A 279,474-nucleotide genomic window follows, 5' to 3' on the forward strand; every position below is an offset into this window, starting at 1 on the left:
TTGCCATCTGTGAATCTGTCTTGCGAAGTGGTGCCACCCCTGTCCTGGACCCATGAAAGTAGGCCTAAGGTGTTTGTTGCAGCTGAAACTGCACATTCATAACAGTTTATTCTTTAAAAATTCATAACTCAAGCTCTACTATCCAAAACTGTAGGCTTAGAATGGACATGTAGAAATTTAATGTTAACATGTCTTTACAATGACTAGCACCCAAAAGCTATTTTCACTGTGGCAGGCCTCTGTGTCACATGTATAAAACTAGAGTACAGGTTAAAACGTGAATGCTGTATCTAATGAAAGGGACCAACTAAAAAAAGTAATTGAACCACTATTTGAATAGGTCTTAACATCCAATTCAATTGTGAAATTGGTTTTTAATAAAACTTATGCTAATTAACAAACTCCTATGGCATCTCACAGCCAGTACTGGTCCTTCAACAGGCATGAATATGTGTGAACTGCATCCAAGAAGCAAACAATAGGCTGTCTGAAAGGGCAGAGAGGAATCCTCTGAATCCACATAGTATGCAGGGTAGTGACTATGGTCATCCTTTTTGACACTACAGTGTCAAACCCTGCTTGAGTACCAAATGCTGCTTGGCATGTCTCCTAAGTTTACATATAATCCTTGCAGCACACTTTAAAGGGAGGGGGGGCAGGATGCCAAGAAAATTCCTATGGATCTACTTGTGGACACTGCTTAAGTCCTACCAGACTTCTGACTCTGAGTTTGTTGTTATACAGTGCCTGCCTCAAACTGGATTTTAGTGATAGATATGGGAGGACTGAAGACTTTTACCATCTTGAAAATGCCCAAGTGGGGAGAGTTGGCTCTATGAATGCCTACCCCATATGTTAGAATGTGCCCAAGTCATTCCCATTCAATAGCTAGTGCCAGGCAAAATGTGGACCTCCAGGCACACACTTCAGAACAGTTCCTGGAGGTGTGGGGGATCAAAAGAGGACTGAACCTGCTGTCTGTGACCTAAGAGGAGCCCTGAAGTACTTGACCTGCTCTCTCATGTCCATCACAAAGAAGTGGACACCAAAGCTCAGTTGGGGGAGTTGTAAGCTAGATGGCCATATAACAAGCTGTAGGAGGCCATTTAACAAGCTGTAGGAGGATTTTCCTGGATTTACCTAGCTGACTGCAACTGGACCTGGAATTGGTCCATCATGTTGGCCAATGCCTGACACCCTGTGAGTATTTACGTGCATCGTTTGAGGTCCTGGGGGACTTTAGAAGTGTACTTATGTAGTGGGATAGGATTTAAGGGACTAAATCAGAAGGTAAAATGTTAATGAGGATGAACTTAGCGTAGCCCAGCAGTTCCCAACCTGTGGTCTGCAGACCCCCAGGGGTCCATGATACATTCCCAGGGGGTCCACAGGGCTGGGCCGGCAGAAGGCACTTCTCCAGCTGGGGCCTCTTGACAGAAACACATACGTGTTTTTATATTTATTACTTCATTTACACAGCAGTTTTAAAAGCACTGCAAAGTTCATTGTATATCCAGCAGCTTTCGGGCAAAAATAAAAAATAACTCTGGTGATTAATGCACCTGCCGGAGAGAGATGAGAGCTTTGTCTAGTGGTAGTGTTGACTCAACTAAGGTATCACAGATGGTTAATATGCCTGCTGTTAACCAATATGCCTGCTGTAAAGAACATATATCATGCAAAAAAACGTGTGCATTGAACAGTGGGTTACTGCTTTTGTCACAGAGATTATTTTGTTACTGTGTAGTTTATAAGTTACAATTAAAATCTAGCACTGCCATCAAAGAGTTGCATGCAACGTGCATGGCACAAATTAAAAAGTTATGTTTTTCCACAGTCATTCATTATCCTTATGCTGCTGAAAAAAGGTTTGCTTGCGTAGAAATCTATTCTTATTATTAAACTCAACATTAACCATGGTGTTATGTTCTGAATCCTCAGTTTGTGCTTCTCCAGACCAAGCACTCTTAGAAATTGCCTAGCAGTGTGGATGACGTGAATCCTACACCTACACCTGTAAAGTGCTCTGACACCCGACACTGGTATGAGATGTGCTATAAAACAAATACGTGACAGCGGGGCTATGGAGAGATGTGGCCTTCATGGTTTTACTTCCTTTCCTCACCACATATTTATGTGAAAAAGCTTTCTCAGATCTTATGTACCTAAAAATAAAAACAGAAATATCTTGAGAAATGTAGAATATGACCCGAGAGTTCAGCTTTCCTAAATAATACCAAACACTTAAAAGTTAGTCGCCGAAATGCAGCGCCAACCTTCCCATTAATTTATTTTTCGATTTTTGCATATATTTTCAATATAAAATAATATCTTTAGTAATTAGAATATTTGTTTGGTGTGTACTTGTTTGTATATTGTTTGCAAATTACTGTTTAAATGTTTGAAATTTAAATTGTACAAATTGCTAGGGGGGTCCCTTGCTTCCAGTAATGGTTCATTGGGGGGGCCTCAGGAGTCAAAAGGTTGGTAACCGGCGCTCCATCGGGTTCAGCCTCAAATGTCCCTAAGTCTTGGTAAACCACAACCATTGAGTACTATTGGCGTGTTGAGCTTTTTGTCTCTACTTCTGCTTAATACTTTAAAAACGCATATCTCTGGTTTTCATTGTTGGATTTGTGTCATTTTGTTGGCTACAATTTACTCTATTTTTCTAATTTGATTCAGGATTTTTATTGTTTTGTATTTTGATTTTATCACTCTTTTACATATTGCCCTAATTTAAACCGGTCTGCTCTGTGCCACAGCAACCCGGAGGTTGAGTTCAGGCTAATGCATTCATTTTGAGAGCTCAGACTGACAGGGGTTGTGATTATTTCTTGAAGCAGTCAGTCACCCATTCCAAATAATAATCCAAGTTCTTACACTACTTTTGCGTTGTATGATTGAAGAGAAGAAAGTGTGTGTGCTTTTTCCAAACTCCTGTCCTGCCTGGTGACGATTGCAACAACGCTGGAGACAGGGCAGGCACTGCCAACCATAGGCACCAAGAGGAACGGCCTTAGCAGAAATAAGCACATCACAGCAGGGACTGCTGGAGTGTGGAAAGCAACCTGCAGGCGAATTGCCATGGCAGGGGGTAGCTGGCAGACACAGGCTTCCGAATCCAACCATTGACTGCTGGTGCCAATCCTTCAGCAGGCAAAGGGCAGTGAGTGGCAAGCTGGTTGATGGGCTTTCCTGGATTGACATGGGCACTAGCTGCCCTTTGGAGCACAGAGAAGCCACTGCGGTTCAGGAGGGTCATACAGTCACTCTGAGCAGCTGCCCCGGCTGCGCTCCAGCGGGTCAGGAGTGGGCCCGGGTGAGCCCATACAAACTTGCAATGGTGGCGTGGCCACTGGGAGATCCTCATAAGGGGGGGGGGGGGGGGGGGGGAAGAGTTACGTTGGGTCTCTCCAGCAGATGGTCAGGGGTAGAAGGGAGTGCCAACTGAACTGCTCCTCAGCACCAGCTCCCAGAGGCCCCGCTGTTAGGGAGAGAGGCCTAGGCAGGAAGAAGAGCAGGACATGCCCCCCTGCCCAGGCTCAACATCATTATTCTGAACATGACAATGAACATCTTGACATTAATGGAGAAACAAGCACAATATACCGTTTTCCTTTGTGTGCTCCCATCTCAATGGGCAGGATCTGCCATGGGGTGCTGGCACAGGCAAATGGGACCACGTGACCCTGCGCTCTTTGTTCCAGTTGCACACAACCCCACAGGATTTGCCTACAGGCTGTGCCAGGTATGCGGACCCCATTCATGTCCTCAGCTTAAGTTCCCACTTACATGGAGTGGCTCTTAGGTAACTCAATGCAGAATACGATCTCCTTGTCACTTCTCAGAGCTTGGGAGCTGATATGCCTCTTCAGCGAGCAACCTGTAATCTGACGCACTAGATGTCCATGCCTATAGCTGAGAATGCAGAACTTTCTAATAATTTATTCTCAAAGGGTACTTCAATCTGGTGTGGGATGGGGGTGGGGCATGTAAGGAATTGCTCTGCGTGAGGTGGGTCTGAGAGATGTAAGGAGAGAGTTTCAGAGGCACAGCTTGGAGTTTACATATTTGCACATGTCAAGGATCACAATCATATACTGACTCAATATTGGTGAAAAATGCATTGTTTGTTTCAGTACACACTACAAACTTTTGAGCAATAGCAGACTCTGATGATGTCTCCATGATACTGAGCTCAACACAGAGGTGAGCCGATGCAGATCGTCATGGCGATCACTGCATCGAATATCGAAGGATCCAATGTTCTGAGAAGAATTGGGGAAACAGATAGATGAGTACATTGCACTGACTGAGGTCATTGTGGCTTCTCCGGAAAATATTTGGGATGCCATGAATGCAGTTGTCAGGGGGAAATGTATCGTCCTTATGTCACATCTCCGCAGAACATGATGGTTTGAGTGTCAAAACATGGAAACAGAATTGGAGAGTTTGGAGGTCGGATATGGGAAACACCCTCCCGTAGTCCGGCTTCACAAAATAAGAGCGGTTAGAAGTCAGTTTAACAGCACATACGTGTACAAAGCTAAATGGGTGATACTTTATCTAAAATGGTACCGCTATGCACACGGTAACAAAGTAGGCACGAAAGCTATGGGGTAAAAGTTAAAGAGAATATATAAAGGAGAGTAGGCAACCCGGCGGTGGGAGACTACTGAAAACTGAGTGCCAACTCGATACTATGCATCACTATGTGGAGCAGACATATACCCCAGTGAGACAAGCACAATATATAACTGTCAAAGCTTCCCAATCTCACTGAGGGAAGAGGAAATCATCGAAAAAAAACTATTGGAGGAAATCAGACAAGCGATCAAATCTATGAAAAATTATGAAGCCCATTGGCAGATGACTTTATGGGTAATTTGTTCACTTATTGGGTGGCCCCTTAACTTTTAAGACCTCTCTATTCACTTTGCTGAAATCGCTGTGATTACCTCATTCACTAGGGAGGCTATGGTTTCAGTGATCCCTAAAAGCAGCCAGGATGTGCCCCTATGTGCCTCAAATAGAGCAATTGTTGTACTTTAAGTAGATGCTGAATTGTTCACTAAACTGGAGGGAATACCGTGATAATATCTGGTGTACAATCCACCTGGTGGAAGAAAACAAATTAAAGCAAGCTTTGGTGAAGCCAGTACGTCTCGCCTAGGCAAGAGCTACTGGCTTTGGCAATGTTTTTCAGCTATGTTGTACACCAGTGTGGCTGCTGTTCAGCATGGCAAAAATTAGTGGAGTGGGGGGAGGTGGATTAGAGTGGGGTCAAATGGAATGTGGTAGATTGATGTAAAGGGGAGAAGGGTAGACTGGCAGAGTGGAGTGGAGTAGAATGGAGTGGGGGATTGAAGTGGGATATATTTAAGTAGGGTAGAATGGAGTAGGGGAGATTAGAGAGGGGTAGATTGGAGTGGGGAGGTGGGTAGATTAGCGTGGTAGATTGGAGTGGGGTAAATTTAATGGGAGTAGATTGGGGTGGAGTGAGGTGAAGTGGAGTAGATTGGAGTGGGGTAGATGGTAGCAGGGTAGGTCGGGGTAGATTGTGATAGAGAGGAGTGGGATATCTTGGGGTAGTTTGAAGTGGAGTGTGGTAGATTGGTGAAGAGTGGAGTGGGCTGGATTCGGGTAGACTGGAGTGAAGTAGGGTAGACTGGAGTGGAGTCGGACAGAGTAGGGTGGGGTAGATTGGAGTGTGGTAGATTGGGCGTATTGTAGTAGGGTAGAATGGAAGGAAGTGGCAGTAAATTGAGGTAGTTTGGAATGAGGTGGAGTGGGGTAGATTGGGGAAGTGGGGTAAAATGGAGTGGTATGAGGTAGATTGAGATAGGGTGGCATAGATTGGGGTGGAGTGGATTAGGTTGGGGATGGAGTGGGGTTGATTGAAGTGCAGTAGATTGGGGAAGGGTAGATTGGAGTGGGGTAGAATATTGTGGAGTAGAGTAGACTGGGATAGAGTGGGGAAGATGGGTGGAGTGGGTAAGATAGGCAGAGTGGGGTAGACTGGGATGGAATGGGGCAGACTGGAGTGGGGTAGAGTGGATTGGGATATATTGGGGTAGACTAGAATGGAGTGGGGTAGACTGGGGAAGAGTGAGTGTAGTGGATTGGGGTAGACAGGAGTGGAGTGGGGTAGATTGGAGTGGAATAGGGTAGACTGGAGTTGAGTAGATTGAAGTGGGTAGGTTAGGGTGGAGTTGGATAGAGTGGAGTGAGATAGATTGGAGTGGGGTAGATTGGGTGGATTCTGGTAAGGTAGAGTGGAGAGGGGTAGACTGGAGCTAGATAGATAGGAGTGGGGTAGTTTGGAGTGGGGTGTATTGGGTTAAATTGGAGTAGAGTGGGGTAGATTGGGGTGGAGTTGTATAGTGTGGTGTGGGGTAGATTGGGATGATGTGTGGTAGAGTAGACTGGAGTGGAGTAGATTGGGTTAGATTGGACTGGGGTAGATTGAAGTGGGGTGGATAGGTTGGGGTAGTCTGGAGTGGGGTAGGATAGAGTAGGGTGGAGTGGGTTAGATTGGACTGGGGTAGATTAGAGTGGCATGTGGTAGATTGGAGTGAAGTGGAGTGGGGTAGATTGGGAAGAGTGTAATGGAGTGCCGTAGCTTTTGGTATGGTGGAGCGGGGTGGATTGGACGGATTGGAGTGAGTAGAGTGGAGAGGGGTAGACTGGAGCTAGATAGATAGGAGTGGGGTAGTTTGGAGTGGGGTGTATTGGGTTAAATTGGAGTAGAATGGGGTAGATTGGGGTGGAGTTGTATAGTGTGGTGTGGGGTAGATTGGGATGATGTGGGGTAGAGTAGACTGGAGTGGAGTAGATTGGGTTAGATTGGACTGGGGTAGATTGAAGTGGGGTGGATAGGATGGGGTAGTTTGGAGTGGGGTAGGATAGAGTAGGGTGTAGTGGGTTAGATTGGACTGGGGTAGATTAGAGTGGCATGTGGTAGATTGGGTGAAGTGGAGTGGGGTAGATTGGGAAGAGTGTAATGGAGTGTCATAGCTTGTGGTATGGTGGAGTGGGGTGGATTGGACGGATTGGAGTAAGTAGATTAGAGTGGGGTAGACTGGGGTGGGGTGGAGTAGGATTGAGTGGAGTTAGAAAGATTGGAGTGGAGTCGAGATTGGAGTGTAGTGAAATAGACTGAGGAAGAGTGCAGTGGACTGGGATAGATTGGAGTGTAGTGGGGTAAATTAGGGTGGAGTTGAGTGGGAAAGACTGGGTGGATTGGCGAAGGAAGATTGAAATACATTGTGGTGGATTGGAGTGGGGTAGACTGAAGGGGTGATTGGAGTAGGGTAGTGTGCAGTAGGGCAGTTTGGAGTGGGGTAGTTTGGAGTGGAGCGGGGTAGACTGGAGAGGAGTGATGTAGACTGGAGTGGGGTAGACTCTAGTGGGGTTGGGAAGAGTGGGGTATATTTGGGTAGCACGGGGTTAATGTGGGGTGGAGTAAATTGGAGTGAAGTCAATAGTAGAGTGGAGTGGGGTAGAGTAGGGTGGGGAAATTGGTGAGGAGTATATTGGATTAGGGTAGATTGGAGTGGAGTGGGCTGTGGTAGATTGGAGTAGGGTGGTCTGGGGCGGAGTGAGTTAGATTGGAGTGGAGTGGGATAGAGTTAAGTGGAGTGTTGTGGACTGGAGTGGGATAGAATGGAATGAAGTAAAGTGATGTAAATTTGGGTAGAGTGGAGTGTGGTAGATTGGATGGATTGAAGTGTGTTAGATTGGAGTGGGGTAGGTTGTGGCAGATCGGAGGGGGTAGATTGTGGTAGAGTGGGCTATATTGAAGTAGGGTAGATTGGGGGAGGAAACATGGATAGATTTCAGTTGAGTTTGGAGTGGAAAGGTGTCAAATGGAATGGAGTAGGGTAAATTGAACTGGGGTGGAGTGGGGTAGATTGGAGTGGAGTCCGGTAGATTGGAATGGGCTGGATTGGGGTACATTGTAGTGAGGTGGATTGGGGTAGATCTAAGTGGGTTAGATTGGAATGGGGTAAATTGGAGGTAGAGAGGGGTACATTTTAGTGGAGTGCAGTAGATTGGAGTGGAGGAGGTAGATTGGAGTGCAGCAGAGTAGACTAGAATGGGGTGGGCTAGATTGGAGTGGAGTGTGCTAGAATGGAGTGGAGTGGGGGAGATTAAAGTGGGGTTGAGTGAGGTGGATTGGAGTAGATTGGCGTGGGATAGACTGGAGTGGAATGGGGTAGGGTAGACTGTGTGGGGTGGGGTAGATTGGAGTGGAGTAGATTGTAGCAAAGTGGGGTGGGGTAGATTGGGGTACACTGTAGTGGAGCAGAGTGGTATAGACTGGAGTGGAGTAGAGTAGAGATGGGTAAGTGGTGTGGATTGGAGGGGTATTCTTATACCTGGCGAAAGCCTTCAATCAAAAAGAGTGGAATCTTCTATCATCAGTCCATCAGCAGTTTGTTTGTGGCCCTAAATCTATGGCTATAGTTATGAAGAACTATTATCTACCTACCGAACAGATAACACTCAATGCACACCAATCTCCTTTGTTTAATCTATAGAGGGGCGCCCATCAAGGATGCTCACTGTCACCACTACTATATTTCAACTGATCATAGAATTTTTGCCATTTCACATACACCACTTTGAGGGGAAAATAAAAAATTCTTATGCACTGACATCCTTCTGACCTTGGAGGATTCTGCCTCCCCCTTGCTGACTGCCATTAAACTTTCACAAAACTTTGATGAAGTTTCGGGGTATATTATCAACGTAGACAAAGAAGTGCTCAAACACAGAGGAAGGTCAATGCATACCTTAGCACCGCAGTGTCTACAACACTTCAGGTATGTGGGTCGCTAACAGGGCACTTAAGCTTATGACTTTATGCCACCATACACCTACACACATTTCAATAGGGACATTTCCCTGGCAATGTAGTTTGTCCCTTTTGATAAAGAGAGGGACGGTAACTATAAGATGGTTGCACACCTGTTTTAGGGAGGCTATATTAACTGCTTTTTGTAATGTCAAAAAATAAAGTAGCAGAGAGAGTCTGAAACATTGTGCTACACCTTGCTTAGACATTTGGCTCCGTAGACTCAAGTTATAGATATGGCTTCTATGAAGAAGATTCCATTTTGAAACCTTGAAGGAAGCTGGTGGATTCTACAGGCTTCATCTCTGAGATATGTGCACTGCAGCTGAATCTACACCGGCCCCACAATGGACACATATAAACACATGGGTATGGATATTTCACAGAGATATTGAGGCCAGAGTCTGGAAGCTCCTAAGATGACACATACACCAGAGCTCGTTTTTGTATAAGAAGTTGTGACTAACACTACATGGATTTATATACAAGGCACTAGACCCCCACAGTGATTACTTTGAACATATCCTTCTACTAGCCCTGAATGCTGGCTGAATTTGGAGTGTGAGGGGATGTCCCGCATATTTGGGGGAAATATCCACAAATCTCAAAGCTCTGGGCTCAAAAGGCAAAAGCGCTTAAAGATATGTTAGACTACCCAGTTTCTATAGACCCAGGGAGCCATGTTGTAAGATTTGATACAGAAGGATTATAAATATATACTCACATTTCACTGACATCTAGTGGAGCAATGTCAGGAGGCTGCAAATCATGGGACATCATTAGTCTGGAAACAACCAGAACCGCCCTTGCTGGCAGAGTGGCACCAGCGATTATGGCAAATGTCGGCAATGGAACACTTATCAAGCAATGTGGAGAAGTGACACTTACAATTTGAAGAAATGTGGATGCCAGCACTAGAGTACCCATCCAGGGGGGGCACCCTAATACATTAAGCCCTCCCAGATGGACAGCGATCGTGCTATTGCACTGATAAGCTGAAGTAAACCAGGGCGAGGTTCTGTTAGGCAACAAACTTGCATTAAATGCTGGGCATCCCCGTGCTGGATCTGGTGCTGTTCCTGCACTGAGAGGGAGGGAGGTTAGGAAGGTAAAGTGTTACACTTAGAGAGATCCTGATCTGTCAAATAGCTCTATACTGATTCCAGAGAGTGTACCGTCGACTGAGAGGGTTTTTTCTCTAAAAATCCCAATAAAAATACTATGGAAAAAAGAAAAAACAAATGAAGAAAGAAAATTCCAAAAATGTCTCTGGAAAGTGTCGATTCTCTTATTGCATTTGCAAGCTCCTTTAAACAAGTGGGATTTTTTTTAAACTAAAGCCAATGTCCAGACCCACAAATGGTTGTTCGGGTCCTGGAAGAAGCATGTTCTTGTTGAGTGGTACTTAACCTGTGGTCCGTGACGCCTACTCAAGGGTTCTCTGACTGCATAGAAAATGTAATAATATTTTAAGATTAATAGGGTGTATATACAAAAAAAAGAAAAATCTTAAATTTTCAAAAGTTATGCAAATAAGAAGAAATTTGAAAACAGGGTCAAAAACGTAAGTTGCTATCCTTAGCTTGCTCTGTGGGAGAGGACAAGTACAGGAATCAGAATCTAGGATGAACGATCGGTAGCTCCAGCTGAAGCATTGTATGCATGAACGGAAATAGAGCATGCAGTAGGAGAAAAATGTCAACGTGATATGCTAGCATATTGGTTTATGTTTTAGACATAAAACCACATTTCGAAACACTCACACCTTCCCTTTAAAATGTAAAATGTGTTTTTTTTTCTTCTGTATTTTTTTGTATTAAATACCATATTTCATAAGTCCATGTCCATTTGTTTGATGTCCATTTACTTATGCATTTGTGTGTATTGTTTTGAGGTTATAATCATATAAAGTAATTAGGTCAGGGCTCCTGGTTTCCAGCAGTGATTCAGTGGGGATCAACTGAAGTAAAAAGCTTAAAACACGACCATTGTATTGCCCCGATCTTAACATTTTAGGTCTGACATTGGTCAAGTACTTTTGATTATACTAAGTTTAATATACTTAACTATCGGGACTTTCAGCCAGTCCTTTTCATCCATTGGTAAGTTGTTATGTCACTCACATAGCACGGGGAGTATGACAGCCCACTTCAGCCACTGGATAACTTTACTGTGAGTATTACCATTTTACTCTTACACAGGAGCATATCTCTAAATATAAAAGTTCCCTTCAGTGCCAGAGACTACTTTGGCAATGGGAGGTTTTTGAGACCAAAAAATGTTGCTTTTAGCAATGTTTTTTTCCCCGATAGCTGAGGGCTCAGCAGCTCCCCCGACAATAACATTTTACACAAATCATGTCCGAACAAAACACGCATTGACAGATTCAACGTGCTAACAACCAATGCCAGACTGGCTTTGCAAATATTTGTTTTAATCTGCAGTGACATGATTTCCCTTTCTGCCACTAGGTGGTAGAACAATTCCACAGTTGGGAGAACAGACCAAGCCGGAGCAGTAACTTCGAGTCAACTCGGGCCAATTCCCTTGTTCATTTCATTTTTAGGCCCCACAGGTGCCGGCGTATTAAGAATACACTCGAGCAAGGGTCTATGTAAAACGGATTCAAAATTAAAATTCCGGGGGTAATTTACCCATTACAGTATTGGACTCTGTCAATGTTTCGCATTTTTGCCACGCTATGTTTTATACATACAAATTAATGACGCGCAAAAGGTTGTAATTCGGATTCTTAAATGATACGAATAAAGTTAGCTGGGGGGGGGGGGAACTTTCTGAACTCATTCACAAGAATAAGACAAAGCCCCCTTTCAAGTTTAAATGTTATGTTTTGTTGACGTGGATGTTTTAACAAGAAACATTAATGCAAAAGTTAACATATTGCGTGTCGAAATTGCATAGAAAACTGTTTAACGTAGAGGAAAAAAATTAATACACGCATCTGAAATGTGCCCACGGGGAGTGGTCACCATGTATATGAAGATTAATGAAAATGCTTATTAATGTTGAAATGTTATGCAATATAGGTTAATTTTGTAGTAAAATGTCATAATTAAGGTTAGATGTTAAGAGTTTTGCTTCATATTAATGTAGGCCTAATTTTGCAGGGCTTTGGCCTAGCTGCCTAGCCTCATGTTCGAATTGCAGTTTTAACTGGCACAGCTGTATTTTTCCAGAAGCTATGTGTGTGTAACCGTAGTAGAATTCTTTCTCATGAGAATCGATGTTCTTGCTAACTGCAACAGTGTAATTCGCAACAGGTACAAGGAGAAGACAATGGAGACACTGACAGAGACTCGAAATGTAGCAACTGCTACCTGACATTCCTACCATCGAAAGCGTAAATAAACTGGACCAATCCGTGACATGGGAACTGTAAATTGTCGAAGATTCTAGTGAACTCTAAGTGAAATAATTGGATGAAGATAACGCTGCACCAAATATTGTCCAATGAGGAGTTAGGGGATAGTTGGGTAGTTTCAATTTAATGACCGGACTCAAGAAGTCAGCCATTCTTTGCTCATTACAGAGAGACTTTTCTGAGCCATTTTCATTAGCCACTTTTCCGGACACTTCTGTCCATTTTCTAGAGTTTGTTCTGAGTACTTTAAAACTATCCTCTATCCCATTCCTGCCTGATGCTAACTTCTACTCTATCTAAGGGAAGTGGTTGTCCCTTAGCTGTGCTATCTTATGCGTTTTGAAAAGACTCTTACTTACCCTAATGCTAAAGACTTTGCCCCATGCAAACTCTGCGGATGGTGAATCGACTGACGTCCTGAGGACGAAGACTGACTCTGCTTGCTGATCTGTGGGATTGGTAACTATCCAATGCAATTTGTAATTGTCTGTTTGCTTTTTCTTTCTAGGTACCAACTGCTATTTTGATAGAGACCTTAGTTCAGTTGTTTTCAAAATGTGTTTTGCTAAATTGTTTTGCATGAAGCCCAACATGCTGATGCTAATTCGTGGTTAGTTGAGGTGTTCACTAAATCCGATGCAAATAGACAATTGACTGAGTTCTTGCTTTGTTGATTCATGTACTAATGAGACTTTGCTAAGTTGATTCATGTTATTGTTGCGCATTATAATTTGGCCGTATATAATCTATGCTTTGTTTTTTATGTGTTTACTACTAATGAGTTTAATTCACTTGAGATTAGATTGTTAACAATAGGGAAATAAATGTTCTAACTCAACTTAAACTGGTGTGGTTATTCACGACTGTAAGGTCATGGTGTGTCCAATTTCAAATTCTTATTGATTGTTTATTGATTAGTTATTGTAAATGTTAATTGATCTGTTGATTGATGGTGTTAAGAGGGTATTTAGTTCTGGGAAGTCTCCAAACGTGGTCCAAAGGTTCATTGACCTGTGTGCGTCTCCTTGTAAGTATACTTATTAAGGTTCTGACGTGCCATCGGTTTTGGTAGCAGAGGATGGTTTGGCCCTTTGGGGCCCCAGTACGAAAGGTCACGTTTGGTAGAGTTGAGGGGCTTGGTAGTAAGCAAGGTGTACCAAATAAATTGGGTTTTGTAGAATTTTAAATGATGCAAAGTCGAAAGAGGATGTCTCCCTAAATCCCAAATGACTTTCCCGGAATCTTGGAGCTTGCTGAAGGAAGTTTGAGTATGTTCTCTGCATTCTAGTGATAGTGTAGATGAAGTAGATTTTGCCCTTGCACAGCTTATGCAAATCGCAGGTGAATTGTGAAGTTTGTCAGGATTTAGGCCAGATGATGATGTTTTATTAGGAGTGTGCGTACTCCGCAGTATGAGAGTAGAGAAGTCGTCGAACTTCATGTGAGTGTGGCTCTTTGTGCTCAAAATTTTTCCACATGGTTGTTCATGATGTACGGACCCTGCGTGGTCTAAGACTCCGGAGTATATTGATAAGTGTATGAGATACTTGGTTCATGTTGTAATTTGTGCAGTTTAATAGGTCGATAGTGAAGTCGACGAGTCGAGTTTGAGTCAAAGTGAGTAAATGAAAACTTCAATGGAGATTTGGTGAGTTCTAAAGTGCACTAGGACAAACCATTGACAAGTCGAGAGTAGAATTTGCAGGTCAAATTTTGCTTGCGAGTGCGGGATCTGAGAAGGAGAGAGTAGCGGCAGAGGCTAAGCGAAATCTCTGTAAAGTTCTGAAGCAATTGTGTTACCTTTCCTGTAGTAAACCGGCAAATTTGAGTTTTGATATTGGTTGGTGCCTACAATATATATCGCATTAGTTTGTGTGAATTGAGAAGTGGAGGACAAGCCGCAAGAATTTGTCAGCCGCAGTACATGTGAGTGTGACGTCATTGGAGCCGCGCTGGGATAGGTCGGTTAGTGAGAAGGGTGGCGCGCGGATTGCCAGCCGTCTGTGAGAGGCAATGGTTGAGAAGGTAGGTGAAGAGAACGCTGGGAAAAGTCACTTCCTGATTCGATTGAGAGAAAAAATGAATACGAGAAGATGACATTTTTCAAGGCGTTTAAGACTGCTCTGAGGGGAGATACATATATTACCTCAAGTGTAGGAGAGGTCACACCGACTTATGCTGTAATGGAGGAGAAGGGTGTCGCACCATGTCTTTGGCTAAAGCGATGGTGCAAAGCAACAGAGAAAGATGGGTGTTTAGCATTCCCTGAGATCGGGACATTTAATACGAGAATCTTAGAAAATTTGCAGATGGCGCTAAATGATCTGAAGCCACCTCCGAGACCAGCTAAATTCGAGGCATTAGCAATTTGGGAGCTAATGGCAATACAGCAGCAGCAACAGAAATTTGAGGAGAATGCGAAAAGACACTAGCGGAGGCTAGCTGGGATAGTGCACAGAGAGTTTGGAGAAGAGAGACGATAGACTGAGTTAGGTTGTTTCCAGTGATAACCCCAGAGGCTGGGGATAAAGGGAAGAAAGCCACCCATAAGACGAACAAAAGTCATTCTAAAGACAAAGAGGCTAGAAAGCCCTTGACAGAGGTAGATGACTCAGACGATGATGAGTTCCTTACCTGGTTATTGAATGAACGTCCACCGCCATATGTGGCAGACGGAAATGGCCCGAGTACCAGTACAGGTCCAATAGGCGGGACGCAAGACAAAGCGACAGTGAGCCAGATGCAGGTTAATCCTGTCTCAACACAAGTTCCGATGCAGAGTAGTTTTGGTGCGCCTACCACACAGATGATGCAACCTCAGTTGCAACCACCATGGATTCAGAGAATGTACCCTGATGTACCCATTCTAGAAACAACCACCAATCTGATGGTGCTGACAGAGCAGAGATGTCAGAGACCGAATTTGGCGCAGACAGAAACAACTCCACCTTTACTGCCCCAGGTGCAGCCATAAATGATGCAGAGATATACTTTGGTTACAGGAGCGCAGTCAGATGTGATGCCAGTGAGGAATCAGAATAGGGGAGGAAATATTCCACAGACTTTGGGAAATAGACAGACACCGGATGCCATATCTTTGCCTATTACGGTTGGTCCACCTGTACCATTGTATGCACAGGCGAAGCCAAGGGGTAATGGCACAAAATATGACAAGAGGAGGGTTTGTAGACAACACACAAGGGATGACTCCTACAGCTCTGACATTTGATGGGTCAAGGTCCCTATTAGATTTTAGTCCGATTGGGGTTCCTCCAGATGCTATGAGACAATCAGGTTCGAGACTGCTGACACCGCAGACCTCGAATGTAAATGTACAGCAGACGCCTTTAGTACAGGCTGGAAATATTTCACTGCAAGGTTTAACTGCACAACAGCTGACTGACTGGTTAGACAAACTCAATACTCCACAGACTACTCCTGCGGTAGCAGGGAAAGCGGAAGGAGAACAATACCTGAACTATACGAGATTGGGCATGGAAGCAGGTGAACTTGTTGAGGGGAGCATGGGTGTGCACAGGTTAGAGTCATACACAGAAGAAGAATTGAGGTTCTTGTGCCCTAAGATAACTAGGGAAGTGAGCAAGGTGCATCAGAGGTTGGCAAACCTAGCTGATAAGCATGGCATAGACCTAGAGAATACCAAACACTTGAAGAGGACTTACAGATTAGACTTTGAGCCGAAGAATTTTGAACACATGAGGTCTGCTGGAATGAAAGCACATCTCAAAGAAATACTGCAAAGTGCACAAGTTTGGGGAGCATTGGATAAGTGGGAAGGCAGATGGGTGAAGAATAGAGACAAGAGAAAAAGCGACTGCATAGAGCAGAGTGCCCGAGTACAACAGGACTCGAACACTATAAAGATGTTACCAATGAGAGAAACTGTGGGAGGGATTATTGTCCATGTACCCTGGACCAGAGGTGACATTTTGTCTTTTACAAATGATTACCCCAGATTAAGAGAGAAACCAGTAGAGTGGTATCAGCAGACAGGTTCGTGAAGCTTGCGAAGTGTCTTTGGGAAAACCTGAACACTCTCTTTGAGATAATAGTACCAGCTGATTTGTGGGTTGAGTGCAAAAGGAGTGCAGATTGGCCGACTGATGAACCGGCACGGGACAGACAAACAAGTGCGCCTTCTCCTGAGGTGATGAAATATTATTACAAGGTGACTGAGTTTCTGAAAATGAGAGTTTTGCTGCAAAATATTGATTGGCAGAGGATTAACAGGACTGCTCAGGAGGCCAAAGAATCAATACATGCGTATTATGAGAGGTTGTTGAAGGCGTTCAAACATTACAGTGGCACAGAGACTATTGAGTCGAAAGACATGATTCACTTTGTGTTCAGATTCGTAGAAGGATTGAGACCTGAAATTGGCCAGATGATTAAGAGCCATTTGATTTGCTGGCAAGCAAAACCGGTTGATGAGGTGTTGCAGTATGCAAAGTACTGTAGTGATGACATATAGAGTTGAAGCAAAGAAGGTTGAAGGAGAAAGCGATGGTGATGCAAATCAAGGCAGCGCAGACAGGAATGCAGGGAAGTTTTCCACAGCAGGTGGTACAGCAGCTGCAGGGAACTGGGATGTTTCAGCCGCAGATGAGAGGTAGAGGACGAGGAGGCATGGTGAACTGTGGTCCTGATTTGAACACTGTGGTAGTTCAAAGTGATGTGCAAGGGATGAAGAAGGCGTTACCTTGTCATGCTTGCGTGGTCGTTGGACACTGGAAGAGGGAGTGCCCAATGATGGTGTAGGAAGGTGTCATTCAACAAAACAATGATGTCAGTTCATTTCAAAATGTGAGAGGACCAAGATTGAGAGGTCCCAATCCAAATTGTCAGAACAATGTGATCCAGATGCAAGGTTTTCAACCCATGCAGCAGGTGTAAATGCAAGGTGCACAACCAATACAGGTTTGACAAATGTAACAGCAGGTCCCCATGGTACCTAGACAGCAAATGCAATTACCGTTAGCCCCAATGGAACAGCAGCAGGTGATGCTTCCTTAACAGGTCACAGGTCAAAGAGTGAGTCAAAATAACACATTGCAGTAATTCCCATTGCGTGGTGAGGATGGAATAAACGATGATTGGTCGTATGAGACTTCAGATGGAGAGGAGTGCAGGCTTGCAGCATCCTTAGAGGTAGATCAGAGAGGGCCCTTTGTGGAAGGAAAGGTTATGGGTAAAAAGGTTTTATTTTTGGTTGAGATGGGAGCTATACGCTCTACAGTCAGAAGTGCAGAGGTTCCAAATTTGCCCCTTTCTGGGCAAACAGTTAAGGTAGTGGGAGTAGCAAACCAACTACGGACTAATCCGATCACAGATCCAGTTCAAGTTGAGCTTGGCACTTTCCAGGGATTGCATAGATTTGTGGTTTGTGATTCAAGTCCCGTAACCCTATTGGGAAGAGGCTTATTGTGCAAAACGAGGTGTTCAATCACCTGTTCTAATGATGGGATTGAAGTCCAGACAAACAGTGATGATGAAGGGGAATAGCAGGTTTCAGAACATGAAAATTTGACAACAGATGAGGAATACCCTCTGATTAATTTCTTTCCGATGTTCACAATAGCTGAACTACCCTCAGACTTGCAGGGACAGTTAAGGGAAAGGTGTGGGATTTGACTGAGAAGGAAGTAGGACTGGTCAAAGGAGTTGAGCCAGTTAAAGTCAGTGTGAAGCCTAACTCAATATTCCCCCAGGTACCGCAGTACCATATGGCGCAAGATGTCCTTATGAAGGTTGCGCAAATTATTGCTGATTTTGTGAAACTTGGGGTCTTAAAAGAGATATTGAGCAGTCCATATAATTCACCAAGAATGGGACTGAGAAAGCCCTGTGGGAAAGTTCGAATTGTACAAGATTTGAGAAAGATCAATGACATAGTGGTGAAATGTTCCCCGTGGTACCAAATCCAGCTGTGATTATGTTTCAGATACCATGCGATGCAGAATGGTTCACAGTAATTGACCTGTCACAAGCGTTCTTTTCTGTGCCTCTTCATGAGGACTGCCAATTTCTTTTCAGTTTCAAATTCCTGGACAGGGTCTACAGTTGGTGTCAGATTCCTCAAGGGTTTTCGGAATCACCTTCCATATTCAACCAGACACTGAAGAAGAATTTGGAGCTGTTGGAACTGCCTTTCCAATCGACTCTAGTGCAGTACATTGATGATTTGTTAATTGCATCCAAAACAAGGGACGAGTGCAAGTATGACTCGATTGCCCTATTGAACTATTTGGGAAAGGATGGACACAAGGTGTCTCCAACTAAATTGCAGTACTGTAAGACAGAGGTAAAATATTTGGGTCACATAATTGAGAAGGGATCGAGAAGAATATCCAGAGAGAGAGTAACAGCAGTGCTACAGATGAATCCCCCGGCAACAAAAAGAGATGTTAGGCTGTTCCTAGGGATGGTGGAGTATTGTCGCCAAAGGATCCCAAATTTTTCAGTCATCTCCAAGCCATTGCTGAGGCTGACATGCAAAGAGGATCAGGATACCATAGGGTGGGGAGAGAAAGAAATGAAAGCGTTTACTGAGCTAAGAGGGAGCATGTGCAGGGCTCCAGCTGTAGGTATGCCTGATTACACGAAGAGTTTCATTCTGTTTTGTCATGAACGTGATGCATGTTCTTAGTCTGTCTTGACACAGGTCCATGGAGGTGTGAACCGAACAGTAGCGTATTTTTCAGCTACATTGGACCCAGTTGCAGCAGCTTTACCAGGTTGTTTGCGTGCAGTAGCAGCAGTTGGTCAAAGCCTTACACAGTGTGAAGGCATACTGATGGGACATCCTATAACAGTCATGGTCCCTCACTCAGTTGAGATACTGTTGACCCGAACGAAGACACAGCATATGACCAATGCAAGGTTGACCAAGTATGAGACAATTATATTGGGGTCACCAAATGTAACGTTAAAAAGATGTGCAGTGGTGAATCCGGCAACTTTGCTTCCAAATGAAAGCTCAGATATTGAAAGTTTGGAAGATGTGGAACATGATTGTCTTGAGGTGACAGAATTGTGCACAAAAACGAGAGCTGATATTAGAGACACACAATTGGAAGAAAATGACCAAATTATCTTTGTTGATGGCTCATATTTGAGAGACTCAGTAGGAGTGCTGAGAGCCGGATACGCAGTATGCACAATTTCTGGTATCCTGGCTTCAAGGAGTGTACTCCGCTCAAGTAGCTGAACTGGTAGCTCTTACCAGGGCTTGCCATGTTTCTGCTCAGATGAGAGTCACTATCTATACCGATAGTCAATACGGATTTGGAATTGTTCATGATTTTGGACAACTGTGGTCACAGAGGGGTTTCCTGACCTCTTCTAGTTCGAAAGTGAAAAATAGTGAGAGAATTAAAGAATTGTTACATGCGATTCAGTTACCTCATGAAATTGCTTTGGTGAAATGCAGTGCACATTTGAAATCACAAGACTTTGTTTCCATGGGAAATGGATATGCGGATCAAGTCGCAAGGTTTTGCGCATTGAACTGTATATCGTTTAAGGATCAGTGGGAACTGTTACCTGAAACGGAAAATGAGACATGCACAGGTTACGCATTGAAGGTGATTGACACGTTAGAAGAGTTCAAAATGTTGCAGGATCGTGTCAGTAAAGATGAGAAGCGTTCTTGGGTTAGGATGCAATGCATTCAAAGAGCAGATGATTTGTGGGTTTCAGAAGAGGGAAAAATGGTCTTGCCAAACAGTCTTTTGTCACAATTTGCAAGGTTTTATCATGGTCAAGCACACATTGGGAGGGATGCCATGATCAGGTTGTTCAAAATTGACTGGTTCAATCCGAAGTTTAGGCAAGCAGCTGAAGTGCTTTGCCACCGTTGTGTCATCTGTCAACAGATGAACGCGGGGAAAGGGACAGTGGACCTCCAGCTCTTCCAATGTGACTCAAATTCACCATTCAGCAGAATGCAATTGGATTTCATTGAGATGCCTGTGTGTGGAGGTTTGAGGTATGTGTTGGTCGTTGTCTGTGTGTTTAGCCACTGGGTTGAAGCTTACCCTACACGTAGAAATGACAGCCTCACAGTAGCAAAACTATTGCTTAGAGAACTGATACCACGTTTCTGTTTTCCGGTCTCTTTAGAATCAGACAGGGGAAGTCACTTCAACAATGAGCTGATTAAATTACTGTGTGTAGCATTGAACATTGAGCAGAAGTTGCTTTGTAGCTACCGCCCTGAAGCATCAGGACTAGTGGAACGAATGAATGGTACCCTGAAATCGAGAGTTGCAAAAATGTGTGCATCTACAAATCTGAAATGGCGTGACGCATTACCTTTAGTGTTAATGTCCATGAGAAAAACGCTCCCAACAAGAAAACTGGACTGTCGCCACACGAGAAACTCATGGGTCGAGCTATGAGACTGTCCGCAGAGCCTGCGAATGCTCTTGCGAATCTCTCAGATGATATGGTTTTGGACTACTGCAAGGGTCTGGCTGATATGGTCCACTCTATCAAGTGATACTAATGACTACTACAGCTGTAAAGTGTGTGGGAGTCCCGAACTGGATTCACGCCAGTCACACGAAAAAGGTGACGTGTCCAACTGATGAGGAAGTTGAGTTGTTGAAAGTACCGACAACTGACAAAGAAATCTCAGGGCCGGAGAAAGACCGAAGGGGAACTGAGACTGAAGGAGAGCCCCTTGAGGACGGCTTAGTCACTCCTGTAAGAGGTGAAGGAGAAGATATCAAAGGAGGTGTCGGTGAGCCTATCTCAATTGAGGCAGCAGGGGAGTCTAGTCAGAAGGAGGCTCTCCCAGAAGCAGATGGTATTGAGAATAACATAGAGAAAGTGACAGACCCAGAAAACAGAGAAGTTGAGCCCGAGGAGAGTCAAGGTGTCCTGACTCTTCCTGATCAGGTTGCAGGTTCATCAAGAGAGAACACCATAGAGCAAGGGGAAGGTGCAGGACTGCAACAAGAAGGATCTAAGGCCAGAGAAACACTGAAAGGATACAAGTGGCCAGAGTCACAAAGAAAGAAGAGAGAAGTGGTTGTCGAAGACACCATAGAGGAAGAAGTAGACACCACAAGGAGAGAAGATTTGAGTGAAGGAGAAGTACAAGGTGATAGAAAGCTGAAGAGAAAGAGAGAGTAGCAAATAGAAGGTACGTAGGTCCTGAATGGGCGTATGCAACAACAGTTAAATGGCAACAAGAGTTTTTGTCTCTCTGTTTTGATTGAGAAGTTCCAGGTCAATATTTTGGCACCTGAATCTTGCTGAAGGGACTGGGGTGATAAAATAAACTGAGCTAAAAATTTAGATTGAAAAGGAGATTGGGAATTTACCGGATGAGACATTGATAACCTGAATTAACTTTTGAAAACCGATTTTGACAAGCTGCTAACCGAATTTGACAAAGAGATCCTGGAAGTGAGATTGAAAGCTGTAAAATATCTGCTCAGAGAAGATTTGCTTGTTTGTCTTTGCTGCATTCTTAGTAACTTGATTGAGGACCGAATTTTGTGGTCATTATATTAACTATCTATCCACTTACTGATTCTTTACAGATAATGACTAACACTAGCCAAGAGAATAGAGGGAGTAGGCGCTGTAAATGCTTAGGTATTGGTTTGGTATTGCGTGTGTTATAATGATTGTGGTTGTGATTGTGGGTATGACACTGCCAGATAACAGTGAGACTAACAATGCTTCAGTTCTTGAAACTACTACCACACTAACAGCTTGGGAGAGGTTTGAGTTGGATGAGAGATACTTACATGAGGGTACTAATATAAAACGGGAACTATCCTCTAACGTTTTCTATCGCTTATTGAGTGAGTATGTTGAGACGATGGATGCTAAGAATTGTTATGTGTGTACACAGATTCCTACTTCTGTACAGGAGGGAGTCACCTACCATAGTATGCCTTTAACACATGGAATAAGTTGTAGTTTGTTACAAACAAGATCTTATAACTAGGAGGAGATTCAATACTTCTATTCTAATCAGGATTTAGTGTTTTCTTATGTGCCTATAATAGAGGATTTGAGCGCTGTGGCTAGATATGACAGTATAAAGTTAGTTAAAGGATTCTTTGAGCCAACATTAGAAATTAGTACATCTTAAGCTCACCAAAATAATTTGACATGCTTGCTTAAACCTGTAGAAAATAGCTTTTTAGATCATACTGATGATAGGAGGGCTTTAAAGGGCAAATTAGAGAAAGGCTTACAGCAGCGAGCTTTTGTGAATAATGAGGCTTATAATGCAATGAGAGCACAAGGAATTAGCTTAAGATGCACTACACATAGGGAAGCTTTGTATATCTAGGCCGAAATCATATTATGACAATGTGTTTGTGGGAATGAGTGAATGTAAGCATGTGTTTTTGTTTCAGAGTAAATGGACGTTTATGTTGAATGGACAGGATCAAGTGATTCCAGGGATCTAATATATATGTGGTCTTAATGCTTATTACCGTCTTCCAAAGGGATGGTATGGGAGATGTTATTTGGGGATAGTTTTCTCAAAGATTTATCAACTTGAGGACTTGACAAAGTTTCAGAGATTGTCTGAATTACATCGTACTAGACAGAAAAGAGAGACAGCTGCTGCTGTAGAGGGAGATTTATTTGGGGCGATAATTCCTTCAGTGGGAGTTATTTTGAACTCAATAAAGATTCAAAAGTTGTCTACTATTGTGGATAACATGCTGACCAACTTTTCAGGAGCTATTCTCCTGATGGATATTGAACTTGCTGCGGAGAGGGCTATGACTTCAGAACAGGCTTGCTTTAGACATTCTTTTAGCGAAAAATTGAGGAGTTTGTAAGATGCTTAATGAGCGTCATTGTTGTGCCTTTATTACAGATAATAGTAATGCGATTAGAAGTATGCTTACTAACTTAACTAATACAAGTACAGACTTGAAGGAATTGAAAGGACCTGGTGTTTGGGAAAAGGTTGGAAAAGGTCTTGCTTAAGTGGGAAAATTGCTTGGCAGTATTTGGCATGGGCTACTAGCAAACATAATACAGGGGATACTAATTATTTGGGCATGTTTATTTGGTATATGGGTGACATGTAAAATCTGCAGAAGAATACAAATAAAAAGGGTGAAAAATGATCAGAGGAGGAAAGAAAAAGAATGGGAAAAATTCTTAAGGCAAAGTTTAGGGGGAGACCAAAACGTCAAGAAATTGAAATGACAGAATTTTAACTGATGTAAAATTTGTGGGGGAAGATTTTATGTGATGACAAGGGTCATCAGAGGAGGGATTGTTGACGTGGATGTTTTAACAAGAAATATTAATGCAAAAGTTAACACATTGTGTGTCGAAATTGCATAGAAAAGTGTTTAACGTAGAGAGAAAAAATTAATACACGCATCTGAATTGTGCCCAAGGGGAGGGGTCACCATGTATACGAAGATTAATGGAAATGCTTATTAGTGTTGAAATGTTATGCAATATGGGTTAATTTTGTAGTAAAATGTCATAATTAAGGTTAGATGTTAAGAGTTTTGCTTCATATTAATGTAGGCCTAATTTTGCAGGGCTTTGGCCTAGCTGCCTAGCCTCATGTTCGAATTGCAGTTTTAACTGGTTTAATGCTGTGTTTTTCATGAAGGACGCGGAGCTGTATTTTTCCAGAAGCTATGTGTGTGTAGCCGTAGTAGAATTCTATGGCAGGACCGGAGGCTCAGACTATGCTATCTCTTTCTTTACTGAGCCAAACACAGCAGCCAATTAAACATCAGTAAACAAAAAACGTCACATTCCAAGATGCTTTATACCCCAGTGCACCAATCACCTATCGTGACCTTAGTCCATATTAAACATGACCCCCAACGTCATATCCTCTTTCTTTGCTGCTTTGCAGCAGATAAGTGCCATTTACTTTTATTCTTCATACTTAGTGTACATTGTGTGTTATTTAACTCGTTTTTATTTTCAAAACTGTAGCGACGCGATTTCGCTCGCTTTGCTTTACTCGTACGAGTTATTCTGATAACGATCTGCCGGTATTTAAGGTCCGTTTTGAGCCTCTATTGTGGAGCAGGAGCACTGCACGTGCGTAGTCTTTTGTCCATTTCAAACCGCTTTGCCGAGCGCGCGCATGTTTTACAAGCCGATCTCTTTTCCTTTAGTTTTACCTAGAGATCGGCTCGTACCTATAATCGCGTCTTGACAGTCAAGTCGAAGCAACAAACAAAGACTCTCAAAGTGCCTCCCTGATGCCCAGATCTCTGAGTTCTGGGTTGTAAAATTTATATAAGGCATTACCTAGAGTAATAACAGGCAGCTCCCTACACCCATTATATTAAAGGCTCTACTGTCTTTTGGTGCCTGTAAGGGGTTATTTCACTCCCCCTTTACTTTTATTTCTCTTTGTATACACTGTTTGTTGTTATGGCTCAATGGAGGGACCAGGAAACAGGGTATTACCCTGAAGATACTGACAACCAACTTGAGGTTAATTTAGTGGAAGCACTTGACAATAGAGTGCAGCAGTCAGTAAATGATGCCTTGGTGAGAGCGTTAGGTCCCTTTTCTGGACAGCTAATAGAATACGCTCACTCTCAAGGTTGGATGCCTGATAAGGCACCTCCTATCCCTGAGGGGAACCCCCCCTAAAGGAGCCTCTAAATCCAAGGCTAAGACAAAGAACCTTGAAAATGATGATCCCTCCGACAACTTACATGCAGACGTGTTTGAGAGACTTCGCAATAAACGCATTTCGGAGCATAATTACAGCACTTTAGATAATTCCTCATCTTCAGGAGACTCTTCAGATCAGGATTCAGATGATCTAAATAGTTCTAAACCTAGTAAGAAGGCGAAGAAGCATTCCACTTTCCACTTGTTAGATTTTGATTCTTCTGAGATTGTGCACCCCAGGTCTTCTAATTGGCTTCCATCCTCGGAAGTCGCACAGTATGTGCACGCTAATCTAAGGAGAAGTTTTGATAAAGAGGTCCGTTCTCGTCTCAGAGCAGAATGCCCTAGACCAGATCTAGATAATAGCGTGGCTGACACTCCTGAGATTGACCCTACAATGGTCACCTTCCTGAAAAAAAAATCAAAGGATCCCAAAAAAGGATTAGATAGGTCATGGCATTTGTGTCAGAACAAACTGCTCGAATGTCAGGCCCCCGGACTAAGATTCTAGACTTGGCTGTCGTATCCAAGGAATCGGGCACCCCTGTGGATACAGATATCCTCTTAGGTTGGGCACAGAGAGCTGTCTGCCAGTTAGGTAACACCAACTGTGCTATTTCTGCTGAACGCAGAAAGTCCATTCTAATGCGTATGGATCCTGAACTAGTTGACTTAGCCTCTTCAGAAGCAGGGCCAGCCACTGAAGGTCTTCTGTTTGGATCATCCTTTATTAAAGAACTGGCGAAATTTTGCTCCACTTTTTCCACCCTCGACAAAGCGCAAATGTCCCTTAAAAAAGGTTTTAAGCAAGGCCTTTTTGTCAGGGCCGGGCATTATGGTGGAAGAATGCCTGGCCGGGGCTCTTTTGGAAGTCCCAAAAACTACTATCCCAGAGGTCGAGGTAATTGGTTTGGAGACCAATCAGACGCCACCTTCTACCCCACTTGTTCCAGAGGTGGTAGACCTAGATTCCGACGGGGGCATCGCAGAAGTCAGCAAGGAGCGATTCAGGACTCTTCCTACTCTGGTAAGTCTCATTCAACCTTCTCAAGTTATTCGTTGGGGAAGAGTGGGTTTGTGTTTGAAAAACTGGAGAAAGATTTCTGGAGACCCTTGGATTCTTCATATGGTGGCAGGTTTTCATCTGGAGTTTATCAACACTCCGTTTCAGTTAGCTCCCCCGGTACAAATGACTTTTTCTCAAGAAAGTCAGAGGTTTATAGATACAGAAGTGCAAGCGTTATTAGACAAAGGAGCGGTAGTTTTCTCAACCCCTCACCCCTCTGGAATTTGAAGACCCATTTTTGTGGTGAACAAGAAAGGAGGGGGTCATCGGTTAGTTCTGAATCTAAAAGACTTCAATTCTTGGATTGTGTACAGACACTTCCAAATGGAGGGGATTCACATGCTAAGAGATATCCTTCTGGAAAGCGACTGGATGGTGAGATTGGATCTGAAGGACGCATACCTTCCAATTCCAAGTTTTCCCCCTCACACGAGGTTTCTCCAGTTATGTGGAAAGATCATTGTTTGGAATTCACAGATCTCCCGTTTGGCCTGTCCTCAGCACCCTGGTGTTTCACAAAATTGTTGAGACCAGTGATGGAAAGGTTGAGATCGAAGGGAGTACGTCTAATCATTTATTTGGATGACATTTTCTTGACGGCGCAGGATCCACAGACATTGCAGATACATTTGAACTCGGCAATCAGTCTGTTGCAGGATTTGGGTTTCCTTATTAATGCGCAGAAATTGTTGAATCCGATCCAAGTGATAAGAGTTTTTGGGTTTCAAGATCGACTCTCTTCAAGCACAGTTGATTCTCCCCTCATCAAAGATCTGCAATATCAAGAGGGAATTACGTTCAGCGTTAGCCAGTGCGACCATTTCCCCAAAGAGCATTGCCTGGCTGGTGGGTCTTTTAGCGTCCTCCATTCAGGCAATTTTTCCTGCCCCTCTGCACTATCGAGCGCTACCGAGATTGAAGATCAGGTACGTAAGACAGGGTCTGAGTTACTCGGCTTTGATTCCATTATCCACAGAGGTCAAGGAGGAAATCCAGTGGTGGCTCCATCACATGGAGGCATGGAACAGCAGAGCCATATTCGGGTCCCATCCAGAGGTAGTGATAGAATCAGACACCAGTCAGTGGGGATGGGGAGCCCGCTGCGGGTCTGTAGTGACCGGGGGTCGATGGTCAATGACAGAACAAAATCTCCACATCAATTGCTTTGAACTCCTAGCGGGGTCTTTTGCGATAAAGAGCTTACCCCTCTCAAGACAGACTGCTGCATCCTTCTGAGAATGGACAACATCTCAGCAGTACGTTATGTCAACAAGTTGGGGGGAACGAAATCCAGGATTCTTGCAAAGATAGCCAAGGAGTTTTGGCATTATTGCCTAAGTCACAGGTTAGTAATTCTGGCCGAATATCTCCCGGGAGTTCAGAACACTATTGCAGACTGGAACTCCAGATATCTGATGGACACCAGCGATTGGAGGCTGGATCCAATTATCTTCCAACAGATAGTCCAGGAATGGGGCCCTTGAGAGATAGATCTTTTTGCATCTCGCCTCAATACTCAGATTCCGAAATTCTTCAGCTGGAGACCAGACCCTCTAGCCTTAGCGACAGATGCCTTTCTACAGAATTGGTCCCAGTTTCAGGGTTATGCGTTCCCTCCGTTTCTATTAATTCCCAGGGTCCTGTCTCAGGTCCAGAGACAGAAATCTGACCTAATCTTGGTTTTGGAGGTCTCAACCCTGGTTCCCTGTTGCACTGCAGTTAGCTTGTGCTCGTCCGTTGTTCATTCCTCCGCTGCAGAATCTATTATTGAGTCCGGAGGGCCTTCAACATCCACTGATTATATCAGGGACTCTTACGTTGATGGCATGGATGGTTTCAGGGCAAAATGGAAAACCCCAGGCCTTTCACAGCAAGCTGAGAACTTTATCAAGCAAGCCTGGGCCTCTAGCACTCACAAGAGATATGCATTGGCATGGCGTAGATGGGATAGTTGGTGTAATGGAAGGAGTATCAATCCCTTGGAGTCAAATATTGAACTGATTCTTAATTTTCTGGAAGAATTAGCTTCCTCAGGGCTGGCATATAGGACTATTAATTTTAGATCGGCTATTTCAGCTGGACATAAACATATTGATGGTAAACCAGTGGGTTAACATCCCCTTGTTTGTAAATTATTGAGAGGTATTCGATTTTCCAAGCCTCCTCAAGCCAAATATTCAGTGTTACGGGATGTGAACCTTGTGTTAAAATTTGTTGATTCATGCCCTAGTAACAGGTTTTCATCCCGTAAACAGATTTCAGCAAAATTTACTATGTTGCTATGCTTAATTTCCTATAAGCGAGTTTCAGATGTCAAGGCTTTGGATTTATCTGGTAGAGTTTACTCTCCTAATGGTGTTACTTTTAATATTACCAGAAGGACTAAAACCAATTGCAGGTCAGTAACTTACCCTTGGTACCCGGACAACTCAAAATTATGTGTGGTACAATGTTTGAAAGATTATGAACTGGTTACTGAGGAGTTTAGACAGACCAAGGATGGTCATATATTGATTTCTTTGTAGAAACCATTTAAGCCAGTTTCCTCAGCCACTCTTTCGAGGTGGATTAAATGGTTAATGAGTGAAGCCGGTATTGATACCAGTCAATTTGGAGCCCATTCTGTTAGGGGAGCTATGGCCTCTAAATCTTATACTCTAGGCTCAAGTTTGGAGGATATTATGAAGACAGCAGACTGGTCTTCTGAATGTACTTTTCGTAAGTTTTATTTTAAACCTGTTGTTGATGTTGCCTCTATTGTTATTGATCAGCTTTGAACTAGCATAATCTGAGCCTCCGGTCCTACCATAGAATAAAAGAATTTCTAGCTTTCGCGACAAGAATTTTCAATTCTATTAAGGACACGGAGGCGAGGATTATCCCACCCATATATTATTTATTGATGTTATACTTTGATATATTCAGTTTTCAAACATGATAACTTTTATGCCCTCCCTGTATTATCCTTAGAGAATTGTTTAAAGAACGTTATACTGAATAACCTGGCAGTATGAGGTATTATTTTCTATTATTGTTTTTCCTAGGATCCGATCAGAAGAATTCATGACTTGTTATCATAAGGATATTGATGGAGGACGACTTTTGGTTTCAGCTCACAAGATGTTGGATTCGACTTACTACTCCAGTTGAGTTGTCGACAGACGTTTGCGTTGGATGAGAAGATTTGGTGAAACAGCATCTACAGAGAAGTTTGGAAAGAAATGTTATGGTTATCTGTTTGGACAAAGAAAGAGGATATGATGTTGGGGGTCATGTTTAATATGGACTAAGGTCACAATAGGTGATTGGTGCACATGACTTTGGTAAAGAGCATCTTGGGATGTGAAGTTTTTTGTTTACTGATGTTTAATTGGCTGCTGTGTTTGGCTCAGTAAAGAAAGAGATAGCATAATCCTCACCTCCGTGTCCTTAATAGAACTGAAAATTCTTGACACGAAAGCTAGAATTTTTTTTATTCTTTCTCATGAGAATCGGCTTGCTAGAAAGCGATGTTCTTGCAAACTGCAACAGTGTAATTTGCAACAGGTACAAGGTTAACCGTACTAGAAGACAATGGAGACACTGACAGAGACTTGAAATGTAGCAACTGCTACCTGACATTCCTACCGTCGAAAGCGTAAATACACTGGACCAATCTGTGACATGGGAACTGTAAATTGTGGAAGATTCTATTGAACTCTAACTGAAGTAATTGGATGAAGATAACGTTGCACCAAATATTGTCCAATGGGGAATTAGAGGATAGTTGGGTAGTTTCAATTTAATGACCGGACTCAAGAAGAAGTCAGCCATTCTTTACTCATTCCAGAGAGACGTTTCTGAGCCATTTTAATTAGCCACTTTTCCAGAAACTTCTGTCCATTTCTAGAGTTTGTTCTGAGTACTTTAAAACTATCCTCTATCCCATTTCTGCCTGATGCTAACTTCTACTCTATCTGAGGGAAGTGGTTGTCCCTTAGCTGTGCTATCTTATGCGTTTTGAAAGAGACTCTTACTTACCCTAATGCTAAAGACTTAGCTCCATTCAAACTCTGCTGATGGTGAATCGACTGATGTTCTGAAGACGAAGACTGACTCTGCTTGCTGATCTGTGGGATTGGTAACTATCCAATGCAATTTTTAATTGTCGGTTTGCTTTTTCTTTCTAGGTACCAACTTCTATTTTAATAGAGACCTTAGTTCAGATGTTTTCTAAATTTGTGTTGCTATATTGTTTTGCATGAAGCCCAACATGCTGATGCTAATTCGTGGTTAGTTGAGGTGTTCACTAAATCCGATGCAAATAGACAAATGACTGAGTTCTTGCTTTGTTAATTCATGTACTAATGAGACTTTGCTAAGTTGATTCATGTTATTGTTGTGCATTATAATTTGGACGTATATAATCTATGCTTTGTTTTTGATGTGTTTACTACTAATGAGTTTAATTCACTTGAGATTAGATTGTTAACAATAGGGAAATAAATGTTCTAACTCAACAAACTGGTGTGGTTATTCATGACTGGAAGGTCATGGTGTGTCCAATTGCAAATTCTTATTGATTGTCTATTGATTAGTTATTGTAAATGTTTATTGATCTATTGATTGATGGTGTTAAGAGGGTATTTCGTACTGGGAAGTTTTCAAACGTGGTCCAAAGGTTCATTGACCTGTTCGCGTCTCCTTGTAAGTATACTTATTAAGGTTCTAACGCGCCATCAGTTTCCACACTGGTACATCTTTGACAGATAGTTCCAGAAAAATCTGTCATCAAGACATCCAGAATCAGTGGGGCCTACGATGGAAGAGATAAACTTGCTTAGTCTTGTGCTTGGTGAGCAGCCATCTCCTCTCTAGAGCAGTACAGCAGATATGCAAATGCTCCCCCGCCTCATTCCCGAGTCTCGATTTCTGCCCGGTCAAGAGGCTGGAGAAAGGAGAGGAAATGGGGGTTGCAACAGCAAAACAAGTCCCTGGTTTGAAGCAAAGAGGAGCAAATAAAATTAGCCCTTCTGAAGGGTTAGTGCTAATCCAGTTTAGGGAGAGGGCACACCCACAGGATGTCGGGGCCAGTCACAGTATGTGCCACCTCAACAATCATAATTCTTTCCAACTAAGAGCAGACCACATCTTCCTCACTAGAGGAGTAAGAGTCGCAGCAAATTAACACATGGGTGTAGATTAGACTTAGTGCAGCCCTCCAGATCAGGATTCATCCTTGCCCAGTAAGCATTCTCTTACTTGAAGCTCAAGGAGGAAAGCTTTGCATCCTTGGTGACATTTTAAATTGTTGAAATAAACAAACATAATTTTGCAAACCTATTGGGAGTCAATGCAGTTATCAATATATTTTGGTTTCCTATCAGTGGGCTTGGAGGCCATACACTGGTTAACACTGGTTGGCTTCAGTGTCACTCTCATTTTCTTGCTTCTTATTGGTCAACTGCTGTAGGCTTCCTTCCACTTCATTTTTGTTCCTTCCACCGCTTATCTTTTGGCAATACATTTGGTGTTTAAGCACAGTACCAGCTGGTTTCCTCATGTATTTTTTCCTGCTGTCAGTGTTGGCTTTCCTCCACCCTTGTCTTTGTTGGCTTGTCCCCACCCTCCGCCTATTGTTCTTGTCTTGCGGTCACCCTCTCTAACTGTAGTCCGTGTTGCCCCGCTCCCACCCGCCATACTAAAGAAAGTGCTATGATGCAGACATCGCTGGCTGCGTCGTAGTGCTTCCCATTCTTTCTTCTATCATTCATGTTGCTAGTCGGTCCTCCCTCCATTGTCCGTGGCGTCCCCCACCCTCCATAACAAAAACAAGCATTTTCAATGCAACGGGTCTCGCATTTGTTCGAGTTAGAGCTATTAGCGTTGTAAAGCAAAAAACAACAAAAAAAAAGCAGCACGATGGCAATAAAGTAGTCCAGACTCCAGGCTGAAAACATTGAGCCTTGTATGTTTTTGGTACTTTACCGGTGCTGTGCAGGTGGGCTAAACACCAGAAAAGGCATGACGTATGCATGCCTTTCACAAATGAAAGCAAGCGGAATTTAAAAGGCAAGCCCACAAACCAATGTAAGTGACGGACGTGGCATGGGCGTGGTTTCAAGCCCAAAGAGAGATTACAGAATGGACAGAGCACTTTGTGCTCGCCCATAAAAAGCGCTATGATGCAGCCACCACTTGCCATGTCATAGCATTCTACCTCCTCCTCCACCTGTTTTGCCTCATGCCAACACTATATCTTGCCAGCAATACAAAAAAAATAAGAATTATGACACAGCCAGTGCGGAGCAAATCATATCACTTTTTTTTTCTAATACAGACATGCTGTACAAAATGGCTAAAAAAGACTGATAAAGCTAATATCTCACATAGGGGACACCTATTCGCTCTGTCATTGCTTGGCTCAATTAAACTGCTGCTGCCTCAAGTATTTCACCAGGCGGTCCAAGCAGCTACTAATGTTTCAATAAGTTTCTTACATTCATTTTCAGCCTCTGCTTCCTATCAAACAATTACAACTGCTTCTCAACCTTAACTCCCCACCTCCAGCAGCAACAAGGGCAAGTAAGCTGACAAATATCCTCAATAAAATGTAAAGAAAATAATTCAGGGTCTGCAGCATGAGCCACAACATTTGTTCCAAATGGCTAATAAAACCACAGTGCTTGAGATCATGCATTACATACAGGTTTCAGTCCCTAATTTGCTTTTAGCAATGTTCTTGATGTTCCATAGCTTAGGTGAAGCAGCAGTGACAACCAGCATGCTGGGCTTTCTCTGAACTTCATTACGAGGAGGAGCAGGCTGTCCAACCAGAATAGTGGCATAGAGCCAGTGATGTTGGGCTTGGTCACCATGAAGTGCCGGCATAGAAATTGCTTAAGGTGAACAGCATCACACTAGCAGCCAAGACGCTGCCAGACTGGAAATAAAAAAAATACAAAAAACAGAAAAAGTTACACCTTGCCTTCTACATCTAAGTTCCCGGGTTCTGGAACAACTTCACCATTAACATTAGAACTGTAACAGATTTTAAATAAAGTAAAGACGAGCTTAAGACCCACTGTTTCAGAGAGCACAGTCACTCCTCGATAGGATTAACCACCAAGATACATCCTGCTTCACTGTGTACAATCCTGAATTTTAATTTTTCGTTCAGTGCTCTGTTTTCTGTTAGCTAGGTTGCGCTCTATAAATATCTATACATGCACATTCATACATACAATGAGTGTGGATTGTGAATAAAAGGCAACATTGTTGCCTCCTTCTGGAGTACCTTCAACAACTGTCTGAAGCCCAAGCGGACCATTAGCATTCCCTAGGCAGTCACTGTCACACATTATTAAAGTCTTTATTCAAGCATGGTTGAGGAAAGCATGGTTTGCCTTGGGATTCTCAGCCAGGTTTGCAAGTATGGTTGGGTGGTTTTAAGGATAGATGTGAACGCACAAAGTGGAAGATATGCCGGGTACGAATTGAACTGTCATGCGCACAATGGAGCTGACAAAAATGTTACTCAACACTTGAGACTTTTTTCTTTTCAAATGATGTTAAACATTGATGAAGGTCACTGTGGAGGAATTTGTAATGTTTGGCCCTACTCCTGAATTGCATTTCTAAGTATGTGAAGTAGTATTACACTATTAATGCTACTTATTCATTAAAAAAATGTAATTCACAAATCTATGAGTCTAAATCACCACCTCTTTGAGGAGACCCTAACACATGTAAGTTTCATATTTAGCAGTGAATGTGGGGAGAGTAGGGGTGGCTGGCAAATGGACATACCTACTAGTAAATATAAGAGATTTAGGAAGAAGTGAGGAGAGGTTAAGGGAGGGGGTTTAGTGAAAGGCAGCCACCCATAAAAAAGTAAGCCCACTTCTATACACAAACTGCCATTCTAAAGATGCTACAGACAGAAAGGACCCAAAACAGTAATACATTACAGGGCTTGAGTAATTCCACCACCACACATGCCCATCATTGGTACTGCAACAACCTCCCATAGACAATAATGGCAGTAGAGAAATCATTCTAAAGTTTAATTATTTAAAATAGTTACAAATATAATTTAATGCTTAAAAACAAAAACTAATACATATATTTACTATAGACCTTTAAAACATTTCAACAAACGTTTTCTGCATCATTTCCTTAGCATGCATCACCAGGTTGAGGGTCAGAGGGCTTGGGTTATTTGAGGAAGTTCTGACTCCAGGTAAAAGATGGCAGTGCTTTCTACGGTTCATTGATGGGTAGAGTAACCCAACTGGTGCATTAGCGGCTGATTGCTGATGTAAGGAAATTAGTTTTCTGCGATATGTGTCTGTGCGGAGAGATGGGTATTTTGTAAGTCATTCTCTGTATGTGGCACGTAAGGTGTGTGCATGTGTGGAATATGTGGATTGTTGTAGAGTGGCAGTTCTAAGTGGTTGCTAGCTTGGTATTTTAGCTGCTGATCCTGTTATCTCATCCACCCACACTTTCGAGGATGTCATGATGGGGTGATCCGAGAAGACAGAATACCTACCATGTTGGACTGAAATGCAGGAACTGCTTAGAAGGGTGCCCAACCTGTCACTATTTTAACTCCAAGTGGGGTCATGGGAGAGCAATGTCAATTATGATGGGAATGTCTTCGAGGAGCACATGATACTAGAAGTGACTGCGAGAACACTCTGCCAACGCAGGCTACTCTGGAATCAGGTGCACAATACCACTTCTCCCTAATAGTAAGACTGATGTACTGATGATGCCTGCAGGGCCACGTCTCTTCTAGGTCATCGATTACTAGAATGCTCAGGTATTTCAAAGAATATTTCAGAGGTCGAATACTGGAATATGTTAAAACATTTTCCCAGCTATTGGTAGGTCTTCTCCACTGGGAATCCACCCCACCCTGGCTTGCCACACTTTATACCACCTAACCCTTCACCTTTCTCCTTAAATTTCGCCCACCCTTGCTTTAGTGTGAAATATTTACCACAAGTCAAATCTTGATGCATGGCCTATACTGCTTATGTCTCCGCTCATCTTTATCCATACCGCCACCCGCCCTAGTGGATCCAAATAGCTATATATATATATATATACATACATACATATATATATATATACATATACTTATACCATTGGTTTAGTAAGTACACCATATCTTGCAGAAACACAATTACATCATATAAATACAGAATACATAAACACAAACCAACAGCTCGAGGTACATATATGTCGGCTACTCTTTTGGGGCACCCAACAGCGGGGCTGTACGCATGTGTTTGGATGATGGGAAAGACACATGTCGGGAGTTTCATTTGTGTTCTAACAGTGTGTTGTGAGACAAAGACCAGAAGATGCAGCAGTCCCACAACCTTGTACACTTTCTGGGCCGAACCCTTGTAGAAGCCATGGTCCCAACATCCTTTACAGTGCCATTTTATGTCAAAGTAAGATTAAGCTGTCAGCCAGTTAATGGGTGCTAAGATACTACCAAGCAACGTTTTAGGGAACGAGGAGATTCCACATAAAATTAAACATCACTTTAAGGCAACGGCTTCCAACTGTGGGGCGCGCCCACTCGGGGGTCCATGGCTTTATTTCAGGGGGATGCAAATGTCTCTGCAAGTACTTGTACCTATATGAATAATTAATAAAATAAATGAAGATAGCCTGGAAACACAACCTATTTATTAGTGACTGTTTCAGGCTGTCTTCATTTAGAGAGGTTGAAGTACATAGGAAAGCATGGCGACTGTGATCATGCCGGTCTTGAGGGTGGAAATCATTCAGTGCAGTGGCCGGGTCAAGGATGGGGATAAAAAGAACTAAATATTCTGTAACCATTTCTTTTTTCCTCTTTCAGGTTACTGCATATAAAATAACGCACACCCCATAAATGAAAAATAAATGCAAGTGACAATATTCAATGGGAAATCCACTCTTTTATATCATGAAACGTCAACTGTTTAATCCAATCACTGCAGTTGTCTGTGTGTGACTGAATCCTGGTTGATGCAGTGAGGAATAGTAACTTACATATTTATAGTTCTAGGAGGTTCCTGTCTGTAACAGAAAGAAAGCACTGTAGATGTGTTAATGAATATTTGAGAATTGTAATACACACAGTACAAGATAGGCTGTCGCAAACGGATTTCAAAATGAAGAAACTGTTTTCAAAGCATATAGTTTAGCAGTGTGTAATTGATCTGTGCCTAGTGAGTTCTTACTTTTCCATTAAAAAGATGTATTGCAGTACTCAGGTGAAAACCCTCCTGCATTACCTCTCAAAAAGAATACATCTTTGGCACCCTGAACCGTCAAGTGACTACATCAATATTGTTTTTGTAAATAAAAAAATAAAAAATAAAAAAACACTGGCATGTTGGTCCCCATAGATCCACCCAACCGCGACCTCGGTTTTCATGCAGTTGTCCTTTCAGGTGAATTGAGGGGGCGTCAGGGAGGAGCCCAGCACTGTAACATTCAGATGTAGATCCCTGGTAGTCCAGATCCCTAGCATATCAAAGTATTTACCCAGGAGAAAGAGGTATCTGTGGCAGACTGGCACAGGGGCACAGTGTGGAGTAGCCATCTAAATCCCAGTTATGGCTGCGCTACTGTCCTTTCTTGCTTGCACTAGGACTCGGTGCACCCTTGCTGTGCCAGTGTTTTTTGGGTCTCAGAGCAATGACCCAAGGAAAGGGGAAAGTAAAGCAGAGGAACGACCTTAGCTTTAACTCAGAGATGGTGCAGAGGAGGTGGGGCTAAATGGGGGTCCATGTTTTAACAAACGTCAGACCCAACTCACTTAACAAGGTAGTAGCTGTCATTATTGAAGCAGGTGCTGTGGCATTGGGGGATCAGCGGTGCCCACTACATCACAATTATGACTATCTTACTTTCCAAAAGGTGCATGGGGCTGATTTGCCTTTCTAGAATTAGGGCACCATTGTTGCACAGGGGGGACATGAGGGAGCTAATTTATTTCGGAAAGGTAACATGAGATTGTTTCAGGTTTGGAGTGATGTCCAGGCATGGAGGGAAAACAGTGAAGAAGGCACAGGAGACAGCCTACTACTATGAGCCGCTGATATCATTGCTGCACCAAGTGCAGTTGCTTTGGGACGCGGGAGTGCGAGGAGGAGTGCGAGGAGGTCACATCACCCCAATTATGGGAAGCAATGTTTTTCAGCCAGTTTCTGTTTGATGTATTTGGTCTCTTATAAGTCTAACATTTAATATGGATTCTGAGTTCTTGAAAATGTACCCCAATATGATTTCATTATCCTCACATCCTGCACTCAGTCTCCCCTCCTGCTCCCCAATCCTTGCCGTAAATTTTCGTAGGGAGGGCAGACTTGCTTAGGGACGACTCAGACCACAAAGGTCTGAAGGCCTCTGTTTTAAAGGATTTTATCACGTTTATGGATAAAGCGACATTTAGCGTGCCCCTACCAGGATGGGCTCTCTTCTGATGAGAGAGAAAACAAGCATTTACAATGCAACGGGTCTAGCGTTTGCTCATGTTAGAGCTGATTGCGTTGTAAACTCCTAACCCGACTTTTCACCTATCGGGCAAAAGTGCATTTATGTACATAACCCGAAAAAGTGAAACTAACTATGTAAAGTGCTCGACTTCTGCCAAGCGAGATCGCGCTCGCAAATTAGAGAAAAAGAAGTCCACGAGCCCGATGGAAAACAGCGAGCCTCGCATGTTTTCTGTACTTGGTCGCTGCGCTCGAGGAGGGCTAGCCACCGGAAAAGGCATGACGTATGCGTGCCTTGACTAATGAAAGCAAGCAGATTTTATTAGGCAAGCCGACGAACCAATAAACACTGACGTGAAGTTGACAGGGCTCCGAGCCCTTTTCTAAATACAAAAGCGTCTCGCTGCGATACGCATGCGCGAGCGCATGCAACGCAGGCTCGACACTAAAAAATTGGGAAAAACTAGCGCAGTAGATAACTCAAAATATGTTTAATGGCCCGAAAAGACAAATTTCAAGTACAAGAATGTGCTGGACACTTACCTAAGGAATAACACATGTGAGAAGCTTCTGCATGTTTGCATGTTGCCAACCCCAATTTACTGATCACACAGTGTGTCAAGAGGTTTGTTAGCAATTTAACAGAGACCTATTTGGGTTGCGAATGGAAAAAGGCCAAGACTGAAAGGTCGGTATATCTGAAAAAAGGTTTATTAGATACTGGATTAATTAAAACCAGTAAAAAAAACAGAAAGACAAAATACAGGTAGCATTCAATGTACAAAAGCTGTGGAATCCAAAAAAAAGAGGATGAACAGATTGCAGGTGAGGGCCCATAACAAAAAAAGGCCTAGCAATGTCTCAGGGTGGTCATACAATTTATATTGTACAGGGACTAGTCAGGAGTGGAACACCGTAGTCCATAATTCTATTATTACTTATATCAGAATGGTGGGAGTGGATCAGTGAAAAACCTGTAAATCACCCACAACACGACCCACATTCTCCTGCTTGTGCCCGTGGAAAAGAAATCCACTTATGTGACTGTGGTGTATTTGCACATACAACATAGGTGAAAAGATACACATTTCTAAGGAGCAATGTCTCTGTCTTAACCGTATTACTCAGAGTTCATATCAGCTTGTTTGTGCAACACATTCCGTGTGTTTTACTCATAGCCTGGGGGTACACACACATTCTTTATGCATCGTTATAGACGAACTTTGCTTACACACATTTCTTGAAATCAGTATGGCCTAGCAATTCGTTGGGTGACATGGTCCATTCATGGGACTAATTAATAACAGGAGAAAAGGGTGTAACCTCCCTTGCATGTACAACACCTTTAGAAGAGGAAAGAGTGGTTAAGTTGGCAGCACTAAGGAGCCACAGCAAAGCGTCTTTGTATTCCATGGAACTGCTGCTGCCCTGTCTACGGGCAAGCGAGGTGATCTGTGATGGACGGTGTTATGTGTGAAGAGATATGCAAAGCAGCGGCTTGCTTTTCCCAATTTACTGCGATTGTCCTTTGGGTATAATTGAGATAATAAAATTTTTTTTATAAAAATTAACAGAAACAGAAGTACTAAAATATACAGTCATAATACTGTGGGGCGAACTAACCACATGCAACAGGCGGCCTTCAAAACATTGCTTCCACGCATCAGTTCCAACTTGTGGAATATGTTAAAGGGGCACAGTTGGCTACGCCAGTCTAGAGGCTACAAGTGACCTTCAGCGGCCATGGTTTCAGAGTGACAGGATGCGACCTTTGTTGCTTGATAGGTCAAAAGTGGATCACCACATAGGGCTACTGACTACAGTATACATATAGGTGTTACTCACAGAGAAGTGAACATCCTTAGGAGAATTCCCAAAGATCAGTGGTTCCTCATTACATTTACACTTTGGGACATGGAGTGTCCGCAGACCATCTAAAACACAAGCATCCTTTTTGTCTGTGGTAATTTCACTGGTGTTTGTCACTCAATTGTTGGCCAAATGGTGACCAAAGCGAACATTAGCCCTCAGGATCCTACAGCGTCGAGTCTTTCATATTGTGTCCATTGCTGGAGAGCATCCGTCGTTCAATGTGGGTGGATTTCATGGAGGCGCCATAGCTAGGTCGTCGGCTACAGCAGTAACAGAGGATTTTCTTGAAGGTGATCCGCATTTCATTGTCGCGGTAGGAATATACTATGGGATTGATGACCGAGTTGAACTCTGCCAGCAGTAGGAAGTACTTCTCCACTGCCAAAACGTTGCACTTCTGACAATTCAAGCCATCTAGGAGGAGGACCACCTGCCCCGGCGTCCAACAGATCACAAAGGCACCTGGGGAAAAAGGAGAGAGAGTCATTAGCATGTACATGCGTTTGGAGGAACCAGAACTTTCACCAAACCTTCAAAGCAAGTAACATATCCATTCCCAGAAAAGAGGAAATGGCCAAGGGCTTAAGTGCTTGGCTCTTGAATTAACAGACATGGTTCTTCATTCAAGTGCTTTTACTTTTTAAATGTATCGACAAGGCAGTCATATCTAGGCAGAAAAAAAAAATTACAATAAGTATGCTTTCTCTACACAAGTGTTAGGAAAAAGTGCTGAGTGGGCAGTTTTCTCAGCCTTATGGACATTTCTGTCCGGCTGTCTACTAGAAAGCCAAAGCCAACTATGTCTGCTGGGCGGACTGGAGGCATATAATAGCTAACCCCTGGCATGGTCAGGATTTGTTAGAAACAGACCAGGCCCCTTGCATACACCACTCAGGATTGGCCTAGACAATTTCTGAATCAATTCTGAGTGGTGCACACCCGGTTAGTGCCAGCTAGATACTTGAGTCTGCAATCACAATCGGCAGTGGTGGGGTGAACCTCTTGCAAAGCTCCTACAAAGGCTACATCCCTGCTAGTGGATTCTGAGCATGTGTCCTGCAGCTTAGACGTACACAATACATCTCTACAGCACCACAATAATTCCACTAAGCGATTCTTGTAGCTCGTTCTGAGTAGGATTCTTAACAGTCGCACTCCAGTGCTCTGTTTTTCAGTTCAATTGCAAGGTAGGTAGCTTTGGTCTTTCTTCAGTTCATCTGCAATTCTTAGTTTCTCCATTACCTCTGTGGCAGGGTCAGAGGCAGCTGGGCCCACCATCTTCTCTACTGAAATGCGTGATTCATGCAGTATAAAATTCCTAACAGAACGGACCAGTACTATCATTTGTGTGGTCTCGTAGCACTAACACAGTATGGGTACCCTTGCACATGGTTTGGGGGTTTCTTTGACCATAGCCACGGTCTTTTGGAATCATCTATTTTCCTGTGGATAGGAGATTGGTAGTTAATGTCTTACTTAGTGATGGTGTCTTATGTGCAGATGGGTGAGCACTGCAGGCCTTTGACGTTGAATTTGTGCTTCGGGGTCTGATGGTGTCCATTTTCCAGCCTGACGTTTTACCATTGTTTAAAGGCTGTGTTTCAGGAGTGGGCGTGACACAGGCTGGCTAATAACTTCTTGTGACTTTGTGAAACGCGTTTGATAAGGTTTGCTGCTGGGGTGACAACACAGTGCATGTCACTTGGTGCTGGGTTGCGGGTATGTGGGTGTGAATTGTTCTAAGATTAGCTTTGCGAGGGAAGGTTGAGAAAGTAAAGGAGGTGCGCTTGAGGAAGTAGCGCTTCAGTATGTCTGTCACGCTCTGCGCATGATAGAGCAGGAAGGTCAATTTAATGAATCCTGATGTAGTTCATCAGCAGAGGAATGTATGTGGCCCGGCCTCACACAGAGATGTTCTAAAGATCAGTGGTAAGGAGCAAGGGCTGCTGGGAGCGGCAAGATAGCCGCATACATGGCACATGAGGTCTGTGTTGGGTTTTTATAATGGGTTCTGACGGGCTGACCTGCTGAAGCAAAGCAGGCGATAACAAATGGGTCGCGATTTATTACACATCTACCGCTGCAAAGTCCCAATACTCACCAGCCTTAATTGTGACGTACATCAGCCCGGGAAGAAAGTGCTCTTCAGCTAGCTTGCAGCGCGATATAGGTTTTAAAAAGAATGGCTCTCTCACCACTGTGCAACCAGGTCTCAAGCTTAGATCCCTTTGCCGCTGACCTAGAATTAAGGATGCAAGAGACCTGAGTCCTCAACCTTGTAGTCCTTCAACTATTGAGGCAATCTGGAGTGAGGTCTTGAGCGTCAAACGATTAGCCCAGACTGCATCAAGCCAGGCGACTGCCAGGGCTGTCCATGGCTCAAAGTACTGGCCTAGTACCATTTCCATTCAGGAGTGGGGCACGGAGTCCTAGAGTGCACACAGGGCCGAGTGCTAACTGGCCCCGGGACACAGGGTGCAGACTTGCCTCGCACAGAGTACAGGCAGGGCTAGTAGGCCTGGTGTTCAAGCAGGGCCAGGCCTTCAGTACATGCTTAGCGTCTGGGCACCAACTGGTATCTGCATGCTAGCAATCCAAATTCTAGGCATAGACTAAACAGAGATTTTAGCTGTCAGTTGTTGAGGATCAATTGTGGACAATACCCAGTGCTTAATTTGAGCTAGTAGTTGCAGGTGGGGCCCACCAGCACTCATCTTTGGGAACCGGCAGGTATTTTTGCTCATCAGACGATGACCAAGAGAAGGAAATCACAGAGAGAGACGAATAAAGATAAACAAAGAAACACTGTTACAAAAGGAGAAAGCAGGAACCTGAAACACTGAGATAAAGAGGCAGGATGTGTCTGGTTGTGGATAAAAGAGGCATGAATTGGATTCAAGGATTCGTAGCCTTGGAATCCAACCTCAACATTCACAAATGCCAGCTGCGGGCTTCTGAGCAAACCTGTGGGGCCCTACATTTATTCTTTCACAAATAAGGCACTGACAACACCAATACCTACAGTGGGCTTTAGGTTGTCCCATTGGTTGGCTTTCCTGTCAATATCATTTGTTTGATTCGAATTGAATTGCCTTTCTTCCTCATAAAGTGTTTGTACCTCGCTGGAGCATAACTTGTATCCTTCCCCAGCTCCAAATCAGGGGTCTATTTTTATTGTTGCTTTCTTGCAGCATTCCATGTAAGTGCATGTATTTTCTTGCTCTATCCCTTATGTACTGATTCTTGACTTAAAAGTCCTGCCCACTTCCACTCACTCCATCATTGCTACACCAATCTCATTCTTTTTTTCATTTTTATTTTCTTTTTTGATAGTTCAGCTGCTGCAAATTACTGCAAAACAATGTCCTTGGCGCACTTATGTTGCTTCCACTCCCCTGCTTTCAATAGAAAACACTTTTTTTCATATTTTATTTACTGATCAAATAGAGAAAGAAAACCCTGTATCATAATCTTTTTTTTCATTATTGTTTATCCATGCTGCCCAGCATTTGATATGCAGTAAGGCAGCACTAAAAACGTCTGGCAAAGTCAGTAGGTCCCAAAGACAAGACCTATTGGGCTTGCCAATCCATGATTTTTTTTGTGTTTTCTGATGCTGAGTCGCATCAGAAAAAAGGTAATGGCAAAGCCAGTAGGTATGCATTGGAAAATCCAAAAGGCGAGCACTTCTGGCTTTTCCAAAGCTGTTCAAAGGGAGAATACCAGCATTTGTCATGCAGGCGCCTAGGGGTTTCACAAGATCGTACAGGGCACTTCACAGGAAGAGCCTGGACTTGCAAGATCAGATACTTAGATTCTATTTCAAGCTCTACTTTATGAGAAGTTTTCCAAAAAATGAGCAAACTCACAGCAGTTATACCTGCAAGTTCAAATCTTGTAAAAAGAACACAAGCAACATACAGACTAGCGGTTGCAGACTCAAACACAGTCAGATGCAAAATAAGCTGCATTCGAATTTTAAAAAGGCAGTGCGTGCCTTAAAATGGCCGACTGCCAGACCCCTTTAAGTATGAAGGCACACTGACTCACAAACAAAATCCTTATGTTTCCATGAATCATAGCTGGGCAGTCACTTCAAAGCGGTCACAGATGTGTGAGCAGTTAACACTGGCTGATGAACATGCACTAAGTCATTGCTCTATGCAGGCTTGTAGCCTATTTGCTTTACAATAAGGTTACATTTGTAAAATGAACCAACCCAAATGTATTTCTTTTATTTATCACTGGACCACTAGAAAGTGAAATGAGCAGATCACCTGAATCTTTATCAGGCTAATTAGTGGAGCTTTAAGACTTCAAAAAAACTAAACCATGATCTGCAGACCTACTTAAATGTCACTGGAGACTTCCTCCAGTTTGCATTTTGGCACAGAGCAACACTGCACATGTCGCTTCTGCCAAGCGTTTGTGGTTGGGAGTTCATGAACAGTTCTTGGCATGCAGAGGTGGCTTTTCAGCCAAAATAGCCATGTCGAAGTGTTAAGCATGCATTTAATAAAGTAGCCCATTATTGGAGTTTGTGTTACGAAAGAGGCCAGCTTCCACAAAAGATAACCACCTGGGGTAAGAGGCAGTATTACAAGCTGGAAGTTTTTAACACATTGCAATTACTTGAACTACACTAGGCATAGATGTGTCAGGTTATTACCGATGTTATCGGCATTTGTGTAGTTCAAGTTTTCCAACTGTATGCTCTTGTAGTGTTTTCTGTATTCAAGAAAGTGCCATTCAACAAAGATTTTAGGTCTTGCCTCATTGAGACCTTTTATTTTCTAGGGTTTAGAGGTCCCCCCTTACTTACAATTGGTTGGCTTCCTTGTCACTGTCATTAGCTTGTTTCTTATTGGCCTCTTGGCATACAGTTCCATCCTCGTCATGTGTTTGTCCCTCCCCAGGGGCATGGTCTCATTACTTTTGGCCTTCCACTGCTCATTTTTTAGGTGCTACTTTTTTTCATTGTGTTTTTTCCTGCAGGCTCTCTCATATTGTTGCTAGCGCCCACCCACCCTTAAACCTTACATTGTAGTTGTTTGCTCCCACCCACCTACAGTCTTTCCATTTATTGTAGCTTGCCCCCACCCACCCACCCCCCTACCTTCTGTTGTTGCTTCCCTCATCCACCCTCCCTCCCTCCATGGTTGTTGCTTGCCCCTCTTCCATCCTCCATTGTCCGTATGCTTACACCCAGAACCGCCCTCATCCTACATTGTCCTCATTGCCCACAACTTGCCCCCATGTGGCCTTCCGCCTCCCTCTCTTTTTGTTGCCACCACCTTGCCTCTTACCCCACAATAGACTTTTTTTTTAAAAATAATGCCTTGCACTGGCTGCGTCCTGGCGCGTTATTGCCCCCACAACCTCCCCTCTGTGTTTCTTTCCCACATATCCTCCCTCCCGCTAGCTTGCCAGTCCCCTCTCCCGAGCACAAAAGGAACTAAGACATGCCAGCACTGGCAGCAACATACTTTTTTAGGTTGAGCGCAAGCGCTCTAATAAATTGTACTCTATCTGTGGGCTTTTAAGCACGCCCACCGCACACCCATCACTATCACTCGTTAAAGGATTTTTGAAAGGCAAGCCCTTGATCATCATTGGTAAATGCTTTACATGTGTCCTTCCTTGGGGCGGTTTGGTTACCACCTTGGCTATCAACACTGTTATAAGGGTAATTGCATGTTTGCCAATACGTTTGACTGCGAGCAAATTTATTTTTCCTTTTGTGTCTCTCCTTCGCGCTCATGGCGGCCGTGGCTCTTTGAACTGGCTTGCTTATAGCAAATGTTTTATTTTTCATTTTCAATTTATGTGGCAAGAAAAGTCCAGTTAGGAATTTACAGCGCTAATAACTCTAACTCGAGCAAATGTGAGACCCAATGCATTGCAAATGCTTGTTCTCCTTTTAGCCATGCTGCACAACAGTCACAGTGCTGTACAAAACTGGTAAAAGATAGAGTGAATAGCTCTCTTTGTAGGCAAGATCTAGTGGCTTTGCCAGTGCCTCATTTGTTGCTGAGAGAATGTCAGTGTGTCTGGCCCATGTAACAACGGGTTTGATTTGTGGGGTTTCTAGCAAGGTCTACCTCATATAAAAGTGAGGAATGATGGGGGCTGGCTTAATCCCCTTACGCAAAAAACTGTGGTGAAACAAAAAAAGATTGTGGATGGTTAGTGAGAAACTAAGGGCCAGATGTAGGAAGATAGCAATTTGCGACTTGCAAATTGCGAGTCCCTGCGACTCGCAATTTGCAAGTCGCAAATTGCTATGCAGTACGGTGTCTCAGACACCGACTGCGACTCGCAATGGGGTCGCAATGACCCACCTCATGAATATTCATGAGGTGGGTCGCAAATTGCGGCCCCATTGCGAGTATAGGCACTCGCTAACATGGAGGCCTGCTGTAGTCAGCAGGCCTCCATGTTAGCGACCTGCTTTTCAATAAAGCATTTTTTTTTTTTTTTTTTTTTTAATGTAGCCCGTTTTCCCTAAGGGAAAACGAGCTGCATTTAAAAAAAAAACGAAACCTTTTGTTTCTGTTTTTTCAGGGCAGGGAGTGGTCCCTTGGACCACTCCCTGCCCTGAAAAAATATTCTGGGGTCCAGTCTCAAACTGGAAGGGGTCCCATGGGGACCCCTTCCAATTTGCGAGTGGGTTACCATCCACTTGAAGTGGATGGTAACTGCGACTCCATTTGCGACCGCGTACGCGGTCGCAAATGGAGTTGCATACCACTGCGACTCGCAAATAGGAAGGGAACACCCCTTCCTATTTGCAATTCGGAAATGCATTTTGCGATTCGGTCCCGACTCGCAAAATGCATTTCTGCATAGGAAACACGCATTTGCGAGTCGCAAAGTGTTTCCTACATCTGGCCCTAAGTGATTTGCCTAGCTCAGACAGTTTAAACAAGTGGACAAGTCAGGATTGAAAGTCAGACCCCCAAGTTTCCACAGCCAACAACTTAAGCAGTAGAGCAGTGGACCACACAACTGCTTTGGTACAAAAGATACAAAAGCTAAATAGTCTCCCAAGAGCCAATGTTGCAGGCAAAGTTCAGAGACCACCGTAAATTTCATGATGTGACTACCTCACTGGTACTTTCCAGGATGTAGAAGTGCCAGCCTCTGATCATCGCACCCTCAAGTCAATGCCATCCCTCACAAAGACGGCACATCTACTGAACAATAGTCGAAGAATAGACAAATGGTGCATTTATAAAGAGCAACTCACTCAAACAGGCATTCTGAGCATAATCATAACGGATTTAAGGATCAACCAACCTCACTGCTATCCACTGCAGCTACAGCACAGTGCTTGCAAAAGCCCAACAGGAGATGGGAGGGAGACCGCCTCAACCTCCAACATCTGGTTGAGCTCAGCTAACTGCAATCGCTGAACAGAAACACTGTTTTGTCCATCTCCAACCGTAGAGGCAACCAAGCAAAATGAGTAGGAAAAAAATACAAAAGAGACGCCAGGACAAATTCACATAGGGTAAAGTACTTGCATCTTGTTTTCCAGTGATAAAAAAATAATAAGTCAAAGGCAGTGATTTTGGTTTGCTTTAGGTTGTTTTCATCTAAGAGAGAGAACGCTCTCCTGGTAAGGTCTGTGGCTGGCACACTGGCACTTGCAGTGCAATGCCTGACCTTCAATTGAGGCTTTCTTCCGGCCTCCATGCTGCGTGGAGGGCTTGCACTTGCAAAGGGGACTCGCTCCTGTAGAGAATACCCACGGCATTGGGTGAAACCAAGACAGACTTCAGAGAGTCAGAAGGGAGCGGCTCTGGGCAGAAGCTACTGAGCAAGAATCTTCTGCCTACGAAAGAACGTCAAAGTGGAGACTGTGAGTGCTGACTGGGCAGGACCTCACCGTGCATGCACTTATTATGTATGCATCATGGGACACACCCTGCCTCTTATATCACACGATGGAATCCGACTCCCGGGAGCTTGGCAACCGCCACCCTAACCGCGGAGCACTTTGGGAGTGGTTCACTTCGACCTAAGTCCTGGTGAAACTACTCCTCCCTGGTTCATACTGGAAGTAGATGTCAACAGCTGGACCAGGCTCCTAAGGTCATCAGATTCATTGCTGCCCTAACCTAGGCCAGTACGCGGTAGAGGTGGGAGTCCTCAAACTAGCCAAACTCAACTGACCTGAGTTAGAGAGAACCTGTTGAACAAGAATTCAGTCTTGTGTCCTCTGCAGAAACCACACACCATGATGGATCATGACCAAATAAATGGGTGTCCCCGTTAGCACTTCATGTCGAGTAAATGGAAACCGAGAACGCTGAGCATTAGAATAGGCAGATCCTCGCATCACTAGGTTAAAAGAAGGTGACATGCCGCAAGGGCGTGAGTGGAAACGCGAGAGGTAAGTGAGAACAAGCACCTTGAATATATACATTCAAAAATCCGTGTAGAAAAAAGTAAGGAGCATTATTTTCAAAATAACCAAAATCAATTATTGAAAACTAGTATGTAGTTTAAAATGAGTGAACTTTAATGTTTATGCACAAGAACTTTCGAAACTGAAATGTCTAACTGGTAACAACCGTTTGGGCTGGGAAGCCTAGTTCATTTTAAACAAACCCCTAAAGCGTCACACACTGGCACCCGATCTTAGATACAAAGGACATACAAAACAACTGTCTTTATTTGAAAAATGACCTGAATTTTGGCGGTTCAGATCCCCGACCTCGCTGCGCCCGCCAGCACTCCTCACGGTCCTAAAACAACTTTTCGTTTTTGTTTCAAGGAAACACTTGCTTACCCCTTAGGAAAGAGCTCTGGCTGCTTCCCATAAGCACCTCTCTTCTGCATGCTCTCAGAGATAATCACCAGCTGCCCCCAAACCTCCCGTGACTTCGTTCTCTGAAAGTGCATTATTTTCGAACATTGGGTGCCTCGGTTTACATGCATGGAATGGACCATGTATAACCCCATCTGTGAATGTCCCGGCAGACACCAGGCCTGAGGAAGGCTCTGAGGCCGCGAGCCCCTAGTGGCACGCCCTGTGCCTAACTTGGCAGACAGTGCCACTTCCTCGGACGCATTGGTACCATCCAGTTCCTAGACTCCCTAAATGCCCTTAGTGGAAACCGGCCTTCCAAGGGCACGACCTGTGTGGTGCTGGATTTTACCAGTATTGTGCTGGTATTGCCTAAAAGCGGTAAACTTCGAATGTTTGATGTGTTGGAGTCTACATGACTACATTTTCGGAAGGCCAGAGAGTGGGGTAGGGCAACAGTTGACGTGGAAGCCGGTAACACAGGCTGTGTTCTCCACAGGCCAGCCTGAGTTCATCGGTGTAAAAAACGAAACCAAGCCAAACATCAGCGACAGTTACTAAGAGGCAAGCTATGCAAAATCCCCTGCTAATGCGAAAGGATAATCTCAGTGGTATTTGCCCAGCGATGGGATTACCTCGTCTACAAGACGCGTGAACTGAATTTTGGCCAACAAGAGCTTTTGGAGGTACATTTCTTAAAAAGCACCAAGACCGCTAAAATAATGATAAACTATAATTCCAGATTTAACAGCACACAAGGACAATTTAGTTACGTTACGCAAACCCCAGTTTTCTAACTGCCCAATTCCTTCCTCTTTAATCTACTGGAGACGGGGAGTGTCGCAGACAGAGCCGTTTCTAGAAATCCCTTTTTATCACCTGGTACTGCAGTGCTGGGGACCTCGGGAGACGAGGAGGCCTCGCTTATTAGCCACCTCCCAAGGGGAGCAATAAGTCGCCATGTTTACCAACACTACGCCTCTCGCCATCATCCACTGACGTCATCGCAGCTGCACAGGCAGAAAACAAAGCCCGGGTTAAGGGACCAGCGCCTGCGTGCTGCTATCTGCGTTTACCTTGGAAGCAAAACCCCAGTGCACATACCACAAGCACTATTTGCTCGATCAGGGGTGGGAGAAGGGTGGCTTTACTGCCTTTCAAAAGACATCCTGCATATAAATGAGAAAGAGGAGCTTCTCGCATCAGGATTCCTTCTGTTGGAAGTGCATGACCGGATAAAGATAGCTGATATTTTACTTTCATACTTTAAAAATGCAAAGTCAAGGTTTCAGTATTATATGTGGGATGAAGCATTCCCTGCTGTATAGTATAAGGATAGCACAAGTCACTGAAGAGTTCATTCATAAGGTTATGTAACTCTGAGGTGACTTGCAATATCCTTGTAATGTACAGCAGAGGGTATTTTATTTCTTATAATGGAAGATCATACCAACACTCGTTTCACAAATTCCTTAAATATGTGGTCTTTTGCTCCTTTGTCTGATAGAGTTGGTATGGTTGCAGACAAGAAGAATAAAAGCAGAACCTGTAGTGCAAAATTAAACAAGCTAAAAAGACAGAAAATATTTGCTGCAAAAACAAGACACTTAGATTAATGCAAATCAGACTAAAAAGGGAAAGAGAGGGATTATTTCTGGACTGTAATGAACTATGTGCAAAAAATAAACATGCTGCCATACACTTATTTCTGTTGATCAATGTCCACTTAGGAAAAACAGACCATAAGAACAAAAAACGTGTTGCTTTAATTGCAACCTCAATGATGCCCCATAGCCTGCCTTTACCTGGTTGATGATTCTGGCTGCAGTCATTATGATGTCATAACTCGACTATAATTGAATTCATTTGAGCTGCTACTCCATTTTCTTATTACAGGTGTCTAGAGAAGTCACAACTCGACTGTAATAAGGGAATCAGAGACAAGTTTCTATACTAGGATTGTAGGGTCCCGTGTATTATATACATATTGTATTTTACTATCACATGACAAGAATGGGATCTTTGCGGTGCCTTTGAGCAGGCCGTCACAAGATGCTCCTTCTACTTAGCAACTGACGGAATTATCTACATTCCAAGCCTTGCAAAAGCTTCAGAGGGGGTGAAACACGAATTAGCTGAAGTAGAAAATAAATGGCAAAAAAGTCTGAGTAAATTACATGCAGAGGACTGATTTGCTAAATATGTTTGTCATTACATGAAAATAAAACAATATTCCTGTAATATTGAAACGTTTAATTGATTCTTTGAATTCTGCAGCTTGCTTGCAAGATATTATGGCTTCTAATTTAATGTGTTGATGCTCTCTTTAAATACTGGTTTACTTTGACCTCTGGGGGTAAAGACAAACCCGGAATAGAGTTGCAGGACACCACTGACAAACTACAAACAATTAGCGATTCAAACGGCCCCAATACCGCGCCACTTTCTCTGATCAATAGTGTTCAAACCCGTGTGGTAGCCCTGGAGATACAGTCTGGAGGCAATAATGAAAGAAAATTGCTCCAATGTTACCTGGCTCTGAAAATTGACAAATAATCTGGTTGTGATGGAGAGGGCAGCCTGATCTGCACCTCGGAGGGGCGACATGCCTGGTGTGATATTTGAAGAGTACCATTACATTGGGTAACTGCATGTCCATCAAAGCACCACTTAAAATAAAATGCTGCAGTATCAAGTCCAATATAAAAGCTAGCTTTAGCAAATTATTGTAGCTTTATAAGGTTAAAGGGATGATTAAATCAACAAGCTTTATTTATACACGCGACATAAGAGGCACACCTAGCGTGGGACCTTCCCTTACAAGATGACAGTGCCAGCGTGATTTGTCCTACCCAGGCAGCGCCTCAGCAGCCTCATGATTTCAACAACGTCAGGGATTCCTTGCGCCCCCAAGCAGGCAGCCCCACAAAACAAGGCAGGTAAGTAGGGCTTCTGGGTAATTTGGAAGTCTGGTGCTGCGTTTTGTTTGTTGGCACACTGCTTGCATAGTATTACTTTGCTCTTGTTAAACATGACTTACGGCTACGACTGAAATTTCAGTCCTTACACATACAGAAGGTTAACACAAAGGGCCTGACTGAGACCTTGGCGGAAGGGATACTCCATCACATGAGACGGATATCCCGCCCACTGTTTTACAAGTTCCATAGGATATAATATAACTTGGTATATGGCAGGCGGGATATCCGTCACGTTTGTGACAGAGTATCCCATCCGCCAAGGTCGTAATCAGGCCCAAAGTCGTTTGAGTAACCAGTTCATTGGCACTGCTCTGGGTTCACTAAGAGTGGTTTAGTCACTGTGGTAGGCAGGTAAGATAGAAAGACTGAGATGTGAATGTAAAATGTGCTCTGCATTAAATGTGCCGCCCACTGGAAGTCTCTGGAGAGCCTAAACCGAAGGGAATACATTACGTTATTTTCTGAGTCTTCACCTCTTAAGCTCTGCCACGGTTTGCATTTGCTGCAGGTAAATGTTTGTGGCAAGAGATAAAGATAAATGCTGTTACCAACTATTAATAATAATCTGATACAAATCTGTAGCATTATGATCTGAATATCATCACCATATGTAGACAGGATGACACCACGATGTTCATTACCTAAACTACAGGTTCAGAGGGTGAAGTAGTCCTCCGAGACTTACTGAGCAAAGTACAAAAAACATAAATGTCGGGAGAGTGCTCTTAATTGAACGAGCTTGACAAAGTTCATCTCTAGATAGTGAGCTGGGACCCATACTCTGGGATTAGGCCGAGGCTATTCAAAGAATATGAGAGGCGGAGGAGAATTTTGGTGTAGTTGGATTTAATATTGAAATATAATTGATGTCCACCAAAATGTCACCCCTAATTTTTGGAACATATCTTGCTTGCACCCTTTTTAAGACTCGAGAGGATGTGTGCATTATCTGAGTACATACAGGATCCTGCACCACAGCATCACACAGGAGCAATACATATAAAAGTTACCAATGGAAAAGCTGGGTTGAACAGCTGAACCCTGGGATTTTGGCCGAAGACTGAAAGGGATCAATGCCATCACTTGGTGACAGGTGGCTAGGGAGGAATACATGTGGGTCAGAGAAGTACTTCTGATACTAAACATCGCCAACCTTTGGAGGAACAAAGAGCAATTAAGTATGTGGACGGCACTTGAAAGATCTAACATCATGTCCTACTAAGATCATCGGTCACATAGACGACCCCAGCTGCCAATTTTTATTCCAGGATGGAAGTCCATCTGAAATGATTCCCCTTTAATTTTTAATTGCATTCTTCTAGCAGCCACCCATGAAGCAGACAAACAGAAATGGTTAAGACTGGAGGCTTGGAGAAGGCAGTGGGGGCTATTCCTCTACGTATTAAAGATTCCATCTATTGCAAACTGTGATGACCTGTTGTTGCATTCTAAGCAGTCCAGTAAAACACTACATTCTATTACATTCCATCCAATACAATGCCAGCCACGTGCCCCAAATTTCCGTCTCATTTAAATTTGTATCTGAGAATTCTTAAGAGATCTGACTTCCACACTCTCCCCTCTGAATTTATTCTGCCCTCCTCTTCCAGTTTCACCCCTAAAGGTTTTGGTCGATATGCATTCTCGCAGAGTGCCATTATTTTGAAGAACCAAATCGGCACAGTTTTCAAAGTGTTACAAACAAATCATACCCCGCTGCCCCATCATTGATGCAGGTTGGCTTTATGTACACAAATCACAGCTCTGGTTCCTGTAGTTGGTACTATTAGGAGGTAATATTTACAGTTAACACAAAATGGACATGAGTGAACTGTGGGCGGCCCAGAGATGCTAAGAGCCGAGAAGTGAACCAGAGTCTCAAAAGATGCTGGGAGCAAATTTGGGAAAACGTGAACACCACCCAACTCACAGAGGTGTGAAAGAAAGAACCCAGTAGGGGGAACCAAGAAACATCTTCACACAGGAGTGTCTTTTAGCCGAGTGTGTGGGAGAGGTTTCTCTGCATCAGCTGGTGAGGTTTCTCTGTTTCAGAAACATTCATATCCCTCAGGAGCGTCAAAGAAATTAAAGCATTCTGCAAGAGAACCAAAAATGAGGTAGTCATATCTAGAGTACATCATAATGTATGCCAAGTACCACGCATCTCAGGTTAATGTAACGCTGATCAGAGATACATCCGCATTTCCACAAGGATTGGACATTATCACCCAAATGCATGGCACTTGGCATGGCTAATCTGAGTGAATAATGCTCTCCCTGCAAAGTAGCGTCTTCCCCAGCTGCCAGGCTGAGGTTTTTTGTTTATTATACACAATGTAAATTAGTTTAGGTTCTCTGCTCCATTGGAGAGCACTGATGTCCTGGGAAGTGGGCTAGCGAACCCACCTTTCAGTACAGTGAAGTGATTTGTTAGTTACTGGCACGCACTGTGCTGCACAGACTTGTTACCTACCTCGTGGCGGCCTAGATTCTCCTGAAGCACAGACAACACTTGTCACCTGTAAAGTTTAAGTGAGGAATGCACATTTTAAAGAGTACAGGAGGTAAAGATTAAAAGGGAGGAGTGACTAGAATAACCCAGAAAATCTTGAGTTTGCAAGCACACACCATGTTGCAATGGCTTATTTTTCGATTTCCAACAAAATTATAAATATTTATTTTTGGGGGAAAAAATGTGGTCTCGTTGGTCTGTCCATCATTATTAAACGCAGGCCTGCCAAGTAGCACGCATCAGTAGTTCGACTAACGCATTTTAGAGCTGGTGTCCGCATCACCGCACTAAAATATATTAGTCACGCAATTATAGTGCCGCCGCCACCGAGGCGCGCTCTATGAGAGCTGCATACGAACAACGGCAATCGCAACGCTGGAGTGTGCTATGCAGAGAGCATAGTCTCTTCGAAGTGTCATATTGACTCTCCAATACAATAACAAGGAATGAACTGTGCATCACGGGCGAATGATAATCATATTCCACCAAGAACTCGATTCTGACTGCGCTTTCCGACTGATGATGATTCTGGGCCAGGTAGATTGCCCCGCGTGGATACGGGGAGTATGGGGGGGCAGCGCTTTGCTTGCGGAATTTTCCTTCAGGAACTGCCAGTCCCTGTACAGTCCACGCACACGTGACTTAAAGGCAGCATGAGCGAGGGGACGGGTCCAGTCACCGGCACTCACGCTCATAGCGTGACATGGTGTTTGCAGGCAGGGTGTTCTGAAATTCAGCAGCCCTGGCCCACCTCAGCAGCCCTCACGGCCACATGGAAAACATGTGTTCCTGGGTTGCATTTATGGGAGCCGTGGTGCACACTGTTTGACTGCTGGCACTGCCAGGAAGTGTTTTACGTCCTGCGGCCCCTGGCCTGAGGGAATTTTGGACGCTATTAATCACACAACTGCACTCCCGTTTCGAGAGATGAGGGACAAGCAAACTCTCAGAAAGCAGGTCTGGCAGGATGTTTATAACTCTTCCTCGGGGAAACCGCCTTATCTTAGACTCCTTGCGATGTATACGTCCCAAGGTCAAGGGCAGGGATGCTCCATGACTGACTCCAAGCACCACCACTCTCTCAGAGAGGGGCACTGTTACAGAAATAAATATAGGTTTGGGAGACGGGCAACAGCCCGAGAAACTGAATGAGCAAGAAGAACGGCGTGACCAACGGACTGCAGGTAAAGAGTCCCTAACAAATAAAGCGGAACTACACTGCTAAGGGGCTGCGTACCCCGTCGGAACAGGAGAGGCGCAGGCCCAGCACGAGCGGGCTGAAAGGGGAAGAAGCACGCCTGACGTTATTCCTATCTTCTCCTAACTAGCGCACAAGATAAAGCACTTGGCGGCAGTCGGTGCGCTCATTCAGTTTTTAATGCATGTCGTCCTACCGGACATGCTTCATTTTGGATTGCAGGTTTTCCAGAAATACGCTGCGTGCTTGTATACATTTGTAAAGTGAGGGGCAACGTTGGCACATGCTGTAAGGGTTGCACAAACTGCACTGCTGATTGATTATATGGGCAGGCGCGCACATTTTGTTATTGCGTTTAAGAATATTTATGTGGTGCACTAAAACAGCATCTTAGCTCTAGGCTCATGCTCTCTGACACTTCTGATGTTTGGGGGTTGGTAGAAATATATACTATATTCATCCAATTATTATTTTATTTAGTTTACTCTTGAACTTTTAAAAACGGAGACCATGATGATCAATTTGACATTGTAGTCTCCAAAGTGATCATACCAGTAGCTGTTTAAGTTTAAAGACACTTTTTTCTTCTTTGGGTTCAGGCTGCAAACATTTGCTTAAGAGTCATCGATGTTAAGATAATGATTCCCAGACAGGATCAAAACAAATAATACACACTTCAAACCACACATCCTGCACAGTATAGCATGCTACCCAAGTGGCAAGCACTTCAGTACTCCACTTACGGGTAGTAAGCGCTTTATAAAGGTCACAAAACAATACAGCCTTGGCGGCGCAGGTGAGCCATCATGAGAGCACTCCACTGTAGATGAGAGGAATAGGTGCAATGTCTGTCAGTGTGTGGGCCAGACGAAAAACATGGCTCCGCCTAAAGTCCAAAAATGTTTATACCCATTTTGTTGGTATTTAAATCTCAGGCAACTACATAGAAAATAACCTGGAGGATAAATCACGCATGTTAAAATCATATATAGGAAAATGCACTCTGCTTCGTTTTATGAAAACTCTGTTTGTTAATGCACTCACTTCTGATGTCTGCATGTGTAACCAGAGAAACAGAATTGAACCTTGGTTGGAGCAGCAGGGAATAGTGACTTCTGGACTCCTAGTGCTACAAGGTCCCAACCTGTGACTGAAGGCACTGAGAACATACAACAGTCATCTTAGAAAGGGCCTGCAGGGTAGTGACCTTCCATTTCAGAAATTTTGCAGCAGTTTTAAGAAATTTTTAGAGTTTGTCATTGCTCTAAAGAGTGTCATTTCAGATATGTACATATTTCCGTGCACTGCATTGCTTTGTTTTGCATGGGAGAAAGTGTTACTCTAAGTGCCACACATTTAACAGTTGAATGTCACTCATAAGTGCACTGAAACTATGGAAATGTCACACACAAGCAATATGAAACCTTGGCAGCTATTTAAGTGTGAGTAGCAGGGAGAGATGGGGAAGTCGCACGTCCAAGACTCCACTGTCAGTTGCTGCTAAACACTCATGGGGCATAGAAGACATTTTAAGACCATTACCATAGCAAAAACATGTGATTTCTGACATACCTACTTTGTTTTGCTGGTAAGAAAAGTGTTACTCAAAGTGTCACACATAACCGTCCTGAAAGCCTGGAAATGTCACTCAAAAACAAACTGAAAACGTGGCAGCTATGTTACATCCATCTCGGTATCTCAAACCATCTTCTTCTCCTAAAATCCTTCCTAACATGCAAACTTCAAGCTCGTTGGATAATCTATTTAAACTCAGACACTTCCGCGCCAATCACAGTCGACTTCCGAAAGCATATACAGCTCGAACGATTGGCTGTTTGAGGACAAAAATAATCCATCCACTCCGTTGAATTGGACCGCAAAGGTAGCGGTAGGAGAGTGAGTGCGAATAGCTGCTGCAGCGAATATTTAAGTGTGTGTGGTTTTATACTCCTATTGCTTTGTTTTCAGTCGAAAGGCTAGGTCTGACTCATGAGCCATGAATCACCTAGCTAGACACGTGCCGACACGAGTGCGGCGAGGGATCACCTATTCCCCACGGCGATGCAAGCGCTACCGGTAGCTGCCAGGCAGCGGCCTGCTCGTTGACCTCTAAAGTGGGTACCCTGGCGCCAGTGCCCTGACCAGGGATGTCGCGGGGATCTCTGTGTTACAAGGGTGTGCAGCACCATTTTTGAGGTAACACTGGCACGGCGAGTCCGAGCTTGCTGAAATGTAAATGTACTAAATATTTGTGCAAAAAAACAAATAAAAACTTCCTTGCAGTTGTTCTGGAATGCAGACGAAGCTCTTGTAAGTAATACCATCCGGAATTCCTCTCCAGACTGTCATGCAACGAGCACTTTACAAGAGACCCGTCTCTGCGTAAAACATGGACGAGCAGCTTCAGGGCATCACAGAGGGCATTCAGAACTGCAGTACCTCAAGAAGGAGGGCATACGACCCCAAGGCAGACAGTTAGGCATGTAACCTAAACAAACCCAATGCAGGCGGAAGGGCACGCAACCCCAATCAATGTAAGCCAGGAGGCCATGTAAACCTATGACACCCAGGGGGAGGGAACATCGTTTACAACGATGCATTTACTAGGGAAAGCATTTACAATGATGCCACTACCAAGAATATACCTTCACAACACATGCCATTACCACGAATATACCTTTACCACCCATGCCTTTACAACGAATTTCGTTCTAAAAGCATGAATGGTAAAGGTGTATGCGTGGTAAAGGTTTTATAGGTAACTACAGGTACGTATTAAGTGGTTTAAAAGTGTGTGTGTGTGTGTATACACAAACACATACATGGTTTTAGGGTGGGTATGGGTTTTGAGGTGGTAAGGGTATTTTTTGGTTTTAGGGTGGGTATGGGTTTTGGGCTGGTAAGGGCATTTTTAGGCTTTAGGGTGGGTATGGGCTTTAGGGTGGGTATGAGTTTTAGCATGTTAGGGGCATTTTTAGGTTTTAAGTGGGGTATAGGATTAAGGGTGGTAAGGGTGTTTTTAGGGTTAAGATTGGGTATATGTTTTGGGGTGGTAAAAGCATTTTTTGGTTTTAAGGCGAGTATGGGTTTTGAGGTGGTAAGGGCATTTTTAGGTTTTAGGGTGGGTATGGATTTTGGGGTGGTAAGGGCATTTTTTAGGTTTAGGGTGGGTATAGGTTTTAGGGTGGTAACAGAATTTTTGGGGTTTAGGGTGGATACAGCTTTTGGGGCGGTAAGGGCAATTTTAGGTTGGTATGCGATTATATAGGAGTCATACTTACCATTCTATTTTTACCAGGCATATGTCTTTACCAACCATACCTTTGCAGCAAAATTTTTGTGGTAAATGCATGAGTGGTAAAGGCATTTTCATGGTAAAAAAAAAGAACTTTCGGTGTAGGTGCATTTGTTGTAATGGCGGATGCGTTATAATTATCATATTGTAAAGGCAATTGTGGTAATTGCACTCAAGGCTCCAAAATGCAACCACATAGGGAATACAATCCTCGGGCTGCCAAATGGGCATGCAACCCTACAACCACATAAGCACACCTTGCTGTCCCTGGAGGGGGTGTCCAGCACTCCAAGCCACCTCTGGAGCATGGTCTCCAGTTCTTCAAGCCGCCTCTGGAGCATGGTCTCCAGTTCTTCAAGCCGCCTCTGGAGCATGGTCTCCAGTTCTTCAAGCCGCCTCTGGAGCATGGTCTCCAGTTCTTCAAGCCGCCTCTGGAGCATGGTCTCCAGTTCTTCAAGCCACCTCTGGAGCATGGTCTCCAGTTCTTCAAGCCACCTCTGGAGCATGGTCTCCAGTTCTTCAAGCCGCCTCTGGAGCATGGTCTCCAGTTCTTCAAGCTGCCCCTGGAGCATGGCGTCCAGCTCTCCAAGTTGCCCCTGGAGCATGGCGTCCAGCTCTCCAAGTTTAGTTCTCTAAGCCCCCTCTGGAGCATGGCATCCAGCTTTCCAAGCTGCCTCTGGAGCATGGCATCCAGCTCTCCAAGCCACTACTGGAGGATGGTGTCCAGCTCTCCAAGCCACTACTGGAGGATGGTGTCCAGCTCTCCAAGCCACTACTGGAGGATGGTGTCCAGCTCTCCAAGCCACTACTGGAGGATGGTGTCCAGCTCTCCAAGCCACTACTGGAGGATGGTGTCCAGCTCTCCAAGCCACTACTGGAGGATGGTGTCCAGCTCTCCAAGCCACTACTGGAGGATGGTGTCCAGCTCTCCAAGCCACTACTGGAGGATGGTGTCCAGCTCTCCAAGCTACTACTGGAGCATCGCGTCCAGACTGCCAAGCTGCCTCTGGAGGATGGTGTCCAGTTCTCCGAGACGGCACTGGAGCATGGCAACCCGCTCTCCAAGCCACCTCTGCAACATGGTGTCCAGCTCTCCAAGTCATCTCTGGAGCATGATGTCCAGCTCTCCAAACAGTCTCTGGAGCATGGCGTCCATGCCCCCTTTGGAGGATGGCATTAAGCTCTCTAATACACCTCTGGAGCATGGCGTCTAGCTCTCCAAGCCACCTCTGGAGCATGGAGTCCAGCTCTCCAAACAGTCTCTGGATCTTTCCGTCCAGGTTTCCAAGTCTCCTCTGGAACATGGAGTCTAGCTCTCCATGCCACCTCTGGTGCATGGCGTCCACCTCTCCAAGCTACCTCTGGAGCGTGGCGTCGATCTCTCCACGCCACCTCTGGTGCACGGTATCCAGCTCTCCAAGCCACCTCTAGGGAATGGCAAACAGCTCTCTAAACCACCTCTGGAGCATGGTGTCCAGCTCTCCAAGCCACCTCTGGAGAATGGGGTTCAGCTCTCTAAACCATCTCTGGAGCATGGTATCCATCTGTCCAAGCCACCTCTGGAGTGTGGCATCCAGTTATCCAAGCCACCTCTGGAGTATGGGATCAGGCTCTCCAAGCTGCCTCTGGAGTATGGCGTCTAACTGTCCAAACCACGTCTGGAGCATAACATCCAGCTTTCTAAGACACCTCTGGAGCATGGTGTTTAGTTCCCTAAGCCGCCTCTGGAGCATGGCATCGAGCTCTCCAGGCTCCCTCTAAAACATGGTGCCCAGCTCTTCAAGCCCTCTCTGGAGCACGACGTCCAGTTCTCCAAGCTGCCCCTGGAGCAGCTCTTCAAGTCACCTCTGGAGCACAGCATCCAGCACTCCAAGCTGCCTTTGGAGCATGGCGTCCAGCTCTCCAAGCCACCGCTGGAGCATGGCGTCCAGCTCTCCAAGCCACCGCTGGAGCATGGCGTCCAGCTCTCCAAGCCACCCATGGAGCACAGTGTCCAGTTCTCCAAACAGCTCCTGGAGCATGACCTCCATCTCCCCATGCCACCTCTGGGAGGATGGCGTTCAGCTCTCCAACCCACCTCTGGGAGGATGGCGTTCAGCTCTCCAAGCCACCTCTGGGAGGATGGCGTCCCGCTCTCCAAGCCACCTCTGGGAGGATGGCGTCCCGCTCTCCAAGCCACCTCTGGGAGGATGGCGTCCCGCTCTCCAAGCCACCTCTGGGAGGATGGCGTCCCGCTCTCCAAGCCACCTCTGGGAGGATGGCGTCCCGCTCTCCAAGCCACCTCTGGGAGGATGGCGTCCCGCTCTCCAAGCCACCTCTGGGAGGATGGCGTCCCGCTCTCCAAGCCACCCATGGAGCACAGTGTCCAGTTCTCCAAACAGCTCCTGGAGCATGGCCTCCATCTCCCCATGCCACCTCTTGAGGATGGCATTCAACTCTCCAACCCACCTCTGGAGCATGGGGTCCAGCTCTCTGAGCCACATCTGGAACATGGTGTCCAGCTCTCCAATCAGTCTCTGGATCTTTCTGTCCAGTTCTCCAAACCTCCTCTGGAACATGGCGTCTAGCTCTCCAAGCCCCCTCTGGAGCCTGGTGTCCAGCTCTCCAAGCCCCCTCTGGAGCCTGGCGTCCAGCTCTCCAAGCCAAATCTGGAGCCTGGCGTCCAGCTCTCCAAGCCAAATCTGGAGCCTGGCGTCCAGCTCTCCAAGCCAAATCTGGAGCCTGGCGTCCAGCTCTCCAAGCCAAATCTGGAGCCTGGCGTCCAGCTCTCCAAGCCAAATCTGGAGCATGCCTTCCAGCTCTCAAAGCAGCGTCTGGAGCATGCTGTCCATTTCTTTAAACAGTCTCTGAAGCACAGCATTCAGCTCTTCAGGTTGTAATCCAGCTTTATGCCGCCACTGAAGCACCTGTTCAGCTCTCCAAGCCACTTCTCCATAATGTCAATGAACAGGAGAGGGGTGAGCCCAGAGATCGGTGATCCAGATGGAACAATGGCTTCAGCACAGATACTCAGTGGAGAGACTCAATAATCTAAATATATGTAAAACATTCTATACAAAAGTCTCCCAAAAGGGGTGAGGGGATTGTTGTGTTTAGATGTGCAGAAGCATTTCAACCTGATGGAGCAGAATCATGTAACCCAAAAGCATTTTTTCCCACTCAAAGAACCAGGTTACAAAATAGCAACTGGGCCATGTCAAGAAGTCTCGCCTCATACCAGGAAGTCTCACCTCACATCAGGAAATCTCGCCTCACACGACATGTGTGATGCCAAAGTTCCACCTCATATTGGTTAATCCCATCTCCGCATACAGGCAGCTACACCTCACAACACAAGTCACACATTCGTCAAGATGGCAGTGTCCAGACACTGACAGAGAGAATTTAAACAAAGAGGTTTTATTTAATGGTCTCAAAAAATAAAAGAAAGAAGGTAACATGGGTGAGACAAGGAGGCAAAAAGAGGAAGCCATGAGAATCACAAGTTCTCAAATCAAAGCAATATCCCATACGCATCCCCAATGGCCAGGACCATGACAACAGATTGTTAGGATAACCACATGAGATAGACACAGGTAATATAAATGGGTACCATTCGGATGGTCGTTGGTTATCCATAAAACCTGGAGTAGATCCTGTCCTGGCGGACACTGCAATCTAAATGGTTGTAGTCATAGGGGTTCCATTGTGCATACCCAAGGGTCTGAGACAATATTCACAGTACACAAATATTTGTAGTCACTGACGTACTCCTGTAAACATGAAATTGTTTGTAAACACACTGTATAAGTAAGGCTGGGTCAGCTTAAACTGAAAGTGGTCTTTGGACCTGCAAGTGTTTTAATGGGCTTAGACAAGAGAATATGCTACGCAAACATAAGTTTACACAGACAGCAGGAGACCATGGCATCCCAAACTCTCCTAACAACATTCTCAGTGGCAGGACTATGAGTGACTAGATACAGGCTGGCGCCAAATCCACAGCATGGATAGTAAGTAAAGGAAAGGCTGCGATGCTTGAATAATGGTGGTTTCCGACCATCCGGAGAATGGTCTTATACACTTGTATGCTAGAACAGGGGTGTCCAAAGGTGGTCAGAGTGTGGTGCCATGACAGACTTTCAGGGTAATCGCATACAATACATTTTAAAACAATTAATATAAATGAAAATCAAATGCATATATCAAGGTCATCCTCAAAGACTGATGTAGATTCAGTCTTCCCGAATCTGTGTTGCACATCTATGCGCTAGTGGGAGATAAGGAACATAGTTGAGCACTTGTAACACTGATAATGGACTGTGTCCCATGACTTGATGGCAAACAATGCGCACCACCAAACACTGCAGCACATTTCAAACACATATCCCACTGGGGCTTACAGGTGCTGTGCAGTGGGTGAGGGCATCGCTGTGATAGGACTTCCACAGGGCGGATAGCAAAGATGGAGTGTTGAGGGTTCTTGCATCGCTCCTCCTGGCCACCAGCAGTCACTGTGATTACTTTTCTAAGGAGTGGTGGTAAAATGGAGTGGTCACAAGAGTGTAACTAGAGATGCAACCTATGCATTTAGTTATGCAGAGTGCAGAAAATGTAGAGGTTACTTGAAAGGGGTGCACCCAGCGAGGGTACGAGCTGTGAAGACAAGTCTAAATAACATGCAACAAAGAAATTACCAAAGATAAATCACTTACTTAAGATGATGACCACTGTCTTCATCAGGCTGATCATGTTCTCCTTGTACTTGGGGTGACAGGATGTGTGCTGTGACATGCGCAGTGCCTTGCGCTTCACATAGATAGAGATGTGGCTATAGGCCACCACCATGATCAGGAAGACCACCAGGTTGGAGATGGCCCAGAAGACTAGGTAGTCGCGGCTGTAGAGTGGGGCCATGCGTGAGCACTTTTTGATGTTGCATAGGCAGGACCACCCAAAAGACGGGATGAGGCCTAGCAGGATGGCTGCGATCCAGATGAAGACAATCAGGATGGTGACACGACGGTTGGACATCGTGCTGTGGAGCTGCATGGTGAACACGGTCTGGTGCCGCTCTACAGCAATGGCCAGCAGGTTGGCCACCGACGCGGTCAGGCTAGTGTCAATAAGAGTTTGGCGAAGAAACCAGGTTTTAATAGACAGCTGTGAGGTCCTCGGTCCAGTATGGAACATGAGAAATGTGTAACCAACTCCAGCAAACAGATCAGCTGCCGCTAAGTTGGCCAACAGGTAGTAGATAGGGTAATGGAAGCGACGGTTGATGACGATGGCCGTTATGACCAGGAAGTTGGTGAGAAGTGCAAAAAGGCATACTGTCAATCCCAGGCCAATGACCAGCCTGTCCTTATTAGTCCAGTTTGTGTTCAATATCTTTCCACTATTGTTGTAGAAGAACGGAATAGTCTCGTTGTAGTAACAGTGCGCCATCCTCGGTGCCGGGTGTAAGCTGAAACGAGAAGCACAGTCTTTTAGTTCTAAGCAAATCATGCGCCTGTGACAGCTACACTATTACCAGAGAATATTCATCTTGAGGGATATTCCAGTTATCTAACCTTAAACTAAATTTCAAAACCTCCTTCTGACCCACCAGGAATGCCCCGCCCCTTTATGAGTAAAAGTGGCCACATCCATAAAAGGGCCTGATTTAATATAGGTGTTAAGATGGTAGACAGATGCTCCGGGTACCACAATTACAAGGTCCTACCCTCAACAAAGTGATGAACCAAAGGCACACAGGAAATACGTGTGTATTTTGGCACCACTGGTTAATGCGTGAACTTACACACATTTTCTGCACATCACTTTGGTGACTCCTAGCAGTGCCTACGTTTTTGAAATACGACTGGTTGGGCTCATAAAACAGGCATATTAAACAAACCATGCAATAGAGGGATTCTTTGTGAGAATAAGACACGTTTCCTTCACTTTAAATTAGGTTGCAAATCTGGTTAGTTACAGTTTAAATCCTACCTTTTTCTGCCATCTTGCCTGGTGCACACAAACTGCCCCACCCCCTTCACATGCAGAGTAATAGGTGCTGTGGTTTTGTCATCCTAAAGTGAAACCTTTTTATCACCAAAACTGGGGTACACTCAAACTGTAACAAAACTCTTAATCGTGGCACTCCATGTACACCCCATAGTATCGATAAAATAACACGTCATAAATATACAACTGGATACCATGTATTTGAGGAAAAAACTTCACGATTCCATTGATTTGTGAAATTCCCAAAATTACACTTCTATAGCACTTCATGCAATTATGTGCCATTTGCGGTAAAAAATGATCCAGCTCTGATGGGAACAACAGAATTTGGGCAGCTGCTCTCTGTGCTTTTGTTTCTTCACTATATTTCGTTATAAAGAAATGTGCAGTTGCACCAAAAATTGACACAAGCATGCGCGCCCTAAAATACACCGCTAAATGATGGATTTGCATTTTGCTGCAATTTGGTGTAGTTACAAGAAAGCACATTACACAACCTTCACACATTGCTAATATTTTATGCAGCCAACACCCAGAGAATTGTCGACTGTATCAATAGACAAAAGACCAGAAGATGAATAATGGACACGAATCGACAGGCTCGACTCCCCTGTCAAAGAAAGCAGAGAACCTGCTTAAGGACCTCGTGGACACCTCACCGCGGCCGGGGATGTGGCCTAATTCACCAGAAATGAGTCCCGGAAGTGGGCAGCCTGGGGGCACTGTTTGACCTCAGTTTCATTCCCCAAGCCAACGCGAGCATCGTGGGTGCATTCTCGCAAGAGTAACAGTTGTGACAGGTCCTTTCTTTGCTGTACCTCCCTCAAGACACACAATCTTAGAAAAACAAAACTCCCTGGGGCCAAAAGCAACATTCCCGCATTGATGGTGAAACACAGAACACGCAAAGCTGGACAGAAATGCTTAAAAATGACTGTGTTTTACATCTTCAACAAGATCCTACCAGTTAAACGTTGGATAAAATCTACACAGGCCACCCGACCACAAAGCCCCAGCCCCCGCTCACTGCATACCCTGCACCACTTTCCACAGTCTCCTGACATCTTTACCACAACTCCTGACCGACATCTCTGAAGGGACTGACACTGCCAACGTGCCAGTAGACCCAAGTAGAAGTCCAACAAAATTAAAAATACAAATAATGGCTGCCCAAGCGAGAAAAGGGACAAGCCCAAGTGACAGGCCACTCTTGGGTACACATGAACCCTGAATGACAGACACAGAAAATCCGGTCATCCTTCCTCCACCGGTGCCTGAACATGAAAGCGACTGTGGTTAACAGTGCAACCTTTGATTAAAAAACACACAATGTTGTTTGCTGCTTTCGTGATGCTTTCCAGCATGCTTTCGAGCAGGTTTTGGCGCCTGTGCCTCCACGTGGTTGAGCTGCTATCCCACTGTCAGGTGAAGGGTCTAACCTCATGGGGTGAAACTTGCCGGCTTTCCAGAAAAATGTTTGTTGTGGAAGCGCAGGTCACGCAACACTCCCTCCTGGCATGCGATCTGCCCAAGAACAAACTCCTCCAGGCCAAAAGAGCACAACATGTTGAGAGGGGAGGAAGTTGGCACGTGCAGCGAAAACAAGCAAGTGGGAGCAATTGGGGTAACTATGCAAAATTAGACAATAATATGACGCCATATCTGCTGTGGTGACCTGTCAACATACTGCTCCTGGTTCGAAGCTGCACGAAGGCGGGAATGATGCCCAATGCTTGGTGGGAGGCACATCATTAAGACATGGTGTTCTGCAAAGCTGGCTATGGCGGTATGCAGGGACACACGCTCACACAAACACAATAGCCCTCCCCAAGTTCCCTCTACTGGCAGTCACCAGTAAGTGGTGATAGCTTTTGCAGTGGAACCTAGGTCCTAACTTTTTTTTTTGCCGATAGCTTTGCCACTGTTTGACAAATCTACCCGAGCCATTATTGACTCTTGAGATCCCATCCCCCTGGGCCGGCTCAGGCTATCTTCCAGGGGGGTGGGGTGGCAGGGAAACCTATGCTTGCTCTTGCTTGGGGGTGGGGGGAATTTAAATCTCCTGCCAAATTGGAGCAAACACGAAGTTTGCTCCCAGCAGGTGGGAGCATGAAAAATGCTCCAGCCCATTGCGAACAGATCTCAGATCTGTTCCCCTGCCTGCAGTGATGGAAGCACAGAAACAGATCTAAAGACTGTTCCTGTCCCTAGGAAACAACATGTTTGGTTGCTCCCTACGGGCTGGAGCAATGCGCTTCCTGCTGGATACGGGAATAGGCTGGGGCTGCAGGGGAATTCTCCCACGGTCCCCTATTTATAGTGGGGTGGGGGCCTTGGGAAGGCAGCAGGGCACACACCGTTTGTTGGCCAGCCCCGGGGATGGGGTCCCAGGGGCCTTCGCCATGCACTGCTAATTGCCCCACATATTACATCAGTTAAGACATCTTCTGTGACATCATTGATAATATCACTGTAACCTTTACAGTGAAATTATTGATGAGAGAACTGTGCACGGCGGAGGCAAGAGTTATTGTTTCCTTAGGGCCAGAGTTATAGTTACTTGAGATAACTATGACTAACTTTAACTGTGGAATTTCTATGGTTTTAGTGTGTTAAATCTGAACCTAACTATAATGTCCCTATAACCTTTGTTTTTTTAGTGAATTTCTATGGTTCTTTTAATTCTATTTGCCATCTAGAACATCCCTGTAACCTTTGTAGTTTTTCAGTGAAAATATATACATCACCTTAAAAGGTCTGAGGTGAATTTTCCAAAGAAATCTGGACTGTCCTAAATACTGGAATGTTGGAAGCTGCCCCCCACCCTTGAAAACTTGTCAAAGGTGCATGAAAGCATGTATGACTGTCTCATCATAGGCTGCCTACAACATGCACATAAACAATTGACTATTCCTGCCCTAACCATGGGCCCTTTAAAAAAACGTGTTATGACCTAATTGACTCTATCCCAGCTTTGCTGGGCTTCTGCACAGTACGGCCCAGGAAGGAAGGAGTGCATAGCCTTGGACAGGCGAGGCATCCCTGGAAGAGTCAGCATCACCACCAAGGACACTAGATCAGCCAGGGAGCATGCAAAAGCAGGACAGCTCAGCGACCAACACCCCTGTATGACTACACCACTACAATTCACATCCAAAACATCCCTAAAATGTCGGACAACGCACCACAGCCGAGACGGATTAGGCGGAGGGGCTAGCCCTCCACCTTCAATACACGCAGCAAAAACGCTTTGCCGGTCTCTGCCCCCAAGGTGTGCTGTTTGCAGGCTCTTGATTAGGAAACAGTCCCGAGGGCTATAGTGACACGGAGAAAAGAACATATGAAACCTCACGTCTAGAGCAATGTTTATCTGAGTGCGACCTGCCTGCCACCCTGTTGGGATGGGCTGCTGCAACTACTGGGGTAACACAAATAGTTTTCTTATAAAGATGAGGTTAGATAACACCTGTATGCCTCCATGGGGGTGCACTCGGTTTTATTAATCCCATGCTGTCTGGAGAAGAGTCTCGAGTATTTTTTAAATCTCTACCCGAGTTACCCTGTGGATTACATATTGGTCTTTTTGCGCCCGAGGAAGGTGTACGGCGTTTGCTAGATGACACCAAAATGCGCCTTGTCTCGAGGTGGAAATGGTTGAATAATTACCAGAGGATATCAGCTGAATTCACAACTGGTTTAAAAGGACATGTATAGATGACTAGGGAACTGCAAAACATAACAAGATGAGAGAACTAGTTTCTAGGGGAAAGAAGATACTGATGTCCACATTCAGATGAAATAATGAATAGATACGAACTTGATCAGAATGTGATTTTTTTGACAATTTGAAAAGAAGAATATAGTTTTTGTTGGACACTGTGGATGTACATATGCCTAAAAATGTTATGGTATGAATGAATATATGTGATGTAGGAGTTATTCTGTGTTTTTAAAATGGGGCATGGGTGAGTGCAATATGGGGAGACTGGTGAAATTGTATTTAGTATTCTGTGTTTTGTAATTTATTTTGAATAAAGAAGATGATTGTAACTAAAATAATTCAATCTAATGGAATTTTGATAATGAAACTGTCTAAATAAATAAAAAGTTGTTGAAATATATATTTAAAAAAATAATAATGATTGACGATATAGTGGTTCTTGGGGAGGCTTTTAGTTTTTCACATGTAACCCTTCACTTTCCATACACGCAGCAAAAACGACTTATTGATATTTTACGTAATTCTCGCTCTGGTTTAGCTGGCAGGCCTCAAGGGTAGCCCCCAGGGCCAGACTGGCCTATAGTACAATCAGGCAGTGCCCAATTGGCTGGTCGGATGGGTCAGTGTGTGGCCCATTTTTTTTCCTTTTTTTTTTGTTGCTATTCGTAGACTTGTTTTATGGTCTGCTGGGCCTGTTTTTACTGTTGATTTACCCGACGGTAAATACAAAACATTCATTGCCTGAAGCAAACTCTAATCCATGCAGTTTTCAAAACTTTGCAAAACACCGGCCCAGCATGCCATTACAAATTTAAAACTGCCCAAATTTGCAAACATGGGCCACTTTTTAAGCTTTCTTATTCACTAGAGGGGCCACTTTTTTTTTATGCCTCGGCTTATTTTCTGTCCTAGTCCGAATCTTGTCGCTCCCATCCCCACCAATAATTCAACGCAACTGGAGGGTCGTGGGAGGGATGCATACAAATGCATGAATGGCCTGGCGTGACCACTCAAAGAAACTCTACACTGTCTAACCACTGCAAATATTATTGTTAAAGCTGCTCCGACAGTCCAAATGTTGGCTCCAGATGGGACTGGCTCCTGATCAACTTATGAAATCTTGCGCCTGATCGGCTTATGCGAGCACGCCTACACCAATAAAGACGTGGCATGCATAAGTCATCCTTCCTAGGCAGGATTCATTAACCTGGCCCAGGATGTGGCACTAGTTGGCAGTTAGATCCCACCCAAAACGGCCTCACATCAAGGACATGCTTTCTTTCTCTAGCCCACAGCACTGACAACCCCACTACCTGGCTGTAGTGCCAAATGTATTATTATAGCACATGTATAGTATCGCTTACTACCCGTGTGTGTATGTGTGGGAGTAAATCCCTTACCGCACAGAGCTAGGGTATGTTGTTTTTGGTTTGAGCCTGTGGTAAGTGTTTTCATGTCGTGCGTGGTGCGGTTACGGTGTTATGGGTCGCGGCACCTGACCATTCTTAGTGTCACCTCCGAAAACACTGGGACCTTCTGTCCGTCCTCAGAGGCCTTGCACAGCCGTGCTTTAAGATCAAGGGCCGGGAGCCTTTACAAAAAAACTTCCTGCAAGCTGCGCTGCTAAGCCCTTTAGCAATTATTTTACCAAAGCGATGCTTTCACTGCCAGAGCTTGTTCAGCTGGTACTTCCTAAAGGATGTTAGAACAATTTCCCAATGTAGCAGTGTTAGCACCAGTCCAGGGTGCAGCACTTATGAATAAAAGCAGCCTAGTCGCGGCACTTTATGCTAGAACGGAGCAAGATGAAGCATTGAAGCCAGGAACCTACATGGGGTGCGGCAGTCATTGCCAGAATCTGTCCAGAATGCAGACACTGGCAAAACTGGCCCAAAAGTGGCAGTCTCCGCTATCCTATGCATCCAAGGCTGATGTACTAGCCACTAGAGCCAGCCCGGAATGTGGCAGTACCAGGATGAGACGTCCACTGGCAAACTGTCCCAGCAAGAGACGGGTGCTGCCAGATCAAACCCAGAAGGCAGGTGTCTCGCATAAAACTGGTCCAGGGCGGACAGCTGCTGTCAGCACTGGTGAGGATGGAGCGCTCAACGCTGTAATTGAGCCAGGACGCCCGGGTAGAACCGGCCTGTGGTACGGCACGGAAAGGTGTGTCCTAGGAGGCCCCCCCGTGGCCGGCCCAGGAGGCTCCACTCACTGCCAGAGCATGGCTAGAATGAGACACCCGCTGCCAGAAGTGACCGAGGATGCTGCGTTCAATGCTAGAACCGTTCTTGAATGCAGCACTCCCTGTAAGACGCGGTTCGGGACCTGGTACTCACTGCCAGGCCAGGCCCAGGATGCGACACCCCGAGATCCGGCGGAGGCTCCGGTACTCCCAGGTAGCGCCAGCCCAGGGTGGCCCCTGCTGCCTTACCTGTATAGGTGCACATGTGGCGCTCACTGCTAGAACCTGCCCGGGACCCAGCACTCCCTGGTAGTCCCAGCTGCGGCTCCAGAGCTCCTCGTTGGTGGGACCTGCCCAGGGCGCAGCTCTCTCAGCGGCCTAGGATGTGGCACTCACTGCCTCGCCCCTCCGTGAGCAGATGTGGCACTCACTGCTAGGACCAGCCCAGGATGCGCGCTCGTGACAGCCAAGAGTCGAGAATAGAAGCGGAGGGCGCAAATCCAAACGTCAAATTATAGGCCCAGGATAGTAATTACGGTTCTGAGGCTCAGCCACGTGGATAGAAACTCTGAGGGGTGCACTGTTGCAGAACTTTCGAAGACCGAAGAGAGTCCACGTGGAGTGAGACGGTGGAGTTTTCTCGCCCGGTGGGACTGCGCCGCTCTCGCGGGTGAGGGGCTCTCTGGCCTCCAAGTACCCCGGCATTCAGCAGGGAGCAGGTAATTCAGGATACAGGCCCTCTGCCGCCGGCCCCAGTCTCACAAATGGAATATGTGGACGTAGAGGTGGACGAGGCTGCAAATTAACAGAGAAAGCCGAGCCCAGGGTCTGGCTTGGCTCTTAGAGCCCACGCGCAAGCCCATGAAATGTATGTTATGCAATCAGCCACAAAACATTACTTTAGTGATAAAGTCCATTCAAAGTTTAAAAAAAGTGTATTTCTTTAACATGTGGAACGTAGCACTGCATTGAGAAGAACTTATCAAAAGGGATAGTTTTTAAAAATGACATGAACTTCGAACCATTCCTGCCCCATCCTCACACTGGCGACAGTACCATTAGTGAGGCAAGATATTTGTCATGTCAAGTGAATTGAAACCTGAAACTGGCCGATATTATCACAAAGTAACATGATAGACTATTAAATCAAACAAAGTAGGTTTTGTAGGGTGAACTCATGCATTCGAAAGTGCTTTTATACCCGAGATTGTAGAAAGAGTAGTTCTGGTGAAATAAAATATTTTCCTAAAATCAACTTATTTAAGCGGGAAAGCCGTGATTTACCCAGGTTTTATTGTTTCACTTTGTACAAATCAGCCACTAAATGGATATATATCGGTCTCTCCGTTTTACGCTAATGCTCTGTTTTTTACCTCTTTATGCATTTTTCTAGTTTTCATACAACACAAACTAGACCTAAAGGTATTGGAGCACTTTACATGAGCACCAATTGAATTACACAAGGTCACAGTCTTTCTAGGTTTCGCTGACACTGCGCTTACGCTGTGCTAGGGAATTCTTTTGCATTTTTAAAAAATCTTAAAAGGGGCTTAAAACCCATCCATTACTTACCTGTACTTACCATTGGCTGATCTCAGATGGCTCCCACGTCACTCTACTTACCATTGGCTGGCTCTCATATTGGTCTCACTTGCTTGCTTCCTATTGGTCAGCACTTCTTTACTTACCATTGGTTGGCTCCCCCGTGGGTCTCGTTTCCTTGCTTCAAATTGGTCAGCAGCTCCTCCTAGCCTCCTGCTTTTTCCAGCTCTTCCAATTTTTTATCCATACAGTGGCAATTTGACCAAGTACTGCTTCTGGTGGTCAGTGTCCTTTCACTGGCAAGCAAGTACTTTTTAAAAAAATGTACTTTTGAACATGCACTGAGAGTGCATGTGTCTTCAATCTCTATTTTTTTTTTTGCAGTTTTATATAGCGCAAACATGAACTGAAGGTATGGGCTCGCATTACATGAGCACCATTTGAATAACACAAGGATACATTCATTTCTTGGTAGGCACATGGAGCTTAAGTGATTTGCCCAGAATCACAGAATACTGAGCTGACGGCGAGACTCGAACTAGGTGGAGTGGATTATTTCACGGTCGGGCCGCTTTGATATGTACTAGACACAGATACTTAAACCACAATGAAGCAGCCCTTTTTTATGACGGAGAGTGTGTTTCAAGTTTGGTAAAGTGAGCAGTGAGGTGATGCATCACTGCGGTACTGTAGGCAGTATAGGGTGGCACGTCTGCAGGGTGCTCATGGTCAGTGTTTCCACCATTAGAAACTGCGCTATTATCATAGGGAGTGTCTTTCTTTTATGTTCACAATGGGCGCAGACTGAAGAAGCTGATACGGAAACCATGGTAAAAGAGAGGTGCCCTGACTGATGATGTCACTGGCAGAGCGCTGAGTTTAAACGGTGCCCGAGATTGGAACAACAGAAAACGAGGTGAGAGACCAAGAGGGGGTTAAGGGTCTTGGGGCATCACTGATGCCACATACCAGTGCACAGTAGCAACCCCAATACTGCCCCAGACTCTGCTAATTGTTAATACAAATACTGCCCCTGTACCTGCCCACGTAGAAAGGGCTCATTTATCAGCTGACTCCCGCCTCTACCATAGCCCATCAACTGCCTCTCCATAGGAATGTGCGCAGAGCCGTGGGTGCTTAGGGGAAAGCCCCACCAGCTCCAACCACTCTGACTCCCTTCAGTAGGGGCACCAGGCTGTCCTGCTGGGGTCTCTCACCGGGGCCTGGACGCAACATCAGGCCCCCAATATCTCTGCCTGTTGAGGTTGAGGTGCAGGCTATGTCCCTACACACAGCAACCTCAGGATCAGCTTTATTTTGTTTCACATTGTGCAATTCAGACATTAGATATATATGCTGCGCTTCCCCTAAAGCCCTCTCTCGTGCCCGCCACCCTGCTGGCACCACTGCGGCCCATTGACGGAATGCTACATCTTGGCATAGATTTTTCAAATCGTTTTGTCGGAGGAGAGCATCAGATCACCTTTCCCAGTTTGAAACTTGGAACAGCAGCTTTAAATTCCAGTGTGCTTAAAGTGCTTTTGCACACCTGGGTGGTAGTCATGGGAATCTTGCAGCCACTAGTCCCAGTGCATTAATGCTGTATACCATTAGTTCCCTCTGACACAGCTTTACTTTATCTTCTACATTGCTTGTGGCATCGGAATGCTGGGTTTCACCTTTAGTACTTTGTGAACATATCAGTGTTCTATATTAGAGTGTGTGGGGTGCAGTAGTCTTTCAGTATAGTTTAGGAACTGGATTAATGCTTGTGAGACGGCCTTGCGTAGTTTACCTGGAGAGCGGCAATTCAGTGCGCCTGCACTCGTACATGGCCATGGAGTGGAACTGCTGTATCTCTCCCTGTGTGAGGCTGATAAAACAATATCCAGGGTCATTGGAATTAAGCAATTGCACAGCTGTGGTGATTTTCGGGTAATTATAAATTTGCCCTAACTCCCACATAATCCGTCATCTGGCACATAATCTGCATATTCTAGCAAAAAAAAAAAAAGTTACTTCTACCCCAGACGGTCCAAAAGTTACTAAAAGTGCAGTGACGTGCTGCCACGCAGTGGAAAGACCTTTGTAAAGTTGGACTGGTCACCTTTCTGTTGCTTATTGCAACATTTAGGTATTAAACTGGAACTAAAGTTTAAAAAAGACAAAATAATGAAGTAATACTATTACAAATTGTGCCACATTATGCTGCATAATTTGCATTTTTTTGCTGCATATTTTACTCGACCCTGCTGCATAACTTGGCCTCTCCTGCTGCATTTTTCCAGTGTCCCTGAAAATACCTTAGCTCCTAAGTGAGCATAGGTTAAACATATTGGCTTTGCCAATGCTTGTTTTTTTTGGTTGTTTTAGGCACAGGGAGAATAAGTCATTTGCCCAGAATCACTATTGTGTAGCCAAGACTCGAAGCTGGTTCTCCAGTTGCAAAGCCAGCTGTGGCTGCAACGCCACATACTGGGTAGAGGGAGGGAGACCTGCAGAAGCCCCATAAAAGTACAACTTGTTATGGGCTGGAGCTTCCAACAGGGCCTCAAACTGAGCCAGAGCCTGGCTTTAGACTCAAGCATAGCTCAAGCGTTCAGTGTCTCGACCACCTCTTCGCGTATGATGAAGCCACACTTATAGGATCCCCAAAATGGTACCCGATGCAGGCACGCAACCCCCAACTCTCTGGGCATGAGCTCCTACATTTCCAACTCATTCTACAGGATAGCAAACACTGTGTGGTCCCAGTCATTAATGGGGGGGGGAGAAGGAGTGATGCATATTTTAGAGGCCTCATTGAAAGTACTGCACCGATGTACCTCCCCTTCTTCCAGGGGACCATGCACTCTATCCCGATAGAACCCAGGACTGTGCACTCTACCCCAGTCCAACACAGGACCTTGTACTCTACCCCGATCCAGCACAGGACCTTGTACTCTACCCCGATCCAGCACAGGACCTTGTACTCTACCCCGATCCAGCACAGGACCTTGTACTCTACCCCGATCCAGCACAGGACCTTGTACTCTACCCCGATCCAGCACAGGACCATGCGCTCTATCCCAATTCAGACTAGAACAATGCACTCTATCCCAATCCAACACAGGACAATGCAGTCTATGGTGATCAATTCAACCCAGGAGCATGCACTCTACCCACATCCAACCGTGGACCACACAGTCTATCATGATCCAACACTAGACCATGCACTCTACCCCGATCCAACACAGAACCTTGTACTCTACCCTGATCCAACAAAGGGCCTTGTACTCTAGCCCAATCCAACAAAGGACAATGCAGTCTACCCCAATCCAATACATCCTCAGATCATATCACTGTGTTTAACTGTGCTGGGGGTGCCTGAGTTCATCTCTGGTCTCATACATCACACTACCCACACCAGACACCTCCCTTACCTTTCAGAGGACCTTACACTCTATCCTGATCCAACACATCCTCCGGTGCACCAGGACACTTTGAGCAGCGACATGATCTGAGCACATCTCTGACCTCACGCACTACACCAGCCCATTATTTTCCCACAAAAGAGACCCTGCACCCACATGCACCCCTCCTAACTCTTACAATACCATGCACTCTATACTAATGTAAAGCACAGGGCGTAGCTTCCGGAGAGGGATCTGTGGTGTGACACCCCAAAATAAATGCATTCCTGGCTTGGCAATTGGGACTGGAGGCCCTGCGTTGGGTCTGCTATGTCTGTGTAGGTTTTTCTCATTGGTTTACTAAAAAAACATAGTAAATCTGCACCCACTTAAGTATTCGTTGAATGGATTTAAATGTACTACTTTTTTGAATTCACAAACATTGGCAGTAGTAGACTTGGAAAGCTGTGCCAGTCTTAGATTTCCAGGCAAACTACTGGCAATCAGACACCCAAATGGTGATGAGACAAATGCCTGCAAATAGTCTAACCATTGGCAAATTGTTCTGGTAGCTGTGTAAGTCATGGTTTTTCGCCCACCGTGTGACTCTAGATCGAGAGCCTTGTTTAGGGTTTGGTGGACAGAGTAAAGGCAGACAGGGTTGTGGAGGCCGTTAGGTCAGCCACCCTGACTTTACTCCACACACAACGTTTAGAAAGATCTACCAGCCCCACAGACATCTCCACGTATTGGCAAGAACTGCCATCATAATGGAACCTGTGGGAGTTTATAAAAAAATAAACAAATAAACTGATGACTCCTACACCAAGGGAGTCATCTCCAGCGGTGGTAGTGGTGGGGGGGGGGGGGGGGGTCATATTTCTTGTTTCTTTTTTTTTATCTGTCCCTCACTGTCAAGAAACAACTGACAGTTAAAAAAATAAAATCCACCTTACTGCTCACTCTAAATAGGACGAACAATCTGAAGGCTTACCTATAATGACCCCTACTCACTCAGGTCATCGGAGGATGTTGGGACAGACAGGGTACTCTGTTGCCATGAGCCAGTATCTTGTCCTCCAAACTCTAAATCGCCCCAGAGGCCCACCTAATGCAAATCAGTACGGACCCTGCTCCTCACTGGAACAGTCCATGCTAAACCTCAGCCTTTTCACCCATTCACCCTGCAGCCCACTTCTTTTTTGTTGGGAAATTTGAGATTACCAACCCAAAACCCCTGAATCTCACTGACTAAGCTAATCCGCTGCACACCTGCGTATGCAGCCTCGGCTAGAAGTCTGCTGCCGCACGATCGGACCATAACTCCAACCTTCATGCCACTTATCCAACACAGTCTGCACTGTACACCCCTTGTCACGCATCTCACCAAAAATACTCATACAGCCTCCAGTCAACAATCACTCCAGCACAAGCCAACAGTGCTTGACGCAGTATCTGTGGCATCCACACCATAGACAAATACTAAAAAATATTTGGAGAAGGGGGCTGCTACTTTCCCCAGGTTGTAGCTAGCAGCAGCCCTTTTGATTTCACAAAGGCCGAGCAGTAAAGGGCTGGTGTACCCGGAAACACTAGTATTTCACCATCAGGATAGGGGCCGCTACCCCATCTTACGCCCATGGAAGGAGGAATGGACGGCTAGGTATTTATAGCCCCAAAGAGTCTGGACTTCTTGCTGAAAAATAGCCTTTTTAACAGAGTACTCCCGGACTAAAGATCACGCATAAGAACTGAAGGTAGGCTTAAGAATCATATTTGATTTTTAGATCTCGTCTGAGTGAGCATAAGCTAGTGCAAGCGCTCTCGTTTGCAAGACTCTGTATTCTATAACGGGCTTGGACCCAGCCCATAACAATTTGTTTGCAGCATTGTCACTCTTCTTTGCTGTCTTCTAATTGGGGAGCGCTTCCCATGCTTAACTCCCTTTTCTTTTGGTGGTGCATGGACCAAGCACAGATTAAACAAATGTAATTAGTGCCCCTCTGCTTCTCACACTGTGATTTGGAGATACAATTTAAAACAAGCATTTGGAATGCAGTGGGTCTCGCATTTGCTCGAATTAGCGCTATTAGCGTTGTTAACTCCTAACTAGATTTTTCTTGCCACATCAACTGAAAATGGAAAGTGAAACAGTTTCACATGAGCGAGGCAATTCACAGCGCCTCGGCTGCCACGAGCACCAGCGTGAAGAGACACACAAAAGGAAAAACAAGTTTGCTCAGTCAAACTTATCAGTAAAAGTGCAATTAGCCATGTAACAGGGGCGATGGCCAAGGCGGTAACAAAACCTCCCCAAGGAGGGACAAACGTAAAGCATGATGGGCGCGATGTGGGCGATGTTAATAGCCCAGATGCATACCAACACGTCGGAAAAGCAGCGCTTGCGCACTGCTATGCTCAACCTAAAAAAATAAAAAAAATAAAAAAGCACTATGACATTGTCAACGCTGGATTCATCATGGTGCAGTTGTTTTTTTTTATCTTTCCCCAACTGCCTCCATTCTGCCTCCCACCCAACATTCTGCCTGTTTTTTCTCCCCGCAACACCTCGCAGAAGTTAAAAAAGAAAAAGCACTGGCCGCCTCACACCATTTTTTCTTCTCCTTCAGACTGTCCCATTATCCACCTGCAGCCTCTCATTACCCCACTCCCACCCGATTGCCAAAGCCAATAGCTCACCCATAGGCGAGACCTGCTTGTTTTCTCAGTAAGAGAGGTGTATCAACAGGATATCCTGTCAGCCGGAGCAGTGTTGATGAAAACTGTAAATGTTGTGAAAACTGCCTGGGGTAGGAGTAGAGTAACAACATGCAAGGGTAGTGTCGGAGACCTCCTCAGGGTGTAAAGGCGCTGGGAGGGTCAACCTGGGTGCTCAGTTGGACATCGCCCACTCTTACCTCTTCCAGCCCCTCTCCCCAAACCCGCCTGCAGTGCGCTCTGCACGCCTGAGGTGGACACAAGCCGCAGATCTGGGGCTCCAGACAAGTCTATGCCTGACACACCGCGTGAGGAATCCAAAACTGAAGGCAGGGGTTGGGAAGCGGAGGGGGCCAACCCGTGGCTGTGCACTTCCATGGGCAGGGCAGCAGAGGCAAGAAAAGGCAAGTCAAATACGGAGAGGGGAGGCTCGAAGCTGCCACCCTCCTCCAAAGCGCTGTTGCGCAAGCACTGCAGTCTGGTTATCAAATGTTCGTAGAACATGAACTACAATTAGGAGTCGGTGCGATACCTCAGTAGGTTAATATGCTGGGAGCTATTGGTACAGGATGGACATATCCCCCAGAATTAGTGTTCCAGGAAGGCCAGGTTAGCCTTTTATCTTTCCGGTACCAAAAATATAAGCATTGGGGTGGAGGGCCGTAAAAAGTAGGTGTTTACCTGCCGAAGTATCTTACGAGGATTTGAACATGCAGTTTGGACCCGGACCCCTTCAACAGTCGCACCAACCCGCTGAGCTAACTTACAAGCCGAGACGCTGGAGAGCAGTGAGAGACGCCCAAAACGACAGCATCGCTGAAACAAATGAAGAGCCGGGGTCGAGTTACTCGCGTGACAGGTGTGACTGGCATGGCCTTTCATTTTTCCGGTGTTGATAAAAGAAGAATAACCGCCCAGTTATTTAATAATAATATGGCGCACAGAAAATGCATTGTTCCGGTCTCAGACACTGTAGCAAGCACCTACCCAGAAGGCGCCCTCAGCGAGGGTCCACAACTCGCTTTCAAAAGTACCCACCTATTTAAGACGCCTCAGTGGGCTGTAGAGCCAGAACGAAGAGTTTATTACCTTAACCCCGCTCCACATCAGTGCGAGGCCTGTGACTTCAGGGGTGTGTGGTGACCCTGCCAGTCACAGTCATGGGGCAAGGGCTGGTCACGGAAGCAAATGTGTGATGCACAGAATTCGTTACAGGTTTCAGTGTCAAAACCCTCTACCGCGTGTTTAGCCACCCATTGGAAGTCTGACCAAAGCCCACAGGCAAGGGCGGTGGTAGAGTCCGATTAACCACTGACCAGGACAGCGGCTGAGTCTGGCCACTGGCAGACAAGGGTAACCACTGAGTACACAACTCACAGCCCAGGACAGCCACAGAGTCTGACCGCTCGCAGACCAGGACAGCCACTCGGTGGAATGACTCGCAGACCAAGATAGCCACTCATTCAACTTGCAGACCGCAGGGCAGCTTTAGCGTTGGTGGTGCACACGATGGCATTCTTTGTTGGCAAGCAATTACCTCCTTCTCAAAAATGTCCGAACTACCACCCTCCAAGGGTGCCCCTCATTTCTCCCTAGCCCCTCACATTTATTTTTAAGCGTTACTCACTCGAATTTAGAGTGTCAGAGGGCTTTACATGACAAACATCAAATGACAATGAGACAAATCAGTCATAAAAGTGTGGAAATCAATATATAGGAAAAGTTACTTAAAACAATGAGGACTACATGGTGCGGGGGTCACGTCATCCACACTGCCAGGCATTATATGTTAAGAGTGACTGGTCTAGAGAAACGACGGGTCAGATAAGTTTTCACACAGAGATGTAACAAACGTTGGTGCGAATATAGGCCACTCGTATCCATTAGCACTGCAAACCTAGACCAACACTAATCTACACACTGCATTTCTGAATAGTAACAATGCCTGACCACTTCATTGCTTGGGGATCTGCAAACTTATACTAGTGCTAGTACACACACACACAGCGCACCCAGTCCAGGTAAGTTAAGAAAGGCTGACCTATGGCTAGCCGGGGTTATTGTACAGTGATGTCAATTCATACATAGCCCTTCAGGCCCACGAAAATACTGTAACACTCAGGGCTCAGCAGCTAACTCAATCACATACAGGGTGCATGTGAACTCGCTTATACTGCTTGAAATACTCCTGCATAAGACCTATTTGCTATGGGTCTTTGCTAACACCGAGTGCTGTGTCAGCCCATAAACCAGCCAACAGTACAGGCGTGGGGTAACTGACTGGCCAACATACTGCTGGGCGGACAGAGAACTCCCTATCTAGTCTACCTCTGCAGGTCCCGACTAGATACCTATGGCTCCTCCTTTACACCTCATAATGACATTCAGATATGGGATGATATGACCTAAGCCCATGCCAGGAGACCACCCCACTATTTCTCTAAGCATCCCCATTCAGGACCATGCACTTTAAAGAACATACCAGACTGGACAACCCAGTGCAATAACATCCACGTAGCCTATGATCACAAGAAGTACCATGAAGGGACCAGCAGAGCTGCTCACAGCGGTCAGCGTACTGAGAGTCAGAAACTGCAGGTCCTCTCTCACCTCTTCATCCACCGCACTGCTAAGCGCTGCATTGCAAAACACGATAACCACACCTTGATGCGCATCATGCAGGACGTGGAAACAGTTCCAACACAGGATCAACAGAGACAGAGCCCTCCCAGCCACAAACCCTTCAAGGAGTAGGTTGCTGCCCATGTAGGCAAGCACTTTAGTGCCTCACATAGGGGTGATGAGCAATGTATAAATCTTGCAATGCAATACATAGTCACACTATAGGTTCCACAAACTTACATTAGCAACAGGAACGTTTACACTTCCTCCTTTCATATGTGTGGTACCAGCTAGCTGTCCACCACTGCAATGAACTCTAAGACAGGCTTGGCCTGTCCCATACATTGCGGCCTGTGACCTGGGACTATAATTGTTAATATTTCATAGCCTTTGTGCGTTTTATTGGCCTGTGGACAGAAGTCCAACCAGGCCGGCACGACTGAACGTTCAACGGTGATTACTGATATGCTGAAATTTGCAGAGCCCAAGAACCGGAATACATTCTAACTAGACGTTTCATATTTCATGTTGGATGAGAACTGGCAACATTTCAAGGGGACAGCTTTTGGTGCTAGCTCGCTGGTATGTGGTTTTCCGTTCTATATATTAGCTCATTTCCAGATGGAAACAGAGCACAGAGAGGTTGGCATGTGGTTTTGGTTGCATTCAGCTTAATGCCTGTGGTGAGCGCTGGGGGGTTTCCATCACTTCTTGTAAATGAGGTGTCAGCGGAAATGCACAGTATGGTCACCAGGTGGATGTGGCAGGTGCACTGTTCCTACCGGACCCCAAGTGCCTCGCTGGTGGTTGACTCACTGTTCTGCTCAAATGAGGGGCAGTATGACTGTGTACAACTGCCTCCTGGTACTCCTGCGTGCACAGACCCTGGGGCTCCTCTGGGGTACAATCAGTCCTGCCAGGCTGTAGAACTCAAGACCATGGAACCCTTCAACAGTAGAGCAGCTCATGGTCCCCGGCTTCATACCTCACAATTGTGGGTACCGGTGGTGGTACAACAGGTTACGCCCTCGCCCCACACCCGGCGCCTTATTATCATGGGTTTTTCGTGTCTGCTGCACCTTTGGTTCTGATATAGTCACCCATGTAAGCTAGACTCAGAGAGGTAATGACCCACCAGCTCATCTTCCCACTGCAGAGCGAGTGAGGTGTGAGGGAGTATCGCTAGAGTGAGTAAAGTATGTATGAAGGAGACATTCATATATCTGTTGCAGTGAGGAAATGGTCAAATTTTTAAATCCTCAGTCCGGGAAAATAGAGGAACGATCTCAGCCCAGATCCATAGTTTAATGAAAGGGATGGAATCACACACCCTACATTTGACCAGGAACCATAAACTTAGTGAGACGTGTTGTCCACATACTAACTACAAAAGACTACAGACCATCTCTTAGCACAGACAGCCCAATTTGACCTTGCATCCTCATACCAAGGTTTGATGGCACACATACAGGCCAAATCTAACCCCAGCACGTGGTCTGTCCTGTACAACCATGTCCATTCCTTCTCTGGTGCAATCCTGTCCAGTGAAATGCATGCTTTACAGCCCCTAGGCCAGTCTTCCGCCCACCCCAGGATAGAAGGTATGGGGGGATTAGAAGTCCCCCCCATATCTGCACATCAGTCGGGTGACACCATATGACACAGATGACTTTCAGCCAAGTCTGGCTTTAAAGTCAAGAGGATGAAATATGAGTGAGACTTATACTCACATACTCCTTTAAGAATACACTGAAACTACAGGTCCCAGCAGGCTCTTGGTTTAAGAAGTAGGACTGGCTAAAAGCCTCTGTAAATTCATACAGCCAGCTGAAGGCTTTGTGCCTGGGCTCAAAGGAGGGCTCTGCTGTACTTTGCACATGCTAGTCCTGTGCACAAGCCATTCCTTCTCACTACAACTATCCCTCAGTAAAATAATCCTTCCCCTCACATGATCAGGCAGTAGCGCTTCTGCTCAGGGGATGAATTTGCCTTTAGCAGGAAGGCTGCTCCTGGTTACTACTGACGTCTGCTGTGGTTATTTCTGCCCTTCTCCCGCCAAGTCACCAGGTAAAGTCAATTCTAGCTCAGAACTTAACTTTAAAGGATAGTCCAACCAAAGGCTTCTCCAATAATCAGGGACTGAGACTACCTACTAGGCCACTCAGTCGCCCCCCCAGCCCAACTGACCGTCAATAAAGCAAGACTGCCATCAAGAGCCTAATTGAAACAGGACAGAAAAAATACTTTGCAATACTGGGTGTCACCCTTTTATTTGAAAAACACATGCTAAATATTTTTAAAACTGAATCAGGTCCGCTGACAATCTCCGACTCTTCAGCAAACAATAAGACTAGTCTATTTTACCCTAAATCCTGAAGCAGACAACCAGTTACAAGTTTCGGTCTGAAGCTCACCTGAGACATTCTTCTGTGGCTGTGGTTCTGATGCTGTTTTCTATCTCTGGCCTACTTGTGGTGGGATACAGGGATCTGGAGTAGGGTTCCCACCTTGCCAGTATTTTAAAGGCATGGCCTCGAGTTAATGCCCTTAAAACATCAGACTTGCTTTTGGCAAAAATGTTTCTTTTATTAAGTGAGCTGATTGGCCCCTCCCTCATTCCCATTCTTGAAGGGTAATATTTCTTCAAGCATTAGGTTATGGCAATGAGGTCTTTACTTCAGGTTATCCTCTTGCTACATTCTACTTAGTGTAATCTATTTAGGTGTCTATTTTTTTCCTTCCAGCCTCGTCAGCGAAAGTGCATATCAGATTAGAATTTGGGCATTTGCCCAGGTGTCACAGTTCATTGAAGACAACTCCATACTTTCAGACTTCCAAACTGGATTCTGCCCAGGAAAGGGCACTGAACCGGCACTCATAGCAATCTGGGATGATCTTAAAAACACAGTTGACCACAATGGAGTTGCTACACTACTTCTCTTGCACCTCTCGGCTGCCTCTGATATGGTTGACCGTGACACCCTAATTCAAAGACTCCATGAAGCCGGCATAGAGGGAACTGCTCGCAATTGGGTTACATCCTACCTTCAAAATAGAACTAATATTATCTATTCTCCCCCCTTCTCGTCCAAACCCTACCTCACAAAAGCAGGGGTCCCCCAAGAATCAATCATCTCAATTATGCTTTTCATCATCTACATGTTGTCATTACCAGAACTGATCAATGATTTTCAACTCACATGTTACAACTATTCAGACGACACACAAATACTACTTAAATTGGAATGCCCCAAAGACATAGAAAACTCACAAATCTTCAGGTGCCCCAGAGCCATTGATCAGAGGATGAAGTGGAGCCATCTCAAACTGAATGCTTCCAAAACGGAAATACTCACGTGTGCAGACTGGAAAAATGATGACCCACTGTGCACTAGGGCTGATGATCTGGAACCGCCTCCTTAAGTATCCAAGGAATTTAAAAACCTTGGAATTACCATGGACTCTAAGTTAACAATAAATGTCCAAGCAGACAAATTAGCACGATCAAGCCTCATCACCTTGAAGTCTCTGCAAGGCATCTTCCCCACCTGGGATTTCCACACAAGGTGCAAGCTACTATCTCGCTTGTACTATCCAAACTGGATTATGCCAATGCCTCTATCATGGAACATCTCCATCTATTATGAAAAAACTACAACGTATTCAGAACTCAGTTGCCAGGCTACCTATTACATGTAAATCCACGAGCCCACATCTCTCCTGCCTTGAGAGCACTTCACTGGTTACCTGTTGCCAGAAGATGCACCTTCAAGCTGCTTTGTATCACCCGCAAAGCTATACATGGAACAGGACTGCTTTTCATCAGAAACAAAATAACCGAATACATTCAACAAATAAACCTCTGCTCAAGAATGGCACCCTGCCTTAAAACACCACCATACAAGAAAAAGACAATAGGTGGTACATCCTTCTCTGTTCAAGCAGCCAAACTATGGAATTCATTACCCACCAAATATAAGATGCACGGATAACTATCTTGTCTTCAGAAGAATACTCAAGACGTGTCTCTTTCCTTCATAACCACCATATCCAAACAACAATGGACTGAATATGCCTGGGTTGATAAATATTTGTAATATGATTATGTGTATATTCTAGATCAGTGGTTCCCAACCTGTGGGCCGGGGACCCCTGGGGGTCAGCAAAGCCTCCTCAGGTGGGCCGCGACTGCTTAGAAAATTTAATAATATTAGGTTCCAACTATCAGTAATGACTCAGTGGGGGTCCCTGGATTCCAATAGTGATTCAGTGGGGGTCCCCGGGCTCCAGTATTGATAAAATGGGGGTCCACAGAAGTCAAAAGGTTGGGAACCACTGTTCTAGATATGTATAGTTCTTTAAGAAATATGTATAGTTACTATTGCATAATAATAAATTATAAACATAATCTTTAAGCATGTTTAGTAAATGTATATTTACTCACAGTTAAAAATGTATATGTGTATATGTGTGTGTGCATGTGTGTATATGTATGTGTGTGTATACATATGTATGTGTATATTATTCTATGCTTAACATCTTCATAGGTCATTGCAAAGCTCCTAGATAAGTTGTTATATTAGATACTTATGAATCCCTATTTTTTTTTATATCACAGTGAGCAAATCTTATCTTAACTATTTAACAGCAAGCATTTCGCTATTGAAAAATTGAGGGGAGATAAATGAATGTTAGAAAAGTACGCTTATTAATTTATATCAAATATTTCAATAAGCTGAGCCCTTCCAAGGGGTCAGAGGGAAACGACTTGCCTCCAACCTCCCTCCCTACATTCCTTTCTCTTAACCCTTACAGTGGGGCCATTTCTGCATGAACCCCTTATCAAGGCAAAAAGAAAACTAACTTAGCTGGACAGTTTGTGGAGTAGCATGGCTGCAGATTTATTGATTTTTACACAAAATAAGCAATTCACTTGCAGGTGAGGAAATATCATACTTTTGTGAGTCAATGCATCAGAAACTTACAAATTCACAGAATTCTTCCCATTTGGTTTTCCTGCCTTAGTGTGCAACCTTTTTGAGGCCATGCATAGGCCTTTTTTAGATGTGTACCCCATCAACAATGTGTGGCTTAACTTCCAACTGGTTGCTTGTCCATAGTGGCTGACCTGTGGCCAGTTTGGGTTGCAAATGCAGTCTCTTGCCCCCCTGTGACTGTATTCTGTTGTACAGCTGGCCCTGCCCTTTAGTATGCCAAAGTCTGCTGAGTCTCAAGGTGCCCTCATCCGGCATTACTTATGTTTGAAGTTCTTGATTTCATACCGTGTGACTGTCTGCATTTGCCCACACAACAGAAGGGTTGTCGCTCATCTGTGGCTATCCCTTTAGCACAGTTTCACCTTGGCCTACGTGCAACCTGTGATCTCCATGGCACCCCTATCTTACTGAGATACCCTTGTATGCTGGCCTATGACAGGTGGACCTCATCTTCATCATACACATCCAGGGCATTCAGATTCATTAGGACATGTCTGATGACGTTGAAACCCAGGGTTATCCAGTATTTGGCAATAGCAATCTTCAATTTCCATCTGGATATTTTCACTGCTCCATCAGGTACCACCCCTCTTCAATCGAGTCTGGTGATGATTTTGGAACAATTTACCTTTCCTGCACCCATTGGTCTTGCTGCCTTCGTCAGACAACCCTTCATTTCAGGTAATAGCGATCTTTCACCCAATAACATTCTGCTTTGGTGCTAAGGGGACCCCATTGCACTGCCCAGTGGTGTAAGAATGGGACGAAGGCTGCTGCATAGGTGTGACCTTGCTTCACCTCCAAATAAGAACGAATCTAGGTAATGCAGTGTCTCCCTCAGGGTGCTATCTGTGTAAGGTGCACTCTTGGAAAGTGCTGTACATCATACAACATGCTTGTGACTCCGAGCAACCCATTGTTGCACTTGTCAAAGAACTATTGACCCTCAAGTGGGAATCCCAGTGAAGTGAAAGCTTTGGGGAGAACTGGAAGAAGGTGCTATGCAGACTCGGCATCTGCCTTTGCAGTTAGTGGACCCAGGGGCTAGATGCGCTTACCGGCTCCACTGAATCATCAAAGAAGCTGTAGGATACAGAGCAATAACCCCAGTTTATCCAACTTGAACTCGGGAAACTAAACTTGGCGGATCAACCAAAACTGCCTGTGGTCTTTCTTGGGAACAACTCCTAAAGGGGATATCACCAAATCATGTGAGCGGGGGTGGCCTCTGAGGAACGTCCTTGAACCCTACCATGCCTTATCTCCTTCTTGATCTTCCCCCTGACTTCTCTGGTTGCTCTGCTACCCGGTTGAGGTATCTGCTGTCCCTGCTGCTTACAGGGCCAGTTCTTCGAACCCTCCATCAGTGTAACCACCGCCTTGGTTCTGTGGTGCCCAGTTACGAATTGTCTTCGTTTAGCCTTGTGGAGTGGGACTGAGTGCACACCAAACAATCACAATTGGGGGACCTGTTGTCTGGATCACTGTAGTTGCCCCTTTTTACCGGATCCGGCCTTAACCTTTCTGCTTTCTGTGAGCGGGTGGTCTGCCGCACACGCGTTACAACCATGGATGAAGTTACAGGCTTTAATCATGAGCAGGCTCCTGTGTCAAGCCTCCCCCGAGACCTGAACCGGACCTTCTGCCTGGTTATGGGGAGTTTGTGGGCAGAAGGGGTGATTGGCTGATCGGTAGGTCAGTTCTCTTACCGGCAAATCGGGAGTGCGGCCGTGGGCCTCAAACTATTTCCCCTACTCCACTTCCCAACGTCGGGGACGCCCTTTTGGCAGAAGTTTCCCCGCGATTACTCCTACTCTCAGTATCCCTACCGCCGCAGGCATGAGGGTTATCCACACCCCTTCTTCCAGGAGCCATGTTGACCCCCTGGGGCGTCCGTTGAGTTATGGGTATGCCCCCCCACCCCGTTTCTCCATTACTTTTTTCCCTTGATTTCTCCTTCTCGTGCCTACTTCCCGCCCTCCTTGTATCCCCATCTTCCGTCTTGCTCTTGGAGCCCCATGCTTGCTGTCTCTCCAAACCTACCCCCCTCCCTCACCCAGCGTCCAAACACTTGAGGGAAGGGGGGCGAGATGTAGGCACAGGGCTGGCTTTTGACAGCTGAGCCCATGGCGCCAATCTTCCGAGGGGCGCACAGAGCTGTTGCATTAAAGACCCCCAAACAGCAGCGCACTTCTTACTAGACTCCAGTGGTTCAAATTAAACTGCTTTTAATCATCTTTTTTATTTGCATCAGACGTCGTTATGCACCTCATTAAACCCTTTTTTCCCCTCCCGACGCCCCGTCACCCCTTGATGACTCGCACCAACAACTTGGCACTAGAGTGACTGAGCTCGCCGTGAGTGAATCAGAATATTTGGGGGAGGTCTGTGCTCAGAGGCCGGTCGCTGCTTTGATCTGTGACCGACCTGGGAACACAAAATGGACCCCCTGCTGCCTCGTTTCATTCATCAGCTGCCGAGGGGGCGCCAACTTTCTTTCGCCCAGGGCGCTATTGAAGCACGGGCCGGCTCTGCGTAGGACAGGGGCTGCTCAAGAAAGGGGGTTCGATTTTCCTGGACTGCAACCGAGGGGAGGTGGAGGGATGGAAGGGTGGCGGGAAGCGAGGGGGATTCGTCGGGTGTGATAAAGCACGAATCCCTGGCACCGTCCTTGCCTCTCTCTGTGAGCCAGACCGATTACCCCCATCTAAAACTAAATTGAATCAGATTTGAAGGCTAATCTTTCAACAGCGCCTCGACAGCAGTGAGCTACGGCGCCGTGTGAAGAGGGCCGTTCAGGCACCTCAGCCCCCTGCAGGCCAGTGAGGCGACACAAGTGGGCGGGAAAGGGCCCTCTGGAAGATTGCCAGGAGGCCATGCTAGCTTGGTCACTACAGACCACCACAGTTAAACAAGGGACCACGCGCTCCCAGCCTATCACCACAGGTAAGTCTTCGCTTCACACTAGGGTTTCTTCCTTACCCTGAGAAAAATATGGACCATTTCTTCCCGTTTTGAGTTTCTCGAATGGCCACAGCAGATCAATAATTATGCATGCTTGTAAAAATTGCTGTAGTTTTCAACTTGTTAGTTTTGCATTTTTATTTTTAAAATCATATAGGCAACTTTGAAGCACCATTAAAGTGTTTTTCCCCGTATTTGCTGTTTTACCTCTATCAAAACTGGCCAAAATTCCGATTTTTGTTTGTCTTCCTAGCTTTTTTACCAGCTTGATTATTTTGTATTGTCCATTTAACAAAAAAACTATTACATTAATGAATAAAGTGACGTCTGTACCAGTGTTAAGGTGACAGTGGCACTACAGGTGGGTGAGTCACTAAAGGCTCGAGCCAGAGGCCTGGTTCTGTCTCGAGATCATCTTGGACCCTCAAGCCCAAAAAGCGGTGCTTTAATGTGGCTTCTGCCTGCCACCCGTGCACTGACATCATGTGCCAAGAATACAAGCCAAAGCATAAACCTTTGATGTTAAAAGGGAGAGAAACATCTAGTGGGTGAATTGCACAATGTGTAACCAGAAACCCGGGGACCAATCCAAGCTATCCCACTTCACCAAACTGTATGATCCTAGGCAAATACTTAATTTACTGAGCCTTTTTTTTCTTCGCCACAAATATGGAGCTACAAATCCTGTTTGTCAAAGCCTGAACCAGCCAAAACAAAATCATCAAGAAAGGTAGGTGAGTAGAACGTGTGTGTGTGGGGGGCGGGGGGACATTTTGTCTGATCTGCTAATGCCACACAAAAATGTGTTTTGCGCCATCATCCTAAACTTCACAAAACCTGCCAAAGGCAGCTCATGGCTGCAGTTAAAGCACTTCTCAACTGCCTCCCTACACGTCCTTGCACCTAGTCTCAGGAATGCAGGTTTCAGAAAAAAATCTTAGATCATTTTATAGGGTCTGACTTTTTGATTTAGTGTTATACAAAGACTGCAGTCTTCCACAGGTCTTCCTCTCTGGCCGACCGTTCTAAAATCACGCAGGCCAAATCTAAGTCTCAAATAACTGACTTTGGCAGGCTTTCTTAATGGACGTACTATGTATGGTTGACTCTCTGGTTGTGCTCAAGAGCTGCCCACCAATCTAGACATTTTCACTTGTTGAATGTTAAATGATCTTTTTAAAGAATAAATGCTTCACCACCCTTTTCAGAATGCTCTTTAAATGATTATATTGTAATTGTATTTATGTAGCGCTTACTACCCCTGACAAGGGATCGAAGCACTTTTGTGCAAGTAGCACGCTACTCCGGAACCCAAGAGGAATTAGTGGTGGAATAGTATAGGGAAATAGAACTGTGTTAGTATAGCGAGGTATGGGTTAATTTGAGCAGAGGATATGTGAGCTTGTTAGTTGGATCGACTAGAGTAAGGGAGGGATAGAGGAGGGAAGAATACAGAAGTGTTAATTGGGAGTTTATAGTGACAGGATGAGCAGGAACTGCCATTATTCTAGAGCCAAATATCTATTGTGGATAGTACCATCAATTTCCGTACAAGTACCTTAAAAGCATTTTCAGTTTTGTTCATTGTTAGTATCCCCATATGGTATAAAAATCAGTGTTTGTCCCGATTTATCCCAAAGGTGCAATGACCATCGCCCCATAAAAAGAATAAGTAAAATGTTTTGAATTGTGATTAGTAAACCTCAACCTTTACCTTAACCTTGGAACCTTGAACCATAATCTCTTAGTAACGAAAACTAGGACCCAAACTCCTTACCTTGACCCTACCTTTAACCTAACTCTAATCGTACACAACCCTTACTGGTATCCCAAACCTGACTTTTCCATGACCCGACTCTTCTTAGCAAGGATCCTAATGGTGTCACAGACACCAAACACCGCTAATCACTACAGCACATTAACAACCAAACATAAACACGATGGACGCTTATTAAACACAGTACTGCTGACCCCACTCAGCAATCAGGAAACTGACAGTGGTCTGTGGTGGAGATCTCCACACGAGGGGGTGAACGTCTGAATTCCATGGCCACACTACTGGCACGTCATGTCAGGCCTTCTGCAGAGGCTGACTGGTCCCCCTTCTGTTGTGGATGAACGAAATAGTGAAATACTGCCACAAAAGTGCTAGATGACACCGCAGAATCTGACTTTTATTGATGCAGAATTTGAACCTCCACTGCTGCATAATTGCAATGGGTCGGCATGTATGCCAGTCTGTCTCTGGCATAAGGAGCCCAGGCGGCAGAGCCTACATCAGAGCTCCCTCTGTAGACACCTGGTCCTGACCGGCCACAGGCAAGGTGGAGGCTAGACAGGCTGGCACCAGAAACACAAGTCAAAATAACAAGTCCTCCACTTACCCGGGGCTGCAGAACAGGAATGCGGAAAGAAAGTTAATGGAAACAGAGAACTGGAGAACACAGGCTGAAAATATTTAAAAAAAAAAAAAAAAAAAAAATTATAATTTTTACTCCCAAGTATGCTCTGCTGCATGTACAAATAAGAGTTATTACATAGGGCTTCCGGTTCATTTGATTCTGTGTGCTAGAGGGATAGTGGTTAGTCCAGGATCACACAATGTGGGCAAAAGGAGAAGATAGGATTAAAAATCTGGCCCCTCGATTGCATACCAAGATAAAGAGTCTTCGCACAAATCTCTCTCTTGACACTGGTTGCCAGTCAAGGAGACAGAGATTCATTACTCTTGAGGGATAACTGATGACTTTAGTTCCTGCGATTCATGTTTTTTTTTTTTTTAAATAGTGGTTACTACTAGGTGCACTGCCTTCCTCGAATCTGCCCAAATTCTCAATGCTATGCGCGCACCAGCCGTCACTTCCCTCCTATGATTAGTTCACACTAACCCGTGACCCACTTCCTGCCTGGTTTCGCGTCTGGCGCTTGTGCCAACTTGATTACGTCCCCTTTCACTGGTAAGGCACTTTTAATCACAGTGACGCTAGGAGACTTGCTACGAGCTTCAGCCCAGATTTATTAAGGTTTTGTGACGGCCAGATACCACGCAGGGGGATGCAAGACCTAGAATGAGATTTACTAAACCTCGCAAGGCCACCTTGCGTGGCACTGTGTGGCATGGCAAATCTGGAGAAACGGAGGGTGACGCAAGTTGGTGCCTTGCGTTACTCTGCATGGCGGGGGCATTACACAGGTGGAGCGTGGGTGCTCCCATGCATCCACCCACGTGTTCTGAAGCGTTCCAATATTTACTAACACTGGTAGACCTCAGAATGCGCCAGAATTGTACACCTTTCCCACCAAAGGCATAACAAAGAGAAAAATCTTTATTTCTCTTCGTTGTTTCCTCTTTCTAAGTGTGATGCATTCTGTGGCACAAATAGAAAGAGAAAAATACCTCTAAGGATTGTTTTTGTGCAGGAAGGTATTACTTCCTGCATGAAAGAATCCTGCCTATAACGCAGGCACCCTTACTCCATGGCACAAAGATGCCTCCATTGGTGCTGGGCTGCAGAGTGTGTGCCAGCACAGGCAGAGAACAAGAATCTGCCGCATCTTGGTAGATACGGCGCATTTCTGCCATCTCCCTTTCATGCAGTGCAGTTAGTTGTTGGTCTTGCTTGTTGCATGGCATGAAAGCATTTGAAATCTGGCGCTAGGTTTGCAGGATGAAGGGTACACAGGGCAGCCGCTCAATAGGCTAGGTAGGCATCACGGCCATCGATGTGTACCTCATAACTGCGTACACTGAGCAACCCTCTTTCTTCAGCAGTACCTGACAAATCCTAGTGCCAGGAATGTAGGGAAAGGTAATGCCCACATTCCGCAGGCCGCTGTTCCGCCTCATTACAGGCCAAGTTTCAATTGCCTATGTAGGCTTTCTCAGGAATTTCTAGGCTTGTCTCACTAACAGTAACAAAAAAGCAAGCATTTGAAATGCAATAGGTCGTGCAAATAAGTTAATTGTAATCTTTTGACAACAGCACCCATGAGCAAAAACAAAAGAAAACATGAGAAGAAACTGAGAAATGATGACTTGGCAAAATAAAATAAAGTTAGCTTTAAAAAATAAAACTTTGCAATTTTGTGCCTGCTGGGCACGTTTCTGCCAGTCACAAGCCTTCTGTTTGCGGGGCAAGTTAAAAACAACAAACAGTAACTCGATCACATGGGGAGCAGTGGATGGGCACTAATTAAGTTGAATCACTTAGTGCTTGATCCCGGCTTCACACAGGGAAACGAATGTGAAGCCAGGAGTGCCTTGACAAATTACAAGGCTGTAAAGAAGAGTGCCTGGCAAACCAACAAATGGTGAGCGACATGAGGGCTCCAAGCCCTATATTGAACACAAGAGTCTTGCAATACAGCATTCATTCGCAGGCTTGACCCTAAAAATAGTACATTTAAAGAAACATAATCAAACGAGCAAGCAAATGCAAAACGTAAGCAAAAATTTTAAAAAAACATGTGCGGCTGTATCTAAAGTGCTGAATATTTTTGAGCCATTGTGCTGATGTAATATGTTTGCTCCCATGTAAAGTGCTATCTGAAACAGTTATTATAGCGCCCAAACTAGTGTTCTGTCCCCTAACGCTACATTTATCAACTGTAAGGAATCTGCTACTTCAGCTTACCCGCCATTCAAACCAGTAACTTTCTGCATGAAGCAAGGACCTTTCCTCCGCAGATGCATTAAACATGCAAGCAATTTTGCTGCTTCTCAGAAGCGACCACCCCAAGCCCACTGTGGTCGCCAGCTACACAAGAGAAACAGCTTAAAGAGTCTAGATCTTACCCCAAACGTAGATAGGCATGTTTTCTTATGGCATGCATTGCACGATGTATTAGCAGCTCTGTTTCAATTGCGGCTTGCCGCATGCAAAAGGGCCGGGTGGGGGGGGGGGAGGTGTTAAATTAAAAATAATAAAAACAAATCCACTTACCTCCGATGTCGCCACTCCATCGCTCCTCTGGAGGCACAGGCCCCCAGCCTGCTCTGCACCAATCCTGATGCTGTTTAGAGCAGCATCAGGATTGGCTGGGAGCACCCATCCAGGGCGCTCCCTGGCAGACTGGGAGCCTGCGCAGGCTCTCTCCAGCCCGGCAACTGTGTTGGAGAGGGCCCACTGTGCATGTGTGTTTTGCCATCCCGAGACGGCCGGCCAAACACACATGCGCTTTGAGGGGGAGAGTGCTTTGCACTCCCCCTCACTGCTCGTCACCTCGAAGCCCCACCCTTTCCCCCCAAAACATAATAAACACAGTTTATTATCTTTTTTTCAGAAAAGGTTTGCAGCTGCTGGCGGGGGAGGGGGGGGGGGGGGGGTGCCTTAATGGAGGAGCCGCCCCTACTCGGTTTGCGTCATTCGATGTTTTGTTAATTTTTTCTCTCCTTGCATTCGCATTGTAATTGTTTTGTGTAGTTCCACTTCACAAGGATACAAGTTATATATTTGCACTTTATTTTTTATTTCAGAATTGTTTTACTCCTTATTTTTAAGTCTGGCGTTAGCCAACACATTTTGATTTTGCTAAATTTATATATTGAGTCTACTAGAGAAGACTCAAGACAGCCCACTTCATCCACTAACGTAATTCATATTTTCCTACTGCCCACTACAACATACAGCATGGGGCAGTGGGTCAGCCCACCTAAGGCACTGGCTTACCTCACTGTGAGGGATGGCATTCTGCTCTTATACAAGGAGTACATACAAATGCAAAATAGCTCCTGGCAGCGCTGTTTTTAGGTCGCTGCAATCAGACAGAGCAGTTGTTTGGTTTGTTAAAGACGTTGGCAAAGCCAATAGCTCTTGTATAGGCGAGACCTATTAGCTTTGCCAATTCTTGTTGCTTTTAGCTATTGGTTTTAATGATTTATTTTATCTGTGCAGGCCAGCAACTCCCTGAACAATGAAGTTCACCAAATACCATGACAAAACAAAATAAGCACCATACAAAGCTAAGATGTTGACATCCAACACCCCACCTATTGACCTTGCTAAATACTTTTATTACTTCTAATACCTTTTCACCTGAAGTATGCATTTAATCTAAATACTTTTATATACTTATGCCTGCTTCCTTTTTTAGGGTCAAGCGAAAAGAGCTCTGTCCCTATTGTTATCTCTCTACAGGCTTGTAACCACGCCTATGTCCTGCCCATCAGTTTGGTTGGTTCGTGGGCTTGCCTTTTACAATTTGCTTGATTTCATTAGTGAAAGGCATTCATACGACATGCCTTTTCCGGTGTTTAGCCCGCCTCGAGCGCACCAGCCAACTACTGAAAACATACGAGGTTCCATGTTTCTGGACTACTTTTTCTCTTTATTTCGCAGGCAGCGCGATCTCGCTGGGCAGTAGTCGAGCACTTTTGCATGACATCGACTCTGTTACACGGATATTTACACTTTTCCCAGTTACATGAATAATTGCACTTTTCTGATACGTTTCACTGCAAAACTTCTGTTTCCTTTTGTGTGTTTGCTTTGCGCTCATGGCGGCCATCGGCTCGCTTATGTGAAACTGTTTTACTTTTCAGTTTATGTGGCAAGAAAAGTCCGGTTAGGAGTTTACAACGCTAATAGCTTTAACTCCAGTAAACGGGAGACCCATTGCATTGCAAATGCTTGTTATTTATTGCCTCCTTTTTAGGTTTGGTCTTTGAGACAGCGTTAGATGTATCAACAGATTGTTTTTCCAAAATAATTCACAAATAATAAACCTACTTGGAGGGGATTTTGATCAGAGGACTTCATTCATTAATCTGTTAAAATTTTCAGTTACAATTTGCACATGCCCACCACAGCACACAGCACGGGGCAATGAATCAGCCCACTTTACGCATTGGTTCCCTTCATTTTGAGTGACTGCGCAGACCTGTGCACATTCTTCACTTCCGGATAAAAAAAGGTCCTTTCTCTTTAGTGTCAAGGCTGGTTTAATGTGTGCTTTGTATTTTATTTATTTTGTCTATTAACTTTAAATCCCAGATATTTATTTTCCTGCACTTTGGGTGCCCATTTAAAAGGTGATTTATTTCCTGGCTCCTTTTTAAAGATATAAAGTGTTTAAGTGTCACTGCAGCTGCCTACAATTCGAGTGTTTGTGCATGTGATGATATTCCCTTCTCCTTCACAAATATTAATAATAAATAATAAAGTGCATGACATTAGTTATTAAGTTGTCGTAGCATGCTTAAGTTTTAACACAATACTTCCCTGTATTTTAAACGAAATCAAATTGGTATCGTTTTAATTTGCCTACAATTAGTTATCGGATTCTATAAACCCATGAATTGAGTAGTGTAATGAACATGAATAGGAACTACTGCTGGGTGGCAATATTTAGCTTTATACTCTGGAATTAAGGCCTTTGTATATCTAAATGGAGATTTTAATAGAGAAATGTGTATAATTATACTGATTTCTGACTGTGCATTTAGATAGATATAATATCAATATATGTAATAATTTTAAGTAATTGAATCACAATAAAATAATTCATTCAAAAAAATGTTCAGATATAGAAACACTTTATAGTTTTAAGCAACACCAGAAGAAAAACGATTTGCATAGGTGTAAAGACAATGTACCATTAGCTTTGAATTACAGTAACCAGAAGACCTAGTTTAAAACACACAAACAGGAGTAAAAATAATAGCAAAATATAAGGAATGGAAAAAAAACCAATGGTGGGTTAAAGTATTAGCCCATTAGTCCTGGTACTCAAGTGTATTTCTTTTTAGAGGAACGGGCACATGCAACAAGCATTTGCAATGCAATGGGTCTCGCATTTGCTTGAGTTCGAGCTATTAGCGTTGTAAACTCCTAACCAGACTATTCTTGCCATATAAATTGAAAATGAAAAGTAATACAGTTTCACGTAAGCGAGCCGAGACAAAGCGTCACTCCATGAGTGTGAAGGAGACGCACAAAAGGAAAAAGAAGTTCACTCACAGTCAAACATATTGGCAAAAGTGAAGTCAGCCATGTAACAAGGTCGATGGCCAAGGCGTAACCAAACCGTCCCAAGAAGAGACAAATGTAATGCATTTACCAATGATCATAAAAGATTTTTGAAGGGCAAGCCCATGAACGAGCGATAGTGATGGGCGTGAGGTGGGTGTGGTTAAAAGCCCAAATAGATAACAACACGTCAGCAAAGCAGCGCTTACGCACTGCTATTCCCAACCTGAAAAGGGAAACTGTTGTTACTGTACAAGAGAACCATTGGCTGTAGGGAAATATCCCACTACACCATGCAGTAAGCTGTGGTGGGCAGAAGTAAAACGTGATTTGCAGTTATAAAGCAGTGAATTAAGAGAGCTGACCCAACTCCTCTCTACGTAGACATAAGTGCATGCATTTTTTTAAGGAGTCTAATACTTAACGCTATGACCTGCATTTCCTGTCATTTGATGTCACTTCCTGTTTCAGGGGATTAAGGCACTTCACAAAATGGACAATGGACCAAATATGAAAACAATCACTGCCAAAGCCAACAGGTCGTGTCTTTGTGATGTGCTGTGTTTGCCATTGCTTTTTGGCGCAGATAAACAGCATAGGTAAAAAGTAATGTTTTTGCTAATTCTGTATAGTTATACAAAAACAAAGAGGGAGAAGGAGGTTGTGGGGCAGGGTCTGTCCTCCTTATAGCCTATATAACATTTAAAAGAGGCCCAGCTAAAGGAACTACCACAAGATGGACAGGAAAAAGGATTTTCCTGTAAGAAAAACTCTCACCCACCAGGGTTACCCCTTGGTGGCATGCTTCATCATTGGGTTTCTTCCCCTTGAGATATGGAGCGGGCATGCTACGACTTATGGGATACGTGGGAGCACTGATGTAGTCTTGTCAATGTGAATCACAGGAGGGATAGGAGTGGCGGGGTCTTGGGTGAGTTAAAAACACCTATCTCCTAGTAATTCCAATAATTTAATATATCTGGAGGCTATGAAATACCTCCCATGGATAATAAATCGAGCCATGAAGCGAGCTTGCAATAACAACAGAGAAGCCCTTCTGGACAACCCTCCCCAAAAAGAGAAGGAGGAAAGACTCAATATGTTTCACAACATTTAACATAGCCTCCAATCAAGTAAGCAAGATCATCAACAAACATTGGCGCATCCTTAATAGTGGCTCAAGAAATATTCCTAAACCCATGTTTTCACGTGAACGGGGAAAAGAGTCTTAGAGACAGGCGCGGCCCATCCTTTAGGGCGGAGGGGCCATCCCCCCCCCCACCTTTTGCCCCTCATGAAGAGTGTCTGTCAGGCTGAACAAAGGTCAGCCTGACAGACACCCTTTATGTACAGGTCAGGCAGCCAGGAGCAGACATGCGCGATTTGCGCAGACTCCTGGCTGTCGGAGCTGAACTCTGCTGGGCTGAGGAGGTCACAGCTCCAATGGGAGTGACCTCCTCGTCCCAGTAAAGGTGCCTCGAGACCCTCCCCTGGGTGACGAGGAAAGCGTCACCCATTGACTTCGACCTGGATGCTTCAGGTTTAAGCCCTGAAGCACCCAGGGCGAGTGTCAATCAGTGACACTTCGTCACAGAGTGGGGTGCGGTCAGCAGTCTCACTGACCCCATCCCACTCCGTGAGGAGGCTGGGACTGCTGCCTTTCCTCACTGGCTGACCTAAGGTCAGCCAATGAGAGAAGGCAGCTGTCCCAACACTCCTGGGACCTCTGAGGCTGAAGGTAAAAGAGTGTGTGTGTGTGATCTTTTAAAATCAATGTTTGGTGCGTGCATGTTTAAATGTTATGAGTTTTGTTAATGGATGTGCGTGCGGGGGTGTGTGTGTGAAAGAATGAGTGTGTGTGTGATCTTTTAAAATGAAGGTTTGGTGCATGCATGTTTGAATGTTATGAGTTTTGTTAATGGATGTGCGTGCGGGCATGTGTGTGTGAAAGAATGAGTGTGTGTGATCTTTTAAAATGAAGGTTTGGTGCATGCATGTTTGAATGTTATGAGTTTTGTTAATGGATGTGCGTGTGGGCATGTGTGTGTGAAAGAATGAGTGTGTGTGTGATCTTTTTAAATGAATGTTTGGTGCGTGCGTGCATGTTTGAATGTTAGGAGTGTTGTTAATGGATGTGCGTGCGTGTGTGAAAGAATGAGTGTGTGTGCTTCCCGCCCCCTCCCTCCTAAAGCTGCCAGCCGCCACTGCTTGGAGACATGCTTGTACACACCCGCCCACGCCATCTTTGTAGTAAATTAGGAGATAACAACTACCTACCACTACCCAATGGACATTATATTATCCATGTGGGAACTGTAGTGTGTGTCATCTCACAAAGGTCACTAAATTGACATCTAATGCTTATGCATCCCATCTCTCACGTCTTTTCGCTTCAAACACACGCAGAGGTGCACAAAACACAACATGAGCACAAACCCTAGTCCTCATGCGGCACAACACATTATCCTTGTAGGCCACATGACAAACACACAATCTTCCATCTATAGCAATCCCACTGTGTTGCATCCGTCAGGTAGGAGTAACCTCGACAATGCACACACATATAAGGTGCGTGCACCCTTATTCAAAGCTTGTAGTATTCCTAATAGATTTGGCTGAGCAGTCACATGGCATGATTTGGCCAATCACATTTGTACATTTGATCTACACAAAACATTTAAAGGAATGAGCCAAATAATGTATTTCTATTTAGATGTGGTATTTAAAAAAAAAAAAAAATCTTGCTATGAATACTTTCAAGAGCGGCTCGTTCATTTCTTCTGGGAGCTTGCGTCGTCTCATACCAGGAGCAAAAAAGTATTTAAGCGTGTTGCGCGTTCTGGGTGAAGCGTGCAGCAGCTTTGAATTAACCCCTGCAACACTCCCCCCGCCCCCCCCCCCCACCACACACACACACACACACAGACAGGAATGACAGCAATGCAGGAATGTGCATCGGGAGACAGCTCCAGATGGCAGGGATTTTCATGTGACCTTTGATCCCTCCTCCGTACCCCACAAGTCGAGCAATCCACAAAACACACACACAATATAAAAAATTTTGCCCAAGCGTTCACCCAGCTGTTTCACCGTCTGTTAACCATCACATAGCTTGGAATATGTGAAATCTGCTACAAAGTCTAGAAAAGCGCCTCTTGTTTTTTCAAAGTGTTTTCCTCCTTTTTTTATTTTTAGTTGTTCCTTCTTCAACGTTGGAGCAATAAATGAGAAATTGGGCTTCACTGTTCACAGGGCCAGTCATTCTCGCTTTGTCGGTCTCCATCACCCTGTGTTTCGCCATAATTTGTCTGCATTTGAATCTCCTGGTCTGCCTTTCTCTTCAAGTATCTCTCCTCAGCCAGTGTTTGCTCACCCTGTATCCCATCATTTGGATGTGTTTGAATGATCTGCCTACACCTCCCAGTCTATCACTGGTAAATAGTTGCCCATCATGTGCTTGGTCGTTATTTGCATCTGTTAATGCATTCTGCCTTTGCTGGCTGTATTTATTTCCGTCTCACTCAAGCTGTGCTTGGTGTTTATTTGCCAATGTTTGCACAGATATTTCTGAATATCACTCACTGTCTGTCTTCCTCTCCAGCACACGAGTTTACCTTACATGTACAATATTCTTACTTATGGGCTTTTAGCGAGTCCCTCACTGATTCAGTGAGCATCTTATACCGAGGGTAACAAGTTACCCGTTTTGAGTTTGCCCGTCACTGTAAACAACACGTGTTGTTATTAGCACCTGAAATAAGCTCGTCTTTTCAGCTACAGAAGGGTGAAAGGCTGCCTGGACGTAATCAGAACTTAAGACCATCAGCTTACACGGTGATTCTGCCGAAGGCACCCTAACCCACCTACAGGCTGTCGTTCAGAAAACTATGTTGGTTTTCATTCAAATTATTGCCCATATGAAGCACCACAATCCGAGGGGGAGATGACACGCTTCGCTCGAAAAGGAATGTGAAAGCAATACCTTTCTGAGGAGCCAGGTGTGCAATGCATACCACATTTAGGGGCCAACTTTGGAATCAAGTAACCGCAAAACAGCTGAAAGCCCCCACCCCCCCACTCCCATGGCCCCCGCCTTTCGTCACAAGGTCCGCCCCAGGAACCCCCACATTTGACACGGTTTCTCCGCACAGCCCTGGATAGCCAGCAAGGGCCTGTCACGCCCTAAGGGCTCAGAGAGGTGCATTGTGGGAGGTGAGCTAACTGGATAACACAATGCACATGTCCCCCTGCTGCCCGAGTCTCCCATTCATGAGTAAACTTTCACCTGAACCTGCTGTGCTTTGTAACCCTGATCTGCAACAGGGGTGGGGTACCCCCCACGATTCCAGTCTCCTCAGAACAGACATGCTTTAGTTGAGCAGGAGGTAGACATCACATCTCCCCAGGCAGGTCGGAACGGGGCAGTTTTAACCTGCAGTGACTCGATATAGGTCTGTTGCAAGGTATGAAAGACTGCATGCATGCGTGTGTGGTCGCGTAAGAGAAATCAACAGTGCAACCCGGCTCAGCGGAGCATTTTACAGGCCACACACAGGCCTGTCAGACCAGCCCAACCCTGACTCTATGGCACAGCCAGGGTCTCTAGTGGCACAGCCGGGGCCGGTTCTTCTTCACTGTCCCTTAAAATCTACTCTGCTTCAGTGGCACTGGCAGGGGCTGCTCATGTACTGCCCCGAAAAACGTCACCGGTGTGCTTTATAGCACTGCAAAGCTGAGAGGATTTTTTTTTTTAAACAAAACTGAAATGTATTTAAAACTAGCTCACACCCTGAACCACTCACGCTCCCATCTGAAGATCGCCGAGTGGGACGTACCAGCCGGGCAGCAAGTCTAATTATCAATTGCAGCCGGAGACCCCCTTAACGCAAAACAAATAGTGCGCTCTGAGGTTATGGTAGACTTCCAGCCAGGAACGGCAGCTGTAGGGGGGAGGGGACTAGTGAGGGGTGCTCTGCACAGCTCTTAGCTTGACACAGCTCGAACGAGGGGGAGGGGGCTCAAAGTGCTGATCCTGCTGAATAGTTTTTTTTTTTTTGGGGGGGGGGGTCACAGAGGAAAGCGGTCTTTGTTGGAATATACATTGCATTGAAATGTCGATCTAGTCCTTCTAAAGCAGTGATACTCAAAGTGCGGCCCTTTTGACCTTTACATGCGGCCCCCACTGCAGCTGTAGCACTAGCCTGCTGTTTACTGGACTCTCACAGGCAATACTTTATTTAAACATTATTGAATATAAAGAAAGGAAGTGAGGAATTTGTCCTGTACCGCTTAAATGCAGAAACACTTCATTTTTTAAATAAAATCTTGCAGCAAATGTCTGCCACTATGATAAGGGTTCTTAAAAATTCTAAAAAGTGTTTTTCATTTACACGCAGGACCATTTAATCTTACTACTTCAGAGTCTATCAGTGCATGGAGAAGTATTTTTTTCCCAGAACAATAGATTTCAAATATAAATTCAGAAACATTCATTCATACCCCCATCTTGATAACAATGCCAATAATGAATTGTCAGTTGTTATCTGCACTCTTTGATAGGCCTGATTTGCTATAAAACATGAACAACTTCATAATTTATTAAATAAAACACAGGAGAAGGGTTCGCACAGCACACATACTGAAGTCACGCATTGTGAGGTCCTCCTACATACAATAATGAAGAAAATGAAGGTAACGTGAAATAAAACAATTGCCTAGGATCACACAATTTGGTAAATTGGGGAAGCTGGGATTAATGCCAGGTTTTCTGGTTTCACATTGAGCGATTCAGCCACTAGATCTTTATGCTTTGCTGCCCCCTACGCCTCCCATAATGCCACCACCCTCCCCATCCAGAGCCCCCCTCCTCCCTTTGATCGCCACACTGCTAGCATCAGTGTGGCCCTCGGTCACACCACAGACCTAACTTTGTGGCCCCTGGGAAAATGTTTGTGAGTACCCATATTCTAAAGGGGACTAATGACGAATATCCCTCAGAAAAGTGTTTAACCTGTGGTCCGACTGGGAATTCTTGTGGGTTCGTGATTTTTTACAAAATGTAATAATACTAATATATTGCAACTAATAAAGCATATACAAATAAAGAAGACGAAGGTTGTCAGCCTTTGGCTTTGTTGATACTTGTTTTGTCGTGCTTTTTTAAAAACATAATTCTTGGCAAACTGGCAAAACATTTTTGGAGCACACATTGTCATCATAGTTCCAGGCACTTAAGCAAATAACTGTGTGTGCATATTTGCTCCTTGCGAAAGAGCAGAATGCAGTCACAGTGAAGTTAGCAGACGGCTGAAGTGGGCTAGCTCATGCCCCATGCTGTAGTGGGCAGAAGAAAAATGTAGACAAAAGACCAATGGATGAGGACTGGCTGAAAGCATTATGAGTATAAAATATATGTAATTTTACTAAAATCAAAAGATCTTGGCTAACGTCAGACCTAAGCTTATGTTCACTTGGCCTCTGTTACAAACAAGTCTAACTCAGTAGCATAACAAAGGCCCCTGCAAGGGGGCGGAGCATCGCAGCACAGTACCCTGGCGGGGGGAGGGGGTGTTGGAGGCTCCCCCATGCACTTTGCATGGGGAGGCTCAAGTTTCTTTACCCACTGGCCTATCTTTTTTTGTTTTTCAGGCATGTATATATTTCCTATGAAAACACAAAAAAGCCGGGGCTGCTCCCTAATTGTAACTCCATGCACTATTTAAATAAAATATATGGGTAATCAGATGCAAACTTTGTTCCAAATTCATTTTTTGAGTTTTGAAAAGCTACACACAGAATAGCATCCTTTGTTAGGCCTATTACTTTCAGGCCGATTGAAAAGGAAGGAGTTAGTGGGCCCCGAGTTAATGAGCGTAGTAGAGTAGAGGGCAGGCTTTGCTTTCGCAATGAAGTGTTTTACACATAATTGGCCGGCCCTAAAATTATGGCAGAAAATGAATGACGTCAAGAACCACCAACTATAGCATCCACACCCTCCTCTGTCTGCAGGTCTCTCAGCATAACTAACACTGCACGGGAATAAGGGCTGTAGGCAGAGGCCTGCCAAAGCAGCCCAGTACATTGAAAGACAGACAGGGGAGAAAGAAAAATCGTGAACATAGGCCCTCAAGGACAATTAAAGAGATGCAGAAAGAAAGAATCAGCAACATAGGCATCCATAAGACGGAAAAAACATAGATTGAGATAAGAAAGATTTGTAGATTAGAGGAAAAAATGTAAGAATGGAGGTAAGTAGAAATAATGAAGGGCGAATGGGAAAGGAAGCATGGCCGGACTGGGGAATCGCCCCCTGCCCCTCCCCACCTCCACCCAGGATGCTGGAGCCTCGGGAGGCCGGTTTTGACACTGTGGATGTGCACATTACGCGATCCCGGTGGCACTTTGAAAGCGTTGCCCCTTTTGCTTTGATATTTTGGAGCTGGTTCTAGCGCACATTACATGTCTGCACATGGGGACGGGACTTATAACTTTTGCCTGGGCTGTTTTAAATTCTCAGTCCGGCCCAGGAATGGTGAAAAGAAGGGAGGATCAAACGAAGGTTGGACGCAAGGATCAATGGATAGATGGAAGAGTCAAAGGATGAACAGATATAACGGTGAATGATCTAATAGGTAAAAGGATGGACGGACAGGGGGATGGATGAATGGCTGAAAGATGGTTGGAAAGGTGAAAGGAACTCAGCTAGTGAAGTTTAAACTCCACTTCTAGCCTTCCTTTATAAGTAGGGCTCAAAGTTGGCAGTATTTTAGATTCTCTGCCTAACTCCTTCATTGCAAAGCTTAACCACTGTGCCTTCCGCTTGGAGTAGTGCCATACAATATTTTCTGTCTTGCCAACTTCCTATCTTTGCCCTTTTGCTTTGTTTCCACATATACCTTCACCTGTGCATTTTTTCCCCAGTGTTGCTGAACCACGAACCACAGAGCCAACAATTCCAAAAGTGTTCTGAAAACATACAGAACTTCTTGAAAGAGGCTGATAAATCACTCCCTTAGACCATGCTAGGCCCCATCCACTTGGACTAAACCCTAGGCCTACCCGACACTAAGGGAGTACGAACTCATAATTTATCGGACGAAGAAAAGTTTCCTTCCAAAAAAGCCTCAACATTTTCGGCTCGAGCCAGCCATCCATCTGATATTAACCCCACCAAGGTGCGCACTTAGGTAAAACAAAAAATAACAAAAAAATGCAACACCAAACAATGCAATGCAATGCTAAATTTCGAGATATTCCGTGATTTTCGCATGGTCTACAATCCAGAAATTTCGTGAATTGGTCTGGTGTAACAAAATTGATGGACAGGCCTACCTAAAAAACAACAAATAAAATAAACCTCTGCAGTCAAAAACCATGATTTAGATAGACATGTTGGAATGCGTCTGGTCATTACAGCCCCAAAATATTACCCTCTCTCTTCGATAAAAACAAAACAAAAACTGCCCTCCTATTAAGACTCGAAGTTAGCAGACCTAGGGCGAGTCCAAAACTGCAGTTTTTAAAATCAGACAAAATGTGCACCATCTTCTCACTTCGGAGTTTTCATCGCAAAGAAAGTAATGGAGCAAGAAGGGACACTGCCGCGCCTGCCATCTACGCCCGAAGCAGATGGCCTCGGTCGTGTTGTGTCTGCTGCCAGCAAGGAGGGTGTTGCCTAAAATTCAAGAGCATCTGGTTCAGGACAAACCATGGACTGACTCCTAGGGACTAACCGCACCCATAAAGGCTCTTCAAGCCATCTTCAAAACTGCTATAAACAGCAAAAGCCAGAAAAACAGCAAACAACATAATCATTAAATGGGAAGGCTAGTTAAAGATGCTGTGGCGTTTTCCTGTTGGAGCAACTTCTAAGGAATTATTCTAAGCTCCCACACACGTGCCAACGAATTTAAAACAGCAACTACACTACATTTTTTTTAGGCAGATCTGACCTTCTCCCAGTCAAGTCTTGAACATCCTTCTAAATTAAACACTTTGTGTATATCAAGGAGACGGACTTCCTGTAAAGCGATACGGAACAGAAATGGTATATAAAACAGTGCCAGAGCACTGGGGAAACGTAGTGACAGATGTAGTGACAAATCAAAAAGTAACCTGCCCCACTGAAGTCGTCTCAAGCCAACCAGCGGCCCATTACGGCAAAGCCTCCCTTCTCGACCACTCTAGAAATATGTCCATACACTCCTGGGGCCAAATTATGGTCTGCCAGAATCCCACCAAAGCGCCTCAAGAGGCCAGCCATCTAAGGAATAGCCCTCCCTCCCTGACCTATCAGCAACCTGCGCCAACACTCCAGAGGCTTTCCATGCAAAAAATTAAAACAGGCATTGACAAAGTAAATGAGCCTCACCTTTGTGACCTATTGACTTTGATTATGCTTTGCAGCATCAGCATAAGGCAAATTGAAAAAAACGAGGACACAATGATCCTTGTGAGCACATACATGTCATGTAGCTGCGTCATTCAGTACGTGCATGCATGCATGACGATGTATGCACATGCATGGGCCACCACAAAGGTGTGGCCCTAATGAATGATGCAATGACATTTTATTGTTATTTATTTTATCTACTGATCCAACATGGAGGATGCTACTTAGAGCGGTGGATTAAAAAAAAAATAATAATAATAATAAATCACTTGCACAAAACTGCATTTCTCAAAGCATTTTTAAGACTGGAGGAGGTGTTGGGGAACAACAAAGTGGGCTGGGAAGCAGCAGGGAGGGAGTGCGGGGGGAGCACTGGGCGAGTTTTAAGCCTGGGGGGTTTAACTCAAAATTAAAAGAAAAAAAAAAAAAAAAAAAAAAAGAGTAAAGCTAGGGTAGGGTAGATGGGAGCAACACAGAACATGTGGCATGGGGGCAAGCATCAAAAGGAGGGGAAGAGACACGGAGTGTAGACGGAGAATTTGCACCAGGAGACAGCTACAAAACATGTGCACTCATGAGTGGTAAAAGGCAAATAAACAGTAGTTGCCTAAATGAGTTGGCCACTGTAAAGTATTGTAACAAGGCTATGCTCCATGGGAGGGACAAATACAAGAAGAGGAAGATAAGCAATTGAAAAAGAAATCAAATGAGATTGACAAGAAAGACAACCAATGGTAAACAACAGGCAGGCTCTAAGTTCACTGTAAGTTTTTGGTATGGTCCACAAGGGATTCTTCTCCATTACAGCTAAAAGTCACCTGGTAAGTGTAGGCGATACCTGAAAAACCCACCAGAAGTCAGTCCACCACTGCAGATAGCTGCCCAGGACTCAAAGCGCCCATCCAACCCCACTCAGGAGTCATGCCACGGTAGAGCTTCCGATTTCTAAACATGCTCTATGTTGCCAACATGCACTTAAGTCCCTGGGAACTCTGAAAAACGTGTTTGGTGTAGGACTGCGTACAGGGCTACCAGGGGCTTAGTAACGTGAGGTCCATGCCTGGTGCAGGTTTCTCCAGGAGCACTCTACCTTCAGAAGGTGCAAACCCAGTGAAGTCCCAGTCCTGGATGTTTCAGCATTTTATTTTCTCTGTTTTTTTTTTTGTTTGTATAATGGCATCTTTACTTTGAGCCCCATACAATGCACGTGTTTTTATTTAATAAAGTATTTGTAATACTCTCTATAGACTCAGGATCCTTCATATCATAATGTCATGTGCCTGTCGCCTGAGTTCCTGTCCTTTGTTGAGAAAAAGTGACTGTCCCCCGACCTTTTGGCCAGGAGGGAAAGAAGAGATTAGAATCCAGGTCGCCTGCAGCCAAAGTTGGTAACTTTGTGTTCCGATCACAGGGTTTAATGAAAGGCCACACCTGGGCGGCCGTGGCATTTTTTTCGCTTAAATAACCAGCAGGGTATTCATTCTGTGCATCATCTTGGAGTGCATTTGTTGCAGGAATACTTTGTGTATCAAAATAAATAAATATACGGATGTGTTCTGAAATGCCCATTCCAGCATAGTGAGGAACACGACCTCTTGGCAGTAAGTAGGGGCATTAGGGGCTGTTGAGTGTAGGTACCGCGGCGTCTTTGAGGCTGCAGAACCAGGAAGAGATTGCACTATTTTGAGCTTCCGGTTGTTGAACAGGTTTGCCGCTCACTGCAGCCCCCTCCCGAACACTCTTCCAGGCTGCTCGGCCGCACGGTAAGTGTACTGGCGCCGGGATTAGAAACACCTATCAGCCCTCCTCGTCAACGCCAGCACTGCTCCCCCCGCCCGCCATCTCAGACAGCCCAGGGCGAGCAGCACCTCCAGGGCCCAGGAAGCAGACAGCGCGGGACCCTCCTCTCAGTGAACAGGCGGTGAGGCGAGGAGTGACCTCCGGAGCAGACGAGGTAAACCCCGGTCATGGCCAGTCTGCGAACTTGGCCAGAAGAAGGTGAAATCTTTAGCATTTTCCCAGAGAGGCGCAGCGCGAGCTGGCACCTGACGTGCAGCAAATCGGACTTTTTACGACGACAACGGTAGGGGGCGGCAGTGGCGTAGCAAGGATGCGATGGGCCCTGGTCCAGGCAAGGAGAATGGGACGTTTGGGTGTTTTGCGGACGTAACATAGTGCACGGTCAGGATTTAAGGGCTACCTCAAGGCTCTGGGCCCCAGTGCCACTGTACCTGCCGCACCAATGATAGTTGAGCCCTCATTATTAAGGGGCACTGAATTCCTGAAAGAAGACCAGTCCAGGTGGATGTGGAGGATTTGTGGTGCTGGCATAAATGTGTTCATGGGGCCGCTGCTATGGAAAGATTTCGACCTGCCCTGAGGGTGGCGCTACCGAAGGCCATAAGAGAGCAGAGGTGTGCCACGGTAGTGCCATGAAACACCTGCACATGGAGAGTATAAGTGTGCCACACATGTACCAGAAAATACCTGCACATGTAGAGCAGAGGTGTGTCATAGATGACGTGCATATACGAAGAGCAGAGGTGTGCCACACAAGTGCCAGAAAAGACCTGCACATGTAGAGCAGAGGTGCACCACACAGGTGCCAGAAAAGACCTGCACATGGACAGCAGAGGTGTGCCACGGAATGTCAAGAGGGCAGAGGTGTGCCACAGAATGTCATAAGAGGGCAGAGGTGTGCCACAGAATGTCATAAGAGGGCAGAGGTGTGCCACACAAGTGCCAGAAAAGACCTGCACATGTAGAGCAGAGGTGCACCACACAGGTGCCAGAAAAGACCTGCACATGGACAGCAGAGGTGTGCCACGGAATGTCAAGAGGGCAGAGGTGTGCCACAGAATGTCATAAGAGGGCAGAGGTGTGCCACACAAGTGCCAGAAAAGACCTCCACATGTAGAGCAGAGGTGCACCACACAGGTGCTAGAAAAGACCTGCACATGGACAGCAGAGGTGTGCCACAGAATGTCATAAGAGGGCAGAGGTGTGCCAGAAAAGGCCTGCACATGTAGCGCAGAGGTCCCGCCCACCCCAGACACACACTTAAGAGCCCAGCTCTCACTTCACACAAGACCAGGAGCTGCTCACCGCTTCCTCTCTGCAGAGGGGCCACGGCGGCAGACGCTTCCTCTGTGCCAGCCTCCTCCTTAGTAGTGGCAGCATTAACCGGGACTGGGGGGTGCAGAATCTCGTGACCTGCCCGCGTTTGTCATGATCTCCTCGAGGCAACTGTTGGAAGCTTCCCTAGAAACATTAAAAAGCCTATTACCCCTTTGCTTTTAAAGTTTTCTAAACTTTGTTCCGAGCCCTGCGAAATATGGAAATCCCACCGCCCTACGCCCGACATAAAACACCTATCTGAATACTATGCCTCGTTAACGAAGACTGAGCAGAGATTGGTAAAGCCGGAGCCCAGGATCTGCAAGGGGTCAGGGGAGAAGAGTGAACGTGTCCGGCCCATCCCCCACGGCACACACTTCTCACGAACTCAGCCTTCGGAAAACTGGAGACCACGCAGAGTGCAGCACAGGGATGGGGTGACTGACTGCCCGGGCCCTGTAGTCCCACGCCTGCCACATGCCTTGTGCGTAAAGTGTAAATTAAAGAAGGGAGGCTCCGCCCAGCGTGGGACGCAAACTATTTACTTTTTAATGAGAATATGCAGCACGCTAAACCGATTTGAAAACAAAAGCTCACCTGGGCTTTAGGCGTCAAATCATTCAATTTTCTGAGGTAGCCCGGTTTGTACGCGAAAGGGGTGTGGGTGCTGGGCTCCGGGAGAGAACTGAAAAAGGGGTGTTGTGCAAGGACTTGTGACCCCTTATCTCCTCGGCTGGCTGCGAGCTGAACAAAGCGACGTGTTTACCTCGGGATTAGCTCTAGTTTAGTTAAACTGAGCCTGACCCCCTCAACTAATCCTTTTTTCAATCTCACAGACGTCGTTATGTTGATGGCCCAGACCCATGGCAATTCCCCAGAACCCCTCCCAGTGCCCCACGTCCTGACACTGAACCTAAATCTCACCGAAATGGACCTAGAGTCTCTTATCTCCCTGAAAATGACCAAAATTACAGCTGATCACCCCAAGAAAACCTACAGTTCACCCACAACGGATACAAACGTTGACGAACAGAGTGAGATATGCACACATGGTACAGACCTACTGGCTGCCCAGTGCTTAATTCGTGAAACACTGACTGCCGGTGCCCAAACGTGTTCTGAAGCGCTGAATACGAAGGTTGCATAGTCTTCAATCCACCTCATGCCTCTTTAATATGCTACTAGGCACTCTGCCCCTTAAACTCACACTTGCAGGTTCCTCCATTCTATCTGTGATGGGGTTTTTCGTCTTTTGCTCCCTCCTTTTTGACCCTTTGTGTTTTTCCCTCTCTTGTGCTCCAAGAATGCCTGATAAAGAAAACAAGTGCTGGCCCCAGACAGAGGAGTGCCGCGGCCCCACCGGTAGCGCGGGCTCACATGAATCACTGCGATTGCCGTTGAGTGACTGAAATCCACACCCACACGTGGAAAGTTCGCCCGTTGAAGGGAGGACTCGCTGCACACTTAGAAGGAACAGCGCGTACTCAGCTGGCACTATCGCAGTGTGCGCAGTTTAAAGTCACAATGGGAAGCAGTGTTGAAATGCGAGAGTACCCAGGTGCGAAAATGCGGCCGACAAGCATTGGCAAAGTCAAATAGATAGCACATCTTGGGACATTTTCAAGGCGCGTGCACCCAGCTACAAAATGACGCAGTCGCCTTTTTCTTTTTTAGTTGCTAGACAGTTTTTTGATTTATAGTGGGTAGAAGGAGGCAATATTAGATGGAAGGAAGGCGGAAGCAACAGGGAAGTTGAAGAAAACAGGGGTACGGGTGGGGGCGGAAGCAACACAGAGGACAAGGGTGGGGGCTGGAAGCAACAACGAGGCCACAGATAAAGGTGGAAGAAACACGCAGAGCAGTTCATGCAAGCAGCAACAGAGTGCAATGGTGGGGGCAGAAGCAACATGAAGGAAGCAAGTGGAAGAGGTGAGAGAGCAACATGGAACTGGCGAAGAGAAGCACAATGGCAAAACAGAGTAAAACGGAGCGCGGTGCAGGGGGGGCAGAAGTACACAAGGGAGACAGCTGGAAAACACACACTCTTGTGGCGTGCCTAAACAAGAAGAAATAATGCTTGCAATGCGAGCAGTGGAAGTACACAAGTAATGAGTTCATGCTCGAGGGGCGGGACAGACACAAAATGAGGAATACAGGGAAATCCGTTCAACTTGTGATTTGGGAGTACTGCGAGCCAAAGGAAGGGTAATGGATGGGGGCGTAGAAGCATGCTCAAGGGTGGTTAGGAGATTGGGACAGGGAGGAGCGCGCGCTGAGGGGCATGAGATGGGGGTCTGGCTGTGCTCTGAAGGAGCGAGATGAAGCTGGGGTGCCCTCAAGGAGGGGTGCAGACCTAGGATCACGGAAGATCATTTATTGACGGGGTAACAACAAAACTAGTTTTTTTTTTGCAGATGCGGGAATTAATGCACAGAGCAGACTCCCTGGAGGACTTAGCCACATACGAAAACAAGCATTAGTAAAGCTAATAAGTATGGCATTAGCAACTATGTGCATTTTTTTTTAAATATATTATTTTATTGCAAGTATATGCCAAAAAACAGAAACAAAAGAAACATGTCTGTCGTGTCAATTAAACATGGCAGTCATATTCTTACCCAAAAAAATGAATACTGAATTTTTAAAACTGAGCCATTTCATGCCGTTTTAATAGAACAGAACGTGTACTTCTTCGCAGGCAGATAACACTTTTAATTTTAATACACATCAAGGGAAATGGCGGTCTTATGGTCACAAATAAAGGTACCAAATTAAGTTTGAATTAGTACGTCCTGGAGACATAGTGCAAACACACAGGAATGCCTACAAAAAAGATAATAAAGTGAAATAAAAAAGCATTGGCAAAGTAAATTATTTGCCCCCGAGCCCTGGAACACTGAAGTGTACTTCTTTTTAGATGGAAGGTCCATGTGATCAAGGTAAATGCCATCACTCACTGCCCAGCCATCGATGTTTGAAATGGGCTTACCCGTTGCATCATGCTGTGTGCCGTGGCGAGTGACTGCAAAGTGTGAAGGAAAGCTGGACATACTAATGAAGGGTGGACTGACCACCAGCCTTTCTGATACTGCACATGGGCATGTATCTTTATTTATGAATTATTTTGATTGCAATAGGCTAGCAAGAGAGCTAACGCTGTTGTCGTTGGATCAGACGTAAACGAGGGCCGCTTTGTGTCAAGACAGAGTTAGGAGACACTCCAAAGCAGGTGACACATTATATGTGTGTGACCAGGTGTCTCATCTGGATTAAACATGATGCTTTCAGTTACAGAAACGTAGAACAAAGTATCCACACGAGAAGCAACTTCCAAGTCTGAAAGCAGAGATTGGACGGACAAATGCCAAGTATGTAAACAAGATGCTAGCACTGGAGTCAGTGGAGGGGATGAGCCCACATGGGCACTAGCTGAAAGGCTTCTGCTTGTTTAAGCTCGCGGTGTGTGTATAGCATCTGCATAGTTCAATCCTTCTGAGGTCGATAAGATACGTGGCACTGGGCTGGGTAACAGGAGCACTCTATAGATTGAGCATCTGACAGTGATGTGGTCTACAAAGTGGCAGTCCTCAGAGCGCTTCCAAGTGATGTTCCAGGGCAAGCCTTTTCAGGAGTCGTCCCCACCCCACCGACAACAAAGGAACCACCTGGGACATGAAATCTAAGAAATGCAAGAAAGGCACCTCCCGGAATCTAAAACCCAAGACATCCAACCTAAGGCCATTTTAGCATCTAAACGTGCACAAGACAATAAAAAACAAGCTGTGGCAAAGGCAATATGTCTGGAGTTGGCAATCTGGTGCAATTGTTAGATTTTCTTTTTGCAAGCATACGATACAAAGATACAAGTAAAAAAAATAAACGAAAACGTCATCTAATGTGGTAGCCATATGCTTGCAATAAATACTTTAACACACTAACAATTAAAAGGCCACACTAGCTCTGAATTACTATACCGGTAGAAATAGTTTAAACAGATAAGGATGACTAAAAATGTCAAAAGAACGAATAATGGAAAGAAAAAAAAATACTGGTAAAGTATTGGCCACCCAGCACTGGCACCGATAGGCACTTTTGGTTTGCCCTATTGCTTGTGCTATAAATGGTTGAAGCAACGCGTTAGGGACAGCTTAGCAGATCAATGGATTAAGAGGTCTGTATGTATGTACATATGCGTGGGTTTCTATTACTTTTCCAAATCAAGCGAGGCTGTTGAACAAACTAAAGCTGTCTTTAGGCTGTAGCCACATGCCAAACAGCTATGTCCTCCTCTAGCCCAAACCTAAAAAGGACATTCTGTGTCAAATACCCAAAGAACATTTGGGCAGTCTTGAAAACAGAACCTAAGGAGGCATAAAACAAAGACTTCCGGGTGTACGGCCACGGGTATGTGCTCCAACGCGGGACCTGCCTGTCTCTGTGATGACAGTCCTTTGGCCAGTACTTAACCCATGATGGCCGTTCCTTTAATTGAGGAGGGTTTATGCCGATTGAGGCTCTCTTTTGCGTAGATGTTCTGTTTCTCTTATGCCTAATGCATATTTAATTTTGAGAAGAACTGTTTGTTGTGGTCCTGATGAACGCCATTTGATCCTTAGGGACAGCTGAGGCGTGAAACATGTCGACCTTCTTGTTAGGGTGAGAGCCAGTATCCTCTATACCCCTGCTGGTTAGAGTTTAGGAACATTCCTTTCCTTATACTCCCCTTGTTTTTAACCTTGTCCAGGGCCGACCTTTTCAAATAAAACGGACTTTGGCTGGTTCTTGAGACAATTTTATCTATAGTTCTCTCTGTTCTTTTTAATAGGTCTGATTCCTCCCCTACTTACTTTTGTGGCACGCTAAGATCTCCGACACAGAGCCCCATCGCAGGGGCCCGTCGGCTATTGCAGCGCCAGCCCGGCGAGGAGCAGACCCTATGATGAAGCATGACATCATATGGATGTGTGAGGGTTCTAGCTTCTGGATAAGAAGTGCCTGTGCTTCTTCCCTCTTGCTCTTTAGGAACTGTGTGCCTAGCTTCATTATTGGCATCAAACAAAGGGGCATTCTTTAATTTAAGGCTTCCAACAAAGGGCTATTATGTCAATTGAAACTCAAGAAGACATCGAAAGCAAGAACATTCTGGAAAATGAAACCCAAGAAGACACCCAAAAATAGCTAAGTCTGTGATTTAAACCCCATGAAGACATCCAACAAAGGGGCATTATGTTACCAGATACCCTTGAACACATCCAAAGAAGAGGCATTCTATAATCAAAAAGCCAAGAGGGCACCCAACAAAGGGCCATTCTGTAATACAAAACCCAAGAAGACATCTAACAAAGGGACATTCTGTAATCTAAAACCCGAGACGATATCCAACAATGGGGCATTGTGTAATTTAAAACCTAATAAGGCATCTAACAAAGGGACATTTTGGTACCTAAGGCATCTAACAAAGGGACATTTTGGTACCTAAGGCACACAACAAAGCGACATTCTGTAATCTAAAACCCAAGAAGACATCTAACAAAGGGACATTCTATAACCTACAACTCAAGAAGGCATTCAACAAAAGGAAAATTATGTGACCTAAAACCCAAGACTACATTCAACAAATGGCCATTCTGTAACCTAAAACTCAAGAAGGCATCCAACAAGGTGGCAATCTGTAACCTAAAACCCAAGAAGGCATCCAACAAAAGGGGCATTCTGTAACCTAAAACCCAAGAAGACATCCAACAAAAGGGGCATTCTGTAACGTAAAACCCAAGACATCCAACAAAAGGGGCATTCTGTAACGTAAAACCCAAGAAGACATCCAACAAAGGGGCATTCTGTAACCTAAAACCCAAGAAGACATCCAACAAAGGGACATTTTGTAATCTGAAACCACAGAATACACCCAACAAATGGACATTCTATAACCTACAACTCAAGAAGGCATTCAACAAAAGGAAAATTATGTGACCTAAAACCCAAGGCGACATTCAACAAATGGACATTCTGTAACCTAAAACTCAAGAAGGCATCCAACCAGGTGGCAATCTGTAACCTAAAACCCAAGAAGGCATCCAACAAGGTGGCAATCTGTAACCTAAAACCCAAGAAGGCATCCAACAAAAGGGGCATTCTGTAACCTAAAACCCAAGAAGACATCCAACAAAAGGGGCATTCTGTAACCTAAAACCCAAGAAGACATCCAACAAAAGGGGCATTCTGTAACCTAAAACCCAAGAAGACATCCAACAAAAGGGGCATTCTGTATCCTAAAACCCAAGAAGACATCCAACAAAGGGGCATTCTGTAACCTAAAACCCAAGAAGACATCCAACAAAGGGACATTTTGTAATCTGAAACCACAGAATACACCCAACAAGGGGAAATTGTATAATCTAATTCAGTCAGCAATGGGAAAATCTGTAATCTAAAGCCCTAGAAGGTATCTAACAAAGGAGCATTCTTTAACCTCAAACCAAACAAGACATCCAACAGGGGGTATTCTGTAACTTAAAACCCAGGAAGACATCCAGAAAAGGAAATGGAAAACTCAAGAAACTACCAACAGAGAAACACTGCAATCTAACTCCAAGAAGACACCCAACAAAGGGACAAGCTACCTCGCTGCGGTGATGTGTTGGCGCTGGATATCTCATTTACCTGAAGGCTCTATGAAGCCCACCACTCTCTGAGCATCTATCCTTCACAGGAACATCAGGCTCTGCTGTCAAGTCAGTGACCAGAGTCGGACTGACATATCGGGTAGTCTGGCACTGCCAGAAAGGCTGGTCTGGCAGGTCGGTATCTGAGGGTTTATTTTTAGTTTGCCCGTGGGCGTGTTTTTACTTTCGTTTTCCATGGGATTACCGCAGAGATTGTATGCAGCCAGTACAAACTGTACAGACTCCCACATCTTGCAAAATACATGTACAGCGTGTCTGTACGAGTTCAAACTCCCCGATGTGCAAATGAGGGTCACTTTTTTAGCTAGATGATCCACTAATAGAAGCCACTTTTATTCTGGTGCCCAGACGTATTTGCTGTCCCAGCCCGACCATGTCTGGCACACTTTCTGTGAGTGTCCGTTTGTGCCATCTCAGCTCGAACTTTTAATACATGCGCTTTCCACTCCGGTCATCATCGAAGCACTAGCCTTCTCCTAAGGCAGCCTTCCTGTGCTCTCTCTACTCACCGTCTTCTGACACTGCCAAAGTATGACACCCGACAGTGACCAAGGCCTCCATATCTATTGTTCGTTTTCGGCATCTACCTGGAGAGGCCAAGTAGATCTTCAGTTGTTTTTCAGCAACAGCCCCATCATATTGAATACTCAAATGGGCAGTTTCAGCAGAAAGGCTAAAGACTGAATGGGCACAGTTTGAACAAACTTCCAAAACACCAGAGCAGCAGTGAGAACTTTGGGGCAGTATGAAATCCTCACAGTGCGGTGAACATCTAAGACAAGTTTCACATACGCCAAACACACACTCGCTAAAGTGCCTAGAGACCCGCCAACTTCACTGCTGCTGCTGTTACAGATAACACTCGCTTACCCCTCACTTCTAAGTATTATGTAGCGCAGGTGGTTGATGGGTCCACACCCTGCCGGTGCCTGTGATTGATTCCACGTGGTCTCCAGATTTACCCCTTGCTCGTCAGGAGTATACATCAGAGGAGCGACAGGCTCAAATCATACCTCCTCCTGTTTGTTCGGACTGTCTCTGGCTTTACCCTTCACCGCTCCCCACAACTGAAGCCTCTCAGTCCGCGTGGTCTCCAGCTTTATCCCACAGTTGTCAACCCTACAGTGGCGAGTACAAGAGCGGAGCCCATACCCCGAGCAGTGGTTGGGTGGTGTTGGGGCCGCTGCTGTGCGGGAGGCAGACCCAGGTCAGCTCAAGGGGCTAAAAGTCACACCCTGGAAGAACAAGGTCGGATCACTTACCTGGGGCGAGAGAAGCGCCTCCTGCTGGTTCGGGTCTCCTCGGTGCCAGACAGGCTCCTACCTCCCTCTCACCCCCCAGGCATGCGGACTCCGTTACTGAGGGCAGACCCCGCGGTGCACGGATCCCCAGCTGGTCCGGGCTCGAGCCTGCCCTCTGGAGGTGGATCCCCAGCGCTGCTCTCCAGGGTCCGGACACAACTTCCCGGTGACCCTATCACCCAGGTACACACAGGTCACCTTCCGCGGGCGGACTCCTTAAACTCAATCCCCAAATGTCGGATCCTAAGTTCGAGTCCACATTGGGCCGGGTCCCTCGCTCAGCATCCGCGGAGCTCTGCTACTGCTCTGCTCTCCCTCCACCGTTCCGCTCTGTCCCCGGCCCAGGGCGTCCCTGCCGCTCTGCTCACCTCGTCCCGCCCACAGGGGGCGGGGCCCCGGCCATCCGAGGGGAGGAGCCCACCTGCACTGCCCTCAGGCGCATAGAAACGCAACTGTATAGGTTAGTGCGCAAGATGTAGCTCAACTGTACCCAGAGCTGAACTACACACAGAAACGAGAAACATTCATCAGAAAACACACAATCATAGTGCTTTAAATGGGCAGGTACCGTGCGGTACTGAGTACATGTTCGTCTTCAGGTTGACAGGGAGGAGTATCGGCACTTATCAGGAGGAAGCAGGTACTCTAAAGAGTGAGTACTTGTACTTTGGTGTTTCCATTTAAAGCACTGGTCATAGTTACTATGTGATCCCATGTGATGTGTGACTGCTGCGGCTCAAACAAAGGGCCCCTGTTGTCGTAACAGAGATGACGGTGGTAGAAAGGAACACACATAGGCCCTCATTCTGACCTTGACGGGCGGCGGAGGCCGCCCGCCAAAGTCCCGCCGTCAGGTTACCGTTCCGCGGTCGAAAGACCGCGGCGGTAATTCTGACTTTCCCGCTGGGCTGGCGGGCGGTCGCCTTCAGACCGCCCGCCAGCCCAGCGGGAAAGAGGCTTCCACGATGAAGCCGGCTCGGAATCGAGCCGGCGGAGTGGAAGCTGTGCGACGGGTGCAGTTGCACCCGTCGCGTATTTCACTGTCTGCTTCGATACATGTAGGGGCCCTCTTACGGGGGCCCCTGCAATGCCCATGCCAGTGGCATGGGCACTGCAGGGGCCCCCAGGGGCCCCGCGACCCCCCCCTACCGCCATCCGGATCCCGGCGGTCGGACCGCCGGGATCTGGATGGCGGTAGGGGGGGTCGGAATCCCCTCGGCGGCGCAGCAAGCTGCGCCGCCTTGGAGGATTCAATGGGGCGGCGGTACACTGGCGGGAGCCCGCCAGTGGTGCCGGTCCGACCGCGGCTTTACCGCCGCGGTCGGAATCCCCATTGGAGCACCGCCGGCCTGTCGGCGGTGCTCCCGCGGTCCTCCGCCCTGGCGGTCTTTGACAGCCAGGGTCAGAATGACCGCCATAGTCTGACTGATGGTTTTGTGGTAAAATTTAGTAATAGGAATGGCTAAGTGGGCCCTGAGACCTTTGGGTCCCGGTGCTTCTCAACCTATTGCCTCTCACGGACGGTAACCAATCCGTGCGCGACCCCTCTCGGCATCTGACCTATCTCAGCGCGGCACCACTGACGTCACACTCATACACACTGCAGCTGACAAAGTCCTGCGGTTTGTCCACACCTCACAACTCCTTACAACTCATACAAACTAATGCAAATTATTGCAAGCTCTTAAAATGACAATACAAAGCTGCCGGTTTACTACAGGAAGGGTAACACATTTGCTTCAGAACTTTACAGAAATTTCACTTGAAGCCTCGGCCGCTACTCTCTCCTTCTCAGTTCCCACATACGCAAGCAGAATTCGACCTGCAAATCCTACTCTCGACTTGTCAATGACTCCTTCTAGTGCACTTTAGAACTTGTCAAATCTCCATCGAAGGTTTCACACATGCATTATAACTCGAAACTTGACTTGTCAACCACGCCCGATTGACCTATTAAACCGCACAGATTACAACATAAACCACATTTATTATCATACTCCGGAGTCTTAGACCTCAATAGATCCGTATATAACAACCAACCACGTGGATAATTTTGAGCAATAAGCGCTGCATTTACATGAAGTATGCCAACTTCCCTACTCTCTTACTGTGGAGTACGCCTACTCCTGCTAAACAACACTCAATTTGGCCTAAATACACACAAAATGTTCACAACCACCTGCAAGATGCATAAGCTTAAGCAAGCGCAAAGACCCTAATCACACATACTATGGCGCCGAGAACATTCCCAACTCATTTAGGCAGGCTCCGAGATCCCGGGAAAGCCATGGCGAACCTAGCCACTCATTATCTCTCTAAATTGCATTATCACAGAAAAACAACTTAAACAATGAAACTCCGTCCTAGGGCCCCCAAGGGAAAAACCGTACTCTGCTACCAGAACTGTTAACGCGTCCGTCTATGTTAATTTATACACATCAGGACTCGTTTTAGGCCGATGAATCTTTGGGCTCAGTGGTGAGACACCGTAGGACGAGATAACTGACCAATATATTAATCAACATGTCAATAACATTGTCAATAGTTAACACCAAAATATATCTTACTTTAGTCACTAATAAACCTTCGGCGCAATCATGACCTTTCAGTCACGAATAACCACACCTTCATGGAGTTTTATGAATTTTATTCCCTATTGATTACAATCTAATAGCAAATGCATCAATCTCAAAACCAAGAAGCAAATAAACATAATCACAAGATGACAATCATAATACGCTTTCAATAATGCAAAGATCAGAAGCATAGACAATCAGATGACTATAAGCAGATCGTAGTACATAGAACCTTCTAGAGATATTAGTTCAGCATAGCACTATGTCAGTCACGTCAGGTTGTCAAACGGGACGAAAGTCTCATCTAACCTCTAATTAGCATTGGCATGTTGGGCTTCATGCAAAACAATTTTGAACACCAATTTGGAAAACATCTAACTAAGGTCTCTAATCAAAAACATACAGCAGTTGGTACCTAGAAAGAAAAGGCATATGAATGCAATTCCATTTTCAATTATATTTACCCTCCTCAGAATAGGACAGCGTACAGAATCAGTCTTCGTCTTCAGGACATCAGTTAGTTCACCGTCAGTCTATCTAAGTTAGAGGCAAGGGACACTCTCCTCATAAGGAGGAAAGTGTAATGGGGCAGTCTATGGGCGAGGATGGTTTTGTCTAAGTCTCAAATCACCAAATAAAGTGACAGAGTTTCTGGATGCAATCGATATCATTCCCTACCTAATGCTCTTTGTCTCTTGTGTCATGGGTTTTTAAACCTTTTTCGTAATACATTCCCCCAAAATTCTATTGGTTAGTCACTACACCCCACTATCGGTAGCCTATTAAATTATACATTAAGTAATGCATTTGTCATTTCATGATAATTCCCTAATTCCTAATTGGTCTTCATAATTGACGTTTTTCGTAGGTGGCACATCCGGGGTTACTTCATCGTCTTTGTACATATCAGGTCAAAAGTTCTCTTCTTCTCGCTTCACCGTCCTTGGAAGTGTCTATTATTGTTTCGAAGCACATATCTTTTATATGAAAGCTACTAGCATGCGGATGGGAGAGTTGGGTGTTGTTGCAAACTAGTAAGGGAAAAGAACAATCGCTGGGCCATGGTCTTTTGCAAGTCAGCACACTAGAGAAACAGAAAAATATGCTTTAATATAAGAGTTACACAGCTAGTTCTCGACTCACGCTAACTTAGGATATATGGTTCCAATGAATGCAGTTTTATACGTGTTAATGTGCTCAGTTAGGCAAACTATAAACGATTATTTCTTACAGTCGACATTAGTTTATACATATGAACAATTCTCCACGTTTATGAATACGCTTCAATGAATTTTTTTATTAATACAGCATTGTTAGACATAAGCATTTCACGTCTTTAATATGTAATATTTAAACTACGCTCTCTCAAGTACCTAGACCCCTGAGGGCCTCGAGTGTTTGTTGTAGACACGACATAAATATAAGCGGCAGACATTCACGAATAGAGCAAACAAAAGGCACGCCTATACCCAAACAGACAGAAGCGCCTAGAGGCAATCGTGTGTGCAGTTGTACTATTGTAAAAAGTACTTTACAACTGCGAATCTGAGACAAACCAGTGACGACCCCACAGTGCATGGAAGTACTAAGGTGGTACTCACGAAAGCAAGGAAGGAATACCTCAATTACATATTATCCCGTTTTACAAGCAAAATAAAATGGTTCTTTGAAAGTACAAGTATACTACACGACTGACAATGAAATACTCGAAGGAAGGCCGAGATAGGATCTTGAAAAAAACTCCCTGTTGGAACAGGGGGAAGAGAAACGCCCATTTTCACATAGGCGTCAATTGGGTAGTCAAAATCACTTCAGGTGTGAATGGAAGAGAGAGGCCTCACAGTGGCTGGCTGCAGTACTTCCGTTTCCAGTTTATAATTTCACAGATGTGCAACGAAGCTAGAATGTCAAAAGGCATTTAAATTATATAATGTTCCAGTTTCGTAAAGCACATGCTGTCCCCTAAACAGAACCTAGCAGCACTGAAATACCACACAGACATTATGGCGATACTGACCATATCAGTAACATGTCAGCACGGTGATGCTTGAATATGTAGGGTTTTTAGGTACTTTGGAAATGCAACGGGATTTAAATGACTCTGGGATCGGGAGAGAGGGCGTTCCAGATTCCCGTGGCCTTAACACAGAGCGCACGCCCCCAAGTCTGCCTTTTCAGATACTTCCTTGTTGTGCAACAAATGCAGAACGAAGGATAAAGCGTTATCTTTTCACCGACAATAATGACATTGGCCCTCATTCTGACCCTGGCGGTCGGTGATAAAGCGGCGGCCAAGCCTCCAACAGGCCGGCGGTCTAAAATATGCAATTCTGACCCTGGCGGGAACCGCCAACACAGCCCGCCAACTTAACACTCCGACCGCCACGGCGGTACAAACAAACAGCGCGGCGGTTCCCGCCAACAGCCAGGCGGCAGACAATGTACCGCCCACCCTATTACGACCCACCAATCTGCCACCTTTTCCGGGGCGGGAGCACCGCCGATAAGAACACGGCGGAAACAGACTACGAATGGGAAAACGCTCACCTCTACGCACTCCACGCGAGATTCCGGCAGTATGGAACCAGAGTTGCAGGTCATCCCCGCACTCCTATTCCTGCTCATATACCAGGAGCACGCCCGGCGGCGCGGAAGACATCGGTGAGTACTGCACCTACGACACAGGGGAGGGAAAAGATTACCGGCACACACCCACCCACCCACACCCACTACAACACACACATCAATGCATTCCCACAGATCACTGTCACAACCCACAAACCACCCCCCTCCGAAATAATGCAAAGACCAAAAGAAGAGATCATAAACGGGCAGATATATTGAAATATGTACACCAGTAATCCCAATAAATAAATAAACTATGTACAAAATATACACAGCTACTAAATGTAGTCCAACCACTGTCCGTGGATCACAGGGGTCCTGTGCAAAGGGGCAAGGACCAGTCCCACGACAAGAACTCCACGGAGAGAACACTGCAGGGGCATCTGAAAGAAAATAGGACAGGCACCTCAGGGGGAAGGGAAGGGGGGGCACCTCAGCCACTTGAGTACACGACGCCAGATCCACGAGGGGACTCCATGACCACTGGCCCATCCTGGGGAGAGCAAAGCCACAGTCCATACAGTCCATACAGTGGGTGGCCTGCCCACTGGGCCATCCTGGGGAGAGCAAAGCCACAGTCCAAACAGTCCATACAGTGGGTGGCCTGCCCACTGAGCCATCCTGGGGAGAGCAAAGCCACAGTCCAAACAGTCCATACAGTGGGTGGCCTGCCCACTGGGCCATCCTGGGGAGAGCAAAGCCACAGTCCATACAGTCCATACAGTGGGTGGCCTGCCCACTGGGCCATCCTGGGGAGAGCAAAGCCACAGTCCATACAGTCCATACAGTGGGTGGCCTGCCCACTGGGCCATCCTGGGGAGAGCAAAGCCACAGTCCATACAGTCCATACAGTGGGTGGCCTGCCCACTGGGCCATCCTGGGGAGAGCAAAGCCACAGTCCATACAGTCCATACAGTGGGTGGCCTGCCCACTGGGCCATCCTGGGGAGAGCAAAGCCACAGTCCATACAGTCCATACAGTGGGTGGCCTGCCCACTGGGCCATCCTGGGGAGAGCAAAGCCACAGTCCATACAGTCCATAACAGACCCCACTGCCACTGGAGGAGGCAAGTTGGCCAGAGGACATCCTGCAGCCCTGCCCGAGATAGATCCTGCCCTGCCACGTCTGCCAAAGGGCCAGCGGTTCTTGCCTTGAAGGGCCCAGTTCAGCGGTTCCTGAGACGGCGGGGCCCAGTTCAGCGGTTCTTGAGACGGCGGGGCCCAGCGGAGCGGTGCTTGAGACTGCGGGGCCCAGTTCAGCGGTCCTTGCCCTGAAGGGCCCAGTTCAGCGGTTCTTGAGACGGCGGGGCCCAGTTCAGCGGTTCTTGAGACGGCGGGGCCCAGCGGAGCGGTGCGTGAGACGGCGGGGCCCAGCGGAGCGGTTCTTGAGACGGCGGGGCCCAGTTCAGCGGTTCTTGAGACGGCGGGGCCCAGTTCAGCGCTCCTTGCCCTGAAGGGCCCAGTTCAGCGGTTCTTGAGACGGCGGGGCCCAGTTCAGCGGTTCTTGAGACGGCGGGCCCAGTTCAGCGCTCCTTGCCCTGAAGGGCCCAGTTCAGCGGTTCTTGAGACGGCGGGGCCCAGTTCAGCGCTCCCTGCCCTGAAGGGCCCAGTTCAGCGGTTCTTGAGACGGCGGGGCCCAGTTCAGCGGTTCTTGAGACGGCGGGGCCCAGCGGAGCGGTGCTTGAGACTGCGGGGCCCAGTTCAGCGGTTCTTGAGACGGCGGGGCCCAGTTCAGCGGTCCTTGCCCTGAAGGGCCCAGTTCAGCGGTTCTTGAGACGGCGGGGCCCAGTTCAGCGGTTCTTGAGACGGCGGGGCCCAGCGGAGCGGTGCTTGAGACTGCGGGGCCCAGTTCAGCGGTCCTTGCCCCGAAGGGCCCAGTTCAGCGGTTCTTGAGACGGCGGGGCCCAGTTCAGCGGTTCTTGAGACGGCGGGGCCCAGCGGAGCGGTGCTTGAGACTGCGGGGCCCAGTTCAGCGGTTCTTGAGACGGCGGGCCCAGTTCAGCGGTCCTTGCCCTGAAGGGCCCAGTTCAGCGGTTCTTGAGACGGCGGGGCCCAGTTCAGCGGTTCTTGAGACGGCGGGGCCCAGCGGAGCGGTGCTTGAGACTGCGGGGCCCAGTTCAGCGGTCCTTGCCCTGAAGGGCCCAGTTCAGCGGTTCTTGAGACGGCGGGGCCCAGTTCAGCGGTTCTTGAGACGGCGGGGCCCAGCGGAGCGGTGCGTGAGACGGCGGGGCCCAGCGGAGCGGTTCTTGAGACGGCGGGGCCCAGTTCAGCGGTTCTTGAGACGGCGGGGCCCAGTTCAGCGCTCCTTGCCCTGAAGGGCCCAGTTCAGCGGTTCCTGAGACGGCGGCCGGTCTATGGCCAACTGCTAATTGCCTGGTGGTGCCCTCCTGGGCAGCGGGGATGGTGCTCCTTCACTGCCCACCTGGGCTGTGGGTGGTGGGGCCCTCCTGGCCAGCTGGGCTGGGTCCTCCCTGGGCAGCGGCTATGGGGGTGGTGGGCTCTCCCGGGGCAGCTGTGCCGGTTCCTCCCGGGGCAGCGGCTATGGGGGTTGTGGGCTCCTCCTGGGCAGCAGGCCTGCTGCCTGACCTCTCCGACTTGCTGCCCTTGCCCTCCTTAGTCGTGGGCCTGTGGCCCTTTCCTCCCTTTGGAGCTGTGGCTGGTGACTGTCTCTGGGTGGTGTCCGGGGGGGATGTAGAAGGCGGGCTCCTGCGGCGACCCTTCCGCCTTCTGCTCCTCTTCCCAGGGGGTGGGCTGGCTGTCCCCTTGCTGCTGGGCGAAGATCCAGACATGCGGGCTGGCGGGCTCCAATACCCCTGCACCCTTGTCAAGGGGGCTGCAGGGCTGGTGGTGGCTGAGGTGCTCTTCTTACCCCGACGAGAAGGAGGGGGGGGCTCAGGGTCAGGAAAGAAGTTAGTAGTGGCGAGGAAGAGCTTCTTGGGACAATGGAGAGTGGTAGGTACAGTGGGAATGGGAGTGGAGGGAGAGGATGTGGTTGTAGGTGAGTCACGTTTGCTGTCTTTGGGTGCAGGAGGGATAGGCTGTCGTGAGGTGGATGGCTGTTGGGTGGGTGGGTGGCTGCGTTTGTGTGGTGTGGAAGAGGGGGTGACAGACACAGTGGGAGAGGACACAGGGGACGTGTAAATGGCAGTGGGGGTGGTGACTGCACGTGTGCGGACTGGAGTGGAGGGTGTGCTGGTGATGGAAACACTGGCTGATGGTGAGGTGAATGGAGGTGTGAGTGTAGACGTCACAGGGAGGGAGGAGGGAGACGAGGAGGTGGGGGTCACAGAGGTGGTAGTGACTGTTGGCATGTCTGCATCGGAATGTTGCGTGTGTGAATGTCTGCGTGATCTGTGGTGCTTATGTTTGGATGAGCTTCTCTTGGGTGTTGAGGTGTGTGCAGGCTGGTCTGATGGTGTGGGTGGGACAGGCAGAGGAACAGGAGACTGGGAGGAGGGAGTTAGTAGAGGCAGGCAGGAGACAGGGACAATGGCTGCCGTCAGTGCTGAGGCCAGAGCCTGGAACGATCGCTGATGGGCAGCCTGACCCGAATGAATGCCCTCCAGGTACGCATTGCTGCGATGAACCTCCCTCTCCACCCCCTGGATGGCATTCAAAAGGGTAGTCTGCCCAACAATGAGCGTTCGGAGGAGGTCAATGACCTCCTCACTGAGGGCAGCGGGGGTAACAGGGGCAGGGCCTGAGGTGCCTGGGGCGAAGGAGATGCCCGGCTTCCTGGCAGAGCGGGCACGGGGCGAACGCTGAGGGGCTGCTGGGAGGGCGGAGATGGTGCGCTGGGTGGCGGCTGTACCTGTAATGGCGGGGGGCACGGATGGTGCCACCCCCGCAAGGGAGCCCCCTTCCGAGGACGTGTCCGTGTCGCTGCAGGGTCCAGTCGTCCCCGTCGTGGAGCTCCCCTCGCCCTCCGTCTCACTGGTCCAGTCTGACTCTGTGGCATGGCCCTCCTGGGCCATGTGAGATGCAGCTCCCTCCTGCCCCGATGCCACTTCTCCTCCGCCTGATGATGCTGATGCACACAAGCACAGAAAGACAAACAAAAGGGGGGGGGGAGAGAGAAATAAAGGGATATTGAGTACATGGATCTCCGGTACAGTTAGCGGACATGACAGACACAGATGCCCCCTGCACTAAGTTGCGCACTTGGGGTCCGCTACGCATTCCGTGGAACATGCCCTACACGCCTAGAGTTGACAACTGCACCCATGGATGACACGGCCCAGGGATGGCTGTACTGACAAACTACTGAGGGTGGTGGCTGGGGACACAGGGGCTTACGGGGGTGCCCAGCCTACAGATATCGCCCTGGCCTAGGGGGACCCACAGCCCTCCTCCCCCACCCAGACACCTCCACTGCGCGACAACAGAGTAGATAATGCTTGTACTCACCCCCTTGTGTCTGCTGTGCTGCCCTCACGCGCCCATCCAATTCAGGGTAGGCCACCGCCAGGATCCGGAACATCAGGGGGCTCAGTTGACGGCAGGCACCCCGCCTACGTTGGGAGGCCATCCCCAGCAGAGACTCAGCGGTCTTCTTGGTCCCGCGGCGGATGTCCTCCCACCTCTTGCGGCAGTGGGTGCCCCGTCGATGGTGGACCCCCAGGGTCCGGACTTCCTTGGCGATGGCACGCCAAATCCCGATCTTCTCATGGGCGCGGACCTATGTGACACGTACAGAAGTTTCTCAGCATTTTCCTTTCCAGTGGCCCAACGCCCCCCATCCCCGCCAGGCCCCCCGCCATGCCCCCCGCCAGGCCCAACATGCCCCCCATCCCCGCCATGCCCCCCGCCAGGCCCAACATGCCCCCCATCCCCGCCAGGCCCCCCGCCAGGCCCCCCGCCAGGCCCAACATGCCCCCCATCCCCGCCAGGCCCCCCGCCATGCCCCCCGCCAGGCCCAACATGCCCCCCATCCCCGCCAGGCCCCCCGCCAGGCCCCCCGCCAGGCCCAACATGCCCCCCATCCCCGCCAGGCCCCCCGCCATGCCCCCCGCCAGGCCCAACATGCCCCCCATCCCCGCCAGGCCCCCCGCCAGGCCCCCCGCCAGGCCCAACATGCCCCCCATCCCCGCCAGGCCCCCCGCCATGCCCCCCGCCAGGCCCAACATGCCCCCCATCCCCGCCAGGCCCCCCGCCAGGCCCAACATGCCCCCCATCCCCGCCAGGCCCCCCGCCATGCCCCCCGCCAGGCCCAACATGCCCCCCATCCCCGCCAGGCCCCCCGCCAGGCCCCCCGCCAGGCCCAACATGCCCCCCATCCCCGCCAGGCCCCCCGCCATGCCCCCCGCCAGGTCCAACATGCCCCCCATCCCCGCCAGGCCCCCCGCCAGGCCCCCCGCCAGGCCCCCCGCCAGGCCCAACATGCCCCCCATCCCCGCCAGGCCCCCCGCCATGCCCCCCGCCAGGCCCAACATGCCCCCCATCCCCGCCAGGCCCCCCGCCAGGCCCCCAAGCCAGCCAGTGGCCCCAAATCCATATTGAATTAAACTCACTTGTTGGTCTGGAGGACCGTAGAGTAGCGCATACTGGGGGAGGACCCCATCCACAAGTTTCTCCAACTCCTCTCCAGTGAAGGCAGGGGCCCTTTCCCCAGGCGCAGCAGCCATTGTCCCTTCCAGACCGAGGTCACAGCAACACTTGCAGTATAGGTCCTCTCCTGTGAAAGTTCAAGTCGCAAGTGGATAAGTAGATAGAAAATGGCGGTCACGTCCGCGGCGGTGCGTACCGCGGCGGTGCGTCCCGCCACCGCCGGCGCCCTTCGCCATTGGCTCCTGAAACCCATAGGCTTCAATGTTAACCAATGCGGCTTCGCGCCGCGGTCTTCGCCCGCCGCCCGCCGCGGTGTGCCACGCCAGCGCATTGACCTCACATCCCATTGTCACACTTCACAGGTCAGGCAGCCGCCATTTCCAGGGCCCACATGGCTCAATTTCAACTGCGTCACACAGGCCTAGGCCTTGCATAGCCACTCAGACACGCCATTCACTGCATAGAGAATCGTATACTGTGCTAGCTGTGAGTACGTACCTGTGGGTTGCTTGACTGTGTGCTCCATGTTGTCCTTCCTAGGCACCGTCCGCTGGGTTGGGCGAGGAGACGGATGAATCCTCCCGTGTACCGACCGCTGGTGGACCTGTCGACAATGGAAGAACGCCACATTATCCTGACCTACCGTCTTAACCGTGCCACTATCCATGAACTGTGTGCCCAGCTGGAGCCCGACCTGATGTCCCCCATCCGCCAACCCACAGGGATTCCCCCTCTGGTGCAGGTCATGTCAGTACTCCATTTCTTGGCAAGTGGGTCATTTCAGACAACCGTGGGAATTGCTTCTGGGATGTCTCAGCCCATGTTTTCGAAGGTGTTATCCAGAGTGTTGTCTGCCCTGATGAAATCCGTGAGGAGCTACATCATTTTCCCTGAGGTGGGCGAATTGGCTACAGTGAAGGGTGATTTCTACGCCCTTGGACATATTCCCAACGTAATTGGTGCCATTGATGGGACCCATGTGGCTTTGGTTCCCCCAAGAGACAGGGAGCAGGTGTACAGGAACAGAAAAAATTACCATTCAATGAACATCCAGGTGGTGTGTTTGGCTGACCAGTACATCTCGCATGTAAATGCCAAATTCCCAGGGTCAGTGCATGACGCCTACATCCTCAGGAATAGCAGCATCCCTTACGTGATGGAACAGCTACAGAGACACCGTGTATGGCTAGTGGGGGACTCTGGGTACCCCAACCTGTCGTGGCTACTGACCCCAGTAAGGAATCCCCGGACCAGGGCAGAGGAACGGTACAATGAGGCCCATGGGCGTACTAGGAGGGTGATCGAACGCACCTTTGGCCTCCTAAAGGCCAGGTTTAGGTGCCTGCATATGACAGGTGGATCCCTAATGTACTCACCTAAGAAGGTGTGTCACATCATCGTGGCCTGCTGCATGCTTCACAACCTGGCTTTGCGCCGCCAGGTGCCTTTCCTGCAGGAGGATGGTCGAGACGGTGGTGTTGTGGCAGCGGTGGAACCTGAGGAGAGTGACGAGGAGGAAGACGACGGGGCTGAAACAGACAACAGGGACAGAATCATTGAACAGTACTTCCAATAGGACACAGGTAACATTTCAAAGATAATTTAGTAAATGTTAACTACTCTCCTGCATCTCTGCTGCCTGTCTATTTGCCCCAGTGTATGACGACTGAGTTTTGGCTTTTCCCTCCCTATTTCAGATCTGGGGTCCCCACTACGAGTCCTGTGCTTCGTTTCCCCATGGACTACAGCTTTGTGGCAGCTGTTTGTTGACGTCACTATGTACAAGGACATATTTGCACTGTCATGTCAATTACAATCTATTGAAATCACAGCCAGACTCCAGATATTTTGGTGCAAAATAGGTGTTTATTGAAGTGCTCAAAATGGGATGGGTGGTTTCAAGTGGGTGGGGGCTATGGTGAAGGAATGTCCATGGCAGAGTCCAGAGTAACAGTCACACAGGTGCATTGTCCAGAGGCCTGTGGAGAGATGGAGCATGGGCAGTTCAAGGATGGACAGGGTGACAATGTGGGACAGTGGGATGACATCAGGTGGTATCCATTGCTGGCGGGGGTCTTGACATCCTACTCTGTCTTCTTGCGAGATCTCAGGGCCCTCTTGCGGGGTGGTTCTTCTCCTGCAGGAGGTGGGGGTCTGGTGGGCTGCTGCTGTGCGGGGGCCTCCTGTCCACTAGCGCCGGCGGAGGTGGTTGGCTGTTCTTGGTCCAGGCTAGTGGCAGGGGCCCTTGGGTGTTGTTGAGTGTCCGCCCTGTTGTTGACGAGGTCCTGCAGCAGCCCTACCATGGTAACCAGGGTGGTGTTGATGGCTCTGATGTCCTCCCTGTACCCCCGATAGTGTTCCTCCTGCAGTACCTGGATCTCCTGGAACCGGGCCAGTACCGTCGCCATCGTCTCCTGGGAGCGGTTGTATGCTCCCATGATGGTGGTGAGGACCTCGTGGAGAGTGGGTTCCCTGGGCCTCTCCTCCCCCCCCTGTCGCACAGCTGCCCTCCGAGTTCCCCTGTTTCCCTGGGCCTCTGCCCCCTGGCCGGTGTGCCCACTACCACTGCCCCCAGGTCCCTGTTGTTGTTGGGGTGGTGGGTTATCCTGGGTGCCCTGTAGTGGTAGACACACCGCAGATTGACGCGCCCTGGAGACAGAGGCATGGGCCCGCTGGGTGGGAGCTGTGCTGGTGTTCCCAGAGGGGTTTGGGTCTGTAGTGGCCTGGGCCTGTGTGAGGGGAACCGACTGTCCAGAGGTCCCCGATGGTCCGGGCTGGTCATCGGTGTCCAGGTCGACAGAGCTGCTGTCATCGCTGACGGCCTCTTGGGTGGGGGGTGTGGAGAATTCTGGCCCCTCCGCCGCGGTGTGTTGACGGTCGGGTCCTGCAGGGGTATAGAGGTATGGTTATAGTTTCAATGTGTGGCATATGGGTGTATCTGTGGGTTCTCGTGTCCCCAAGTGCTGGCATTCGTGTGTGGGGGCTTTGGTGAGGGTGGCTTGTGGGGGGGATGTGTATATGCATTGGGCATGCTTTGGTGATGGGTGTCCATGCTTAGTGGACGCATGCAGGCCTAGGTTTTGGGATGTGTGGGTTGTGATGGTGAGACATTGGCGGGGAATAGGTGTGCTGGGGGTGGGGGTGAGGATGGTGGTGGGGGTGAGGATGGTGGTGGGGGTGAGGATGGTGGTGGGGTGAGGGTGGGGGTGAGGATGGGGGTGGGGGTGAGGGTGGGGTTCGAGGATGGGGGTGAGGGTTGGGGTCTGATTTGGCATGCAGGTGGGGGGGAAGCAGTATTGAAGCTTCAACTTACCAGTATCCATTCCTCCGCCGACTCCTGCGAGGCCGTCAGGATGCAGGATGTTCAAGACTTCCTCCTCCCATGATGTGAATTGTGGGGGTTGAGGTGGGGGTCCTCCGCCAGTCTTCTGCACGGCGATGTTGTGCCTGGATACCATGGAACGCACCTTCCCCCGTAGGTCGTTCCATTGCTTCCTGATGTCTTCCCGATTTCTGGGGTGCTGTCCCACTGCGTTGACCCTGTCGACAATCCTCTGCCATAGCTCCGTCCTCCGGGCAATGCTGGTGTATTGTATCTGTGTGCCGAACAGCTGGGGCTCTACCCGAACGATTTCCTCCACCATGACCCTGAGTTCTTCGTCTGTGAAGCGGGGTTGTCTTTGGGGTGCCATGGGGTGGTGTGTATGATGTGTGGGGTGGAGTATGTGTATTTAAGTGAGTTGAGTGTGGTGGTGTGTGTTGTTTTGTGTGTGGATAGTGTGTGGGTGATGGTGTTGAGTGGCTGTGGCTGTTATTTTTTGGATGCTGGTGTCTCGCTCTTGCCTTCTTTACGAATTTTTTAGCGTAGGGGTTTGTGGGTGATGTGGGTGGGTGTTTTATATTGTATTGTGTGTGTGGGAGTGGTGTGTGTATGTGTATCAGGTGTGTGGGATTCAAATCGTCCAATGTGGCTGAGTTTTGTTCGTTTGTGTGTATTCTGACCGCGGCGGTGTGTCCCGCCAATGGAATACCGCGTTTGAATGACCGCCGCGTGGATTCGTGGGTCGTAATGGGATGGGCGTATTTCTGTTGGCGTGGCGGTGGAGGTTTGGTCACCTCCACCTTTCCGCCGACCGCTGGTCTGGCGGTCTGTTGTGGCGGTCGGATTTTCGGAGGTTTGCCTTCTGCGGGCCAGAATGACCGTGGCGGGTTTCCGCGACCGCGGCGGGATTATGGAGGATTTCTGACCGGCGGTAGGCGCCTTTTACCGCCGAGGTCAGAATGACCACCATTGTTTCTAATATTGCGCTTCATATTGCACTTCCCCTGTTTCAAGGCAGTATCAATGACAGGTGTCAGTTACCCCTTTTAATGGTACTCAAATAACAAACCAATAAAGGATGGGCGACTGAGTCGCCTCTCGTGAGTACAAACTTGTGAGTGCCAGATCAACCAGACATCAGTGGTGAGTGTCGAACTAATGGAATCGGCCTGCCCTTTCTTTTGGATGGCTCAATGAATAATGCAGGCAGAGGAAAATAATGAAGTCCCTGCATCACAGGTGGTTGATGGAGTGCCTGCATTCAGGGGTGATTTAATCATGTAATGTCAACCACAACATGTAAGAAGATGCTGCAAACAGCACCCTTTCAGATCAGCATATGTAATCTTAATAGGGCATCACTACATTTCTCTGAAACATCAAATTAAATTTAAGACGACACCCAAATGCACTAGGCCAAAATTACTCTTAGTAATTCATAAAATGGCACCTGGACAAGGGCCCAAGATTAAAGTTTGCATTAAGTCAATCAATCAAAACAATATGTACAAGATTCATTCTGGTGCTATAGTGAAATGATGGTGTTGTGCACAGATAAGGCGAAACACGTAAATAACGGTGGTACAAAGTGATCAACATGTAATATAGAAAGCAATCTGGTTGCACACTGTTTTTGAAAAACAAATGGTCAGAGTCAAATCAACTGGTACACTATCTAAAGCATGGACAGGGAGTGGAAATGATATAGTTGAAGCTTCAACTCACAACAAAAGTAAATATGTGGGTCTTCATCAGAACATGGTGATCAGGAGGCATTTGGAGTAACAAAAATCAGTTTCTGAAATATCACCTCCTGGAAAATGATTAAGTCCTCCACCAGTGATTACAACCCACTGGTGCTTAATGATAAATCAATTATTTTCCTGCTCAACCAAAACCAGATTAGGGCTACATTAAGAAAGGAGCATAAAATGCAGGGCTGCCCCCACATCCCTTATTTAGTCTTGGGATCAGACCAGCAGCACTAGCATTAGTCCATTAGCAACCCATTTCAGATCTTTATTCATTCATAAAGCCAAGTTTATCACTATGGGCACCAAGGCATGGTGGGTACCTAATACTGAGGCTAGGTATCCCTGGCCTGCAGGAATCAGGAGTAACCAATACAACTGTCTCCTTTTATGAGGACTACAACATAATGCACTGCTTACACATCCACTCCTTTACTGTCTTCAATGCATGTCTCTGGCAAGACATATCTCATCCAATAATCTCTGCATTATGCAATGAGCCAAACTCCATAGAATTAGCTTCTATAACCTATACCGTTAATCCAGTATGTTAACCCTTAACCCATAACACCAATGCTGTAAGTCTTTAAGTCTTAACTCTACACCTAGCCCAATCCCTTAATTATGTATCCCAAATCCACAACAATGTATTCCTAACCATTTATCCTATACCCTTAAACCTTACCAAATAGCCTTAACCCTATAATCTATATTTTCATGCTTATATCCTTAACCTTTAAACCATAATCCCTTACCATATACCCTTAATACTTACTACACATTCTGAACTTCTGTAACAAATACTCAAAAACTCTACAACCCAAACCCTTACTCCCACACCGAAACGTTAACCCTTTACTACTAACCCATAAGCCCATAACTCTTAACTCATGAAGCCCTAAAACACCAGTTCCTTAAACCTTACCCTATATTCCAAACCCTTAATGATTTTTCCGAAACCCTTAACTGTATACCCCAACTGTTAATCCTAGACCCTAAACCTCAGTCTTAAACTCTTTTAATTCTTGACTCCGTACACTTGACCATTATACTCTGTACCCAAAGCACTCACCCCATGCCACTAACAGCACACTCAAAACCCTAAACCTTATGCCCCAAACCTTTTAACCTATATCTTTAACCCTATACCCTTAAACCCTAACCCAATACTGTTAACCCCTATAACTTTTATCCTGTACCCCTAACTCTCAACTCCTAGTCGGTAATGCCTTAACCACTAATGTCTAACATTATACCTCAGACCTTTAACACTCTAACTCAAACCTTTAACCCTATGCCCAATAAGCCTTAGCTCACCACTCTTAAGCCTTATCTGTTACCCCATATGCTTAACCCATATACCCTTTACCATTAACATAAAACCATTAGTCTCTTAAACACCGTCCTTACCCTGCCCTTACCACCCTTGAAAACAAGGCTCTGTTGATCTGGCTTAATGTTCTTCTTTTCTGTTAGTGGTCTCTCTTGCTCTCTCACTACAGCCAGGCCACAGGACTCTACTGCTGGAGCAGCTGTTGCGCTACAAAAGACTGTTCATTTATTCATTCATTCGTTCATTAATTCATTACTTCAATATATTTTTGGAACAAACACCGTGGGAAGTGTTCCTTTGTCAAAATATTTACTTTTAGAAATAATAATCAAAAAGAGTTATTTTTAGAGGTAATTCTACAGCAGATTTGAGGCAATACACTTTTACTGCAGCGGTGAAGTTGGACTCTCGTAAGTATTCAGGAGCAATGAAGTGGTGTACCCCAGGTGTGTATTCAGCAGTGGTAAATTGGGCTCCCTTTTGTGTATATTCAGCAGTGGTGAAGGGGGTCTCACCGATGGGTGTGTTCAGTGATGAAGTGGCGCCCCATGTGAGTATAGATCAGCAGGGTTGAAGACTCAGATGGGTTCTCCCATGTGAGGATTCAAGTAACAGCGAAGTAGAGCTCTGCCATGTAAATATACAACAGCGATGAAGTGGGGCTCTCCCACTTCTCTGTTTAGCTATTGTGAAGTGGGCCTCTTCCATCTTCGTATTCAACAGCAGTGAGGTGAGGTTCCCCGTTTTAGGGCCGTTGCGCTCTACCCTGTTGTAATCTCTCTGTGGGCTTTTAACCACGCCCATGTCATGCCCATCACTTTCATTTGTTTGTGGGCTTGCCTTTTATGATTCCCCTGATTTTATTAGTGAAAAGCATGCATTCATCATGCCTTTTCCGGTGTTTAGCCCTCCTCGAGCGCACCAGTAAAGTACTGAAAACATACGAGTCTCTATGTTTTCCGTATGGTTTCTGGACTACTTTTTCTTTGTATTTTCTACGCAGCGCGATTTCGCTGGGCAGTAATCAAGCGCTTTGTATACCATTGACCCTGTTACATGGATAATTGCACTTTTGCTAGTACGGTTGACACAGAGCGAACTTCTGTTTCCTCGATCTTTACTGTTTTAGAGACCTGCGAGTATCGTTACAAATAGCGCGTTATTCCCCCAACCACCCCACAGTAAATGTAAATACAACTGTTTATTTTGGACAGCCCATGACTTCCACACGGTCGCTTTTATGTGAAACTGTTTTACTTTTCATTTTAAATTTATGTGGCAAGAAAAATCCGGTTATGAGTTTACAACGCTAATAGCTCTAATTTGAGCAAATGCGTGACAAATTGCATTGCAAATGCTTGTTGTGTATTCAGCAGCGGTGAAGGAGGGGCTTGCCCATGTGTATATCCAAATATCGGTGAACTGGGGCTCACCCATGATAATATTCAGCAGTGATGAAGAAGGGTTCCCCCATTTATGTACTCAGCTGTGGTGAAGGAGGCTCTCCTATTTACGGATGAGTGGAGCTCTGTGAATTGTGTAGATTGCATCATTAAACTATTGCAGTGTATTTTCATTTATATAGCCCTTACTGCACCTGATGAGGCATTAGCGTGCTTTATAGAGGGTAGAAAGCTATCCCAGAACTCAGAGTTAGTGCTTAATAAATTGGTCATTGATTATTGTGATTAGTGTTTCGCTCAAGAGAACCACTCTATGCATTTATTACAGTTTCTTTGTGGCAGATTAAATTAAAAAGTGTTAAGTAAGAGTATTCGCATGATGTTGTGAATGTAGTTGGTGGGATGAATAGATAGGCTAAAGGAGATTAGTTATAAATAGGATGCAGAGATATGGTTTCAAATAAGTGAGGTGTAGCCAATATGTAGAAATACAAAACTAGAATAAGACATACACGTATTCAGTTTAGAGAAGGCTGCACTCAGAGAGATTAGGGCATGCCCAGGTTAGTGGGTAAGGAGAGAGCCTCTCAATAGAAAGGCAGGAGAAAGAACAATTTCTAGTTTTAAAGGTCACTTTTTCATGCAGGGTTTTAGGAATATGGTCGGAGGAGGACTCATAGGTCGATCCTACCAGACAGAGCATAGAGACTGGTTGCAAAAGACTTCAGCCCATTGCTCACCATTGTTGGCTTTATTATTGCTCTCATTTGCTTTCTTCTTATTCAATGGCTTGCATGTCCATGTTGAGTATGAAGTATAGCTTATTTATGTGTGTTCTTCCACTTCTCATGAGTAGGGAACTACTTTTTTTATTGTTGCGTGAGCACTTCAAAGGTTTGTATGTGTTTTCCTGCTGTCTTCCTCCTGTGCTTCCCACTCTTGCTTCTCTTCCCCCTCATGCACCGTGCTGTTCTCTCTCATCCATGTGCTTCTCTCCCCTCCTGTGCTGCTGTCTCTCATCCATGTGCTTCTCTCCAGTCACCCCACACTCTGTGTTGTTCTCTCTCACCCAGGTGTTTCTGTGGTGTTCCTTTCCTCTTTTGCTTCTCCCTCTGCCTTCCGTGTGCTGCTTTTTCCTTTCCTCCCCCACACACTCCAGCATTTACCCCACCCTTCCACATCCATGGACCTTTTTACGTTTCACCAACAGCATGCATGTGGAGAGGTGGTGGTAATGGTGGAGTGGGTGGGGGAGGAAAGGGAAAAGCAATTGAGAGTTATTGTAAATTAAAAGAAAAAACACTGCTTAAAAATAGGCTTACAGCCCACCCCATACTTAGCGTTGGCTGGCTCCCATGTCGGTCTCATTCCATTGCTTCTAATTGGTCAGGGCTTCCTGTTGCATTGGCTTTTTCTTCGGTTCTTATGTTGTCTGTGGAGCTTGGACCAAGTACAATTTCCTGTGTCTGCAGCCAGTGTCCTTTTTTCTTTTTAATCAGGCACTCCAAATGAGTGCATGTGTTTGCCGGCCATCCCTACCCCTCCCCAATCTTCCCACTCTCTCCCATGTCCTTGTTGTTTGCCCTACCCCTCCCAACTACTCCTGCTTCATGGTTGCCATCCCTCCCACCCCCTGTAGTGTCCTCAGAACAAAAACCGCTGTGAAAGCCAGCGCTGGCCGCGCCACACCCGTTTGTTTTTATTTACTGTACACCATCTTTGAAAACATTATCAAAGCCAAGTAGCTCGTGCAGAGCTATTTGGCTTTCTTAATGTTTTCTTAAAGATGTTATACAGCAGTGCGGTCTCGTGTACAACATAGCTTAAAGTAGATAAATAAAGAAGCGCCATGGCTTGGTCAACTCTGGCTGCACTATAGTGCTTTGTTTCAATTTACTGAGCCATCTTGTACACCAGCTCGCGCTGCTGCGCAACATCTTTAAAACATCGACAATGCCAATAGGTCTTGCATAGGCAAAACCTATTGGCTTTGCCATGACATTATTCAAAGCTGTGTCAGGGAATCCCCGAGGACACCGAGAGGCTGTTTCTCCTTTAAAATGTGCATTTAGGTTGAAGCCTGCCAGCAAGGGCAGCCTTCTGGTTATGAAAGACATTTTGAGGATATGATGCTAGGTGACTTGGAAAGCAACTCCAACCATTGCTTTCAATTGCCTTTTTGTTTTGTCACTTTCATCATCTTGCTTTTTATTTAACGGTTTTATTTGTTACATGCCACCCATCTCCAGTCTGTCTCTCCCATGGAGCACATCCTGTTTACCATCTATCGTGTTGGCCTCTTTTACCCCTCAAGTGTCTACTTATAGGAACTTTTTTTCATTTTTTTTCAAAGCACTCTATGAAAGTGCATGCGTTTTCCACAATTTCTGTTTTTCACCCCTTCTCTAACGAAGTTTCAATGTTGAAGAACATCAACCTAGCTTTTCTTAACATCTTCTCCTGCGCTTTTCCTCCACTTCATAACAGCCCTAGCTTATATAGTATTTACTTGCTCACATAGATCATATAAATGCTTACAGACAACATTGTAATCCCTGTTTAAAAACAGTAATTGTTGTATATGTCTGTTTACATTCAAAACATATAGGCCCTCGTTAGCAACGCCACGAAAAGCATGGTGGTAGGCCCTACCGGTGACCGGGAATTCCTTCCCTGTCACAAGTAGGCGGCTCCCCCACTCCCCCCAAAACACACCTGACACCCCCACCATCCAAACTCACCCCCCACCCCTTCCGATCCACTCACTCACTCCCCAACCCCCATACACGTACACACCCGCAGACTTGCACAAACCACACATCTGACCCCACTCCCCACAGCCACACATGCACACATCTCCCCCCACTCCCACTACAGTCACAGCGCCCCTCACCCCATACCCCCCTCCCCTCATACATGCACACAGACACCCACTTGCACCACGCATACACCCATTCACTTACACTGGCATACACGCATTCATACACACACTGGCATACATGCATTCATACACACACATACAACCATGCATACAATACAACACTCACAGATGCATTCACACACACACATTCATGCACACACACAGACTCCCACACAACACCTCCCACCCTCCCACCCCCCTCCTCTGTCGGAGGCCCGACTTACCTTGTCTGACGAGGAGGCCCTTCGGCAGGGAATGGGGAGGGGCAGCGCCCCACCAGCAGAACACCTCCAGGCCATATTACTGGTCATAATACGGCTGGCAGCGTTCAATTGACGTGGAGGTGCTGGTGGTAGCAGTGCCAGGTTACCACCTTCCACCACAATGAACACTTCTGGATTTCTGCCCTCATTGTGGTGGAAGTCAGGCAGTGCTCATAATATGGCGGATGGATGGTAGCTGCGGTGGCGGTATGTTGGCGGCCGTCACCGCGACGGTAGGCGGTGTTTATTGCCAATGTTAAAATGAGGGCCATAGACTGCCTCTGCTTACCAGAAGCACATTGAGACTGCATGAGCTTACAAGCAGCACTGTTATCCCAGCTTAACCCCTTCGCTGCTAAGCATCCCCATGCTAAGTCTTTTTTTTCACTATTTGGGGTAGTTTCCGCTTAGGCCTCTATAACTTTTTGTCCGCGTAATCTATTCATGCCAAATTTGAGCCCTTTTTGTTCAACATCCTAGGAATTCTAAAGGTACCCAGGGTTAGTGGATTCCCCTGAAGGAGACCGAGAAATTAGCCAAAATACAGCTGAATCTTGTTTTTTGGGGGGAAAAGCGAAAAAAGTGCTGCAGAAAAAAGCATCTGTTACTTTTTCCTGTGAGAGGCATCAATGAAGGGTTTGAGATGGTAAAATCACCAGCTTCCCAGCTTTCAGGAACAGGCAGACTAGAATCAGAAAACCACATTTTTCAACCCCGTTTTGGCATTTTACTGAGACATTCCCTATTTTTCCTATTTTTTGTGCTTTCAACCTCCTTCCAGTTAGTGACAAAATGGGTGTGAAACCAATGGTGGATTCTGGAAGGCTATGCATTTCTGAAAAAAAAGATACAATTCTGAATACAGCAAAGGACAATTTGTGTTGATCATTCAAGGTTTTCCTATAGAAAGTAACACTTGAAATAAAAAAATATTGAAATTGGGTTGAAAAAGCAGCAAATAAGTTTTCATCTGTAACTTTTTCTAAGTATGGCAGATTTTCAAAAGCAATATACTGTTATGTCTGCTGGACCCTTCTGGTTGGTTCTGATATATAGGGCTTGTAGGTTCTCCAAGAACCCAAGCTACCTAGAGTCAACAACTGAGCTGCACCTTGGAATGTTTTTTCATTGTGTACCGGGTATACAGCAATTCATTTGGTAAAATATCAAGAGTGAAAAATAGGTATCAAGGAAACCTATGTATTTCTGAAATGGGCACAAGATATGGAGTTTAGAAGCAGTGATTATTTGCACATCTCTGAATTTGTGGGTACCTGTACTAGCATGAGAATTAGAGGGCATTTCTCAAAATGACTTCTTTCTTACACTCTGTCTTACATTTGGAAGGCTCAAATGCAAAGAAAGACAATTGGTAATGACACTTGTTCTGATATTCTGTGTTCCCCGAGTCTCCCGACAAAAACTTCACTTGTGGGGGTAGGCCTAGTGTCTGCAACAGAAAAGGGCCCAAAACACAACATGGACACATCACATTTGTTTTACTGAAAACAAACTAGTTTTTTGCAATTTGCCTAGCTGTGGATTTTAGGCCCTAGCACAGTCGCCACCTAGGGAAACCTAGCAAACATGACATTTTTGAAAACTAGACACCTTGGGGAATCCAGGATTGGGTGACTCGTATGACTCTTACCACATTTTTCTACCCAGAATCCCATTCCTTGCAAGCCTCAAACTTTTTTCTAAAAAAACACATTTTCCTTTTATTTCGATGATGCAAAGTTCTGGAATCTGAGGGGAGCCATAAACTTTCTTCCGCTCAGCATTCCCCCAAGTCTCCCACTGAAAATGGTATCTCACTTTTGTGGGTAGGGTTAATGCTGCAACAGAAAACACCCCAAAACGCAACGTGGACCCATCACATTTTTCCACTGAAAATGTACTTGTTTTTGCAATGTTCCTAGCTGTGGATTTTGGGCTCTAGCTCAGTCAGCACCTAGGGAAACCTAGCAAACCTGTAAATTTTTTTAAACTAGACACCTAGGTGGATCCAGGATGGGTGACTTGCGTGGCTCTTGCTACATTTTTCTATCCAGAAGGCCTTGTAAACCCCAACTTGTGTCTAGAAAAACACATTTTCCTCATATTTCTGTGATGCAAAATTCTGGATTGTGAGGGGAGTCACAAACTTCCTTCCACCGAGCATTTCCCCAAGTCTTCCGATAAAATGGTGCCTCACTTGGGTGGGTAGGCCTAATGTCCATAACAGGAGAAGGCCAAAAATGCAACATGGGCATATCACAATTTTCCACTGAAAACGGACTAATTTTTTGTAATGTGCCCAGCTATGGATTTTGGGCTCTAGCTCATCAGGCACCTAGGGAAACTTAGCCAACCTGTACACTTGTGATAACTAGATACCTGGGGAAATCCAGGATGGGGTGACTTGTGTGCCCTCACCACATTTTTCTTACCCAGAATCCCTTGCACACCTCAAAATGTGTCTAAAAACATATTTCCCTAAATTTCTAGATGGAAAGTTCTGGAATCTGAGGAGAGCCACAAATTGTCTACTACTCAGCATTCCCCCTGTTCTCCCGATAAAAATATACCTCACTTGAGTGGGTGGGTCAAGTGCCTGCGACAGGGAAGGGCCAAAAATTTATAGAGATTGAGGGGGCACCAAAGTGTGTTCATAAGCACAGTTTTCTTTATACATTTTTAGTCTGACTCTCCTTTGGGCTACCACACAAGTGAGGTATCAATTTTATTGGGGGACTGAGGGGCACGCTGGTTGGTAGGAAATTTATCATCTATTCCTGTTTTTGGAAGAATATGGCACAGAAATGCAAGGAAAATGTGTGATTTTAGTCACATTTTGAGACTTGCAGGTCATTGTGGGTAAAAAAAACTTGTTGGGATCCACGAGAGATACACCACCCTGTTCTCGCCTGGGTGTCTAGTTTATAAACATATCTAGAGTTGGTAGATTTTCCCTAGACAAGAAGCGAGCACTCTACCAAGTCTTTTACTTCTGTGATGTCCCAAAAATTCAAATTGTGAAAAAAATGTCTTTAGGTTTTGTTAAAAAGACCCCTCACCCACCAATCTAGTTGGTGGCATGTTTCATCACTGAGGTCCCACCCAAGCTACTAAGCGTGTTAGGGAGTTGAATTTCCAACTGAGAGGAGAAGTGCAATAAATACATCGTGTGGCAAACCACCATTATTTTTACACACACATACTGCTTGGATTTGGCACGAGGGTGAATGGATAAAATTTCATTAACAAGAGATTTCACAAAAATGAAAAGCACTGCTAATAAATGAAAGGTAAAAAATTGAACCAATGACTCATAGCTCGTGAGCTGTAAAGCCACGACAAGGCACCAACTGCTTTACAGGCTATTAACACTCCTTTCACACGTGACACACACAAGACCATTCACACCACCAGCCACGGGCCCAGCATACTACGACATTCATAACAAGAGACATTGTAGAGACAATGCACAGCCTGGCAGAGAAAGACAGAAAAGACAAGTATTACTAGACAACCACATATTCATCAAGTACATATACATACTGGTTAGATTTGGCACAAGGGTGAGTGATGGTTCAATATATAAAATTTTATTAGCAAGAAATTTCACAAAAATTAAATGCACTGTTAATAATTGAAAGGTAAAAAAACTGAAGCAATGACTCACAGCTCGTGAGCTGTAAAGCCGCGCCAAGGCACAACCGCTTTACAGTTGATTCATACAATCTTTCATACGTGTGCTATTCAAGAGCCCATCACTTTCATATGTCCACATGCCTGGCACAGCAATCACACCGGCTGATGGATTGTGTGGACTGGCTTTTGGCAAGCAGTGTGTGTAGTGACCAGCAGCAAGTCACTACTCAACCACACACACCGCCAGCCAAGCACCTGCTCCCATACACTGCCACCCAAGCACCAACTCACATTCACTGCCAGCCAAGTGCCAGCCTACTCACACCACTAGCCAAGCGTCAGTCCATGCACACCACCAGCCAAACAGCCAGTTCACACACGCTGCGAGCCAAGCGCCAGTCCATGCACACCGACATTACATTTTTTTTTTTACAAAAAAGAAAACACAAATCAATTGGAAGTAAATACAAAGCTACAAACACAACAACTCTAAGTAAATACCTCATACTAATGCCAACTGTGAAACTGAACACAAAATATAAAACAATACTGACCAGGCAGTGCTCACAGGTTCTCCCAAAAATTATTTTGTGTGTGGTACATTCTAAAACAAGTGGGCACACACAGCTCAGGTTAAGGACATTCAGGGCAGTGCATACAACTCTCCTTCTGCTTGCCTCTTCAAATACAGACTCTACATCTCTTACAAGGATTGTTTTTTTGGGAGTGTGACCAGCAAAGTAGCGATCTTTCAATCTAGCCACACCCTCCACTACTCCAACTCTAGGAACCCTTGCCTGTCCTACTACAACAAGGCTGCCTATCGCAGACTCCTGAAACTGAACAAAAGTAATCTTTGACTCTGGAGAACAATCCTTGAACACAACAAAAGCGTTACAGGTTGCTAAGTGGAAGAGATGGATAGTCAACTTCTTATACCAAATATAAGCCTTACGAAGAGCAGTGTAAGGTTCCAGCCTCTGATCTACTCTGTCTACACCACACCATGTACTTATTGTAGTCTAAAATGCACACAGGGTTGCACACTTCAGCAACCTGACCCCAAACAGTCACAGGTGAAGTACTTTCATCATGGATGGTAGTCAGCATGTAAACAACCGTCTAGTCTGCAAATTTCACAGCTAGCAGTTCATCAGTATGCAAGGCACTGCACTGTCCTCTCCCAAGTTTTTTACAAACAAGCTCCTTTGGATAACCTTTATGGTTAGAACGGACAGTGGTGCAAGCAACAGTGTCCACATTGAACAACTCCTAAACAATTGCACACCAGTGTAGAAGTTATCTAGGTACAAATGGTGACCTTTGTTAAAAAGTCATCTACCAAGTTCCCACACAATTTTCTCACTAACTCTGAAACTGGATGCACAACCAGGGGAGACAACAGTGGAATTCCTATCAGTGTAGAACTGGAAATTATACACTTATGCTATACTACTCTCAGACAGCATATTCATCTTAATTCCATAACATGCCCTCTTGCTAAGAATGTACTGCCTAAAATCCAAATGGCTCCTGAACAGGACCAAAGTCTCATCCACAGCTATTACTTTTCCTGGAACATGGATCTCTGTACATCGATCTACAAAGTGACCAAGGACAGGCCAAATCTTTAAAAAAAGTTAGGGTGATCTTGTGGCAACACTAAACAATTATCAACTGTTGGAAAGTGGGTTATTGGTAGTGGTAAGTATGAACCTACCACTGGCAACAAGGCCACTAACCAAATATAGGTTCAGTACCGGTCTCAGTAAATAAGCCCCTTGCTCAACCCTTGGTAAATGTAACTGAGCAGGCAGGCCTAACTTAGGAGACAAAAGTATAAAGCATTCAAAGTCATCAATACAGTAAATAAGTGAGACACAACACACAATAAAAATCCTACACCAATTTATACAAATGGGTACTATTTCTATGAGTTAATAGACACCAAAATGACAAAAATACAATGTAGGGAACCAGAGATATGGATTTTTAAAGAACAAACACTTTCTAGTGCTTAGAAACACAAAGGGCCAAATTTACAAACATTCTCCAAACTTCAGGAGGTGTTTCCTGAAGTCCTCCTTGCAGGCAAAGAGGATCCAAAACACAACACCAAAGGTCTTGAATCTCCTGGATGGTCCTTGGAAAGTTGGACCACAATTCCCACAATGCACCTGTCCAAATCCTTAAACGTGCACTGGATGAACTCTGGGTTGGGGAGTCCTGATGGGGATTATGCAAGTAAAGCTCTGTTAACCTGCAGCTGCAGGGAGCCCACTCTTGAGTCCTGCTTGAACAAAGGCACCGTCCCCAGGGCCGTAGTACCAGATTGTGCAGCAGGCGCAGTTCACTCAGAAGTGCAGGCCAAGGATGCAGATCCAGATTCCAGCAGGACAGTCCTTCTTCCTCTTGTAGTTTCAGGCAGCAGATCTGAGAGGCTATGCACCTCTCGCATATTTATTTCCAGCTCCTGGGCATCAGGAAGGGGGGCACCCCAACCAAAAGAATACTGAGTGACACCAAGATGCATGACTACTTCCTGCAAAGTGTGGCATATTCCTGTCCCAGAAAGCACCATTCTTCCAAAATCCATGATGGCTGAAATTACAACAGAGCAGTAATAGCTGACAAAACCATCCCCCAGTGTGGCTCATTTCCATAGCTGTCCTCCTCCTAACATCTGCAAATACCTTCCTTAAGCCTAGTATCTGGCTGAGGGGTCCAGGAGGTGGGGGTAGGTATTCTGGCATTCCCTCCTGTCATGCTCTAATTTGAGGCTGTGTGTTTTATTACCCCTCCCCCTGCTCTGGCTTTCCAGTGTGGCCCTAGAGCTGCCCTTCACCAAACAGGCTCTCCCCTGGACAGCCACTTATCACTTAATCAAGCAGCTCTGCTAATCCTATTAGCACGGACCAATCAGAGGGGACCTTCAGAAAGCTGGATTTTGGCTTACAGAAAGAAAAGCCTTATAACTTATTTTTCTGTACAAGTTGTGATAAATTCACCAATGTCAAGTTGCTGGATTTATCAAAAAAATCTTTTAAGTCCTTGAATGAATTTTCTGCACGTTTCCTTACCATAATTACAATGAAATACAATATTGCAGTGATAGCCTATGAAGGTCAGTATCTATAACGGGGAAAAATGAAATGGTCATTTCCTAACCAGGGTTTATAAAACATCTTTTATAAGGCCCCTGCTTATAGTTATGTGACCCAACCCACCCCTGGAACACCCAGGGGAGACCCGGGGGTACCTAATATGTGAAATTAAGGTAGATCATCACATTTAAAGTGCCCATAGCACCAAAGTCGAATTGGCCAAGATCCAAACCATTTTGGATTGGACAGCTCCTACTACCCGTGCACAGGTCAGGGCCTTCCTTGGGCTGACCGGGTACTATAGAAGATTTGTTCAGAACTATGGGATAATTGTGGCTCCCCAAAATGTGTTCCTTCAAAAACAAATTATCCAATCTGTTATATGTGCTCACTTGGTTACCAACAATCCAGCCTTCTAGTGCCCTCTCTGAGGTGTCCATAAAATACACCCAAGACTGTGTACTCACTTTCTGGGTATTTCCGACCTTCACCCTGTAGTGCTCTGTGGTCCAACCAAATTTCTCAACTAAGCATCGCCTCATGTGGGTGTAGATTTTGCCTCCTCCCCCTGCAGGATCAAGAGCCAGTCCCTCCCAGCAATTGGAATCAGCTCCCACAAGAGGGAACCCCACTGCTTGGGGTGGGCCCCCTGCATCTCAAGGTTCCTTTCAAATGTAGTTAGCCATTTGTCAATGTCGCCCCCCTCTATGTACCTGGGTAATATTCCCTTGGGAAGCTTCAAATCAAACCCCCCACCCCTGGGCACCTCAACATCTTCTTCATTGTTGCTGCCACCATTTCTCTTTGATTTTTTCTCCTCCCAAAGCTCCTTAGCTAACTCCAGTTTCTTCTGCTCCTAAGCTATTAAAGCTAATTGGGCCTCCAGCTGTCACTCTGCAAGGAACAGTGGTGGTTCCTGAGCAGGGGCCCCTGTCCTCCTCCCACCATCTGCAGTGACAGACTTAGTATTGGAAGCAATGGAAGTTCTATCCTCTTCATCCTCCTCCGTGATGCGGTTGGAGGGGACACCTCCCCCTCCCTTTCCCACTCTTAGACTGACCTGGCACAGGCCTTCAGGGAACTAATCAACTCCACCTTTATAATCTTGGTAGTAGCGGGTAGCCCCCTAGCCTTACACAAAACCCTAAGCTTAGCCACATTGAGTTTAGTCAGTTTAGCCAAGTCCAACTCCATGGTATCCCTGGTTTTGGGTCACAACAACTATCTATCAGACTTAGAACACATTTAGAAAAATCAAAACAATGGATTCAAAATCAGCTTAGTCCAAATTAAAAAAATTAAAAAATCTAAAGTTTTGTTCTAAGGTAATTTTGCATATTTTTACTGATCTCAATTTAAACACTGTATGGTGTAACTTGAACCCAAATCATCATCTACAGCGCTGAACACCAAAATGTTGGAAAGTGGGTTATTGGTAGTGTTACGTATGAACCTACCACTGGCAACATGGGCACTAACCAAATATAGGTTCAGTAAGGGTCTCAGTAAATTAGCCCCTTGGTCAACCCTTGGTAGCTCTAACCGACCAGGCAGGCCTAACTTTGGAGACAAGTTTATAAAGCATTCAAAAACACCAATACAGTGAATAAGTGAGACACAACACACAATAAAAATCCCACACCAATTTATAAAAATAGGCTATATTTGTATGAGTAAATAGACACCAAATGACAAACATCCAATGTAGGGAGCCAGGGATATGATTTTTTAAAGAATAAACACTTTCTAGTGCTTAGAAACACACAATTCCAACTTTACCTACCTTCAGAAGGAGTTTTCTGAAGTCCTCCTTGCGGGTAGAAAAGGTCCAAAACAGAAATCCAAGGGTCTGGAATCTCATGTTGGTCCTTGGAACCAGAAATATGAATTATTTAAAGAATAAACACTTGCTAGTGCTTAGAAACACAAAGTGCCAACTTTACCAAAATTCTCCAAACTTCAGGAGGTGTTTCCTGAAGTCCTCCTTACAGGTACAGAGGGTCCAAAACACAAATCCAAGGGTCTGCAATCTCCTGGATGGTCCTTGGAAAGTTGGACCACAATTCCCAGAATGTACCTGGCCAAATCCTTAAAAGTCCACTGGATGAACTCCAGGCTGGGGACTCTTGCTGGGGATGATGCAGGTGAAGCTCTGTTAACCCGTAGCTGCTGGGAGTCCACTCCTGACTCCTTCTTGAAGCAAGGGACCGCCCCCAGTGCTGTAGTACCAGATTGTGCAGCAGGCCCAGTTCACTCAGAAGTGCAGGCCAAGGGTGCAGATCCAGATTCCAGCAGGGCAATCCTTCCGCCTGTAGTTTCAGGCAGCAGATCTGAGAGGCTATGCACCTCTCACATATTTATTTCCAGCTACTGGGCACCAGTAAGGGGGCACCCCAACCAATAGAATGCTTAGTGTCACCCAGATGCATGACCACTTCCTCCAAAGTGTGTCATATTCCTGCCCCAGAAATGTCCATTCTTCCAAAATCCATGATGGGTGAAATTTCAGCAGAGCAGTAAGCGCTGACTAAACCACCCCCCAGTGTGGCTCATTTCCATAGCTCTCCTCCTCCTAGCATCTGCAAATCCCTTCCTTAAGCCTAGTATCTAGCTGAGGGGTCCAGAAGGTTGGGGTTTGTTGATCTGGCATTCCCTCCTATCCTGCCCCCCTTGTGAGGCTGTATGTTTGATTATCCATCCCCCTGCTCTGGCATTCCTGTGTAGCCCCAGAAATGCCCTTCATCAGATAGGCTCTCCATTGGACAGCCACTTATCACTTAATCAAGCAGCCCTGCTAATCCTGTTAGCACTGACCAATCTAATTCACCAATGTCAAATCTTTTAAGTCCTTGAATGACTTTTCTGCACTTTTCCTTATTATAATTACAAAGGAATATAATATTGCAATGATAGCCTATGAAGGCCAGTACCTGTAATGGTGGAAAAATGAAATGTTTTCCCTAACCAGGGTTTATAAAACACCTTTTATAAGGCCCCTGCTTTTAGTTATGTGGCCCCCTGCCCCTGGGACACCTAGGGGAGACCCGGGGGGTACCTAATATGTGAAAATAATGTAGATCATCACATTTAAAGTGCCTATAGGAAGGAGGAGCCAAGATGGCGGACGGGCCTCTCTAACACCCCGCAGAGAAAACCCCAACCAATTAGAAGTGTACCCTAATACCTAGTGTACTCTACCACATGTGTGTGTGTTAACATAGCACTCACCTGGGTCTGGCTAACAGAGCCCAGGGCGCAGTCAGAGTCAGTTATCATCAGCACCAGTCAGCAACAAAAAAAATTGAGGTGAACAGGACAAAAAGATGACTTTGCAACATCAACAAAATGCAGCAAAATGCAGCATCTGACGGAGAAGCAAATACAGATCATGACTCATGAGTGCAGGAAATATGGCTATTGCCGTCAAGGGACTGGTAGACTAATATGAAGGCAGTGGTGGCTTCCTTATCAAGCCCAACAAAAAACTTAAACCCAAGAACTTCTTTAACTCTTTCAGATTTGTGGGAGTTCACAAGGTACCTCTGGAGTGGGATTTAAGTCTGGCACTGTTGTCCCTCAGATACTGTTCAGCATAAATATTAGTCTGCTCAACAGTCCCACCCACAAATACATCATCCATTAACAATTGAAAGAAATTTATAGGCAAAAAGCTTTCAGTATTCACTCTGCACCCTGTGACACCAGTAAAGGCTGCACCATGTTTGGGGCAACCCAGAGTTCAGCTCTTCCAATAGAAAACCTTTCAGCACCAGGCTGCCATCCAGATGCTTCATGCTGCACTATCGGCACATCAGTGCCCTCCTCTAAAACAGGCACTTAATCCGCATTGAGAGTGGATTCATCATCAGATGATTAATCTCAGACAGAAGGTTCACTGCCATAATCTTGCACTTCCTCCTCTGCCTCAGATACAGAGCCAGTCTCATAATCACAGTCAGAGGAAGATTCAAAAGCATACCAACAACCTGCTGAGCGGTGGTCCTGTGGCTAGCTATGATCCCTACTAATAAAAGTAACTTGAAAAACAAGTCAACATCAATCAACACAGTGTAAAATAAGTAACAAAGTGTGGCTTTATCAGAAAGACCTATATACTCAAAACAACACCACTTCCTTGCCAGAGACAGCTAGATTCACCAGCACCTATTCTGCACAGACGGAGCAAGCACCAAAGTTATCCCACTAAAAAGGAAAAACTAAATAAAATTACACATATACACTTAGTGCACAAATCCAAGGAGAATTCCACACACAACAGAAGCTAAATTTACTCCTTTGGAGTAAACAATACAAAAACGTTTTTCTTACCAAACACATGCAACTGCGCAAATTGCAGCTCTACCACTGCTGAAACCACAAGCAGGAATCACAGCAAAGGAATCAAAAGCTTTGAAGTAGAATACAACTACAATCACAAATGCAAAAAATTTACCAGCCCCCTCACGCTGCCAGCCAACATGGAGGGGCAGATGGCCCTAAAAATATGGCTAAAACATTCACCCCCAAAAGGGAAGTGACCCTTGCCCAAGGGGCTGCTCCCCACAACAACAATATTGCCAAAAAATAAAATCTGTGGTGTCCAGTGGCATCTGCCCCCTTGGGAGCAGATGGGCCTAAAGGCATAAGGCTGATCTGCCCCAAGGGTGGCAGAAAAAGCCAAAATAATCACCCCGAAAGGGGAGCATCACTTGCCCAAGGGGTCACTTCCCAACATTGTAATAACACGAAAAAAAAACTATCTCTTGAGCCTAGTGGTTTCTGCCCCCTGTGGGCAGATGGGGCAAAACAAAGACCGACCTGCCACCGGGGGGCAGAAACAGCCAAAATATATGCTCCGCAAAAGGCAGCAACCTTCTCCATGGGGCTGCTCCCCAAATATTCCCACAATAAGTATCCCTGGTGGCCTAGATGTTTCTGCCTCCCTTGAGAGCAGATGGGCCTAAAAAACGGCCAATTTGCCCCCAAGGGAAGCAGAAACAACCAAAATACATGCTCCCCAAAGGGGAGCAACCCTTCCCCGAGGGGCCACTCACCAAATATTGTCACAATAGATATCCCTGGTGGCCTAGTGGTTTCTAGCCCCCTTGGGGGCATATGGGCTTAATAAAAGGCCGATCTGCTCCCGAGGGGGGCAGAAACCACCAAAATACATGCACCCTGAAGGAGAGAGACACTTCTCCAAGGAGCCGCTCTCCAGAAATCCGTAAATACTGAAAAAATAAAAATAAAATCCCTGGTATTTAGTGGGCATTCCTGCTACATGTTTGCGGTACCAAATGCAATTGTGCAACAGGTATGCACACCAAAGAGACATTGGGGGGCAGGAAAACCCTTTGCTTTCCGCCGATGGCTCTTTGTTTAGGAAACCCCCCTCCCTGAGGAGAAACCTAACTTTCTCTTCCCATGCGCTGGAAGGAAATGGCTTCTAGTGCGTCCCCGGTATTGGCGTGGGTGCACGCTGATGTCATTAGATGCCTCAGAGAGGGTCAGGGCTGGCAGCAGAAGTGCCTCCGCTGCCATCCCTGTCGGGGGGATTAAATAGGAGACCTAATGGGGAGAGCGCCAACGCTTCCCCATGGGTGGGTGCCAGGATGGCCGGGAGTTGTCTGACACACACATGTCCACCGTGTCTTCGATGGCTCCTGGCCGTCCTATACACCGAAGGGGTTGAAAACTGTGTGTACACCATACATGCATCTTCATTCACACATGCTTTATATACCTTCTATGACCACTGCTTGGTTCATCCAAGTTTTGGCAGTGTTTGCATCCCTTAATTCAGTTTTTGAGTTTTCCTTTTATTTTATTTCCTTTACTTTATTTTGTCCTTTCAGCAGCCTTGCCTTAGGACAAAGCCTCATGAAGACCCTACCAATCCCAATCCCTTTCCCCATTCACAGCAACCAGTCCAGATTTTTACCCTAAGCTTCTAGTACATGGCCATTGCCCACTAGCCCTACTGAGCGGGAGGCCACCTTAACAATAGGACCAAGGGGGCATTGTGGGGCTATAGCTGACTAACCTGCTGAGCAGTTCATAGCCTACAGCCCATCAGGAAAATGCCAGACTCACAGAGTAGCAGAATGACCACTCTAACCTTGGCAGCTCCCAGTTTACTGAGGGACATAGGAAGACATGGTCCCACCCGGTTAGGCTCACCCTCCCCACAAACACACATTTATGAATTTGGACACTCTATTCAAGTTCGTAATTTATCACTCTCACAGCATATCTGCATTAAACTGACTAAAGACAAACAGGACATAACTCGTCTGTGATTGTTCAACACGTCTGACGGATTTCTGTCTTTGACTGACAAAGTCAGATTAAAACCAAAAGGTCTTGCCTACAGTCCATGGTATTATTCAAAGCCATGTCAGGGACTCCCCAAGTACACAAAGATGCTGTTTCTCCATTAAAATGTGCATATTGCCAACTTATGTGCAATTCTTTGACAAGTGACATTAATCAATAAAATGTTAAAGTGGATGAGTTTTTCTCATTTTGAGTAACATATCCTGGGAGGGCTTCAGTATAACAAAGCAGTGTTTCAGTTTGTTTATGAGAAATTACAAATCCCTCTAGCATAGTCTCCTCCAGGACTGACATTTACACCCCCTTATAAGTCCCTAGCATATGGTACCAGTGGTACCCAGGATAGGGTGTTAAAGGGGTCACGATGGCCTGAAGCACTGTTTTTGCCTCCCTGAGTGACTCAAGTAAAATACTGACTGCAGGCCTGCAACTGCAGACTGCAGGAGCAGTGTCAACTGCTAAAACTTGACTGTGTCCACACCATGTGTGGCACAACCCAAGCACTATCTTTAATACATGTCAGTCACCCCCAAGGAAGGCCCCCTGAGCTCAGAAGGCCGGGTGAATTATATTAAAGGTGTGGATATATTAGTGCAAGCCTATATGTCCATGTAGTGGTCTTTTCCATTAAAGGCTACTATAAGTGAACAACGGTCCATAGGGTAACATGGGCTGTCATCAAGGCAAACCCAAGGACGTCAGCTGCAATATGGTATCGCTCAAATGGGTCATGTTTGTTATCAAACAGCATGCCTTCTCTCCCCTAACATGAATCTGATGTCGAGGGTGATGTGGCGTGGACCCAGAGAACAACCTTTGAGGTTACTTACTGATTTGCCCCAGTTTTCCTGTGCTCTGGCTGCCTGCTCGCAGCTGCTGCCACCAAGACAGGATCCTGACCCCCTGTGGAGAAGTGTGAATACTTTCAGGAGTCAGGACAATGGTGTGGATGGGAAGGAGGTCACACCTCCCTCCCTCCAAGGAAGGCTAGTGAAGTGGCACATCAAGGTGGTGAGCTTCAAAGGGAACACTGCCTCTGATAGAAAGCAGGCCTGTCTCCCAGTAGAGAACAAAGCCCTCCCCCTTCCCAGGCACATTTGCACACAGGCAGGTGGGAAAATTAGGTAGTCAGAGGCATACACCATGAGAAGGCTAGCCACACCTCAAGGGTAGGCAGCCGGGTCTGCACAGCCAAGAAGGACTTCTGCCACCATAAAAAGTGGCAAAATAGAGGGTTCTGGGTAGTAAAGGTGACACCACCCACCGGATGTGGTCACATTAGTGGCTGATTAGCGACTGGTGCTAGTAGCCTATTGGCTACTTGCACCAACACCCCTAATGCCCTTAAATCTAGGATTTATGGGGCACCCCGGCAGCAGAACCTCAGATTTGCAACAACTTGTGAAGATAAGACAAGAAGAGATCCACATCGACGACAACAGGAACCTGCATTAACAAAAGGTGTGATACCTTGAACCTGTGGCAAACTTCCTGGAACTGCTCAACTGCACCTCGTCCTGGACCAAAGACTGAGTCCCCCATCAAGACAGAATCCTTTGTGAACCAAAGACAAGACCAGACTCCCCTGGACTAGTGGCACTAGTCCCCTGCCCACCGTAGATAAAAAGCACCTACTGGACCCGAAGAAGTGCTGGCCATCGGGCCCTCCAAGGGATCACCCAAAAGCAGGTGTTCCAGTGCACTGTGGAAAGTGTAGTCTGGCACTTGACCAAGTTACAGCTGGCTACCATGTTCCACTGGACCTCCAGAAGGAGTGATTACTTCTTCTCCACCTTACTGCTGCCAAGGCTTGGTGGTGGACACTCTGGCTATCACCACCTCTACTCAATGCTACAACCTGAGGGAACTCTGCAACACCTGCATCCGATGTCACCAGTGGCTCTGTTGTCGAGTTTTGCATCCATTTCCTTGCCTACAATTTCACAGTGGTAAAACCAGCAACCCCAGCACCTGTTCAGTACCAAGGATAACCAAGCATACCTCTGTATCCAAGATGCCTGAGCTAGGTGGAGTTGCTCTGCCTGATGAACCCTGTTTTAGGGGCTCACCCAAGCTTAACCCACAGTGGGCTCCCCCAAACTCGACCTGCAAGTGACAAAGGGCCAGATGTACGAAGCATTTTCCTAGTCGCAAAGGGGCCGATTCGCAGAATCAGCCCATTTGCGACTAGAAAAATGCTTTTTGAGATGACAAAGCCCAAACTGCGATTTGGTAACTTGTTACCGAATCGCAGTTTGGGTTTTGCGATTCAGTATTAGGAAGGGACGTGTCAAGGGCGTTCCTTACTAATACCAAATCTAAATGATATGTATGTTTGTTTTGTGACCGCGAATGTGGTTGCAAAACAATCGCAGTTAGCACCAATTTCCAATTGGTGCTAACCCATTTGCAAAAGAGAAGGGGTCCCTATGTGAATGCATGCAAAAACAAATTTTCAGAGCAGGCAGTGGTCCCACGAACCACTGCCTGCTCTGAAAAAATGAAAAGAAAACTTTTCTTTTTTTTCAAATTGCATTCCGTTTTCCTTCAATGAAAACAGGCTGCAATTAAAAAAAATACAGTTTTATTTAAAATCAGTCACAGACATTGTGGTCTGCTGATACCAGCAGGCCACCATCGCTGTGAGTGCTGCCATTCCCAATGGGGTCGCAAATTGGGACCTACCTCATGAATATTCATGAGGTAGGTCATTTTTGACCCCATTGCGAATCGCAGACAGTGTCATTGACACTGTTGTACATACGGTTTTTGAGACTCGCAAATTGTGAGTCGCAAAACTGAATCTTTTTACATGTGGCCCCTAGTGTCACAAGCACTATTTGTCAGCCACCGCAGCGCCAAGGACAGCCAGGACACCTCTGCACCCCGACCCCACAAGCCAGGTAAAATTGTTCTGAGTGTCGCAGCTTGGTCCTGGGACCTACACTATCTTAACTACAAGTCGGTACCTCTGAGCTCATCCGGCAAGTGACTGAGTGTCACTAGTAATTTCCCTCATTTACCACAATGGTAAATGTTTGGCAGCTTGAGCTGAATTGAATTATTTTTCCTTTGGAAATCCATAACTCCAGATATACATATGTGATTTACTTTGTTTTGGTGTCTAAATTAATGTAACAATCTTCTTTATTGTTATAAATTGGGGTTGGATTTCTTTTGAGTCATCCATGTCGGTACCCTGGGATGCTTAACACATGTTCCTCTAATAAACCTGACTGCTCTTTGCCACACTACCAGGACTGAGCTAAGGATTTATTATTGTGGATCCTAAGGACCATCTTTGGTGGTATTGTGAGAGTACAGCATAGTGAGGTCTAACCTACATCACTGCATAATACTCCACTTTCCTCAATTGGTGTTACAGCAGAGGGATCCTGAGCTTGTGCTTCGCAGTACCACATGGTCAAAATGTTTTTGTGCAATATAATTCCTAAATTGCCATTAGACTCAAAGTAATTTTCTTAGATTTTTGTAAAACAAGTTTTGTTAGAATTGTTAGGGCTCTGTGTAGACTTCCATTCCATATGGTGTTTTGAAATCGCAAAAAAAAAAAATTAAAGTTTTAGCGAGTTAGGCAATTTAAAAAAAAGGTTATTGTAAAATGTTTAATAAGGTCTCAACTTTCAAGTAAAAATGTGTGCACCAGAAAGGCTGGTAAGAATCTCACCTTGTCAGCCATCCCATCCCTGAGGATCAGTGATCTGAGGGTTTTGTGCAAAGCAAAGGACATTAGCTAAAAAGGAGGAACATGAAAACCTCTCAGCTCCTATGAAGAAGAGAGACTAGGGATGGAGGGCCATTCCTCAGAAGATGCCCTTGGAGAAGGTGAAGATGATGCCCAAGCCCAAACTGGTATTGATGGGGAAGACAATGAAGACCAAAACTCTCCATCCTTTCCCAGACCCCCTTCACCAGTGGGAAGTGACAGGAGTCACTCTATCAGACCCCTTCATTGGTAAGGTGGTAGCAAACCTTGAGTATGAGCTTACCCAGCTCTCATTAGAGGAGAGAAAGCTGGAACTCAAGGAAAGTAGACAAGACCTTGAAGAGAGAAGGGTCAATATGGGCCTTAGGCCAAAGGAGGATCGTGGCAGCAAAACCCATTGGGAAAAAGAGGAATCTTTTGACTCTAAAATCCCCAAAGGGATTGTTCCCAAGTTTAGTGATGGTGATGGCACTGTCAAATGATTTGAAGCCTTTCATGGGGCCTGCAAAATGAGAAGCATAGGTCACTAACACTAGGGCTGTCTACTTTGTGAGTTATTCTCAGTGAAGGGCAGAGATAAACTGACCCTTAAAGAGGAAGTGGCTGAGCCCCAGCAGCACATGAAGGAGACCCTCATAGAAGGGTTTTGACTCACCACAGAAGAGTACAGAGTCAAGTTTGGTGGCACCCAAGAAGGCCAAAACCAAACTTCGTTGGACTTTGTGGACTCCTCAATCAAAACACTAAAGGGCTGGATTAAAGGCAATGAGGTGGACGCATATGAAGGGCTTTGTAATTGAATTATGCAGGAACACATTCTAACCAGTTGTACTACAAAGAAACAGTGACCGCATCTAGTAGATTCTAAGTCGTGAGTTCTGTGCCAGAATCAGGGTATGCAGGAAGACCCAAGGTGCGGGTGACCCCAAGAAGAGGAGTGTTCAGACTTCCCAGCAGGAGAAATAAGTGAGCACTACCAAGGATAAAAACAAAGAGTTCTCTTAGAGTTCCTCAAACTCCTCCCAGTCCAAAGGAAAAGGGTATCAAGGTAAGAATTGGGACCCTAAGAAGTCTAGTATGCTATGACTTTCAGCAGCCAGGGCATAAGTAAGGGGATGCAGCATGCCCCAAGTAGTCACCCAATGATGGGCAATCCAAGGGATTTGTTAGAATAGGAATAGGGGTGGATGTGTACTGTGGAGAGGCCAGAGGTTATACTGAGGCTACTTTATTTACAGTGGGTGGGGTAGATACTGAAACCAATGCAGTCTTACCTCAAAGCTTGGAGCAGTATAGACAAAGGCCAAAAATCAATGGGATGGAGGTAGGGGCTCTGAGGGATACAGGTGCCATTATCAACATGGTGACAGCCAGACTGGGTTCCCCAGATCAAATGATACCTGGTATCAGTCATCAAGTTATCAATACTGACAATGAGACTAAGCTCCATCCAATGGCATTGGTAAGTTTAGAGTGGGGAGGGGTGACTGGCCCAAAGAAGGTGGTTGTGTCCCCTACCATCCCAATGGAGTATCTGTTGGGAAATGATCTCCAAACGTCTGCATGGGCAGAGACAGAAAGGAAAGCTCATGCAGAAGGGCTGGGTGTCCCTGAGTGGGTGGGTGTGACAACAAGAGCACAGATAGCTCAACAGGGAAGTCTAGAGTCTAGAGTACTTGGAGCCTGACATGGGGCCCAAGATGCTAAGTCCAAGAGAAAGGTCAAGAAGACTGCTAAGGCAGCATCAAAGAGGTCACAGGATCAGGGAGAGAGTTCTCCTGAGGGAGACACCCTGAAACCTGAGGAGAGAACTGCAGCTGATGGAGCTATTGTGAAGCTATTTTAGCGTTTATATACGCACATTTATTTTAGCTTGGGTTGGCACCCTCTCACCTAGTCACTTGTCATTTTATTCCTCTTATTATTTTAGAAAGGCTTCCGTTTTAGTGGTGATGTTTTAATATTTTATCTGCTGCCCTTCTATGCAGAATTTCGTTATTCATTTCTCTGCACAACATTTCATCCTGTGCTCACTCCCTGGCTGCACACAATAGTTTACCGGGAGTCCTACTACATGGCACTGCCAACTTTGGTTAGGCACTCACTGTACAGGTCTCATTAAGTGAAAAGGCACCCTAATTACCTTATACAGAGACGTCTGTGGTATTAGGGAATATCCTCCTCAGCTAGATAGGTAGTACCTATTTGACGCTGTAGGTTATTCAAGCTTGAACCTTTTAAAGGATTGCCCTGATTGGTGTTTCTATCTCTGAACAATACAATTCCATTTTAAAAAGAGGCAGACTAAAACAGGGTCATAATTGCAGCAAACATGAGACTCCCCCTTACAACACACTTATAAATAATGGCATCACAGATGAGTGAGGAGAAGTTACATTTGTCATTGAGGCTTACAACGCATACAGAGCTGACATTTTTTATTCTTAGGTCACCTTTACAGCAGCAGATGAGAACACACATAGGGGGTCATTCTGACCCCGGCGGGAGCACCGCCGACAGGCCGGCGGTGCCCCGCAGGGCATTCTGACCGCGGCGGTAAAGCCGCGGTCGGACCGGCAACACTGGCGGTCTCCCGCCAGTGTACCGCCGCCCTTTGGAATCCTCCAAGGCGACGCAGCTAGCTGCGCCGCCGAGGGGATTCCGACCCCCCCTACCGCCATCCAGTTCCCGGCGGTCCGCCCGCCGGGAACCGGATGGCGGTAGGGGGGGTCGCGGGGCCCCTGGGGGCCCCTGCAGTGCCCATGCCACTGGCATGGGCACTGCAGGGGCCCCCGTAAGAGGGCCCCTACAAGTATTTCACTGTCTGCTTGGCAGACAGTGAAATACGCGACGGGTGCAACAGCACCCGTCGCACCTTCCCACTCCGCCGGCTCGATTACGAGCCGGCATCCTCGTGGGAAGGGAGTTTTTCCCTGGGCTGGCGGGCGGTCTTTTGGCGACCGCCCGCCAGCCCAGGGATAAACTTAGAATACCCTCCGCGGTCTTTTGACCGCGGAGCGGTATTTCGGAGGGGGGAACTCTGGCGGGCGGCCTCCGCCGCCCTTCAGGGTCAGAATGACCCCCATACATTTCATAATACACTCCAGCAAATGCATCCTCACAATACAGACCATACACATGTTTAGAAATACCACTATCTTATCAAGAACACCACAATTGGCTTGATGGTACCCTACCACACATCCCACATAATTTTAGACTCAGTTTTCTGAGTAATGATGGCCTACATGGCCAGAATTGTCTACCTATACACCACACCCTAATATGGGTACAATGGTGGTATCAGACGTACGCCGCCTATACACTAATTCATTAGAAATATATAAACAACTAATACAATTTGCAATGCATACCTTGAGCACCGCCCCAGCAAAGGTTGCTCTAGTGCAACGAATGTGACCGCAGTGGGCATTAATCCTGATACTGTGCATTCAGATATGGTAAAAGTACCCACCAACGTGAAGAAATTCCATTTTGGTGAGCACTAAAAATTAACGCTTTGGAAGCAGTGTTTCCCCATATGGGACCCCAAGATGATCCTCACAATGTGCTTGCCATTCAAGGTGGTTCCCTCTGTGGACCACTGTGCCACTTAGGGTACAGTGTTTGCTGCACTATATACTACCTCACATGGTACACACTTGCAAATCTTCTGGAAGTTTTAAAACAAATTCAGGATGTATATGGGGTTGCCCCAGCCATAGGTTTGGGGACACAATTAATGGGGAATTGTGCCACAGTATCCTCAATAATATTAAGTAATCTTAAAGCAGTAGCATCAGCAGTACGCCAACGACTCTGGGACGTTCCTGTACAGGATCAAGAACGTGAGCTGCCAAAGTTTATCGCTGAATCTTATAGCAGTATAGGTTGGGATAGTCTGGGAGCCAGACCAGGTAAACCACAATTACAAGGTAAATCCAGTAAGGATTCTACCAAACAAGTGGCAGAGGGTTCTTAAAAAACGCTGGGATAAACAAAAGCAAAATAAAGGTAATGCAAAACAGAGAGGAGAATCTCCGAGATCTGAGACCTCAGAGAAATGTTCCAATCTTAGAAAGAGAGATACTTTAAAAACTCCTGATAGATATCAATATATTGATACATGCAAATCTTGTTTTTTTCAGGACTCAATGGATAAACGCAGTGAGAGAGGTAGGTATTCTGAACAACCAAAGGAGTACGTGAAACCAAGAAAAGATTCATAACACTCATCTGAAACTTCATTAAAAAAGGAAGATAAACCTCCCCAATGTAATGCACAGTTTAAAAAGAGAAAAATGGCAGCAATTTTGGCTAGAAATGGCATAATGAGAACTTTATTGAAGAACATGATGTAGACACTGACTCTGCTAGACAACGCGGTAGAGGTCACAATAATTTTCCGGAATCTTTAAGAACTTCTGGATGAGACAGCAATGAATGACTTTTTAGAAGTCGAAACTCCAGAAATGCACGTCTCCCCCAGATAAGATTTACAAAGTGAAAATACAATTCGAGAGAGACATGGAGTGCACGCAAAGTTATTTTCCAGGAAAAACTAATGTTGCGTTATGACATCCTATTGCAGAAAAATAATTTGTCTGTAATTTCCCACTAGGGGAATATGTAATTATTCCATCTTTCTCGGTCCTTGTTCCTGAATAATTAAGACAAGCTTACGCAGTCGATTGGCATCGGCATAAGCCCCGGCGCTGTATCGCAACCATGTAGGTTGGGACAAAGACTCCTCTTACTAAACAATACCGTGAAGATCAACACCACAACCACAATATCCCGTTAAACATGAAGCTAAAACACCAGTGAGAGAAATACTCACACAACTTGAGTACCAGGGTGTAGTAGAACCATGCGTATCACCAATGAACAACACTTTGTTCCCATAGTTTATTCATAGAGAATAGTCTTAGATTACAGACATTAAAACAGTCACACACGCACATTTGCTATGCAAAATGCACACAGCACTTGTCAACAATTTAGGGCCAGATGTAGGTAGGTAAAATATAGCGACTCGCAAATTTCGAGTATTTGCGACTCGCAATTTCCGACTTTCTAACTGCAATGCAGGTAGAAAGTGCGAGGACAATTTGCGACTCGCACACGGAGTCGCACCGCAGATAGCGAAACAGAGCTCCTGCAACCATGGCTGACAATCCTAGGAAAAGGAAGCTAAAGTTTGCTGAAAAGGAGTTGCAGGTGCTGACTGATGAGTGCTGTCAGCACCACGACGAGCTGTTTGGCAGGGCAGCCCTCACCGTGCCAGACACAGAGAAGAAAAGAATTTGGCAGGAGATCCAGGACAAGGTCAACTCCCTGGGGGTCAGCTACCGGAGTGTGGAAGAATTGAAGAAAAGGTGGTATGACCTGCGCTCCCGGACCAAGGAGAGGGTGGCAGAGCGGCTCCGGGAGATGAAAGGCACAGGAGGTGGACCATCAACGGTTCCACCACCCACACCCCTGGAGGAAAGGGTAGAAGAGACCCTAGAGCCTGAGGATGTAAGCGGGATGGGAGATCTGGACACCTCTGAGCCAGGACAATCAACCAGTGAGTACCATGTGACATGCATGTACCCTCATCAATGCCATACCCCCACCCACCTTGTACACAGGGGCATGCACAACCAAGATAGCTCCATTTCAGAGTAGCAAACACCAGAATGGTGCATTATGGGCAATGTAGTCAAGTAGGCAGTTCATAGGCAATAGTTTATTAGGAAGTTGATAACAGATAGTAGACACTGACAGTGTGTTCCGTATGTCCCACAGGTCTCCCACAAGACACCCCCACCAGACCAAGCAGCCAGGGGCCAATGGTCAGCCAGCACACACAGGAGACAACAGGACCAGCCACCACTGCTACCTGCACCACCGACACCATGTCCTCTCAGGAAACACCTGTTGCAGTAGTGGTGTGTGAGCCTGCATCAGGTACGAGCCAGAGTGCCACGGTAGACATCACAGGGCCTCCACCGCTTCGCAGGCGATGTGGAATATCAACAGCAGAGCGGCAGGCAGAGTCAGGGCATGCCTCCACATCACCAACCGAGGCCCAACTTCTACGGGATCAGCGCCTGCAAAACCAACAATTAAGGAGGATTAGTGGGGTATTGCATTGCTTTGAACGCAATCATGCCTTCAGTATGCAGCAGGTACATTCGGAGTTACAGGTGATCGGTACCAACACGGGTGACCTTGCACTGTCTATGCGCCAACTAGTGACAGGACTGCTAACGCAGAGTGACAGTGCACGGCGCAGAGACCGCCAGCTGCTGCAACGCCTGGACAGGATGTCCTCCTCTATAGTTAGGCTGGCTGTCAATACAACAGGGCTGTCTAGGCGCACAGTCAGCCTCCAGGTGGACATGGGCCACTTTGCTGGTGACATGGCACGGGGACTGGGCCGTCTCAGCCATGCAATAGACCTCATGGAGGCACGGCAGGTGGCCAGGGGCACAGGCGACACGCCACAGGACAGTGAGGAGGGCTCCACTGTCAGCAGTGTCTCTGCCGGTGACACCAGGGTGCTTCGTAGTGGAAGCACAAGGCAGAGCACTGCTGACCCCCCTAGTACCAGCCAGGCTGGCCGAGCCCGCCGTAGGGTGTGAGCTCCACACTGTCCTTGGGGTTGGGGCACATGATGTCAATGTGTCCCATGCCAGGTGGACTATTGAAGCCCCTGAACTGTTCCTATTGTACATAGATTTGTTATTTGCACTTATTAAATCACTTGTTCTTTCCACTTAACACATGGACTCTTGGTGTGTTACATTGGTGAGTATGGTAAAAGTTGGCACGTACCTTCCAAAGTATTGGTTTGCAATGTGTTCCTGTCTCAGTCTGCCTTGATTTGCAATGCTCCTATCCCCATGATGGCGATGTGGTAGCTCTTGCTCTTCATCCTCAGAATCTGGGTCTTCAGGGGTGAGAGGTAGCCCACGTCTGGTGGCAATGTTGTGCAGTATAGCGCATGCAACAACTATTTTGAAAGCTGTTATTGGGGTATACTGGAGGGCACCTCCACTTCGGTGGAGGCATCTGAACCTTGCTTTCAGCAGTCCGAAGGTACGTTCGATTATGTTCCTGGTCCTCTTATGTGCACTGTTGTATCGCCTCTCGCAATCATTGCTGGGTGTTAAGTACGGAGTTAGTATCCATGGTCGTAGTGCATATGCACTGTCACCTGTTTGGCACAAAAAGTACAATGTTAGCAAGGCATGGGTGGTTTGCACATTGACCTGTGTGCATGTCTTCAAGGTGTATTCAGCTCTACCTAGGAGGTATCCGTCTCCAAACTCCCCACGTTCCAGGCGTTGGTGTATCCCACTGTGCCTAAATATGTAGGAGTCATGAGTGCTGCCTGGAAATTTGGCAACCATGTCAGTGATGACATAATGGGCGTCACATACCACCTGAGTATTGAGTGAGTGGGTACACTTCCTATTGCGGAACAGATATTCCAGGTTTGCAGGAGGGCAGATTTGTATATGTGTCCCATCTACACACCCTATGACATGGGGGAAGTTGGCAATCCTGTAAAATTCCAACTTGGTGCTGTTGATTTCTGCCTCATTCCTGGGTAGGTATATGTATTGGGACATGTGTGTGAGTAAGGCGTCTAGGAATGCCCTAAAGAACCGTGATAGTGCACTTTGGGATACCCCACCTGCCACAGCAATGACCCCCTGATAGCTACCCGAGGCCAAGAGGTGCAGTGAGCATAGCACTTGCACATGCGTAGGGATGGCGCAGCCGCGCACAGTCTGGCGTTCTAGCTGTGGTTTGAGTAATTCTATTAAATCTAGTATAGCTGCGCTGCTAAGTCTATATTTATCATATATTTCCTCCTCAGTTTGCTGGAAGAGTGTCTGCCTTGTTCTGTATATCTTCTCCTGTCTCTGGCTCCTCCTCCTCCTCTGCTGGGCGGCGTGGGCTCTCCTCCTCACTGCTATCAGGTATATCTCCGCCATCTTGAGTAACCCAGATGCCTTCTGGGTCTCCTTTTATACTTTGGTAATGGTTACCACCTGCTCTGAGTTAGTGGTAAATTGGAAATGCAAAATGGGCTTTTTGCGACTAGTCGCAATTTGCGAGTTGCTATTGCATATGGTTTGCGACTCGCAAATTGCGACTACCTATTTGCGGGTCGCAAAATGGGTTCGCAAATTTTGCGAGTCGGTAACGGTTCACGTCGCATTTTGCGAGTCGGAAATGAGATTTTTGCATCCCATTTCCGATTTTGCAGGGTCGCAAATTGCGAATCAGGCCATTTGCGACTCGCAAAAGTTTGCTACATCTGGCCCTATGTGTGCAAAAAATACAAATCAACCTTGGATATTTCTAATGTTTTCTCTGCCAAAACATAGAGCCTGAAAACAAGGATTTGAATACCTTCAGCATGCTAGGCTTGTAAAGAAAATTTTGTTGACTGCCACAAGGGTATAAAAACTGTCCTGAATTGTTCTCAGAACGTGTAACATCCATACTACACAACAATGACCCTAACGTGTTGTCCTATGTAGATGATATCTACCTGACAGATGATGACCTGGTTACACACCTAAGACAAGTGGACTGCATACTGTGGTGGGTTTTGCTGAAATAGGCTTCAAATTTAATTTCAGGAAAACAAAATTGCCTTTCTCAGTGTCCTGTTTTTGGGATAGGAGTTATCAGACGGGGAAAGAGCCTGACGCCCCATTTTCTAGAAAAGTGTGAGCAACTACAACCACCAAACACCATCAAAAAGCTACAATCATTGTTTTTTTTAAATGTTGGCAGAACATACACCCTGGATTATGCACAACTCATAAAACCACTTGATACAACCAGACCTTTCTAGTAAATATTGGTCAGTAGAACACCCACTCAATCTCAGGGCATTTGCAAAAGGACATGCTTGAAGCAAAACACTTACACAAGTGTGATAACAAAACAAACTTGGTCATCAGAGTAGTTGCTGGTCCCATCTGCTTCACCTATGTAACATTCAGTGAAGGTGATATCATCCAAATCACATTTGTATTCCACAGCTGAACAACTCTTTGCTCCCACTGAGAAAATCCTGACTGCTGTTCAGATGGCTATCATGAAAAAGAGAGACCCTTGGCTCAGGGAAAATGCATTGTTGTTGTGACCCTAATACCAGCGTTAGAGGTTGTCACAAAAGCCAGTGTTCCAAATGCAAAAGCATTACATCCACGTTGGATCCAATAAGAAACATTTCTGACAGCCACTGATGTTGATTAAGTTTTTGATCCAAAACTTCAAACCCAAGACTTCCTTCAAAATGAACTTGAATACCCCTACAAACATTTTGGTGGTCATTCCAACCTTGGCGGTAAAATCAGCTTACCGCTGTCAGATGACCGCCAACATACCGCCACGGCCGCGGTAAACAGCCACGGTCATTCTGACCCACAACAGGCAAACCGCCAAAATACAGACATCCACAAAAGTCCGCCACACCAAAGGCCAGCGAGAAACTGGCGATGACCAAACCTCCACTGTCACGCCAACAGAAATACGCCCACACTATCACGACACACGAATCCACGCGGCGGTCTTTCAACCGTGGTATTCTATTGGCGGTACACACCGCCGCGCTCAAAATACACACACACTTACAAAATACAACCACATTGGACAAATCAAAATACACACACCTGATACACATACAAACACCACTCCCACACACCCAAGACAATATAAAACACACACCCACATCACCCTCAAACCCCCACTTCTCCAGAATCGGGACCACGCACAGAGAAAGAGAGATCCGAGCACCCAGACGCACATTTTACTTTCACCCAGCAATATTACCACGCACTTCACACAACACACCAATACACATCGCCACACTTAGCACCACACAATTCACCCCACACATCACCCACACCACCCCATGGCACCGCAAAGACACCCCAGGTTTTCTGAGGATGAACTCAGGGTCATGGTGGAGGAAATTGTACGGGTAGAGCCACAGCTCTTCGGGACACAGGTGCAGCACACCACCATTGCCAGGAAGATGGAGCTATGGAGCAGAATAGTCGACAGGGTAAATGCAGTGGGACAGCACCCAAGAAATAGGGACAACATCAGGAAGCGGTGGAATGACCTACGGGGGAAGGTGCGTTCAATGGTATCCAGGCACAACATCGCGGTGCAGCGGACTGGCGGCGGACCCCCACCTCCTCCCCCAGAATTTACAACATGGGAGGAGCAGGTCTTGGCGATCCTGCATCCTGAGGGCCTCGCAGGAGTATCTGGAGGAATGGACTCTGGTAAGTCTCATCTTCACAACTTCATCCCCCCCACCCCACCAGCATGCCAACTCATACCCCCACCCTCACCCTCACCCCATCACACCTACTCCTTGCAAATGTCTCACCATCACAACCCACCCATCCCAACCCCAAGCCCTGCATGCGACCACAAAGCATGGACACCCATCACCAAAGCATGCCCACTGCACATCCCCATCCCCCCCCCAAAACCACAGTCACAAAAGCCCCCACACAGGAATGCCAGCACTGGGGTACACGGGCACCCACCCATTGCACGCTATGGCACACACAGATGCAATAACCATCCATTTATACCCCTGCAGGACCCGAACGCCACGTCACAGCGCAGGAGGGTCCACAAATGTCCACTCCAACCCCAGAAGAGGCCCACAGTGATGATAGCACCTCTGTCAACCTGGATCTAGATGACCAGCCCGGCCCATCGGGGACCTCGGGACAGTCGGTTCCCCTCAGACAGCCACAGCAGACCTTCCCCCCTCTGGGAACACCAGCACAGAACCCACCCAGCGGGCCCATACCTCTGTCCCCAGGACACATCAATCAGCGGTGTATCCACCACTACAGGGCACCCAGGTTAACCCACCACCCCAACAACAACAGGGACCTGGGGGCAGTGGTAGTGGGCACACGGTCCAGGGGACAGAGGCCCAGGGAAACAGGGGAACTGGGAGGGCTGCTGTGCGACAGGGGGGGGACAGGCCCAGGGAACCCACTCTCCACGAGGCCCTCTCCTCCATCATGGGAGCCTACCATCATTCCCAGGAGACGATGGCGACGGTCCTGGCCAGGTTTCAGGAGATCCAGCTCCTGCAGGAGGAACAGTATTTGGGGTTCAGGGAGGAACTACGAACCATCAGTTCCGCCCTGGGCACCATTGTAGGGGCTCTGAATCAGGTCGTCACCACATTGCGGGACACTGTGGCACCACAAAGGGCCCCAGACACTAGCATGGACCAAGAACTGCCTACCACCTCTGCCGGCGCTAGTGGACAAGAGGCCCCGCCACAGGACCAACAGTCCACCAGCACCCCACCCCCTGCAGAAGGAGAACCACCCCGCAAGCGGGCCCTGAGATCCAGGAAGAAGACAGAGTAAGATGCCAAGACCCCCGCCAGCAAAGGATACCTCCCTGATTGTCATCCCACTGACCCACATTGTCACCCTGTCCATCCTTAAACTGCCCCTGCTCCACTTCCCACAGCCATTTGGACAATGCACCTGTGATAATACTAGTCTGGACTCTGCCATGGACAATCCTCCACCATCACCCCTAACCGATTTGCAACCACCCACCAATATAGAGCACAGAAATAAACACAGTTATTGTACAAAACATTCTGGAGTCTGGCTGTGATTTAGTACAAATGTATTAGAGATTACTGTGCCAAAATGCATATTTACATTGTGATGCCAACATACCACTGTCAGACAGCTGTAGTCCATGGGGAAACAAAGCAGATGTCACGCAATGGGGCCCACATCTCTGAAATCGGAAGGGAAAGTCACAACTCAGTTACCATACACTGGGGGAAAAGGACAGACAGTAGAGACGTAGTAGTGGTTAAGTATATGTAATATGCCTGTGTGGATTCTTACCTGTATGTCACTGAAAATACTGCTATATTACTGTCTTCCTGTTGTCTATGTCGTCCTCTTCTGCTTCCTCGTCTTCACTCTCCACAGGCTCCACAGCTGCTACAATACCACCATCTGGACCATCCTCCTGCAGAAAAGGCACCTGGCGTCGCAAAGCCAGGTTGTGAAGCATCCAGCAGGACACAATGATTCTTTGGTGAGTAGTAGAGAGAACCACCTGTCATATGGAGGCACCGGAACCTGGCCTTCAGGATGCCAAAGGTCCGCTCGATCACCCTCCTAGTTCGCCCATGGGCCTCATTGTAGCGTTCCTCTGCCCTTGTCCTGGGATTCCTCACTGGGGTCAGTAGCCATGACAGGTTGGGGTAGCTAGAGTCACCAATTAGCCACACACGGTGCCTCTGGAGTTGACCCATCACGTAAGGGATGCTGCTATTCCGCATGATGTACGCGTCATGCACTGAGCCAGGGAACTTGGCATTCACATGGGAGATGTACTGGTCTGCCAAACACACCATCTGTACATTCATCGAATGATAACTCTTCCTGTTCCTGTACACATGTTCACTCCTGCTGGGGGGTACCAAAGCCACATGTGTCCCATCAATGGCACCTATGATGTTGGGGATATGTCCAAGGGCATAGAAATCACCCTTCACTGTAGGCAAATCCCCCACCTCAGGGAAAACGATGTAGCTGCGCATGTGTTTCAGCAGGGCAGACAACACTCTGGACAACACCTTGGAAAACATAGGCTGAGACATCCCTGATGATATGGCCACTGTTGTTTGAAATGACCCACTTGCAAAGAAATGGAGCATTGACAGCACCTGCACTAGAGGGGGGATCCCTGTGGGTTGGCGGATTGGTGACATCAGGTCTGGCTCCAGCTGGGCACACAGTTCATGGATAGTGGCTCGGTCAAGCCTGTATGTCACTATGACATGTCTTTCCTCCATTGTCGACAGGTCCACCAGCGGTCTGTACACGGGAAGATTCCTCCATCTCCTCGCATGTCCCAGCGGACGGTGCCTATGAAGGACAACAGCGAGCACAGAGTCAATCAACCCACAGGTACGTAACCACAGCTTGCACATAACACGATTCCCAATGCATTGAATGGCTTGTGTGAGTGTTGATGCAAGGCCTAGGTATGTGTGGCGCAGTAGAAAGAAAGCCATGTGGGCCCCTGAAATGGCGGCTGCCTGACCTGTGAAGTGCGACAATGGGATGTGAGGTAAATGCGCTGGCGTGGCACACGTGGCGGTAGGCGGTCGAAGACCGCAGCGCTAAGCACCATTGGTTAACATTGAACCCTATGGGTCTCAGGAGCCAATGAAGATGTGCGCCGGCGGTCGCGGTACGCACCGCCGCGGGCGTGACCGCCATTTTCTATCAGCTTAATCACTCGATACCTGATCTTCGACAGGAGAGGACCTACACTGCAAGTGCTGCTGTGACCTCGGTCTGGAAGAGACAATGGCTCATGCGACTGGGGAAAGGGCCCCTGCCTTCACTGCTCAGGAATTGGAGAAACTTGTGGATGGGGTCCTCCCCCAGTATGCGCTACTCTACGGTCCTCCAGACCAACAGGTAAGTACACTGGGACCATGCTTTGTGGGCAATGCCTGTGTTGAGTGGGGTGGATGAATGGTGGTGGGGAGGGGAGCGATTGAGGCATGCATCAAACGACGGTGAGAGCATGTGCCACATGGCAAGGGTAGGGATGGGGGGCCACTCACATTGAGCATGCAGAGGGTGATGACTATTTTTCCCCCGCTGTACATTTCACATAGGTCAGCGCCCACCAGAAGATCGATATTTGGCGTGCCATCGCCAAGGACGTCCAGACCCTGGGGGTCCACCAGAGACGGGGCACCCACTGCCGGAAGAGATGGGAGGACATCCGACGCTGGAGCAGGAAGACGGCGGAGGCTCAGCTGGGGATGGCCTCCCAACGTGGAAGGGGTGCCAGTCGGACTTTGACCCCCCTGATGTCCCGGATCCTGGCGGTGGCCTACCCCGATTTGGATGGGCGCATGAGGACATCACAGCAGACACAAGGGGGTGAGTACACTCTCATTCTATTGACTTTGCGCGCAGTGGAGGTGTCTGGGTGGGGGAGGAGGGCTGTGGGTATCCCTTGGCCAGGGCGATTTCTGTAGGCTAGGCCCCTCCGTAAGGCATGGCCCTGTGCCCCCGCCCCCCACCTCTGTAGGGTGCCAAGTACAGCTAATCAAGGCCCTGTGTCATCTATGTGTGCAGATGTCGTCCATAGGCTTGCAGGCCATGTTCCACGGATTGAGTAGTCGACCCCAAGTGCGCGGCGTAGTGCAGGGGGCTTCTGTGTCTGTCCTGTCCGCCAACGGTGTCGCCAATTCATGCACTCAACATGTCTTTATTTTCTTCCCTCCCCCCCTTTTTTGTGGTCTTCCTGTTCATGTGTGCATTATCATCATCAGGCGGAGGAGAAGTGGCATCGGAGCACGAGGGAGCCGCATCCCACATGGCCATGGAGGGCCATGCAACGGACTCCGAATTCACCAGTGGGACGGAGGGCGAGGGGAGCTCCACAGCGGGGACTCGGGCAGCCATCAGCGACACGGACTCGTCCTCTGAAGGGAGCTCCCTTGTGGTGGCGGCAACATCTGTGCCCCCCGCAACAACAGGTACAGCCGCCACCCACCGCACCAGCACCGCCCTCCCAGCAGCCCCTCAGCGTTTGCCCCGTGCCCGCTCACCCAGGAAGGTGGGCATCTCCTTCGCCCCAGGCACCTCAGGCCCTGCCCCAGTCACCCCTGCTGCCCTCAGTGAGGAGGTCATTTACCTTCTGAGGACGCTCACTTCTGGGCAGTCTACCATTTTGAATGGCATCCAGGGTGTAGAAAGAGAGGTGCACCAGAGTAATGCATACCTGGAGGGCATTCATTCTTGTCAGGCTGCCCTACAGCGATCGTTCAACACTCTGGCCTCAGCACTGATGGCAGCCATTGTCCCTGTCTCTAGCCTCCCGCCTCCAACTTCCTCCACCCAGACCCTATCACCTGTACCTCTGCCTATCCCTGACACACCATCAGACCAGCCTGCACACACCTCAACACCCAAGGGAAGCTCAGGCAGACATAAGCACCACACATCACACAGGCATTCACCCAAGCAACATCCACATACAGACATACCAACACCCACTGCCTCCACTGTGTCCCCCTCCTCCTCGTCTCCCTCCTCCCTCCCTGTCACGTCTCCACTCACACCTGCATGCACAACATCTTCAGCCACTACGTCCATCACCAGCACACACACCAGAACCCCCCGCACACGTGTTGTCACCACCCCCACTACCATTTACACGTCCCCTGTGTCCTCTCCCAGTGTGTCTGTGACCCCCTCTTCCAAGATACACAAACGCAGGCAGCCACCCGCCCAACAGCCATCCACCTCACAACAGCCTCCAGCCCAAGCACCTGCACCCAAAGACACCAGACTTCATACTCCTACAACCACAACCTCTTCCTCCACTCCCATACCCACTACACCTACCCGTCCCACTGCTCCTAAGAAGCTTTTCCTGTCCAAACTCAACCTCTTTCCACCAACTCCCCCACCCCGTCCATGTCATAGGACTATAGTCGGCACCTCATCCACAACAAAACCGGGCCCTGTCATGACAGTCTGCCATGGACTGGGGAGTCCCCCACCCTCCAGGGCAGCAAGTTCAGTACGGAGCCAAGGCACGGGCAGCCCACCCCCGGAGAAACATCCAAAGATAGGCAGTGGCTGGCGCGAGAGGGTGAAAACAGCAGGGACTAAAACCCCTACCATGGCTCCGGCAGGAAGTGTGGAGACAGCTGGCACACCGCCCAAGGTGGGGAAGGGACACAGGCGAGCAGGGAAGGCTGGGAAGGGCAGCACGCCCTACAACATCGCCATCAGCCCAGCTGGCCAGGAGGGCCCGCTAGCCCCATCCCAGGTGGGCAGGAGGGCCCGCCAGCCCCATCCAAGGTGGGCAGGAGGCAACCAACAGGCCCGGCACTGCAGCCCAGGAGGGCCCCGCCAGCCACAGGACAGATGGGCAGGAAGGCTCCGCCAGCCACAGGACAGGTGGCAAATGACCTCCACGCCATGGCCAGACCCGCTGCACTGGGCACCGCCGTCTCAAGCACCGCTGAACTGGGCCCTTCATCTCTAACACCGTTGAACTGGGCCCTTCATCTCAAGCACCGCTGAACTGGGCCCTTCATCTCAAGCACCGCTGAACAGGGCACCGCCGTCTCAAGCACCGCTGAACAGGGCACCGCCGTCTCAAGCACCGCTGAACTGGGCCCTTCATCTCAAGCACCGCTGAACTGGGCCCTTCATCTCAAGCACCGCTGAACTGGGCCCTTCATCTCAAGCACCGCTGAACAGGGCACCGCCGTCTCAAGCACCTCTGAACTGGGCCCTTCATCTCAAGCACCGCTGAACTGGGCCCTTCATCTCAAGCATCGCTGAACTGGGCCCTTCATCTCAAGCACCTCCCTGATTGTCATCCCACTGACCCACATTGTCACCCTGTCCATCCTTAAACTGCCCCTGCTCCACTTCCCACAGCCATTTGGACAATGCACCTGTGATAATACTAGTCTGGACTCTGCCATGGACAATCCTCCACCATCACCCCTAACCGATTTGCAACCACCCACCAATATAGAGCACAGAAATAAACACAGTTATTGCACAAAACATTCTGGAGTCTGGCTGTGATTTAGTACAAATGTATTAGAGATTACTGTGCCAAAATGCATATTTACATTGTGATGCCAACATACCACTGTCAGACAGCTGTAGTCCATGGGGAAACAAAGCAGATGTCACGCAGTGGGGCCCACATCTCTGAAATCGGAAGGGAAAGTCACAACTCAGTTACCATACACTGGGGGAAAAGGACAGACAGTAGAGACGTAGTAGTGGTTAAGTATATGTAATATGCCTGTGTGGATTCTTACCTGTATGTCACTGAAAATACTGCTGTATTACTGTCTTCCTGTTGTCTATGTCGTCCTCTTCTGCTTCCTCGTCTTCACTCTCCACAGGCTCCACAGCTGCTACAATACCACTATCTGGACCATCCTCCTGCAGAAAAGGCACCTGGCGTCGCAAAGCCAGGTTGTGAAGCATCCAGCAGGACACGATGATTCTTTGGTGAGTAGTAGAGAGAACCACCTGTCATATGGAGGCACCGGAACCTGGCCTTCAGGAGGCCGAAGGTCCGCTCGATCACCCTCCTAGTTCGCCCATGGGCCTCATTGTAGCGTTCCTCTGCCCTTGTCCTGGGATTCCTCACTGGGGTCAGTAGCCATGACAGGTTGGGGTAGCTAGAGTCACCAATTAGCCACACACAGTGCCTCTGGAGTTGACCCATCATGTAAGGGATGCTGCTATTCCGCATGATGTACGCGTCATACACTGAGCCAGGGAACTTGGCATTCACATGGGAGATGTACTGGTCTGCCAAACACACCATCTGTACATTCATCGAATGATAACTCTTCCTGTTCCTCTACACCTGTTCACTCCTGCTGAGGGGTACCAAAGCCACATGTGTCCCATCAATGGCACCTATGATGTTGGGGATATGTCCAAGGGCATAGAAATCACCCTTCACTGTAGGCAAATCCCCCACCTCAGGGAAAACGATGTAGCTGCGCATGTGTTTCAGCAGGGCAGACAACACTCTGGACAACACCTTGGAAAACATAGGCTGAGACATCCCTGATGATATGGCCACTGTTGTTTGAAATGACCCACTTGCAAAGAAATGGAGCACTGACAGCACCTGCACTAGAGGGGGGATCCCTGTGGGTTGGCGGATTGGTGACATCAGGTCTGGCTCCAGCTGGGCACACAGTTCATGGATAGTGGCTCGGTCAAGCCTGTATGTCACTATGACATGTCTTTCCTCCATTGTCGACAGGTCCACCAGCGGTCTGTACACGGGAAGATTCCTCCATCTCCTAGCATGTCCCAGCGGACGGTGCCTATGAAGGACAACAGCGAGCACAGAGTCAATCAACCCACAGGTACGTAACCACAGCTTGCACATAACACGATTCCCAATGCATTGAATGGCTTGTGTGAGTGTTGATGCAAGGCCTAGGTATGTGTGGCGCAGTAGAAAGAAAGCCATGTGGGCCCCTGAAATGGCGGCTGCCTGACCTGTGAAGTGCGACAATGGGATGTGAGGTAAATGCGCTGGCGTGGCACACCGTGGCGGTAGGCGGTCGAAGACCGCAGCGCTAAGCACCATTGGTTAACATTGAACCCTATGGGTCTCAGGAGCCAATGAAGATGTGCGCCGGCGGTCGCGGTACGCACCGCCGCGGTACGCACCGCCGCGGGCGTGACCGCCATTTTCTATCAGCTTAATCACTCGATACCTGATCTTCGACAGGAGAGGACCTACACTGCAAGTGCTGCTGTGACCTCGGTCTGGAAGAGACAATGGCTCATGCGACTGGGGAAAGGGCCCCTGCCTTCACTGCTTAGGAATTGGAGAAACTTGTGGATGGGGTCCTCCCCCAGTATGCGCTACTCTACGGTCCTCCAGACCAACAGGTAAGTACACTGGGACCATGCTTTGTTGGCAATGCCTGTGTTGAGTGGGGTGGATGAATGGTGGTGGGGAGGGGAGCGATTGAGGCATGCATCAAACGACGGTGAGAGCATGTGCCACATGGCAAGGGTAGGGATGGGGGGCCACTCACATTGAGCATGCAGAGGGTGATGACTATTTTTCCCCCCCTGTACATTTCACATAGGTCAGCGCCCACCAGAAGATCGATATTTGGCGTGCCATCGCCAAGGACGTCCAGACCCTGGGGGTCCACCAGAGACGGGGCACCCACTGCCGGAAGAGATGGGAGGACATCCGACGCTGGAGCAGGAAGACGGCGGAGGCTCAGCTGGGGATGGCCTCCCAACGTGGAAGGGGTGCCAGTCGGACTTTGACCCCCCTGATGTCCCGGATCCTGGCGGTGGCCTACCCCGATTTGGATGGGCGCATGAGGACATCACAGCAGACACAAGGGGGTGAGTACACTCTCATTCTATTGACTTTGCGCGCAGTGGAGGTGTCTGGGTGGGGGAGGAGGGCTGTGGGTATCCCTAGGCCAGGGCGACTTCTGTAGGCTAGGCCCCTCCGTAAGGCATGGCCCTGTGCCCCCGCCCCCCACCTCTGTAGGGTGCCAAGTACAGCTAATCAAGGCCCTGTGTCATCTATGTGTGCAGATGTCGTCCATAGGCTTGCAGGCCATGTTCCACGGATTGAGTAGTCGACCCCAAGTGCGCGGCGTAGTGCAGGGGGCTTCTGTGTCTGTCCTGTCCGCCAACGGTGTCGCCAATTCATGCACTCAACATGTCTTTATTTTCTTCCCTCCCCCCCTTTTTTGTGGTCTTCCTGTTCATGTGTGCATTAGCATCATCTGGCGGAGGAGAAGTGGCATCGGAGCACGAGGGAGCCGCATCCCACATGGCCATGGAGGGCCATGCAACGGACTCCGAATTCACCAGTGGGACGGAGGGTGAGGGGAGCTCCACAGCGGGGACTCGGGCAGCCATCAGCGACACGGACTCGTCCTCTGAAGGGAGCTCCCTGGTGGTGGCGGCAACATCTGTGCCCCCCGCAACAACAGGTACAGCCGCCACCCACTGCACCAGCACCGCCCTCCCAGCAGCCCCTCAGCGTTTGCCCCGTGCCCGCTCACCCAGGAAGGTGGGCATCTCCTTCGCCCCAGGCACCTCAGGCCCTGCCCCAGTCACCCCTGCTGCCCTCAGTGAGGAGGTCATTTACCTTCTGAGGACGCTCACTGTTGGGCAGTCTACTATTTTGAATGCCATCCAGGGTGTAGAAAGAGAGGTGCACCAGAGTAAAGCATACCTGGAGGGCATTCATTCTGGTCAAGCTGCCCTACAGCGATCGTTCAACACTCTGGCCTCAGCACTGATGGCAGCCATTGTCCCTGTCTCTAGCCTCCCCCCTCCAACTTCCTCCACCCAGACCCTATCACCTGTACCTCTGCCTATCCCTGACACACCATCAGACCAGCCTGCACACACCTCAACACCCAAGGGAAGCTCAGGCAGACATAAGCACCACACATCACACAGGCATTCACCCAAGCAACATCCACATACAGACATACCAACACCCACTGCCTCCACTGTGCCCCCCTCCTCCTCGTCTCCCTCCTCCCTCCCTGTCACGTCTCCACTCACACCTGCATGCACAACATCTTCAGCCACTACGTCCATCACCAGCACACACACCAGAACCCCCGCACACGTGTTGTCACCACCCCCACTACCATTTACACGTCCCCTGTGTCCTCTCCCAGTGTGTCTGTGACCCCCTCTTCCAAGATACACAAACGCAGGCAGCCACCCGCCCAACAGCCATCCACCTCACGACAGCCTCCAGCCCAAGCACCTGCACCCATAGACACCAGACTTCATACTCCTACAACCACAACCTCTTCCTCCACTCCCATACCCACTACACCTACCCGTCCCACTGCTCCTAAGAAGCTTTTCCTGTCCAAACTCAACCTCTTTCCACCAACTCCCCCAACCCGTCCATGTGATAGGACTATAGTCGGCACCTCATCCACAACAAAACCGGGCCCTGTCATGACAGTCTGCCATGGACTGTGGAGTCCCCCACCCTCCAGGGCAGCAAGTTCAGTACGGAGCCAAGGCACGGGCAACCCACCCCCGGAGAAACATCCAAAGATAGGCAGTGGCCAGCGCGAGAGGGTGAAAACAGCAGGGACTAAAACCCCTACCATGGCTCCGGCAGGAAGTGTGGAGACAGCTGGCACACCGCCCAAGGTGGGGAAGGGACACAGGCGAGCAGGGAAGGCTGGGAAGGGCAGCACGCCCGACAACACCGCCATCAGCCCAGCTGGCCAGGAGTGCCCCGCCAGCCCCATCCCAGGTGGGCAGGAGGGCCCGCCAGCCCCATCCAAGGTGGGCAGGAGGCAACCAACAGGCCCGGCACTGCAGCCCAGGAGGGCCCCGCCAGCCACAGGACAGATGGGCAGGAAGGCTCCGCCAGCCACAGGACAGGTGGCAAATGACCTCCACGCCATGGCCAGATCCGCTGCACTGGGCACCGCCGTCTCAAGCACCGCTGAACTGGGCCCTTCATCTCTAACACCGCTGAACTGGGTCCTTCATCTCAAGCACCTCTGAACTGGGCCCTTCATCTCAAGCACCGCTGAACAGGGCACCGCCGTCTCAAGCACCGCTGAACAGGGCACCGCCGTCTCAAGCACCGCTGAACTGGGCCCTTCATCTCAAGCACCGCTGAACTGGGCCCTTCATCTCAAGCACCGCTGAACTGGGCCCTTCATCTCAAGCACCGCTGAACAGGGCACCGCCGTCTCAAGCACCTCTGAACTGGGCCCTTCATCTCAAGCACCGCTGAACTGGGCCCTTCATCTCAAGCACCGCTGAACTGGGCTCTTCATCTCAAGCACCGCTGAACAGGGCACCGCCATCTCAAGCACCGCTGAACTGGGCCCTTCATCTCAAGCACCGCTGAATTGGGCCCTTCATCTCAAGCACCGCTGAACAGGGCACCGCCGTCTCAAGCACCGCTGAACAGGGCACCGCCGTCTCAAGCACCGCTGCCCCATGAGCGGCAGGGGCTGGCCCGCATCTGTGTTGGGCAGGGCTGCACAAAGCACTCTGGGCACAAAGCCCCCTCCAGAACCAGTGGAGACTGTTATCCACTTGTGAGACTGTGGCTTTGCACTCCCCAGGATGGTCCAGTGGGCAAACCACCCACTGCAGAGACTTGTGAGACTGTGGCTTTGCACTCCCCAGGATGGTCCAGTGGGCAAACCACCCACTGCAGAGACTTGTGAGACTGTGGCTTTGCACTCCCCAGGATGGTCCAGTGGGCAAACCACCCACTGCAGAGACTTGTGAGACTGTGGCTTTGCACTCCCCAGGATTGAACAGTGGCCATGGAGGCCCCTCGTGGATCTGGCGTTGTTCACTCATCTGGCTGAGGTGCCCCCCCTTCCCTTCCCCCTGAGGTGCCTGTAGTTTTGCTATCTGATGCCCCTGCAGTGTTCTCTCCGTTGGAGTCAGGTATCTTGTGTGGGCTTTGCCCATGTGATTTGGGCCCAGTGGTCCACGGGCAATGCATGCTACAATGCTCGGACTTGTACATTTATGTATATAAGATTTTTTGATGTGTAGATATATTTTTAAGCCAGTTATACAATATATTCCAATGTTTAGAATCATTTCCTTTTGTATTTGCATTCTTCCGGGGGGTTTGGGGGGTGTCACTCTGATGTGTTGCTATGCATTGATGTGTGTGTTGTAGTGGGTGAGGGTGAGGGGTGGGTGTGTCGCGTATGTGTGTACCCGTAATATGTTCTTCTCCCCCCTCCCCTGTGTCATAGGTGCTGTACTCACCGTTGTCTTCTGCACCGGCGTACGTGCTCCTGGTAGAGGAGTAGGAACACTATCGCTGGGAGTATGTGGAGTTCGGGTTCCATGCTGTCCTGATTCCTCGTGGGGTATATGGAGGTGGGCGTTTTCCCTTCGAAATGGCTGTTTCCGCCGTGTTTTTATCAGCGGGGCTACCGCCCCGGAAAAGGTGGCGGATTGGTAGCTTGTGATACAGTGGGCGGTACATTGTCTCCCGCCTGTCTGTTGGCGGTGACCGCCGCGCTGTTTGTTTGTGCCGCCGTGGCGGGGGGTGTGGTAATGTGGCGGTCTCTGTTGGCGGTTTCCGCCAGGGTCGGAATTCCATTTTTTACCCAGCCAGCCTGTTTGCGGTTTGGCCGCAGGTTTAACACCGACCGCCAGGGTTGGAATGACCCCCTTTGCCTCTTGATCAATATCAAATGATCATTTACACTGAAGGTTCAGCACAACAAGCAGTAGGCACCAAACAACAATACTCTGTGGCTTGTGCAGCTATGGGCGGATTCATGAGAGATGGCAAGTTCAATCCCCAAAACACCTACATGCATACCATAGGGGACTGCACTGCACAATTGGCAGAGTTTAAAGTTCTGGTACTGGCTCTGGAACATACGGATCCTAGATTTATAACACTCATTGTGCGTGATTTGTATTATTGTGCCCCGTCCTTTAATGAATACCTGCATTACTGGTGCCAAAATGGGTTCAGAGATTCAAAAGGGAACATCATCAAACACAGACTTTTGTTGGGGAAGGTAGCAGATCTAAAGGAGACGCTACCTAGTACCAATGTGGTGCATACAACAGGCCACCAACATGTAGGAATACGTGTTGCAGGAAAAACTTCTTGGCTGATGAAGCAGCCAAGTCAGCAGTAGCCATGGCTTCTGTTGCTGCAATTACTCATTCAAGGACAAAGTTGGATGATGAAACACTGGCTGCTGTGAAAGCTTCAGCTGACAGCAAACCCTAGCCAAAGGTGTATCCCGCTAAATATTCTTACCATCTTAGTGCTCAAAATGTTGTATTTGTAACCATACCAGGGGTGAGTGTTCGTGTGATCTCCAACCATGACCAAAGATTAGAGTTAATAAAAGCAGCTCCTGAAGCGGTTGCTTTTGCCCATGCAGGTTTGGCGGCTACAATTTCATTATTGCAAAAATGCTATTATGGCCTGGTGTGTACAAGCAGACCAGGCTGAATGTCCTTTGTTGTGACATCCGCCAACAAATAAGAAAGTCCACAGCAAAACACCCAAAGCAGACACCCTTCCCAATTTCCAACAAACAGCTACAATGTGTGTACCTGGACCATTGTGGTCACCTAACACCTGATGGTGCATACAAATACATCTTAGTCGCTGTTGATTCTTGTTTCAGATTTCTATTAAGGGTGTGCAGTGAGCTGCACTCTGCTGGCCCAGCCAGCAGAGTTTTGGGAGTGTGGAATTTGGCCAAAAACTCTGCTTGCCCCAGAGCAGAGCATAGGTCACTGCACTAGTGTTATGGGCCATACAGCACAAGCGCAGATTGTGTGCCCTTACGTTGTGTGGCCCATAAGTAGTCTGCAGCCCAATTATGGACCACACAGTGCAACCACAGACAATCTGTGATTGCGCTGGGTGGCCCATAACTGAGCTGCACTTTATTCTGCCACCACATCAGTGTGGAGCTGCTGCTGAGGGGCTGCACCAGCACCAGCTCTGGATCTAGGCCTCCCCCTTTCACTGTCCTCAGCAGCCTGGGGACAGAGGGAGGCAGAGCGCCAGGCCGCTGGCAACGGGGACTCTGGACCCAAACAGCATTGTCTTCAGGCAGGTGAGACTGGCCTCGGCTCATTTAGCTTTCTCTTCTGTGTGCACAATGGGGCTGGCATTGGGCATGGACAGTATTTGCATATGGGGTGGGGGGGTCTGTGCTTGGAAAAAGGAACAGAGCTCCCCTTGAAAGGAACCTATCTCCCCAGAGTCCCTGAGAAAGGAACTGGTGTTATCGGGTACAGTGCTGAGGCCAGCAGGGAGAGCTGTCGACTGAGGGAGGAACAGCTGCTGAGTGATAGTCTGGCAGCCCCCGCCCAATGTGTGTGGCTGAGAGAGTGCCTTAGTGCCCAGTGACAAGCAAGGCTTGACACTTTGGAAAAATACCAGGCTGCTGGTAGTGAGCTGGTTTGCTGCTGACTAGTGCTGGGCCCTAAAGAAAGGGCAGTCTGAGGCTGTGTGCAGAGGAAGCGATTGCAGTACACACAGTTTAGGTTAAAATGGCAATAAGCTATTTTAAAAGTGGACACTGCAAAAATCAACAGTTCCTGGGGGAGGTAAGTTTGGTTAGGTTTCTCAGGTAAGTAAAGCACTGACACAGTTAGGGCCTCATTCCAACCTTGGCGGTCTTTTTCCAAGACCGCCGAGGTACCGCTGTGCTGAAGACTGCCAGTGCAGGCGGTTTTCCGCGAAGCGCATCATGACTGCTGGCAGCCCTCCGTCCTTTTTCAGATGGAGAGCCGCCAGCAGCCATACTGGCGGTTGGCGGGGAAGTGGAGGCTGCTCCACCTCCACCGCCCGTCGTCAGAACACCACCCACTGAATCCCAACCCAGGATTCAGTGTGGCGATGTTCTGGTGACGGGGAGCTGGCCGCAGAGCAGCCCCCATGGATCCCGTTCCTTCCCGGAGGATCACCGGACAAGGTAAGGTGATCGTCCGTTAGGGGAGGGGGCGTGTTGTGTGGTGTGTGCATGCATGGGGGTGTGCTTGTGAGTATGTAGAGGGGGGTGTGAGTGCGTGTATGCATGCAGGGAGTGTGTTGTGTGTCAGGAAAATGTGTGCGGTCGATCTGTTTGCATGTTTGTTAGTATGTGTGCGGGTATGTGTTGTTGTAGTGTATGTGAGCGTGTAGGGGTGTGTGTGTGTTAATGTTGGGGGTGGGGAGGGGGTGTGTGTGTTAATGTTGGGGGTGGGGAGCGGGTGTGTGTGTTAATGTTGGGGGTGGGGTGGGGAGGGGGGTGTGTGTGTTAATGTTAGGGGTTGGGGTGGGGAGGGGGTCCTGTCACCTTTGGGGGGTGGTACGAGGGTTGGGGTGTGGGGGGAGGATTCGGGGGAGGGGGGTGGTGGAGACCCCTATCAGTGCCAGGGAAGAAATTACCAGGGGTACCATTTACATGGGACTTATCTGTGTGCCAGGGCTGTGCCAATTGTGGGAACAAAGTTACAGTTTAGGCAAAGAACACTGGTGCTGGGGCCTGGTTAGCAGGGTCCCAACACACTTTCAATCATAACTGGCATCAACAAAAGGCGAAAAATCAGGGGGTAACCATGCCAAGGCAGGCATTTCCTTACATAGTGTGTGAAAATATTGCTGTAAAAAAGAATTTGGCCCTGCATATCGAGCACTGGTTCCAGTCCTGGGAATACCAGAACTGTCATTCTACCACTGCTGTCTGGTTCCTAAGAAAATCACATTGTGTCCATTGACAATGTTAAGTGACACCATGTGGCCAGTCTTACAAAGTAGACCACAAGGACTCCTGGGCAGTACCCAAATCCCTCTCACTGCCAGGCATGAGGTGCCTCTTCAAAATGTAAGTAACAATGATGACACTTCCCCGAGCTTGGGGAGAGTGGAAAATGAACTTTAAGTTGTACCAGTCTCTACATCATCGGCAAGAGATGTCCAAAGTTCTGAGTTATTTTTCTCTAACTCTATCCAAACAGATGGAATTGTTTACTATGAACCGCCTAGAGATACATCTGCTAGCTCTCCTGCTTTAACACCGGCTCCAGTCATTGCACAAACCACTTCTGGATATTTTTCCAACATCAATGACTCTTTTACGAATTCTTCAGCATCTTCGACTGCACCTGTATCAAGAACACGTAAGCTATTTACTCGGCTTAAAACTATCTTATTTGTCTGTGGAACTCTCTATGGATCCTGGTAAATGTGCTTGAATTCCTTCTCTGGCTTGGTTTGTTGTTGTTTTCTTTCTGCCGATACACGGGCACTATCAACCTGAATGCTCTCCTTTTGAACTGGTGGATTTGGTTATGAAACCTTACCTGTCCTCATATAAGGTCTGAAGAGAGTGTCCCTAGTGAACATTTAGGTGGTCATGACAACCCTGGCGGACGGTGTTAAAGCGGCGGTAAGACCGCCAACAGGCCGGCGGTAAAAAAAAAGGGAATTATGACCGTGGCGGAAACCGCCAACAAAGACAGCCACTTTAACACTCCGACCGCCACGGCGGTACAGACAAACAGTGCGGCGGTCACCGCCAACAGACAGGCGGGAGACAAAGTACCGCCCACAGTATCACAACCTACCAATCCGCCACGTTTTCCGGGGCGGATTCACCGCGGATAAAAACATGGCGGAAACAGGAATGTCAAAGGGAAAACGCTCACCTCTACACGAGGAACGACGACACCATGAAGCCGGAACTCCATATTCTTCCAGCACTAGTCTTCCTGCTCCTATACTACGATCATCGACGCCGGCGGCGAAGACAACGGTGAGTACTGCACCTACGACATAGGGGAGGGGAAGGCAAAAGACAGGGACACACACACGCAACACCCCCACCCCGACCCTCACCCACTACAACACACACACCAATGCATATCCAAACATTACAATAACAACCCCCCCGGAGGAATGCAAAGACAAAAGGAAATGAGTGGAACCATTGTAATATATCAAAATACAGTAACCAAATAAATACATATATATATATATACACATTAAACAAAATATACACCACGATTAGTAGTGCAGGTAATGCACCATTCATTGTCCGTGGACCACTGGGCCTAAAATGCATGGGCGAGGCCCACACTAGGTACCTGATCAAAACGGAGAGAACACTGCTGGGGCATCAGATAGAAATACAACAGGCACCTCAGGGGGAAGGGAAGAGGGGGCACCTCAGCCGAATGAGTGCACCACGCCAGATCCACGAGGGGGCTCCATGCCCATTGATATATCCTGGGGAGTGCAAAGCCACAGTCTCTCAAGTCTCTACAGTGGGTGGTTTGCCCACTATGCCATCCTGGGGAGTGCAAAGCCACAGTCTCTCAAGTCTCTACAGTGGGTGGGTTGCCCACTGTACCATCCTGGGGAGTGCAAAGCCACAGTCTCTCAAGTCTCTACAGTGGGTGGTTTGCCCACTGTACCATCCTGGGGAGTGCAAAGCCACAGTCTCTCAAGTCTCTACAGTGGGTGGTTTGCCCACTGTACCTCCTGGGGAGTGCAAAGCCACAGTCTCTCAAGTCTCTACAGTGGGTGGGTTGCCCACTGTACCATCCTGGGGAGTGCAAAGCCACAGTCTCTCAAGTTCCTACAGTGGGTGGGTTGCCCACTGTACCATCCTGGAGAGTGCAAAGCCACAGTCTCCCAAGTCCCTACAGTGGGTGGGTTGCCCGCTGTTATATCCTGGGGAGTGCAAAGCCACAGTCTCTCAAGTGTATAACAGTCTCCACAGGTTCTGGAGGGGGACTGGTGCCCAGAGTGCTTCATCCTGTGAAGGACAGAGGTAGTGGATGCATGTCTCCACTGGTTCTGGAGGGGGACTGGTGCCCAGAGTGCTTCATCCTGTGAAGGACAGAGGTAGTGGATGCATGTCTCCACTGGTTCTGGAGGGGGACTGGTGCCCAGAGTGCATCACTCACCCTGTGACAATCCCAGTTGCGTCACTGCCCCTGCTGCCCATGGGCTAGCGGGGCTTGAGTTGGCGGTCTTTGCCCTGTTCAGCGTAGCTTGCCATGGCGGTCTTTGCCCTGTTCAGTGGTGCTTGAGTTTGCAGTTTCTGACCTGTTCAGCGGTGCTTGCCCTGTTCAGCAGTGCTTGCCATGGCGGCCTTTGCCCTGTTCAGCGGTGCTTGAGTTTGCAGTGTCCGACCTGTTCAGCGGTGCTTGCCCTGTTCAGCGGAGCTTGCCATGGCGGTCCTTCATTGCCCAGCTGGGCTGGGGCTGGCGGTCCTTCATTGGGCAGCTGGGCTGTGGCTGGCGGTGGCCTCCTGGGCACTGACTCTGGCGGTGGCCTCCTGGCCAGTGACAATTGGGCTGCCCTCCTGGGCACTGACTCTGGCGGTGGCCTCCTGGCCAGTGACGATTGGGCTGGCGGTGGCCTCCTGGGCAGCGGGGATGATGGCGGTCTTCTCCGCCGTGCTGCTCCTCCCAGACTTTGGCGATTTCTTCTGCCCCTTCCCCACCTTGGGAGGAGTCACAGCTGAGTCGACACTCCCCCCGGGACCCTTGTGAGCGGCTTTGCTGGCTGGAGTCTTCACCCTCTCCCGCCGGGCACTGTCCAACTTCTGGTGCTTCACAGGGGGGTACTGGCTGTGCTGTGGCTCCGTGTCACACTGGCTGCCCTTGTGCCCGGTGCACTCCACATACCGGTAACAACAGGCACCACTGGTCCCGGAGATCTTTTGGCTGAGGTGCTAGTACGGGACCTATGAATTGGAGGGGGGGCGGTGGGAAAGAGGTCAAGCTTGGTCAGGAAAAGTTTCTTAGAAACACTGGAACGGGTAGCTGGAGGTGGTTTGGGAGTGGAGGAAGAGGTAGTGGTTGTAGGAAGTGAACATTTGGTGACTTTGGGTGAAGGTGCATGTGCTGGAGGCTGTCGTGAGGTGGATGGCTGTTGGGTGGGTGTGTGCCTGCGTTTGTGTACTTTGGGAGGGGGCGTCACAGACACACTGGGAGAGGACACAGGGGATGTGTAAATGGTAGTGGGGGTGGTGAGTGCACGTGAGCGGGGTGTGGTGGTGGGTGTGCTGGTGCGGGACGTAGTGGCTGTAGTGGTAGTGCATGCAGGTGAGAGTGTAGATGAGACTGGGAGGGAGGAGGGAGACGACGAGGAGGGGGACACAGTGGAGGCAGTGGATGTTGCTGTGTCTGTATGTGTGTGATGCTTGCGTGAGTTCCTGTGGGATGTGTGGTGCTTATGTTTGCCTGAGCTTCCCTTGTGTGTTGACGTGTGTGCATGCTGGTCTGATGGTGCTGGTAGGGGGGCTGGCGGCTGTACCTGTAGAAGTGGGGGGCACAGATTTTGCCGCCACCACAAGGGGGCTCCCATCGGAGGACGAGTCCGTGTCGCTGGTTGCAGATCCTATGATCGCCGTGAAGCTCCCCTCGCCCTCCGTCCCACTGGTGTATTCCGAGTCCGTGGTGTGGCCCTCCATGGCCATGTGGGATGCAGCTCCCTCGTCCTCCGGTGCCACTGTACCTCCGCCTGATGATGCTGATGCACACAAGAACAGGGAGACCACAAAAAGGGGGGGGACGACAGAAGAAAGACAGGTTGAGTGCATGGCTTACCACTACAGTTGGTGGACAATACAGACACAGCAGCCCCCTGCACTACGCCGCACTGTTGGGCTCTATAGATGCAATTCCTGGGATATGGCCTACATGGCTATGGTCGACATCTGCACACATAGATGACACAGGGGCATGTATACATGTACTTGGCACTCTACAGAGGTGGGGTGGGGTGCCACATGGCCTGCATTACGGAGGGGCCTAGCCTACGGAACTCGCCCTGGCCTAGGGAAACCCAGAGCCCTCCTCCCCACCTAGACACCTTCACTGCACGCAAAGTCCACTGAATGATGTTGTACTCACCCCCTTGTGTCTGCTGTGATGCGCTCAAGCGCCCATCCAACTCAGGGTAGGCCACTGCCAGGATCCGGAACATCTGGGGGGTCATGGTTCGACGGGCACCCCTCCCACGTTGGGAGGCCATCCCCAGCTGAGCCTCCGCCGTCTTCTTGCTCCAGCGGCGAATGTCCTCCCATCTTTTACGGCAGTGGGTGCTCCGTCTGTGGTGGACCCCCAGGGGCCGGACGTCCTTGGCGATGGCACGCCCTTTCCCCAGACACTGTAGCCATCGTCGCTTCCAGACACAGGTCACAGCAGCACTTGCAGTGTAGGTCCTCTCCTGTTGAAGGCCAGGTATCAAGTGAGGGAACAGTAAGAAAATGGCAGCCACGTCCGCGGCGGTGCGTACCATCACCTCCGGCGTACATCGTCATTGGCTCCTGGGACCCATAGGGTCCAATGTTAACCAATGCAGCATTGCGCCGCGGTCTTCGACCGCCTACCGCGACGGTGTACAACGCCAGCGCAGTTACCTCACATCCCATTGTCCCACTTTAGAGGTCAGGCAGCCGCCATTTTAGGGGCCCACATGACCTCATTACCAACTGCGTCACACAGACCTAGGCCTTGTCACACGACACAAATACAGGCCAGATTCTGTGTATGAATGGTGTTCTGTGTAGACTGTGGGTACATACCTCTGAGTTGTTTGACTCTGTGGTCGCTGTTGTCCTTCCTAGGCACTGTCCGCTGGGACATGTGAGGAGATGGCGGAATCCTCCGGTGTACTGACCGCTGGTGGACCTGTTGACAATGGAGGAGCGACATTTGATCATCACCTACAGGTTTGACTGTGCCACAATCCAGGAACTGTGTACCCAGTTTGAGCCAGACCTGATGTCAGCAATCCGCCATCCCACAGGAATCCCCCCTCAAGTGCAGGTGCTATCAGTGCTCCATTTCCTTGCAAGTGGGTCATTTCAACCAACAGTGGCCATGGCATCAGGGATGTCCCAGCCTATGTTTTCCAACGTGTTGTCCAGAGTGTTGTCTGCCCTGCTGAAATACACGCAGAGCTACATTGTTTTCCCTCAGGTGGATGATTTGCCTACAGTGAAAGGTGACTTCTATGCCCTTGGACATATCCCCAACATCATAGGTGCCATTGATGGGACCCATGTAGCTCTGGTCCCCCACCACAGGAGTGAACAGGTGTACAGGAACCGGAAGAGTTATCATTCTTTGAATGTACAGATGGTATGTTTGGCAGACCAGTACATCTCCCAGGTAAATGCTATGTTCCCTGGCTCTGTGCATGACGCCTACATCCTGCGGAATAGCAGCATCCCTTATGTGATGGGTCAACTCCAGAGGCACCGGGTGTGGCTATTAGGGGACTCTGGTTACCCCAACCTGTCATGGCTACTGACCCTAGTGAGGAATCCCAGGACCAGGGCAGAGGAATGCTACAATGAGGCCCATGGGTGGACTTGGAGGGTGATCGAACGCACCTTCGGCCTCCTGAAGGCCAGGTTCAGGTGCCTCCATATGACAGGTGGTTCCCTATTCTACTCACCAAGGAAGGTGTGCCAGATCATCGTGGCCTGCTATATGCTTCACAATTTGGCTTTGTGATGACAGGTGCCTTTTCTGCAGGAGGATGGTCCAGATGACGGTGTTGTCGCAGCTGTGGAGCCTGTGGACAGTGATGAGGAGGAAGCAGAGGAAGAAGACATTGACAACAGGGACTCAGTTATCCAGCAATATTTCCAGTGACACACAGGTGAGAATGCATTCCTGCCTATTACAAGTACTTTCACACTTCTACCTCTATCCTGTCTGTCGATTTCAACCAGTATATGGCAACTGAGTTGTACATTTCTATTACGGTTTCACAGGTGTGGTTTCCAACGTGTGTCATCTGCTTAGATTCCTCATGGACTTGAGATGTGTGACATAGGTATGTTGACATTACATTTGAGAACGCATTTTGTCACTGTCATTGCTAATACACATTTTCAAAACACAGACTGACTCCAGATGGTTTTGTGCTTTAAGTGTGTTTATTTAAGTGCTAAATATTGGAGGGGGGTTGTAAAATGGTGAGGGGTGATGGTGGAGGAATGTCCATGGCAGAGTCCAGTCTATTAGTCTCACAGGTGCATTGCCAATATGGGCATAGGAAGTGGAGCTGGGGCAGTTCCAATATGGACAGGGTTACAAAGTGGGACAGTAGGATGACAATCAGGGTGGTCTAATTTCTTGGCGGGGGTCTTGGCATCGTGCTCTGTCTTGTTCCTGGATCTCAGGGACCGTTAGCGGGGTGGTTCTCCGTCTGCAGGGGGTGGGGTGCTGGTGTGGTGGTCCTGTGGCGGTACCTCCTGTCCACTAGCGCCAGCGGAGGTGGTGGGCAGTTCATCGTCCATGCTAGTGTCAGGGGCCCCTTGGAGTGCCACAGTGTCCCCCCTGGTGTTAAGTATCTCCTTCAGCACCCCTACGATGGTGCCCAGGGTGGTGCTGATGGTTCTGAGTTCCTCCCTGAAGCCCAAATACTGTTCCTCCTGCAGGCGCTGGGTCTCCTGAAGCTTGGCCAGTACCGTTGCCATTGTCTCCTTGGAGTGGTGGTATGCTGCCATGATGGAGGAGAGGGCCTTGTGGAGAGTGGGCTCCCTAGGCCTGTCCGCTCCCTGTCACACAGCAGCCCTCCCAGTTCCCCTGTGTTCCTGGGCCTCCGTCCCCTGGACCGTGTGCCCACTACCACTGCCCCCAGGTCCCTGTTGTTGTTGGGGTGGTGGGTTATCCTGGGTTCCCTGTAGTGGTGGACACACAGCTGATTGACGTGTCCTGGGTACGGAGGTATGGGCCCGCTGGGTGGGTGCTGTGCTGGTGTTACCAGAGGGTGGAAGGTCTGTGGTGGCCTGTGACTGGGTGTGGGGAACCGACTGTCCCGAGGCCCACGATGGTCCGAGCTGGTCATCTGGATCCAGTTGGACAGAGCTGCTGTCATCACTGTGGGCCTCTTCTGTGGGTGGGGTGGAGATGTCTGGACCCTCCTGTCTGGTGACGTTTGGTAGTGGTCCTGCAGGGGTGTAAAAGCATGATTATTGCATCTGTGTGTGTCATGGTGTGCAATGGGTGGGTGACCGTGTACCCCAGTGCTAGCATTCCTGTGTGGGGGCTTGTGTGATGATGGTTGAGGGGGGTGTTATGGGTATGTGCATGCTCTAGTGATGGGTGTCCATGCTTTGTTGTGTCATGCAGGGCTTGGTGTTGGGATGGGTGGCTTGTGTTATTAGTACATTAGTGAGGAGTTGGAGTGATAGGGGAGGGGGCGAGGGTGGGGGTCTGTGATAGCATGCAGGTAGGGTGGGGGATATGATAGTTAAGATTTGACTTACCAGAGTCCATTCCTCCACTGACTCCTGCGAGGCCCTCAGGATGCAGAATAGTCAAGACCTGCTCCTCCCATGTTGTTAGTTGTGGGGGAGGAGGTGGGGGTCCGCCGCCAGTTCGCTGTACCGCGATGTTGTGTCTGGAGACCACGGAACGCACCGTCCCCGGTAGGTCGTTCCACCTCTTCCTGATGTCGACCCTATTTCTTGGGTGCTGTCCCACTGCGTTGACCCTGTCGACTATTCTTCGCCATAGCTCCATCTTCCTAGCTATGGAGGTGTGCTGCACCTGTGATCCAAATAGCTGTGGCTCTACCCGTACGATTTCCTCCACCATGACCCTGAGCTCCTCCTCCGAGAACCTGGGGTGTCTTTGCCGTGCCATGGGGTGGTGTAGGTGATGTGTGGGGTGGTGTATGTGGTGATAAGTGTGGTGATATGAAGTGGTGTGTGGTGTTTTGTGCGTGGAAGTGGTGTGGGTGATGGTGTTGAGTGCCTGTGGCTGCTAGTTTGTGGATGGTGGTGTCTCTCTCTGGCCTTCTTTCAGATTTTTTTGTCGTAGGGGTTTGTGGGTAGTGTGGGTGTGTGTTTTATATAGTATTGAGTGTGTGGGAGTGGTGTGTGTATGTGTATCAGGTGTGTGTCTTTCGAATTGTCCAATGTGGTGTTGTTTTGGAGATGTGTGTGTATTTTGAGCGCAGCGGTGTGTACCGCCAATGGAATACCGCGGTTGAAAGACCGCCACATGGATTCGTGGGTCGTGATAGCATGGGCGTATTTTTGTTGGCGTGACGGTGGAGGATTTGTTCTCGCCAGTTTATCACTGACCTTTGGTGTGGCGGACTTGTGTGGGTGTCTGAATTTTGTCGGATTTCGGGATGTGGGTCATAATAGCTGTGGCGGATTTCCGCGCCACGGCGGTGTGTTGGTGGTCTTCTGCACAGCGGTAAGCGTCTTTTACCGCCAATGTTGTAATGACCCCCTTAATCTTTTCTGATTCATCATGGGATTGTTTGGGATAAAGGTCCCTTTGATATATTAGGGCCGACAGAAATGATTCAAATTTAATATATATTTAAAGTTTCAATTAATTTTATAAAAACACGTGGAGCTGTTTGTGATGTTTGGATGTGAAAACAGTTGATTTTATGTTTTCTTAACTTGAATACTTTACTGTGTTTGAAAATGAAGGTATTTACCAAAGAACAGCAAATTATGGCAAAATGTTCTGTCACCATCATCTCGGACATCATTTTATACATAAAAGCAGCACATGAGAACTGTTTACATTTACACACAATGGGAACACTGTCCAACTCCGGCAGTGGGGAGTTCTAAAACATATGTAGAAAAGTTTGCATACTTTACTGGGCATGATGTTAAAAATGCTGAGTCTTATTATTTTAAACTGCTTCTATGAAAATGCAGAATGTCCTATTAACAGATACCAAATGTATTTATTTTGGTTCTTTTGTTTCCCAGTTGGCTATCGAAGGCTATGAATATTGGTTGACTTAAAAAGTGTGTGGGGAACTAAAAATTGGCAAATACAGGAATGGGAAGCTTTGTTTAGAGGTTGTCTTTTTTCATTGCAAATTATATTTTTTAATGAAACTGTACAACAAACAATTTGTTTAGGCTTAGCCAAGATTAAGGCACTAAATATGCCCAGTATTCTGTCACAAGCTAGACTTCACAAATGGCAAAAGATTTTAAATGTCACTGAAGAACAACTCAGTGGGTGAGTCCAAAATGGAACATTTAACTCAACACTTTCGGGTCCAAACCTGAGGTTATTGTGGCCAGTGGACACAAATGCTTGTTATTCACATTTTGTAAACTCCATGGGGCATTTTAGAACGAGTTGACCTGACCCTCATTACATCTCACAACAACACTCCCGTATTATTGCCACATACAGCGTGGGCAAACTATATCAACAATGGTTGAAATCTTCCACACTAACAGCCTTTAAAGAACACCTTAGTCTCCTGCTAGAAAACACAGACTTAGAAGTTTTTTTGTTAGATTCTAGAACACCACGCACAAAGTGCATCTTATATTCAATATATAACAGAAATTCTGAAACATTCACAAAAAGAAGTTGCTGTCCGCTTTTCAGGCAAATAGATCAGGAAAACCTCCAGAAAGCTCTAGCCATTGTAGATAATGGAATGAACTCTTTGTCCAACCGCATTTACACCTTAAACTATATTGTTTCATCTGAAATTGACATCATACAAAATTATATGTCATTTTTACACCATGGACAAAGTCAACTCAAGTTCATTGTACAGTTAGCTTGGATGTTACAAATTCTGAAAAGTGGTTGCATATCCTGGCAACACGTCAGCTCCAGGGACCTGTTTGTAACGTTTAACTTAACTCAAAAGCACAAATAATGCCTAAGAAAGAAGCAACTTGTATTATGTTAAACATCGAGAAGTTAGAGAAATTCCCTTTCATTGTGGCAAACTACCATCTGCAGTTTGGTTAATACACGAAGGTATTAATCTGGCCATTTCAACACTTCAGTTCATGTCTAAAGTACATTCCTGCAAGCAGAATTGAAAAGCTAGGAGATAGTTACATCCATGAGGTGTGGGAGCTACCCAGCGGAATGCAGGGCCTGTACATTGATGCTGGCTCCACATGGGCAGTGCAGGGGCCCTTAGGAGGGCCCCAAGACACCCATTCTGCCAGCCTTTCCCTGGTGGGTTGAACCGCCAGGGAAAGGCTGGTGGAATCATGTACATTATCTGGCGGGCAGCGCTGCTTGCAGCACTGCCCTGTCGGATATGTAACTCTGCCATCGCCAGGCTGCCGGGTGGCGGAGGTCTGGCGGTGGCGGAGTTACGACAGTGGCGGTTTTGCCACATTTATTATATGGCGGTCTGGGTCGCCATGCTGGTGGCGGTAATTACCGCCATCGCCGGCACGGCGGCCCAGACCGCCATGGTCAGAAAGAGGGCCTCCGTCTCCCACACTCTGTGGTGTAGCTGCCCGAAAATCCAGCAGTATCATTACTACAACTGGAGTCCTACGACAGAGCCTGGACTGACCTGACAGAGCTCTTAGGTACAGAGGTAACGTCCAGAGGGGACTTATGCCAAGGGCAAAGGACATGCCCTAGTCTTGAAGCCCTTAGGCGGCAAGCTGCAAGGCAAGATGAGGGTGATGACAGTGGAACTCACAAGGTCTATTGGGAAGATAAGCTCCTGTACACTGAGGCCAGGAACCCCAAACCAAGGACAGTCAGGAAAGTTGTGGTCCTCGTGGTGTACAGAGAATTCATTCTGACTTTAGTTCATGACATCTTCCTTGTTGGACATCTGGGACAAACAAAAACGTGGCAGAAGTTGATTGCCCATTTTTATTGGCCCCAGATGTCTGAGAAGGTGAAGGAGTTTTGTTGCTCCTGCACCATCTTTCAAGCCAGTGGCAAGACAGGAGGACAACCAAATACTCCTTTAATTCAATGTTCAGTGTTTGGGACACATTTTGAGAGGGTGGTGGTGGACATTGTTGGTTCCCTTGACCCTCCAACTGCATCTGGGAACAGATTTGTTCTATTGTTAGTGGACCATGCCACTAGGTACCCAGAGGCAAGTCCCATCAGGGTTGCCACTGCCCCTGCAGTGGCAAATGCTCTCCTTGGGATCATCACCAGGGTAGGGTTTCCTAAAGAGGTGGCTTCTGAAAGAGGTACACATTTCATGTCTGCATACTTGAAGATTTTGTCAAATTAATATGGTGTAAGTCACATGTTCACCAACCCTGTCATCCCCAGACAAATGGTTTAGTTGAGAGATTCAACAGAACCATGAAAGGCATGACAATGGTCCTCCCTGAAAAATTCAGAAGGGGATGGGATGTCCTGCTACCCTGCCTCTTGTTTGCCTACAGAGAAGTGCCTCAGAAAGGGCTTGGCTTCAGCTACTTTGAACTTCTGTTTGGCCATCCTGTAAGAGGAACCCCAACTCTGGTGAGGGAAGGTTAGGAGAATCCCCTCAAACAACCCAAAAAGGACATAGTAAGCTATGTGCTGGGTGTGCATTCACGCACAGCTGATTACATGAACAAAGCAAACAAAAACCTAGAGGCCAGCCATGAGCTTCTCAAACTTTGGTATGACCAAACGTCAGCACTAGTTGAGTACCAACCAGGTCAGTTGGAGTAAGTTTGTGACCTGTGGCTCCCAGGACCTTCCAGGACAAGTGGACTGGGCCCTATCCTATTTTAGAAAAGATAGATGAAATCACCTATCTGGTAGACTTAGGCACCCAGAGAAACACTCAGAAGGTGTTCTATGTGAACCTTCTAAAGCTGCACCAAGATAGGGCTGACAGGATCATGCTAACGGTCACTGATGGAGGAAAGGACGAGGAAAGTGAACCTCTTCCTGACCTGCTGTCAACAAACCCACAAGACAGTTCAGAGGAAGTTGTTGCTTTATCTGACACCATGACTCCACAGCAGCAAGCTGACTGCAGGCAAGTCCTCTGCCAGTTTGCAGAGCTCTTCTCTTTCACCCCTGGTCAGACAACCTGGTGTGTATACATGATGTGGACACAGGTGACTGCCAAAACAAGTTATATGTACTGTCTGATCAAGTTAAAACCCGTATCGAAGCTGTAGTAAGCAAGATGCTGGAGCCAGGGGTGATTAAGCACCCTGACACTCCCTGGGCTAGCTCAATGTTACTGGTCCCCAAGCCTCACTCAAAGGGTGTAAAGTTAGAGATGATGTTTTGTGTGGATTACAGGGGTTTGAATGTAGTCACTAAAACTAATACACACCCCATACCAAGAGCAGATGAGTATATTGATAAGCTGGATACAGCAAATTTCCTCATTACATTTGATTTATTTTCAGGTACTGGCAAATCGTACTCCTCCAAGCATCAAAGGAGAGATCTGCATTGTCTATCCCTGAAAGACACTTTCAGTTTAAAGTGATGTCTTTTGCAGTGAAGAATGCACCTGCCACTTTTCAAAGGTTGGTGAATAGAGTTCTTTCAGGGCTGGATGCCTTTAGTGCAGCATATCTTGATGCGATTGCTGTCTTTAGCTTCACCTGGAGGGATCACCAGGTCTACCTGAGAGAAGTTGTACAGGCCCTGCAGTAGGCAGGCCTAATTATCAAGGCCAGTAAATGCCATATAGGGCAGAGTTCAGTTGTCTACTTGGACCACCTTATAGGGGGAGGCCAAGTGATACCTCTCCAACCCAAAATCCACACTATTCTCGATTGGGAAGCTCCCAAGACCGAGACCCAAGTCAGGGCATTCATTGGCTTGACTGGGTACTACAGGAGATTTGTGAAGGGGTATGGCCTGTCTCACCAAGCTCACCTCCATGAAGCAACCTAAAAATGTCATTTGGACTGCTGAATGTCAAAAGGCCTTTGGCACTCTAAAAGCAACCAAGTGCTTAGCACCTGTCCAAAGGCTCCAGACTATGGGAAAGAGTTTGTTCTTCAAACAGATGTTTCTGAACATGAGATTGGGTCAGTGTTGTCATAAACAAATGATGAGGGCCAGGATCAACCAGTTGCCTATATCAGCAGGCGAATCCTCCCTAGAGAGCAGTTTTGGAGTGCCGTTGAGAGGGAAGCCTTTGCTGTGGTTTGGTCCTTGAAGAAGGTGAGACCCTACCTGTTTGAGACTCACTTCCAAGTTCTAAGTGACCACAGGCTTCTCAGGTGACTGATGCAGATGAGAGGAGAGTCCCAAGTTGTTGAGCTGGTCCATTTCCCTACAGGGTATGGACTTTACAGTGGAACACAGACCTGGGACTGACCATTCCAATGAAGATGGCCTTTCTAGGTTCTTTCACTTAGATGGTGAGAACTACCAAGAGGGAGGTTAGCTGCTCATCATTTTTCATTGGGTCGTATAGGAAAGTGTCCTTTTTGGATGGTCACCACCACAATTTTTGCTATAGATGTTGTTGGCTATGACTCTGAAAGTGCACTGGAGCCTGCTAACCAGGCCCCAGTGCCAGTGCTCTCTCCATAAATTCGTAAATGTGAATTGACAATCCCAATTGGCAAGTACTTTAACCCCCTTATAAATTCTTAGTATATGATACCAGTGGTACCCAGCGTGTGAGTGTTAAAGGGGTGACCAGACCTGAAGAACTGCCTGTGCCACCCTGAGTGATCTAAGTAAACTAATAACAGCTGGCCTGTCATTCCAGACTGCAGGAGCAGTATAAACTGCTCGAACTCAACAGTGCCCACACCATGTTTGGCACAGCTCAAGCACTATCTTTAGCATATGTCAGTCACCTCTAAGGAAAGTCTCCTGGGTCCAGAAGGCACAGTACATTACATTAAAGATGTGGACATATAAGTGCAAGCTTGTATGTCCCTATAGTGACCTTTTCTATTAAAGGCTACTATAAGTGAATGATGGCCCTTAAGGTAACATGGGCTGCCACCCGGGCAACCAGCTCCATTATGGTACTGCTGAAATGGGTCATGTTTGGTGTCAAATAATATGCCTTTTCACCCCTGAAATGGATCTTGTATCTAGGGTAGTGCGGCATGGGCCTAGAGAGCAACCTTAGAAGTTTCCCACCGACTTGCCTCAGTTTTCCTGTGCTCTTGCTGCCATCTCACAGCTGCTGCCACCAAGACAGGATTTTGACCCACTGGGCTGAAGTATGAACACCCCCAGTAGTTTGGACAATGGCCTTCCCTCCCAGGAAGGCTAGTGAAGTGGCACATCAGGGCGGTGGGCTTCAAAGGACACACTGCCTCTGATATGCAATCAGGCTGTCCCCCAATGGAGGACAAGTCACCCCCCTGCCACCAGGTACATTTGCACCTGGGCAGGTGGGAAAAATAATTAGGTAGGAGGAGTACACCCCTAGAAGACTAACCACAACTCTAGGGTGGGCAGCCTGGTCTGTAGAGCCGAGGAAGACTTCTACCATTTTGAAAAGTGGCAGAATAGAGGGTTCTGTGTAGGAATGGGGCTACAACCCACTGAAAGTGGTCACCTCTGGGGTGGATTAGCACTAGGGCTAGTAGACGATAGAGTTGCACCCAGAGCCCAAATGCCCCTAAATCTAGGATTTTAGGAGCACCCTTGGCACCAGAACTTCAGATCTGCAACAATGTGCAAAGACAGGACAAGAAGAGACCAGCATCTACGACAACAGGAACCTGCACTAACAAAAGGCATGATACTTTCAATCTGTGGTAACCTTCCTGGAACTGCTTGAAAGCAGCGTGTTCTGGACCAAAAAACAATTCCCCAGCAAGAAGGAAACCTTTGTGAGCCAAGGGCAAGACCAGTCTCCCTCGGACAAGTGGCACTAGTCCCCTGCCCGCATCAGGTAAAAAGTACCTACCAGAATTGAAGAAGTTCTGACTATCGGGCCCACTGAGGGAATCGTCCAAAAGCAGATGATGCAGTGCATTGTGGAAAGTGTAGTCCATCTCTCCACTAAGTTACAGCTGGCTCCCGTTTGCTACTGGACCTCCGAAAGGGGAGCTAACTTCTCCACTGTACTATTGCCAAGGCTTGGTGGTGGCCAGTCCAGTCATCCCCACCTTTACTCAACTCTGCAACCCGATGGAACTCTGCAATACCTGCATCGAACATCACCTGTGTATCTGTTGGTGAGTTTTTGCATTTGTTTCTTCGCCTGCACCATTAAACCAGCAACCACAGCTCCTGTTCAGTAGCAAAGATAGCCAGGAACACCTCTGCACCCTAGACGCCCTTGCTAGGTGGAGTCGTTCTGCCTGGTGAACCCTGGTCAAGGGGCTCACCCAAGCTTAACCCCCAATGAGCTACCTTAAACTCGGCCTGCAAGTGGCCGAGTGGCTCAAGTTCTATTTTTCAGTACCCACGGGTCACGCGTTCAGCCCCAAGGACAGACAGGACACCTCTGCACTCGGGGGCCCATGAGCCAGGTAAAATTGATCTGAGTGTCACAGCTTGGTCCTGGGACCCCCACAACCTTTACTACAAGTGAGTTCTTGTGATCTCACCCCGCAAGTGACCAAGTGCCACTAGTTATTTTCCCCATTGACTGCAATGGTAAAAGTTTGACAGATTGAACTGCATTCAGTGATTTTTCCTTTGAAAATCCATAATTCCAGCTATATGTATCCGATTTATTCTGTTCTGGTGTCTAAATGAATATAACAATCTGCTTTATTTTTATAAATTGGTGTCAGACTTCTCTCAAGTCTTGTCAAATACTTATCATCCATGTTGGTACTCTGAAATGCTTAACATATGTTCCTCTAGTAAAGCCTGACTGCTCTTTGTCAAACTATCAGGACTCAGCTAAGACTTTATTATTGTGAATCCAAATGGCCATCTTTGGGATGTTGTGAGAGTATTACCTAGTGACGCTTAACCAGCAGCACTGCATAACACTCCACTGTTCTACATCTTTTGGCTTTGCCATTGCTTGTTTGAATTGGAACCTTTGCCCTAAAAATTATTTATTTTAATTTACTGATCCAAGCAGCATCTGCCATCTCGAATCAGTAAATAAAAAATTAAAGCAAATGGCTTTCTTGACACATGCCCATTTCCGTGGAATGACACAACTGCCATTGTTCCATTTTTAGGTGAAAAACTACCAGACGGTGCAGCTGTCTGGTTTGCTAAAGACATCTTGGAAACATTTGGAAAGCTTCCCTGGGAATGCATTCTGTTCATTGCTTACCATTGGCTTTGTGGTTTGTAACTCACATTTGCTTGGTTTCTATTTGCAAGTTTTATTTTTTTAAGGATGTCCAGCTTGAGTTTGCCTCTCCCTTGTAAAAATATCCAGTTTACTGTATCCCTCCACCAGTGTTTAATTGCATAACCAGACCTTAAAATCCTGTTCTTATCTTGTCACATTTACTGGCATTCAAAGACAGAGGTCAAATGTCATGCTCTGTCTTCCAAGGGAGCTTAGTGATCTTTTCTTTCTCTGACTTCAAAGTGAGACAATTTCTGTGACAATCATTTGACTACTGGGTTGGAGGACTACTGTATGATGTAATTTTTTTCTAGCTCACAACAAAATTTCAATGTCTGTAGATTAACAGTGCGGGTATTTAATAATTTTCAGAATTAGAAAAGCACAAATGACACACAGTTTGGTAATTCTGAAGTGTTGTGGAAACAAATATTTTAATACGATCAAAACAAATCACTACACTATGCAATGACTTTTGCCCATTCTTGTTTGTGCGCTGTACTCTTCAATCAGTAAAACTGCATTTCTGGGCAAATGTATTGGTCATTGGATGTGGTGTAACGGCCTAAACCGCCGACCTAGGAGCTGAGTAAACCAGTTTCAAGCCTCAGCATCAGCAGCTCAACATCCTGTGATTCTGGGCAAATCACTTAATTTCACAGTGCCCACAATTCAGTGCTTTGAGACCCTCAACAAATCCTGGATTTATTTCAATTGAGGATGTGTTGTCTGTAATAGCCGTGCACTACCACAACATGCGTAGTCCACATTACGCCACTCCACTCTGCACCACTCCAAGCCACTCCACTCTATTATGCAATACTCCATTCTATGCCACTCCACTCTATGCCACTCTATTCTATCAATCAATCAATCAAATATTTGTAGAGCATATCTTATTACCCAGGGAGTCTCAAGGCGCCGAAGGGGGATGCGGGTCAGTTGAAGATCCAGGTCTTGTGGTCCTTCCTGAACTGAGGCAGCAAGGGTGTCTGCCTGAGGTGGAGCGGCAGCGTGTTCCAGGTATGTGCGGCGAGGTAGCAGAAGGATCTTCCTCCAGCCATGTTCTTCTAGATCCTAGGGATGGTGGCGAGTGGTATTTCAGCATAGCAGAGTTGCCCCTGGGGGTGTATAGAAGGGGAGACAGTGGTTGAGGTAGGCATGTCCGATGTTGTGAAGGGCTTTGTAAGCATTTGTCAGGAGTTTGAAAGTGATGCATTTGTTGATGGGGAGCCAGTGTAGGTCTCTCAGGTGGGAGGAGATGTGGCTGTGGCAGGGATATCCAGGATGAGTCTGGCTGCGGTGTTCTGTATTCTCTGGTGTCATGTTTGGAGTTACTTGATGCCACCATAGAGTGTGGTGCTCTAGTCAAGTTTACTGCTGACGAGTGCATGGGTGACTGTTCTTCTTGCGTCGGTGGGGATCCACTTGAAAATCTTCCGGAGCAGGCGGAGTATGTGGAAGCATGAGGATGAAAAGGCGTTGACTTGCGGGCCATAGAGAGCGAGGAGCCGAGGTTGTGTGCGTGGTCAGTGGGAGATGGGGCAGTTCTGAGTGCAGTGGGCCACTAGGATTCATCTCAGGTGGTGGGGCCCAGGATGAGGATCTCTGTCTTATCTGAGTTAAGCTTGAGGCATCTGTCTTTCATCCAGTCATCGACTGCCATCATTCCGTTGTGAAAGTTGCTTTTGGCTGTCAATGGTTCGTCTGTAATGAAGAGAATTAACTGTGTGTTGTCGGCGTATGAGATGATGTTGAGCCCGTGGTGTCTGCCGATCTTGGCGAGCAGGGTCATGTAGACATTGAAGAGGGTGGGACGCCAAGAGGAGCCCTGAGGTACTTTGCAGCTGGTTTCCGTCGGTTTCAAGGTGAAAGGTGGGAGCCTGACTTTCTGGGTGAAGAAGGAGCAGATCCACTCCAGGGCTTTGCCACGGATGCCAGCATCATATGGCCTGGTGCACAAGGTGTTTTGGGAGATGGTGTAGAAAGCAACGGAGAGGCTGAGGAGGATGAGAGCTGCTGTTTCACTGTGGTCCAATGGGGCACGGATGTCATCCTTGGCTGCTAGAAGTCGGTATCAGTGCTGTGGTTGCTCCTGAATCTGGATTGGGAGGGATCTAGGATCTGGTTGGTCTTAATGAACTCGGAGAGCTGTGTGTTGATAGTTTTTTTTATTACCTTAGCCGTAAAAGGGAGCAGTGAGATCTGTCTATAGTACTTTAGCTCAGATAAATTTCCAGAGGGCTGCTTCAGTAGTGGATTTATTGCCACATGTTTCCATTCATCTGGGAAGGTGGCAGTCTCGATGGAGCAGTTGATGGTATGGCATAATTCGGGTAAGATGGTGGCACTGGCTTGGTTGAAGATGTGGTGGGAGCATGGGTCCGAGGGAGCGCCAGAGTGGATGGTACGCATTAACTTCTGGGTGACTTCTGGGGAGAGGATGGTCCACTAGTCCAGGGTTGGCAGGAGGTTGGGGTCCATGGTGGTGGTGCTGGTGTGCGAGGGGGGCAGGTCTTTGCTTGCGAATCCTTTGCAGATGTCCTGGATTTTTGGGTGGAAGAAGGTGGCGAGGATGTCGCAGAGGTCTTGGGAGTGGGGATATCTATGGTGTCCGTGCTGTGTTTCACAAATTCCTTGATTATGGAGTCGAGTTCCTTGCTGCAGTTGTATGCTTTGGCGTTGATGCACTCCTGAATGGCTGACTTTCTGGCTGATCCGATTAGATTGAGGTATGATGTGACGGCGTATATGAAGGCTTTGTGGTCTAATTTGCTCTTACTGTTTCTCCACTTTGTCTCCAGTTGTCTGCAGGCACTCTTGGATTCTTGGAGGTCGGGAGAAAATCAGCTGAGTCTCCTGTGGTGTTGATTGCCAGTAGGTTTCCTTATGGGGCTAGAGTGTTGGCGCAGTCAGCGATCCATTGATGGAGGTTGTGGGCCAAGGCGTTGGGGTCTGTGGTGTCTGGTGGTGGGGAGTGGTGAAGAGCGACGGTGAGCCGGGGTTCGGTAACATTGGTCCAGTTTTCTGCAGGAGGGGCAGTGGATGTGGTGCAGTTCGGTGGGCTTGGTGAAGAAATGGATGCAGTGGTGGTCGGTCCAGTGGAGTTGTGAGATGTGTGGTAAGGATATTTGGTTTCTGGCAGACAGGTTCGAGGGTGTGTCTTGCTGAGTTGGGGAGTTTGCCCAGTTGTTTGAGCCAGATGGTGGTGGAGATCTCCATGAGGGTTGAGGTGTTAGAGTCGCTGAGATTGTTGAGGTTAAAACTGAGGTCACCCAGGAGGATATAGTCCATTGAGAAGAGGACATGGGGAGCAATGAGGCCGGTCAGGGCTTTGCTGAAGGGGGGACAGGGTACAGAGGGGTCTGTAGATGAGGGTGCTGAGGAGGGTGGTATTTGGATTTGTCTGAATCTGAAAGTGCAGGTGTTCGATGACAGGGTTTGGACATCGATGCTGGTCGTGAGGCAGAGTGAGTTTTTGTGGACGATGCCGACACCTCCTCCTGGTCGGTTTGCACGGTCTTTATATATGATCTTGTATTCATTGGGGATGGCAGTGGTGATGTCTGGCGCTGAGGTGGTGGTAATCCAGGTCTCCGTGAAGACAGCGATGGAGTTGAGTAGATCCCGTACTTCTATTGCGTGTTTGACGAGGGAGCGAGTGTTGAGTAGTATGCATCCGAGGTGTCTGGGTGGTCTAGCGGAGGGGAGGTTTGGTGAGTGATGGCAGGTGAAGGTGCAGTTGCAGCAGGAGAACAGGCCGTGGGTGTCCTTAGGCGAGGCTTGGTGACATACTGCACAGCCTTCGTGTTGAGAGGGTGCAGGGTGCTGGTGTCATATCGATCGATGGTGCAGGAACCAGAGTCAATGGCGCTGGGTGCGGTCCAGGCACAGATGGGCGCAGACATGCTTGCCATTGGTGTGCCAGCGGCGCACCCGCTGAACAGCGGATGCCATTAAAAAAAGGAGGGAGGTGGAAGGCATCGCTCAGCTGGGAGGCAGGAGGGCGAGAAACACAGTGCTAGGAAGGGGGAGGGTCGCAGGGGCTACAGCAGCAGGGGAAAACGCAGGAAAAGGGTCGAGAAAAACTAAAGGAAGGAGGCAAAAAGAGGAGGAAAGTGAAAAAGCAAAAATGCAGGAAAAAGGAAACAGAAAGGCAGGAAGGCAGCAGAGAGACAGAAAGGCCACCACTGGCCACCAGGGATGATGTGCAAGCGGGTGGAGGAGTGCCTATAACGCAGCGAGCCTGGTAGGCTCACAGGACGCAGGGCAGCAGCAGCAACAGGTGGTGCTGCTCAGGGGGGTTGGGGGAAAGTTCTACTCCTTTCTACTCTACTCTGCACCACTGTACTCTATGCCAATGCATTCTACACCACTCTACTCTTCACCACTGCACTCTTTGTTACTGCACACTACACCACTCTTGTTTAGGCTACTCAACTCTACTCTGCACCAGTCCACTCTACACCACTCTACTCTGCACCACTGCACTCTATGCCACTCTACTTAATGCCACTGCACTCTATGTCTCTGCACTCTCCCGTGCACCACTCCGCTCTAAGGTACTTCACTCTACTCTGAAATAATGTATTCTATGCCACTGCACTCTATGCCTGCATTCTATACCATTCTAATCCACTCTGCACCACTGCACTCTATGCCACTTTACTCTGTGCCACTGCACTGTAAACCATTGCAACCTATGCTGCACCACTCAACTCTACACCACTCTACTCAACCAACTCTGCACCACTTTACAGTACACCACAGCACTACGCTAAAGCACTCTACACCACTTTATTAAAAAACAATGCACTCTACACCAATCTACTGTAGACTCTACGCCACTCTATTCAACTCTGCACCACTGTGTTCTATGCCACTGCTCTCTATGCCAATCTGTTCTACCCTGCACCACTTTACTCTATGCCACTGCACTCTATTCCTGTGCACTCTACTCTGCACCACTCTACACTACGCCGCTGCACTATATGCCAATGCATTCTGTGCCAATGTACTCTACACCACTCGATTAAACACAACTACACCCTATGACACTCTACTCTGCAACACTGTACTCTTTGCCCTTGAACAGTACACCTCGCTTCACTGCACCACTGCACTCTTTGTCACTGTACTCTACGCCATTGCACTCTATTCTGCACGACTTTACTCTATGCCACTCTACTGCACTCTATGACAATGCACTGTATACCAATACAATGTATCGCACTCTCCTCTTCATCACTCCACTATACGCCACTGCACTCTATGCCACTGCACTCTGCACCACTCAATTAAACACCACTACACTGTACACCACTCTACTCTGCAACATTGCACTCTCTATCACTCTACTTTACCCCACTGCACTCATCTCCACTCTAGTCTACTCTGCACCACTGCACTCTATGCCACACTACTCTTTGCCACTGTCCTCTACGCCACTCTATTCAATGCAACTACACTCTACTCTGCACCACTCCAATCTACTCTGCACCACTCTGTTCTATGTATCTCTGTTATATGCAACTACACTCTACTCTGCACCACTCCACTCTACCCTGCACCACTCCACTCTACGTCACTTGACTCTACTCTGAAACAAGCTTCACTATGTCACTCCTTTCTACGCCACTCTACACCATTCTACTCTGTGCCACTGCACTCTACTTCATGCTATGCCACTTGACTCTATGCCAATGCAGTCTGTCAATTTACTAAAAAATAATACACGCTTCTCTACTGCACTCTACGCCAACCCTAGTCTTCATCACTGTACTCTACACCACAAAACTCTACCCTGCAACACTCGCTATGCCATTGTACTCTATGCCACACTATTCTACTTTGCACCATTGCACTTTATGTCACTGCCTCTACGCCACTCCAAACCATTGCCCTCTATGACAATGCACTCTACGCCACTCTATATACCACTGCACTCTATGACCTCTACTCTGCAACACTGCACTCTCTAGCACTGAACTCTATGCCACAGTACCCTGCACCACTGAACTCTACGCCACTGCACTCTATGCCACTGTACTCTACTCTCTACCACTGTTCTCTATGCCACTGTACTGCACTCTATGCATTACACTCTACAAAACTTTACTCTTCATCACTCCACTCCACACCACTGTACTCTATTCCAATTCACTTACACCACTCCAATCTGCTCTGCACCACTGAACTCTGACACTGTACTCTACACCACTCTACTGTATGCCACTGCACTCTATGCCACTCTACTCCACACCACTGCACTCTACCCTGCACCCCTCACTGCCACTTCCCTCTACTCTGAAACAATCTACTCTATGCCACTGCACCCTATGTTACTGTACGCCACTCCACTCTGTGCCACTCCACGTTGTGCCAGTCAACTTTGAGCCCCTCAAATCAGCACCACTCTACTATGCATCACTCTACTCTAGACCACTGCACTTTATGCCACTCTACTCTAAACCACTGCACTTTAGGCCGATGCACCGTACACCACTTTACTCAAAACCAATGCACTCACTGCCACTGCACTCTACACCAATCTATTCTGCTATACTGTACTCTATGCCACTATACTCTACAACACTCTTCTACACCACTGCACTCTATGCCACTTCACTTTAGGTCACTCGATTCTAGTTTGCACAACTGCACTCTATGCCACTGCCCTCTACGCCTCTCTACTCTACTCTATATCACTGCACTGTATGTCAGTGCACCCTATGCCACTGTCCTATAAACCACTGCACCCTATAACACTCTACTCTTCACCACTGCACTCTACACCACTAAACTCTACTCTGCAACACTCTACTCTAAGCCACTGTACTTACTCCATGCCACTATAATCTACTTTGCACCACTGCTTCTACATCACTTTTCTCTGTGCCACTGTACTATATGCCATTGCCCTCTCTGCTAACGCACTCTACGTCACTCTACACAACTGCACCCTATGAGCCTCTACTCTGCCACTGAACTTTATGCCACACTACTCTGCAGCACTGAACTCTGTGCCACTGCACTATACTCTGTACCATTGTTTTCTTTACCACTCTACACCTCTACACTCGATGCCACTCTACTCTGCATTACTTCACTCCACCCCACTGCACTCTATGCCACTGCACTCTGTGCCAATCAACTCTACACCACTCTAATCTTTTCTGCACCACTGCACTCTTACTCTGCGCTCTTTGCTACTCTACTGTACACCACGGCACTCTGCCCTGCACCACTCCACTCTACTCTACACCATTCCATACCCACTCTACTCTGAAACAATCTACTCTATGCCACGGCACCCTACACCACTGTACGGCACTACACTCTGCAACACTCAAATCTGTGCCACTCCAATCTGTGCCAGTCTACTCTACGCCACTGCAGTTTATGCCACTCTGCTCTAAACCACTGCACTTTATGCCAATGCACTCTACAGCACTTTACTCAAAATCAATGCACTCTACACCACTGCACTCCGCCAATCTACTCTGTTGCAGTGCACTCTATATCACTATGCTCTACAACACTCTAAACTACACCTCTACACAATATGTCACTCCATTCTAGTCTGCATGACTGTACTTTATGTCACTACACTCTACGACACTCTACTCTACTCTGCACCACTACACTGTTTGCCAATACACTGTATGCCACTGTCCTCTACACCACTGCACTCTAGGACACTCTACTCTCCACCACTAATCTCTACTCTGCTACACTCTATGCCATTGTACTCTATGCCACTCTGTTCTACTCTGCACCACTGCACTCTATGTCACTGCTCTCTACGCCACTCTACTCTGCTCTATGCCATTGCCCTCTATGCCAATGCACTTTATGCCACTCTACACCACTGCACCCTACATCCCTCTACTCTGCAACACTTCAGTGTCTGCCACTGAAGTGTATGCTACTCTACTCTGCATCTCTGAACTCTATGTCACTGCACTCTATGCTACTGCACTCTACTCTGTACTACTGTTCTCTATGCCACTTTTCTGCACTCTGTGCCATTACACTCTACACCACTTTATTCTGCATCCCTCCACTCCACAACACTGCACTCTATGCCCATCCACTCCACACCACTTTAATCTGCGCTGCACCACTGCACTCTACGCCACTCTAATGTACACCACAGTACTCTATGACACTCTACTCCATGCCACTGCACTCTACCCTGTACCACTCCACTCTACCCTCCAGTGCTCCATGCCACTTCATTCTACTCTGAAACAATCTACTTTATGCCACTCCACCCTATGCCGTTATATCCCACTGCACTCTGCGCCACTCCACTATGTGCCATTCAGCTCTGCACCACTCCAATCTGCACCACTCTACTCTGCACCACTCTACTCTATGCCACTCTACTTTAAACCACTGTACTTTACGCCAATGCTCTCTACACCACTTTACTCAAAATCAATGCACTCTACACCACAGAACTCTATGTCAATCTACTCTGCTGCACTGCACTGTATGCCACTGAACTCTATGTCATTCTATTCTAGTCTGCATGACTGTACTCTATGCCACTGCCCTCTACGGCACTCTACTCTGTACTGCACTCTATGTCACTATACTCTAAAACACTCTACTGTACACCACTGCACTCTCTGCCACTGCACTCTATGTCACTCCATTCTAGCCTGCACAGCTGTACTCTGTGCCGCTGCCCTCTATGCACTCCAACTCGCTGCACTCTGTCACTCTATTCTAGTCTGCATGACTGTCCTCTATGCCACTGCCCTCTATGGCACTCTACTCTACTCCACTGTACACCACTGCACTGTATGACGATGCATTCTATGCCACTGTCCGTTACACCACTGCATCCTAGAACACTCTACTCTGCAACACAGCACTTGATGCCAGTGCATTCTCTTCTGCACCACACTACTACACTCTACACCAATGTGCTCTATGCCACTGCACTTCACACCACTCTACTCTGCATAACTCCACTTTATACCACTGCACTTTATGTGCCTCTAATCTACTCTTCACAACTGCACAGCATGCCACTGCACCCTTTGCCACTCCACTATACGCCACTGCACTCTATGCCACTCTATGCCACTCTACACCGCTCCACTTTAACCTGCACCCATCCACGCTACACCACAGCACCCTTTATGCCACTGTACTCAAGTGTGTGCCACTCCACTATTGGCCACTACTCTCTATGCCACTGTAATCCACTCCGTGCCACTCTACTCTACTCTTCACCACTTTACTCTATCCCACTGCACTCTACTCTAAACTACTGCACTCTACATTACTGCTCTCTACGCCACCATCTTACTCGAAAGTAATGCACCCTTCACCACTGAACTATAGGCCAATCTACTCCACTCCACTGTACTCTAAGCCACTTCACTCTAGGTCGCTCTACTCCACTCTACTACGCTCCATTCTTTGACATTACACTCCATGATACTCCATTCTGACACTCTACTCCATTAAACTATATTCCACTCTGTGCCACTCTACTCTATAACACTCTACTCCACTCCATGCCAGTCTGTGACTCTCTCCTCCACTTCACGACGCTCTATGCAGCTCCCTCTATGCCACTTTACTCCACTATATTCTATGACACACTACTCCACTCTATGCAACCCCACTCTATGACAGTCCATGACTCTCTATGCCACTCCACTCTATGATACTCTACTCCACTCTACAACCCTTTACTCTACTCTGTGCCATTTCACTCGTTACATTACTCAACTTTATGGTATTCCATCTACTCCGCACTTCACCACTCTATGACACTATACTCCACTCTACACAACTCTCTCTATTCCACTCCATGTTACTTTACTCCACTCTACTTTATGCATCTCCACTCTATCTCATTCTTTGGCGCTGCACTATACAACAACCTACTTAACTCTACACCCTTCCTCTCTAAGACTTCCATGACATTTGATTCCACGCCACTCTTTGGCACTCTATTACACCTCACCCTATGCCACGCCACTCTATGCCATGCGACTCTATGACACTTTTCGTCATGTCACTCTACACCACACCACTTTACGACACTCCGCATCATGCCATCCTACTTTAAGCCATGCTGGTGTACAACAAGGCTAAAACACATTGGCAAAGCTAATAGCTCTTGCATAGCCATAACCTATTGGCTTTGCCAATGCTTGTTTTATTTTTTTGTGCTGATGGTGCTGTACAGCATCCCGATCGCTATGCACCACAGTCGAAAGCAGTTGGCAAAACCAATAGGACCAAAGTGGAGACCTTTTCTCTGCAAATTCTTGTTTCAATTGCTTGCAATCTGTGACCTTAAAAGAGCAGGGATCTCCCACGTGAGTGAGCATTGAAGCAGCAGTTCAGCAGTGCAGTTTTACAAAGGACCTCCAGTGTGTGCATACATAGAGGGTGCATTTTGCAGCCTGCATTCCAGGTATTTAAAGGTTTTGAGATAGCCTCCCACGTGGGGACAAGGCTGGACTGGTTATACTGGGCATTGAGTGTTTACCCTTTAGGCTGAAAGGTTTGGGGGCTGCTTGTGTTACGGGGGTCAGTTTTGTAGCAGTTCAGTGGTTTTAAAAGCACTGCAGAGTTTCTTGTATATGCAACAGTTTTCAGGCAAAAATAAAAGTGCCAAGATAACTCTGGTGATTAATGAACTTACTGGAGAGAAATCAAAATGTTGTCTAGTGGAAGTTTTGTCTCTTCCAAGGAAGCACAGAGGGTTAATATGCCTGCTGCAAAGAACGTGCACTATGCAGATTTCAGAAAAGTATTTTATGTGCATAGCTCAGTGGGATAATGCTTTCATCATAGAGACCCTTTTGTTACTGTGCAGTTCATAAATTACAATCATAATCCAGATCAATAAGCTATGAACTGCCATCAAAGACCTTCATACAAACTGCATGGTACAGGTTTGAAAGTTAAGTTTTCTCAGTCTTTGATTATCCTAATTTTGCTTAAAAGGGTTTGTTTGGGTAGAAAGGTGTTAATAGTATAGTCAACCCTAACCACTGTGTTATACTCTGAATCCAGAATTTATGCTTTCCCAGATAAAGCACTTTTAAAAATGCCTATCGGTATGGATGACATGTTACTCATACACCTTGTAGTCCCTTTTGTCTTATATAATATTTTCTATATGCTGATTTACACAAATATGATTCATTGCCACTGCATGTGTGTGCGATGTAAAGTGCCCCAACATCCTATGCTGGTAAGAGAGGCACTATAAAACAAATGAAATACACGAGTGGGGCTACAGAGAGATAAGGAGCACTGTTAGAAGTTGGTGGTGAGGGAATCTTTGAAGAGCCCCAATAAAGATTTCCATATTCTGGTGCACTCAAGGCCACTTCAGGACAGCTTGCGCCCTGTGCGACAGTTTATTTTGGCTCCCCTCACCCCATGACCTCTTCCTCAGTTTCACTCACTACCACTCAGCAAAAGTGCCCCTCATCTCTCCATCGCTCCCCTTGCACAAAGATTCATGTGTTTTAAAGCACTTGTAAAGGCTGGCTTTACTAATTCACTCAGCTATCCACATAAAATATAGGGGCATATTTAAGAGCCACTAGCGCCATTATAACACCACATTAGTGTCATTTTTTTTACACTAATGTGGCGTTAGAAGGCCAGAAATGCCGTGCCATATGTACAAAGTGGCACAATGCATGCATTGCGCCACTTTATAACCCATTGCACTACATTATACCTGCACGAGGCAAAACGTATGCAAATGTGTCATTCCTCCCGTTAGTGGAGGGGGGCAAAAAAATGGCGCAAAGAAATCTGACAGGCGCTAAAAGGAGGCTTCCATTGGTTACAATGGGCCTCTGGGTGCTTTGCAGGATTAGCATCAAAATGTTTTACAATAATCCTGCAAAGCGCCTGAGTAGCATCAAAAATTCTGACGATAGTCCCCTAACTACTGTCATTGGGTGATGTATTTTAAATACAGTGCACACATGCTGGTGTTAGGGGGAGGCTAAGGGGCACAACAGTGCTGCGCCCAATGTTCCCTCTAATTGTTTTCCACTGTGTGCAGCAGTGTGCGGTCTCTGTGCGCTGCAGCCAAGGATACGTGCGCCAAGAAATTGACCATTCATGCGCGCGCAGCGCATAACTAGCCAAGATCTTTGGCATTAGCCTCTCCATACCACTAAAGCAAAAAAGGGATATCATTGCTCCATGCAATAGTGCATCAAGGCAGTTTTGTGACCTGGTTGCACACCCCAAGGACATGACCTGTTAAGTGCCACCTACACCCCAGTTAGAGAAAACAGAGGAACATTGCCCGCGGCCTTTAAACGCTGTTTTCATTGTCTTCAATCCAGATTCAAATATGAGCATTTTCTGCAATAGGAGAGCACGACTATCGCTCTAAAAGGCTTATTTGAGCTGAGAAAGTGATAATGCATATAAACAACTATGAAGTATGACAATGATGGAAAAGTTGATAACAGCACATTTCCTACTGTTCTGAAGCATTTCCTAGCTCATTAACCATTAATTTTCAACATAAATATCACTTGCTCGCTTGTATGCTAAAGTACGCCAAATGATGTTTAAAACACTCCCCGCGGCATTTAAACGCTGTTTTCATTCACTTCAATCCAGATTCAAATATGAGCATTATCTGCCTTAGGGGACCATGTATATCGCTCTAAAAGGCTTATTTATTAACGTGCGTGCTTGCCGAAGGGGCCTGCGCGATGGGGGACGCGCGCTCGCGCCTTACAGGGAACATTGGCTGCGCCACTTTTTTCAAATATGCCCCAAATGGGCATATTTGAGAGCCCCTAGTTCCACTCTAATGCCACATGAGTGTCATTTTTTTATGTTAATGTGGCGTTAGAATGCCAAAAACACTGCGCCATATTTACAAAGTGGTGCAATGCATGCATTGCACCACTTTGTAACCCTTTGCGCTACATTAAGCCTGCACCAGGCATATAGGGGGTCATTCTGACTTTGACGGGCGGCGGAGGCCGCCCGCCAAAGTCCCGCCGGCAGAATACCGCTGCGCGGTCAAAAGACCGCCACGGTAATTCTGAGTTTCCCGCTGGGCTGGCGGGTGACCGCCAGAAGGCCGCCCGCCAGCCAAGTGGGAAACCCCCTTCCATGAGGATGCCGGCTCCGAATGGAGCCGGCGGAGTGGAAGGGGTGCGACGGGTGCAGTTGCACCCGTCGCGATTTTCAGTGTCTGCTTGGCAGACACTGAAAATCTTGGTGGGGCCCTGTTAGGGGGCCCCTGCAGTGCCCATGCCATTGGCATGGGCACTGCAGGTGCCCCCAGGGGCCCCATGACACCCGTTAACGCCAGCCAGGTTCTGGCGGTCAAAACCGCCAGAACCAGGCTGGCGGTAAGGGGGTCGGAATCCCCATAGCGCCGCCATGGAGGATTCCCTTGGGCAGCGGGAAACCGGCGGGACACCGCCGGTTTCCCGTATCTGACCGCGGCGGTACCGCCGCAGTCAGAATGCCCATGGGAGCACCGCCAGCCTGTTGGCGGTGCTCCCGCGGTCGCCAGGGTCAGAATGACCCCCATAGTATGCAAAGGGAGCATCCCACCATTAGGGGGGCCAAAAGGATGGCGCAAAGAAATTTGACAGATTTCTTTGCGTAATTTTTTTCCGGCACTTTTAACACCTGCTCAGAGCAGGCATTAAAAGGAGGCGTCCATTAGTTGGAATGGGTCTTTGGGTGCTTTGCAGGATTAGCATTAACATTTTTTATGCTAATCCTGCAAAGCGCCGGACTAGCGTAAAAAATTCTGACGCTAGTCTCCTAACTACCGCAATGGTGTGCCATATTTTAAATATGACGCACACATGGTGGTGTTAGGGGGGCGAAAAGTGGTGCAGCACTGTGTGCAGCGTCACTTTTTTCAAATATGCACCATAGGGGCATATTTAAGAGCACCTAGTTTATTTCCACAAAACAGCCCCTAGCCATTCTAACGCCACATTAGTGTAATTTTTTTACTCAAATGTGGCATTAGAAAGCCAAAAATGCTGCGCCCTATTTACAAAGTGGGGCTATGCTTGCATTGCGCCTCTTTGTAACCCTTCGCGCTATATTATGCCTGCGCCAGGCATAATATATGCAGAGGGGTCATCCCGCTGTTGGGGGGGCAAAAAATTGACGCAAAGAAATCTGTCCGATTTCTTTGCTTCGTTTTTTTCCGGCACTTTTAACGCCTGCTCACAGCAGGCATTAAAAGGAGGCATCAATTGCTTACACTAGGCCTGCAAAGCTCCGGACTAGCGTAAAAAATTCTGACGCTAATCCCCTAACTACCGCCATGGTGCACCGTTCTTTAAATATGACGCACACACGGTGGCATTAGGGGGCGCTAAGGAGTGCAAAAAAAGTGGGGCTGCACTATGTGCAGTGCCACTTTTCTTAAATATGCCTCAGAGTTCTGTTTTTTTGCAGCAGGTATATTAACCCTCTATGCTACTTTATGATGAGGTAAAGCTGCCACTAGGCAAAACTCCCATCTCCCTCCCTAGCAGGAACATTAACCACAAGAGGTATCTTGACATTTTAATTGTGTCCTGAAGGCTGGATACACAAGAAACTTTTCAGCAGGTGCTTTTAAATCGCAAGTTTCGGAAGTTATTGCTAAACACAGCGCCACCCTCAGCCAAAAAGCCGGCCCTGAGTGCACTGTAAGGTCATTCTTTACTATATTTTAAAAACTTATACAATTGAATATATAATGAAAAATATGCTGTAGACTGCAGTTTGCGCCATTTTTTTCAAAATGTTTTGCGGGTGGGGCAAGCCCCATTGTAGAGGTCAGGCTAGCTAGGTATGTACCCTATGGGGGCCGGTCTGGCAACATGTGCCAGGGCAGCTTTGGGTTCCTAGTCCGGCCCTCGGTATGCACAAGGGGTGCAGCTCGCAGGAGCTCCTATGACGTAACTGGCAGGCTCCCACTAGGGCGGGTAAGCTGGGTCACAGAGCCCCCACTCTCACGGAGAAGCTGTTTCAGCTGCAACAACAGACCCTTGGCAGTGGGCAAGCCTCCAGCTGTGAGGTGAGGGGTTTCAGTGGGGCCCAGCTTCTGGGTGGCCCAGACAGATGTGCAAGCGCCTGGTGGGGAGAGGGGCTGTATGTGTCACTCTCTGCTAACACCCGCAGAGATTAGTTCTTAAATGCTGCTTTCTCTCACTTCGGTTGTGACATATGCTGTCATCTTCGGGTTCAGGCACAATGTGACAAGATCTTGCACCGAGCGGGGGATTATATGTTCACCATCGCCCCGATTTACGCCCATTTATGCCGGGAATTGGTATTGAACGCCGGATTGTATTTAGAAAGAGTGAACTATTTTCCATTATTTCTGGGTGTTCTTACTTAGAAAAGTTACAGTTTGTCTTTTATCTTTGTGAACAAAATGCAAACACTACTTTGTTTATTTCCACAAAACAGCAATAAGTGCCTCAAAATTAATTTGAATAAAAATATTCTTTAGGTTATTTAGGGCCAGATGGAATAATCTTTTTTGCGTTTGGAAACGGCCCATTTGCGACAGCAAAAAAGCATTTTGCCATGTATGAAACCCAAGCTTCAAATCCGTAACTTTCTAATCCCAAAACGAAATGGTATTTAATAATATTCTGTGACAAAATTCTAATAGCAAAACATTACTAATTTACGAACTATAAACGTGTAGTGGTAACCCATTCCCATTCCCAAATGTGAAGGGATTCCCCTGGGATCTCTTCCCATCTGTGAATGTGAAAAAAAGTTTGTTTAAAAGAAGGCAGTGGTCGACAGGACCACTGCATCTTCTTAAACAAACAAAACAAATAAAGTTTTCTTTTTAATCACAGCCCTTTCAGATAAACAGGCTGCATAAAAAAAACAGATTGCTTTATTAAAAATCATCCGGGTAGAGCCACAGCTATTCGGATCACAGGTGCAGCAGACATCCATTGCTAGGAAGATGGAGATATGGCGGAGAATCGTCGACAGGGTCAACGCAGTGGGACAGCATCCCAGAACACGGGATGACATCAGAAAGAGGTGGAACGACCTACGGGGGAAGGCACGTTCCGTGGTATCCAGACACCAGATTGCTGTACAGAGGACTGGCGTGGACCCCCACCTCCTCCTCCACAACTAACAACATGGGAGGAGTAAGTCTTGGTGATCATGCATCCTGAGGGCCTCGCAGGAGTAGCAGGAGGACTGGACTCTGGTAAGTCAAATCTTAACTACCATATCCCCCCACCCCACCTGCATGCCATCACATACTCCCACTCTCACCCTCACACCCATCACCCCAAAACCCCACAGATACCCCACTACCACAACCCACACATCCCAAAATCAAGCCCTGCATGTAACACCAATGCATGAACACCCATCACCAAAGCATGTCCAGTGGAGAGACTCACTCATGCCCCAAAATCACCAATCACACAAGGGCCACAGGAATAATGCAAGCACAGGAGTAGAGGTTAACTCACCCATTGCACAAGATGGCACACACAGATACTAAGATTATGCATTCACGCCCCAACAGGACCCATACCCAACGTCACCAGACAGGAGGTGGCAGACATATCCAGTCCCCCCACAGAAGAGGCCCACAGTGATGACAGCAGCTCTGCACGCCTGGATCAAGATGACTAGCCCGGCCCATCAGGTACCCCGGGACAGTCGGTTCCCCTGACACAGTCACAAACCACCACTGAACCTCCCCCTCAGGAAACACCGCTACAGCACCCACCCAGCGGGCCCATCCCTCTGTCCCCAGGACACGTCACTCAGCAGTGTGTCCACCACTACAGGGAACCCAGGCAAACCCACTAACACAGGACGATCAGGGAGCTGGAGGCAGTGGGCACACCGTTCAGGGGACAGAGGCACAGGATAACAGGGAAGCTGGAAGGACTGCTGGGCGACAGGGGGAGGACAGGCCCAGGGAACCCACTCTCCACAAGGCACTCTCCAACATCATGGGAGCTTACCACTATTCCCAGGAGACCATGGGCACAGTACTGGCCACGTTTCAGGAGACCTAGTGGCTGCAGGAGGAACACTACCTGGGGATCAGGGAGGACTTGAAGTCCATCAACACCACCCTGGTCACCATTACAGAGGTGCTGGCAGACCTTGTCAACACCAGGAGGGACACAGTGGCACACCAAAGGGGCCCTGACACTAGCCTGGACGATGAACAGCCCTCCACCTCTGCCGGCGCTAGTGGACAGGAGGCACCGCCACAGGAACAACAGGCCACCAGCACCCCACCCCCTACAGAAGGAGAACCACCCTGCAAACTGTCCCTGAGATCCAGGAACAAGACAGAGAACATTGCCAAGACCCCCGCCAGTAAATAAGACCCCCTGAATGTCACCCTTCTGTCCCACTTTGGCATCCTGTCCACATTAAACTGCCATTGCTCCACTTCCTATGCCCCATTGGACAATGCACCTGTGAAACAAATAGACTGGACTCCATCATCACCCCAGCCCATTTCACACCCCCCTCCACTTATTTGCACAGAAATAAACACACTTGAATCACAAAACAATCTGGAGTCAGTCTGTGGTTTCACAAATGTGTAATTGCAAAATCTCTGGAATATAGAAATGTCAATGTACTTGTTCACATACCAATGTAACACAGCTGTAGGCCAGCAGTAAACATAGCAGAGGGCACAAAGTGGGATCCAGATCTGTAAAATGGAAAGCCAAAGTAACAAGTCAGGGTCCATACACTGAGTGAAAATGACAGACTTATGCTAGCTCCAACAGTAGTATGAGATGTGGGAAGCAGTTACATCTTCTTACCTGTGTCTCACTGGAAGTATTGCATGATGATGTTGTTTCGGTTGTCGACATCTTCTTCTTCTGCCGCCTCTTCTTCACTGTCCACAGGCTCCACAGCTGCCACAAGACCACCATCTGGCCCATCCTCCTGCAGAAAAGGCACCTGGTGTCGCAAAGCCAGGTTGTGCAACATGCAGCAGGCCATGATGATCTGGCACACCTTCTTCGGTGAGTAGTATAGGGAGCCACCTGTAAGATGGAGACACCGGAATCTGGCCTTCAGGAGGCCAAAGGTGCATTCTATAATCCTCCTAGTTCGCCCATGTGCCTCACTGTAGCGTTCCTCTGCCCTTGTCCTGGGATTCCTCACTGGGGTCAGTAGCCATGACAGGTTGGGGTAACCAGAGTCACCTGCAAATGTCGAGGGACAACTGTTAGATAGACACTAACCCTTAGGGACAACCCAATACGCAGACACCTATGTCAACTGTATTTGGACCTTGGGCTCACCTATTAGCCATACCCGGTGCCTCTGGAGTTGCCCCAAACCATAAGGGATGCTGCTACTCCTCAAAATGTAAGCGTCATGCACAGAGCTAGGATACTTGGCATTCACATGGGAGATGTACTGGTCTGCCAAACACACTGTAACCGGGCGTCTATTGCCACGGTTATGAACCATAACCACGAGCCAATAACCCTATACCCCGGGGGTACGGCAGAGCGAACAACTAAACCGGATGTGACATTGGAGGAAGAGTTCCGAGTCACAAACACGGAAATAGAGAGATCTGTAGGACAAAACGTGTGTGGGTCCGACAAGCCGGAGGAAGACTTGTGGACGGAGACTGGAGAGAGAGAAACGCCCGGAGCCCAAGGAGGACAGCGACCCCGGGAAACTGAAAGAAGGGAGACCGCAAACGAAGACCGACGGAGACCTGAGACCGGAGAACAGCTGCGGGAGGATCTGAAGATCCCCAGAGAGACGCCGAGGAGAAACGAAGGAAGCCACCACGTCCCAGGAGGGGCGTGGCATACTCAGGTACGATCGTACCTCACATTAAAACTTCTACCCGAATGGCTGAAGGGTGGGAGAAGCCTTGAGGGAGTGGAGGGAGGGTTGGGGAAAAGGTGTTTTAGGGAAGGCGATACCATTTAACACAACGACAAGGTGGTGAAAATAACCATCCTCCTATATAAAACTACTATAAAACAGAGAGAGAGAGAGAGAGAGAGAATCTATACACGGGAAGGTGAACACACTATAAATCTAGTACCCATGCACAACCCTGCACCCCTACCATCCCACAACCACACTAACCCTATAAAAATCCCTAAACCAACATCTACACTTACCTTTTTTCCGTTCTTTCTATTGTTTTGGGGAAAACGGTCCACCTCTTCTGGGACGAGCTCCTGACCCTACTCGACCATCAGACAGACGGGTTTCGGGCATCCACCGGAACGACCTGAAGGAAAGCAAATACATCACCTCACAGTTATGAACTAAAAGGAAGAAGAAACGTTCCCCCAAGAAAGAGATAAGAAAGACCGTGGAATAGAATACAAAGAAAGGAAATATCAACCAAGCCCTGTGCCTATAGAGTCATTTCAATATCCATCACGTGTAGACCAAGAACCCATTACAGTGGTGTCAGAAGTGGGATTCTTTAAATAGGCACCCCGACAACAGACAGTCTCATTATGGGAGACACTCCCACCATAGCTGATATGATGCAACAATTGGCAGAAGGACAGAGGCATCTTCAGATGGTGTGGGAAGAGCAACAGGAAGAAGCCAAGGTGGAAAGGGAAGCCCTTCAAAATGCCCTAAAAAGTCAGGCCACTATCATGGCCAACAATCAGTTGGTACATGAGAACGCTCTAAAGTCTTTGACAGACACCATTGCGGCCACCCGGGTACATCCTAATGTGCCGAGTTCAGTGTTACAACGGTACCCGGAAGGCGAAGATCCGGACGCCTTTTTTACAAACTTTGAACGAGTTGCCACATCAGCCACCTGGCCCCAAGATCGATGGGGACAGTACGTCGCCCCTTTATTAACCGGGACCCTCCAGGCAGCTTACCAAGCCGTGAACCCGGGAGGTACCACGCCATACCAAGATATTAAGAAAAGCATTTTGGAGCGGGTAGGGTTCGACACAGAACATTATAGACTACGGTTTAGGAAAGCCAAGTGGGGACCTTCCGAGAATCCAAGAGCCTTGTACTTCAGGGTAAAAGACCTGGGTCTCAAATGGCTGGGACCCACAGGGCCCAACCGGGAAGATATTATAGAAGTCATATTGCTGGAACAATATCTAGAAGCTCTACCTGTCACCACTCGTAACTGGATCAAACAACACCCTAATCCAGATACGAATACCACCTTTGAGTTAGCGTGCGCCTTTCACCGCTCCCTCGAGTTTAAAACTCCTCCCCATCGTACGATCCCTACGACATCTCGTCAGAACATGGGGCCGGTTCCCCCCTGGGAAGAAGACCGCTCGAGGACACTGTAAAAACTAGAGTGACGGAGAGACCGTTTCCACAACAACCCCAATGTTATAGTTGTGGAGAGTGGGGGCACATAGCCCGGGTATGCCCCCTTAAAACCGACAAACCAGAACCTATGGAGATAGGCATTAATCGAGGGCGGGTCTATTACACCGGAGGCAAAGATAAACAATATAAAAAGGAACTGCTGCTCAACGGACGAGCAACCCTGGCACTCATTGATTCAGGATGTAGCCAGTCCGTTATCAGGGCTGACTTGAAAGCCAGCTATACCGTTGCTCCCGGGGCTACCATATCTATTTGTTGTATCCACGGAGAAACCCGAGAATACCCCATGGCCTGGGTCACACTTTCTTGGGAGGGGAATTTAACCCAAATCAGGATGGTAGTAGTAGAACGGTTGGTAGAAGAAGCCATAATCGGAACTGATTATGAGGACTTTGCTACTCTTTTGGATAGTACAAGGAACATGGAAGACAATAATTACTGGTGGAAGGACGCCCCTTTTTCCAGCGAACAAATACATCCTCAGGCTATCCGTTATAAACTGAGTAGGAATGAGAAACGAGAAACCAAGGGACTCTATGGACAGAAGAATAAGAACTCTAGCAGGGTAGTTACACGAGTTCCCTTCCTCAATAATCTTCCACCGTTTCGCTCGTGTCAGAGGGAGGATCCCAGCCTCCTCAATGCTTTGAGAAGCGCCTGACCCTGAACCCCTGAAGATAAGGGCACTTCTTTTTCCATAATCAAAAATCTGCTTTATAGATTCACTAAATCTGATAATCAGGAAAAGAAACAACTGCTTGTTCCGAGCCTTATAGACTCCAGGTATTACATTTGGCCCATAGTCAACCGGGAGGGGGCCACTACGGGAGAGAGAAAATGGAAGAATATCTGTTAAGACGGTTTTATTGGCCTGGCGTGTTTTCCCAGATCAGGAAGTTTTGTCAACAGTGTCCTAAGTGTCAGTTTATTGATCCAGGGCCAAAGAAGAGAGCCCCCCTCCAACTCTTACCCATTATCGAAGTACCCTTTTCCCAGATAGGGATGGACATCCTAGGACCTCTCATTCCCTCCTCAAAGGGTTATAGATATGTACTCGTATTAGTGGACTACGCCACCCATTATCCCGAAGCCATTCCTCTCACTAGTATTAATACCAAAAGTGTAGCTAACGCTATGATAGGATTTTTTTACCCGAATAGGCTTTCATAGAGAAATCCTAACAGACCAGGGAACACAGTTCATGTCAAATTTAATGGCTCAAATATGCCAACTTCTTGGAATTAAACAATTAAGGACCGCGGTTTATCATCCCCAAACCGACGGTTTGGTAGAGAGATACAACTGCACCTTAAAAACTCTTTAAAAAAAATCGGTTTCTGAGTCAGGAAAGGACTGGGATAGGAGGTTGCCACTAGTACTATATGCCATCCGGACACATGAACAAGCCTCCACGGGACACAGTCCCTTTGAACTAGTGTTCGGACGGCAACCCCGAACGTTATTGGACATGGCGGCAGAAATGTGGGAAGAGGAGGAAGGAGGAGAAAAATCCCTTTTGGAGTACACTAGTGACCTAAAGACCCAACTTCAATCAGTATGGGAAGACGTTAGAGAAAACTTAGAAAAAGCTCAGAATAAACAAAAACAGTATTATGATAGAAATACACAAATGAGGACCTTAAATGAGGGGACAAGGTTTTGGTACTCTTACCCATCTCTGATAATAAACTGTTAGCCAAATGGCAAGGGCCGTATGAGGTTATAGGAGCCGTGACCCCGGTCACCTATACATTAACATGGCAGGTACTTCAAAAAGAACCCAGATATTTCACATAAATCTGCTAAAGAAATGGGAAGAACCAGTAGGCCCTCAGGCAGCCGGATACTTGGTTAATACCGTCAAAGAGCTAGATATTGGATGGTGTCCTACAGATAGGGATACCAAACCAGAAGAACCCCAGAGAAATACATACCTCAAACAAACTCAGCAAAACCAGTTAACCCAACTGCTCGCCTGTCATAATCAATTATTTTCCACACAGCCGGGAAAAACCACCTTAGTACAGCACCATATTACAACCCAACCGGGAAAACTAGTACGATTACGACCCAATCGCATCCCCGAGGCCCGGAAAGTCCTGGTAGAGGAAGAGATAGAGAAAATGTTAGACATGGGAATTATAGAACCATCAAAAAATCCATGGTGTTCCCCGGTGGTATTAGTTCCCAAACCTGATGGATTAATACGTTTCTGTATTGACTTCCGACAAGTCAACGCGGTGTCTCATTTTGACACATATCCCCTTCCCAGGTTAGAAAAACTTCTAGAGAGACTAGGGAAAGCCAAGTATATGTCCACCCTTGATTTGACAAAAGGGTACTGGCAAATCCCAATAGCAGCAAAAGACAAGGAAAAAACGGCCTTCTCCTACCTCCTCAGGGCTTTACCATTTTAACGTCCTCCCTTTTGGGTTACATGGTGCTCCAGCCACATTCCCGCGTCTTATAGATTCCCTGTTACGACCCTACACCAGATATGCAGCTGCCTATCTGGACGATATTGTGATATATAGCGAGACCTGGGATGACCATTTGCGCCACTTACATAAAAAAAATTCTGACTTACACCAAGCAGGACTTACAGCTAATCCAACTAAGAGTCGCCTAGCCTTCACTGAGGTCTCTTATTTATGATATCACATCAGAGGTGGTATCATTAAACCACAGATGAATAAAGTAGAAGCCATTACTCTCATAAAAGCCCCTACTACCAAAACAGAAGTACGTTCTTTCCTAGGACTAGTTGGTTACTATCGGAGATTCATACCCCATTATTCGACTCTGGCTGCGCCCTTAAATGATCTCCTAAAGAAAAGACAGCCTACAAAAATAGCAAGCCTAAACCCGTCCCAACACCGTAGTTATAGAAAGCTACAAAAGTGTCTCACTACTCAACCAATATTGTGCTGTCCGGATTTCAGCCGCCCCTTCCACTTACAAACTGATGCCTCAGATGTAGGGTTGGGTGCGGTTCTATTTCAGAAAGGTGAAGAGAACACAAGCCACCCCGTGGTGTTCATAAGCCGCAAACTCCTCGCAAGGGAACGGAGATACCCTGTAATAGAAAAAGAGTGTCTGGCCATCAAGTGGGCAATAGAAAGCCTACAATATTACCTACTGGGGCGACCTTTCTTACTATACACTGACCACACTTCTCTTACGTGGCTATCAAGACACAAAGATACCAACAACCGTATTCTAAGATGGTTTATTGAACTTCAACCTTTTTCCTTCCAGGTTTGCCACCTTCCAGGGGAGCTTATGGGACAAGCCGATTAATTATCCCACTATCCGGCCACTCTGGGACTCGAACAGCCCCAATCAAGGGAGGGGACATGTAAACAGGCGTCTATTGCCACGGTTACGAACCATTACCACGAGCCGATAACCCCATACCCCGAGGGTACGGCAGAGCAAACAACTAAACCGGAAGTGACGTCGGGGAGAAGTTCAGAGTCACAAACACGGAAATAGAGAGAGCCGTAGGACAAAACGTGTGTGGGTCCGTGTGAGAAGGTAGCCTCTTTCTAGCCTTGTTACCCCCACTTTTGGCCTGTTTGTGAGTGTATGTCAGGGTGTTTGTCACTGTTTTCACTGTCTCACTGGGATCCTGATGGCCAGGCCTCAGTGTTCATAGTGAAAACACTATGTTTTCAGTATGGTTGTTATGTGTCACTGGGATCCTGCTAGTCAGGACCCCAGTGCTCATAGGTTTGTGGCCTATATGTATGTGTCACTGGGACCCTGTCACACAGGGCCCCAGTGCTCATAGGTGTGCATGTATATGTTCCCTGTGTGGTGCCTAACTGTCTCACTGAGGCTCTGCTAACCAGAACCTCAGTGGTTATGCTCTCTCATTACTTTCAAATTGTCACTAACAGGCTAGTGACCAATTTTACCAATTTACATTGGCTTACTGGAACACCCTTATAATTCCCTAGTATATGGTACTAAGGTACCCAGGGTATTGGGGTTCCAGGAGATCCCTATGGGCTGCAGCAATTCTTTTGCCACCCATAGGGAGCTCTGACAATTCTTACACAGGCCTGCCACTGCAGCCTGAGTGAAATAACGTCCACGTTATTTCACAGCCATTTTACACTGCACTTAAGTAACTTATAAGTCACCTATATGTCTAACCTTTACCTGGTAAAGGTTAGGTGCAAAGTTACTTAGTGTGTGGGCACCCTGGCACTAGCCAAGGTGCCCCCACATTGTTCAGAGCCAATTCCCTGAACTTTGTGAGTGCGGGGACACCATTACACGCGTGCACTACATATAGGTCACTACCTATATGTAGCTTCACCATGGTAACTCCGAATATGGCCATGTAACATGTCTATGATCATGGAATTGCCCCCTCTATGCCATCCTGGCATTGTTGGTACAATTCCATGATCCCAGTGGTCTGTAGCACAGACCCTGGTACTGCCAGACTGCCCTTCCTGGGGTTTCACTGCAGCTGCTGCTGCTGCCAACCCCTCAGACAGGCAGCTGCCCTCCTGGGGTCCAGCCAGGCCTGGCCCAGGATGGCAGAACAAAGAACTTCCTCTGAGAGAGGGTGTGACACCCTCTCCCTTTGGAAAATGGTGTGAAGGCAGGGGAGGAGTAGCCTCCCCCAGCCTCTGGAAATGCTTTGTTGGGCACAGATGTGCCCAATTCTGCATAAGCCAGTCTACACCGGTTCAGGGACCCCTTAGCCCCTGCTCTGGCGCGAAACTGGACAAAGGAAAGGGGAGTGACCACTCCCCTGACCTGCACCTCCCCTGGGAGGTGTCCAGAGCTCCTCCAGTGTGCTCCAGACCTCTGCCATCTTGGAAACAGAGGTGCTGCTGGCACACTGGACTGCTCTGAGTGGCCAGTGCCACCAGGTGACGTCAGAGACTCCTGCTGATAGGCTCCTTCAGGTGTTAGTAGCCTTTCCTCTCTCCTAGGTAGCCAAACCCTCTTTTCTGGCTATTTAGGGTCTCTGTCTCTGGGGAAACTTTAGATAACGAATGCATGAGCTCAGCCGAGTTCCTCTGCATCTCTCTCTTCACCTTCTGATAAGGAATCGACCGCTGACCGCGCTGGAAGCCTGCAAACCTGCAACATAGTAGCAAAGACGACTACTGCAACTCTGTAACGCTGATCCTGCCGCCTTCTCGACTGTTTTCCTGCTTGTGCATGCTGTGGGGGTAGTCTGCCTCCTCTCTGCACCAGAAGCTCCGAAGAAATCTCCCGTGGGTCGACGGAATCTTCCCCCTGCAACCGCAGGCACCAAAAAGCTGTATTACTGGTCCCTTGGGTCTCCTCTCAGCACGACGAGCGAGGTCCCTCGAATCCAGCGACACCGTCCAAGTGACCCCCACAGTCCAGTGACTCTTCAGCCCAAGTTTGGTGGAGGTAAGTCCTTGCCTCACCTCGCTGGGCTGCATTGCTGGGAACCGCGACTTTGCAAGCTACTCCGGCCCCTGTGCACTTCCGGCGGAAATCCTTCGTGCACAGCCAAGCCTGGGTCCACGGCACTCTAACCTGCATTGCACGACTTTCTAAGTTGGTCTCCGGCGACGTGGGACTCCTTTGTGCAACTTCGGCGAGCACCGTTTCACGCATCCTTGTAGTGCCTGTTTCTGGCACTTCTCCGGGTGCTACCTGCTTCAGTGAGGGCTCTTTGTCTTGCTCGACGTCCCCTCTCTCTGCAGGTCCAATTTGCGACCTCCTGGTCCCTCCTGGGCCCCAGCAGCGTCCAAAAACGCCAAACGCACGATTTGCGTGTAGCAAGGCTTGTTGGCGTCCATCCGGCGGGAAAACACTTCTGCACGACTCTCCTAGGCGTGGGGGATCCATCCTCCAAAGGGGAAGTCTCTAGCCTTTGTCGTTCCTGCAGTATTCACAGTTCTTCAGCCTAGTAAGAGCTTCTTTGCACCAACCGCTGGCATTTCTTGGGCATCTGCCCATCTCCGAGTTGCTTGTGACTTTTGGACTTGGTCCCCTTGTTCCACAGGTACCCTCAGTCAGGAATCCATCGTTGTTGCATTGCTGATTTGTGTTTTCCTTGCATTTTCCCTCTAACACGACTATTTTGTCCTTAGGGGAACTTTAGTGCACTTTGCACTCACTTTTCAGGGTCTTGGGGAGGGTTATTTTTCTAACTCTCACTATTTTCTAATAGTCCCAGCGACCCTCTACAAGGTCACATAGGTTTGGGGTCCATTCGTGGTTCGCATTCCACTTTTGGAGTATATGGTTTGTGTTGCCCCTATCCCTATGTTTCCCCATTGCATCCTATTGTAACTATACATTGTTTGCACTGTTTTCTAAGACTATACTGCATATTTTTGCTATTGTGTATATATATCTTGTGTATATTTCCTATCCTCTCACTGAGGGTACACTCTAAGATACTTTGGCATATTGTCATAAAAATAAAGTACCTTTATTTTTAGTATAACTGTGTATTGTGTTTTCTTATGATATTGTGCATATGACACTAAGTGGTACTGTAGTAGCTTCACACGTCTCCTAGTTCAGCCTAAGCTGCTCTGCTAAGCTACCATTATCTATCAGCCTAAGCTGCTAGACACCCTATACACTAATAAGGGATAACTGGGCCTGGTGCAAGGTGCAAGTACCCCTTGGTACTCACTACAAGCCAGTCCAGCCTCCTACATTGGTTGTGCAGTGGTGGGATAAGTGCTTGAGACTACTTACCACTCTTGTCATTGTACTTTTCATAAGAGAAAAATATACAAAACAAGGTCAGTGTATATACACATAGCCAAAAAGTTTTGCATTTCCTCTTTTCACTCTTTTCTAAGTGCTGAAAAGTACTTCTAAACTTTAAAAAAGTTCTTAAAAGTTTAAAAAAGTTTTTTTCTGTCTTTCCAAAAAGTTCTGAAAACTTTTTTTTCTCTTTTTCTATCACTTCAACTCTCTCTAAAAAATGTCTGGCACAGGAAAAAATGTTGAACTGTCCAAACTTGCATATGATCACCTTAGCTGGAAAGGAGCAAGGAGTCTCTGCATAGAGAGAGGTTTGAGTGTAGGGAAGAATCCTTCCTTAGAACTGTTAATTAATATGCTTAGAGTACAGGATAAGGCCATAAGTGCCCAATCTGTAGAAAAAGTAGCTAATGGTTCTCAATCTGATCCAGGGACTCCCCCAGGAAAAGGTTCAGGAAAGAAACTTCTCAGCCTGCCCATTACTAGACAGTCTAGCATAGTTGGTACAGAGGTTGAATCACACCATACTAATGGTGTGCTCTCACATTATACTGGTAGCCAAGCTGTTAGGGTGCCCTCTGTAAGGGACAGGTCTCCTTCTGTTCATTCCCATCATACCTCTGTATCTAGAAATGTCCCTCCCACCCACCCTGATGACAGATTGTTAGAAAGGGAGCTCAATAGATTGAGAGTGGAACAAACCAGACTGAAGCTCAAGAAGCAACAGCTGGATTTGGATAGACAGTCTTTAGAATTAGAGAAGGAAAGACAGAAGTTGGGTTTAGATACCCATGGTGGCAGCAGCAGTATTCCCCATAGTCATCCTGCAAAAGAGCATGATTCCAGGAATCTGCACAAGATAGTTCCCCCTTATAAGGAGGGGGATGACATTAACAAGTGGTTTGCTGCACTTGAGAGGGCCTGTGCTGTACAGGATGTCCCTCAAAAGCAGTGGGCTGCTATCCTATGGCTATCATTTAGTGGAAAAGGTAGGGATAGGCTCCTTACAGTGAAAGAAAATGATGCCAATAATTTCCAAGTTCTTAAGAATGCACTCCTGGATGGTTATGGCTTAACCACTGAACAGTACAGGATAAAGTTCAGAGAGACCAAAAAGGAGTCTTCACAAGACTGGGTTGATTTCATTGACCATTCAGTGAAGGCCTTGGAGGGGTGGTTACATGGCAGTAAAGTTACTGATTATGAAAGCCTGTATAACACAATCCTGAGAGAGCATATACTTAATAATTGTGTGTCTGATTTGTTGCACCAGTACCTGGTAGACTCTGATCTGACCTCTCCCCAAGAATTGGGAAAGAAGGCAGACAAATGGGTCAGAACAAGGGTGAACAGAAAAGTTCATACAGGGGGTGACAAATATGGCAATAAGAAGAAAGATGGTGAAAAATCTCAAGATAAGCATGGGGATAAGGGTAAAACCAAAGATCCCACTTCAAATCTTAAACACTCTTCAGAGGGTGGGGATAAAACAAATTCTTCCTCTTCTTCCCAACCTGCACACATTAAAAAGCCTTGGTGCTTTGTGTGTAAAAATAGAGGCCATAGGCCAGGGGATAAGTCCTGTCCAGGTAAACCCCCTGAGCCTACCACCACTAATACATCAAGCTCTAGTGCCCCTAGCAGTAGTGGTACTAGTGGTGGGACTGCTGGCAACAGTCAAGCAAAGGGTGTAGTTGGGTTCACTTATGGGTCCATAGTGGAAACTGATGTAATCAGTCCCAAGACAGTTTCTGTCACACCTAGTGGCATTGGCCTTGCCACACTGGCTGCTTGTCCCCTTACAATGGATAAGTACAGGCAGACAGTTTCAATAAATGGTGTTGAGGCCTTGGCCTACAGGGACACAGGTGCCAGTTTCACTTTGGTGACTGACAACCTAGTGCACCCTGATCAACACATCATTGGACAACAGTATAAGATTATTGATGTCCATAACTCCACTAAGTTTCTTCCCTTAGCTATAATTCAGTTTAGTTGGGGTGGAGTTACTGGCCCTAAGCAGGTGGTGGTATCACCTAGCTTACCTGTAGACTGTCTCTTAGGTAATGACCTAGAGGCCTCAGGTTGGGCTGATGTAGAGTTTTATGCCCATGCAGCCATGCTGGGCATCCCTGAGGAATTGTTCCCTCTCATTTCAAGTGAAATGAAAAAGCAAAGGAGAGAAGGCCTGAAAACTCAGGATCCCTCTCCATCAACAGGTAAAAAGGGTATCACAGTATCCCCTAACCACCCTACCATTCAGGATACCATTCCTGTGGTGGGAGAAACCTCTCCTGGGGTGGCACCTGTTCCAAGGGAATCATCAGTTGGCAAAACTGTACTCCCTGAGGTGGAAGTACCTCTCTGTGGGATAACTAACATTAGTGAGAAAAAGAGCACCATTTTAGTTAACATGGAGCATCCCTCCAACCCTCCCAGAGAAACTTTAGTGCAGAAACTCTGCACTGCCTCACAACACTTAGGACAGCATCCCTGCCCTAGTGTGGAGCTGATAGGACAGCATCCCTGCCCTGCTCCAACTCAAGAGAAACAGCATCCCTGTTCTCTCTTCCAGCCAAATGGACAAAGTTTTTGTCCAGCTATGGCTTTACTGAGACAGCATCCCTGTCTGGCATTTCCATCATTACAAATAGGTTCAGTGGATAATTCCCACTGCTCTAAACTAAAACTTACTGATAGAAACTCTGCAAATACATCTTCACATTGTTGCTTAACTAAAAAACTTCAAACAGGGTGGTTTACATCCCCACAGGGAAGTAACCATATAGTGGATGATAAAGGGAGTAACCAGTCTATTGCAGAGCTACTCTCTACTTATCACCACTTAGACAATAAAGTCTCAACTGGCCAAGGTTAGCCTTATTGTCCTTCGTTTGGGGGGGGGTTGTGTGAGAAGGTAGCCTCTTTCTAGCCTTGTTACCCCCACTTTTGGCCTGTTTGTGAGTGTATGTCAGGGTGTTTGTCACTGTTTTCACTGTCTCACTGGGATCCTGATGGCCAGGCCTCAGTGCTCATAGTGAAAACACTATGTTTTCAGTATGGTTGTTATGTGTCACTGGGATCCTGCTAGTCAGGACCCCAGTGCTCATAGGTTTGTGGCCTATATGTATGTGTCACTGGGACCCTGTCACACAGGGCCCCAGTGCTCATAGGTGTGCATGTATATGTTCCCTGTGTGGTGCCTAACTGTCTCACCGAGGCTCTGCTAACCAGAACCTCAGTGGTTATGCTCTCTCATTACTTTCAAATTGTCACTAACAGGCTAGTGACCAATTTTACCAATTTACATTGGCTTACTGGAACACCCTTATAATTCCCTAGTATATGGTACTAAGGTACCCAGGGTATTGGGGTTCCAGGAGATCCCTATGGGCTGCAGCAATTCTTTTGCCACCCATAGGGAGCTCTGACAATTCTTACACAGGCCTGCCACTGCAGCCTGAGTGAAATAACGTCCACGTTATTTCACAGCCATTTTACACTGCACTTAAGTAACTTATAAGTCACCTATATGTCTAACCTTTACCTGGTAAAGGTTAGGTGCAAAGTTACTTAGTGTGTGGGCACCCTGGCACTAGCCAAGGTGCCCCCACATTGTTCAGAGCCAATTCCCTGAACTTTGTGAGTGCGGGGACACCATTACACGCGTGCACTACATATAGGTCACTACCTATATGTAGCTTCACCATGGTAACTCCGAATATGGCCATGTAACATGTCTATGATCATGGAATTGCCCCCTCTATGCCATCCTGGCATTGTTGGTACAATTCCATGATCCCAGTGGTCTGTAGCACAGACCCTGGTACTGCCAGACTGCCCTTCCTGGGGTTTCACTGCAGCTGCTGCTGCTGCCAACCCCTCAGACAGGCAGCTGCCCTCCTGGGGTCCAGCCAGGCCTGGCCCAGGATGGCAGAACAAAGAACTTCCTCTGAGAGAGGGTGTGACACCCTCTCCCTTTGGAAAATGGTGTGAAGGCAGGGGAGGAGTAGCCTCCCCCAGCCTCTGGAAATGCTTTGTTGGGCACAGATGTGCCCAATTCTGCATAAGCCAGTCTACACCGGTTCAGGGACCCCTTAGCCCCTGCTCTGGCGCGAAACTGGACAAAGGAAAGGGGAGTGACCACTCCCCTGACCTGCACCTCCCCTGGGAGGTGTCCAGAGCTCCTCCAGTGTGCTCCAGACCTCTGCCATCTTGGAAACAGAGGTGCTGCTGGCACACTGGACTGCTCTGAGTGGCCAGTGCCACCAGGTGACGTCAGAGACTCCTGCTGATAGGCTCCTTCAGGTGTTAGTAGCCTTTCCTCTCTCCTAGGTAGCCAAACCCTCTTTTCTGGCTATTTAGGGTCTCTGTCTCTGGGGAAACTTTAGATAACGAATGCATGAGCTCAGCCGAGTTCCTCTGCATCTCTCTCTTCACCTTCTGATAAGGAATCGACCGCTGACCGCGCTGGAAGCCTGCAAACCTGCAACATAGTAGCAAAGACGACTACTGCAACTCTGTAACGCTGATCCTGCCGCCTTCTCGACTGTTTTCCTGCTTGTGCATGCTGTGGGGGTAGTCTGCCTCCTCTCTGCACCAGAAGCTCCGAAGAAATCTCCCGTGGGTCGACGGAATCTTCCCCCTGCAACCGCAGGCACCAAAAAGCTGTATTACCGGTCCCTTGGGTCTCCTCTCAGCACGACGAGCGAGGTCCCTCGAATCCAGCGACACCGTCCAAGTGACCCCCACAGTCCAGTGACTCTTCAGCCCAAGTTTGGTGGAGGTAAGTCCTTGCCTCACCTCGCTGGGCTGCATTGCTGGGAACCGCGACTTTGCAAGCTACTCCGGCCCCTGTGCACTTCCGGCGGAAATCCTTCGTGCACAGCCAAGCCTGGGTCCACGGCACTCTAACCTGCATTGCACGACTTTCTAAGTTGGTCTCCGGCGACGTGGGACTCCTTTGTGCAACTTCGGCGAGCACCGTTTCATGCATCCTCGTCGTGCCTGTTTCTGGCACTTCTCCGGGTGCTACCTGCTTCAGTGAGGGTTCTTTGTCTTGCTCGACGTCCCCTCTCTCTGCAGGTCCAATTTGCGACCTCCTGGTCCCTCCTGGGCCCCAGCAGCATCCAAAAACGCTAAACGCACGATTTGCGTGTAGCAAGGCTTGTTGGCGTCCATCCGGCGGGAAAACACTTCTGCACGACTCTCCAAGGCGTGGGGGATCCATCCTCCACAGGGGAAGTCTCTAGCCCTTGTCGTTCCTGCAGTATTTACAGTTCTTCAGCCTAGTAAGAGCTTCTTTGCACCAACCGCTGGCATTTCTTGGGCATCTGCCCATCTCCGAGTTGCTTGTGACTTTTGGACTTGGTCCCCTTGTTCCACAGGTACCCTCAGTCAGGAATCCATCGTTGTTGCATTGCTGATTTGTGTTTTCCTTGCATTTTCCCTCTAACACAACTATTTTGTCCTTAGGGGAACTTTAGTGCACTTTGCACTCACTTTTCAGGGTCTTGGGGAGGGTTATTTTTCTAACTCTCACTATTTTCTAATAGTCCCAGCGACCCTCTACAAGGTCACATAGGTTTGGGGTCCATTCGTGGTTCGCATTCCACTTTTGGAGTATATGATTTGTGTTGCCCCTATCCCTATGTTTCCCCATTGCAACCTATTGTAACTATACATTGTTTGCACTGTTTTCTAAGACTATACTGCATATTTTTGCTATTGTGTATATATATCTTGTGTATATTTCCTATCCTCTCACTGAGGGTACACTCTAAGATACTTTGGCATATTGTCATAAAAATAAAGTACCTTTATTTTTAGTATAACTGTGTATTGTGTTTTCTTATGATATTGTGCATATGACACTAAGTGGTACTGTAGTAGCTTCACACGTCTCCTAGTTCAGCCTAAGCTGCTCTGCTAAGCTACCATTATCTATCAGCCTAAGCTGCTAGACACCCTATACACTAATAAGGGATAACTGGGCCTGGTGCAAGGTGCAAGTACCCCTTGGTACTCACTACAAGCCAGTCCAGCCTCCTACAGTCCGACAAGCCGGATGAAGACTTGTGGACGGAGACCGGAGGGAGAGAAACGCCCGGAACCCAAGGAGGACAGCGACCCGGGGAAACTGAAAGAAGGGAGACCGCAAACGAAGACCGACGGAGACCCGAGACCAGAGAACAGCTGCGGGAGGATCCGAAGATCCCCAGAGAGACGCCGAGGAGAAACGAAGGAAGCCGCCACGTCCCAGGAGGGGCATGGCATACTCAGGTACAATCGTACCTCACATTAAAACTTCTAACCGAATGGCTGAAGGGTGGGAGAAGCCTTGAGGGAGTGGAGGGAGGATTGGGGAAGTGGTGTTTTAGGGAAGGCAATACCATTTCACACACGGACAAGGTGGTGAAAATAACCATCCTCCTATATAAAACTACTATGAGAGAGAGAGAGAGAGAATCTATACACGGGAAGGTGAACACACTATAAATCTAGTCCCCACGCACAACCCTGCACCCCTACCCTCCCACAACCGCACTAACCCTATAAAAAACCCTAAACCAACATCTACACTTACCTTTTTTCCGATCTTTCTATTGTTTTGGGGAAACTGGTCCACCTCTTCTGGGACGAGCTCCTGACCCTACTCGACCATCAGACAGACGGGTTTCGGGCATCCACCGGAACGACCTGAAGGAAAGCAAATACATCACCTCACAGTTATGAACTAAAAGGAAGAAGAAACGTTCCTCCAAGAAAGAGATAAGAAAGACCCTGGAATAGAATACAAATAAAGGAAATATCAACCAAGCCCTGTGCCTATAGAGTCATTTCAATATCCATCACGTGTAGACCAAGAACCCATTACACACATCATCTGCACATTCAGTGAATGGTAGCTTTTCCGGTTTCTGTACGCCTGTTCATTCCTGCGGGAGGGGACAAATGGCACATGTGTACCATCAATGGTACCAATGATGTTGGGGATATATCCCAGGGCATAAAAGTCACAATTCACTGTGGGCAAATCCTCCACCTGAGGGAAAACGATGTAGCTGCGCATGTGTTTCAGCAGGGCAGATAACACTCTGGACAACACGTTAGAGAACATTGGCTGGGACATCTCTGATGCCATGGCCACTGTTGTTTGAAAAGACCCACTGGCCAAGAAATGGAGTACAGAAAGAACCTGCACTAGAGGGGGGATTCCTGTGGGATGGCAGATAGCTGAAATCAGGTCTGGCTCCAACTGGGCACACAGTTCCAGGATTGTTGCACAATCAAGTCTGTAGGTGATAATGATGTGCCTTTCTTCCATTGTCGACAGGTCCACCAGGGGTCTGTACACCGGAGGATGCCGCCATCTCATCACCTGCCCCAGCGGACGTGCCCAATGGAGGAGAACTGCGAGCAGAGGGTCATCCAACACTTAGGTATCACAATGTGTTATTTGGTAAAACTTTGGAAATTCGCATTTTGCCTTTGTCTGTCCGTATTCCAGTCCTAAATAGGTGTGACACAGTTTTTTTCCATGCCATGTGGCCCCCTCAAATGACGGCTGCCTGACCTGTAAGGTAGGACATGGGGAAATGAGGTAACTGCGCTGGCGTGGTACACCGTCGCAGTGGCCGGTCGAAGACCGCGGCGCAATTCAGCACTGGTTAACATTAGGCCCTGTGGGTCCTAGGAGCCAATGACGATGTACGCCGGCGGTGACTGTACGCACCGCCGCGGACGTGGCTGCCATTTTCTTACTGTTCCCTCACTTGATACCTGACCTTCAACAGGAGAGGACCTACACTGCAAGTGCTGCTGTGACCTGTGTCTGGAAGCGACGATGGCTACAGTGTCTGGGGAAAGGGCTCCTGCCTTCACTTTGGAGGAGTTGGAGAAACTGGTGGATGGGGTCCTCCCCCAGTACACGCAACTGTACAGTCCTCCAGACAAACAGGTAAGTACACTGTGAGCATGGCGGATGGCACATGAGTGTATGGAGTGTCGTGGACGGAAGAGGGTGGGGAGGGGGACAGGCCAGCATGTCAGAATTGTGTGTGTATGTATGTCTGGGCCAGGGTGGGAGGTGTTTGGCAATGCGTGAGATGAAATGTACGGGATAGAAACATCCATTTTTACTTCACTTTTCCTCTAGGTCAGCGCTCACCAGAAAAATTGTATTTGGCGTGCCATCGCCAAGGAGGTCCGGACCCTGGGGGTCTACCATAGACGGAGCACCCACTGTCGTAAAAGATGGGAGGACCTGCGCCACTGGAGCAATAAGACGGCAGAGGCCCAGATGGGGATGGCCTCCCAACGTGGAAGGGGTGCCTGTCGCACCATGACCTCCCTGATGTACCGGATCCTGGCAGTGGCCTATCCGGAGTTGAATGGGCTCTTGAGGGCATCAAAGCAGCCACAAGGGGGTGAGTACACTCTCATTCATCTGACTCTGCATGCTTTACGAGGTGTCTGGGTGGTCGAAGTGGGCTGTGGGTTCCCCTAGGCCAGGGCGAACTTGGTAGGCTAGGTCCCTTGTTAGGCAGGCTCTGTGGCACCCCAACCCTACTACTAGTAATAGCAATCTACACCTAGTCAGGATCCTGTGACTTCCAGGTGTGCAGCAATTGGGCCTGGGCCTCGTCTCCCATGGCCATGTGAATTTGCTAGGAACTGTTAGTGCATGGCTTAGTGCATAGGGCTGCTCCCTGTGTGTTGTGTCCGCCAACGGTAGTGGTGTTGCATGCACTGAACATGTGTTTCTTCTGTCTTCCCCCTCTTTTTGTTTTGTCTCCCTGTTCTTGCGTGCCTTAGCATCATCTGGCGGAGGAGCATTGGCACTGGAGCAAGAGGAAGCTGCAACCCCATGGCCCTGGAGGGTGAAGCAACGGAGTCTGAAGCCACCAGTGGGACGGAGGGCGAGGGGAGCTCCACGACGGGGACAGGAGCATACACCAGTGACAGCGACTCCTCCTCTGATGAGAGCTCCCTTGCAGTGGTGGGCACCTCTGTGCCCACCACATCAACAGGTACAGCCGCCACCCCCCCCACCATCACCGCCCTCCCAGCAGCCCCTCAGCGTGTGTCCCATGCCCGCTCACCCAAGAGGGTGGGCATCTCCTTCGCCCCAGGCACCTCAGCCCCTGTCCCAGTCAGCCCTGCTGCCCTCAGTGAAGAGGCTATTGACCTCCTGAGATCCCTCACTGTTGGGCAATCTACCATTTTGAATGCCATCCAGGGTGTTGAGAGGCATTTGCAACAAACAAATGCATACCTGGAGGGCATTCATTCTGGCCGGCGGCCCAACGGAGAGCATTTCAGTCTCTGGCCTCAGCACTGATGGCAGCCATTGTCCCTGTGTCCAGCCACCCACCTCCAACTTCCTCTACCCAGTCCCAAGCACTCCATCAGAGCAGCATGCACACTCGTCAACACACAAGAGTGGACATGGCAAACATAAGCACCACACATCCCACAAGCACTCACACAAGCACCATACCCATGCAGACACAGCAACATCCACTGCCTCCACTGTGCCCCCCTCCTCCACGTCCTCCTCCTCCATCCCAGTGTCGTCTCCACTCACACCTGCATGCAGTACATCCTCAGCCACTATCTCCATCACCAGCACGCCCATCACCACACACCGCTCACGTGCAATCACCACCCCCACTGTCATTCACACATCCCCAGTGTCCTCTCCCAGTGTGACTGTGAGCCCTCCTCCCAAAGTGCACAAACGCAGGCGCACACCCACCCAACAGCCATTCACCTCACAACAGCCTCCGGCCCATGCACCTTCACCCAAATTCAGCAAACGTATACCTCCTACAACCCCTACCTCTTCCTCCACTCCCAAACCCCCTCCATCTTCCCATCCCAGTGTGTCTAAGAAGCTTTTCCTGGCTAACATTGACCTCTTCCCTACACCCCCCCCCTGTCCTTCCCCTAGGGCCAGGCTTTCCAGGTCCCAGCCCAGCACCTCAGCCACCAATTCCCCAGGCACAGTGGTGCCAGCAACTGCGGGGTCATCGAGTGCGCCACCCATCAGGGCTGCCAGTGTGCCACGTAGTGAGGCCAAGGACATTCCACCACCTGCCAAGGTGAAGAAGGTGCCCACATCCCGGAGGGAGAAGCCGCACCTACCAGCCACCAAGGGCTCCTCCAAAACAAAAGGGGACAGTGGCAAGACACCTGCGGCACCATCAAAGGTGGGGAAGGGACACAAGCCGAAGAGCATGTCAGGACAGGGCAGGGTGGCTCCGACTGAGGGACTAGAGTCACCCCTTCTGTCAACCACTACACCAACCTGTACGTCGGCGAACACTGCCACCTGCACCGCCATCAGCACCGCCACCTGCACCGCCACCAGCTCAACCACCTGCACCACCACCTGCACGTCTGCAGCATCAGCAACAGTCCCCAGCATCTTCCCCAGTGGGCAGCCGTCCAAGGCTGCAGGAGATGTCCTGCTGTGTCCCTCAACAGGTGCTGACACATGCACCACTGCCAGCACCTCCGCCACAGACACTGCCGCAAGCACCACCACCAGCCCCGCGACATGCTCGGACAGTGGCACCACAGCTGACATGGCTACCATCTCCAGTGGGCAGCCGTCCGAGGCTGGAGGAGACTTCCTGGACGCTGCCCAGCTTCCATGAGGCATGACTCTCATCACTGTTTGCACCTGCAGGTGGACGGCGAAGTGGCAGCAGGGTGGGGTATGTCTCTGCCTCCATGGCGTATCATGCTACCTGTTCTTAGGCAGTCTCGTGGCACACACACCCATGTGAGGTAATGGGACCAGCCACACTGCATGTGGAGCACTCTGGGCACCAAGCCCCCTGCAGAACCAGTGGAGAAAGACATCAACTACCTCAGTCCTTGGCAGGATGAAGCACTCTGGGCACCAAGCCCCCTCCAGAACCAGTGGAGAAAGACATCAACTACCTCAGTCCTTGGCAGGATGAAGCACTCTGGCCACCAAGCCCCCTCCAGAACCAGTGGAGACTTATCCACTTGAGAGACTGTGGCTTTGCACTCCCCTAGGATACAGCAGTGGGCAAACCACCCACTGGAAAGACTTGAGAGACTGTGGCTTTGCACTCCCCAGGATACAGCGGTGGGCAAACCACTCATTGGAAAGGCTTGTGAGACTGTGGCTCTGCACTCACCAGGATACAACAGTGGGCAATCCACCCACTGGAAAGACTTGAGAGACTGTGGCTTTGCACTCCCTAGGATACAGCAGTGGGCAACCCATCCACTGGAAAAACTTGTGAGACTGTGGCTTTGCACTCCCCAGGATACTGCAGTGGGCATGGAGCCCCCTCTTGCAGCAGTGGCATTGTGCGTTCATCCGGCTGAGGTGACTGTTTAATTTCAATCTGATGCCCCAGCAGTGTTCTCTCTGTTTCGTGTCAGGTATCTTGTGTGGGCTTCACCCATGCATTTTGGGACCACTGGTCCACGGACAATGATTGGTACACTATCCGGACTTGTGTAGTTGGTGTACATATTTGTATATATAACTTTCACTATCTGATTTTTCATGATTACACTCGTTACAATCATTTAAATGTGTCCTTGCGTTCTTCCAGGAGGTGAGGAGGTGTATATGTAATGTTGCTGCATGTATTTGTGTGTATGGTGTTGTGGGTGAGGGTGGGGGCGGGGGTATGGCTTGTTGCATGTGTGTGTCACTCTCTTTTCCTTCCCCCCCTCCCCTGTGTTGCAGGTGCAGTACTCACCGTGGCCGTCGACGGCGTCTGTCCTGATCCTGATACAGCAGGAGGAAGACCAGCATGGGTAGTACGTGTAACTCGGGCTCCATGGCGTCCTGGTTCCTCGTTGGGTGTCGAGAGGTGAGTGGTTTCCCTTCTGTGTACTGTTTCCCCCATGCTTTTGATAGCGTTGGTTCCGCCCCGGAAAAGGTGGCGGATAGGCGTGTTTGAATACAGTGGGCGGTACTTTGTCCTCCGCCTGTCTGTTGGCGGTGACCGCCGCCGCGTTTGTTTCTACCGCCGTGGCGGTCGGAGTGTTAAAGTGGCTGTCTATGTTGGCGGTTTCCGCCATGGTCGTGATTCCTTTTTTTTCCTGCCGGCCTGTTGTCGGTATTACCGCCGCTTTAACACCGACCGCCAGGGATGTAATGAGGGCCTTAATCATCTACAATGATCTCCAAAGCCAGTGATTCACCTACACATGACACTTCATTGATCAGCACAATGTGGTTCCTCAATGAGCTGTGCAGGACCTCCAATAATATATTTCAAATTGCTTAGATGTACAACAATTCACTATTTATTATGATGGTAAGATTAACAAGCATTGGTGAAAGCCAAATAGGCGTCACATCGAGAAATGCTTGCTTTGAAAATATATTTTTTTCATGCTGTATGGCACTGGCTGTGCAGCATGAACAAAAGTTTTTTTTAAAATACTCTAGTATGTCTGCACATAATTTTGTAGCTGTGCACATGCATCATGCTGTATAGGTGCGACACAGGTCCTATGCTTTTTTTGTATTTACTCATCCGAGATTGATCGGTAAATAAAAAAAAAATGAAGTAGTGCAAAAGTGCTGTTATTTAAAAGAGGGCGGGTCAGCAGCAAACAGCTGCACTATCTGATAGGCTCGACCTAAACGTAGGTATGACACTAGTGGTGGGAATCATCCTGTTTATCTTTTTGTGATCACTATGTTTCAGCCTCTTGACACTGCCCTTTTCAGGTCTGTGGCTTTCTTCATGACAAAGGTCCTATGGTTAACACCATCCATTGCCTAGATTCAAGGGAGTAGCCAGAAAATTAAAAAGCTCCCCAATTTCAACCAAAGCTCTTATGGCACCAAGCAAAGCAAGTCATCACAACCCTCCCCAGAAGAGCTCTCTTGTCTCTTCCATCCAAGCATCCATCACTTCATCCATTCATCCTTCCATCTATGCACTGATATCCACCATTTCAAATTTACATTCTGTCATAGATTCAATCTTTCGTCCGTATTTCATTCTTTCACCATTCTGGTTGTTCCTTCTACCCATTCTTATCCAATCTCATACATCCTTCTCCAAACCTACATCAGGCCCATCAATTCACCTATTCATCCAGCAATTGATCATCCATCCTTTCACTCATCCATCCACCCTTTCATCCATCCTTTCGCTCACCTATCCATCCACCCTTTCACTCCATCCATGTATCCTTTCATTCCATCCATCCTTTCACTCATCTGTCCACCCTTCCATCCATCCTTTCACTCATCCATCCACCCTTACCCATCCATCAATTCAGCCTTTCATTCGTCATCCACCCACCCCTTTATCCATTCTCCCTTTCACTCATCCATCTAATCTTTCACTCATCCATTCTTACATCATCCTTTCATTCATTCATCCATCCATACTATCACTAAACCGTCCATCCTCACTTTCACTCAGCTACCTATCCTTTCACTCATCTATCGACCTTTCTGTCCAACCATCCATTTACCCTTTCACTTATCCATACATCTTTTCACTCACTCATCCATTCATATTTTCATTCATCCATCCATTCTTTCTTTCACTCATCGATCCACCCATCTATCCATCCATCCTCCAAGTTCACTCGTCCACCCACCCTTTCATTCACACATCCATCCATTCTCCCTTCCACTCATCCATCCACTGTTTTACGCATGCATCCACCCTTCCTCCCATCTGTCCACCCTTTCACTCATCTATTTATCCATTTAGCCTTTCACTCATCCTATCACTCATCTATCAATCCATCCATACATTATCAATCTGCCCTCCCACCCTTTCACTCACACATCCATTCTTTCACTTGCACTCACTCACCTACCCTTTTACGCTAATAATGAGCCTTTATCTGCCGAGTTGCAGAAAGAATAGGCTTATCCAGAACCCCGCTGTAGCTGCTAACGCGGGGAGTTCACGTCGCCCCTGCCTAGATTATAGGGAGTATGTAGTGAAAAGTGTGGGACTGTGAGTAATAATGGAATCTGAGGTCCTGCACTGCTTTTAAGAAGTACCACGTATTTGTAGAGTCAATCTATAGATAAAGGACATCTTCACAATGCACTGGAGGAAACCTGGAGACACTCTATACTAATTCACGAACTCAAGACCTGCAGATGTTTCTGTTTATAATCTTAGGGCCAGATGTAGGTAGGCTTTTGCGCCTCGCCCTCACGCGATGCAGAAACACATTTTGCGAGTCGGAACCGACTCGCAAAATGTGTTTCCGACTCACGAATAGGAAGGGGTGTTCCCTTCCTATTTGCGACTCGCACCGCAATGTAAGTTGATTTGTGACCGAAAAAGCGGTCGCAAATCAACTCGCAGTTACCATCCACTTGAAGAAAACCGAAACAAAAGGTTTTGGTATTTTTTTCTATTTGCAGCTCGTTTTCCTTTAAGGAAAATGGGCTGCAAAGAGAAAAAAAAACTGCTTTATTTAACAGCAGTCACGGACATGGTGGTCTGCTGTCTCCAGCAGGCCACCATCCCCGTGAGTGCCTAGACTCGCTATGGGGTCGCAAACTGCGACCCACCTCATAAATATTTATGAGGTGGGTCTTTGCGACCCCATAGCGAGTCGCAGAAGGTGTCTGAGACACCTTTCTGCATCGCGAATTGCGAGTTGCAATTTGCGAGTCGGTTTGACTCGCAAATTGCAAGTCGTAATTTGTGTTCTACCTACATCTGGCCCTTAGATACTGTGCACAATCCGCAAAATATATAGATTTACTTGCATTACCTCGTTTTCCCATGGTATGGATGATGGGGTTTATGGGTGGGGACCTTTCAATCAAAGTGCCAAGTTAAATATTGAGAACATAAAATTGGAAACTTTTGGTTATTAACAAATATCTGCAGTTCTCCTGAAGAGAACATGAGAAATTCAGAAAAAATTTCTCTCCGCGGATGATCCGTAGCATTGGGGGACGGAGGCAAGTGCATGGAAATAGTTGTAAATAAATGCCAGCAGCGCGTGTGCATAAATTTACGCACCAGACCTTTATGACTTTTTCTCTGAATTGCTCCAGAAGAGGCCTTTGAGATTCCAGCTCTCAGCACCCTGAAGAAGGCACCTTGGGGGAGGAGTCTAGGATGCCTCAGAAGCTGTAGTGTTTGCCTGTGTTCTGGTACACCCATTATTACTATCCCCAGAGAGGTCAGAGCGGACACACACCTCCTCTGCGAGGAGCCGTGGTAGTGCCCTGTGACGTCTGGCCGAAGGGTTATATAGGAGCCTGCAGCGGTGCAAATATTAGTTAAGCAGCACAGAGTATATACATAAGAGTCAATAAAGACTTTATTGAAAACTAGCTCAGGCCCCAGTGTCGTATTTTGCAGGGCGCCCACAGTACATTGGCGATGAGGTGAGTCACCCCGTGCCGCTCACCTGCTCCCGCACCGACATTCTGCCCCTGGGTCTCTGCGACACAACGTCCAGATCAGCCTCCGCCTGCTCTCACCGTCCGGCTGCTGGTCTGCAAGCCTGTGCTGTCTTCACAGCAATGCCCGCTTCCTGCCTCGCTGCTGCTGGCGTGAACGTGCGCCTTTTGCCATCACTGCTTCTCCCCCTGGGCCTGAAGGTTCCCCGCCTGCTGGTCTGCCCTGCTGGCCGCAAGGATTAGTTGCAGTCCCCTAGCAACAAGGGGCCATGTTTGCTGGAAGCTCTGCCGAAGCAGCTTTCCAAAAGGTCTGTGCCTGTTACTGCCTCATAGTGCAGCCTGTGAAAGCCATGGTGGGAACTGCATGTGGGGGATATACCCATCATCTATATTCTGCCACCACACCCAGCACTCTTCAGCCACAGGCTGTGTACAGCACTTGAATTTACACCAGACAGACCCCAAGACCTTTATTCGTGCGAGGGAGAAAGTGTCAAGCCTAAACACTGGCCACTCTACTCAGCCAAAGGGACCCCCCCCCAAGGTAACCAGCAACAGCCTGCTGTCCCTCACGACATGGGCAGCATACCAGCGCTAGAACCTTTCACAATTACGGGGGTCCTCCCACCCAAGCAGCAAGATGGAAAGGCTGGATCGAACGCCTTGAAACCTACTTTGAAGCTCTAGAAATTAAAGAGTAACGGAAAAGTCCTTTGCTCCTACACCTAGTTGGGGTTGACATAAACAAAGTATCCAAGTCAGTGATCAAAGCAGCCCCTCACACCTGCGCCACGTTGAAGGATGCCATTTCTGCACATTTTGAACCATATGCAAACGCAGACTATGAACGCTTTCTATTGCGCCAGGTGCACCAGAAGTCGGCAGAGTCTGTGGACGTCTTCTATGCACGCCTCTGTGAGCTAGTCAGTACGTGCACACTACCGGATGAGGAGGACGAGATCAGGGCCCAATTTATCCAGGGATGCGCATCCTCAAGGCTCCGCGAGCGCATTCTGCAAGAACCTAATATGCGGATGAGGGAAATCCTTATACTAGGGCACTCTCAGGAACTGTCAAAAGCAAGGGCCACCCACATGGAACAAACGAGGATTGTCCAAGTGAAGTCTGAACCTATCAACATGGCAGTCACAGGTAACCCTAAAGGACGGGCGGTGCACAGTGGGGCAAGGCCAAAAGACAGACCTTGCAAATGGTGTGGCGCCCCTCTGCCCCACCCAAGTGGCTGCCCTGCCTGAGGAAAGACCTGCAGTGCATGTGGCATCCTCAATCATTTTGCCAAAGTATGCTGCTCGACACACAAAGCACCGCTCACCCCCCAGAAAACTGTCAAGGCTGAAGCTGCCCTCCCCACCACATCATCAGACAGTGACATGGACGATGGCCCACAAGTTGTCCATGTAGTAAGACTAGTAGGCAAAGGGGCAGTCCACAGCCGACAGTTACCCACCTGTCAAGTCACCGTGCAGAGATAGTCCATTCCAGCTCTAATTGACATGGGGGCCTCGATTAACCTTATGGCTGCCGAGATGTTCCACAGCCTAAAGACACAATCCCCGCTGAAACCTACCAAGATACTGGTGTACGCTTTTGGGAACACCCGACCACTTAAGATAGCAGGCGTCTTCACAGCCTACGTCGAGCACAAGGGTACGAAGCTCGCAACAAAGGTCTTCGTGTCACAAGAGGGATCAGGCTTCCTGCTCAGCTGCCAGACCGCCCAGAACCTAGGCCTGGTTCACTTCCCGTTCAGCGTCCACGCCAGCTATTTGGAAAACCTCACCAAGGAGTTTGATACCCTCTTTAGTGGCATTGGTTGCCTCAAAGGACCATCCCCCGAACTACACATTGATGACTCTGTGGCTCCTGTAGCTCTCCTACACTGGCGAATGGCTTTCCACTTGCGCGCAAAAGTAGTGTGAGAACTACTGCTCCTTGAACAGGCCGGAATCATCAAAAAGGTCTCAGGGCCCACCCCCTGGGTCTCCCTGATTGTCGTAATGAAAAAACCAAAACAGCCGGATGCAGTCTCAGTGACACAGAAAAGAAAGCTTGTGACAAATCAACCACCGTGAACCACTCAGCATCGCATGGAATCTGAAACAGTATCACTGCTGGGTTCGGCACTACAGGACAGCACTTGACCACCATGTCATTCACTTTTCACAAGTCTTGCACAATTCGTACTTTCCCACAAGGCTTTTTCAGGCCCATTATCCGTGAATTACATGGACTGCTCAATACTTCTTTCAATACCCCTTGTTTTAGAAAGTCTCCAGTTATCTGTGCCACTTTCATCAGAACATCCTGTGCCATGTTATACTGTGGAAGCTGTGGAAGACTACATTTGGCTTCAAAGTGATCTTAAACGGTTCCACTCCCTTGATTAAACCCACTTCTTTACCTGTCAGGTCCCACACATTTTCCTGTACTGTTCTTTGTAAATCTGCATGCAACTCTTTCATAGTAAACATCCGGAAAAACTCAATCAATGGGTACTCTTCATTAATGTTTTCAGTTTCAGGAGTCTGTTCTTCTTCATCATCACTATTCGTCTGAACCTCTATTCCATTAGTCGAACAACTAATTGAACATCTGGTTTTGCACAACATGTCCCTTCCCAGTAGAGATACTGGACTTGAGTCACAGACTACAAACTTATGCAGTCCCTGGAAGTTGCCAATCTCAACCTGTAATGGATCTGTGATCGGATTTATCAGCTGTCTGTTTGCTACTCCTACAACCTGGACTGTTCTGCCTGATAGAGGTAAGTTCGGAACTTCTGCACTTCTCACTGTAGAGCGCGTAGCTCCGGTGTCTACTAGAAATGAGACCCTATAACCCATCACCTTTCCTTACAAAGGGTCTTCTCTGATCTACCTCTAAGGAGGCTGCAAGCATACATGGCTCCTCATCCGAACTCTAACACATCCATTCCTCTTTTATTCCATTCTCACTATGTAATGGGAATTGGTGCACTGTGTCACTACTTCTGTCTTGTCTCTGACCTGTGACCTGCTGAGTAAGCATCACCTGTTGCTGTTCCATCGGGGCTTGAGGTATCTGCATTTGCTGTCTAGGTACCATAGGAACCTGCTGCTGCATTGGTTGCATCTGTGTCACTTGTGCATGCGACACTTGCACCTGCTGCATGGGTTGAAAATTCTGCACTTGAGTCTGAAAATTCGGATTCAGTCCTCTCATTCTAGGGACTTTGACAGTTTGAAATTTATTGACATCACCACTTTGATGAACAACACCATCCTGCACCATCAACGGACACCCCAGCTTCCAGTGTCCCACGTTTCTGCACAGATGAAACGGTAACATCTTTTTCATCCCTTGCACATCATTCTGAACCGCTACTGTACTCCAGTACGGACCATGATTCATATTAACTCCACAACCCCTACCTCTCACTTGGGGTTGGAACATGGCAGTTCCCTGCTGTTGCGGTATCTGATGCACTAAAGCTCCTTGCACTCCATTTTGAGCTGCCTTTATTTGCATCACCATCTCCTTCTCCTTCAACATTTTCTGCTTCAACTCAATCTCATCACTACAGTATTTTGCATACTGCAATACCTCCTCAATCGGCTTTGCTTGCCAACAAATCAAATGACTTTTAATAATCTGACCTGTTTCAGGTCTCAATCCTTCTACGAACCGGAACACAAAGTGTAACATGTCCTTCGGCTCAATCGTTTCCTTACCACTGTACTCCTTGAATGCTTTCAGCAATCTCTCATAGTAGGTATGTATCAACCCCTTTACTTCCTGCACTGTCCTGTCAGTCCTCTTCCAATCAATATTTTTAGGCAAAATTCTCATCTTCAGGAACTCGATCGCCTTATAATAATGTTTCATCACTTCAGGTGATAGTGCACTTGTAACGCTATCCGTTTCTGGTTTACTTGTGGGCCAATCCACTGCTCTCTTGCATTCAACCCACAAATCAGCTGGAACCACTATCTCCAACAAAGTATTGAAGTCTTCCCACAGACATTTAGAAAGCTTCACAAATCTATCTGTCTGCTGGTACCACTCAACAGGTTTCTCTCTCAATTTTGGATAATCATTTGTGAATGACAGAATATCACTCCTGTGCCAAGGTACATGAACAAATTGCCCTCCTGGAATTTCTCTCATTGGTAAAAAAAATTCTGGATCCTTTTCTTTCTGAACACTCTCAGATCCTTCTTGTGACTCTCGTTTCCATTTATCCTTCTTCTTTGCCCATCTGCCTTCCCACTTCTCTAATGCTCCCCAAATCTGAGCACTCTGCAATCATTCTCTGAGATGCGCTTTCATCCCTACTGACCTCATGTGTTCAAAATCTTTTGCCTTGAAATCTAACCTGTAGCTTTGTTTCAAATGCTTTGTTTTCTCAATTTCTATGTCATCTGCCAAATCTGCCAATTTCTGATGTATTTTACCCACTTCTCTTGTAATTCTCGGACACAAGTATCTCAGCTCTTCTTCTGTATAGGATTCTAACCTATTCACTCCCATCGTTCCTTCAACTAGCTCCGTTATCTCTGTAGCCAATCTTACACGATTAACCTGTTCTTCACCCTTGGATGTGTTTCAAGGAGTATTCAAACTATCTAACCACTCATTTAATTGCTGTGCTGTCAATTCCTGTAACAAGCTACTCCCATGCTCTGATTCATCACTGGTGTCACATCTGTCTGTGTTCCTGTCATTGGTGTGAACTTCTGCAAACCCTGTGGCTGTGCCTGAAGCAACAACATTGGAGTTGGCTCAGTCTGAACTAACATTGGCCTCTGAACCATTTGCTCTGTCTGCACTACTAAGTTCGAAGTTGTCTCAAGAATTGGTATCTCTGGATAAATTCTCTGTATCGGTGGAGGGTGCATCTGCGCTTGAACCACCGAAGTAGTCACTGCATTAGGAGTACTTTGCACTATCCCTTGTATCTGTCCATTATCTGTCTGCACTGGTCCCACTGTCCCCGACACTTGGGCTGGGGCAGTTTTAGCAGAACTAGTACTTGGACCCCCTTCCTGCACCGCATATTGTGGAGGTCAGTCCCTCAACACATGAGTAATAAGATCCTCAATATCTGAATCTTCTTCTTCCACATAAGTCTTTTGCTTTTCCTTACCCCTGACAAACTCTTCTCACCCTGGCTAGTATCCTCTTTCTCTTCTGACTTATATTCTTCTGTAATTGCAGGAAATAACTTTACCACCTGCAACGTTGTCATTCTCCACTTTTTCTGTTCCCAATCCCATCTTGCCTCTGCTAGAGACTTCTCTACCTTCCTTATTCTCCTCTGGAATGTAATTTTTTGCTGTTGTCTTGCTATGAGCTCCCAAACTGCTAAAGCCTCAAACTGTGCTAGTCTTGAAAGTGGCTTTGTCTCATATAATGTCATTTGCAACTGATCTAAAATTCTCAAATTGAACGTTCCATGCTCTGGAAATGCTAAAGCTCCCTGTTTCTCTGTCAATTTGCACCACTGCTTTAACCAAAGACATGACGTGACACCTCGCTCCTCCATCACAATAAATGCCGGAGAAATTTCTGGTGGGGTTGGCTCCCCCACTGTCGCCTTAATGTAACTATCACCCTTCATGGCACTCCCAAACGCTCTGAAAAACGTAATCTTTTCTTTTGTATTTATTCGATTCAATAAGGAAATGACTTTTACTCCCAAGATTCCCTTCACCCACTTTCTCAACCAATTGCCTCTTACGGATGGCTGCCAATCTGCTCGCGACTCTTCTCACTGACCAACCTATCCCAGCGCTGCTCACTCTGACGTCACACTCACACACTGCAGCTGACAAAGTCTTGCGGCTCGTCCTCCTAATCTTTAACTCACACAAAACTAATGCAAAATTATTGCGAGCACTAACCAAAAACCAATAACCAAAACAAATCAGCTGGTTTACAACAGGAAGGTACACAATCGCTTCAGGGACCTTAAGGATTTTCACTGATGGCCCTTTCACTCATGCAGTTATTCCTCTTTCTCAGTCTCCCACATTCGTAAGTAAAATTAGACCCATGAATTTCACTCTCAACTGATCAATGGGTCTGTCCTGGTGCACATAGAACTTGCCAAATCTCAGTCGAAAATTTCCCTTACTCTTTTAACTTACACACCAACTTGTTGACTACGCCCGATCAACCTACTAAACCAGACATATTACAACATGTAACCAAGTGTCTCCTACGCTTGTCAATATACTCAGGAGTCTTAGACCACGCAGGGTCCGTACATCACCAACAACCACGTGAACAATTTTTTAGCACAAAGCGCCACACACATATGAAGTTTGACGACTTCCCTACACTCATACTGCGGAGTACGCACACTCCTACTAAACCTCAACTGGAGTACGCAAACTCCCCACTTTACTCACATACATCTCAATTCACCTGCGATTTTCATAAGCCTTTGCAAGCACAACCTACCACTTTCACACTAACACTAGAATGCCGAGAACATACCCAACTTTACTAGCGGGATCCAGGATCTGGGAAAGTCACTTCTGGGCTTATAGGGACATTATCTTTGCTGCAATTGCCATTTCAGAAAAACTAAATTCAAACCTCATAAAATGAATAAATAACCCTAACTTAAACTACCACCATAACCACTAATTACCACATAACTTGTTCTCCAAGGAAACTAACCATCATGCTGCTACCAAAAACTGCTAGTGCGCCTGATCCTTAGTAAGTAAACTTACAAGGGGACGCGTATAGGCCGATGAACCTTTTGGATCGCATGGAGTATCCTAGCTATGTAGTAATCGATGAACATCAATTATCAATGTAATCAATCAATAATCACTAATAGAATCATTAAGCATGAGACATATCGACATTTCGTGAATACCCACACCTCAATTATACGTTTTATCAATTTTTATTTCCCTATTAGTTACAATACTAAGTCATAAGGCTAATTCAAACTTTATTCAATCAGCTCAGAATTAGTTCATTAATGACCACCAATAACAAAATCTAATCAGAACTTGAAAAAACATATGCTCTAATGCTTCAGCATAAGCAATCAAAGATGAATATATTAACATTAATAGCAGAGTTCAGCAATCAGTTTATCAATCATTTGTCACTGTCAACGTCACCCAAAGGAAGTCTTACCTAGCCAAAATTAGCATTAGCATGTGGGACTTCATGCGAAAATAATTCAGAACACGAATTTAGAAAACATCTAGCTAGAAGCAAACTTATTCAAACAGCACAGTTGGTACCTAGAAAGAAAAGGCACAAAGTTAATAGCCACATTGTCATAGCTACCTATCCACAGAATGGATCATCAACAAAGTCAGTCTTCGTCTTCAGGTCATCAATCGATCAGCAACGCATCAGGCTCTCAAACGCATAAACCCAATGACAGAATCTCGAACCACATCTCTTGACATCATCAATTCTCCCCTCACATCTGAAGATTTTGCCCTTTGTCATGACTTTTTATTAGAGTTTTCGAGTCCATCCCCCTAATTCCTAATTGGTCGGTCAATCACCAGTTATTACCCTAACCAATAATATTATTTTTACAAATCTATGAATACTAATATTTTGCCGTTCTTAGTTCATTGATTGGTTCACTGTACGATGTTCTCATCATCCGGCTCATCAGGTATCGAAAATGTTGCACCTTCTTCTCTAGTCAGTGCTTCTATTGTTCAAGACCTGGGAAAGTACATCAAGTCTGTCTTACACCAAAGTTGTTACATATCCTAGTCCTGCATCTCCTGTTCGTTGGTACATTGCAGAAAATTCTAGCTAAGCAGATTTTATTAACATATGCAGTTTAGGGACAGTTCAACGCACCAGCTTCTCTGCAGTGTGCTAGAAATTCAGCTTCTGCATGAGGCCTGGGAACTAGGCCACAACTTTGACTAAGTTAACTCTACAATATAATGCAAAACATAGGTTATACATCTTAATATGACATACTAGTACATTATTTTTGTTCATTTTCAATATTGTATGCATTTTTAATTATTTTAATACAAGTTCGTATAAGCTGGCTGTCATTCTGCGTGGGCACATTTTCAAAAGTGCATATTAATTTTTCTACAATTAATTTCTCTATTAACTTTTTGTTATTCAAACACATAAACATTATTTAATAAATTCTAATTAGCATATCCACTTCAACAACATCTTCCTCAGAGAATACAGAGTTACCCCTCATACTACGACAGGCGTCACCCCGAGCCAACTCTGCTTTGGGAGAACTGTAACAGACGCCATACCTCATCACCCGCTTTGGACCGCTCAGCCCAGCCCTCAAAGCCAATCAATGAGACGGAGATCTCGCAACAACGACTGTGCGTCCAGGAGACAGGGAGCATGGAGAGTCTCTATTCACATAGGTGACATGGTACTAGTGAAGATTCGCCTTCCAGGGAGAAAGTTCTGTCTACCTTTCAAAGCGGAGCTATGGACTGTGACCTCCATCAAGGGGACCATGGTTACAGCAGCAAGAGATGGCGAAAGCGTCATGAGAAATGTATCCCAGTTCAAGAAGTTTTCCATTTCGTTATCCTCAGGCCAGGCAAGAGATCGGTCCATGGACAACACCCTGGTGAGTGTCCAGGAGAGTGCCGACTTCTCCCCTGCATCCCACCGACAGACTGAAGACGTTGCGTCAACCACAGCCGGGAGCCTGCGAGCCCCCAGTGACAGTCAAAGGGAGCCATCTGGGAGGTCAAGAGGTGGGCAATATCAACTCCGGTCCAATCCGGGCCCCTCCCGATGCTACACAGACTTTGTATTTGACTGAATGCCCTCATTGTTGCTAGTATTATAGTTATATTTTTTTTTTACTGCACATAATCCTTTTTCTTGTGGTGTTTTTGTTTTCTTGATTGGGGAGGAATGTAGTGTTTGCCTTCGTTCTGGCAAACCCATTATGGCTATCCCAAGAGGGGCCAGAGCGGACACACCCCTCCTCTGCCAGGATCCGTGGTAGTGCCGCTGTGCCGCGGCGGTGCAAAAGTTAGTTAAGAAGCGCAGCATATATAATAAAGACGTTTATTGAAAACTAACTCAGGCCCAGTGTCGCATGTTGCAGGGCCCCACACTACAGAAGCTAGGCATCCTTTGTATATGGGCCACAATCTGTAATTCTAGACACTGGCAGCCAACAGTCTTGTAGAATCAGTTGTGGACTTTATATTAACTTTTTTGTGAGGTGCTACCTAGCACTGTTTTTCCGTTTCTAAATGTCAATGTGGGACAAAAGCTGGAATGGGAACCTTTTTTTGCCAGTGGCCATGCTCGTTTCGCACCTTCTTGTCTGACTTACATTTGTGTGCAGGCTCAATTCGTGTATTTTAAGTGTTCGAGTGATTGCTCTTAATGGAGGGAGAGGGCGATTTCCAGCTCCACCAGAGCTTATTTTGGTGGTGGTCAAAGTTGTCGATTAACCATTTTCATTCCAATACTAGAATATTTTGGGAGAAAGTTTTATTTTAGACCAAATACTAGGAATTCGCGTTTACATGCTATAAGGTTGGATTTTAGCGCAAATGCCGTCAGCTGTTCCAATGAGGCAGCTTCTGACGGTAAAATACAAGAACTCCTCGCGCATATAAGTGTCTGTCGTTCACAAGCCTTCTGCATGCTGTGTTTATGCAGCGCCAACGGATGCGTGTCTTCCCGTGACTCTCTGTGGTGGCATTGAACAGCGCCGAACGCCCCATCACTGCCTTAGAAGAAAGTTAGAAATGTAGTTTGACGCACGAAGGAAACCCAGAGATTTCCAACAGCTGCCACGTTTAAAAACCACGAGTACACAAGACAAGACCACTTCACAAACTTACGCAGACCAGAGATAATTGGTGCACCCCACCCCAATCTAATTCCGTGACGTCATAGAGGACACTTTTCTTGCCCACTGTGAAGTCACCGAAGTCACTAGAGTCTTGAACCACCCTTGTTTGCCACTGCTGGCGTAACGTAAGCCCCTGCAGCCTGGTTGCGTGGGGGGCCTATCCCTTCAGAGGCGCCCCATTCAGCCCAAGGGCAATAAATATCTGTGTGATTGGGAGACTCAGGAGCCCCTCATCCCCTTCTGCAGGGGTCACGTCATTTTGTGTCACCACGGACTACTGGCTGGGCGTGTATTCATATCACGAACCGCGCGTGGCTGTGTGAGTTCATTGACACCAGGCCTTAACGTTTGCACTGCAGCACTGTGCAAATACCAGCTGAAATTTAAATAAAGGCACCAACTGGAGCTCTGGCAGAGTCTCACATTCCTGATTCTATAAATAGGGCAGCCACACCTTGCTCCTTCTCTTCCTCATTGAACACCTTGAGCTGACTACGGGGGTGACGTTTAATAACAGAAAGGGATGGGCAGGCAACCTGCGAGCCGAACACAAACACAGGCGGCCGAAAGAGTCAACAAACAGGTCTGTTGACCCAGAAGTGATATAAAAGGTCAATGTTTCTCGACACGGAAGTGATTGACAATATTATTGCCACTTGCCACATTGAAGTATTTAGTTTGGCTCTTCGTGAACAGCCAGAGTCCAGGCCCTATTACTATGCACCAGGGAATGCGTTCATCTAAGGGCAATAAAATACAAAAAAGCGGAATTTACATTGGCACAAGACCCTTTTTCCAACTACTAGTGTGGCCACATTTCAAATATCACTTCACAGAACACTTTAAACGAGTGGAAACAGTTTTTGGGCTATTCACAAGGTAAATTACACTTTTGAGTAATTTGCTCTAACACTTTTGAGTAACTTTACTTATTTTGGTTATTCACAAAATGTGAGTGTAAAGTTGCTCGAAATTGTAGAATTACACATCTCCAATTCCCACAAAAGAGATGGAATCAAATTCAAAAGTGTAAATTACTAATGAACAAAAATCTGGATTTACTACTTCAGGTCTGAGCTGGAGTAATTTACTACTGTTTTGAGTCCCTTTTTGGCTGTAGTCACTTTAGAAGTGCAGTTTGTGAATAGAAACTGACTTACTCTTTTCTGGGTGGGTGGACATCCCTCCATAAACCCCTCGCTGGCCTTTCCTAAACTCCTCCTTATTCCTACCTAATCCCCTCCCCTTTAATCGAAAGTATTCTCTATTTTCCAGCCACTCCCCTCTGACAGACTTTAGTGCAGAGACTTGGCAGACGGGTCAGAGTTCTCCGCCCAGAAAAAGGTATGAGAGGCAGAGGCAGAAACCCTGCACAGAGGTTTGTGAATAGCATTCTGTAGTATGTCTGTAGTACTATTGTAGTATAAGAAAACATACTACTCTCCTACACCTACGAGACCAACGTATTTGCTCCTTTAAGGACAAGACCTCTAGTACTTGGATCAAGTTCAATGCCTGTATAACTGAAATTGCCCACTGGATGAAGACCAACTGTTTAAACCTGAATACGGGCAAGACCGAAATTGTGATCTTCAGGAACAGCACATCACCATGGAACTCCACCTAGTGGCAACCAGAGCTAGGACTGGCACCCATCCCTACAACCCACACCATGAACCTCAGGAGCATCACCAACAGCGAACTTGACATGACCGCCCAAGTCAATGTTTTCACTACCTCATGCTCCCATACTTTGAGGATGCTGAGGAAGAATTTCAAATATCTCCAAATCAGCACCTGGAAAACAGTCACACATGTCCTATTCACAAACAGGCTGGACTACGGTAATACGCTGTATCCCGGGATAAACAAAAAACTCACCAGAGGGCTGCAGACCATTCTGAATTCAGCAACTGGAATAACACTCAACCTCTCATGCTGCACTCAAATCACACCACACCTGAAGGATCTCCAATGGCTCCCCATTCACAAACAAGCACAATTCAAACTCCTCACACACACTTTGAAAGCTCTACATAACACTGCTCCAGCATATCTCAACTATCGCATGTGCTTTCATTAACCTTCCAGACACCTCCACTCACCCAGACTCCTACTTGCACACATGCCACGCATATGGAAAGCCAGACCTGGCAGCCAAGCCTTCTCCTACATCGCTCCTAAACATGGAGCAACATACCACTACACATGAGAGCCTTATCCCCACTTCCTGAATTAATTCAATCAATCAGTATTTGTAGAGCGCAGCACTATCACCCCTGGGGGTATCTGGGTGCTAGGGTGTGAGATCTCAGTCGAAGAGCAAGTTCTTAAGTTTCTTTCTGAAGTCCCCAAGGGAGGGTATAGTTCGGAGGTGGAGGGGCAGGTAGTTCCAGGCTTTAGCATGGTTGTAAGAGAAGGAACGGCCACTGCTGCAGCAGATTCAGGGTGTGTGTGCGAGGGTCAGTGAGGAGGAGTGCAGGCGGGTTCGTGGAAGCTCAGTCGGTGGTTATTGTAGGCCAGTCCTTGGTCGTGTAAGGCCTTGGAGGCATGCATGAAGATCTTGAACTGGTATCTCTTCTGGAGGGTGAGCCTGTGGAGGCCTTTGAGGTGGGGGCCATGTGGTCCCATTTGGGGAGGACCAGGACGAGTCTAGCTGTCACAGTCTGTATGATGTGGAGGCTTTTGAGGAGTTGGGTACAGATGCAGGCGTAGAGTGCAAAAAGGCAAAAAGAGGCAGAGAGGCAGGTAAGCTCAGCCAGAGGCAAAGAGCAGAAATGGGCAAGAGGCAGAGGCAAGCACGACCAGAAGGAGGCAGAAAGAGCCAAGAGCGGAAATGGGCAAAAGAGGCAGAGGCAAGCATGAGCAGAAGAAGGCAGACAGAGTAGAGAGCTGAAATGGGCAAAAGAGACAGAGGCAAGCATGAGCAGAAGGAGGCAAAAAGCGGGGAAGAGGTAAATAAGTAAAAGAGCAAAGAGCTCCAGGGACCGGGTAACAAGCGCCAAGCAGTGGGAGGGTGGCAGATTGAAGCAAGCAGGACAGGAGACCTGTCACAGGGGAACTGATGTAAGGACCTGCTATTCCGCAAGAAACTGAAGATATCACTTTTCGAGTAGTCACACTAGGCCCTAGGTGTGGCTAGATTCACACTCGCTCAGTGCCAGGATATGCTCCCAGGTGACAATGTGCTCTACAAACGTGCATCACATAACATTAATACAAAATATAGTTTGTGAATAGGCCTATTTCTGTGTGTGAGGTTTTGTCGGGGAGTAGTGGAGTGCTATGATTTGTGTATGCTTTTTTTGGGTCTCATTTTAATATAGTCCTGATTTAAACCAGTGAGTTTATTATGTCAGGTTCTAATTGAATTCCAATACTTTTACTACCTCCTTCAATAAGCCTTGACTGATCACTGCTGCAACTTTTGAGAAGCAAGTGAACAACATGAGCAATTCTCTTATCCAAATGGTATGAAATAGCATTAAGCTCTGAAACACTGATAGTAAACATTATTATTCCCCACAGATACTCTCCACCATCTACTAATGTAGGACTCAAAGAAAAGGTCTAATTTTCTCCTTATTTTTTTAATCATTACATGAAAATATGGGTGGTGTTTGGAAATAGCCCCAATACACGTAGCAGGTGCCATAACAAACCTTTATGGGACCCCAAACGAGCTGCAGAACTCACTGCAGTGGCAGATAGCAAAACCAGATATGGTCCAGTACTTTTAAGTCATGGAACTACACACCTGGTTTTACACAAAAAAGGGTGCAGTGGTAATCACTTCCCACTCTTTCACCCTCCCAGGTAAGATATTTGACATCTAATATCGGCTTACCACTTCACCTAAATATTCTGGAAATAAAACAGTATTCTAGGGCTGGGCATAGGTGTTGTTTTGGCTTGCCACCAGAATCCCTGCCAGCTCAGTTGTGGGCTAGTTGGAAATTGATGTAAAACCATAAGACATGGTTTTTAATCCCAGTCACCACATTTGGTAAACATGTGTGTTCTTTGGTAATCGGTTTTGAACTTATTCCTCTACTTCCTTTTATGCAAGAACTAGAACCTTTAGAATCAATGTAAAAGCTGCTAAGAGTATAGCTTACACACTGACCTAGATATTATGTGAGAGAGCGGGGACAGTGCCCATTTTCATCATATATTCACCAGAATGCAGTATAGTGGTCAATATACAGCCTTTGGAGCAAATAGAACTCTGCTGCAGTCTCAAGTTTCTTGCTTTAGCAAAGTGTTTCGTCCTGGGCAACTCATAATCTCCTTCTACCTCATTCTACTAATCAGTGGTTTGATGGAAGAAATAACACTAAACGTATACTCCTGGTATAGGACCCCAGTGTGATGCTCATTCACACATTCATGGTTGCTTAAGACACGAGGTAGTATATGCATCTCTAAAGCAGCGGCGTACCGAAACATGAGGGGCCACCTTGCAAAGTACAAGGAGGGGCCCCACTCTCCCACCCATTGAGGAGCTCTCAGGCCAATTGCTCGCTGCTCATGCACAGCATACAGTGCTGAGGGGGCCCCTTGCAGCTCAGGGGCATTCCGCAACACAGGGGTTGACGGGGCCTTTGTTACACCAGTGCTCTAAAGCTGAATGTGCTTCTGAAGCTGAGTTATGCAGGACTCCTCCTGGGCTATGGTTCTTTCCTCCCAGCCCCCAACAACCACCTCTTTTACAGATTGTAGAGGGTTGAAAGAGTGAGAGATGGACACCCTGACAGGCAGCTCAAGATGGCACTCCTGGCGGCTTCACTGCTCCTCTAATGATTGTTTTTTAAGGGACTCAAGAGTAGCAGGCATACAAAATGCAGGACAATTGGCATCCATATTGCATTTGTGTGGGACAGAGGAACAGGAGCGATGATTGCAGGAAACACTTGCAAAATGGTGGACAGTTGGCCATGTTGCCAATCATTGTACTCAGACACTACATAAAAACAAGCATTGGCAAAGCCAATAGAGCTCACCTATACAAGAGCTATTGGCTTTGGCAATGATTTTTGCCATACTGTACACCAGTGATGTGGGCTGGATTTGTTGGAATAGAGTGTCGAAGAGTGGAGTAGGGGGAGTAGAGTGTTGTAGAGTTGAGTAGAGGGTAGTAGAGTTCAGTGGTTTAGTGGCAGAGAGTGTGGTAGAGTGCAGTTTTGTGGAGTGGTGTAGTGTGGAGTCGCCTAGAGTGGAGTGGCAAAGACTGGAGTGGCATAGAGAGGGGTGGAATAGAGTGGAGGGAGGTTGTGGATGGACTGGATTGAAGTAGATTGGAGTGATATGGATTGAGGTAGAGTCAGCTGGATTTAGTGGAGTGATTGGAGTGGGTGGACTAGATGGGGTGGATTGGATTGGGGTGGGCTAAGGTGGATTGAAATGGGCTGAGGTGGATTGGGGTGGGGTGGATTGGAGTGGGGTGAATTAGACTGGTTTGGGGTGGGTGGACTGGATTGGAGCAATAGGACTAGGGTGGGGTGGAGTGGATTGGATTAGAGTAGGATGGTTTGGAATGGGGTGAATTAGACAGGAGTGGTGTGGATTAGACTGGATTCTACGGAGGTGGATTGGATTGTATATAAATATATATAAAAGCACCTTGCAACCCACCCTAAGACCTAAAAATACCCTTATCACCCCAAAACCCATACCCACCCTTAAAACCTAAAAGTACCCTTACCACCCAAATTCCCATACCCACCCTAATCCCTAAAACCCCCTTACCACCCAAATACCCATACCCAACCTAAACCCTAAAAAAACCTTACCATCTAAAACCCCAGACCCACCATAAAACTTAAAAACCCCTTACCACCCAAAAATCAATACCCACCTTAAAACCTAAAAATGCCCTTACCACCCAAAAAAACGTACCCTCCCTAAAACCTAAAAACCTCTTACCAACCAAAAACTCATACCCACCCTAAAAACTAAAACTCCCTTACCGCCCTAAAACCCATATCCACCCTAAAACCTATAAATGCCCTTACCACCTAAAACCCCATACCCACCCTAAAACCTAAAAGCCCTATATATATATATATATATATATATATATATATATATATATATATATATATATATATATATATATTGTATGGTATTGTAATGGATTGGAGTGGGCTCAACTGGATTGGAGTGGAGTAGACGAGTGGAGTGAATTGGATTGAGTGTGCTGGACTGGACTCTAGTGGGGCGGATTGGAGTGGGGTGGATAAGACTGGAGCGGAGGGGACTGGTATGAAATGGGGTGCAGTGTATTGAATTGGGGTGGGGTGGACTGGAGTGGGATGGACTGGAGTGGGGTGGAGTGTATTGGATTGGAGTGGGTGGATTGCATTGAGGTGTGGTGGATTGGAGTGGGGTAAAATGGATTGAGTGGGGTATATTGGACTAGGGTGGGGTGAACTGAAATGGGATGGGATGGATTGGACTGGAGTGGGGTGAACCGGACTGGGTGGGGTGGATTGGAGTTGGGTGGACTGGAGTGGGATAGGGCGGTTTGAAGTGGGGTGGGGAAGAGTGGAGTATATTGGAGTGGGGCAAATTGTATTCAGGTGAGGTGTATTGGAGTGGATTACACTGGGATGGGATGGATTGGACTGGCATGGGGTGAATTGGAATGGGGTGGATTGGTTTGGGGTGGGGTAGATTAGAGTAGAGTAGATTGGACTGGAGTAAGGTGGAATGGACTGGAATTAGGTGATTGGATTGTGTGTGGTGGATTGGATTGAGGTGGATTGCTTTGGTGTGGGGTGAATTGGATTGGACTGGGTTGGAATGGATTGGAGTGGAGAGTGAATTGGATTGGGGTGGTTTGAGATGGATTGGACTGGAGTGGATTGGAGTGGGGCGGATGGGAGTGGGGTGAATTGTTTTGGATTGGAGTGTGACATTGTTTTAGATTGAAGTGGGGAAGATTGGAGTGCGGCAGCTTGTTTTATATTGGAGTGGGGCAGACTGGATGGGGCAGATTGTTTTGGATTGGACTGGGGAAGATTGGAGTGGGGCAGACTGTTTTGGATTGGAGTGAGGAAGACTGGAGTGGGACCGATGGGACCCATGGTCAAGGAGTGTGTGGCTCAGAAATGCATTGGGCAGAATTTTTGCTACTTGTTTGTTCTGAATGAACAAATATGCTGAATTGGATTGAGCCGTGGACTTTTTTCCTTTATTTGCGTAGGAAGGGACGTAAGGAGAGATTTGGTTACTGGTGGATTGATGGGGTTTGCTAACCTGCCGTAAGCTTGCTGCAACAAGTGGCGAGGGGAATCAACGATGAGTGTTGATATATGTATATATATATATATATATATATATATATATATATATATATATATATATATAAAAAAGCACCTTGCCACCCACCCTAAGACCTAAAAATACCCTTACCACCCAAATTCCCATACCCACCCTAATCCCTAAAATCCCTTTACCAACCAAAAACCCATACCCACCCTAAAACCTAAAAATGTCCTTCCTTCCCAAAAACCCATACCCACCCTAAAAAAATGCCCTTACCACCCAAATACCCATACCCACCATAAACCCTAAAAAACCCTTACCATCCAAAACCCCAGACCCACCCTAAAACTTAAAAACCCCTTACCACCCAAAAATCCAAACCCACCCTAAAACCTAAAATTGCCCTTACCACCCAAAAAAACGTACCCTCCCTAAAACCTTAAAAACCTCTTACCAACCAAAAATCCATACCCACCCTAAAACCTAAAAACCCCTTACCACCCTAAAACCCATATCCACCCTAAAACCTATAAATGCCCTTACCACCTAAAACCCCATACCCACCCTAAAAAACCTATATATATATATATATATATATATATATATATATATATATATATGAAACACAGATTCCTTTATCAAATTGAAGGAATAAACCGCACTCCAAAGTTGCCGTATATGCTGCTCTTTATTTTCTGGGCTTCAATTCGATTACATGCAATTAATGCTGCCTTCCCATATATTGTATTATATTGTAATAGTATTTGTATAGCGCTTACTATATATATATGTTGCGTTCCGAACTCCTTAGTCGGTGCCCAAAACAGGGGTGACACGTCATACGGTGGAGACAACCGTAATTCATAAATCCAAAACAGCCACAAATGTAACTGAAGACGTGCACTCGGGCATGTAATGTGCATCAAAAGTTTACTGTGAGACGTGTTTCGACTATAACAGTCTTGTTCACTACACAGGAGTTCAGCTGTTTTGAATTAATTTATAACATCTGAAAATAAAATGGAAAGTGGAAAAGGATTACTGCCCAAAGTAAATAAAATAAAAAAGGATAAGAAAAGAAAACAGACAGCAGCTGTTTTCAATTAAACAAGATAATGAATTTATGATTATAAATCTTTGCGCAATTCACTGTAATAAATGTAAATGAAATGAGAAAAGGAAAAGGAAATAGGATCACAATAATTCATCACAAAGCTCTGAAGATCATTTTGGCAAAAAAGTTTGTTCGCCCGGCATCAAATAAACGCAAACAATACTTGCAGTAAGTTCATCAATATGTGTACCTACATAATTTCAAGATTTAGGATTTAAAAGTATCCAAGGTACATACAAAATAAACTAATGTGTGCAACATTCAAATTACGTTATTGATTGCCAATTCATTAACATTTCTTAAAAATGAATGATCATGCAAATAGTGCAAAAATAAATTATGCCATTGACTACCAAAACCTAAGAGTTTCTCAAAAGCTATCCTGATTGTACAGATATTAGAAATAACATTTATGATCAGTAATATTCACCCAACAAATAATCCATGAAAATAAACACCCATTAACCCTCTCTAATTCTCCCCAAGACATATACGCTAAGTGAATGTACACATTTATTTTTACCAAATCACTAAAATCCGAAATAAAATAGCTAATGCCAATATTGAACTAGGGCAATTCTTCCAGGAGGACATTAATCTCCTAAATGTATATACAGTGACGAATTACGAGGCTGTAAAGAAGAGTGCCAGGCAAGCCACCAAATGGTAAACATAGGGCAGGCTCCAAGTTCTTATTGTCAACAACAGTGTCTCGCAAGCGGGACACATGTGCTAGCACATGTTCTCGCAGGCTTGACCTTAATCAGTGTTTCTTTTCAGTTAAAAGGTTGTGTTGCATGTTTAACTTTACAGAGGAGTATCAAGGATGTCACAAAGCTGAAAATGTACAAACAATAGGACATCTGCAGCCCACTGACAAGAAACACGATACATTCCAACATCCCAACTTAAATGTTTTCTTGCACTTAGATGTTAAGTATAGAAAGACTAATTACAACACTCTAAACAATATGCCGAAGGTCCTGATTCAGACTTCAGAAAGACATAAAAAAATAAATATTTAAAATTACGTTTAATCACTAACTCAAAATGTGCCTTCTTTTTGTTAATTTTCTGTAAAACATGTGGATGATGTGTGGATATCTTGAAAATCTCGCTTGGATGCACTCTTGACCTATAATGAAAATAGCAGTGCATAAGGAAGGAAGGTAGTAATAAAAGGTATAAAGATGTGGAAGGGGAAAGAGCGTGGGTCACATATGATATGCAAATGAAAAGCATTTTCTGTGCTCTGGTATAAGGGGAGTTCTCTCCTGTTACAAATTAAGGAGGCCAGATTTCCTGGCCTGACCGCCTTCTATTTCTTGTTTCGCCACCAGGGATGACTGGGGATGCTCACAAATCTTTGGACCAAAGCGTTCCACAATTAAGGTCCTAGAAGGCAACGAGAGTGCCCTCCAACCCTGGACAGCTTGATACAGGGCAGAGCAAGCATTAGTTGAGAGGTAGCTCGAAAATTCCTCTGAACGCTGTGAACACACTTGTGTGTTCGCATACGTTGACTTTTTTTCTGTTCCATGGTAAAACGTGCAAGAGTTAAAGACCCTTCAGCATAATTCTATGCTGAACTTGAAGTCTGTGGATTTTGATTCTTTCCTATGACACATGGTCAGAGTTTTGATGTTTGGTTGCTGTTTGAACTACAAATTTCTGAATTATTCGTAGTTTGGCCAGGGTTGTATCTGGGAGGTAAAGACAGAGAACCCTTGAGAAGCTGGATTTATAGAGGACACATGCCACAACAGCCTGAATATGAAAGTTGTGTGGCACAAAGCTGAGAATTTTCCCTAATATTTTTAGAGAATAGAAATAGACAGAACCTGGGTCTTTAAATAGAGATCTTTATCCAGTATGACTCAGAGAGATGTAACTTTCATTTGGAGAAGTGAACAGTCTCCACAGATGGTATCACAACCAAACCTGACTGCTTGCTGTATCATTACCTAACGCTATGATGTATGAATTGTTTGCATTTAATTTGAGCAGGATTTTCTGAAATACAGACCTGTACTCCACAAAGGCAGTCCATCAGATTGGTTGAGGACTTCGGTCCAGTTGGTCTAAGCAGACAATTAGTTGAGCATCATCTGAATAGTGACATGTAGACAGTCATGCAATTTAATTAATTGAATCAAAGGGCACACATAAGCAATAAAGTGGTTTGATGACAGAGAAGATTCCTGTGGTACTCGACGAAAATGGTGGTGAATTTGGAGTGACAAGGTGGTAGGCTATTTGACTGAAGGCAGTTCTCGAAGAAAGACAAAAGACAGGCTTCAACTTGTCCTGCATGCCTAGAACCTTCGGTAAGGTAATAAACACGACACAGCCCACTGTATTAAATGCCCCCAAAAGGGTTTGAAAGATCTGAACTGCCAAATCGCCATGTTCCATAATTGATTGTAGTTCATTGAGTTCCAATACTGAATACATTTCTGTTCCTCTTCCTGGATGAAAGCTGAAGTGCCAGGGATTCAAGAGATAGCTGCTCTGTTAATTTGCTTACAGCAGGCAATCGGGTGAAGAGTCTGTAGTTTTCTCCCAAAGAGCTACCCAAAGTTTTCCTTTTTGTGTATCGGAGTGCCTACTCTTGCTTTCCAGTCTTATGGGACAATACCCAATTTAAGGGGTAGATCACCTATCTTGTTAAAACCTGGAGCCATACAGGAGCATAAGAATGAAGGAAGAAAACTGGACGAAGGTATCAGGGGATTCTGATTTAATTACTCCCAGGACTGCCATTGCTTCCTCAGTGTCAGTCTAGGTAAATATTTCCCAGGTGGTAGAAGAGGACTAGGGAAGGGATGCGGAGAGGATACATGTGAAGAAAGAGTCAAATTAAAAATTGGGCTAGCTTTTCACAAAAATCCTGTGAAGTGAAGGCAATGGAAATCGTGCAGGAGGGATTTAAGAAAGATGTGAGAGTCTGGCTAAGATCCAGTGACATGTTTGGTGATTATAAAGTACAATTGCAATGAAAAATCAATTTACCTTGGAATATTGCTCTATTGTATTTTTTTAATAAAATCTGTTATTTATAGAAAATATCATCGGCCTCTGAATATGAGGACTTCAATTTCAAACTGCCTTAGGGTTAATCAACACTTTTTCAGGCTTTCAAAAAAACAACTTGTTGCTGGTTTTGTCCTGCTTGCTCTGATCGGGATGCCCTGATCTAACACTTGTCAAAGGACCATCTTAAAATGCTCCAGAGCATCTTCAAAGATGTTAAAAGTCCATTATCCATTAGCAGCAACCTCCGGGGTTCAAGTCACGGTTTCTGAGATACGCCTGAGAATACATTTTTGTTTTAACATTTAGTATAATTTTGAATGATGGGTTATTGTGATAAGTGTGTGCAAGTGTATTATTGTATTTAAAGCAAACTGTATGGATGCCGACTCTTTCTATGTGTCAATCTGCCGTGAACTCGGGTGGTAAGGTTATTAAACTAGGTTTCAATTCTTTAGTTTGTAGATAGTTTTGTTATACTTGTGATTGTTTTATATTTTCTAATTTCCCCCCAAAATGTTTGTGTATGGCACTTGACATGTTTACAAAAGTGCCTCGTTGTACATAAATGAAAGTGCTGGCTGCCTCATTAGATGTATGAAATAAGGTTTGAAAGTGTAAGGAAAACTAATTTGCCCCTATCCATTTGTCTTCTCAATTACTAATGAAATGTATTTCTTTTCATGGCTGTTTTTGCATCCCTCTCCTACCACCTTCTTGTTGCACCTCCACCTGCAGCAATATGGAGTCTGAGGCTGTGGCAGGAAGTAACCAGCCCTTTCTTGATAATAAGACACCTCAACCATACCAGATCTTCACAAAAGGTTAAAAACAAATGCAACATCCTTCCAGCAATACACACTACACAGTGTAGCTTCCTATCCGTGTGAACAAGTGCTTCAGCATTCCACACAGGGGCAGTACGCACTATGCAAACGCTACAATACAATGCAATACACAATGCAATATTCCAGTGGCTCTTCCAGTGGTAGCCCTGATTACATAATTTGAAAATATGTAGGAAAGGGGCACCACAAATATAGTATTCAGAGGTTTCCTCTGGGATATACCGATGCCACAGCCTTTTTTCATTACAAATGTTTATTGGTATTTTATAATAAGCAAATATGGACTCAACATGCTACTGCAGTGCAAGTATTATCCACTCTTCCCTCCTTTTTTTTAAACCAACATGGAATGCCCTGATGAATTACAAAGCCAATAACCCAGACTAACTGGTGCTTCATCCCTTGAAGGGAGTCTCTGCATTGTTTCCACCTGGACCATATCCATTGGTATTTACTGGGGCAGCCCCTGACATTGTACACACAATCTTCCGCTGCTGAACTTTTGTCCATGCCCCCCTGCCATTCCTTAGAGTGGGAGGAGTACACCCCGCTATTTCCTAGCAATATCTCGTTTGGCAAGGAGACAGCCCAGTCCAAACAGGATTCGAGCTTTCCATTCACAAATCCAACCATCCATGACTCCCAGTAATGCAACTTTTGGGTTAAGGTGAAGAGTAGTCCTGTTACTGTCCCCAGGGCGCATGCACTCTTAACCAGTACTGTGCTATGATAGGGCAGGACCAAACAATTTGCAGGAATATGCCCTCTTTACAATTAACTCACCATCAAGTGGGAAAGTGTGATCTGCCCATCCACCACAATCTGGAGAGGGTGACAGAATACTCTTTGCAGATATTTAAATTTATAAGGTGAAGACAAGAGGCTGTTGCCAGGACTAATTTTTGCCACAGTTCATTCCTCATCATCCATGGGGCCAAGATTTTGCATCCTCTTCTGACCTTCAGGAATGGGTCAAGAGGGAATTAATGGTTAATGACTGGTATATTCGCGATTCCCCTTCTTAGCAAGATGTTTGATTGTTGGTTTTGCTTCTAGTAAGTGAAATTTGAATACTTAGTCATGGACAGTCGCATGACAGGCCAACACGTGTCTGAGTTCTGGATATCAGAAAAACTGGTTATTGTGGAGTGTATACTCATCGCAATTGCTCAAAGGGTTTAATGTGACCAGTCGCCCAGATGTTCCTAACCTTGGCAATGCCAATAGGTTCCCAGGTTTAAAGCCCACAAAGTCTCATTTAATGTATAAGTCGTGTGCTGTGACACCAGGGGTTTCAGTGGTTACCTCATCCTTCCAAAAAGTAAATCCAAGTGCTGCCTTCCAGCTTTCAAAGGGGATATTAGTAATCAAAAAGAGTATGTGGGGTTCTGGTGCGCCCTACAGAATGGAGAAAAGAGCCACAGGCCCGAGCGTAGCCTCAAAGGGGGCAGGCACACTTTTGGCAAAGGATAAGCAATGTGTCTCACCCATCCACATGAACAGTCTCATTGAACTATATAATTTGTGAAAACTTGCTGTGGGAGTGGATGAGGGTAATTGTGAATAAGACATGTGGGAGGGCAATCATTGTAAAAAGGGCCCCTCGTCCCATTATCGTGAGCAGTAAATTGTCCCCATTTTCAAGTTCTTAAAGAACTCTGTTTACTAATAGCGCTATGTTGAGGCTTCAGCACAGACATGGGTAGGGTGTAACCATCATGCCTCAGTATTTAATGTGTGTGAGGGCTATCCTCAGATGTAAAGTGGAAATACTAGGCCCGGGTATGTTAGAGTGCAAACATTATTAATACAATTGTGTCACTAAAATGTAATTAAATAATATGTATCAAAAGGCCTAACTGAAATCATGTATTATAAAATAAATAAAAATGTGTAGCTGATATGGTGGACACCATAAACAACACATATTAACATGGAATAATAATGTCTAATGAAAATGTATTTTGCTTAATAATAATTAAATATACTGAAAAGAATAAGTATTAAAATGTACTGAAATGATTCATAGTTTAAATATCATGAAATGTTTTATTCTTCTTGTTTTAGCATCATTTTCGGTTAGATTCATAGTTAGATGTTTTTCAAATAGAATTTTATCTTAATTTTCTTTTTGCATGGAGCCCAAACATGGCTGTCGAATTTGAAAAATAGTGAGGGATGCCAAATTCTAAATTCGATTAACATATATTTGATTGTAAATAATTCATTTGCGATACTTAAATGTATTCTGTTTCCATCATTGATCTGTTTTTGTTGTTATTCTGCATTGCAGTTCTTGAATGTTTAATGATAACTATTCTGTCCTGATTAAGATTCTTCCGGCGATTTGGTCAGCCTGCATTGTTTCTGTACCTATATAATTTGGTCTTGCGTCTGATTTACGTGATCTCAGCATTGTTAATCTAAAGGGCAATAAATATTTGAACTTTATTAAATTGGTGTGGTGATTAATGGCCACATTGTTCATGGTGCGTATAAATTAGTGACTCCAAAATAAAAATAAAAATGACTATTGATTTGATATTAATAATGTTGATTGTTAGGAGGTTATTACACTCATGTCTCAGTCAAAAGGTTCAAGTTGACCTCTAAGGGTAATATAAGTTACCCTATACATGTGACCTTATAAATAAAATATCAAAAGAAATATAGGGCTGGACACGCCCACAGAAATTGATAGCAGGGGATGGTTATGTCTCAATAGTTTTATGTCATATAGAAAGAATTGGGAGATTTGGTTTTACAGGTGCTTATCGAAATTTTGAAAATTGGTTTTGTCAATGCTTGTTTGTATGAACATTTTTTTTGTTGCCAATGCTTGTTTGGAGATGTTCCCAGTGTTCTTAGTGTGATTTGTGTTTGGACTAGGGTTAGCGCTTGCAGTGCTTTAGCAAATCGCAGGTGATTTGTGATGTTTGTGAGAAATCGGGATTTTGCATATTCCAAAGTAGTTTGTTAGGGAGTGTGCATACTCCAAAGGGTGTATGTAGGGAAGTTGTCATACTACAATTGACAGTGGAGCTTTGTGCTCAAAAATTGCCCATGTGGTTATTGGTATATGGAACTTGCGTGGTATAAGACTCCAGAGTATTGTACAGGTGTAGCAGACACTTGGTTGTTGTTGTTGCAACTTGTGAGTTTAGTTGGTCAATTGGGCGTGGTTGACAAATAGTATTCTTAGAGTGTGTGTTAAAAGGAGTGCTAGTTTGATAGATATTGGTGATTCCTGAGTGCACAGGGAGGATCTAGTATTAGTGAAGGGTAAAATTTGCTTGTTGAATTTTACTTGCGAATCAGAGAAAGCAAAAATAGAATGAGAAGTTTCAGAGCTAAAAGCCACAATCATAATATTCATGAAGCTTCCGAAGTGATTGTGTTCCCTATCTGTAGTAAGCAAACAAGTTGGTGTGTTGATTTTTCTTTGGTGCTTGCAATATTTTGCATTTAGTTTTGTGTGAATCAGTTTTGGAGGATTTGCCCGCAAGACTTTGTGAGCCGGTGTGCATGTGAGTGTGAACTCACTAAGTCTGCGCTGGAATTGGTCGGTTGGTGAGAAGGAGCTGCAAAGGGATTGGTGGACAATAGCGGTTCACTATTGGCTGAGAGAGGCAAGTGAAAAGGATTTGGGGATTGAATTACATCCTGTTTTGAATTTAAATAGTAGTTTTAAATCCGATTCAAGAAAAAATGAAATGTTTCAAGGCATTGAAGAGTGCTTTTAAGGGAGATGCTTTCATTCCAGTTAGAGCAGTGGCCTTCAAACTGGGAGGCGGGCCACGCTAGGGGGCCTCAAGTGATCCCAGAGGGGCGCCAGGCTCTGACCAAAAGAAGCATTACACAGATAACAGGGTTTTGTTTTAAGCAGAAAAATGTTATTGCACTTTTAAAAAGGTAACAGTACTTAACTGCAATGTTTAAATAAGTCTAGACATTTAAACATTGCCATCTTTATAAAATAAGTGTGAAAAATTCTGAATGGGGGCCCAGTGATTTTTATTTTTCAACTGGGGGGGGCGCGGCATAAAAAAGTTTGGAGACCACTGATTTAGAGTAAGAGAGATTGCCCCATCAGACGATACACCTGCATATATCGTAATTGAAGAGAAAGGTGCTGCAGCATGTATTTTGTTGAAATAATGGTTACAGAAAAGGAAGGAAGCTTAGCATTTCCTACCTATGGAACTTTTAACATGAGAATTTTAGAAAATTTAAGAATAGTTCTGTACGAATTAAAACCTCCAGTAAGACCAGCACCATTTGATGCTTTAGCTATTTGGAAATTAGTGGCCAGACAACAAAATAAATTAAAATTTGAAAGGAGAATGAGAAAATGGGTCAGGTGGACTCTACATCTAGTTCAATGGCTCCAGTGCAAGTTCAGACAATGACGAGATATACACCTGTAACAATGTCACAGTCAAATTTTTCAATACTGTCAGGTCAGAGTTCTTTAGTAATTTACTCGAGAAATCAGAATTTTCAATCAAGCCCAGAAGCATTATCAGTTCCTGTTATAATTGGTCCAGTTGTAACATTGTATGCCCAGGGAAATAATGAGAGTAGTGTACAGAATCTTTTTAATTCAAATGCAGTGATGGCAAGACTCAATGTTACTGGGAGAGTCATGTCTCCAATGAATCAGACTTTTGACAAGAAAGGCCCCCGGATTGACTTAAACTATCCTACGACTTCACAGAATTTGGGAAAGTCAGATTTGAATTCAAATTCATTTCTAATGACACCTGAGACTCTGTGTATTACTCCCCAGAGTGTGTCCAATGCACATAATAATGTCTCATTACAAGGTTTGACAGCTTAGCAGTTAACAGACTGGTTGGGAAAAATGAGTGGAACAAAAACAAATGCCGATGGAGGAAAATCATTGAACCTGGCAATACTTAAATTAGAATTTAATGAAATGATTGAGGGAACGCTTGAGTTAAATAGAATTGACTCATATAAGGAAGATGAGTTATGCTTCATGTGTAACAATGTTATAAACAGAGCAGGATTGACACACCAGAAATTATAAGGAATTGCAGAGAAATATGATGTAGAAATTGGTAAATCAAAACCACTGAAAAGAAGTTGTAGGTTAGGATTTGATTCAAAAGATATTGAGAACACGAGGATACCGAGAATGAAAATTCACATTAAGGAATTAATTCAGAATATTCAAGCACGGGGAGCATTAGACAAATGGGAAGGCACATGGGTAAAGAAAAGAGATCAGAAGAAAAAAGAACCTGCAAATTCAAATATTGATGTGCAGCAAACTGATAATCCAGTAAAGATATTACCAATGAGAGAACTTCTTGGAGGGAATTATGTACATGTCCCTTCGAGAATGAGTGATATTTTGTCATTTACAAATGACTATCCAAGATTGAGGGAGAAACCAGTGGAATGGTACCAGCAGACATACGGATTCGTGAAGCTCGCAAAATGCCTGTGGGAGGATTTGAATACCTTGTTAGAAATAGTGGTTCCAGCAGATTTGTGGGTGGAATGCAAAAGCAGTGTTGATTGGCCAACAAGAGAGCCTCCATGGGATCCAGTTAGAGGTGCACCATCTTCTCATGTAATGAAAAGCTATTACAAAGTGACTGAATTTTTGAAAATGAGAATTTCCCTAAAAGTATTGATTGTCAGAGAATCAATAGGACAGCTCAGGAAGCAAAAGAGTCAATACATGCGTATTGTGAGAGATTGTTGCAAGCATTTAAACATTACAGTGGTACAGAAACAATTGAGCCAAAGACATGATTCATATTGTGTTCAGATTTGTTGATGGGTTGAGACCTGAAGTTGCTAGTATGCTTAAGAGTAATTTGATTTGCTGCTAAGCAAAACCGGTCAATGGAGTGTTACAGTTTGCTAAATACTGTAGTGACGAGATTGAAATGAAGCAGAAGAAATTGAAGAAAAAGGCGATAATGATGCAGATTAAAACAGCATAATCAGGAATGCACCGAATTTCCCACAACAGGGAAACATGCAGTTGTTACAAAATCAGGGTCAGGCAAGAGGTAGAGGATGTGGTGGAAATTAAAACGGAAACCATGGCGTCAATTTGAAAACTATTGTTAATGCAGGTGATATGCAGACAATGAAAAAGATGTTACCTTGTCACGCCGGCGGGAGCCTCGGGCATTGGAAACAGGAGTGTCCAATGATGGTGCAGGAAGGTGTTGTTACGAGATTGAATGAAAATAATCTTTTTTCAAATTTTGGAGGACCGAGAATAAGGAGTCCTAATTTGAATGTCCAAAATATGAATAATCAAATGCAGATTCCTCAGCAAATGCAAAGTCCCCAACCAATGCAACAGATACAAGTGCCACGTTTTCAGGTGCCACAGTCACAGCAAATGCAGCCCAAATACAAATGATACCAAAGGAACAAATGCAAATACCTCAAGCTCCAATGGCACAGCAGTAGGTGATGCTTCCTCAGCAGAACACAGGTCAAAAGTTAAAAGAAAGTAATTGAATGGTGCAACAATTCATACTATACAGTGAGGATGAATTGAATGATGAAGTGATGAGTGAGAGTTCAGATGAAGAAGAATGTGTGTTAGAAGCTTCATTAGAAGTGGATCAAAAGGGTCCTTATGTAAACAGGAAAGTAATGGGTCATCAGGCTTCATTCTTAGTTGATACAGGAGCTACACGCTCTACAGTAAGGACTGTAGAATTTCATAATTTACCACTTTATGGAAAAACAGTGCAGATTGTAGAAGTTGCAAATCAATTCCTGACAAACCCAATCACTAAACCAATTCCTGTTAAAAGTGCCAGTTTTGAAGGTTTACATAGATTTGTAGTCTGTGACTCAAGTCCAGTTTCGTTACTGGGAAGGGACCTGTTGTGCAAAACAAAATGTTCAATGACCTGTACAAATGATGGAATTGCTATTCAGATGAATAGTGATGATGACGATGATTCATCTATCGAAATTGAATGTGATTCAGTTAATGAAGAGTTTGCACTGGTTAGTTTCTATCCTGTATTTACAGTGCAGGACCTGCCAGTTGACCTACAGGGTACAGTTACTTTAAAAGTTTGGGACCTTTCTGGAAAAGACATTAGTCTGATCAAAGGAGTTGAAGCAGTTAGTCATAGTCAAACCTAATGTGGTTTTTCCGCAAACTCCACATTATCATATGGAACCAGATGTAAATGAAGTGGCTACTCCTGTAATTGAAGATTTTGTGTTGCAGGGAGTTCTCGAGAAGTGTTGAGAAGCCCATGTAATTCTCCTATTATAGGTTTGCGAAAAACAAGTGGGACATTTAGAATTGTTCAAGATTTGAGAACAATTAATGACATAGTGGTCAAATGTATGTCCAGGGGTACCAAATCCAGCAGTGATTTTGTTACAGATCCCATGTGATACAGAATGGTCCACAGTGGTGGATTTATCACAAGCATTTTTCTCAGTGCCTCTGCATGAGAATTGCCAATTTCTTTTTTGTTTCAAATTCTGTAATCGTGTCTACTCTTGGTGTAGGATCCCACAATGCTTTTCAGATTCTCTGTCAATATTTAATCAGGTGTTGAAAAAGAATTTGGAATCATTGGAAATGCCTTTTCAATCAGCTTTAGTTCAGTACATTGATGATCTTTTTGTTGCTTCAAAAACAAAGGAAGCAGGTAGGCAAGATACTATTGTCTTATTGTATCGTTTGGGTGAAAATGTACATAAAGTGTCCACAGCGAAATTCCAGTATTGAGAGAAAGAAGTGAAATATTTGGGACACCCAATATAAAATGGTGCAAGGAAAGTTTAAAGAGAAAGAGTTACAGCTACTTTGCAAATGAATCCCTCTGTTACTCAAAGAAATGTCAGTATGTTTTTGGGAATGGTAAGTTACTGCAGCCAATGGATTTCCAATTTTTCTGTTATTTCAAAGCCATTGTAGAGATTGAACCACAAAGATACTTCTGACCCAATCCCCTTTGATGAAGCTTGTATGAAAGCTTTTACTGAGCTAAGAGTCCATGCGGAGCACCAGCTTTGAGAATGCCTGATTACACTAAACCATTTTTGTTGTTCTGTCATGAATGTGATTGTTGTGCACTTTCTGTCTTTACACAGGTACATGATGGTGTAAACCACCCAGTAGCCCAGTAGCATATTTTTCTACTACTTTGAACCCAGTTGCAGCACCCTTTCCTGGCTGTTTGAGGACTATGGCAGTTGGTGCCAGCCTCACTCAATGTGAGAGCATTGTGATGGGACATCCTTTAACTGTTCTTGTCCCACATTCCAGTGAGGTTTTGTTTACCCAAACAAAGACCCATTATTTACCAAACGCCAGGCTCACTAGGCATGAAGTTCTGATTTTAGGCTCTCCTAATGTGTGTTAAAGAGGTGCACTCTGCTAAATCCAGCAACCTTGCTCCCCGTAGACGATGTTGAAAATGAGAAATTAGAATAAATTGAACATGACTGACTGGAGGTTTCTGATTTGTGCACAAAACCCAGACCTGATATTCAGGATACCCTGTTGGAGGAAAGTGATCAAATTATTTTTGTTGATAGTTCCTGTCTAAGAGATAATGCGGGAACATTGAAATCTGGACATGCGGTGTGTACAATTTCTGGTATACTCGAAGCTTTATGGCTTCAAGGAGTATATTCTACACAAGTGGCTGAATTGGTAGCTCTTAATAGAGCATGCTGTATTTCTGCACAGCTTAAAGTTACAATTTTTACAGAGAGTCAATATGGATTTGATGTAGTGCATGATTTCGGGCAGTTGTGGTTGCAGAGAGGTTTCATGACTTCTTCTGGCTCTCCAATTAGAAATGGTGATAAAATTAATGATTTGTTACAAGCCTTACAGTTACCTGAGAGGATTGCTGTGGTTAAATGTAGTGCACACCAGAAATCAAATGATATTCTTTCCATGGGAAATTCTTATGCATATCAGGTTGCACAATTGTGTGCCTTGAACAATGTTACATTTAATTAAGTTCAAAAAAAAGGGAGCACACTGCCTCACACTCAAGCAAAAAGTTGTCCCCAATGCATCTTGGTAAATGCAGACAGATTCGTTTTACATTAACAAAAGTAATCAAAGTCTTTCACCTTAGTAGGTGCAGCAAGTGCTGTGTATCTCTGGACACGTGTTTCTGGGTTTCGCCCGTCATCAGCAGAGAGCAGCATATTTTGTGGGGTTGCTTGAAATGCCACCAAACGTCTTCTCAGGTTTATGTACCACTCTGGCGCGCAGGTGCCTCACCAAGGCTCGTCAGCCTGTTAGCTCAAGGGAGCCGTCATTCGACACAGTGCAAAAAAAAGGGAGCACACTGCCTCACACTCAAGCAAAAAGTTGTCCCCAATGCATCTTGGTAAATGCAGTCAGATTCGTTTTACATTAACAAAAGTAATCAAAGTCTTTCACCTTAGTAGGGGCAGCAAGTGCTGTGTATCTCTGGACACGTGTTTCTGGGTTTCGCCCGTCATCAGCAGAGAGCAGCATATTTTGTGGGGTTGCTTGAAATGCCACCAAACGTCTTCTCAGGTTTATGTACCACTCTGGCGCTCAGGTGCCTCACCAAGGCTCGTCAGCCTGTTAGCTCAAGGGAGCCGTCATTCGACACAGTGCAAAACAAAGGGAGCACACTGCCTCACACTCAAGCAAAAAGTTGTCCCCAATGCATCTTGGTAAATGCAGTCAGATTCGTTTTACATTAACAAAAGTAATCAAAGTCTTTCACCTTAGTAGGTGCAGCAAGTGCTGTGTATCTCTGGACACGTGTTTCTGGGTTTCGCCCGTCATCAGTAGAGAGCAGCATATTTTGTGGGATTGCTTGAAATGCCACCAAACGTCTTCTCAGGTTTATGTACCACTCTGGCGCGCAGGTGCCTCACCAAGGCTCGTCAGCCTGTTAGCTCAAGGGAGCCGTCATTCGACACAGTGCAAAAAAAAGGGAGCACACTGCCTCACACTCAAGCAAAAAGTTGTCCCCAATGCATCTTGGTAAATGCAGTCAGATTCATTTTACATTAACAAAAGTAATCAAAGTCTTTCACCTTAGTAGGTGCAGCAAGTGCTGTGTATCTCTGGACACGTGTTTCTGGGTTTCGCCCGTCATCAGCAGAGAGCAGCATATTTTGTGGGGTTGCTTGAAATGCCACCAAACGTCTTCTCAGGTTTATGTACCACTCTGGCGTGCAGGTGCCTCACCAAGGCTCGTCAGCCTGTTAGCTCAAGGGAGCCGTCATTCGACACAGTGCAAAAAAAGGGAGCACACTGCCTCACACTCAAGCAAAAAGTTGTCCCCAATGCATCTTGGTAAATGCAGTCAGATTCGTTTTACATTAACAAAAGTAATCAAAGTCTTTCACCTTAGTAGGTGCAGCAAGTGCTGTGTATCTCTGGACAAGTGTTTCTGGGTTTCGCCCGTCATCAGCAGAGAGCAGCATATTTTGTGCGGTTGCTTGAAATGCCACCAAACGTCTTCTCAGGTTTATGTACCACTCTGGCGCGCAGGTGCCTCACCAAGGCTCGTCAGCCTGTTAGCTCAAGGGAGCCGTCATTCGACACAGTGCAAAAAAAAGGGAGCACACTGCTTCACACTCAAGCAAAAAGTTGTCCCCAATGCATTTTGGTAAATGCAGTCAGATTCGTTTTACATTCACAAAAGTAATCAAAGTCTTTCACCTTAGTAGGTGCAGCAAGTGCTGTGTATCTATGGACACGTGTTTCTGGGTTTCGCCCGTCATCAGCAGAGAGCAGCATATTTTGTGGGGTTGCTTGAAATGCCACCAAACGTCTTCTCAGGTTTATGTACCACTCTGGCGCGCAGGTGCCTCACCAAGGCTCGTCAGCCTGTTAGCTCAAGGGAGCCGTCATTCGACACAGTGCAAAAAAAAGGGAGCACACTGCCTCACACTCAAGCACAAAGTTGTCCCCAATGCATCTTGGTAAATGCAGTCAGATTCGTTTTACATTAACAAAAGTAATCAAAGTCTTTCACCTTAGTAGGTGCAGCAAGTGCTGTGTATCTCTGGACACGTGTTTCTGGGTTTCGCCCGTCATCAGCAGAGAGCAGCATATTTTGTGGGGTTGCTTGAAATGCCATCAAACGTCTTCTCAGGTTTATGTACCACTCTGGCGCGCAGGTGCCTCACCAAGGCTCGTCAGCCTGTTAGCTCAAGGGAGCTGTCATTCGACACAGTGCAAAAAAAAGGGAGCACACTGCCTCACACTCAAGCAAAAAGTTGTCCCCAATGCATCTTGGTAAATGCAGTCAAATTCGTTTTACATTAACAAAAGTAATCAAAGTCTTTCACCTTAGTAGGTGCAGCAAGTGCTGTGTATCTCTGGACACGTGTTTCTGGGTTTCGCCCGTCATCAGCAGAGAGCAGCATATTTTGTGGGGTTGCTTGAAATGCCACCAAACGTCTTCTCAGGTTTATGTACCACTCTGGCGCGCAGGTGCCTCACCAAGGCTCGTCAGCCTGTTAGCTCAAGGGAGCCGTCATTCGACACAGTGCAAAAAAAAGGGAGCACACTGCCTCACACTCAAGCAAAAAGTTGTCCCCAATGCATCTTGGTAAATGCAGTCAGATTTGTTTTACATTAACAAAAGTAATCAAAGTCTTTCACCTTAGTAGGTGCAGCAAGTGCTGTGTATCTCTGGACACGTGTTTCTGGGTTTCGCCCGTCATCAGCAGAGAGCAGCATATTTTGTGGGGTTGCTTGAAATGCCACCAAACGTCTTCTCAGGTTTATGCACCACTCTGGCGCGCAGGTGCCTCACCAAGGCTCGTCAGCCTGTTAGCTCAAGGGAGCCGTCATTCGACACAGTGCAAAAGTAATCAAAGTCTTTCACCTTAGTAGGTGCAGCAAGTGCTGTGTATCTCTGGACACATGTTTCTGGGTTCTACATTTAATTAAGAATGGAAAAATGTAACTGAGAAAACAAATGTTGATGAAACAAATCAAAGTTACATGTTAACAGTGATTGATAAATGGGAGGAAATTAAGAGACTCCAGGAGGATGCTCCTGATGATTAAAAGAAAAGTTGGATAAAATTGGGATGTTCTCAAAGGGATGTGGAGGAAATCTGCGTTTCAAATGAAGGACACGTGATTTTGCCAAACTGTCTACTGACGCAAATGACAAAATATTATCATGGTCAAGCACACATTGGCAGAGATGCAATGATTTGCACATTTAAGAAATCCTGGTGCAATCAAACGTTTAGACAGGTTGCTGAATCAATTTGCCACAGATGTGTTACATGCCAACAAATGAATGTGGAAAAAAGAAAAACTGTTAATTTGAGTCATATTGGAAGAGTAGGAGGTCCATTCAACAGAATGCAAATGGATTTTATTGAGATGCCTGTGTGTGGTGGTTTGAGATGTGTGTTGGTGATTGTCTGTATTTTTTGTCACTGGATTGAAGCTTACCCTACCTGTAGAAATCATAGCCTCACTATAGCAAAGCTTTTACTTAGGGAGTTGATGGCATATTTTGATCATCCGGACTCTTTAGAGTCAGACAGAGGAAGTCACTTCAATAAAGATGTGATAAAATACTATGTTCAGCCGTAAACATTGAGCAGAGGTTGCACTGTTGCTATAGCTCTGAAGGCATTACTTGCAAAAATGTGTGCATCTACGAATCTGAAGTGGCCAGATGTGTTGCCTTTGGTTATGATGAGCATGAGAAACACACCTGACAAAAAGACTGGACTCTCTCTCCATGGGATTCATATGGGAGATTAATATGGGCAGAGCAATGAGATTGCCAGCTGTTCCCGAAAATGCTCTTGTAAACATAACAGATGACATGGTGCTGGATTACTGCAAGTGCCTAGCTGATGTGGTTCACTCTTTCTCTTACCAGATTGAAGCTACAGCCATACTGCCATCCCAAGACCAGTGTCACAGTCTGCGAGCTGGTGACTGGGTGGTTGTCAAGAAGCACATGCGGAAGACTTGTCTGGAACCTAGGTGGAAGGGCCCATTCCAGATCATTCTGGTGATAACAAAGGCTGTGAAGTATGCTGGTATCCCGAACTGGATCCATACCAGTCACACTCGAAAAGTGCTGTATCGTTTGGATGATGAAGAAGTGTTGTTGAGAGCACCAACAACTAGAATACAGTCTCAAGGAGCAAGAATATAGACTGTGGAGACAGAAACAGACGGTGCAAACTGGTGAAGATGCAGGTACACCTCTAAGAGATTAAATAGAGGTTCCTGAAGATGCTCAAGCATTAGAAGCAGACAATTGGGAAGATCAATTGAAACAAGTCATCTTTCCTGAACCAGCTGAGTTGAATCAACGTCATGCAGATTTGACTCCTCCTGAATTAGCTAATGTTGCAGGTACATCAAGTCAAAGTCAAACTCCTGCCGAACCAAGAAAAGTTGTAAGTCCAGTTTTGCAAATGACACTGTCAAGAAAAGCTGTGAAAGGAGACAAAGGGCCCAAGATTGAAACAAATTAAAGGTTCCAGATGTATTGTAAACTATGAACTGGAAGCCAGACAGTCTGAAAGCTGCCGTAAATAATCACAAAGAACATTGAAGATTATTTTTGTTTTTTGTTTGGCTGCACAGTTAAATCTATTTGTCTTTTTCTTCTACTTTCTGATTCTTTAACCCCTCGTTTGCCCTGGACGTAACGGTTACATCCTGGGCAGCGCTGCTCGGATGCCCAGGACGTAACTGTTATGTCAAGATAGGGGCCCTAGGGAAAAGCGCTAGCGCTCTCCCTGGGGGCCTCACACCTGCTGCAGCGCCACGGAATCCAACCTATTATCTATACTGTACAGTGGATTCTGCGCTAGAAGTCAATGGATCGAAGCAACATAAGTTTGATGGGATGTCATCAATGTGAAATGTAAGCATCAACAATAATCGGCATAATCAAAGATTTTAAACCTCAAACAATAACCACACCAGTTTATTAAGAAGAATTATAAAATGTATTTCCCTAGATTAACAACGCTAAGGTTACGAAGATAACTCTCAAACACAAATGGTAAGCATATAGAATCAATAGTGGTTGATTAGAACGTATTATATATTTAAGTTTAATTAAAACAACTAGACAAATAATCTCCAAAAGAATTACCCTTGTTAATAATACCAGAACTGGTAATAATGGCAAAGTATACATTAGTACAACACTCAAAAGATGTCGATATAAATCATGAGCATTTCAAGTTAATACCCTCTCTAACCACAAATTAGCATTAACATGTTGGAATTCATGTAAAAAGAATTTAGAAACACAAATTTAGAAAAACTCTTCAACTCAGGTTATTATAAAAAAATATATTATTAATATGCAGCAATCAAATTATAAGTTGCAGATGGTACCTGGAGAGCAAAAGAGACACATGTAACATTACAATATAATGCATTACCCCAATCCATAATAACAAGCAGTCTACTTCAGCAAGGGGACACCATCAGGTATGTCTTCAGAAGAATTGGGCATAACAACAGCTAAACCCACAATTCTAATATGACTCAAACCATCAGCAGGAACACTGGAATCTAACGACTTCAATCTCGCCGCTAAAATCTGTAATCTGTACCTTCTCTGTAGAAATTGCTACCTAGGTTGTTATACTAATCTCTAAAAAGGTTATAATTGGTCAGTTCATGGGGTGGTTACGTTTCAGCCAATAGAAAATGTAATTGATAACCTAAAATATGACAACATTACATTAACTAAAACATTTTCTCAACAGTAACTTTTCCTCTTCTGTCTCATCTGTAGCTCCATTGTTCCATCTCATCTAAACTTCTCTTCTTCAAGAAGAAACTTTTACACTTGCAACCTTCACTTCCATCCTCGAGGAAGAAATCACGTATTAGTAACATTCTCAAACAATAGAACATTCAACTCATGCAATGCTCAGTTAAAACATGGCCTTGTAAGACATAATGCAGCAACCCACTAGGGGTAGCTGTGGACACATCTATTAAAGCACCGAATACACTTTTATGTAAGCATTGAAATCTGGAAAATAACCACAACATTTAGTTAGAACTTTGTTCAGTTAGGAACAGAAAATGAACTGTAGCGACCATTTTCAAAAGTCACCCGTTTACATGTTAATTCACTATACATTTATTATACCATGTTATGAAAATTCACACTCTCACAATACCTCCTCTGATGACTATTTATGTCATCACATCAATCTATAATGAATTCATTTATTATCACCAATTTTCAAAATTTGGTCTCATTTATTTTCACATTATTTGTTTCTCCTTTTATTTTCTCTATAGAATGTATTCACTTGAATTTTTAAATTCCTTCTATTTTTTTCCAATTTTCTTCTTTTCAAACATTTTATCATTTTATATATTCCCCAAATTTCAATTAGACAAAATACAATTATTGACACCCATTTTGCCATTGTCAGAATAATACCTCTTCCCACATCACTAAACCAATTTCCCACAACTTTAATCCTTTTGCCAGCTTTTTCCCAAACTGTAGTTTTTGTTAGTTCTTTTAAATCTTCTTTGTTAATTGTTATATTTTTAATCAGTTCTTTAACTTTTCCTGAGTTATCAGGTATAAATGAACAACAAACCAAGTAATTTACAAACTCCACCCTCTTTTGCTAAAAGAATGTCTAATGCAAGGCGGTTCTGACGTGCCATAGCTCTTTTAGCAGCCAATTCTGTGTTTAGAAGAATAATAGCTTCAGAATATCTTGTCAACATGTTATCCACTATTGTAGACAACTTCTGTATTTTGATTGAATTCAAGACGACTCCCACTGAAGGAATTATAGCCCCAAAAATGTCTCCCACAATGCTAGAAATTGATTCTCATTTGAAATTTCATTGTTTCAGGAATCTTACTCAAGTCTTCCAACTGATAGATTTTCAGAAATACTATTCCGGAGTAACATGTTCGGTACCATCCTCTAGGAAGACGGTAATATGCATTTCTCCCACAAATATAGTAAATTCCAGGTACTGGTGGGTCCTGTCCATTCATCATAAAATACCACTTACTCCTGAACATAAAAACATGTCTACATTCACTCTTTCCTACAAACACTCTATCATTCTTACTCCAAGGTCTGTATATACAAAGTCTTCCCACATGTTCAGCATCTATTTTTAGTTTTCCTTGTTTAGTAATATCAGTATAAGCATAATCGACTCCAAGTTTTCTACTTATTATTCCCTTATCTATCTTTGCCTTCATTTCTCTTCATTTCTCTTCTTCTATCTTCTGTGATATCTAAACATTTATTTTCTGCAGGAGCTAGTAAACATGTCAAATTATTTCGGTGAGCAAAATGCAGTACCAAAGGTTAAAGTAGGCTCAAAGAAATCTCTCATAATAACTATGTTATTATCTTTGGCTATTCTATTCATATAACCTACGACAGTTATGAATGATAATACCATGGCATAATTTGAATAGAAATACTGGATATATTCTTGATTATAGAAACGCGTTAATAAAAGACTGCAACTTATGGCGTAAGTAACAGGCAAGTTATGGTAAGTAGTTCCTTCTTCCATTGAAGTCGGAATCTGTGTACACACATAACAATCTTTTGCGCCCATCACTTCAACATACTCATGCAATAAGCGATAGAAAACATTAGAAGAAAGCTCTTTCTCTTCATGTAAGTATTTAACATCTATTCTAAATTTTTCTTTTGTTAGTGATGTATCAGTTATATCCTAAGAACTATCAATTTTCGTAGTATGGTTAGCTCCATTCATCTCATAAACAGTCACCCCTACGAACAACAATAAACCTATTAACACACGCCAATCCACTACTTAAAACTTTACAACAACTAAGTCTACTGTTCTGGTTATGTAAGTTTCTCATATTTTCCATAGTCTAAATCTTTTTTTTTAAAACAGAACATTTCCACATTTTCAAAATTCAAAACAAACAATCAAAAATGCCTCCTAATTATTTTTTTTTTTAAATTCATTCACTCTGGACAGTCTCCTTGTCAATTTCGGTATAGCAGCTTGTCAAATCCAGTTATTCATTTTTCAACTCCAGTAAGTATTAATGTCTCTCTGTAAGCACGGCTTTTCATATAATTTTACAATATCTTTTCCCAAAGTCTTTTCACGCAATCTTCATGTGCCAAAGTAAACATTTTCAACATCTCTGTCAAAACAATAGCTCAAAGATTCTTCCTTCCAGTCATTGTAATTAAATACGCCCATTCTGGCCCTGCATATCTCTTGCTTGCAACTCTTTTCCTTTCTGCCACTTCCACCTTCTTCTCCACTAGTATTTTCTCCTTCATGGATTCCTTTTCCTCTTGAATTGGAGGAACTACATTGATCCTTCCACTATTAGAGCTTTTCTCTGGCCAGTTGTCTCCTTTTAATGTCTTTTTCATCAAAAATTTTCTCAAGATTGAGGCCTTCATTATGAACACATCAGGAATCCC

The 279,474-nt window shown here is 46.7% G+C and overlaps 1 protein-coding gene across 7 annotated transcripts; it reads right to left on the bottom strand.

The window, feature by feature from the left end:
• Nucleotides 1-33,997: 33,997 nt before the first annotated feature.
• LPAR2 (lysophosphatidic acid receptor 2) lies at nt 33,998-240,027 on the bottom strand. 7 transcript variants are annotated; one of them, XM_069230341.1, is made up of 3 exons: nt 239,891-240,027; nt 62,831-63,582; nt 33,998-39,797 (listed from the first exon to the last, which is right to left on the bottom strand). In XM_069230341.1, exons 2-3 carry the CDS (start codon nt 63,561-63,563, stop codon nt 39,499-39,501), a joined length of 1,032 nt encoding a protein of 343 aa, XP_069086442.1. In that variant the 5' UTR covers nt 63,564-63,582; nt 239,891-240,027; the 3' UTR covers nt 33,998-39,498. The 7 variants fall into 7 exon arrangements, with proteins under 7 accessions (XP_069086442.1, XP_069086440.1, XP_069086439.1 ...); XM_069230339.1 differs by lacking the exon at nt 239,891-240,027 and adding an exon at nt 116,686-117,074; XM_069230338.1 differs by lacking the exon at nt 239,891-240,027 and adding an exon at nt 116,294-116,662.
• Between the last annotated feature and the right edge of the window lie 39,447 nt (nt 240,028-279,474).

Source organism: Pleurodeles waltl, chromosome 4_2 (assembly GCF_031143425.1).
Source record: "Pleurodeles waltl isolate 20211129_DDA chromosome 4_2, aPleWal1.hap1.20221129, whole genome shotgun sequence".
Lineage (NCBI taxonomy): Eukaryota > Metazoa > Chordata > Amphibia > Caudata > Salamandridae > Pleurodeles > Pleurodeles waltl.

Coding starts and splice junctions, on each gene's coding strand:
- LPAR2 (XM_069230338.1), bottom strand. CDS start 116,409: ATGTATACTCCTGACGAGCAAGGGGTAAATCTGGAGACCACGTGGAAT. Junction 63,583..116,293: donor ATAATACTTAGAAGTGAGGG/GTAAGCGAGTGT, acceptor TTCTCGTTTCAG/CTTACACCCGGCACCGAGGA. Junction 39,798..62,830: donor GACAGTGGTCATCATCTTAA/GTAAGTGATTTA, acceptor CTTTTTCCCCAG/GTGCCTTTGTGATCTGTTGG.